Here is a 288,358-nt window from a genome sequence, read left to right as displayed (position 1 = left end):
TATTAATAATTACTGAATGCATTAGCCCAATGTATGATATTGATTAATAATAATTTTTTAAATACCCCTTTTTGTCCTAAACCTAATGGACTTTACACTATGTGATTTCTCATACTATGAGAAATCATATTATGATTTTACTTATACAGTGCGCTGGAATAAGTGTTACACTCCCCCTCCCCCTTATTAACTTATTTATTTTTAGCACATAAGCAAATTGCTCGGACAGGTCAATTTTTAAAATAATCAAAGTATATAAAAACAACAATCTTTCGAACTTTACATGATCCCTGTTCAGGTGACAGGCATAACTTTGATTTTTTTAAATGGGAAAGTACATCATGTGACAGCTCATTTAAAAGCGTTTGAAATAGTAATTCCAAAAATGTAATTATTTTTAAATGCATTCATTTTTTTTTGAATCCTGAGAAAACTAATAAGTATTTTTGAAAAATTTAAACGCAAAATAAAAAATTACGTTATTACCGAGGGCCGAAAGTCCCTTAGAATAAACAAAAAGTTTCTTTTGAATGGTATATTTGAAATTAAAAATCATACTAAATTTTCTCTTTTTCACCCCTGTGACTTAATAAAATATTCATTATAGAAGTTCTCAGGGACTTCAGACCCTCGATATTTTATTGTGCGTTTAAAATTTCAAAAATACTAATTAGTTTTCTCAGGATTCGAAAAAAAATTAAAAAGAATTCGACCGAAATTTCACGATAATAGACACACGAAAACTTCCTTCTACTACGGACTACACTTGGAAACGAAATGAAATTATTATTCGGCACTTCGGCAGAGATAACAGCATTGTTTAACAAACAACTATTTTTTAAACAATGGTAAAACAGAGAAGCTAGGGGTATCACGATAAGGAAAAGCGGTTACATTTCTAATGATCAAGCAAAACATTTATTGTCTCAACAACTACGTTTATTGTCACCACGAACGCATTGATTGTGCTTATTAAACGCAGTAGTAGATTGATTAATGCATTGGTTGTCACAATAATCAGTTTACATCTATACAATAATCATATATTACTCTATATTAACAACATTTGTACGTTGTTTTAATGAAATCTGTACGTTGTCACGATAAACCAAGGTAATTGATTGTCATCTACGAAATCAAGAAAGTGAGTTGCTGCCAGAATTAATATTATTTATTAAATATACGAAATTAAGTTATTGGCTGAATAAATTGAGTGTTATTGATTAATGTGCTCTAGTTATTTTCACAATTATTATTCAATCATTGTGACAATAAACAAATACATTCGTCAATGTCTAAAAGTTCGTTGAAACAAAAAATTAAATTGTTGTTACAACGAAATACTATTCAATAATCACTGTTAATCAATATTACGAACTAAATTTTTTTGAGTGCATGTGTCTCAAGCGAAACGTTTATAACCAATGTGTTTTGCCTGTACAAACTTATGGAGCAGAGAAAAATAACTGCACAGGTCACCCGTCCCACCGGCGCAGGTTGTGACTCGCTTAGGTTCAATTTGCGCCGGCACTTAAGTGCCGGCGCAAATTGATCCTAAGCGAACACAACCTGGCACCGGCGAGGTGCGTAGAGAGTTCTGCGCATCCTAATATCAGTGAATACAGTGCCAGGTCTACACATGCGAACGTTTGTCATCGAAACACAGTTTTCTGGTGTCGTGGGACGCGTGACTCAATTCTCAGTTGCGGTTTTGTTTTCGAGATGGACGTAGAAAAGCTAATAGAACTCCTTCGAAATTACTCTTATTACAAACAACACTGATTGTGATTGGATTGTCGTTGCAAAAACTGCTTACCTATTACATATATTTATATCTTGTCTACATATTTTATTTTTAAGCATGAACAAGCCCGGTATGATGACACATTTTATTTGAGGGTTGTGCGATATTCACAGATATGCTTAACGGTTTTTAATGATAATGTTATGTAGATTTAAGAAATGAATGATATTTACAAAATTTTTATACCTATAGAAAAGGGATTACGCCATCATTTGTGACATTGTATTTCTAGGCCTGGATCCCGCGTACCAACAAAAAGTTAATTTATAACAAGCTGAAAATTTGTTAATAGCTTAACGGTGTCTCGTCAGACAAACTTTGATGTACGGGAACACTGAAACAGGGAAAGTTTTAATTGTGGAACAGGTTAAAAATTTGGAACGTCAGACTACAAAAACGTTCCATATATTTTGTCGGACAGAACTTCCAATTGATTTGTTACCATTTCATTAAACTCTCATGGAAAAATTAGACTGGTGTTTATCACTAACTGGGCATTTTAATGAGTGAAACAGGAAGAACATATCAAATAACAGGAATCATGTTGGTTAGTAATAGCAGTCTGATTTTTGAATGAGAGTTTAATGATAGGGTAACAAATCGATTGGTTGTTCTGTCCGACAAAATACATGGGACGTTTTCGTAATGTGACGTTCCAAATTTTTATACTGTTCTACTATTAAACCTTCCCCTGTTCCAGTGTTCTTGTACATCAAAGTTTGTCCGAATAGACACCGTTAAGCTACTAACAAATTTTCAGTTTGCCGGATCCAGGTCTATAAAGTATGTTTTGCTTTTAAAATAAAAGGTGTCCTTCATTTTGTGTAGGTTCATTTAATAAAAATAAAAGTTAAGTTTCTGTAATACTTAAGAGGCGGCATTTCGAAGACTTGCATCATATTGAAAAGATGTACCGCACAGCTCTGTAGTTAGTGTGGCTTTTGCCAATAAATCAAAGTTATGCGTTTACAAGAGCATATTATTTGAAAAATAAGGAGTACCATAATGTGTCATAATTATAATCTCCTTTATACAGATCAAAAAATTATTTAGTATGTATTTCTAAATCCACACAATCATTGGAAAATGATTCATGGTAAAAAATATCTATTAATGACATTGTTATCGACAAAGTCGATCAATTTTAAACTTGTCATCATATATTTATTAGACTTTTGTTTATCGTTAAAAATTAAATGTTGGTTGTGAATTGTATTTTTTGTGTTATTTAATATTTTAGCAAAAATATAATCAGCAAAAATCTTATTTAAAACATGCGAACCGTTTTTGCAATCACAATCAATGCAGTGTTTAACTTATGCTTGTTATTATAAAGGTATGTAGAAATAGAATACTCAGTGTAAGATATCTTTTTATGCACCCCGCTTATGATCAAATTCGATGTTTTGAAAGTCATACCGCTACGACTACTAGGGACGTGTAAGATATTTTTAAAACGTTACTAGTTACATGTACGGAAGTACCGTTTTTTAGTTGCCTACTCAATTCAGTACAAGGATCAGATACATGAGTATTTTGTAATCAGTATTTGTACTCAGTACCACTGAGAACCGGTATCAATAGTAACCGTTACACGTTTGCACTTATTTTGCCCGTCTCTATTCGTTACGGCGACAGCCGACGGTCGGGTAGGCTTGTGTTCAATATGCGGCACGCTAGAAAAATAACTGCACAGGTCACCCGTCCCGCCGGCGCAGGTTGTGACTCGCTTAGGTTCAATTTGCGCCGGCAACACTGACGCAAAAATCCGCGAATAAGCTCAGAGTTACACAACGAGCCATGAAACATGCAATGCTGAACGTGAGCCTTCGAGATCACATAACAAACCAACAAATCAAGCAAAGATCAGGAGTTCAAAACGTAATCGAAAGAGCTACGACGCTTAAATGGAACTGGGCAGGACACTTAGCTAGAATACAAGATGGACGGTGGACATGACGAGTCATGGAATGGAGGCCCAGAAACTATAAAAGAAGTTGAGGATGACCACCGAGTAGATGGCCCTACGACATAAAAAGAGTAGCGGGAAACGGCCCAGTGTAGAGAACATTGAAAAGAACTGAGGGACACCTATGTCCAGCAGTGAACGCGATTGGCTAATTGATGATAGTCTTGGAATATTATTAGATTTGTGCTTTAATTCTTCTTCTTCTTTTTGTATAGACATGACAAAAGTGGCATTCAATGTGCCTCTAGTAAGTTGTCGTTCCATCGTTTTCGTGGTCTTCCCACTGATCGTCTTCCTATTGGGGAACCGTCTCTCGCGGTCCTGACTAGCCTATTTGTTGTCATTCGGCTTATGTGGTCACTCCATTCTATTCTTCTGCTTCTTACCCAGTTATTAATGTTATACACCTTGCATCTTCGTCGTATATCTCTACTTCTAGCTCTGTCCCATAGAGTCTTACCATCGATTTTTCGAAGGGTTTTCATCTCCGCTGTTTCGAGCAATCTTTTTGTCCTCTCTGTGTCGGGTCGTTTTTCTGCCGCATATGTCATTATTGGTCTGATAACTGTTTTGTAAATTCTGCCTTTCATTTCTTTTTCGATGTTTTTATTTCTCCATATTGTGTCATTCAGGCAACCTGCGGCTCTGTTTGCTCTATTCACTTGATCTTCCACTTCTGTTTCGAGCCCTCCGTAGCTAGATAATGTGATGCGTAGGTATTTAAACTTCATCACTTGTTCTATTATCTGACCTTCCAGCTCCAATTTACATCTTATTGGATCTGCTGTTATAACCTTGCATTTTGTCTTTTGTGAGGAAATTAACATGTTAAATTTTCTGGCGATTATGTTGAATTGGTGCAGCATACGTTGTAAATCATCTTCACTTTGAGAGATTAGTATTGCATTGTCCGCATAGCAGATTATTTTAAGTTGTTTTTCTCCCATTTGGTATCCTTTTTAGTTCTTACTTTTTTTATTATTTCGTCCACGATGAGGTTGAACAATAAAGGACTCAAGGAATCCCCCTGTGTTATCCCATTGCCGGCTTCAATTGGGTCAGTTAGTTCATCTTCCACTTTTACTTCTATTGTGTTGTTCTGGTAGATGTTTTCGATCGTTTTAATTATTCCTAGAGGTACCTATCCCGAGTAGAACAAATGGATAACGTCCTTTAATGTGACCCTGTCAAATGCTTTCTTAAGGTCCACGAAACATAAATATGCCGGTTTGTTGTATTCCAACGATTTCTCTTGAATTTGCCTCATTATAAAGATAGCGTCAGTGCACGACCTAAAACCTTGTTGTTCTTCTGCTAATGTTATAACTTCATACAATTTGTTTGTTATCACTTTGGTTATTAATTTTAATGTTGTGTTTAATAAGTTAATTCTTCCGTAATTCTCCGGGTCCGATTTGTATCCTTTTTTGAAGAGAGGTATTAGGATGCTTGATCTCCATTCCTGTAGTGTTCTGTTGTGTTCTATTATTTTTTGTCTTAGTTTTAATAGTTGTTTAGTTAGATCTTGTCCTCCGTACTTTAGGAGTTCGTTCGATAATCTGTCTTCTCCTGGAGATTTTCAATTTTTTAATTTTCTTAATGCTTCCTTTACCTCTCCCTCCTCGATGTTCGTCTCCTTTCTTTGCCTTCTGATCATTCTCCATATGTACTTCTTTTTGTGTTACGTAGAAGTCGTGTTCCATCTGTTTTAAGAAACTCTGCCAGTGCTCCTTTTTTATTTGCCTCACTAAAGTATTCGTTTCGTTTCTGATTCGTTTGTAGTGGCTGTGCCTGTTGTGTTTGTTTCGTTCTGTATTGTAAAAAGGCTTTCTTCTTTTCTTCACATTTTATCTTAACTTCCTCTCTAAACCACGGGGTTTTCTTCTGTAATATGTGAGTATTCGTTACTTCTCTCTCTCCAAGTGATTCTGTGTCAGCGTTGATTATATTATATTTGAGTTTTTGCCTGCTTTCATCGATGTTATCGTTTTCTAATATTCCATTCTTAGCAATATTTTCTGATATTCTTTTCCTGTATAAGTATTCCGTAGATTCCGTATGTAGTCCTTCGACTTTGACTTTTGTTTGTGTTGGTGCTGCCCTCTTGGGTGTGAAATATTTCATAATGATTCCTATTTTACATAATACTAGGCTATGGTTGCTACTTACATCTGCTGAGTTAAGGCATCTTACGTCGATTATTTTTGATGGATGTTTATCTCTGTTGGTTACAACATAATCTATCCTAGATCTTTGTCCACGGGTGTTATTGATTGTATATTTGTGTTGGTCTTTGTGGTCCAAAAAATGTGTTGGCAGATAGAATGAATAACCAAGTGATGGGTGGTGGCTAGACGCACTTATAGAAAAATGGGTTTAAAACCAGTCATGTTACATTAGATTTATAAAAGGATGGTAAAACCAACAATAAATCAGTTGTGATTTCTAAGTGGGCAACAAAAAAGGTCATCCTCAAATTTATATTGGTTCAAAGATTTGCTTGCCTCGGAATTGCATGGCCTCTGAGGATTACATGAACACCGTAATGGACCCCTTTCTCTGCACATGCTTATAAGGGGGTGACAATAATAGAATATTATAGACTACGAGAACACTTAAAAAATATTATGATTCTGTTAGGACACAGCAACATCATAAATTAAATTAAGAATAGGTACTTTATAGTCCAAGTAATGAAGCTTAAAATAGTACAAAACCTCGCAATTTTTACAGAATGGATCGATTTGCTTGAAAATTTTAGAATAAGTAGTGGATAAGCCAAGGATCAAAATCTGTATCATGCCGAATGGTGCTTTTACCATGGGGTGGTTGCCACCCCATCTCGAGGGTGGGAATTTTTTATTTTATTTTGACCGCAAAAGTTGGTAAAAACATTCATTCTAAGCAAAAAACGTTTTATACGTTTTTTTGATAAAATTAATAGTTTTCGATTTATTCGCTATCGAAAGTCTTAGTTTTATATCGAAAAAATCAATGTTTTTAATCAGTTTTCTGCTAATAACTCAAAAAGTTTTCGTTTTGTCAAAAGAACTTTGCTTATCAAAAATGTACCTTTTAAAAAAATAAACAAAACCGTTTTTTTATTTTCTTTAAGACCAATAGTAATCGAGCTATACTTTATTATTATGTTAGCTCTTCTTCGTCAAATGCTAAATATTGTAGTTTCAAAGACAAAAGACGGGAAAACTGTGCATTTTTCGAGGATAACTTGTTCAAACTAATTTAAAGTATATAAAATATCTACCTCCTGAAATAAAAAAGTAGTTTCTAGCTCAAAAATTAAGGGACTTATAATAAAAAGAATGTCAGTCCCTATTTTTTCAGGGAAAAAGTGATCGGAAACTTCCACATACTCACCACCCTAATTAAAATTAGTCATTGACCTTATTTGGTCTTCTTTATTTATATATTATTAATAGGTTCTAGAGGTTTGACCGGCTTATTATGATTAGTTTAAAAAAATGGAGTTAAAAGCGAATAACAAATTTTTGTAGTTTGGTAAAAAATGCCTTATTCTTCATAATAGAAAGATTAGCTTCAGAGATACGAAAAAATATTAAAATATAAGATTGTAGGTTATTTAATTCCGAAGAACATGGTTGGAAAGACATTTTTTTACGGCAAAAATTGAGTGAGCTATTGACAATTAAAACTTGTAATAACATGCAAAAACCACCTTTACCAACCCTTTCAAAGTCACCTCTTTTTACGACTGAGGATTTTAAAACGATTTAATATTAATAGCCTTATAGACCTTATAAAAACCTACAAAATTTTTTTAACAAACTTTCTAGGATATAAAATAAAAAAGTTACGGTTAAAAAATCAATACATTTTTTGGAAAAAAAAAAAGGAAAATCCGATTGGAAGCATAATAATGTAAATTAGCGATGTTTCTAGTCATTGGCCTTATTTATTCTTCTTTATTTATGCATTATTAATAGATTTCAGAAGTTTGACTGGCTTAGAATGATTAGTTTTTAAAAAACTGGAGTTAAAAACGAATAACGAATTTTTGTAGTTTGGTAAAAAATGCCATTTTCTTCAGAATAGAAAGATTAGCATCAGAGATACGAAAAAATGCTTCAATATGAAATTGTAGGTTATATAATTCCCAAGAACTTGGTTTGAAAAAGTTTTTTCTACGACAAAAATTAAGTGAATCGTAAATGAGTATAATATCAAAAAACATTGATTTTTTCGATATAAAACTAACACTTTCGATAGCGAATAAATCGAAAACTATTAATTTTATCAAAAAAATGTATAGAACATCTTTTGCTTAAAATGAAAATTTTTATCAACTTTTGCAGTCAAAATATAATAAAAAATTTCCACCCCGGAGAAGGGGAAGCTCCCATAGTAAAAGCGCCTTTCGGCATCACATAGATTTTGATCCTTGGACTATCCACTACTTATTCTCAAATTTTTAAGCAAATCGATCCATTCTGTAAAAATTGCGAGGTGAAAAGCTTCGGTTCCTGGACTATTATAGATGGTAACGTCCTAGCATATAATAGCCAGATACTTTCTTTAAGTACATTTACATATGCATATCTACCCACGAGAGGGATAAGGCAGACAAAACGTATAAATTAGGCTGCAGTATTAACTCAGGTGCTCAACACAGACGGTCTAAAATTGCAGAAGTATTGGGTGTAAGAATATATATATATAGCAGTGATGGGAAGCATTTGAAATATAGGTATATCTCAGAATGTTATGAATACGTTAGACTGCCCATAGCCCCAATTAGGAAGTGTTGCGTCGAATGGCCAATGAATGTGAGTTAATCGAAATTATTAATAAGTGGAAAACTGCATGTCTTGGTCATGTAATAAGAGACATACATAGATATCACTTCCTTCAACTCAATAGAGAGTAAGATCAAAGATATTATGTGGATCAGGACGAGACAGTACTCATGACTTAAAGGTAGATGAGATTGAACAAGCTTGGGCTCAAATTGAGGAAGAACCAAGGCAGAGAAAAACTTGACTTGAAAATTGTTTACTGATCTTCGATAGCAGAAGACACTCGAAGAAGAATATGTGAATGAAATATTTCTGCTCCACTAGGAGAATAAGTATTCCACAAAGAGGTTGATGGAATCGTGCATTAGACAAGAGAAGTTAACATGTGTGTTTGTGTGTGTGTGTGTGTGTGTGTGAGAGAGAGAGAGAGAGAGAGACAGAGAGACAGGGAGGGAAGATGACTTGGAAGCAGATCGTTTAGCCTCAGATTTTTAATTGTTATTTATGTTATTGTATTATATGAAAACGTGTTTAGATTGATTTTTTTATCAACAAAACTGTATAGTGTATTATTTATGGTAAGTATAAAACTTTATTTTATTCATTTGATATACTGTTCTAATGCTCAGGTTCAGTAACTATCCTCTCCCCTGTTCCTGTTTTACATAAGAAAGAAATAATTCTTAAATTAAAATCTGTTAATGGGCATTTCATTATTGGGTATTAGTTTATTGATTTTAAATTAATAATAATTCTTTGTTATTTGCCTTGAAGGAATTCTGTTTAGTATAGTCATTCTTTGCACTTTCCTAATTTTGTTTGAAATTATTTTTTTAATAAACCTGTCTAAAAAGATAGATAATAAAAGAGAAGAAATATCATGTACTCCTAATCTGCTCTCATCTGCCGTAATAAATGGAAAACAAAACGTGAGTGATGATATGATACAGTGAAACGTCTATTTTATCTGACATATCTAATGTGGCTGTTTGCATTTGCTACTTCATGATGTATTTGTAACATAAAAAACGTGAGGTAGATTGTTTGAATTGTTTTTAAATTGAAAAGGTGTGTAATAGCACTCCTTATATAAATAATAGTTTTATTTTAGGATTATTTTATTTGTTTCTCACGGTTATTTCGAAAAATTTTGATTTCCCAATAAAACAACACGATTCTCTAAACATGACACCAATACACTCACCGGCACGGAAAACGGACACCCTTATAATTTCTGACGAAATTGCCAAGATCTTTCGATTTTATTTTGGTTTTTTTTACAAATTTGGTAAACAACTTAGCAAAAATCCCTAAAGACAGCTTCTAACGAGAAAATTTTTGAATTAAAAAATCTTTTAAAAACCCGTTTAAAACAAAATTTTTCAGATATTGTTGAAAATCTCAACTATATTGAAGTTATAATCTTACCCTCTCTTCAATGTTACAAGGAGGCTGTGTGTGTACTTTCAATTGTTCTTATTATGGAATTTCTATTTATCAAATTTATTTTGTCAAAAGTTTTATCAAAAAGTGTTGTCAAAAGTTATTATCATGTTTGTATCAATTCTTGGCAGTTTGAAGATGTCTTTGAGTGCAGAAATTGTTACAGCTGTTGTTGCTCTTATTCACGATGGAAGAAATTCTCGTCAGATTTCAATAGAAGTTCAGCGACGATTTTATCCCTTGTGCCGTTTTTAGTAGGGGAGACCGGGGCTAGTTGTCACAGTTTTTGGTCCTGGCTCTGTAACTCAGATACATTTTATTTTTTTTTAAACCAAACTTTCTCCAAACAATGAGTTGGTATGTAGGCTACCCATTCATATTTGTTTAAAATTCTAGGTACCAGCAGTTAAAATGGTAAGATGGTTTAACCTTCGACAGGATTTGTGTGACAACATGCCCCATCTAGGGGCATGTTGTCACAGTACCTGGGGCAAATTGTCACAGTATTACAAAAATAAAGAAAACAAGAAATAAAACGTTTTTATTCAAAGAAGAACTCACAAACTTAGAATTTAAAGAACTACATATCGTCCTTAGAGTCACAATTGTGGCATATATACAATTGTGGCACAGAAGGAGATGAAATGAATACTAAAATTTTACATGAGAAACGCCAAAACACATTTACACAAATAAGAGAAATAATTACTGGCCGATCTCTGAAATATTTTGTGGAATTGGTGTTGAATAAGACCTTTCGAGTGTAGATGACACAGCGTGTTAACTTCCCAAATAAGGTAAAAATCGGCATTGTGACAACTTACCCCTGTGATAACTAGCCCCGGTCTTCCCTACTGAGATATGAAATTAGGACGAATTAAATATTCTGTGTAAAGAAAATCGCATATGCTGCGACGATTCTCTTTCTTATGCCATTTTACGAATCAATACAAAAGAATTAATTATATTTATAAACATTTTGGTATAAGGGCTACTGGCACCCTGAGGGTGTTAATTATGACCTAAACAGGTCAATGTCCGTGTTTACTCCTTCATGCCACTTAAAAGTTTGTTAGTTTTCACGATACAGAATCTGCAACAAAAGAATCTGCAGGTCGTGAAAACGAAAAACTTTACACTGAAAAAGGGTAGGTACCCCGTGTTAGGATGGGCAAAATTCCCTCACTCCCAAAATTCAATTTTTTCATTTAAGAGACTCCCCCACCAAAAACGTCATATTTTCATTTTTATTCATTTTTTTTTTCGGTAGGTTGCAATAAATTTAAAACATCAAAAAATGACACGCGTTGTTGAGGCTTTTACAAAACTGGTCTATATTTTTAGAAATGTAGCTCTGTATATTTATCAATCAACGCTAAGTTGAGTGTACCTACCTATATAACCTAAAAATGCATTTTTTTTTTCGAAAAAAGCGAATACCTTTTTTTTCAGATGGCTGCAGGTCTATTTTTTTTATTTTGTGTATTTAATCAAAAAATATATTTCTGATTTTTTTAGATTTTTCCGTGCTGTTTAAAATATCCGAATAACTGCTGTTTTAGGAGAGGATTCTCTCCATTTTTTAGACCTCAATAGATTAAATCAAGGTGTTTTATAGGTTAAAATATAATTATAACTTGAAGCAACTGAGTCCTTTAGTACCTACATTCAAAAATTGGACAAAACAACTGTAAACCCCCAAAAACCCAAAGGTTTTTTTTCAAGGTATTTAAGGGTTTTTGCGTTTTTTGAGATCGATACAACGTGAATCAATGCGATTCCAATTTACATTCAAAGAAATATAAAAAAAAAAGAATATTTTCAGGCCTGAAAAAGCAAATACAACCATCGTTTATGCGAAAAACCAGATTTTCAAGAGTTATTCGTAAGTTTTTACTGGATCTGTCCAACTTGTTTTACCTTTCTACATCATAAAACAGCATGTTTGCAAAAATTTTATTAAATAACATGACGATGTATTTCCCATGTTCAGAGAAACTAGAGACATCTTAAAACATGCGAAAAACCCGTTTTTGAAGTGTTTTTGGGGAATTTTACGTATTTTCTAATATTTTGCCTTATGCCTTTATTAGTTCTGATTATTATTATGAAGCAGTCTCCTCTATGCCCGAGATATTTTCCGAGAATATTTTTACGACAATATTATAATACTATAGGATATTATTTTTATAATATTATCACCAGGTCTCTATAATCTTACTTAACCATTAACAAATATGTGGTGGATTTTACAAATGTTCAAAATATCTCGATAAAAACTGGCTCATCTAAAAAGTACTAAGAGGAAAACAAATTTTAAAAGCAACATTGTGTTTAACTAATGGTACCACAATAATAATTTAATTGGAACATACACAAAAGTTTGAGGTGGTTTAAGGGAACAAAACCCCATAAAAGTTTTATGGGGTATAAAAATTTCACTGTTGTTTTTTTTAAGATGTTCCTGCCATAAGAATGAAACATGTCAATTTTCAATAAAAAATCTCTAAGAGTTTTCGATATACCTATGAAAAAAATCGATTTTTATTTTGTAATTTCAAAGGGCTGTAACTTTTTTGATATCTGTGATATAATTTATGACCGATTTTTTCGGGACTTTTTTATCTCTCGCAGTACTGCGTAGTGCGTTCCACCAAAATTTACAAGCCCTTCTCTGCTGTCTGCAAAGAGTATTGTATCGTATACATATCTGAGATTATTCACTCATCATCATCATCATCATCATCATTATCCTCTATATATATATATATATATATATATATATATATATATATATATATATATATATATATATATATATATATATATATATGTATATATATATATATATATATATATATATATATAGCAATATAGCAAGGAGTACGACTGTTTAATATTAACAATATATCAAGTGAGTGAGAAGAAGTCTCACTGTAATTGAGGTTATCAGTCAAGGAGAAATAAAAAATGAAAAAACTATTTCAATCTTTTAATAGAAGACGTTTCGTGCAGTCTTCCTGCACTTCATCAGTTCTACTGATTGTGAAGTTACATATAAGATGTACACAACAATGTCATCACAATGGGTTGTGTTGTTAAAAACTTAATAGCTAAAAAATACATAAAATTTCTTAAGCTAAAAATACATAAACGCAAAAATTGTCACAAAGGTCCTTAGTGGTTAAAATCCTAAGGTTATTGAACAGTTACATAAAATTTTGTTTTGAAACATGAGGACAGGAGAAGAAATATTCTGTTAGAGTCAAAAGAATTATTTTAAATCCATTTCTTATTCTAACCAAAAAAAGCGCACAAAAAACCTAAGCAAAAAACCAACTGTTCGGTGTCTGTCATTAAATGGATTTAAAAAAAAGGGGGATGTGAAAATCTTAACAAAATTAATGTAAATTATTGTAAACCTAGATTTTCATCCAAAAACCTCCCTGTGACACACAAAAGATAAACAGAAATAAATATATACGATCGCCGTGACAACGGCAGCAATGTATAGTGTCACAAAAAAGCTTTCAAACGAAAACCCGGTTTACAGGTTGACGATGCACCCTGAATTATATCAATTTCTCTTTAATCGAAAAAATGCCATAGATTTATTGGTTGTTAATAATAAATTTGAAATCCAGGAACCTAGAAATAGGTGTGGATTAGTTAAAAATTAATTACAAAAGACTGATTTACTTGCCTCATGATTGTTGGAAAAAAGTCACTAAAGCTGGAGTGTTAAGCCATGTTATCAGACAGGAGCTGGGTGGAAATGAGATTTAAAACTTTTATGTTGCTGAGACTTCTTCTCACTCACTTGATATATTGTATATATATATATATATATATATATATATATATATATATATATATATATATATATATATATATATATATATAAAAGAAAGTCGAGGTTGTGTTAGTTACACCATTTATAACTCGAGAACGACTGAACAGATTTTTATGAAATTTTACATGTATATTCTAGCGGTCTGGGAATAGGATAATATGGAGTTTCATACCCGTACGTCATAAGGGGTGTTGCCCCCCCTGATATATTTTTTTAATTTTTGGAAAAACCGTTTTTTACTATTTTTATGAGATGTAGAAGCAAAAGATACATACAATCCTAAATTTTCAATTTTTTATCTCAGACCGTTATTTTTTAATAGCCATTTAAATATTTTACATCTATATATATAAAAGAAAGTCGATGTTGTGTTAGTTACACCATTTATAACTCGAGAACGACTGAACAGATTTTTATGAAATTTTACATGTATATTCTAGCGGTCTGGGAATAGGATAATATGGAGTTTCATACCCGTACGTCATAAGGGGTGTTGCCCCCCTTGATATATTTTTTTAATTTTTGGAAAAACCGTTTTTTACTATTTTTATGAGATGTAGAAGCAAAAGATACATACAATCCTAAATTTTCAATTTTTTATCTCAGACCGTTATTTTTTAATAGCCATTTAAATATTTTACATCTATATATATAAAAGAAAGTCGAGGTTGTGTTAGTTACACCATTTATAACTCGAGAACGACTGAACAGATTTTTATGAAATTTTACATGTATATTCTAGCGGTCTGGGAATAGGATAATATGGAGTTTCATACCCGTACGTCATAAGGGGTGTTGCCCCCCCTGATATATTTTTTTAATTTTTGGAAAAACCGTTTTTTACTATTTTTATGAGATGTAGAAGCAAAAGATACATACAATCCTAAATTTTCAATTTTTTATCTCAGACCGTTATTTTTTAATAGCCATTTAAATATTTTACATCTATATATATAAAAGAAAGTCGATGTTGTGTTAGTTACACCATTTATAACTCGAGAACGACTGAACAGATTTTTATGAAATTTTACATGTATATTCTAGCGGTCTGGGAATAGGATAATATGGAGTTTCATACCCGTACGTCATAAGGGGTGTTGCCCCCCTTGATATATTTTTTTAATTTTTGGAAAAACCGTTTTTTACTATTTTTATGAGATGTAGAAGCAAAAGATACATACAATCCTAAATTTTCAATTTTTTATCTCAGACCGTTATTTTTTAATAGCCATTTAAATATTTTACATCTATATATATAAAAGAAAGTCGAGGTTGTGTTAGTTACACCATTTATAACTCGAGAACGACTGAACAGATTTTTATGAAATTTTACATGTATATTCTAGCGGTCTGGGAATAGGATAATATGGAGTTTCATACCCGTACGTCATAAGGGGTGTTGCCCCCCCTGATATATTTTTTTAATTTTTGGAAAAACCGTTTTTTACTATTTTTATGAGATGTAGAAGCAAAAGATACATACAATCCTAAATTTTCAATTTTTTATCTCAGACCGTTATTTTTTAATAGCCATTTAAATATTTTACATCTATATATATAAAAGAAAGTCGATGTTGTGTTAGTTACACCATTTATAACTCGAGAACGACTGAACAGATTTTTATGAAATTTTACATGTATATTCTAGCGGTCTGGGAATAGGATAATATGGAGTTTCATACCCGTACGTCATAAGGGGTGTTGCCCCCCTTGATATATTTTTTTAATTTTTGGAAAAACCGTTTTTTACTATTTTTATGAGATGTAGAAGCAAAAGATACATACAATCCTAAATTTTCAATTTTTTATCTCAGACCGTTATTTTTTAATAGCCATTTAAATATTTTACATCTATATATATAAAAGAAAGTCGAGGTTGTGTTAGTTACACCATTTATAACTCGAGAACGACTGAACAGATTTTTATGAAATTTTACATGTATATTCTAGCGGTCTGGGAATAGGATAATATGGAGTTTCATACCCGTACGTCATAAGGGGTGTTGCCCCCCCTGATATATTTTTTTAATTTTTGGAAAAACCGTTTTTTACTATTTTTATGAGATGTAGAAGCAAAAGATACATACAATCCTAAATTTTCAATTTTTTATCTCAGACCGTTATTTTTTAATAGCCATTTAAATATTTTACATCTATATATATAAAAGAAAGTCGATGTTGTGTTAGTTACACCATTTATAACTCGAGAACGACTGAACAGATTTTTATGAAATTTTACATGTATATTCTAGCGGTCTGGGAATAGGATAATATGGAGTTTCATACCCGTACGTCATAAGGGGTGTTGCCCCCCTTGATATATTTTTTTAATTTTTGGAAAAACCGTTTTTTACTATTTTTATGAGATGTAGAAGCAAAAGATACATACAATCCTAAATTTTCAATTTTTTATCTCAGACCGTTATTTTTTAATAGCCATTTAAATATTTTACATCTATATATATAAAAGAAAGTCGAGGTTGTGTTAGTTACACCATTTATAACTCGAGAACGACTGAACAGATTTTTATGAAATTTTACATGTATATTCTAGCGGTCTGGGAATAGGATAATATGGAGTTTCATACCCGTACGTCATAAGGGGTGTTGCCCCCCTTGATATATTTTTTTAATTTTTGGAAAAACCGTTTTTTACTATTTTTATGAGATGTAGAAGCAAAAGATACATACAATCCTAAATTTTCAATTTTTTATCTCAGACCGTTATTTTTTAATAGCCATTTAAATATTTTACATCTATATATATAAAAGAAAGTCGAGGTTGTGTTAGTTACACCATTTATAACTCGAGAACGACTGAACAGATTTTTATGAAATTTTACATGTATATTCTAGCGGTCTGGGAATAGGATAATATGGAGTTTCATACCCGTACGTCATAAGGGGTGTTGCCCCCCCTGATATATTTTTTTAATTTTTGGAAAAACCGTTTTTTACTATTTTTATGAGATGTAGAAGCAAAAGATACATACAATCCTAAATTTTCAATTTTTTATCTCAGACCGTTATTTTTTAATAGCCATTTAAATATTTTACATCTATATATATAAAAGAAAGTCGATGTTGTGTTAGTTACACCATTTATAACTCGAGAACGACTGAACAGATTTTTATGAAATTTTACATGTATATTCTAGCGGTCTGGGAATAGGATAATATGGAGTTTCATACCCGTACGTCATAAGGGGTGTTGCCCCCCTTGATATATTTTTTTAATTTTTGGAAAAACCGTTTTTTACTATTTTTATGAGATGTAGAAGCAAAAGATACATACAATCCTAAATTTTCAATTTTTTATCTCAGACCGTTATTTTTTAATAGCCATTTAAATATTTTACATCTATATATATAAAAGAAAGTCGAGGTTGTGTTAGTTACACCATTTATAACTCGAGAACGACTGAACAGATTTTTATGAAATTTTACATGTATATTCTAGCGGTCTGGGAATAGGATAATATGGAGTTTCATACCCGTACGTCATAAGGGGTGTTGCCCCCCTTGATATATTTTTTTAATTTTTGGAAAAACCGTTTTTTACTATTTTTATGAGATGTAGAAGCAAAAGATACATACAATCCTAAATTTTCAATTTTTTATCTCAGACCGTTATTTTTTAATAGCCATTTAAATATTTTACATCTATATATATAAAAGAAAGTCGAGGTTGTGTTAGTTACACCATTTATAACTCGAGAACGACTGAACAGATTTTTATGAAATTTTACATGTATATTCTAGCGGTCTGGGAATAGGATAATATGGAGTTTCATACCCGTACGTCATAAGGGGTGTTGCCCCCCCTGATATATTTTTTTAATATTTGGAAAAACCGTTTTTTACTATTTTTATGAGATGTAGAAGCAAAAGATACATACAATCCTAAATTTTCAATTTTTTATCTCAGACCGTTATTTTTTAATAGCCATTTAAATATTTTACATCTATATATATAAAAGAAAGTCGATGTTGTGTTAGTTACACCATTTATAACTCGAGAACGACTGAACAGATTTTTATGAAATTTTACATGTATATTCTAGCGGTCTGGGAATAGGATAATATGGAGTTTCATACCCGTACGTCATAAGGGGTGTTGCCCCCCCTGATATATTTTTTTAATTTTTGGAAAAACCGTTTTTTACTATTTTTATGAGATGTAGAAGCAAAAGATACATACAATCCTAAATTTTCAATTTTTTATCTCAGACCGTTATTTTTTAATAGCCATTTAAATATTTTACATCTATATATATAAAAGAAAGTCGATGTTGTGTTAGTTACACCATTTATAACTCGAGAACGACTGAACAGATTTTTATGAAATTTTACATGTATATTCTAGCGGTCTGGGAATAGGATAATATGGAGTTTCATACCCGTACGTCATAAGGGGTGTTGCCCCCCTTGATATATTTTTTTAATTTTTGGAAAAACCGTTTTTTACTATTTTTATGAGATGTAGAAGCAAAAGATACATACAATCCTAAATTTTCAATTTTTTATCTCAGACCGTTATTTTTTAATAGCCATTTAAATATTTTACATCTATATATATAAAAGAAAGTCGAGGTTGTGTTAGTTACACCATTTATAACTCGAGAACGACTGAACAGATTTTTATGAAATTTTACATGTATATTCTAGCGGTCTGGGAATAGGATAATATGGAGTTTCATACCCGTACGTCATAAGGGGTGTTGCCCCCCCGATATATTTTTTTAATTTTTGGAAAAACCGTTTTTTACTATTTTTATGAGATGTAGAAGCAAAAGATACATACAATCCTAAATTTTCAATTTTTTATCTCAGACCGTTATTTTTTAATAGCCATTTAAATATTTTACATCTATATATATAAAAGAAAGTCGATGTTGTGTTAGTTACACCATTTATAACTCGAGAACGACTGAACAGATTTTTATGAAATTTTACATGTATATTCTAGCGGTCTGGGAATAGGATAATATGGAGTTTCATACCCGTACGTCATAAGGGGTGTTGCCCCCCTTGATATATTTTTTTAATTTTTGGAAAAACCGTTTTTTACTATTTTTATGAGATGTAGAAGCAAAAGATACATACAATCCTAAATTTTCAATTTTTTATCTCAGACCGTTATTTTTTAATAGCCATTTAAATATTTTACATCTATATATATAAAAGAAAGTCGATGTTGTGTTAGTTACACCATTTATAACTCGAGAACGACTGAACAGATTTTTATGAAATTTTACATGTATATTCTAGCGGTCTGGGAATAGGATAATATGGAGTTTCATACCCGTACGTCATAAGGGGTGTTGCCCCCCTTGATATATTTTTTTAATTTTTGGAAAAACCGTTTTTTACTATTTTTATGAGATGTAGAAGCAAAAGATACATACAATCCTAAATTTTCAATTTTTTATCTCAGACCGTTATTTTTTAATAGCCATTTAAATATTTTACATCTATATATATAAAAGAAAGTCGAGGTTGTGTTAGTTACACCATTTATAACTCGAGAACGACTGAACAGATTTTTATGAAATTTTACATGTATATTCTAGCGGTCTGGGAATAGGATAATATGGAGTTTCATACCCGTACGTCATAAGGGGTGTTGCCCCCCCTGATATATTTTTTTAATTTTTGGAAAAACCGTTTTTTACTATTTTTATGAGATGTAGAAGCAAAAGATACATACAATCCTAAATTTTCAATTTTTTATCTCAGACCGTTATTTTTTAATAGCCATTTAAATATTTTACATCTATATATATAAAAGAAAGTCGATGTTGTGTTAGTTACACCATTTATAACTCGAGAACGACTGAACAGATTTTTATGAAATTTTACATGTATATTCTAGCGGTCTGGGAATAGGATAATATGGAGTTTCATACCCGTACGTCATAAGGGGTGTTGCCCCCCTTGATATATTTTTTTAATTTTTGGAAAAACCGTTTTTTACTATTTTTATGAGATGTAGAAGCAAAAGATACATACAATCCTAAATTTTCAATTTTTTATCTCAGACCGTTATTTTTTAATAGCCATTTAAATATTTTACATCTATATATATAAAAGAAAGTCGAGGTTGTGTTAGTTACACCATTTATAACTCGAGAACGACTGAACAGATTTTTATGAAATTTTACATGTATATTCTAGCGGTCTGGGAATAGGATAATATGGAGTTTCATACCCGTACGTCATAAGGGGTGTTGCCCCCCCTGATATATTTTTTTAATTTTTGGAAAAACCGTTTTTTACTATTTTTATGAGATGTAGAAGCAAAAGATACATACAATCCTAAATTTTCAATTTTTTATCTCAGACCGTTATTTTTTAATAGCCATTTAAATATTTTACATCTATATATATATAAAAGAAAGTCGATGTTGTGTTAGTTACACCATTTATAACTCGAGAACGACTGAACAGATTTTTATGAAATTTTACATGTATATTCTAGCGGTCTGGGAATAGGATAATATGGAGTTTCATACCCGTACGTCATAAGGGGTGTTGCCCCCCTTGATATATTTTTTTAATTTTTGGAAAAACCGTTTTTTACTATTTTTATGAGATGTAGAAGCAAAAGATACATACAATCCTAAATTTTCAATTTTTTATCTCAGACCGTTATTTTTTAATAGCCATTTAAATATTTTACATCTATATATATAAAAGAAAGTCGAGGTTGTGTTAGTTACACCATTTATAACTCGAGAACGACTGAACAGATTTTTATGAAATTTTACATGTATATTCTAGCGGTCTGGGAATAGGATAATATGGAGTTTCATACCCGTACGTCATAAGGGGTGTTGCCCCCCCTGATATATTTTTTTAATTTTTGGAAAAACCGTTTTTTACTATTTTTATGAGATGTAGAAGCAAAAGATACATACAATCCTAAATTTTCAATTTTTTATCTCAGACCGTTATTTTTTAATAGCCATTTAAATATTTTACATCTATATATATAAAAGAAAGTCGATGTTGTGTTAGTTACACCATTTATAACTCGAGAACGACTGAACAGATTTTTATGAAATTTTACATGTATATTCTAGCGGTCTGGGAATAGGATAATATGGAGTTTCATACCCGTACGTCATAAGGGGTGTTGCCCCCCTTGATATATTTTTTTAATTTTTGGAAAAACCGTTTTTTACTATTTTTATGAGATGTAGAAGCAAAAGATACATACAATCCTAAATTTTCAATTTTTTATCTCAGACCGTTATTTTTTAATAGCCATTTAAATATTTTACATCTATATATATAAAAGAAAGTCGAGGTTGTGTTAGTTACACCATTTATAACTCGAGAACGACTGAACAGATTTTTATGAAATTTTACATGTATATTCTAGCGGTCTGGGAATAGGATAATATGGAGTTTCATACCCGTACGTCATAAGGGGTGTTGCCCCCCCTGATATATTTTTTTAATTTTTGGAAAAACCGTTTTTTACTATTTTTATGAGATGTAGAAGCAAAAGATACATACAATCCTAAATTTTCAATTTTTTATCTCAGACCGTTATTTTTTAATAGCCATTTAAATATTTTACATCTATATAAAAATTCGCCGGTCGCAGTGTTTGTTACCATACTCCTCCGAAACGACTTAACCGATTTTTATGAAATTTTGCAGGTATATTGGACTGTACTGGGAGTAGGTTGCTGTCTATATTTCATACCCGTATGTCATTAGGGGGTTGCCCATGACGCCGTAACTCTCACAATAATGACGTGAAAAATATGAAATTAAGTAGGTAGACTCCTTGCTGAATTCCGAGCAGAACCGTACTAAAATTTTTTGTCTAGCACAATCGGTGTCCGAAATACAATATCTCAAGCCGTAGGAATATTCTGAGGACAGAAGAAGAACGAGCGACAAATTTCATAGAAGAGAAGTGGCACAGTTTAACTTTGGGACTCAAATTGGGCAAAATATGAATTTTTTAATTTTGCGAAATTTTCAAAAAATATCTCTAAACGGAACCGTAAGCAGGAGAAAAATTCTGAGCACACGAAAAGAACAAGCAGCAAATTATAAAATTTTATTTAATTTTAATTCATTTTGTTTAATTTTATTTAGTTTAAGTATTTTATTTATTTTTGTTTATTTTATAAAATTTTATTTAATTTTAATTCATTTTGTTTAATTTTATTTAGTTTAAGTATTTTATTTATTTTTGTTTATTTTATTTTATTTCATTTTATTAAATTTTATTTATTTTTATTAGACTATATTTTCTTTTATTTAATTTTATTATTATTTTTTAATTTATTTATTATTTTTATTTAATTCTTTTTTAACTTTATTTAATTGTATTTAAGTTAATATGATTTTATTTATTTGTATTTAATTTTATTCAGTTTTTTTTATTTTTATTTACGTTTATTCAATTTCATTTAATTTTAATTTACTTCATTTACTTTTTATTTAATTTTAATTGAATTTAATTTTATTTAATCAACACCTATAGACTTGGAATCTCCCCGAACCTAATAATAAATAGATGGTTGTTTTGAATGTAGATATAATAAAGCTGTTATATTCATTATAAGATAAACAAATTTAAGATTGTAACTGTTGCACTACAAACTTTATTTTGTTACTTCTAACTAAACTTTATTATTTCAAACATCATGTGTAATTAATTAAAAATAATAATAAAACCTCATTCACATCGAGCATTTTTGTTTATTAATTACGAATTCCTTTTGTTAATTTTAAGTTTATTGTATACAACAGTTTGTTTTTATCTATTGAGGCAGTACGAAGTCTGCCGGGTCAGCTAGTATATATATATATAAAGGATGTTAAGTAAGCGAGTACAACTATAAACATAGAAAAGAAAAATCATTGGCAAATAACTCGCAATGTGAAACTGAATATTGTTAATTTTGTATTCACTTTCACATTGCGAGTTATTTGCGAATGATTTTTCTTTTCTATGTAGATATATATATATATATATATATATATATATATATATATATATATATATATATATATATATATATATATATATATATATATATATATGTATATATATATTTGTCTACCAGTTCTATTTGTTCATTTTGTATTTCAAGGTGTTTACTTTTTACTAAGTTCGTCATATATTTTGTTTTGTTATATTCATTTTTAAGCCTATTTTATGACAGGCTGTACTAAGTTCTTCCAATATTTTCTTTATTTGTCCCAAATCGTCTGCAATCAGGACTATATTATCGTCTGTGTAGCTTAGGTGGTGTAGCATCTCTCCGTCCACATTTATTCCTTTGTCACCCCATTAGAGGGTTTTGATCGCTTTTTCTAGAGCCGATATGAAAAGTTTAGGTAACAACGTATCACCTTGCCGACAAGGTGATACGACAAGGTGATTATTCACTAGTGTTCCGTTAATTGATATGACTTCATTGATGTATTTTAGTGCCTCTTTAAATATATCTTCTTAAAGTAGAGGGGATAGTACACATCCTTGTCGTACTCCTCTGCTTATTGGCATTTCTTTAGATTTTTGTTGGTTTACTCGAATTATGGCTTTTTGATATCGATATATTATATGATTCTCACATAATATCAATAATCAATATTGTAATGATTCTCACATCCTGATCATCTGTTTCTGTATTAGGGACAGGGCTGGTTTGTCCATTAGGCAATATAGGTAGTTGCCTAGGGCGGCACATTGTGAGAGGGCGGCAAAAATACTGCACAAGAAATATTTGTGTATAAAAATTATGGATTTGGGTTCTGTCATTAAAGAGTATGAAGCTCTTTCAAATTACTTTACGGCAAGGAAGCCAAAAAATTGTGACCAAATAAAACATATAAAGAAATGAGAAAGACGAAAAGAAAAATTCAATTTGACGAGGGGGCCGATGATGAACTAAAGTTTTCAGCTAGTGATGAGATGAAAATCCACACATTCTATATTATAATCGACACTCTGATAAGAGACCCAAATATAAACGTCTTGAATCTTATTGACTTATTTATCAACGTTTTCATGTTATTAACAGGTTTGCCAAAATTAAGCGTTAATTAATTAATAAATTAAATAATTAACGCTCATAAAACCGAACAGAAGCCTCAGAATTGGACGGATACACAGATGACGACCCACGCAAAGAAAAGAACAAAGAGACCAAATAAACTACGAATTGGCACTTGGAACATCGCATCGTGGAACAAAAGGGAACAGGAAGTTGTGCAGGAATTGGAGCTCCATAATATTGATATATGTGCCCTGAATGAAACAAAAAAGAAAGGGAAAGGAAATGTCAATAAGAACAAGTTTATGCTCCTGTACAGCGGAGTAGATAAAAACAAACGAGCACAGGCAGGAGTAGGCCTCTTAATGCACAATAAATATAGCAGCAGCATTCAAGAAATAAGATACATCAACGAACACATGATGCTGGTTTGCCTTAAACTTCACCACACGACACTTAATATTATCCCCGTATATGCCCCAGATAACAACAAAAACAAGGAAGAAAAAGATGCTTTTTATGGACAGCTCCAAGATCTACTGGACACGACAATAGCCGGTAGGTAGTAAAACAATAATTCTCGGCGACTTAAACGCCAGAGTCGGCAACATACCTGTGGCTGGAGCTACACAAAGATTTAATGAAGAAACGCTCAACGACAACGGAGAAAGACTCCTAGAACTTTGTTGATTGAATAACCTCCGAATTAACAACACATACTTTGACCATCCAATACAGCATAAGATCACCTGGTCAGATACAAGAGGACGTAACTCTATGATTGACTACATTATAACAAACAGACAAATACACCCCAGGGATATAATAGATGTGCGCACTCTATCGTCCGCCAATGTAGGATCCGACCATGGCCTGGTACTAGGGAAAATAAATATAGAAATCAACACACAACGCAAACGAAATACAAAAGTCGAAGAAAAGTTAAACATAGAAAGCTTAGAAGACCAAGGGACACAAAACTTGTATAGAAACAGACTAACAGAAAAGCTAAACAGCCATAACCTAGAGACTAAAAAGGATATAGAAGAAACCTGGAAAATTATTAGAAAAAGTATCCTACAAGCAGCAGAAGAAGCTTTAGGTAAAAGAAAAGTCAACAGAAATAAACGTGAATACAAAACTCCATGGTACGACGAAAGGGTGAAAGCACTAGCAAATCAAAAGAAACAAGCTTTCCTAACATACAAAAGAGTGAAGACACCGGAGGCACGAGACGACTACGTGACAATCAGGAATAGAGTAAACCAAGAAATAGATAACATCAAAAAGGAACACTGGGAGAAATTTACCAAAGATATGGAATACGACCTCTATGGATCCCAGAAAAAGGTGTGGAAGATGATAGGCAGACAAAAAACAGAAATAAATGAATTTATAAGGATAGATAACATTACGGAGATACAATGGACTGAGCATTTCGCGAAATTATATGGAGAAGGAGAAGAAGAGAACAGAGAAATAAACATTAATGAAACCCACGATAGAGTACTAATATCAGAAGAAGAGCTACAAGAACGAATAAAAAAATTAAAAAATAGAAAAGCACCTGGTCCTGATAAGATAAATAAAGAACTGCTAAAATATAGAGGAAGAACACTACTCAAATGGCTCCTAAAAGTATTTGTCGATATGATAAATATCGGAGTAGTACCAGCGGAAAGGAAAGTCTCCTGCTACCGATACTCAAAAAGGGAGACTCGAAAAATCCTGAAAATTATAGAGGCATTAGTCTGATGAACAGCACATTAAAATTGTTGACGGCAGTCATAAAAGATAAAATCGAGGAAAAAGCGAATATGGCAGATGAACAGCAAGGCTTCCGGAAGAACCGCAGCACAATAGATGCAATTTTTATTATCAGGCAAATAGTAGAAAAGTCTATTGAATATGGAAAACCAGCATACATGTGCTTTGTAGATTTAAAAAGTGCTTTTGACAGGGTGAGGCGAAATGATATCTTAAATTTATTACAAGCTGAACAAATAGACCACCAGATAATAAGGCTAATTAAGGAAATTAACAAGAACAACAAGACCAGAGTTATAATGTCAAGAGGAGAAACAGAACGCATATAACTAAAAGGAGGAATCCGCCAAGGAGACTCGCTCAGCCCATTGTTATTCAATATGATGATGAATCAAATAATTCACGAAGTCAGAAAACGACATGGATACCACATGGGAGCGCATAAAATCACGATACTATGCTATGCCGATGATGCAGTACTAATTGCTGATAACGAGGATGACCTACAAAGGCAGCTCCACACTTTCAATATCACAGCAAATAAATTTAATATGAGAATATCGGTAGAAAAAACTAAATGTATAGTAGTGATAAGTAAAGAGCCGCGTAGATGCAAGTTAGAAATAGACGGCAAAATTGTAGAACAGTAATGAAATTCAATTACCTAGGAGTAGAGATCACTAGTGACAGGAATATAAGAACAGAGACCACAACACAAGCGACAAAAGCGGCAAGAGTAAGTGGTTGCCTCCGAGAAACCCTATGGAGAAACAAATATCTGACCACGGAAAGCAAAATAAAATTATACAAGACAACAGTAAGACCTATCCTAACATATGCAGCGGAGACAAGGACCGATACAAGAAAGACGAAACAACAAATCAACAATATCGAAATGAAAGTATTAAGATCAATAGCGGGCATATCATTAAGAGACAGACAAAGCAACAGAAGTATACGAGAACGTTGCAAAATTCAAAATATTAACAGGTGGATAAAAACAAGAAAGAAAAACTGGAACGAACATGTAAATCGAATGGAACCAGATAGATTAGCGAACATCTGTAAAAACAACAAGCCGTATAGCAGAAGACCCGTTGGAAGGCCGCCGAAAAGGTGGAAAGACAATGTACAGTCAACAACAACTGAAACAGAATAAGAGGCAGACAAACAGGAGTAATCCTAGTCGCGCGAAGAAGAAGAAGAAGAAGCCAAAATTAAGCAATGAAGAAATTATTAAAGAAGCTGAAAATCTGATACAAAATAAAGACGACCAAGATACTCCATTCATACATGAATACATTCACTTAAAGGGTCATTTGGATATCACAATAAAATCACCAATTGACATACTTATCTTATTATTTAAAGAAGAGTAAGTGCAGTCACTGACGGTGGATATAAGCTATTACCTCCGATTTCGTTGAACCTCCATCGATATGCATGAAAATTGGTGAGTGGTTAAAAGATATCTCAAGGAACAAAGGTGACATGGTGTCAACTTGCGCTTTTACCATGGGGGTGGATGCCACCCCTTCTCGTGGGTGAAAATTATTTTATTAAAAATATCCCCAGAATTCGATAGAGGGACAAATTGTAAGCAAAATTTGTTACATAAAGTTAATAAAATACATCAAAACTTTTTGAGTTATTAAAGATAAAAGATTTTAATTATTCGTGAGAAAAATGCATGCTTTTAACAGATTTTTCATAAATAACTCAAAAACTATAAGATTTTACAAAAAAGTTATTATTACCAAAATTGAAGCTAATAAAAACTTAAATAAACTCCTTACTGGAAAAACCTTTTAATGTTAACTAAAAATGAGTTATAGGTAATTGAATGTACATTTTTTTTCGGCGAGTACCCAAATCTAAGTATTCAAACTTGAATAACGGGAAAATGATGCATTTTATGAGACATAACCTTATTAAACATTTTCCAAAGTACTTAGAAATATCTATCAAATGAGCCCCCGAACAAGTTGATAGCATTAAAATTTATGCACTAAATATTTTTCAAAATTTATCTTTTAAAAATTTTTCGAAAAAAGTTATTGTTTTTTTTTAATAACTCTGTTAATTTTTACGATATCAGGTTTGCCTAAAAACCATTTGAAAGATAATTTTAATGACTATTACGCCACGTTGAATTTAATCTTTTAGGCCCCTTACTTTTTTTAAATAAAAGGTTAAATGGCCCCGGTTACATGGTTTTCGCAGCAAAATTTAAGCTTTAAACGTTTCTATCTCGGTTATTTTTGACCCTACAGAAATAGTAAAAAGGTAAAATATTTGATACAGATAAAACAAAAATTTGGTTATACCTACAATATCACTTTTTACGTATATTGAGTATTTTTGGAGTTATTATCAAAAGAAAATGAAAATTACGATAATTTTAGAAATTATGATTTTTTTTAAATTATATTTTTTGTTTCAAAAATATGCATTATAAACCGGTCAAAATTGTTGAAATCATTACTTATGCTATTATAAAGAAATTCTTCTAAGAATTACTATAAATTTTAATTTTTATGGAAATGGCGTATGTTTTTTTCACTTTTTCCTAAAAAGTGTTTTTTATGTTCATCATAACTTGCTTAATTGTGATGCTATTAACTTCTACTGGAGCTCATTTGATAGGTACTCCGAAGTAATTTGACAAGTGCTTAACAGGTATATTTTATAAAATGCATCGTTTTCCCGTTATTTAAGCTTGAATACTTAGATTTGAGTACTCGTCGAAAAAAAATATACATTCAATTACCCATAACTCACTTTTAATTACCATTAGTTAAGTTCTTTAAGTGAGGAGTGTATCTTTTTATTATCTTCAATTTTGGTAATAATAACTTTTTTGTAAAAGCTTATAGTTTTTGAGTTATACGTGAAAAACAGCTTTAAAACATGCATTTTTTTAAGAAAAAATAAAATCTTTGATCTTTAATAACTCAAAACGTATTGATTTATATTAATAACTTTATATAACAAATTTTGCTTAGAATTTGTCTCTCTATCGACTTATGGTATTATTAAAAAAATAATAATTTTCACCCTCGACAAGGGGTGGCATCCACCACCTCGGTAAAACCGCAAGTTGGCATTATGTCACCTGTGTTCCTTAAGGTATCCTCTAACTACTTACCAATTTTCATAAAAATCGATGGAGGTTCAACGAAATATGAGGTGAAAACCTTCAGTGACTGCACTAAGTGGACTGAAAGATATTTTCCCTAATTTTGACATTGCTTCGCACATTTATTTGTTCTTGCCAACGTGTCCGCTGAAAGGTCATTTTCGAAAATGTCAAGAATTAAAAATAATTTCCCATCAAATATAATGCAAGAGCGTATTAATAATTTGTCGATTTTGTCAAGAAAAAAATTTTTTTTGAAAAGTCTTTTTTTGAAAAGAAGTCTCTGATGTGATCGAACTGGAATGACAGTTTTTTCTGTTATGGGTATAGGGCTTTTCATTCACAGTCATTTGTTTCGAGCTTCTGTCATGTGTCACATAATATTAATATATCTACGACATACGTTATTGGTATTTACAATAATACAAACCAAAGACGTATGACGTAGATATATTAATATTATGTGACACATGACAGAAGCTCGAAACAAATGACAATTGATGAAAAGCCCTATACAGACATCGTAGTTTAAATCCATTTTTAATGTAGTCTTATTTAAATAAAAATTTCTGCAATTTTTTTGGCAAAAATGGTACATGTTTGAAGGGCGGCTAATCGAGAATTGCCTAGGGCATCAATTGACCTAAAGGCGGCCCTGATTAGGGATTTCTTTTTGTATGCAAATTGCATTAGGATTTAACGTACTTATGACCTTAATTAATGTTTTAAATATTCGGACGAAATATTAAATGATAATTCTAGTTAGTGACAAATTAACAGATTAGTTTAAAAATGGGACAATGCACGCTTATTAACTGTAATGGTATTATTTATTCCCATAAAAATCGTGGCTTATAAACGTGACCAAAATCTTGACCCATAACTTAGCCAATTCAAATAATAATAATTTTGATTATTTACAGGGTCAGGACATACATTCCAAATGTTCATCGTGTTTTAACAATAGATTTTCAACCATTATACCATAATAGTCATCTATTAATAGTGGTAAATATAGAGAGGTCTGATGACTTTTTTATGCAAGATTGATTCTGTAACCTTTAAATATGTTTCGCAAGTTTTGGAATTCTCTGAAGTCAACTGATGCAATTATGACAAGAAGAAAATTGGTAATTGTCCTAAATAACTATAATCACGAAAAGTATATACAAATAAACAGAGAAGTCATGACAGTAATCATCTGCGACAGCTAATACAGTGGGCACCAAAATAAATTAGGCAAATTTATTTCTATTTTGTAATAGTCCATTCACTCACGATAAAATATTGCAATACATCAGGATTTTAAAGAACCAATTGGATTGACACTAAAGGCATACACACAACTAACATGTCAAAGAAAAAAAGTGATATTGTGCCTATGTGTGCTTTTGCCCTAGAGGTGAGTTTCACCCCGAAGTTCAAAATAAATCCGCAATTAGATAAACTGGCTAATTCTAATTCTATGATTTTGTTCATAGAGTTTTTTCACTAAGTGAATACTTTCTGAATTTGTTACGAGCGGATATGTTTATTTTCAATAAACAAACCACGTTGTTAGACGGTTTTTGTTAGCAAAATATAGATTATTAAAAATAGTAGAAGGGGTATGTATGACCTCTGTAGACACAGTAGAAGCAGAGTTGTAGCTAATAAAAGTAGGTTCTTATTCGTCAAATTCCAAATCGAATATGTCAACGTGAAATAACCAAAAACTTAAGCACTTTTCGTGGAAAACTAATTATACCTTTTTTAAATTTAAGGTGTTTAAGAAAAGCTTTATTTCCGATTTTTTTTTTAATTTCGAGCATTAGAAATAAGCAAATTATGCTCAAAATCAAATTGGTCCCTTATTTTATGTTGAAAAAATCACCCCCTAATTAGCACCTCAAATGAAATTAATATAGTTACTGCTTCATAAGTTACTTATTTACATACAGTTGTATGTATTGTTTATATAATCTATAGGTTTCATCGGTTCAAAGTGCTTATTGAAGTTATACTTCTTTACGGGCGTAATGACGGTGAAATTTTATATGGGAAAACCTAGCGACCGGGCGCATGCGCATTATAACTTTGTTCTAATTGGATGTTCAAATGACATGACAAAAATTATCCAATATGGCAGCTGTGGCACAGCTGTGGGACTGTGTTTGGTTATAATGTATGCTTGTTGCGTTTTAAAATTTGTAGGAAGAGAAACAACAAACAAAAAGTTAGTTAATGGTTATACTGCCTTTTTAAATAGTTTTCATATTATATTTTTGGACTTATTTACATAGAAGAGATGATTGTTGCATGCCAATGTGAAAGCTCATCAAACTGTGCCTAGTATGAGTGCCGCAGATCTCGCTTATTCAAAGCTAAAGAATCTTTCACTGGTAAGTGTTTTATAAATAGTTGATCAAATTTTGTTATGATATTTGAACATAGCCACTTTGCACGACGCAAGTGATTGCGAAATGTATTAGTCGTTATACGGGCTCCGATACCTACCTTGAACCTACCAAAATACATAAGTAGTATGTAATACTTTTTTTTACATAATTTGATTACCATCAAAATTTATATCAATATTCACCTAATATATTGTCTTCTTACCCTATGTTTTGTTGTATTTTTTCAATTCTAAATCATTTCAATTCAAAATCAAAATAATTTGATTTACATAAGTTAAAAATGTCAAAAGGTTAATCTGTTTAGTTAGACGATCTTCGCACATAATGACAAGCTGCCTCTGTGGTGCAGTTTTAATGCGGGTGAATCCCAATACAACGCAAATACCAGCCGCGTGGTAAGTTGGTTCGAATCCCAATAGAAACTTTTATTTTTTTATTTTTTTTTTTATACATTTTATGATTGTAAGTATATTTATTATATAATTTTATTTTCAGAAAATACGTATTTAGTTAAAAATTTTTCCGACAATTAATGTTCAGAAATCATTTGTGGCATTTTTAATGTGTTTGTGTGTGTTTTATTTTTTTATTATTTTAATTTTTGGCACTGTTTTAATAAAAATGTTTGAGAAGTATTAAGTATAAATTAATTTAATATTTAAATAAAATATAAATAAAAAGTATATTAATTTCGTTTATAATCATATAATCATATAATAGAAGTATAACTTCTTACGTGCGTACAAAGTACACACACATTCTTTTTTTTTTGACAGAGCTATAGTTGAAAAGGCTTGAACGAGTCACTAATCACGAGTGTATGCAAATTTTTAACAGCCATATCTTAACCAATCTTTGTCTTACAGAAAAATAAAAAATCCAAACTATTCAAAAAAGCAAAACCTACGTTTTTTCCTGTTTGGGAATTTTGGTATTACTCCAGTCGGAAAAATGAAAGAATGCCCATGAACGATCACATCAATCACTTATTTTGTATTTGCTGTATTTTTCTATAAATAACAAACGTTTGTTATAGAAAAAGATAGCCAATACAAAATAAGTGATTGATGTGATCGTTCTTGGGTATTATTTCAATTTTCCGACTGTAATAATTTTCAAGTTACTATTTTAAAAAAATGCATTTTGTCAACATTTAAAAAAATTTACTTTTAAAACAATTTTTTTCGAAAAAAGAACTTTGAACCGATGAAACTTACAGATCATCAAATAAAAAATTCATAAGTAAAGTAATTTATGAAACAGTAACGATTAATTTTATTTTGGATGCTAATAATTAGGGGGTCATTTTCACGAATTTTTTAGCAAAAAAAGGGACTAACTTTATTTTGAACGTAACTTACTTACTTTTAATGCTAGAAACTTTTTTTAAAAAATATAAATAAAGCTCTTTTGAACACTTTAAAAAGTTATAATGAGTTTTCTCCGATGATTTTTTATGCAATATTGATTCTGTAACCTGTAAATGTGTTTCGCAAGTTTTGGAATTCTCTGAAGTCAACCGGTGCATTTATGACAAGAAGAAAATTGGTAATTTTCCTAAATAACTATAATCACGAAAAGTACATACAAATAAATAGAGAAGTCATGACAGCAATAATTTCTAAGAGATCTAATACAGTGAGTACCAAAATAAATTGGGCAAATGTATTTATATTATGTAATCCGTTTTTGTTGATGACGTAGGTACGTATAAAGTATTAAATTAAATGGACGGTTAATCATTTCTTCCTTTGAAATGTACTAGGAGTAAAGCGAAGAGTAAATAAAACTGGAGAAATTCTCACAGAAGCAAAAATGAAATAATGAAGAGATGGAGAAAATATTTCCAAGAGATCCTACAAACTCATTGCTATTACGAAAAAAATTCCACACCTGTAATTTTGAACCAATCAAAATACGTTATTTTGACAGATCACCATGGCAACGGAGGTATTTTATCGGAAATTTTTTGCTCGTGGGGTACCCAACAGCGAATTATAGTGGAAATTTTTTGACGTTTATAATAACAGAACATTTTTGACAGACTGGTTTTTATTTGTTTACATAATTTAGTTTTGATTCATTTTCTATCACTTGTAGTTACTCAAAACTTATGTAAAATTGAAGAATATACTATTTTCTATCTTGAAATGGTATTCCCATGCAACTACAATGAGTAGAAATTACGAATTTGAAAGCCTAAATAATTGCTGACAAAGCTATGGCGCGCTATTAATCTGTTCATGCAGCTTTGGATTTTCAAATGCAAATTTGGTGTGGAATTTTCTTACCGAATACCACGCGAAGTCAAATTAATATCCGGAAATTTTTTTTTGATCATGAATATTTTTAGAAAATTTCCCTCGTATGCGACTCGGGAAATTTTCAAAATATTCATGATCTCAAAAAAATTTCCGGAAATAATTTGACCTCTAGTGGTATTACTAGTGAAAACAACGTGTTGAACCAAAGAATAAAAGATGATAACGTATGTAGGTCTTATAATTATAAATAAACTGTAAGAAGCTATTGCAGAAATTAAAAACGGAAAAGCACCAGGGTATGACAGAATACCTAACCAGTAAAATGATGAAACAAAATTGAACAAAATGCAACAGAATTATTACTAAAGATATTTAGGGCCGGTTGTTCGAACGCTAATCAACAATGATCATTATCAAATAATTAATTACTGTCAATGTCAACTTTGTTTGGGTTGTCAAAACATAATTAATTACAATTCTGAGACTATAATCAATTAATATAACAATAATTATTAACATAATTAATAATAAATCTTATAATTATAATTAATTATGTTTTCAGCAACCCAAACAAAGTTGACATTGACAGTTTTGGTGACAGTAATTAAATATTGAATAATGATCATTGTTGATTAGCGTTCGAACAACCGGCCCTTAATGATATATTATGGAAAAAAGAACATAATATGTTCTAATATGTCATTGGTATATTATACCAATGGACTAGCAGAAGGCAGAAGACTTTTTGGACTATTTTCTGCAAATCTTCAATATTCTCTGCCATTAACAAGGTGTCATCTGCAAAGCTCAAGTTACTAATAGGTATTGCGTTTGCTATAACGCCAGCTGTTTCGTGGTTCAGTAACTTTTGCGAGTATAAGTTTTAAGAATGTAAGGGTGATAACTTTCGAGTACAATTTGAATAGCAATGGAGAGAGAATAAAACCTTGCCGTACCACTATTTTAATTTTGATGCTATCCCATTTTGTGCTATCTTTTTGTATGTGCCCTGTGTAGTGTAGGAAACAAAGGTTGAACCTTGCAAAATGGACACAAGTCCGGTTTTATTTTTTTTCTGGTATATCAAGGGGTGCTTATTATAAGACTAACTTTTTCTGAAAAAATTTCGCCCCGGAACCACCCTTTTCACCCCTTTAAAGGGGGTAATTTGTGGTTTTTGCAGAACGTAACCCTTCCTGTACCTTTTACAAAAAATTTCTTTTATAGAAATATGAAGAGGACTATATTTTCTACGATTTACTTCGCGACAGCATCTGTCTATCATCCACCGTTTAGCGGGAGTGGCGTCCCAAAGTTGACAAGTTTTTAAAAAAGATGTTTTTAAAAAATATATATTTTTCCCTAACTGTAATGGAAATTAAGAAGTAATCCTGCGGCATTTATTCACAAATAATTGATTTATTTTTTGGTATAGGTTTCACTTAAAGGTAATTGCCCTTTTTTTAATTACAGGGTGTTACATTTTAAAAAACCCCTTTTTATACCATCTGAACCGTTTATGCTAGAGTAAAAAGACTTTCAGCGATTACCCATGTACTGGTTCTATTTACAAATTTGTATAATGCACCCCCATTTTTCCCCGGAACCACCCCAAAAAAAGAAGAATTAATAAATAAAGTGATTTTCTTGGAATCTTTCACACACAATGCCCTTTATTAATATGTTTCATATATCATTTTGTGTGCGTTATTATTACCCATGCATGGACAGCAAAAAGCGATTTCCTAGTGCAACCCCTGTAACAAAGAAAAAATAAATAAAATGGGGGTTGAAATGTTTTTTTGTTTTTTTGCTTTTCGATCCATATGGGCATATGCTTCATCAATAGTGCTTTTCAAAAATATATATGGTTATTGCAACATTCCTGCGGAAACTATCCCTTTCTTTAAAAATATACTGCAGAAACTACCCCTATCCCTTGGCGAGCATGTTTTTACGATTTTCTCATTACCTATGCATTCTTTTTAAACAAAACTTATACAAGGCTAAAAACCACTACTTACTCTAAAAGTTAGGTCCTATTCATTTTTTTCGTATAAGCAACCGTTACGGCACAGTGGCGCCGTAAACCTCATATATGCTTTGGCGGGCTCCAGTTTTTGTTTTTTTTTTTCGTCATCTGTTCGTTTTATTGATAAAGTACTTATGTAAAATAAAACCACACAGTATAACCTACAAATTATAACTTATGCACATTTTACAATCTTTGCGCCCCAAAGCCACAGCGGTGGCCCAAAATCAATTTTTGCATATTTTCGCCTCCTACAAGCATTTTATTGGATTAGTGCTACCTTAGTAGCACAATATTCACCCGTAGGTGGTCGCTGAGCAGTGGCGGATCCAGGGAGGGTGATGGGGGCGATTGCCCCCCCTCTTAAACCAAGTGATATTATATTTAAAGATTATAAAAATATTCATTTATTTTTATAGAAATACTTATATTATTATTTTTATAAGAATGGCGTACTTTTATGCTTTAGCGACAGTGGCGGACTCAGCATCGTTAGGAGGGGGGTGCCAATTGGCTAAATTTCTATAAAAATAAATGAATACTTTTATAATCTTTAAATATAATATCACTTGGTTTGAGAGGGGGGCAATCGCCCCATCACCCCTTTCTGGATCCGCCACTGCTCAGCGACCACTTAAGGGTGAATATTGTGCTATTAAGGTAGCATTAATGCAATAAAATGCGTGTAGGAGGCGAAAATATGCAAAAATTTATCTTGGGCCACCACTGTGGCTTTGGGGCGCAAAGTCCGTAAAATGTGCATAGGTCATAATTTGCAGGTTACACTGTGTTGTTTTATTTTACATAAGTACTTTATCAATAAAACGAACAGATGACGAAAAAAAAACTGGAGCCCGCCAAAGCATATATGAGGTTTACGCCGCCACTGTGCCGTAACGGTTGCTTATACGAAAAAAATTAATAAGACCTAATTTTTAGAGTAAATAGTGGTCTTTAACCTTGTATAAGTTTTGTTTAAAAAGAATGCATAGGTAATGAGAAAATCGCAAAAACATACTCGCCAAGGGATAGGGGTGGTTTCTGCAGTATATTTTCAAGGATAGGGGTGGTTTCCCCAGGGATGTTGCAATAACCATATATATTTATTGAAAAGCACTATTGATGAAGCATATGGCCATATGGATCAAAAAGCAAAAAAACGAAAAAAAAAATTTCAACCCCCCTTTTTATTAATTTTTTTTGGCTACAGGAGTTGCACTAGGAAATCGCTTTTGGTGTCCATGCATGGGTAATAATAACGTGCAAAAAATGATATATGAAGTATATTAATAAAGTGCATTGTGTGTGAAGGATTCCAAGAAAATCACTTTATTTATTAATTCTTCTTTTTTTTGGGTGGTTCCGGGGAAAAAATGGGGGAAAATACAAATTTGTAAATAGCACCAGTACGTGGGTAATCGCTGAAAGTCTTTTTACTCTAGCAGAAATGGTTCAGATGGTATAAAAAGGGGTTTTTTAAAATGTAACACCCTGTAATTAAAAATAGGGCAATTATCCTTAAGTGAAACCTATGCCAAAAAATCAGTCACTCATTTGTGAATAATTGCCGCAGGAGTTCTTCTTAATTTCCGTTACAGTTAGGGAAAAATATATATTTTTTAAAAACATCTTTTTAAAAACTTTTCAAATTTGGGGCGCCACCCCCGCTAAACGGTGGATGATAGACATATGCTGTCCAGAAATAAATCATAGAAAATATAGTCCTCTTCATATTTCTATATAATAATTTTTTTGTAAAAGGTACAGGAAGGGCTACGTTCCGCAAAAACCACAAATTACCCCCTTTAAAGGGGTAAAAAGGGGTGGTTCCGGGGCGAAATTTTTGCAGAAAAAGTTAGTCTTATAATAAGCACCCCTTGATATAACAGAAAAAAAATAAAACCCGACTTGTGTCTATTTTGCAAGGTTCAAGCTCTGTTTCCTACACTATGTGTGTTTATAATAATGTTACAAAATTGTTATGAGTTGGTCGTGCCTTACTCTGCCAAACGCCATTTCATAATCTACAAAGCAAGCATACACACATAGATGTGCAGTTTTTAATTTTTGGTAAAAAAGGGTTAGTTTTCACCCCTTAAAAACAAAAACCACACATTTTAATCATATATCTTTTGAAGAGGAAGGTAAGTTAAGCTTACTGCTGCTAGGTTAGCTAAGAATTCTGAAGTTTTACAATATTTTACCGTGAAAGAATGGACTATTAATACAAAAATCTAATATTTTCTATTAACTATCATCAATTTTACTACAAGTCGATAGTACAATTACAGCTTAATAAAATTAGTATCATCTTGATGCAAGAAAATTCTTTTTATGTCAGTAAACGGGTATTTCATAATATCCAGGTAATATAATAGCCGAATGACATATGCCCTTGTAACAATTGGTTCTATAAATGATGCGGGTAATTTTTTACATCATTGTTATTATTTAGTTATCGTTAGCGGTGCAATATTGGACATGTATCATAAGCAGGTATTGTTTTGTTTCTTTTATTCGGATGTTGGAATAGGTCAGAAATAAATAACTAATGTACTAGGTCGAAAATTATGTGGCACATGGCATTAGTTAGTATAATACTTTAATCGATTCAATTTGAGAAAGACATTAAAATGACAAAATGTGGGTCATTTAGTTTTTTAACTTAAATATCCTGTTTTAAGAAAAAAGAAAGAAAACTGGAAAAATCTATCTCAAATAAAATCGGAGATCAGGTGGGGTTCACGGCAGGAAGGTCTTGCATACACCACATATACATATACTCTCCAAAAATTAATTTGGTTAAAAAATAGACTAGTACACATGGCATTCATCGATTTAAAAAAGGCATATGACACGGTTCCCAGAAAACAACTGTGGAACACGATAAAGGAAATCGGGATATCTCAGAAGTTAGTTAATAAGAAATCTTTACAACAACAACAACAGGGGAAGAATTAAAGCCGGCAATAAATGCTCCAACTAATTTAAGACCACAAAAGACTTATTGCAGGGATGCTCTACATATCCGACACTGTTCAAGATAATCCTCGAACAAATGATAAAACCATGGAAAAGGAAACGTGAAGGGATGGGAATACTAATCCGGGACGCGAATTTACAAAAGCTATACTAATTCAGTCATGGGGGCGACTGAATTCGAGTAGGCTTTGTATGCAGAATATTAGTTACATATTCTATACTATTACGGTCCACAAATTAACTGTATTGGTGTAGGATTTGTAAGCGAAATTTTTGATTATTATTGAGTAAATGTCTATACTGTTTCAGTCATGGACGTATAAATAAAGATTTATACGTTTATATAACGACTACGATATAATCATCAGATATCAAATTTTATTAAATAAAATATTATACGAGGTATGTCAAAAAATATGATTTTCTCTCAAGAGTAAAGCATCTTTATATTCCATAATATTGAAAAGTGTTATTATCGAAATTTATTTGGAATTAAAAATTGAAAAAAAACTTTTTAAATATACAAAACATCATTTTTATTTAAGTATGATAACTCCGAAATTATTAATTTTACCAAAAAAAGTTATTCTTTATAAAAAGTTTTGCACGTTCTAAAAAATAAGCGTAAATCATAATATTTTACATTTTATCAATGTTATACCGTGTATATCAAAAAATGAATTTCGCTCAAGAGTAAAGTAGGTACCTTTATTTTGCACAATATTGAAAAATTCTATTATAAAAAGTTATTCAGAATTAAAAAACTAAAAAACATGTATGAGTATACAATTACATCTTTTAAATTTAAATATTGTGAACTATAAAGGTACTTTACTCTTGAACGAAGTTCATATTTTTTGACATACCTCGTATAAAATTGATAAAATTTGATAAATTATGGTTGTATCTTAGTTTCCAGACCATACAAAACTTATTATAACCAATAACTTTTTTTCGTAAAACTAATAATATCGGAGTTATCATAAATAAAAATGATGTTGGGTATCTGTAATTTGAGAAAAAATTTCAATTAGAAGAATATAATTGCATATTAGAGCATTAATAAGTTAGAGATAAATTCATATTTTTTGACATTCCTCGTATCCTATTGAAAATTTTGATATCAGATGATTGCATCTTAGGTTTTAGACCACGCAAAACTTTTTATAAAGAATAACTTTTTTTCGTAAAATCAATAATAAAAAAGTTTTCCATATAGTTCCAACTTACAGGGACATACATACTGTATATACTCGTACATTAGTATCTAGTTATTCATTTGTTTTAATTTTTAATCATATCCAAATATATATTATTCATTTCAATTTTCAAAATATATCTAAATTTTATGATATAATAATAAATCAACTTAAGAGTAAAGGCGCAAATATTTTACAGCTATCCCTACATTTTCTGTCTTTTCACGCAAATGACGTGTGGTAAAATTTTCACTAGTATGGATATGTAAACATTACTTGACAATGTCATGATTAACTTCAAAGAGATGGCTTTTGAATGTTCTTGGATAACTGTTACTTACTTAAATTATTAATTCAGTTAATTAATATGATAATTTTTTTTCTAACTACCTATGTATTCAGTGTTTGTAATAATTTATATACTGTACAACAAAAACAAATACTCAATCGAGAAAAGAAGAAAAGAGATAAAGTGATTTTTTAATAATATATTGTTACTAGGGAACGTTTACAATTTTGAAAATCTTTAACAACAAAATACTTGGATCGTAGAATATATCCTGGAGTATTCTCTGTTTGGATCTTCCATAAATAATAAACAATTAATAACTTTTTATTAACAATAAATAACTTTATTTACTAATAAATTATTTATCAAATACACTATCAATATTATTTAATCAGCAACTCCAAATATTTCCGATGCCATGTCAAATATTTAAAATTGTCACTGTCTTGTCACCATATTCTATTCGACTCAGTGCGTTGTATGACAAAGATAGCGAATGTTCGATTTGGAAAATACCACCACGGACATGGTGTCCATTCTTTTCAAATCCTGAAAAAACTAATCAATATTTTTAAAAAATTTAAACGCAGAATGAAAGACTAAATTATTATCGAGGGCCGAAAGTCCCTTAGAATAAATAAAAAGTTTCTTTTGAATGAGGTATTTAAAATCACACTACATTTTCTCTTAGTTTTTCACACCTGTAACTTATTAAAATAAAAATTATAGAAGTTTTCAGGGACTTTCGGCCCTCGGTAAGAACGTAATCTTTCATTCTGCGTTTAAATTTTTCAAAAATATTTATTAGTTTTCTCAGGACTCGAACAAAATGAATCCCATTTAAATAGCATTGGAGCCGAAACTATGTACCGATCCCCTTAAGTAAATACTTGATTAGTTTTACTTACATGGCTGAAACAGTATAGACATTTACTCAATAATAATAAAAAAACTCGCTTACAAATCCTACACCAATACAGTTAATTTGTGGACCGTAATAGTATAGAATATGTAACTAATATTCTGCATACAAAACCTACTCGAATTCAGTCGCCCCATGACTGAATTAGTATAGCTTTTGTAAATTCGCATCCGGGACAACTTGAAGATCTTGAAGAACTTAAAAAGATGAAGAAGATCTGTACTATATGCTCCGAAAATTAAAAGAGGAATCCACCAAAAATGAACTGGAAATGAACCTGGAAAAGCCCGAATACTTAACAACAGAACAAGAGCCAGTGAGGAACTTGGAAATGGACGATGATAGGGAAATTAACGGCACTGAAAAATTCAAATACTTACGATTCATATTCTCAAAGAATGGAACCACGGAGCATACCGAGATAACCAACAGATTAGCACAGACAAGAACATTATATTAAACAAATTAACGGGGTACTGGGGATAGACAGATTACCAGAAATACAAAGAAGAGAATATTATATAGCACCTTCGTACGTAGTGTAATGACCTATGGAGCAGAGAATTGGGTAATAAACAAACGAAACAGGTCCAAAATTACAGCAGCTGCAATGAACTTCATGAGTAGAATGTTGACATCAAAATATATGGTTTTATGGATACATTTGTGGATAATTAAAATGACCCTGGGCCGATGATATTAGACTAATATTAAATATGCTTCTGTATTATGATTAATATTAAATACTTAAAGAGCAACCTGGCTTCCTTACTCGAATTAAACAACAGACAAGAACTTAGGGTTTAATTCGAGCAAGGAAGCCATGTTGCTCTTTAAGTATTTAATATTAATCTAATATCATGGGCCCAGGGTCATTTTAATTATTACAAATGTGTCCATAAAACCATATATTTTGATGTCACCATTACAACTTGCTCCGTCTACCGAACAGATGGAGTAATCACGTGAATAAATCATAATATTTTTTCAAAATACCCTAACTCACGCCTTTGTACACAATATCGATAACAAGGTAATCAGTATTGGTTTTATCGGTATTGTGTACAAGGGGGTAAGTTAAGGTATTTTGAAGAAATATTGTGATTCATTCACGTGGTTACTACGTCTGTTTGGTATACGGAGATAGTTTCATTTACTTTACGGAATGTAAGTATTTGCCACATGTTTTTATTAGCAGTCACAATTTTAACCTTTTTGCATTTAATCTAACCTAGAAATACTTTATTCTAGGCACTGAGTATTCTAGGCACCAGTGGCGTACTGAACATGGTCCCGCGGGTTCCGCGGAACCAGGGCCCGAGTCCCGCAGGGCCCGCTCTATCCCGATTTTTCCTGTTTTTTTTTCAATTTGATGGGGACATTTTGAACTACACAAGTACATAGTAGAAAATGTAACTGCTTAATAATTTTTTATTTTTGTGTAGGTACAGTAATAGATACTTACATACAAATAAAAACGAAGAATCAGGGCCAATTTTACCACTAAAATACCACTAAATTGCCCCTTCCTCGGGCCCTCATTTTAATGGGGCCCGAAAAGATCATCAAAAGAAATTTTTTATTGCAAAACAAAATAACTTTTTAAAATTATTTCAATTTACGAACAGAAAATAATATACATGAAATGAATAATAAGAGTTATATTCATAAAGCATAAAACATTCTTATCATAAAACTGCAATAAGGGTACGTATATTCCTTTGTCGGCAATGTCGGCATCAATATCAATAAGCAAATTTCTTAGACACTACTCCGAAGGAATGACAAGAGGTAAGATTAATAATAGGTATTGTCACGTTTTGTCATAATGTTGATTCAAAATGGACTTTTAAATTTAATAGTTAGTTAGATTTTGATACCGTTTTCTGCAAAGATAAAGAAGTATTGCTTGCTCGTGTTATTTTTCAGTCCTGTGATTTTTAAGTTAGTTCAATTAATCTATCTATCCATTAATCATTTAGTCGTTTTATTAAATTTCTTTAAAAACTTATTTTTACTTACTAAGTAATCGTTTCGTTATTATCATTAGTTACAAACATTTAAGTGGCAGTGAAAAACGAAAAAAACAAAAATTAAAAGAACAAGAACGGCATGCACAAAAAGATGCAATATTATCATATTTTATGTCCCACAACAGTGCGCAAAAAGGAAGTTCGTCCTCCCATCATGTTGCTGATCAATTTATGGTGACTAGTGAAACAGTGAAAGTGATAGTGAAAATAAATTGTGTGATGAAGGATGAGTTGCAATCAAAGAGAATGATGACTCCACTGTTGATCTTCAAGTGACTTCACCTGGTACAAGTATATCTCCGTCATCTGCTATAAAACAACAATGTAGGTACAAATCGGAAAAATGAAAGGATACCTATGAACGAACATATAAAACACGCTGTATTTTCCTGTGACCGTGTGTAATAATTATTGTTACATGTACTTACACTGGACAATTTTCTTTGTGACACGATGACAGGAAAATACAGCGTGTTTTATATGTTCGTTCATGGATATTCTTTCATTTTTCCGACTGTAACTCTTTTTCTAGCGATATAGGTGATTGGCCAAAACATTTAAATCTTGAATTTCAACAATATTTTATAAATAATCAACCGAATCGAAATATTGATAAAATTGGTGAGTGTGTTACACAATTAGATATCTAATAATAAAACCAGATATTTGCAAAGTGCGATTTTTTATAAAACGAAAGCTAATGGGGAAAATTTCTTCGCGAGTGGTTAGTATACAGTCCTAAATGTAGCCGTGTTTATTGTTACGTTTGTAAACTGTTTTATACGAAAATTCCGGTGATAATGACTGGAAAAATATCAATAGGACAGTTATTTAACATGAGCGATCTGCTGAGCATATTTTCTCAATTGGTACGTTAGTCAAGAGAAGTAGTACAGCAGGACAAATTGTAACATTAATGAAAAAAATATTTAGAAGAAAAGGAATATTGGAAAAATGTTCTTGTACGTTCCTTTGACTTTTTTTCGAAATCCTGAAAATACTAGTTAATATTTTTGAAAAATTTTAACGCAGAATGAACTACTACATTATTACCGAGGGCCGAAAGTCCCTTGGAATAAATAAAAAATTTCTTTTGAAAGAGACATTTGAAATTAAAAATCACACTAAAATTTCTCTTTTTTTATTCCTGTAACTGATTAGATAAACATTAAAGAAATTTTCAGGAACTTTCCGCCCTCGGCAATAATCTAATCTTTCATTTTGCATTTAAATATTTTAAAAATACTTATTATTTTTCTCAGGATTCAAAAAAAAATTAATGCTTTTAAAATGCATTGGAGCCGAAATTTGCTCTTATTCCCTTAAATGTTGGCGAAAATTGCTTCATTAATTTCTTTTTAAGAAAATCTCGTCGTTTTATTAAATATATCAACTCAGCCGTTATCCAAGGTTTTATTTTTGCTATTTTTTAAGCTTTTTATCTCCCTAGGGGTTTGTATGTAATTATCTAACTTATTTATAAATGTATCATACATAATATACATATGCAATTTGAGACTCTATGTTGTTCATTTCTTAAAAGCTGTTTTAGTGTTACGATACGTTTTTAATTATGACTGGAGATTTCAATTTTTGAGTTTCATTATTTATAAAAACAGCGGCTGGATTAAAGTGATCAGTCATGTCAGTATGAAAAACGATAGGATTAATATTAATTTACTGTTTTAAATTAGTTTGAGTTTTTATAAATATATGATAATTTATATTTAATGCTTATTAAAATCTTTTGATATACAATGTGTGTTTTATTAGGAGGGGGGCCCGCATCCCAACTGGAACCAGGGCCCGCAGATCTATCGGTATGCTACTGCTAGGCACTGAGATCTGATGATCTGAATCAGATCGAAAACGTTCTTTTATTTTTTTTTTTAATAAAGATACCAGTTTTAAGTTTTAATAAATTTTTTATACTATCATACAAATACAAGTTTTTACTTTTATGTAAGTTTTAAAACTATGGTATACAGCCAGCTACGGGGATTTTCCCTTTAATTTGAAATAGCATTAGTTCATAAATATAAATACTTAAGGTCTGGTTTCACCAACAACAAATAAATCAATGAATAGTTATTCGCAGGGCCGGATTTACCATTAGGCCGACAAGGCACTGGTCTAGAGCGCCAAATTTGTTAGGGCGCGGAACGGGCGGATTTTGTTCGTATTGCCTAGCTCCGAGTAAACGCTGGCACAGTTTACCACGCATTAAAAGTTTAAAAAATATAAGAGCGATGATTTAACATACCACTTTTAAACATAACCGTGAGAATATTTATTTACTAATTCTGTTACTTTTTTACGTTGTACCTGTAGACCGTGTCACAGCGCAAGTAATATGAATCCCGCTCATTTTGCTATTTTTCGTCGCCTATTATCTGTCTCATTAGTCATCGCCCCCGCCAACCACTCCTGCAACCCCTCATTCTGCTCCCCGTTCATCGACATGACACTAAGTACCTGCAGCTCAGGAAATCTGTTGTTTAAAACTGATCGGGTAGTCTTGGTATTTGCACAGTATAAAGAGGGACAGTAGAACCACTCTCCGAAAAATTGGAAGTAAAATCTCAAGTCGCGCATGGCGACTGCGCAATGTTGACAGTCGCTTTTGCCCCACTCTCGCATTGCTATTCGCATAAAAACGTACGGCTTTTAACAGGGAAAACCTGCATCCACCACTGGTGAATTACCAATTGCGTACTGCCGGTATTACTTCCTGAGATCAAAGCGCCGACAGAAGAGTGATTTTACTGTGGAACCTCTATATACTGTTGTATTTGTCTGTATCGTGTATGTCGGTCGTGCTATTGCATCAGAGGTCGAGTTGTGTTTATTTTCGAGTTTCTGTTGTTGCATTTTGAGAATTATGTTTGATGTTACTGTTATTTGTTTGATTTCGTTGTACAGTAATTGATTTTAATGTAGTTAATACTTATTTATTTATTGTTATTTTTTGTAGTATTATGTGTTATATACAAAATGAGTTTAAGAAAATTCAGTGCTGTTAGAAAACCGCAAAAAAAGTGGTGCGCAGTACAAAAAACAAAGGGTAGAGCGGGGATTAAATAAAGAAAAACTTCCTAAACTAACAAAAATTTTTTCTAAAGAAAAAGAGAGGGCAAATGAGAAGGACGAGGCCAGAGTGTTTTATCAGCTAAACTAGTGGTTGAAAATGAAGATGGAGCAGTAGCAGTAAGTGAAGAGGACAAAAACGAGCAAGCTGCGAAAACGAGAACACTGTATTTAGATGATGATACGAAGTGTAACATAGTTGATGATTATGATGTTGGTGATAATGTCGGTTATGATAACAGACAATATTATTAATGAGTTTGCTGCTGCAAAAAGTAGCAGAAAGCCCATAGTTTGATCTGTGACTTGATTTATAGCTACTGTAGGTTTATCTAACAAACATTTTATGGTAGCCATATTATTTATGTATTTTTTAAGAAAACTTTAAGCACTCTATGTGTATTATTTTAAGTTATATGATCACTATTAACTATTATTATTAAAACCTTAGAAAACATTAATTACGGTAATTGTGTATTTATTATTTTCAATCCTTAGCCCACTTCTCTTTTATAACCATAGAATATTGTTAATACCTAGTGCAAAAGAACACTAGGGTATGTGGTTTGGAAATGAGGGGGTGGGAGATTAAGTCGTGAGGCGCCAGAAATATTAATGCCTTGTCGGGTTCAATATGTAAATCCGGCCCTGGTTATTCGTCGAATAAAATTCGACACCTTCCAGTTCTAGGTCGTCAATTATTATTATTGTAGGTGTCTAGTTGCTTGACCTAGTGCAACACATATATTTGGTTTTTTGAACATTTATATTTAGTCCCATTCTCTGCAGATGCTCCTAACGACCGAAATGCTTCGGTCAGAGCAGAGATTCTCTGGACCTACCTATGATTATGTCATCTGCATATCAGTACCATTCGTATTAACTGGGACTCTCGATTTATGTTTGCCATCACCCTGTCTTAGTCCATTTTTGCAATGGAAGGGTCTTGAGAAATCGTTTTGGACTTTTACCATGCTCTCTGCTCCTGTGAGTGTAAGTTCAGTTAATTGGGCAAGATGAAGCGGTATTTGAAATTCTAGCATAGCAAGTAGAAGTTTACCTCTATTAACTGAGTCGTATGCGGCTTTGAAGTCCACGAATATGTGGCGAGTATCGACGCCAAACTCTAGGGTTTTTCAAGAATCTGCCTCACTAGTTTGTATTTAATTTGCTTGCCTCGCCAGAGCGAGGTAAAAGACGAATTTATATTTAATTTTTTTGAAGTTATACTTCTTTAGGCGCGATTTCATTGAGGGTGAAATTTTATTAATCTGCGCGCATGCGCACACCGACAGTATGGTATTAGTCGTTATACGGGCTCTGATTGGGTGTTGAAAGGATCTGTCAATAATTGTTCAAAATATGGAGGTTATCGGTAAACAAAAATATTGTATATATTAGTTTTTATTGTTGTGAGGACAGAAATAAAATCAAATTTATAATTATAGTGACTTTTGAAATAGTTTTGAAAAGCCGCAGCTTCATACCTATCTATTTGGAAAATGTAAAAAATAAGGTTACCTATTAGTAGGCAATGCTTTAATTTACATAATCTGATTACGAACAAACTTTCTACAAATCTTCATCTAATATATCGTTTTCTTGCTCTATATTTTGTTGTATTTTAATTCGACAAAAATCAAACTAATAATTTGATTAAATTCATATAAATAAACAAAATGTCAAAAAGTTTATGATGTAAACGTTTAGTTTGTGTATATTCCCACATGACGTATACCTACGCGAAGGTGGTGCAGTAGGAAATCGCTTCGACTTTCGTACGGCGCGATAGACGTGAAGTGGGTTCAAGCCCCAAGCAAGTTGTTATTTTTTTATTTTTTTTTTTATAGATTTTATGATTGTAAGTATATATTTATATAATTTTTTTCAGAAAATACGTATTTAATGAAAATTTTTGGCAACCATTATTGTTCAGAAATCATTTTGGCATTTTTCAATGTGTTTGTGTGTGTTTTATTCTTTTATTTTTTTTTAATTTTTGGTATTGTTTTAATAAAAATTTTTGGAAAGTAGTAGAGAAACTGTTGAAAATATATTGATTTCGTTGAAATCATATAATAGAAGTATAACTTCTTAAGTGCGTACAAAGTACACACATTCTTTTTTTTTAATATAAATTCTTTGAAAATAAGATTAAGCGGTTAAATATTTGTATTCCCAATAGAAATATTATAAGATTTATACGTAGCTACACCGTTAATAAATAATTCCAGAAGCAAGACTTAAAAGAACGTTCATCAAAATAGCAATAAATCTTCATTAAGATGCAATGGTGCAATCCAGCATCAGAGTGCATGTTGACCAACGACCTAAGTAGAAATAATACAAAACACACTATTTCATAATATCCAACGACCTGAATGACTGACATAACAAGGCCACCTTGTAGAACTGACCAGGGGTCAACAGGTCACCTCTTGAAAATAATACATTTTATGAAATCGTTGTTTGGCCTTATTCGACAACTACAACTTAGGTATAAATGCTTTTTTTGGATGTACAAGGGAATAGAATTCTTTTGTTTTCAAACATCTGCTCTCCGAATGTATAAATAGTACCACGTTTAAATAACAATATCTGTGAACATTAAATATTGCATATTTAAGTAAATGAGCATATTTTAATGTTGTTGTATTATGCTAGTTTATGATTTTTGTTTAGAATGAACGGTTCTCTCAGGAATAACGCTTGAAACGACAGGCGATTTTGAATGTCAGTTATGTGCGCGATATCAAGTTTTCAAACAAAATTTGTATCAACTCGACGCACGAGGGTAAAAATTCGATATCTCTTGATCAGAGTGTCCTATCGACAAAAATCAAAATTTGTTTGACAGGTGAGGAGTGCAGCATTTTTTACATTTGGTCACAAATGAAATCAGTTTCTACAAAGCTGTTCAATAAATAATAAACTGTGCTCGATTTTTGCCATTTTTTATGATTTTCATAAGATCATTAAAATTTATCACTTCCATTGACTGTCGTTGTTCAGTTTCCATTGTTACAACCCTATCTTCAAAACCTATATAACATGAAATTTTGATTTTGAGTTTTGGCAACAAATATGAGGCAATTGAAATATGCCTAAAAAGCGCTGAATTTAAACTTTCACGTTACAAAAGATCTCAAGTCCACTTCGAGGTCGAAATTTAAAAAGCGACTACGCTATGACAGTCGCAATCCCTATCGATTCTATTCATTTCGATTTTAGTACAACTGGGAATATTTACTTTAAAATTTTGACACCGCTCAGAATTTGGGTTGGCCCGCTTGTTTATTGGCTACTCAACGTTTGTTAAAAATGTTTGTTAAATGTTTGTTTATAGTCTAGGCAAATTATCAAAAAAATACCATTTTTGGGAAAATTTATTTACCCTACTTTTTGTTTTTGAAGTGCCTATCTGATTTCGTCATAACGAGACTCGGAAAAGCAGAACATAACAGAGAGATAAGGATAGGAAATAAAAAATTCGAGGAAGTACAGAAATTTAAATACCTGGGCGTTATGATAAATAACAATTAAGGGGGAAAGAAAAACGGGATCGAAGAAAGAATAACTGCGACAAACCGGGTATACCAAGCAAATAGAAAACTACTAAAGAGTAAAATATTGACCAAACAAACAAAAATGAATATATATAAAACAATAATAAGACCAATAACGATGTATGCAGCAGAAACCATGACTATGACAAAAAAAGAAGAAGAGAAATTAAGGATAAATGAACGAAAGATAATAAGGACAATACTGGGTCCAGTGAGAATCGAAGAACAAGACTATAGAAGGAGAACGAATAAAGAAATTTTAGAAGAATGAAATGGTGAAGATATAGTAAAGAAAATAAAAGTACAAAGAACCAAATGGCTAGGTCACATATGGAGACAAGGACCAGAATCAGTATCAAAAGCTATGATATTGTGGCAACTAGGAAGAAAAAGGAGACGTGGTCGACCCAGATCGAAATGGTTAACTGAAGTAGAAGAGGACCTAAGAGGAGCAGGAATTACAAAATGGAAAGAGAGAGCAATAGACCGAAAGAAATGGAGACATATTAGTGAACAAATACAATGATCATGGGGACTGATCCACCCCGTAAAATGGATCTAGAAAGCGAAAGCGGCGAAACCCCACATGGGGTGTTAAGCCATATACTTACTATACTATACTATGTGATTTCGTCTCTCACTTCAAACAATGAAGAAGGTTCTACATGGGCACCGTTTCTTGGTCTTTGCGGTTATGTATTACTTTTTCCAGTTCGATCCATATAGTTCTTTAAAGTACTCAACTTATTTACTTTGTCGCAATATCGAAAAACTTAATTTTGTCTTATTCTTCTTCAGGTGCCGTGCATTTCTGCATAGGTGTCCACAGTACCTACATCTACAGTGTATTGTCAGGTGAGATGTTAGATAGTCAGGAATAAATTATTCTGTTTTTAGCAGTATTGCGAAACATTTCGTAGCTGTGGATTCCTGTCCATTGGCGAATATTGCGTAGCCATGACATCTTTTTATAGGTCTGGATCCCGCGTATGAAAAAAAAGTTGATTAATAGCAAGCTGAAAACTTGTTAATAGCTTAAGGGTGTCTAGTCGGATAAACTTTGATATATGGGAACACTGTAACAGGGGCAGTTTTAATTGTGGAACAGATTAAAAATTTGGAACGGTCAGACCACGAAAACGGTACATTTATTATGTCTGACAGAACATACTTAAACTCTCCGAACAGAGATTAAACTCTCATGCAAAAATCAGACTGCTATTTATCACCTGTCATAATTCCTGTCATTTGACATATTCTACATGTTCCACTCATTAAAACGCCCATTTGGTGATAAATAGCAGTCTGATTTTTGCATGAGAGTTTAATCTCTGTTCGGAGAGTTTAAGTCTGTTCTGTCGGACAAAATACATGTCCGTTTTCGTGGTCTGACCGTTCCAAATTTTTAACCTGTTCCACAATTAAAACTTCCCCTGTTCCAGTGTTCCCATATATCAAAGTTTGTCCGACTAGACACCCTTAAGCTATTAACAAATTTTCAGCTTGCTATTAATCAACTTTTTTTTCATACGCGGGATCCAGACCTATTACGTCCTAGAACTCTCTTACCCTCTATCTTTCCTTCGAGTACCGATCGCTGAAAAGTGTATCGTTCTCCATTTTAACATTTATAATTTTGTTAGCTTTGTTAAAAATCGATCCCAACACTTATTACGTCTTAGTAAAAAAATTACAAATACAAAAATCACAATAATAAAATACTCATTGTTACGATCGGGGGCGGCTCGTGATTTTTACAATAGGGGAGGTTATAACTATAAAATATCTAGACAAACACCAGCAAAAGAATGCACCAAAAAATGTAGTTTAAGGGGATGGGTAGGTACGAACTTTCGGCTTCAACGCTATTTAAATGGGATTCATTTTTTTTTCGAATCCTGAGAAAACTAATAAGTATATTTGAAAATTTTAAACGCAGAATGAAAGATTAGGTACTTTATTACCGAGGGCCGAAAGTCCCTGAAAACTTCTATAATGTTTATTTTAATAAGTTACAGGGGTGAAAAACTAAGAGAAAATTTAGTGTGATTTTTAATTTCAAATATCTCATTCAAAAGAAAATTTTTGTTCATTCTAATAAGTGACTTTAGGCCCTCGGCAATAAAGTAATCTTTCATTCTGCGTTTAAATTTTTCAAAAATACTTATTACTTTTCTCAGGATTCGAAAAAAATGATTACATTTAAAATACATTGAAAATTTTGACGGGCCTCAAAATGTTCTTAAGGCCATCGGTACATAATTCGCAAATATTTTACGGCTATCCCTACTTTTTCTGTCTTTACACGGCAAATTACGTGTAGTAAAATTCACACTGGTATGGATATGTAAACATTACTAGAATATCATTCTACTTGAAAATGTCATCAGTAACTTAAAGAAATGGCTTTTGAATGCTCTTGGATAACTGTTATTTGTATAATTGCAAATTATTAATTCAGTTAATAAATGTGGTAATTTTTTCACTAACTATGTATTCAGTGATTGTAATAATTTATATGTACAGCAAAAACTAATACTCAAACGAGAAAAGAGGAAAAGTGTTAAAGTGATTTTTTAATGTTGTTACTTTTATTGTTTTGTTACTATGAAACGCTTACAATTTTGAACATCTTTAACAACAAAATACTTGGATCACAGAATATATTATCCTGATGTATTTTCTGCTTGGATCTTCCACAAATAATACACAATAAATAACTTTTTATTAAGTTCACATCTTAAATTAATTATTTATCAAATACACTATCAATATTATTTAATCAACAAACTCAAAATATTCCCGATGCAAAGTCAAATATTTAAAATTGTCACTGATTGTCACTGTCTGACTGACAATATGCGGACAATATTCTATTCGACTGAGTGCGTTGTAAGACAAAGATAGATTTGGAAAATATTACCACGGACATTGTGTTCATTGTTTTCTAATCCTGAAAAAACCAATAAATATTTTTGAAAAATTTAAACGCAGAATGAAAGACTAAATTATTACCGAGGGCCGAAAGTCCCTTAGAATAAATAAAAAGTTTATCTTGAATGAGATATTTGAAATTAAAAGTCACACTACATTTTCTCTTAGTTTTTCACCCCTGTAACTTATTAAAATAAACATTATAGAAATTCTCAGGGATTTCGACCCTCGGTAATAACGTAATATTTCATTCTGCGTTTAAATTTTTTAAAAATACTTATTAGTTTTCTCAGGATTAGAAAAAAATGAATCCCCATTTGAATGGCATTGCAGCCGAAAATACGTACCCATCCCCTTAAGGAAAAATTTGTTTTTGACCATTTTCTATTTACATTTTATTCATAATAAAAATAGTTAGTCTAATAATTGTAAAAGTGTAATACCAATGTTTGTGTCGTTTATTTGTTAACAATTCCATCTTTGTAAGTAGATATGCATGTAATTTTATTCTTATTTGGTTCATACGTTTTTTTCATAAAATTGTAGTGCACATCTGATGAAGCGGGCATTGGGTCAAATTTTTTAAGATATTCAACTGAAATTTAAATTTTAAACGCGGCCTACTGCGAATCCACAACCACGGTAAATTTCTGATATTTTCTTTAGCGTTAGGCTACGTTCATAGTCGGGCGATATCCGATAAGCAACATTTTATTGCCACGATATATTGCTACGAAAGTTCAAAGAGAACGGACGATAAATGATAAATTCATCAAATTAATGAAAAGAATCACAGAACTGTCTTCTTTTCTTCCCGACATGCTTGAGCTTGAAATATATCGTGTGAAACAAATCTCGAAGGCGACCGACACGTTGCACTTCGAACGTAATAGGTATCACTTGCGACATGTTGTGCAATCGCGCGGAAGTGAACCTTTTTTATCGTCTCTATTTACATTTTAAGTATCTGTTTGTGCGTATCGTATGCTTCTTTTCATGAGCATTTTTCAGTGCGTCACAAATGATAGAAAAAAAGGTAAGTCCGTGATAATATACATTTTGGTGACATGACATTATTTAGTTAAATCTGACAGTTGTCACATTTTATTTGCAATTTTACATAAAAACAAATCAATTGTGTTTATTGCATTTATAAAATGGTATTTTCTTTGATTTGTACAGTCTCATAAATTGTACAGATTATATTCGTAGATATATTATATAACTCGTAAATAATTTTTTTTTCGATTATATCGCCATCTATTGACAACTAGAATAAATGTTATAAATGTCATCGATGAAATGTAATCACCGACATGCGTTTTTTCTGTCGCATACAATTTAATGCGTTAGAATGAAATCGAAAAACTGTGACGCACTGAAAGATGCTCCTAAGAAAAAGCATATATCTGTCGTAGGCAAGTACGAAATTCAGGTATTCTTGCAAAGGCCTAGTCATTTTCGTAATGACTTGGCAGTTTGTATAACGTTTTCATTTTTAGGAAATGACTTCACAATTTAGGCGTTTGCAAAACTGCCGGAAGGGTAATTTAATGTTTAAACAGTGTTGCAATTTAGGCACAGATCATATATAAGTTTAGGTTATTTTGTTTATTCTTGTTATTGTGTTATACATAGTTTTATTTTATTATTTATGCAAATTAGTGCAATGAACTAACTCGTCGTATAGCTTATCCAATAAGTTCAGTAAAATAATGGATAAACTCCAAGATATTTAATGAAATTAAAAAAGTTTTTTAATTAATTAAGTTAACATTTTTATAATAATATTTGTGCCTTACTATAAAATAAAGGTTTAAGAATCACTGGGTGTAATAATTTCATAGCATTAATTATTTAAATTTAATAAATTTTATAAACATAATCTAAATTGCAATGTTGTTTCAAAATAAAATGACGCTTTGACAGAATTGTATTGTAAAAATGTTCACATTTCCGGTGGTTTTGCAAATTACTAAAAGTGTGAAGTCATTTTGTAAAAATGAAAACGTTATACAAACTGCCTAGTCATTACGAAAATGACTAGGCTTTTGCCAGAATGCCTGCATTTCATACTTGCTACGACATATCGTTTACGATATATCGCTTATCTTTTATCGCCCGAGTATGAACGCCGCCTAAGAGATATCGAAAAAAGTCATTTGAACAAGTTGTTCCAAATATTATTCTAAGCCCACCTACCAAATTTCATGACAAATTCGCACTTTGAGTTTTTTCATTATTTGTAGTCAGGACCCTAAAATTGTTTGTCCCGAGATGCAGGTAACGGAGGCAAGCGGTCGGCCAGCCTCCCTTGCTAAATCACCGGGCAGCGTGCGCCTAAACGTTGCTGCGCTGCGCAAAGCAGAGCATTAGCAATAGCAATAGCAAGTGAGGCTGGCCGGCCGATAGCCTCCGTTACGTGCATCTCGGGATAACTAATTTTAGGGTCCTGACTACAAATAATGAAAAAACTGAGACCGCAATCATGCGTTCTAATGCTTATGCTCCTTGCGTATGGATATACATATTATAGTGATAGTGTGGAATTTATATTTTGTATAATAGTAAAGAGTGCTTGCTGTTTTTCGCGATTCAAAATAAACAAAACAGTGTAACTTGCAGTGGCGGATCCAGGGGAGGGCGATGGGGGCAATCGGCCCCCCTTTCATACCAAGTTATATATGAAGATTATAAAAAGAGTCATTTATTCATTTATTTTTCATAAAAATTTAGCCAATCGGCCCCCCCTCTTGACCATGCTGGATCCTGCTGAATCCGCCACTGGTTGCTTGTGTAAAAAATTTATGGGGAGGCTATAAGCCTCACTTGCCTCCTCTGACCAGCCGCCACTGTATGATCCTATAAAACATTTATTATAAATAAAAACTAATTTCATTTTATGTTAGTAGTAGCCTATAAACCTCACTTTTTTAATTGCCTTATAAGAGTCACATACCCTACGGTCGACAGCAAACAACAAAGCGTTCAAAATATTCAGAGGTAATCCAGACACCTCACTGTTCTACTTAGAATCCTTTCAATCTTGTCGACTAATTACGTAATACCCACGTTACGGTCTAATAATTAACCATAACAGCAATTTTGTTATTGTCAATGTTAGTGTTTAAACTGCAATTATTGTTATTCTTTTGTATAATTTAAATATGTTTAACTAATATGTATAATTTGAAAGAACCAGTTAGCGATCAAAACTAGACGCTTTATGTAACGTTTAGTTTTGTTGAAAGGAAACCAAATTATAGTCGGTATAATTTAATACAGTGTTTCCCAAACTTTCTTCGATTGGGGACCCCTTTTGACAAAAAAATTTGTTGGCGACCCACTTGTCCTATTACATCCAGTTTATTCGCCATTTAATAACATTGCCAAATCATAAGATTTTACAGAGTTGTTTAATAGAGTTTATACTTGCGCCATCTACTTAAACAATTTCTTCCTTCTTACCATTTCCCTCCGTACCTATTACCCATTATTGGGTAATTACCTTACTTACTTTCCGTATCCGGAACACCAACAAGTAGGGATGGGAAAAACCTACCAGTTTTAACCTAAAACCGTTTTTTTTTTACTTCGCAATAACCGGTTTTACAGGTTGTTTTTTTGTCCGGTTATAACCGGTTTAACCAAAAATAATGTTCTGACTATGAATATCGAATTACCGATTACGAATCTCCAATGATTTCCCTACGTTTTTAAAACGATACACCCATACAGGAAGTATTAAATGAGTTAAAATGTACCTATTATACAAATATACAAACGTGTTAAAAGTAATACATGATAATTTTTTTTGATGGCAGTAAAAATAAAAGAAAATTGCATTATCTAATTTATTTTTTTAAGTAAAATATTTATGTTCATATTATTTTTTTAAAATCCCTTTTGAAAGAGTCCGGAAAATTTTTTATAAGTTGAAATGGTTGGGAAATTTTTTGGGTTTGGGAGGAGAGGAAAATTGGTGGCTATTTTAGAGGATTATATTTTTAAATGGTAAATTAAATTTGTTTAATAAATATAATAATTAATAGAATAAAATGGTTTTATTAAAAATTGTGTTTTATTTATATTGATATTGATGTTCTTTCGATAGTACTACTTTTGATCATATTGATATCGAGTCGAGTGGAGTATCGCAAACTAAAATGCATAGTAAATGTAACATTCTAACCTATTGGATTAAAAAAACGAAAACCGGTTTTTTTGGCCGGTTATAACCGCCAGGTTAAACCGTAAGCAAAGAAACCGGTATAACCGAAAACCGGTGTTTTGTCAAAAACCGCCATTCCTACCAACAACTGTACAATTCTGTACTTCTAACTGTTGGCCACATAGATGGCTCTGTCATTTACTAAATTAAGAGCATAGGTGCAAAATGTCGCCTGTCATAATGTTTAAAGGCCGCGTCTCACCATCAAATAATTGGATCAAACAGTTTGAGCAAACTTGACGTACTTGAGGAAGTGCGTCAAAGTGACGTCACAATTGCAGTTTTTTGAAATTCTAAAAATCTGTGCTCTCACTATCAGTCTAGTTTGATCAAATTTTTTGTATTGAGTTGTCTAACTTGTTTGTACTTTATTTAAAATTAAAATTTTTCAGTATTATCCACAATGAACACTCAGGATGTGACGTCACTAACTGTCACTTTCAGTTTGCTCAAACCAGTTTGATCAAATTATTTGATGGTGGGACGCGGTCTTAATGTGTTTTAAATGTATTCATTTTTTTCGAATACTGAGAAAACTAATAAGTATTTTTGAAAAATTTAGACGCATAATGAAAGATTACGTTATTACCAAGGGCCGAAAGTGCCTGAAAACTTCTATGTTTATTTTAATAAGCTACAGGGGTAAAAAGAAAAGAGAAAATTTAGTCTAACTTTTAATTTCAAATATCGCTTATTCAAAAGAAACTTTTTAGTTATTCTGACTTTCGGCCCTCCGTAAAAATGCAATCTTTCATTCTGCGTTTAAATTTTTCAAAAATACCTAATAGTTTTTTCGGGATTCGAAAACAAATGAATACATACCTACATTTAAAACACATTGAACATTTTGACAGGGGACATTTTGCACCTATTCCCTTAAGTGTTTTTCTGCGCAGGTAATAGTAAATAGTTGCGGTTACAGAGCACTGGCTTGAAGTCAACGAGCCTTTATTTGTAGATAAATACACCACAATTGCTAGGTATGATCGTCCAAGCTCAGCTTATGGGGGGACACTAATTTTGTCTACGAGTAATGATTTTTCTTTGGTAACAAAATATGACTTTCTGTTAAGTGAAGCCTCCTTTGAGTTTTCCTTAGTTTACAATAAGAATCTTAATCTTTATATTATTTGCATTTATAGATCACCTGCTTCTTCCGTGGAACTATTTTTTCAGAACCTGCTAAATTTGTTAGATGACCTGCCCCATAAAAGTAGAAAAATTTTATGCGGGGACTTTAACATTGATTATGCTGCTGCTTGTGCTACACGAATAGCCTTGGTCAACATATTTGAATCGTATGGTCTAACAATGCACGTTGATTCTCCTACAAGGATTACAAAAACTTCATCTACCATAATTGATTATACAGTCTCAGATTTCTCACCACTTGATGTCCACTCTACAATTATTAATGCTGGACTATCTGACCATGAAGCAGTTTATACGAAGTTTAATATCTCCAGCAAGCCCTCCTCGAAAACCCGACGTTTAGGCAGGATTTTTTCCACCCGGAACTTTCGTAAATTCCAAAATTTATGCTTAACCTCTGAGTGGCGCTTTCCTGCCATGGACGTGAATAATAATTTCAGTGAATTCTTAGATAAGCTTATCTGTATCTTCAATAAAGCATTTCCTTTAATTGCAATTAAGCCAAAACATCACAAACCCTGGACTACTAAAGGTATCCGAATATCTTCCAAGAATATGCGTTCTGTTCTCTATATCAAGAAATTTACTACCAACGTCTCTATCACTGAATATATCACCAAGTATAGGGCAACCTATCTTAAACTTATAAAATCAGCTAAAAAAAGTCTACTACCAGAACCGTCTGGGAAGCTCCAAAAGTGTTGCAAAAGAAACTTGGTCCATAATAAACGATCTTCGAAATAAAACCCACACTGCTCAAACACTTTCCCTTCCAGACCCTGAAAATCTAAATGAATACTTTGTTAATGTGAGTAAAAATATTACATCAACTATTTTGCCACAACAAGATCCCATTTCATATCTCCCTAATTCAAGAAAGGTCTCGAATTCATTCTTTATAAAACCAGTCGTTAAATCTGAACTAATCCAAACAATTAATAGTATCAAAAGCAAATCTTCCTGTAGTACTGATGGTCTATCGATCAAATTTTTTTCTAATCTTCCAGAAAATGTGTTAGAAGTCCTCATCTCACTAATTAATGATTCTTTTGAGAAAGGTAAATTTCCAGAGTGCCTGAAGACAGCCATCATTATTCCTCTTCATAAGGGTGGTGAAATATCTAATACCTGCAATTATAGACCTATTGCACTACTACCGGTACTCTCCAAAATTATTGAGAGACTCATAAAAGCCCGACTTATGTCCTTTCTAGTTGAAAACAACATTTTATCACAAAATCAGTTCGGCTTTTTAAATAATAAATGCACCACTGATGCCATGTTTTCTGTACTACATGAGGTTTATCAAGCACTGAACAATAATCTTTACACTGCCACCGTTTTTTGTGACTATGCCAAAGCTTTTGATTGTGTAAATCACAACATTTTGATAAAAAAACTAAATTTCTACGGAATTCGAGGCATTTCTTTAGATTGGTTCCAATCTTACTTGGAAGATAGGAAACAACTGGTTAGAGCAAACGATAAAGACTCTAGTCTCAAAAACATTGTATGTGGGGTACCTCAAGGTTCAGTATTGGGCCCTCTACTTTTCCTTATCTTTATTAATGACATCACTAATTTAAAAATCGATGGAAACATCTTTCTTTTTGCTGATGATACCAGTATCACTTGGAGCAACTCAAATATTGCAACTCTTCATGCTACTATAACTTCTGATCTACTTACAATAAAAACCTGGTCTGACTCAAATTTACTCTCGTTTAACGTAGATAAAACAGTAGCATTGTCTTATAAAGGAGCATTTCAACCCTTACCTCTTAATAACAGCCAGATCAGTACCGTTGATTCTGTAAAATTTCTTGGCATTTTTTTAGACAGCAACCTTAAATGGTCCCTCCATATAGATTTGTTACGGAAGAAACTCTCTTCAGCCTGCTATGCTATAAGATCTGTTTCGAATGAACTCAATTTAGCATCTTCCAAAATAACATATTTTTCTTTGTTCGAGTCACATCTTCGTTATGGTCTTCCTTTTTGGGGTTCTGGTACAGCTGCCCAATTCGATGTTATTTTCAAATTACAAAAAAGAGCTATAAGATATCTGTTTGGCCTCAGAAGAACAACACACTGCAGAAGTTACTTCAAAGATCACGGAATTTTAACCCTTTCATCTTTGTATATTTTAGAAACTGTTTGTTTAATTCGTAAACATCTACATGTCTTTCCACCAAGACCTAATCATCACTACTTCACGAGAAATTCTACGTTTGACGTCTATTTGCCGACCCCGTCCTCGGAGTTAGTAAAGAAATCGATATTATATTCCGCAAAAAAATGTACAACTATCTCCCCCTACAACTAAAATCTGCACCATCTTTTCCCAAATTCCGTAAACTGACAAAAGCCTACCTGTCTGAAAGACCATATTATTCAGTAGAAGATTATTTTAGTCAATAACTAAGAAATTACAGTACCCTTTGCACAAGTAGTATTTTTATTATTTTTTTATCTATATTTGGGTGTCATATGCAGCAGCTTAACTTTTTAACTTTTAAACCTTTTTTATTAATTATTAAGTAGACTATGAATTTGCAATTTATTTAAATTTTTGCAATTGAATATTTCTGTTTTAACTTCGATTTATTTATTTATTTTATTTAACTTATTGACGATTTATGTAATTTTAGTAAATTGGATTGTTACTGTTTTGTTTTTTTTTTGACTATTTATAAGCTTTGTCGATAAAATTGTAAAATTTTTCATGGCAATAAAGCATATTTCTATTCTATTCTATTCTATAGTGACTATTCTCTCCGTGCCACAGTCGCAAGTGTCGTCCTCTTGGTAGGTTCCCCATTTTTCAGGTTACTAGTACAACACGCTTTCCACGTCCATGTCCATGTCCGCGCTTTCCATGTCGGAAACGGCCCATTGTATTCAGCAGCCATTAACTCAGAGAGGTCAAAATGTGTTATGGTAGCTGACGCTTGCCATAGGTGTATTCAGCGCGTCTCTGGCGCTTCGGACAAGGATCTTTATTTTTCCAAAAAGCTTTTCCGAGGTCTTAGTCTACTTGGCTGGTGATCATACAAGGGGTGTCTTCAATTCACCTCCTACTTCTTTCGTTCTACCTCTGACGTAACCTGTCTTCTGATAGGTGGTGGATTCCAACTATGGGTCCTCTTCGATAGGAGCTGGTTTCCGGCAACCCGATATTATACGAATTGTTTCATTTAGAGCAGTGGCGGTTTCTCCATAAGTGCACATGTGCACGTGAACCCTCAAAATTATTTTCACACAAACATTCATATGTAAAATTTATCATTCTATAAATAACATTTTAATCTGACTATACAGTAATTGAAGACATAAGTGGATAAAGGTCATATGTCACATTTTTTGAGAAAATTGTTTTATTAGGTTTTTGTTCTTCTAATGTGCTGTTTAACCTTTTAAAATTTTAATATTTCCTATTTTTAGCAAAATAAAAATAACAGGAAGGTATTAAAGCAATATGTCACACTATGATTTTCGAATTGTAGCGGATAAAGGTATTATGTCCAAAATTGCGTTTGGACATAATACCTTTATCCACGTGAAATTTGTAAATTTGAAAAATTTTCTACCATTTACTATTTGGATGAAGGTAATATGTCCACAAAATTTAAATTTGGCTTAATGTAACTTTTTTTTAATTAAATTTAAAGTGAAAAAAAAGTACCTTCAGATACCTGTTTAAAAAAGTATAGCAATGCAAATTTATAAAACAAATAATTAACTTGGAACAAAAGACACTAAAATGCTCATTACTCAAAAACATCATTTTGTGACATATGACCTTTATCCACTTATGTCTTCAATTGAAATCCGAAATCACAGATCCAAGGAGTATTTAAGTATCTAATAGGTAATATTTAATTATTTTTATTCTCTTTCAAAGGAGAAACTTCACGGATGCGAGGCCTTAGACAGAACCTCTCGTTCACCGCTCTTACGGTGGTTCCTATCCCAATGATTTTTCATAGGGCAAAATACAACTCACCACCTGCGCCGCTACCCGCTATAGCCCACAAGTGCACAAGTTGGATGTGATCTTATGGTGTTTTTAACGTACACGGCACACGTAGACTGGGGGGGGGGGTCAAAAATCTTCAAAAATTGCGTTACGTAATACTTGAACGCCCCCTAAGTGGAAGTACTTTTCAGTTGTGAATTTAGTTAAGAATTTTCGCATTTATAAAGTTTCTAACTTCTCGTTTCCACTATCTGTTCATATTGCATAAAAACTAATGTAAAAAAATGTTAATTACCATTTTGTACTAGTATTTATTTTAAATTTCTCAGTTTCAATAACTGGATTTAAGAAACTATGTACAAAATTAAAGATGTCCAAAAACTTGAGAAATATGTCATTAGCGTCCAAAATATAAATTCCCAACTTTTAAAATATTCTCAGTAATAATTTGTGTTTAAAATACACCTACTGATGATAATATCAAAATAATACACATTTATATTTAATTTACTTAGACTAGGGAATTTAGAACAGAAAAACCGGAATAAACCCATTTTTATCGACTTGCAACTTTTTGCATTATGTTCAGGAACACGTCAGGAAAAAGGCTACAATAGAAAAATGGGTGGAAATGCATAATTGCATTTTGAAGTGCATAAAAATTTATCCAAAAGTGAATAAACATGTCAAAATCAGTATAAATATTAAGGGCCTTATTTTGTTATTCGGGGATTTTTGGAGACACTGAACACGAATACGCATTTAGAATTGCCCCCAGAGCCCCTGGAACTCAGTGTTATTGTTAAGGTAAGTAGTCTGAAGTTTCGAAGGTTTTCGGCACTAAATTGATACAGACAGATAACTCAGGGGTTTTTGGGGTCGCTGAACAAGGATACTCCATTACCAACTTCCGGTGCACCAGATACAAAAACCCTCGAAACTCCAGAAGACGACGAGCCTTAGCAGTTACCAATAGTCCAGGGTAATAGGGATTTTCTCGGGACACTCAAAGATCCAGGTAGCTGACTACTTTTATAGTTATGGTAGACCTATAGGAAGAAAACCTACCTGTTTCCTGCCTAGAGTTCGCGTCCGTTTTTTAATTATTAACAATTTAGTGCAAAAATCGCGATTTTTTCGATTTCTTGCACCCCATTTAAAAGCTAAATAGTTGACATAAAATTACAAAATTCAATTTGTTAGAACATTGAAAAACCTTTGAAATGCCGATTTTTTAAAGTTAAAAAGTTAATTTGTTGCTACGCAAACTGCAAAATAAGTCAATTTGTCAATAACTTTTACTAAAACTATCTTAGAACTTTAGTGTTTCACCCAAAGTTTAATTTGTTGCTACGCAAACTGCAAAATAAGTCAATTTGTCAATAACTTTTACTAAAACTATCTTAGAACTTTAGTGTTTCACCCAAAGTTGGGTATTGGGGTACTTAACAAGCCTTTAAAATTTGAGACCGATCCTTTAAATAGTTTAACAGTTATTCTATTTGCTTATCCCAGAGACCTTTATTTTGCAATAACATAAGACAGAAAATAATGAAGATAGGGCAATTTTGAGTATGCCTAATGAAAGTAGAAGAGTGATAGTATCAAAATGTATTAAAAAAAGATAAAAAAATTAATCAATATAATCAAAAATCCTAATGCCAAATTTTTGAAATTTTGTAGTTTATAAACATTTTGAATAACTTTACAAATATTGTCCGTATGAACAATATTTTTATATATTCGAAAAACTAGTATTTCTAAACAAATTTTCAAATAAAAAAATAGCCTGGGTTCATTAGGGACAAAATTAGCCATGTGTTTTTTTTTTAATTCACAGCTAATTTGTTTATAATTAAGGAATTTCATTGATGTCATTTTAAATAACGGCATTTGTATTTTTTGTTAAAAAATTTGCATAAACATTGTATCATAACAGCACCGTCTACGATTTTTCAAAATTGTAGTTCAAACGGTTACTAGGGGGAACCTACGAATCCACCGAGTTAAAATACCGAAAAAGCAATTTCAAACTAATACAATTTTCTGTATCTCCGGATGAACTCAATGGATTTTCATCTTTCTTTTTTTAATTCGTATGTAATTTCTACGTACATTACAAATATGCAATCTGTTTATAAATTTATTAATTAATAATCAGTCTAATTTGTTTAAACAATACTTGAAAAAATATTTTTTACAAAAATCTATTTTTTTAATCATATAGTATCATTAATGATCATACAAAAAGTTAAAGTTCACTTTAATAAATAAAATATTTTTATTAGATAATTATTTATTGAAGATAATTTATTTATTAAAGTATACCTTAAATTTTGTATGATTAATAATGATAGTCTGATTAAAAACATGGATTTTTGGGAAAAAATAATTTTTTCAAAAATTGTTTAAACTTTTTATTAATTAATAAATGTCAAATTGCAAATAGATGAATTACATATTATTTGTAATGTACAGAAAAATTACATACAAATTAAAAAAAGAAAGATCAAAATATATTCAGCAGATCCAGAGATATAGAAAATGATAGTAGTTTTAAGTTTGCCTTTTCTAGTTTTTGAACTCGTGCATTTGTCGGCTCCCGGCTCCCCCTTCACTTACTACGACTAGTCACCAACTGAACAACACTTTTAAAAATTCGTGTAAAATGCGAACTTTTCGAATATGTAAAATGACTTTTCTACGGATAATATTTTTAAAGTTGTTCTAAATATTTATAAACAAAAAATTTCAAAAATTTGACATTAGTATTTTTCACTATGAGATAATTTTTTTATCTTTATTTTAGTACATTTTAATAGTATCACTGTTCTTACTTTCATGTGACATACGCAGAATTGCCTTATCTTCAATATTTTCTGTCTTATGGTATTGCAAAATAAAGTTCTCTGGGATAAACAAATAGAATAACTTTTAAACTAATTAATGGATCGGTCTCAAATTTTGAGGGTTTGTTAAGTACTTCAATACACAACTTTGGGTGAAACACAAAAATTCTAAAGTAGTTTTGGTAAAACTTATTAACAAATAACGATTTTCACTTATTTTGCAGTTTGCGTAGCAATAAATTAACTTTTTAACTTTCAAAAATCGGCATTTTGAAGGTTTTTAAATGTTCTAAAAAAATTAAATTTTGTAGTTTTATGTCAACTGTTTAGCTTTTGAATGGAGTGCAAAAAATCGAAAAAACCGCGATTTTTGCACTAAATTGTCAATAATTAAAAAACGGACGCGAACTTTAGGCAGGAAACAGGTAGGTTTTCTTCCTATAGGTCTATAATAACTAAAAAAGTAGTCAGCTACCTGGATCTTTGAGTGTCCCGAACATGGTCGATTTCTAGCGTATTACCCTGGACTACAAGGGCACCAGATGGTCTGTGGGTCCGTCCTGATGGCTCGTGGTCTGCGACCCTAAAAACCTCTAATAATATATTTGCATGCATAAACAGATTACTCGGAGGTTTTGGAGCCGCTGAACACGAATACGCCATCAGAAGACCCCGGAAGTACCTGGTGCCCAGGGTCACTGCTAAAGCACGTCTTCTCGAAGTTTTGAGGATTTTTAAGCATCAGGTGCACAGGACGTTGGTTCTAATGGAGTATTCTTGTTCAGCGAGCCCAAAAACCCCGTTTAATCTGTTTGCATTACTTTAGTGCCTAAAACCCTCGAAATTCAAGAAGACGACGTGCCTTAGCAATGACTTTAGGCACCAGGTGCCCGGGGGTCAGTTATGATGGGGTACATATGATCAGCGACCTCAAAATCCCCCGAGTCACAAAATCCGGCCCTTAATATAATACTGATTTTGACATGTTTATCCACTTGTGGATGAATGTTATGCACTGTAAATGCAATTAAGCATTTCCATCCATTTTTGATTGTAGCCTTTTTTGCTGACGTCATCCTGAACTCAATGGAAAAAGATAGTCGATAGGATTTATTTTTTCCTTAATGCCCTGGTCTAACTGTAGTATTTAACTTTACAGTAGCCGAAAAACAATCAGATATTAATTGTATTAGTTTGGGAGCGTTCAAATATTACGTAACGCAATTTTTGAAGATTTTTGACCCCCCTACGTAACGCACTGTAATGGGCGTTTAACTATTACGTAACGCAATTTTTAAAGATTTTTGACCCCCCCCCCCTCCCCCACCACCAACCTGCGTTACGCAAGACTTGAACGGTCCCTTCTCATTTCCGTATATTTTTGTTAGTCGTCAGACTTTCCGTATAATGTACAGAACAGCAGGTGTATGTAAAGTAAACAAGGCTATTTAAGGTCAGCTATTACTAAAATTCAAAATTTAATTGCACTTTTTTTTTAATATGTTCCAAAAGATTGTTGAACAGTATAGTTGCATAAAAAAAACAGAATCAGGTAGCATTAAATCCGGGCCCCGGAAGCGTCCTAAGGTCCTGAAACGGACCCTTCGGTAATATAATTGGTGATCCCTGCCCGAAGGTACAGATGCACCTTTAACCTTAACGTAATTTAAATTTATCAGGATATCCAAATACAATAAAAAAAATGCAGACATCAAATTCTTTTTATTAGAACATCACAACACCTATAAATGCAATGAAATGTGAAAGTATCAGAACACTTTCGTTATTTAATTGAAATTATACTTTAACACTGCAAGGACTTAAATATACTGAAAAAATGCACAAAATTAACCTGTTAATGACTATTATTTGTTTTTATTTTAGACGAATTTACACTACAACATTTTCTTTGTCGGTTTGTGCTTTTTATTGTCATTTTGATGTCAAGCTTATGAAAACAACGATATGCTAAATAAAAAAATTACCTCTTTCTACACTTCTAATAACTTTAATATAAAATTCACAAACCGTGTAAAATTCAGTTCTAAATAAAACCAAATCTTACTCTTAGAAATATGTAGTCATCATCTAACATTCTCTAAGGCAATCTTAAGTTTACTCTATTGCAATAAGTTCTACATCAAAGATGAGTGTTGCGTTGGGAGGAATGATTCCTGGATGGCCCCTGGATCCGTATGCATAATCAGCGGTGCAGGTAAGTTTGGCCCTCTGTCCAAGACTTAACTGCAAATAAAAATATGATTAGAATCGAGTCATTAGAAATTATATATAAAAATTAAATTCTTAGTATCAGTTACACCCATAGAAACAGCACGTTTACTCTAAAATAAATCAGAGCGCAAGGATATTTGATCATCATATAAAGCTACTAAATTATTCTGAAATCCTTATGCTTTTCAGCTCCATATCTAGTTAGTCTTAAAAAAGAAAGTAATTTGTCATGGTAGGGGAGCCCAAGCGGGGATTTTGCGGGTTACTCGAGCGCGTCAAAAAATCACATGGGAGCTACCTTGTAAATGACCCCTGCCATCTTTTTTACGTGCCATCTCCGCGACAAAGGTTGGCAATCATCATTGCTATTCTAACTTTTGACACTACAGTCTGAAAGAGTTCAGTTGAGCTGCAATAAAACCATTCTCTGAGATTTCTCAGCCAGTACATTTTTCTTCTACCTACACTGCGCCTTCCTTGAATCTTTCCATGCATTATTAATTTTAGGAGCTCATATCTGCCACCACGTGTTATATGACGCAAGTATTGCAGTTTTCTTATTTTGATTGCTGTTCTCTATTCTTCTTAGTACTTCTTCATTGGTTATTGTCTGTCCAGGAGATTCTCAGAATTCTTCGATATGTCCACATTTCAAATGCTTCCAACCTATTGAGACATTGATTATTACAGAGTCGATGTCTCCACACCATACAAATGAACAGAAAATACATAACAGTTTAGCACTCGTTTTCTAAGATTTAGGCTGAGGTCTCTACTACATAATATTTGTTTTATATTATTGAATGCACTTCTAGCCTTTTCTATTCTAACTCTGATTTCTTTGGTATAATCGTTTGTTTCATTAATGTTTGTTCCTAAACCAGTGATTCCCCAAGTGGTCCAGGTGGACCACCAGGGGTCCACGAGGGATTCAACGGGGGTTTACGTTGGCGTGAAATAAAAATGGGGGTTCACAAGTTGCAAGTGGGGGTCCACGAAAATTTTATAGCGATTTGGTATTTATTTAAACAAATTTGCATTTTTTTTGTAAAATATCAATGGAAAAAATCATATTTTAATAGTAGTGACCCAAAAATGTTATAATGCATAATAACAAAATATTTTGATTAAAAACAAGTTTTTGATCAAATTTTAATGTAGAAACGTTAAAATACCTTTCTTTACATTTTCCTCCATTTCCAAAACACATATCTTTCGATTTGACTGAAAATTTGCCCACAGATAGCCAAAACACGGGATTTTAAGTGGTTAAAAGAATTTGTATCGTTTTACAATAAAAAAAAATACGTGGAATAATATCAGAGTCAAAAATATAGGCGTTTACTGTAAGTACAATTAATTCGGAAAATATCGACCATACGAAAAAAATGGTTAAGAAAATTATAATAATTATTGTAAACACAATTTATTTGGATCAATTTCAGTTCCTACCATTTTTGTCGAAAAGTTGAGAATTGCGGAGATATTGAACAAAGACCACTGTTATCAAATCAATCGGGGCTTATGCTCGCGCCTTTACCGCATACGTACTACCTGAAATATTGATTTTAGCAAAAAGATGAAAGAAATCAAAATTGTATAAAATTTAATTCTCTCCATTTTTGTTATAAAACTAATAATAAACGAGATAATTCAATAATTATGCTGTAACTGTCACTCTTTCCCCCATAACTCGGAAAATATCGACGGCACAAAAAAATTTATAATAGAATAAATTATTCGAAATCATATTTTCCACAACTTAACTCCTTACACTTGTTGTCGAAAAGATAAATATGGCGGAGATATTGAGCAAAAACTAAACAAATTCTTTTAACCATTAAAGTCCTGTGTTTTGGCTATCTTTGGACAAATTTTCAGCCAAATAGAACATGTATTTTGGGAATGGAGAAAAATGGAAAAAACAGTATTTTATCGTTTTCTACGCTGTTTGATCAACAACTTGTTGTAAAACAAAAAACTTGTTATAATGCTTAATAATCACATTTTGGATGACCCTTCTATTAAAACACATTTTTTTCAATTGATAATTTACGATAAAAAATGCAAATTTATTTTAATAGATTCAAAATCACTGTAAAATCGCTTAAAATGATATTTTGAGAAAAGAAAAGAAGACGAAAAAGACCTTCAATGTCTTATTTTTACCCCCCCCCCCCATGTTTTTCATTGGAAGTATGGTAAAAATGTAGCTGCAGGGGGTCCACCCACCGAAACCAGTATATTTTTTAAAGTGGTCTACGAGAAAAAATAGTTTGGGAACCTCTGCCCTAAACAGTTATAATTCTGAACTCGTTCTATCGTCTTATTATTTACACGTAGATTGATGTTTCTAATATTTTTCTTTGGTATAACCATGAATTTTGCTTTCTTTATGTTTAGTGACAGACCAAATTCTTCGCTCGTTGCAACAACCTTGTCTAAAATTCTTTGTAGATCTGTATCGCTGCCATATATAGTGTTAATACAGGGGCATGTGTTGGGGCAGTTTGTAAAAAAATCTATCCTTAGAAAGACTCAAAAACGTCAGATTAACACAAGGTGAGTTGAGTACATGAAGAACAGTGAATATTTAAAAAATCGGACGATTTGAGCTGGATGTAAGGAAATGGGCAAGTCACAAAGTTTCACAAAAAAAGCGAATATTTCGCGAAATGAACATCAAATCGAAAAACTGAAAAATACATGTTTAATATTGTTCAAAAATCTATCGAATGACACCAAACACGACCTCACACGGAGGTGGGGTGGGGGGTTAATTTAAAATCTTAAATAGAAACCTCTATTTTTTATTGCAGATTATGATGTCTTACATAAAAATAAATAACTGCTATTCGAAACATTTTTTCGAATTATGGATAGATGGCGCTATAATCGGAAAAAAGATTTTTGGAAGTGGAAAATTAAATGAAAAAATGGAAAATTCCCACTAAAATGGAAAACTTAACTTTTTTTGATTTCACAACCCAATAGGTCCCCATGACGCTTTAGTAACTGCAAATTTAGCATCCCATGTTCCCCTACTATCACTTACAGAAAATCCGTCATCAAAGACACTTTTCAAAATAAATGTATCACTGTTCAGTTTCAACCTTACCGGAGAGCAATACCATATAAATAGATACATTTTTTAACGTTTCTTACTTAGATCTGATTCAGAGCCATTGTAAAAACTAACATTGTAAAAGTAAATGAATAACTGATATCAAAAATATTGTATTAATTACATCCAATCTTCTTTTCACATGCTATATTTCCACTGACAATCTTTGTGTAGAAGTTATTTACAAATGAATATGTCCATCTATCATTAAATCCATCCAAGAAATACATATAAGATTCTGACCATGTTAAATCTTATGGCCCCAGTACACGTTTGGCCTACTGGTTGGAACAATAAGTTGAGCCACTAAGTTGGGTCAAGTAAGAACAGTTTTTATCTGTTGGTTAAGTTGCTCAGTCTGCACTGGCCTTCCGTGGTGATCCTTAGATATGTACACGAAAAACCGACAACATTCGGTTTGTAGACCAACATTGGCTCAACGCATTGGCCTAACTAGTTGGCCGAACGTGTACTGTAGCCATTTGACTGAACGAGATGGATATCATCAGAAAAAATAAGAACTGTATTTATCAGTAGTTATAGGTACTAAGTTTCAAGAAAGCAGATAATATTTTAAAATTTGTAATAAAATGCATAGTGGTTAGATTAAATCTAGATAAGACAAAATGGGTTAGACTGTTTTCAATGTAATAAAATAAATCAGAATTTGAACTTGTATTCAATCTAAATCAATCAACTTTCACGCAGAGTTTAATTCATGGTCCTGTGCTGTCTTCATCTAACAACAACACAACAAGAAATAACAACCCCAAGAAATAACAACACAGCAAGAAATAACAACCCCAAGAGCTAAAAACAGAGGGAAACCATGGATGACTGAATACATCGTTCAATTAATGGAAGAATAACAGGTGCACAAAAACAGAGGTCATACAAGATATAAAGAAATACATAACCGAATAAAGAAGGAAGTAATACAACTGAAAGAGAAGTGGTTAACAGAGCAATGTAAAAAATTGAATGATACCAATGAAAACATATTAGTCTCAAAAAACACAAAAAGATAAAAGAAGGTACACATAATACCAAAAGAAAAAATATATGTGTACTGACAGATAGCTGGTAAACTATGACAGAAATAAACGAGAAACTAAAGACATAAAAATATAGTATATCAAGGAATTTGTAGTAAAAATGATTCAAAATATTTTTTCCACCTACCTCTACCGAAAGTATAATTTTCCTGACCTAATTGTAGGAAGCAAAGTCGTACTTTTCCTCCCTAGGGAGGAAAGGAAATTTCCCCCTCTCCCACCTTTTATTACAGGTAGGTAAATAGCCTCAGATCTTGTTTAGAACCAGCACGTTCTTAATGAACATCCTATTTGTCATGTTGTGATATTATTACCTCAACAGAATTATTTGAAGACAAGGTTGAACAATTCTATACATTGTTCGATGTTTGGCAATACTTTGTTCAACACTGTGTATTCTCGGGTATACATAATACCAAACCAATGGCTGTTTCAAACTTCCTAAAACACTGAATGCTAGGCAGCATAATCAACTATCATCATCATACGTTTAAATTATTCTTGAATCCTTGCCGCATATAGTATTGCGGAAATCGAAATGTCAAATAAACTTATAAAATGTGACTTATTCCCAACAAAAATAGTAAATTGCATTAAGATGCCACAAGGAAATGGCTTCAGAACAATATTAAAGTATTAAAAAATAGTATTGTTTGAGAGAGCAAAAAGCAGATGATCAATGGGCAGTCCCAGGAAAAGTTGAAAGGATGCTGTCGGAGCAGATTTGTCTAGGATTGGGTACAAAGATGAAAAATGGAAGCACAAGATCGTAGAAGATGAAGTACTTTAACGACTAGCCATGTTCTTCATCAATACAGTGTGTTTCTAAATAAGTTCGACAAACTTTAAGAGGTAATTCTGCATGAAAAAATAAGACTTTGCTTTAAAAACATATGTCCGCAAATGCTTAGTTTCCGAGATACGGGATGTTTAAATATTTTCTTACAAACTGACGATTTATTTATTGCTTTAAAACAGGTTGCGATATGCAAATGAAATTTGTTAGGTTTTAAGAGGTAGTTACTGAGCATTTTTTGACATACAATTAAGAATTATATATTCACCATTGGCGTGCATACGGATATGCCCCGTATGAAAGCCAATGGAGAATATAAAATTTTTAATTTTGTCAAAAAATGCGCAGTAACTACCTCTTAAAACCTAAGAAAGTTCATTTGCATATCTCAACCGGTTTTAGAGCAATAAAGAAATCGTCAGTGTGCAAAAAAGAATTTAACATCCCGTATCTCTGAAATAAAGCATTTGCGGACAAATGTTTATAAAGGAAACGGTCATTATTTTTTCATGCACAATTACCCCTTAAAGTTTGTCGCACTTATTGAGAAACACTCTGTACTGATGAAGAACATGGCTAGTTGAACCTAACATTTTTATTATCCAACATAAGCGAATGAGTCAAAAAACAGAAGGTTAAGAAAACCTGAAGCTATAGTTGGGTTTTAATTTCAGTATTTTATAAATGCTAGAACATTCCACAGGGTGTTGCGAACTTTGAGAAAAAAACACAGTTTGATTCGTCCATCCGGTATACAATTTACCTGTTTAGCAACAATATTATTACAGCGGTATTGTTAAAGAATAAGGCTATAATATATTAAAAAAAATTACTTAAATCGGACAACAGGTTTAAGAAATTCGAGACATCAAAAATTACCAATTTTGTGGGCCTCCATTTTCTCTGACGCGCAGTGTATATTGGTGTATAGAAACAAGATATTTTGTATTAAATTTTTTGTAATCAAAATATGGTTGCTTTTATGATGAGAATTACTAAAGTACTAAAATTACCTGAGCAACTCCTTCGTCCCAACCTTTGATTACTTCTCCTCTTCCAATGTGGAACTTAAAAGGAGCTCCTCTGTCTCGAGAGGAATCGAATTTTTGTCCATCCTCCAAGGTACCAGTGTAATGAACAGAAACAAACTGACCAGTTTTAGGGAAGGTACGTCCTATAAAAAATCAAAGTAATACTGATTAGTTGTATAAATGTCTTAAAGCATTAATGCTTTTATGAAAAATTAAATATAAACAATTATCATTATAAAAGTAAATACTGCACCCTAAAAATCTTAAACAAGGCACTTTTAAAAAAATTGTGTATTACATTTTCAATATACAGAGTTAGTCGTAACTAATGGGACATAGACTAGCGTAAGGTTATTTGAACCAAAATATGGCCATTAAAGCAAATATACATTAATAGAATGTTGCTGTGAGAAAAATAGAGCATTTTCAAGTTGATTTTTGTATTTTTGCTAATATTAGTATTGTATACAGATTTTCCAATTTAGGAAAGGAAATAAAATAATTAAGGATCAACTTTTTCAGAGGACGTAAATGTACCCGATACATATTTGTAACTGTAGGATACAGTGGTTTCAAGTTAACTTTTTCTATTCTTGCTAATATGAATATGCTAATATTCTTGCTGATATGGGGCGCCTACAGGGCGCCCCATTTAGAATGGGACATAGAATAACTAAAGATTCTCTTCTTCAGTAGATGTAAATGTACCTGGTGCATTTGTAACCTAGTAAACATCGAATAACTGTAGCGATTATACTAGGTCGCTATTACATTCACATGATTTTGAAAAGAGAACATCTATATCGTTTTCACTTTACACCAGCACAACTCTTACTACCAACTGACCCTCTTCTCAAGTTGCAATTTTGCAGAAAGTGGCTTAGGTTGCATAATAATGATCACCTGTAAAAAAAATGATTTAGCAAGAGGCTATATTCACTCATCGAGAGGTTTACACCTGATGGAACAGTCATTCATGGGCAGCTGAAAATCCACACATTATGAAAGGAATAACTACCAAACAGAAATTATGTATTAACATTGGGATTCTTTTCCACAGGGGTAGATTGGATGTGTAAGTGAATTTACTTGACAACCACGCTATGATGAAATTAATTCTTTGTGTTTTATTAGGGTAACATAAAATCACATCTTCACCATGATCCAATAAATAGCCTTATTCAGATCTCATTAATTGCTTACGACACAGTACGACAGTATTCACTTAAATTTCTTTATTAAATTAATTCATAAATATGTATTATGTTAAGACATAATTTTTTCACTTTAGGTTTTTCACTAAAAAGTCTTGTTTTGTTGCTGAAAACTGGGACATTCGATAGAGATACTGAAATTGATTATTTTTCAACATTGATCATTGTGCCTATACACTTAGAAGATGATTTTATAATAGAGGTTAATAGAGGGTAATACTACCTAATGGAATAATACATTTCTAAGATTTGTCATTATTAGCACCAACTATTAATAACACTATATGAAAAGCATTGGAAAAGTTCCAAAAATTTAAAAGAAAGGTATCCACTTTTAATCGAGTGCTAGTATGTCGAAAATCTGCCATGTTATAGGTGTACATATGAAACAGGAGTAAGTATGGGCCATTCCATGAACATACGCCTGTTTTGGATTACTTCGACAACGAATATTTTACTGTGCAACATAAGAAGTACGAAAGTAAATGGCGCTAATAATTATTCCAATAAACAACAATGTAATTTGCAATTTACTTTCGTTCTTCTTATTTTGCACAGTAAAATATTTGTTGTCAAAGTAATCCAAAACAGGCGTATGTTCGTGGAATAGGTTATACATAATTTACTTAATAACAAGTGTATAGGACTAAATAAAATATATTCCTTATTTAGAATTATGCCTCTGTGCCGATTTGAGAACAATTTATTAATATACATCAAAATTCAAATTCAATTCAAATAATAAAAAAAAATTAACTGCAACACACTATCTTTCTTCACAGTAATTTGGTTCAATAACCTCAATATCCGGATACCTCAATAGTTATAACTTAAGACTTACTTCATATAACCCTTTAGAAACAGAAATAAGATTTTTCAAGGCAAAATTAGAGACTAGAGAATATATGCAAGGAAACTGAGTCACTACAAAAGAACCAGCGATCATGAGAATTTAATACCCATTTATACATCTGCTTCATAGATTGTCACAAGGCGTTTGACAGAGTCAATGACATTGTTTATGGCTGACATTAAATGATGTGGGCGTGCCACAATACCTGATTTCCCTTATGACCGAGTTATCACTCATATCATGGGATCAGTAAAAGTGCTTGATATTCTTTCAAATCCATTCCACCTGAACCAAGGTGTATGTATACTATCTCAACAATAGAGAACAGATTATTAGGGGAGTGCTTATGAAAGGCTATACAGAAGAAGGAAATTGATAATATAGTGACAGTAATTACAGTAATACTCAGAACGCTATAGAAAGCAAATAGGGTAGAAGTCGCATGTGTAGAAAACATGAAGAAATATGGACAGAAGACATGATTTCAGATGGCTTTTAAAAGATTATCTAAGACCAGAACAAAGAAAAAACTTTGAATTAAACAGATATGCCTGAAAGGACAAACAAATAAAAAAACCTTCGGAAATAAAGAATGACAACAAATAATAATACCTATAGTTTGAATTAAAATTTAAACCTGTGGTTTGTGGAAACCGCCCCACTAAAATAGAATCATAGAGCTTTTTCAAAAAAAAAAACAAATTGTTTAATAATAAATGTTTTGTTAAAAGTTATCTATTACTAGTCATGTCGCCGGGGGGTACAATGGCCTCCTTTATTCAGATGGACTTTCCAAGTTTTTTTTATGTATGTTGATCCGGAATCCGGATGTCGATAAGATTGTTATAAACAAAGAACTTGAGGAATTACATAACAGCGATTTTTCGCAAAACAAAACTTGTTTTGTATTTTTTGGGTCATGCTAAGCAAAAAATGTTCATACAAGTTTGTTCGTAGAATGCATAGTTTTCGAGATAACGCGGTTGAACTTTCAAAAAATCAAAAAATTGCAATTTTTTGAACCCGAATAACTTTTGATTAAAAAATAAAATAGAATTCTGCTTACTGCATTTGAAAGTTCAAGTCAAATTCTATTGGTTTTGAGTATTTGCATTGCTAAAAATAAATTTTTTTATTGTTAAACAAAGCTATAAACACATGGGAATTAGTGATGTTTTCAATGCATTTCTCATTTAAAATCGAACGAGTAGGCGAGACTACAAACAGGCAACTTCTACGCAGCATGCATTAAAATGCATGCATTTGGCAGGGAAACACTATTTGTTTATAGCTTTGTTTGACAATAAAAAAATTAATTTTTAGCAATGCTAATAATCAAAACCAGTATAATATTACTTGAACTTTCAAATGCGGTAAGCAGAATTGCTATTTTATTTTTTAATCAAAAGTTATTCGGGTTCAAAAATTGCAATTTTTCAATTTTTTGAAAGTTCAACCGCGTATCTCGAAAACTATGCATCCTACGAAAAAACTTGTAAGAACATTTGTTGCTTAGAATGACCCAAAATATACAAAAAAATGTTTTGTTTTGCGAAAAATCACTGTTATGTTATTTTTCAAGTTCTTTGTTTATAACAACCTTATCAACATCCGGATCAACTTTTACCCAAAAGTTCGTGTTCTACAGGTCAAAATACATAAAAAAACTTGGGTAAGTCCATCTGAATAAAGGAGGTCGTTGTACATCCTCCCCCTGGCGACAGGACTATTCTGTAGAATAACTGAATGGGCCAATTTAACATTCACAGTAAAAAAATAAACTATATAATATAAAATAGTGGTACCTCATCTGAAATGGTTTGAAAAATAAGTAGGTACAAAGTAGATATGAGAAATAAAGTACATATTTAAAAAAGTAAATAGTATAATATTTACCAAAAGCTATTCTGTGCACGGTTGAATCCAGACATAGTAACTTTCTAACATTGCTAAGATAATTTGGTACAAATTATATTTCCACTAGCATATTTGAAGCTCCATACTAATTTATTCACCCATTTAATAATCAATGATAACTATAAGTAATGAACACTGATTCCTCCACTCCTTTCTCTATGATTGTAATTGATTCTTTTGGACCTACTTCTATATTCAAATGGTATAGTATAGTGCACCCAACGCTTAAATAATGATGACTTCATAGTTCTAGTACGAATGAATATATTTTCGTATGGTGACGATTCTGATAATATTGATTTGTTGTGTATAAGTATTTGTAAATTATTGTTTCTAATTTTTCTTGTTTTCCTTTCTTTACTTTTGATGTTTCCAATTTGACCATCAAGGTTTACCATCATATTTATTTTCATGGTGATCATAATAAAGTTACTACAATGTTAATTTTGAGTGAGTACATCTTTCCAATCATTCCAGTCATTTCTGGTCATTCGTTTCTATAACTCCTGCACCTTTCATACCTATACTTTGCTCTACTTTTGAAATGTATAATAATTACCAGCTGCTTACATCTAGTATATTCTTAAAAATTAATTGATTTTATTCCTGTCAACATATTTTTTAAATTCTTGCTCTTTTTTATATTTATTTTTTTTTTTTTTAGTGCCACTCACAGTCGTATCTGCTTTTTGGTATTGGTTTTATCTAGTTAGGAAAAATATTCGAAGTGCATTGCTTTTTTAAGCTCTCTATTTAGTATAGTATAAAGTAACTTTGATTAATTCGTAACAGTTCAAAAAGCGTAAATCTAGTAGATATTAGACAAAGAAAAAGAATTTTACACCATAGTTCTATTTAAAACAGTTTGCTTGCTTTAGTATTTATGAAATACAGTAGAACGTCAATAATCCGGATTAATTGGGACCGGTCCCCATCGGGATTATCAAATTATCCAGATTATCGAAATTACCTCAAAAAAAGGCCAGTATACAGATTAAAGTACAACAAACATTTTAAAATTTTATGTTTTCTCTTGTACAGTAAAGTGTCTGGAGGTAAAATTAATCAAAACATTTTTTTTTATGTTTAAACACTGTATTGTAATTAATTTATAATAGCACCATGTGTACAGTAAAAGCATCAGACACTATTTGGGCTTTTAAAAAAACGTGTAAAATATTTTTGAACTGCGGCAAAGGTTCGTTTTTCGCAGCGAAGTTCTTAATTTATTTTAAAAGAATCAGATATTTTTGCTAGATACAAATCCGGATTATTGACGGTCCAGATTTTTGACGTCCGGATTATCGACATTCCACTGTAATAGGGAACTTGCACATTTTTTTATTACATAATAATGTTCAGTGTTGTATAAAAATGAGATTTCCAAAATTCCACGCTTCAAAAACTCATAATAACTTAAAAGTACAAATTTAAAGTCTTCTGTATCTTAAAATAGTTCAAACGACCCGTGACGTCACAGAATTTAACTATATGGTTCCGTTTATGGTTATATTTAGGTATATTCTTCTTCTTTAGTTTATTGGTCTCCACCTACTTGGGTATTTGGGCAGCTCGTCACGTAATAAAGGAAAAATATTTATATTCTAATGACATTTATCGTATGTCATTGTAATAATATATACCAGTTTGTTGAAATTGGAGTTTGATACAGTTTTTGAAGGAAAGGAAAGAAGGTTTACTATAAGAAATAAAATCATTTTGTAAAAGTACAAGTTTTCTATGAATAGTTCAAACGATCAAAAACACTTGTAACGTCACATAACTGTATTTTCTACTGACGTTTATAATGTCTAATTTAAAATTATATACAATTTTGTTTACTTTGTAGGTACAGAATGTAAATATATAACCCGATAATGTCACGACACGTTTTGGGCTGGCTGGTATAAGTTGAATTTTTAATCGTCTTTAGGGGCCAAACGAAAGACAAACAAAACTTTTTTTATCTTTATACATGTTTTAAATTATCTTCTGTTGTGATTTATAACATTTTTTTCTAATTTAAAATGTTATGTAAGTTCCCTATTTTGGATAGAATATTTTGTTTTGTTGTCAAAACAAATCATTTCAAGGCCTGTAATCCAAAAGGTGTTTTTTTTTTAAGTTTTAATACTTCATAAAAATTATTTGCTTTACCTGTTAGTATACTTCATAATTTACATACAACTCCGGGGCGTCAGGATTGAAGAGAGAAATGTGTATTTTAAAAATTTATATAATTTTTTTATGCGTAACACAATATATATTTTAACACAGCTTAGAATAAAAGAAACTGTTTTCAAATGTCCCATAACTACCAGATATACGAATTGTTTAAGCTTGTTACTTTTCTGTACTAGGATTACAAATTTTAACTTGTTCAGAATTTAATTGATTATAGAGATTAGAGATTAAGACATACCTTTCAGATTTTTTCATTTCATTCAATATTTAATTATATTTAGTTTAACCTGGCTAACATTTTATATTTCAAACTTTGGTAGATTCACTGCAAATGTTACTTAATGAAGAGAGGCACTTTTTCTTTGGTTCACAGCTCCTATACTAGGACCAACTGTTTCCAAGTAACAAATATAGTACGTTTACTTTAATTGGTGTTCTCCATTACTGTCCCTTACAAACAATAAGCTGTGTTGATTAAGACAGAACTGTAAATATATTAAAAAGGTAATAAATAAATTATGTACACCTATAAACGATATCACACATGTAAGAAGTCTTTTAAAAGAGTAGCACGACGTTTTTCAGCAATATCCATTTGGTTTTCTAAGTCTCCTCTATCCGTAGTTTCAGCTCTCTCTATTTTCCATGACAGATTTTCTATTTCAGCTTCTAATTGAGCTTGCTGGTATTCAAACAATTCTTTTCGAGACCCTGACTCCATATAATAAGCATAAGGGTAAGTATATTGCAAAGTATATCTACATTTAGCAAGAAGACTTGCCGCAGTGAACAAATACTGCCAATCTATCCATGTTCCTAAACCTGACATAACCTTTTGGTTAATTCTAAACCTCATCTTTTCCAATGTTTGTTCTTCTAATTTTAATGATTTGGAATGATTTTCCCAGCGCTCGTAATAGTGCAAATATTTTTTTAACGCTTCTCTAGCTTGAGCATGTACAGATTCATGTGCTATATTGGGATTTTCTCTATATCGAGAACATTCGTAATATTCTGAACCATGTGACTTCCAGTCACCTAAACACATCCAACAAAAATCATGTTTACAGTTGTAACATTGCATATGATTGCAACCACCATTTTTTTCAATACAGATGTGGCACTTAGGACAGTCTTTTGTATGTGCACTAATATAATTAGCTGTTTCACTATCATCTGCACATTTCGTTAACCACTTCTTTATTACTTGGCATTCTGTGGGTGCGTGATAATCACATCCACATTTAAAACAAAAAATAGTTTTGCAATGATTACAACTTGCCCTTTTCGCTTTTATCTCTTTACTATGTACGACTATGGAACAATTTGGACCGGGACAAAATCGTAGTTGAGGATGAGATTTCACGTAATCTTGAAATGAATACTGTTGATACTTTTGCCTCAAACTGGGACGTTGTAACTGTTTCAAAACAAAATCTTCTGGTGCTAACACTATACAATTTCTAGCCATGCAAGCTATACCTGTAGAAATGCCTTGTTTTATCTGTACTTTAAAATGCATTGTCCAGCATTCTTTACAAAACATATGAGCACAAGATAGACTATAAAATTTATCTAAAGGTTGAACAGTTACACAAACTGGGCAACCGATATATCTAGTCAAAAGTAAATTACTTGGAGGTGTAGAAGGTTCAATTCTAGCTGCTATAAGTGTATTTCTAGAATTTTCATTAAATTTTCTAGTAACTTCTTGTATATTCCACTGGTGGCTATGTAATAAAACCTTTGCAAGAGAAGGAGATATTTGTAGATTATTACTTAGACTTTCAACAGTTTCGTTCAAAAGCCTATCAACCTGTTCTTCTAAAAGACAATTAAATTCAAAATACTCAGGATCATTTTTCTTCGGGTCTACCTGTTCTACATCAAAATCATCGTTGGAGTTATAATATTCATCACAAAATTCATTGTCTGAACAATCTCTATCGGATTCGCTACCCTGAGAAGTCGTTACAGTTTGTTCCATTATTTCTAGATTTAAAACCAGATTTACTTATATACGTTCTTTAAATCCAATGAAAACATAATAATTCTATTGCTGGAATAAAAATTTCACACTGGTATTTTACTTTGGCACTTGTGTTGGAGACAACTAAGGTTCACGATCCACGACTCGTAACAAACAGATTAACTCGCGACTAATTTTACGATAAAATATTAAGTCTTCAGATGAAGAGGATTGAAAATATACATGATTTTGTTACTTTTCGGAACGAAAACAATGGTATTTTATAAATATAACATTCTGTATCAAGCCATAATTATAACCTTAAAACGACAATTGACATTTAGTTTGACATGACAGTATGTCAAAAACAGCTTCGTGCCGTTTTTAAAGACGTTCCGAAAATTCATTTCAATGTATTTTCATATTTTGATATTTATGTACATTTACATAATGCGACGTTTTATAAATACATATGGGCCATTCCACGAACATACGCCTGTTTTGGATTACTTCGACAACGAATATTTTACTGTGCAACATAAGAAGTACGAAAGTAAATGGCGCTAATAATTATTCCAATAAACAACAATGTAATTTGCAATTTACTTTCGTTCTTCTCATTTTGCACAGTAAAATATTGGTTGTCGAAGTAATCCAAAACAGGCGTATATTCGTGGAATAGGGTATACTACCATGATACTAGTTTGTACATATAATACCTATCCATGCCTATCTTAAAATTAAAATTTACTTTATAGTCGGAGAGATAGAAGCGGATTTTGTGCGTGATAAGTAATATGGAAAAACTATACAGGGATATGTTAAATTAGTTGTGTACATGACTTTCTCCAACAGCCGGAAACCAGAGTGGGGGACGAGTGTAGTTATAAGGGGTCAAGGTCACGGTTTTTATTATTTTTTGCGACGCTCATGATCGAGATAGTGCACCAAAATTTGGGAATAAGTAGGTCATGACGTAACTAAGTAAAATCTCCAGGGGCGAAACGCTGCGTGGCCGATACAGGGGTGGGGGTAGGGTGAATATAGAAAATAAGGGGTTTTTGCGACGTTCGTGATTGAGATAGTGCACAAAAATTTGGGAATAAGTAGACCATGACATAACTAAGTAAAGTCCCCAGAGCTGGAAATCAAAGTGGGGGACGAGGGTAGTTATAAGGGGTCAAAGTCGCGGTTTTTATTATTTTTTTTTTTGTGACGCTCATGATCGAGATAGTGCACCAAAATTTGGGAATAAGTAGGTCATGACGTAACTAAGTAAAATATCCAGGGGCGGAACGCTGCTTGGCCGACAAAGGGGAGGGCGCAGGGGTGAATATAAAAATTATAAGGGGTTTTTTGTGACGTTGGTGATTGAGATAGTGCACCAAAATTTGGGAATAAGTAGAACATGACATAACTAAGTAAAATCCCCAGAGGCGGAAACCAGAGTGGCGGACGAGTGTAGTTATTAGGGATAAAAGTCGCGGTTTTTATTATTTTTTTTTGTGACGATCATTACGGAGATAGTGCACCAAAATTTTGAAGTAGATCATGACGTAACTAAGTAAAATCTCCAGCGGCGGAACGCTGCTTGGGGTACAAAGGGGTGGTAGGTAGGGGTGGGTATAAAAATATAGTGGTTTTTTTGCCGTTCATGATCGAGATAGTGCACCAAAATTTGGGAATAAGTAGATCATGACATTACCAAGTAAAATCCCCAGGGGCGGAACGTCACAAAAAATCCCTTATAATTTTTATATTTACCCCTGCGCCCACCCCTGGATATTTTACTTAGTTACGTCATGGCCTACTTATTCCCAAATTTTGGTGCACTATCTCGATAATGAACGGCAAAAAAACCACTTATATTTTTATACTCACCCCTACCTACCACCCCTTTGTACCCCAAGCAGCGTTCCGTCGCCGGAGATTTTACTTAGTTACGTCATGATCTACTAACTTCAAAATTTTGGTGCACTATCTCGATCATGAGCGTCACAAAAAAATAATAAAAACCGCGACTTTGACCCCTTATAACTACCCTCATCCCCCACTTTGATTTCCGGCTCTGGGGATTTTACTTAGTTATGTCATGGTCTACTTATTCCCAAATTTTGGTGCACTATCTCAATCACGAACGTAGCAAAAAACCCCTTATATTTTTTATATTCACCCCTGCCACACCCCTTTGTCGGCCACGCAGCGTTCCACCCCTGGAGATTTTACTTAGTTACGTCATGACCTAACTTATTCCCAAATTTTGGTGCACTATCTCGATCATGAGCGTCCCAAAAAAAATAATAAAAACCGCGACCTTGACCCCTTATAACTACCCTCGTCCCCCACTCTGGTTTCCGGCCGTTGGAGAAAGTCATGTACACAACTAATTCAACATATCCCTGTATAGTTTTTCCATATTACTTATCACGCACAAAATCCGCTCCCAGCTCTTACTGACTCGACTATTAGGCAACTTTAGGTTGTGAAACTTATACCTAATCTAAATAGTCTTTAACTTCTTAAGTCCCGATTTATTTGATTTTTAATAAATTGAGCCGGCGCCTGGGGTGGGCGAACGAGGTGACTGCCCAGCGAGCAAATTTTAGATGACGGTCAATTTTTGAAGTTGACTTGATCTACCAAGTGAGGGGATTACAGATGACGAGTCAGACTCATCATCTGTAACTTTGGTTATTCATATCGATGACGAGTCTCACTCGTCAAATGTACCCAGGAGGTTAATTGGACATTGGACGTGTTTACTTTACTGAAAACATACCTTGCATTTATCTCGGTTTAGCGTAATGCAGATATGGTTTATATTTGTTAACCACCGTGAAATAAGACTCGTTTTAAGTTTGATCAATGATAATATATTATGGGTACGTCTAAGATTCACGCTGGTAATGGCGCGGGACGCCCTTATCTTCGGTGCGCAGCGTACATACGACCAAGTCTAGGAATGGATGAAAATACATGGACTAGAATTGGCTACGGTTAGACAAAGGCTAGAGTCCTCAAGGAACCAAGGAAGAGATGGGATAACATTCGAATGTGCAAGAAAGAGAGTGGTTCCACAGAAATGCGTAAGATATTTAGGTGTAACTCCGAGTCACAACAGAAGGTGGAGGGAGAACCAAAAGGCGGTGACTCAACGAGCTTCGGTGAGATCTGCCGCGCTGGGGGAACCATGTCCAACACCGCAGGGCCCAAATCTGAAAGGCCCTTCAATCTGTTGTACAATAGATCGTCCTCTATGAGGAGTCTGTCTGGGGTACGCAATTTTAACAAAGGCGTACAAAGAATGGGAGAGATGCAGTATGGTGCTGGGGGAACCATGTCCCACATCGCAGGACCCAAATCTGAAAGGCCCTTCATTCTGCTGTACAATAGATCGTCCTCTGAGGCGTCTGTCTGGGGTGCGCAATTTTAACAAAGGCGTACAAAGAATGGGAGAGATGCAGTATGGTAAGGCAATAGGAATGGGACGAGATGAGGAGGGTGCCGCCGCAGTGGACGACGAAGTCACTGATTCCTAATCTGAGAAGATGGATGGACTGTGGGCATCGGCGTTTGGATATGGTTGGTTCAGGGCATACCTTTATAGATTTGGAAAGACAGAAAGTGACAAATGCTTGTACTGTGGGATATCGGACACTTTCTCATGCACTCTGTTGGTATGCGATAGCGATAGATGGATAGCCGAGAGGAGCCTGCTTGAGAGGGAACTAGAGATTCTCCTCCACCAGTCACGGAGCTGGTGGAGGAAATGCTTAGGTCAGCATATCGGTGGAGAGCAGTTCAGAGATATGTGAAGGAAGAGAAAGATTAAGCAGTCGCAGTGAGAAAGTGCAAAAATGCGTGGGAATTGTGCGTGAATGTCGTGCTGACGTTGCTTCAGAGGGTACGTAAAGCCGTCGGTCACGGCTACGTAAGTAAGCAATTTTCTGAAGTAGGATCTGGTATAAAAACAAACGGCTTTCAAAAAAGAAAATCAATGCACAGAGTTAATCTACACAATACTGTCCATAACGACTGCAATTCAGTAAAATTACACTCACCCTGACCACCTTTGACATTGTTTACCCACTGAATGCTTCCTGTGACTTGGATTCGTTGGCATATTATGTAATCAGTTCGATGTATTAGAACGAACATTTCTCTTTTAATTACTTATGTGTCTTAAAGCTAGTATTGAGAATGTGATTTAACAGTAAAAGATAAAAATATGACTCCCCTTAGGATGTACCTACATTCTTTTACATCTTATAGTATTTTTACTACAAAAACGTTATTACGTAGGTCAAAATTTTTGACGTAAGAGAACTGTCACAACATTAGAATGTGACTTTTCATCATGGCCACGTTAATGTCATTACTTGTCAGAGATATTTTTATTTGTTTTTGTTTACTGTACAAATAATATCTCTAGTTATTTATTCTAATTAATGATGTCAATCGGATTTCATCAATTGCGGAAATATATTATTCATATCCCAAAATATTTGTTAATGTTAACGAAAATACATACATATTCCATAACATCAACTCTAAAATTGAATTTCTCTAGCACAGCTAAAATACGACACCAACACGGAACTGCCCGATCTTGTATAAGCGTCCACATGGTATTTTAATAAGAAAAACGTAATCGCGATTGCATTGAAAATTTTATAATTATATTAATTAAATAACCAAAAACATTTATTATTATCAATAATATAAATTTTCTAAACCAATTATTTAAGTTCAATATCCCAAAAGATAATAATTTTAGTTAAATATTTTACACATTCCTACGCTACTGATACATTCAAAAGAAAATGACAGTTCTGTGTTGCTGGTTGCGGTCAATTATGTTATGTTCTCAGACTAAGGCCAAAGAATACATATCTCCCAAGAACCGACACAAACGGATTATCTATGAACTAAATTTTTATGCGCATGTGCCAGATCGGCCATTTCTCAATTTGTATGAATAGCAAATAATTTTGGTGACATTTGTCTTGTACAGGATCGGCGTTTGTTGCCACAGTTGTTTGTTTGGCTTGGCTTGGCGTTAGTATTTTGTTTTTGTATCAGTTTGTAGCTCATAATCTTTTGTATAGACTTATTTTCTATATATATTTTCTTATATAGCCTACAACTATTAATTGTTATTTTCCAATATTTATACAATTTAATTCTTTTTGAGATATCTTGATTATGTGAATTAATTATTTTAAGCTTTTTCATGAACTATAAACTATCGTATAAAAAATTAATTTTGTATTTATTGGGATTTCACAAAGAATTTGAATCTAAAATATCATACAAATTCTCTAACCTTTCTTTGACCTCTACTGTACCAAATGCATCTGCAGGAAGAGCACAAAGTCATATTTTATATGTGTTCATTCCACAAGCCACGTGCTGTGTTTAAAAAGTTGAGAATCCAATACTCACAAAAACTTCCATACAGTACTTTTATCAGCAAACCTAAATTAAATTTAATAAACTATGTTTCATTAAATTGTTTCTGTAGTTTGTATAAAACAATAACTTAGGTCAAATATATAAAACAATTTATGACTGACTACTTGAAATTCAGGATTTTCAGGAGTAACATTATATAATTTAGCTAATTCAAAAAGTTTGATCCAATATCACTTGAAATTGTTTCAACATTCAAGTTAATGCTTGATAATTGACAATACACTCTTCATAATAGGTTTACATTCTCTTGATTATACTTGCGTTCCAACAAAAAAAGCTAAAGGCTGCTTTCATATGGAATATAAGCTTCTGACCATAATGATCAAAATGTTTCCATATATACACTATACACTCACCGGCAGAGAAAACGGGCACCCCAAAAAATGGGTCATTTTTAATGTCTTGTATTTCCTAAACCTGATGTCCGATTTAAGTAATTTTTTTAATATGTTATAGCTTATTCTTTATCAATATCGCTGTAATAATATTGTTGCTAGACAGGTACATTGTCATTGTATACAGGGTGTACGAATCAAACTGTGTTTTTTTCTCAAGCTTTGGAACACCCTGTGGAATGTTCTAGCTTTTATAAAATACTGAAATTATAACCAAACTATAGCCTCAGGTTTTCTTAACATTCTGTTTTTTTATTCATTCGCTTATGTTGGATAATAAAAAAGTTAAGCACTTTAACAACTACCCCTGTTTTTCGTTAATACAGGGTGTTTTTAAATAAGTACGGCAAACTTTAAGGGGTAATTCTGCATGATAAAATAATGACAGTTTGCTTTATAAACGTATGCCCGCAAATGTTTCGTTTCCGAGATAGGGGGTGTTGAAAATGTTATTACAAACTGACGATTTATTTATTTCTCTAAAACGGTTTGTGATATGCAAATGAAATTTGGTAGATTTTAAGAGATAGTTATTGCGCATTTTTTGGCATACAATTAAGAATTTTAGATTTACCATTGGCGTGCATACGGGTATAAATATTTTAGATATATCCCGTATGCACGCCAATAGTGAATATAAAATTCTCAATTGTATGCCAAAAAATGCGCAATAACTAGCTCTTAAAATCTACCAAATTTAATTTGCATATCACAAACCGTTTTAGAGCAATAAATAAATCGTCAGCTTGTAAGAACAATTTCAACACCCCCTATCTCAGAAACGAAGTATGTGCGGGCATAAGTTTATAAAGCAAACTTTCATTATTTTATCATGCAGAATTACCCCTTAAAGTTTGCCGTACTTATTGAAAAACACCCTGTATTGACGAAAAACAGGGCTAGTTGTTAAAGTGCCTAACTTTTTTATTATCCAACATAAGCGAATGAATAAAAAAACAGAATGTTAAGAAAATCTGTGGCTATAGTTGGGTTTTAATTTTAGTATTTTATAAAGGCTAGAACATTCCACAGGGTTTTCCAAAGTTTGAGAAAAAAACACAGTTTGATTCGTACACCCTGTATACAATGACAATGTACCTGTCTAGCAACAATATTATTACAGCGATATTGATAAAGAATAAGGCTATAACATATTAAAAAAATTACTTAAATCGGACATCAAGTTTAGGAAATACAAGACATTAAAAATGACCCATTTTTTGGGGTGCCCGTTTTCTCTGCCGGTGAGTGTATATTAATTAATAATTAAAAAAATTACCTTTCCTCTTTTCTCGATTGCTTATTAGCTTTTATTGTATACTATATATATTTTTTCAGGTAATACATCTTTATATTTATAGAAATAAAATAGTACAATACTTATTGGTTTTTTATTTGTTTACCCCGATATTCGACTTTAAAGAATGTACTGGCTGGTTTTGGCTGGAATGTACGGAATGTTTTGGCTGGTTTCTAAGACAATAAAAATTGAAAATATTGACATTCGATTTTAACATACAGTTTCTTGTTGTTGATCACGAACATTTGTCATCCAAAAAGAATTGGATTCCGTGACGGTTACAACGGCTGTTATTTTTCGATTATTTTACGAAATAACGAATATAATGAATTAAGTAGATAGGCAAAGCGGTTTCTGGCGCAACCCCTAAATCGCAACCCTTAAATATTAATAAATGCCAAACGGCTTAACGTAGGATGACGTGTGACGTATCGTTGGAAAGGGGATGAAAAAGGGGGTTGAACTCAGTATGTGGCGTGCGCATCGGAATATGCCAAAAGGGCATTACGTCATATCTTCTTTTCTATTGGTCCGATTGTGACGTAAGAGGGCTCGTCGGAACGGGGAGGGGGTAACGAACACATAAAAAAGATGGCGGCAGTGCCAAAAGGGCATTACGTCATATCTTCGTTTCTATTGGTCCGATTTTGACGTAAGAGGGCTCGTCGGAACGGGGAGGGGGTAACGAACACATAAAAAAGATGGCGGCAGTGTCAAAAGGGCATTACAGCATATCTTCGTTGCTATTGGTCCGATTTTGACGTATGGGGTGTCAAATGAAAGCGGTGGCGACACAGAAGCCAACTGTCAATTCTTCTTCTTCTTTTCGTTTGTCAATTCTTCTTCTTCTTTTTTCGTCCGTTAAATCTTATGTCAACGATTGCGTGGAAAAGCCAACTGTCAATTCTTCTTCTGTCAACGTTCAATATTAACTGTCAGTTCTTCTTCTTTTCCGTATAGTGCCTAACAGAACGTGAGATTTGACGTATGACGTGACATTTATGTGTGACGTGGCAAAGCGCTGACATTCGACGCAGAACGTGACATTTGACGTAGATATGTGACATTGTTCAGTTTTCCGTCCGACATTTGACGCAGAACGTGGCATTTATGAGACATTGTGACACTGAGCATGTTCAGTACTGATATGAATCCCACCGAGTACATACATAGGGTTATGGAATTTCAAACTAAACTTAATCAGTTAAATAAAGATATTAAATCATATGAGGATATAAAACAAATTAAAAGACATTTCGATAGTTTGCATATTGAGGACAAAACGTGGAAGCCTGAAGAGTTGAATTTACAGCAGCAGCAGCAAGGTCTTTACGCTTTTAGAAAACTACCACAAGCTACATATCCATTGAGACGTATTCAGCCTACACCATGGGTGCCAGCAACAACACCAGCGAGTATGTGAAAAGTGAAATAGACAATGTCTTTGCAATGTCTTGTGTAATATTAGCATCTATATTTATCTTAATTTTAAAAATTATGTTTGAAATTGTAAAGAGAAAATTTGAATCTTCATGTAATATAAGACTTGATCAGTAAATAAGGTGTTTAAATAAAAAAGCAAAAATCTCTCTCTAAAAATATTTATTTATACATAGAAAAATTACAATGGTAATATTGTATAAGAAAACCAGTGACGTAGACGATCCACATTTCTTTCTGTACACGAAAATAGTCCAACGGCGTGACAGGGGTTTGTAGCAGGACCAACGTTTCCAGTAGCAAGAGGCGTGCCATCAAACTTGCAAACATCAATAATAAGGGGAAAAACTCCAAAAATGTGACATTTCTTGCTTAAAAATTCTGCTTTTTGTTCTCCTCGAACGTATATGTAATCGGCTGCATACAACAACTTGGTTTCTAGTATTTCATTTATTTTGGACAATTCTACTGCTCCATCAGAATATCGAATGCCAAGCAGTTTTTTCTCCACGTATGATGCTGTCTTCTTATCATCATTACTTAGCGCATTGAATGGTTTCGGAGGTAAAAAGATGTAATGACTTCGTTTAAAACCTATTTCGATGGTAAGTTCTTTGGGAACAAACCACCCGTCCACAGCGAATCCCTGAATATCTACGAATGCTACTCTCATGATGACTGCTCTTGTACTACTGACACTTTATGCGTCTAATTTAGACTTTTTACAATTTCGGTAAGTGGGTAGTACTCCATTACGCAGTCGTGAATTATAATGCAGTAGGCCTTGGTATTTTCGGGAAAACCATTATGTGCTTCAATATCTAGTTTTACGTCAACAGTGGATGCTTTCATGCTTTCTTCTTGTTTTGAACAGTCGATGACGAACAATGCACGATTCTTGAAAGCTGAGAAATCGAGTAGAGGTCGCTTTTGGTGGGAATGTACGTAGCTGGGATAAAATTCGGTATAGTTGAAATAGGCCTCGTTGTAGTCAGTTTTGCTGAAATCCAACTGCATTCTCTCGTTTGGCCAATATTCTCCATTTAAGGATAATCTAATACTTTGGATGCTAACATTGTCAAATAAGGTAGGATCAGCTGTAATCGTGTTACGTTTGCCTGTTTGAAAGAAAACAATGACATAACGTGGTCTTTCAACTGATGTGCTAGTTTTGACGGCCCAAACTTCACGCCTAGCACCTTTGGTAATGGTAGGCAATTCGTGCAATTCCCACTTTCTAAATGGAATAACTATAGGTTGATCTTGTTGAATGGACTTCATTAGTTCTAGTTTAATTTCGTCATTTGGAAATATGTGCTTCACTCTGAGTTCAATGTTGGTGATGTTAATCTTTGCTTTTGTAGTTTCATCAGTAATAATTAAACAATCGTTGTCGTTTCGAGCTCGAACTAGTCTTATTGTTTGACGACCACACGTAATCATTGGATAATCGTTGAAAATGTTAAAAATATGCTTAAGAGGTATCTGTATGTTGAATGAATTATCTGCATCGTGTAGAATGGGATCATTAGGGTAATTCCAACCCGCCATAACCATATAATGGGAATCTTCTTGATTGTAACACGTCATGGCACGTACAGCACTTACGATACCAGGATCCCGCACTGTTTCCATCTCCCGTGCGCTTTCGCTGTACGTACACGAATCGAAAAGAAAAGCACCCACATTGTTGGCTAGTTTGACTACGCCAGATCCTTCTTTATCGACGAGTGATCCTTTAATGCACAACAAGGTTTCGCTCATTGCAAAAAACGAGTCAACTTGATTAATGCTAAATTCTACAATATCATTACAGTTGAATGATTTGATGAATGGTGCATAAGTTCGGTATTCGGCCTTTCGAATCGACTCATCAAACATTGGCTTACGATAAATATCGAATATTGGAGGCATTACGCTGCTGTCGTTTGAACGAGCTCGTTTTCCATACATTGTTGTCATTTTTTAGTTTAAAACCAAGTGATTGTAAAAACAATTTTTTTGCGAACGTAAGAGGTTTCCGCTTCGACACAACTAATGGTGTTCTTTTAATACGATATTGTCGCTTGGACGGTTGCACAACTAATGGTGTTCTTTTAATACGATGTTGTCGCTTGGACGGCTGCACAACTAATGGTGTCCTTTGAGCAGTAGATGACCTTATTACTAGTCCCATTTCCCTCTTGATCTAAGTTCCAGCACCAATGTGCTCTCTTCTCCTCTAAAGTTTACAGGTCGTCCTTCTTGATCGAGAGCCAAGACAGTGATATTGGTAAGTTCACGCTGCGGCACAACGGGTAAATACAACAAATTGTGAGGAGTTTCGTCAATTGCGTACCCAGGATTTGATTGTATGACAAATTCGTAGATCGTATGAGCAGGTCTGTTACCGTCGAAGGCTCCAGTACTAATGTTACATTCAAAGCGTATGCTAGATACTTTAATAATCCTAACAGGTAGATTCGAAGTATGTATCCGTCCAGGATTGAGTATTGCCGGAGAAAATCCCAATACTGTACCAAGGCTATCAGGTTGCTTAAACGAAATCCTATATTTGCTAAATATTTGACACTGCAACGTGTTGTGGTTAGGTTTTAGACTAAATATCGATTCTGGTTTAAGCTCATTGTCAGCACCCAGTTTCTTTTGTATGTATTCTTCAATATCGGCAATTTCATAACATCCATCGGGAAAAGCAAAGTTTTGCCATTTGTTTTTGTCATTGCAGTAATAAAACTTGTTATTTTCAATGTTCGGTATACTGTTGTAGGAATGGAAGGCACGAAGAGCTATTTCGTAATCTTTTTTCGGATCCAACACGATTGGTGTGGGTGGTTGAAATGAAAATGTATAAGTGGTGCTAACTACTCTCAACAACTGCGACATGATGACTGATTCAAGTCGATAGATTAATAGGTTTATATATATAGTTGAATAAACACCAATTTTTTTTTTCACATATTTTTTATTTGTTCTAAAGCAAGTTTACATAAATGACAAGATGCTTGAGAATCGGGTGGTCCATCCCAGTGAGTCCTCCAATCTGGTCTGTTGTAATGTACGAAGCACGGAAGTAGTATCTGCAAGTTAAATTCTCCTCGATATTCCCCAGGTAATTTATGCCATATACTTAACAATTCTGAAGGTCTAACAGTCCGTATAATATACTCTAGCGGTATGTGTTTTAGTTCTTCTTCACTATATTCCGTAAAACATTTTTCGCGAAACATATGGGACATAAGCAATCTACTACTGTCCATTATATAAAAATTTTAAGCATAAATGCCCACAAACGATTTGATTGTAAGTTTGATACTGGTGATTATTGTAGAAAATTCTGGCACGTGCACCCAGATATTTCACAAGTTCTTTGGTCGGCTTCAAATTACCAAATGAATCGAAATATTCCACGTCGTTGTTTATCTTTCTATATGCTACCCAATGTGTTCCGTTATGCGCGGACACATCCAAGTTAACTATTGCACATTCTCGTTGTCGAGGACCGTCTCTAGGCAGAGCGTCATTCATGAAAACTCCTCGAAAATGTGGTATGTTAAGTATTTTCGCGTAATGTGCAATGTCCAAGTCGTACAGCGGACGATTGGGCAGCTTTATTGGAAGTTTTTTTTCAAATACAAGCCGAATCCGCCTCTGGGTTTCTTACGTAGGTACAGACCCGAACCGATATGTTCCATTGCCTTATTATGACGTATATCCTCCTCCAATTTCTTTTGGGCATTTTTTGCGTCGACCACAGTTTTTGCCACCCCCGCAGCACCTCCTGCTAAAGCCCCCAGTGCCGAAAGACCAGCAAAGAGAGGTATGAGGGGTAGGAAACCTCCAGATTTTAGTGGTAGTACGCGAGGAACATCAATTTCTTTTCGGCCGCCAAGTCTTTTGATTATGGATTTTGCAATTCGTACAGCAGTCAAAGCAGTATCGTGTAACGATGCTCCTCTCTTCATGGACTTTGCAATTTTTGAGACAACATCGCGATTGAAAGAGTAACGCCCCTTTCTTCCACGACGTAACTGACATCCCATTCCCAATTTTCTTTTCGTCTTCATTCCACCGGTTACAAGTAAGGCAGCAGTTTTTTCACCAAAGCTAGCGTCTTTCGACTTGAATCGCTCCCAGGCTCTATTTTCCAATTCTTTATCGGCCTTGTGACGTTCTTCGAGAGATGAATGCTGCGAGTAAGCGATATCGTGTTGTTTACAAGCTGCGTCTAATGGATTAATACCTGGATCTCCACGTGCAAGACGTTTTTGTAGTTTTGTTCCAGCTATAAAGAACGTATTTTTTTTTACTTATAAAACACAACAAAATTGTCGCAAAGTTACTTACGTCCACAGTACTGATAACCGCCAGGAATATGTAGCTCAAATGGCAGTTTATTAATTAAAGAGTTCACGAGACCTCCTCCTTCGACGACCAACATTGGACTGATGCCATGCAAGTGATGACATCTATAATATATTGCCGTACTTATGTACTACACTTGCCACACGATGAAGATCGTTCAACAAGAGCAGACGTTGCCAATTGATAATCTGGACATTGTCCAGAAAGTGACAGTCAGTAAACATGGTAAATTGCTACCAAACTCATTTAGAGCCATTATTTGCGGTCCAAGTGGGTGCGGAAAAACGAATGTCATGCTATCACTATTATTTAATCCGAATGGCGCCAAATTCAAAAATGTCTATGTTTATTCGAAATCCCTTTTTCAACCGAAATACCAACTACTGCAAGATGTAATAGCCCAAGTCAAAGGTGTTGGGTACTTTCCATTCAAAGACAATGAAGAAATTATCAGTCCAGATGAAGCACAACCAAACTCAATTTTTTTATTTGACGATGTTGCATGTGATGGCCAACAGAAGATTCGCGAGTATTATTCCATGTGCAGACATAAAAATATCGATGCCGCTTATTTATGTCAAACATATTCAAAAATACCGAAGCAGCTAATAAGAGACAATTGTAACATGATTGTATTATTCAAGCAGGACGAGATAAATTTGAAGCATATATTTGATGAACACGTATCGCCAGACATGTCGTTTGATGAATTTAAAAAAATGTGTTCAGAATGTTGGACGACAGACCGCTATGGTACTTTGGTCATTATGAAAGATTTTCCCCTTAACAATGGCCGATACCGCAAAGGATTTGATAAATATATAAAATTGTAAGTTGATGTATTGTTTAGTTGTCAACAAAATGTCTTATGATGCGGTCGCCATTGCCATGCGCAAGAAGAAAGTTGCCGAATTGGCTAGATCAATTCGCAAAAAATATTTGGCATTGAAATTAGGCAAGACAGAACAAGATGAGTCACTAAATAAACTTTTTAAACCAATCTCGAAACCACTCAAGAATATTGCGCAATCATCAAAAACGTTGCATCATGCTATCGATAACAAGTTTAGACAAGTTAAAAAAGAAGAAGAAGAGGTGAAAAAGGAACAAGTAGGACTAAAAAAAGAGCCAGATAGAGAGGAAAATCCTACACCACCATTATCATTTATAAGTGATGGAGATGTGTTTGAAAACAACGATAAAGAAGATGAAGAATACGAAGATAACATAGAAACAAACCAATCGCAAGATGAAGTATCCGAACAAGTATTTCAAGATTACCTAGACCAATATCATTCTCTAATTCAACCTTACGTGATAAATCACGGGATATCTTCAGATCAAATAGATAAGGTATACGGTCCAACCTATGATAGCAAAACGGCAAAATGGGCACTTGGTTCCACTGATATTAATTTCACTCGGGATGGTAGGATTGTAACGAAAGGAAAATATGTTAAAGGGACACGTGGACTATATGAGTTAATATTTTACAAAGACCCTGATCATTTTAAAGAAGAAGACGTTAAAGACTATATTTCATTGTTGGATATAACCGGCGCTCATAAAAGACGGGATGGTACACTAAAGGGAACCCACGGCTACAAGTGGAAGGAAATTATTAAACCTAATCTTCCATCATTAATACCTCAACGTCGTCATACAGAAACTAGTAGAGGAGATGTCGGTTCTGGATTACCTACGCATTTGACATACAATGATTTGCCTAGGGAATATATTTACTGGGACGACCCAAATGAATTGGTGGATCGTCTTCAACTCTTGGTGGCTTCGAAAGACGCCGGCAACACATCTCTCGACAACGAAATTGTAGCCATCATCAATGAACTAAAAGAAGCTAATATAATAGAGTAACTGGGAATGACAATATCATTTCCATTATGAGTGTCGACAAATTCGGTCATCATTCTCGTGGTGGTGGTGGTAGCGCTCAAAAGGTGACGCGAGTTACATTTCCACATACTTCTGACGGAAATATTAATGCCGAAAATGTGAAAATTTGCAATGTCAAGGATCCATCAGAAAATGGTGATGCTGCAACGAAAAAATACGTCGATGCACAAATAAATGAGTTGCGTAACATACAGTCACCATTAATTCAAACACATGGTGAGTTGTTGCAGCAAAAAACTGGGGAGATAGAAGGTTTAGCCATCGGACTAAATGAAGTAAGAGAAGAGCTTCATAAAACTACAGTTCCACTTCTCGAGCAGAAGTTGCAGAAAATAATGAAAAATGATTTGAATACACTAAAAAAGGACACGGAGAATAATGTAAATAAGTTGTTGCAGCAAAAAACTAATGATATAAAGAATTTAACCATGGAACTAAACGAAGTAAGAAAAGAGCTTCATAAAACCACAGTTCCACTTCTCGAGCAAAAGTTGCAAAAAATATTCAAAGATGATTTGAATACACTAAAAAAGGATACGGATAAGAATATAAAATCGGCTGCAGAAACCATTGCACATCATGCGATATACGATATGAAGATGGAAAAGAAGATAAAAGAAATGAACGCGGCATTACAGGATGTAGTAGACAACCTTCATTCGATGAATATAGATACCCGCCTAACAGCAATTGAAAGTCGTTTATAAAAATGTCTAAAGAAAAGGAACAGGTGGTGTATGAGTTGCATAAACCATCACGAAAAAACTATCCTCGTCGACGAACAATAATCAAAGGAATCGATGACTTGTGGCAGATGGATTTGGCTGAAATGCGTCCTTATGCGCACCAAAATAAAAATTACAAACTAATACTAGTTGTAATTGATTGTTTTTCAAAATTTGTTTGGACACGTCCTCTAAAGAACAAAACAGGTGAGGAAATTACTCGCGCATTTTCGGATATTCTCGCCCGTACTCAAAGAGTTCCGAAAAACCTACAATCTGATCAGGGAACCGAATTTTACAACAGAAAATTTCAAAATTTAATGAAAAAACACGAAATTAATCATTACAGCACATACACGGTTAAGAAGGCTGCCATTTGTGAAAGAGTTATTAGAACGTTGAAAGCAAAGTTGTACAAGTATTTTAGTTTACATGGATCATACAAATGGCTAGATGCACTACCTACAGTCACTGAGGAATACAACAATACAAAGCACAGTAAAACAGGATACAAGCCATCTCATGTCAACAAATCCAATGAAAAAGCCATTTTAAACAAAAATTATAGTCATTTAAAGATTGCCGGTCCACGGAGATTTAAAGTTGGCGACATTGTACGTATATCAAAGGCAAAACATTTCTTTGAAAAGGCCTACACGCCCAATTGGACTACAGAATTATTTAGAATTGTACAAGTTAAGATAACGAATCCTATAACGTATTTGCTCGAAGACATGCAAGGTACACCGATTAGCGGCGGGTTTTACGAAGAAGAATTACAGAAAACAAAAAATCCCGACATTTACTTGGTTGAAAAAGTACTTAGACGAAAAGGCAATAAAATGTATGTTAAATGGTTAGGATTGGATAGCAAACACAACAGCTGGATTACTAGTTCAGATGTAGTTTAAGGATCTATATTTCGATACGCCGCGTAGACATACATTTTTTAGAAAATGCTGACAATTACACGCAAAGAGTGGGGGATTGAAAAAGTATAAATTCTCTCAGCAACCATCCGTCACATTCAGTTTGAGTTTCTCCAACCGACTTGTGTATTCAGTTGCAACAGCAGTACTATGACTTCTCAAGATAGCGGATACGAAAGTGAAGAGACAATTATCTACGACGCTGAATTAGATCGAGTACTGGAAAAATATGAAGAAGCTGCCAAAGATGAACCATATTATTTATTGGAAACTACCTATCCAATAGGATGTTTTCACATAAAAATTGGCCTATCTCCAGCTCGACAGTTTTCTCCATCCATTATTCTGTACCAACATGGTAAATTTACAAGAATCAGTTTAAACACATTCGAGTGGACTACCCTAATTGAGATGTTTATACAAATTATGGAAGAATTTTTCATACCACCTTTGCCGACCTATGCCGATGAGTATGATCCAATCGAATTTGAGTGTGGTGATTTCTGCAAACTAAGACAATTGGTAATGGAAAATGTAAAGTTCCTGACTATCGAGAAACACGGAATCGAATATTATTTATGTGAAGATGATGTAAGCCAGATCCTGAGAGCAAACATTGATTTAGTGTCTCAACGAGTGTCGTTATTGGACAATTTACAGTTTTTTTCGTATTATAGAAATGTTGTATACTTTATTCAGCAAAATTGTCATAAGAGTAACAGTTTATATAGTCGACTTCACGCTTTAACTGCGTTTTGTGAAATTTCTCCAGATACTTTGTTAAGTCAAGCTTTGAATGAATATGTATGGTATTATAGCAATAAAGTTGTAAATGATTTGGATAGTTGTGAATAAATAATATTAATAAATATGTTGTCTTTTATTTTTACCTAATATAAATAAAACAAACAAAAATTAAGATTAAACAATTTTATTAATAAAAATTACATTATACAATGGATAATATTTTTTATATACAATTTACAAAAACTTTGCGATAAGTGATCTTTTCTTTTTTTTTAAGTAACCATATACTGCGCAAAAAGAAGAAAATTATTTATGCATTGAGCATCTACATTGAAAGGACCAAGTTGTATCAAACAAGACGTGATCAAACGAATTTTGACACCAATTATCTGTTAAATCATACAAATATTTTATTTCATATTCATGATATTCATTCCAATTAAGAACCTGTTCATAACCATAACATTTATTTTTTGATTTAAGTACGTTTCGGAAAAGTTTGAAACAGCTAAAACAAAAGTTTAAAGCAATAGCATCTGCTACAAATGCAGAAAAACAAACACAATACATATTAAGTTCTTTCTCTTTATAATAATTTGACTCACAAAGATGATTTCTTTCTGCTTCGTTTTCACGTTTTGTTTGTTCAAAATCTATTTGATCACATATTTGTATTTTATGCAAATAATCAGTTTCATATAATTTTCGAAAGCGATAAATACTATAATTATTACAAATTTCTACAGTAAGGCTCCACGGCAGTGGTGACATCTCAACAAATTCAGTTATGTTCAAGATATTTTCACAAATAGTTTTTATAGATTGTGTGCGTAATGTTGTTACCATCTTTTCTTTTGCTGTATTTCTGCAACAACAACAACAAATAAATGTTTAGTGATGACACTGCCGTTTTATGTATTATAATGCCCCCACGGAAGCGTATTAAATGATTTTGGTATTAAGTACCGCTTGTCGTCATAAGGACTTAGAGCCGTTTTGGATTGTTCGATGCTAAATACTGAATGTTGATATGACCGAATACATCTTTGGCTTGCGTTTTGAATTTTGAATTCTTTAAGACATTTTTCATAGTCTTCGTACGTAATTTTATTTCGAACGACATTATATTTCACTCCTTTTGCCTTTTTGGTTATTCCCAAATTGCTTACGTCGCTTTCAATTCTCTCTTTGTTTAGTTGTTTTCGTTCCAGGCGTTGTCTTTCTTTTTCCCTCTCCACGTCTGTTATTTGCATTTTAAATGTGTACATTTTTGATCTTAGCCCAATAAAATGTGTAATTATTTTCCCATTTGCCTCATCCTTCATTAATCCAGGGATTTTTTTATTTAATCGTTCTATGTCATATGGGTTATTTTCGGCGTAGTCGGAGGTATCGAATTTGCTTGGATATGCTTTTAAAACCTCTCTATATGCATCTGAACATTGCAGTTCATAAATAAAGCTGTCTGTGTTCATGTACAGCAATGAACAGTTTTCTTCTCCCATCGTTGGAAGCATAAAGTTATAATGAAAATCGTACATACATAATTTGGATATATCAAGGATTGCTGCGCCTATATACAGGGGTTTATTAAAGCATACTTCTGATTTTTTCAGTTCGATAGCCACCAAATTCTCATGAAAGATCGTTCGACTATGAAATCGACTACTTGCAATCAAATTTTTAGCTCCGTACCTTCCATGCCATTTTTTACATAATTTTACGATACGATGACGTCTTATGTTCTCCATTGTCTTACCGAACACAGCATTATTCATTAATTTAAAGAGATTTTTTTCGAAGCTACTTGTGGCTGCTGTTCGTAAGTTGGTATTTAACTCAATATATGGTCGCAGCCACGCAGATTGTTTAAATTTCAACACTCTGTGTATCTTTGTTAAAATTAAACCGTTCTCTAATGCCTGTTTAAGATTTCTATAATGAATAATATATTTTGTTTTGTGATATAAGGTTGGTATTAACTTTGGCAATTTTGAACCGGGCGGAATGCGGTGTTCGGCAGCAAATGGAAAATCTTTGTGTTTATCATGCAATTCGCGTGGATACTCCAAGTCAACTTGGAAAAAATAGCCCTCTTTCGCATCATTTGGTATTGACATAATATCAATATGACCTTCGGGAAGATTAGTGGATTTTGATGCAACACCAAATTTGGTACCATCTTCAATCCATTTGAATCCTCCTATTGGTAAAGCCTCACTCATGGCCCAGCCATACAGATTATTCACGTCTAAATACATGATGTATTTAGAGGGTTGTGTGGGGTCATACGTCGACATGTATTTGTTGTTGGCCTCCGAATACCTGTTGCTGCAAACAGATATTCCGCCTCTTATGGCTTTTTCCATGAACAAAATCATATCCACATCTTTTAGCAATTCTAATTTACATTTTGTGTATCTCAGCATACAATCCCACGTGTATCCTGGCATGGTATAATACCAAGCAGGATCTAGTTTATACGTGTCTCGACATTTTTGTCGAAACTGCTCAAACACATCAGCCAGCAGCAGAATATCTGTTTTCAAATACAAATCGCTGTATTCACCCAAATTTTTACAATTAAATTTATTCCAAACATTCTGCGCATGAGCATACTTCTCTTCACTAATATATTCATTATTTAGCTTATTATAAAAATGCCTAATGTTGGGTAAAGAAGTTTCATCTAATTTTTCCACGCTATCGATATAATCGTAACAAAATACTCCTTTACAAGTTAACAAATTGAATGTATCATCATCTAAATTACTAAATTCTCGTTTTAAAATCTTCTTTTCCGATGTGTCTAAAATTGATGCTAATTCGTCGAGTGAAGCTCCCATAAATCTTAGTGAATCAATAAATCGTAATTTAATTTGATGTTCGTCAGAGTGTAATGTAAATGAAATATATTTTTCTTTATTAATTGGAAGTAGACTCAAGTGCCCATGTTTGCATAAATCAATAATCATAAAATGCGAATCGTAACCACTAAAATTGTGAAAAACCACGGGAACAACAAATAATTTTTTAAAGTTCAAATTACATGCTTGGTGTGCAAATCCACGTACCTCTCCGGTAAAATGGTTGTGATCTACTACAATTGTATCTGTAGCCAAAAAGCGTTTCTCACAAATATGACAAACAGTCGCTCCATTTGTATTAGTCTTTTCGGCTATAGGTATAATTGTTTTCAACTTGGAATTTACAAATTTGGAAATTTCAGCCATTTCTTTTGCAAACCACTCCATGCAATTTTCACCTCTATAGCTCTTAAAATAAGATAAACTGTCATCGTAAGCACATTTAAAATAATAACCTGCACTAAAAGGTACATGTTTCTGATATTTTGCTGTTTTACTCAATTTGACATTGGAATCCGTAAAATTATGTAATTGGCATTCAAAATCGGCATAAACTATAAACGGAGTTGTTTGTTTGTACGTAAAATTGCGAAAACCCACATGATCATATTTAGGAACAGTCATTTTGCATTTATTCATATCCGAACACATTTCTTCATGCTCTGCTAGTTTGATTTCACTGCTAAAGTGGTTTAAACAACGATCGCAAATATATTTTTTACTTTTGCTCTTATTCACTTGTGACTGTACTAATTTTCCCAAATCTTTAATCCAACAATAATGAAAACGTATTTCCGTCTGATCGTCATCTTCTGGAGGAGCATCGTAATCATTTAATTTTGGAAAATATTTATCTTGCACAAGAAGCAAATTAACATGCTTTTCCAACTTTGTTGGTGTCAGTCTGGCAGGTACTACTTCGTAAAATTGTTTGTCCTTAACTATATTTAATTCTAATACGAAAACATTGACTGATATGGCGTTTAGTTTTTCGAATTTTGAAATTTGATTTAATGGCATTGGGCTTTCTAATTTGTCCGTTTGAAAAATAGTAGAATAATGTGGATATTTGGATACTCTTTGAGCATCTTTGTTAGCAGGATACAAAGCACTAACTATTGACCAATAAAAGCATGCTTGATCAAAATTACGAACATTGATACAAGCCTTTTTATTACTAATCTCTTTTGGCAAGTCAATGAAGGACGAACCGTTTCCTATGTCCACTCTATTAATATTAACCTCTAATGAAATTACTTTAGACAGCGCGGCTCCTGAATCTTTTTCTGCAAATTCGGACAGCTTTGTATAAATTTTATCTTTAACATTTTCACGAAACCAAAGATGTAAATCGGTCGATGTATCTATAATAGCATTTTTCGTATTAAAATATTTTAAATCTACACTTTCACTATCACTTGATTTTTTAATGAACTCCCCGCAAAATGCAGTATTGACTTTAAGTATTCTATGTGTTTTCAAAATAATTTTAATTTTGTTGCTAAAAACAGTATAAGCATCCTCTAAAAATTGGCCAATGTCCTTATGAGTTAAATTTACTATTACACCGGTTTTAATTCGACTGGCAAAACACGACATAACATTTTCCCATTTAACTCTATTGCGTAATTTTGAACTAAACCCCATCCCAACATGTTTATTATTGAAATTTAAAATAATTTGTCTAAAATGCTTAAAATGACCTATGTTAGTTTGCAATTTTCTAACTGTTCCAATGGGTAGCTTATTGTTTTTAATAACTTTATTGCATCTCCAAATTTGACTATTTACACGTCTTGTCCACACTTTACGGTCCCTATCAGTGAATTTGTCAAACATTATTTTACGAAGCGTTTTAATAATGTGAAGCAAATCATCAGACTGTTTGATCACTTGTTTATGTTGCATGGCTACTCAAACACAAAAGATACAAGAAAGAACAAGATCACTTACCCTTTTTCCTTTATTCTAATAGCTAGTTGTCTATTATCTCAAATTTTGCTGATGGGCGGTGGTATCCGGTATCGATCAGTCCTCGAAATATAATGGAATACTTCTTAGTTGCAAAGTCAGAGATGAATGGAGTATATACGTTTGTGACTCTATTTGGCAGGAACACAACGTTCTCCTCCAGTTCCAGCAAAACTACTTGGCCAAATTTATTTTTCACCAGCTTGGCGTCTATTACTTTTTGTGGCTCGTTTATTGGTAGTTCGTTTAATTTAATTATTGGTTTACGGTCTGCAACCAAAGAAACGGCATTTATTTTTGTTAAATCCATCTAAAACAATAAGAAACAATTGCTAGAAAACGTGCACAAATCTTACTATTTTCCTATAAATAATAGTTTAGAGAAAACAAAATCCACAGAAGTACGTAACAAAAACAGAGACATTAAAAACAAAAAATCGATAATTTACATTAACAAAATAATGTGATCGTGTAAAAATAAGAAATTGTGAATTGTGAAGACCGACAAAAAATTGGGAACACAGAGAAATAGAAAACAGTAATCCACAAATTATTAAAGAAGAGGAGAAGGGAAATTCTTTGCACGTAAGTATTTTAAAAATACATAGATAAAAGAAACACAAGTATATAGAAGGCCGGCAAAAGAAAATTGGGGAGAGAGTAATAGAAATAGTCCACAATTATTAAAGCACAGTAGACGTGAATTTTTTTTTGCACGTAATTATTTTAAACATAGATAAAAGAACCACAAGTACATAATACTAACACAAGAACTTATTTAAAAAATATTTAAGACATGAAACACAAGTAAACAACAAATACATACAGAAAAAATATTTAATATGAACAACAAAGATAGCTTACCTTGATTCAGTATTTATCACTGCACTGCGAACTAACTAGCGACACGTTCAGAAACTGTGGTTCGGACACAATTGGTGTACTTTATGCCTGTCGGAAACTCAATGAACTGGCTATCCCCCGATTTCTATTTATATAGTAGGTTAATCTGATGACGCATTAAAATTTACATGTATGTACTTGCAGGATTCTTTGAAACGGCATGTGCATATTATTGCTAGAGTTTGCGGTTTTGATTTCCGTTATTAACGCGTCGGGTAGAATGTGCTGTGTCATAATAATGAAATCGTATACTAAAAAATATAATTGATGCTTTTTTTTTTGCGGTCATTGCCATATTATACATTCTTATTTATTTTGCAATATCAGGTTAAAATGCAATATTAGACATGTGAATATTATTTATATAAGTTGCAGTTTTAATTTCCGTTTTAACGAGTCGTGTAAAATTTGCAAGGTGTTTCTGGCGATGTTGCAAAAAATATAATCGTTGCTTTTTTGCGGTCATTGCCCTACATTCTTACTATTGCAATATCATGTTACAGGTGTAATATGAGATTGGGAATGTGCCTTGCTTCCGCTGACACATTCGTTTTGTGTGACTAATGAAATTCTATTTAATACTTAGTATTAGATGTGAATTTTATGAATAATAAACTCGTATTTAATTTCTTCTTCTTCTTTGTGTCAAGCCATCTGTCAATTCTTCTTCTTTTCGGTGTGTCACTTCTTCTTCTGTTTTCCGGTTTGTCAATTCTTCATTGTGCTGTGCCATTGTTACTTCTTCTTCTTCTTTTCGTTTGTCTTGTTGCTATCAATTCTTCTTCTTTTCGGTTTGTTAATTCTACTTTGGGTCGAGCCATCGTCACTTCTTCTTTTCGTTTGTCACGTCACCTTCTTCTTCTTCTTCTTTTCCGCAGCCGTCAATTCTTCTTCTTTCCGGTTTGTCAATTCTTCTTCATTTTGTTAAGACATTGTCACTTCTTCTTTTAGTTGTCATGTTGCTGTCAATTCTTCTTCTTCTTTTCGTTTGTCATGTCAACTCTTTTTCTTTTCCGCAGCCGTCAATTCTTCTTCTTCTTTCCGGTTTGTCAATTCTTCTTCATTTTGTTAAGCCATTGTCACTTCTTCTGTTAGTTGTCATGTTGCTGTCAATTCTTCTTCTTTTCGTTTGTCATGTCAACTTCTTCTTTTCAGTTTGTCATGTTGCTGTCAATTCTTCCTCTTCTTTTAGTTTGTCATGATGCTGTCAATTCTTCTTCTTATTTATTTCGTTTGTCACGTCATACGTCAAATGTCACGTTCTGTTAGGCACTATACGGAAAAGAAGAAGAATTGACAGTTAATATTGAACGTTGACAGAAGAAGAATTGACAGTTGGCTTCTGTGTCGCCGCCGCTTTCATTTGACACCCCATACGTCAAAATCGGACCAATAGCAACGAAGATATGCTGTAATGCCCTTTTGACACTGCCGCCATCTTTGTTTTTTGTCTCAACTTATTCGTTATCCCCTCCCCGTTCCAACGAGCCCTCTTACGTCACAATCGGACCAATAGAAACGAAGATATGACGTAATGCCCTTTTGGCATATTCTGATGCGCACGCCACATACTGCATTCAACCCCCTTTTTCATCCCCTTTCCAACGATACGTCACACGTCATCCTACGTTAAGCCGTTTGGCATTTACGACCGGGGGCTGCTATTTAAGGGTTGCGATTTAGGGGTTGCGCCAGAAACCGCTTTGCCTATCTACTGAATTAGGAATTACCTCGACAAACAAGTAATTGGTCCTACGTTTTCACCCAAAGTAATCGAAAGTAGAACTGGAAGTCGATATTGGAACTCTTCGTGTAACTTTGCGTCGATTGATCTACGATTTTACTAATTTTGTCATCTTGTTTTACATTCATATCATATTTTGAGTGACTTTAAAGCAGTACCTACGGTTGTAACTCTAAAACCGAAGTCCGATGTCAAATTTCTCATCTTTAATACCATCCATGGGTTATAAGCTTTCATTCGACACCTCATTTGTCATTCTATCTGTATTAGTAACTGAGGAGTTGTATTCGCGGTCGGACGGACAGACAGTCATGAAACCAGAAGTATATATTTGTTCTCGTCTTGCGAATGCGCGTCGAATAATATATCACTGGTGCTATTGCGGTGACTTTAAAAGAGTACTTCCGGTCGCATTTCTAAAACCGGAAGTCCTAGGTCAAATTTCCCACCTTTAGTACCATCCATGTATTATGAGCTTTCATTCGACACCTCATTTGTGATTTTACCTGGTATAGTGACGGAGGAGTTACATTTCCGGTCGGACGGACAGACAGTCTAGGTCAAATGTCTCACCTTGAGTACCATCCATGATTATAAGCGTTCATTTGACACCTCATTTGTCATTCTACCTGGTATAGTGACTGAAGGAGTTATATTCGCGGTCGGACGGACATACCGCCTATTAGGTCACACCAAGTCGTTCAAATTTTTACCAACTTCTTCACACTTTTTCAAAATTGGTGAAAACAACAAATTATATTTTGTATCGTTGTATCAATATAAGCCAAAAATAATAATTAGTGAATGTCACGCCACTATAATATATTTTATTATTGGTCTTTCAATGCTAAAATCAGGATAAAAAAGGTATTTTATCCATGGTTTTAATCAATATAATTCTCACCATTACTTTGTGTTGTATTTGCAACCTTTTGTAAATCAAAAATAATTCCAACATATTAAGAATGTCAACAAAAGCCGGCCCTGCATGCAACCTTTCTCTCAGTGCAACTAAAATTTTATTGATACACGCCAGAAATGTGCGAGACTTTTTTCAGTGTACTCGCGTGTACACTTGCCAACTCGATACTAAAATTAAGTACATGCTAACAACAAAAGAATCGCCGTCCGTGTCGGTTCTTGTGAGAGATATGTATTCTTTGCTAAGGCTACGGCTCCACGGGCGGGAAATTGACGCTAGCAGTAGCAGTAAAATGAACTTAAGGTTCCGCGGAACGGAATGGGAATAGCCGAACTGAACCGACTACGCACAAGTCTTGTAGTCGGTACAGTTCGGCTATCCCTATTCCGTTCCGCGGAACTTTAAGTTCATTTTACTGCTACTGCTAGCGTCAATTTCCCGCCCGTGGAGCCGTAGCCTCAGCTGTGATCATCGTAAACAAACATTGCATTGCATGTGAGTTTGTTTTCTTTTATCATAATATTGTGGACTAAACAAACTTATTACGTTTTACATATACTGAAAAGTGAAAAAAGAAATTTTGAAAATGTGATTATTTTCTTCATTTTAAAAATCCAATTGAGTAGTGTATTCTTAAATAATACCTAAACATTTGGAAAATTATTCACTTATTTACTATTCTAAGCTTTTGGTAATGCTGTGGGATTCTGAGGTAAAAAATCTTAAATGATTACAGGGTGTTTCTGTAGAGAAGGTAAAAAAACAACATTATACTGACTTAGTGTATAAACAATAAAAGAGATCATTTAATAATATATTTTAAGGCTAAAAATGACAGATGGATGTTCTGAGTAGTATTTAATACGAATTAAATATAAAATATACGAATAAAAAGTATTTTTATTTCAATAATATAATAATAAATATATTTAGATCTAGTATTTTTTATGTTAAGTTAATAATATAAATAATAATAACAAGTACCTGTGAACACATAGTTAAATTGTTTATTTTATTGATTATACATTATAACAATATTGTTGTTAATTAATATATCTCGGCAAGTATTGAAATCCAACTGACATCAATAATTAAAATAAAGAATTATGGATATTATTTGTTCAATAAACGACAGAGAAAAATATATCTGACAAGTAATGATGCCTAGCTTCTCACTGTACTAATAAACATAGCAATAATGAAAAGTCACATTCTAATGCTTTGACAGTTCTCTTACGTCAAAAATTTTGACCTACGTAATAACGTTTTTGTAGTAAAAATACTGTAGCGTGATTAGTGTAATTACTTCTAATTACAATAAAACTAGCGGTTCGTAATTTATATACGACTTTATTTTTTATTTATACAAGTTTACTTTACAAACTTTAGCTTAAGACTAACTCTATTTACAAATATGTCCTATTTATATATGCGATACAGATATTCCAGAAATATCTATATATCTCCAGCTATGTCCATGTGACTCGACCGCTTGGACGTCATCGGCGCTGCATCGGCGTATCTCGAAACATCGATAGTGTTCTGTCTGTGCGGAGACGGGAGCTGGTATACGAGGGTAGGTCAATAATTATTTTGTTACACTGCTCCCCTCTTAAGATCTGAGCGTCCCGATCAGCAACCCTAGATGGCCCAGGATGGCGGAATTTACAGGATTCTCCAGCTCTGCATACACCCCTAGAAAAGAAGTAACAGTCTACTGTCTTTGAAGGGTATGACATCTTCGGGTTCATGCAACACACAGTAATCCGTACGCCAGTTTCTCTGAAGATCACTTCCAGCATGCTTCTCACAATCTTCCAATCCAGATTTTCTACTGCATGGCCAATTTTTGGTAAAGCCAAATCTTTGATGTCATAATTACAGACCATTTTCTTCAAATTAGTTAGAGCACGCCATATGTTCTCGTAGCTTGGCGTGTCCGTATAAGACTTCCTGGTCACTATATACAGCAAAGATCGAGGACCATCTTCCAATCGCAATACTCTTCCAATTTTAGGTTGTTGATTCCTTAACTCGTCCAGGCGGCCGAACTTTCTATTGAATACGGACGAGATTCCTTTAGTCATCTCGAGGTCTTGTGCAACACAGTGGGCTAGAGAGACGTTTTCTGGAACACCAAACAGATCTTGCTGAACTTCTGTGGTCACGCCGAATCTAGCACTCTTTCTTTCTGCGTAATTTGACATAAATTCGTTAAAACTTGGCTGTGGTGCATCTTTCATCTCCTGTTGGAGGACTCGGGCTTCCTCTGTTTCATTTGAGCCAGCATATGGTGCAAGACGATTTATGTGAATAACTTTTGGTTTACCGTTTGGTAACTTCTTAATTCTGTATATTACGTCATTTATTTTCTTCTTAACTTCATACGGACCTTCCCATTGTCTTTGCAGTTTAGGACACAGGCCTCGACGACTTTGTGGATTATAAAGCCAGACAAGATCACCTACTTCGAAGCTTTCATTCTTGCAGCGAGAATCATATTGATCTTTCATTCTGTCACTGGCTATCTGGATGTGTTGTCGGGCAAGTTCATGAATGTTGTTCATTCGTAACTTCAGGCGGTCTACGTATTCTTCGCCTGCAACATATTCCTCGGAAGGTCTGCAGCCAAACTCTAGGTCGCAGGGCAAACGAACTTCACGACCCAACATCAGGCAGGTTGGTGTTTGACCTGTAGTTTCATTCACGGCCGAGCGGTAGGCCATCAGGAATAAATTAATGTGTTGGTCCCAATCTCGCTGATGTTCAGATACAACTTTGGACAAGTGTTTACCCATCGTTCGATTCATCCTCTCGACCATTCCATCTGATTGAGGATGCAGGGGTGTGGTTCTGGTCTTATTGGCACCAATCAATTTACAAACGTTTTGGAAAAGAGCTGACTCAAAGTTTCGCCCTTGATCGGAGTGGATCTCCAAGGGAACACCAAATCGGCTGAAGAATTCTTTAACAAGTACCTCTGCAACGGTAGCAGCTTCTTGATTCGGTAATGCATAGGCCTCGGTCCATTTCGTAAAATAGTCCATGGCTACCAGAATGTATTTATTTCCAGCATCGGTTTCTGGAAATGGACCTGCAATGTCGATTGCTACTCTTTCCATAGGACTTCCAACATTGTACTGTCTCATGGGTGCTCTCTTTTTACCAACTGGACCATTACCGGATGCACACAGTTCACATTTCCGGCACCATCTTCTTACATCATCTTTACAGTTCACCCAATAGAACCGTTCTCGAACCTTTTACAGAGTCTTCGTAATACCAAAGTGTCCACCTGATGTACCGTCATGCAACTGACGCAATACTTCTGACACTTTACTTTTAGGTACAATCAACTGAAGCTTAGATTCTGTACCATCATCGTTCTCAAAGGTTCTGTACAGAAGATAATCTTTTAGTATCAGGCAATTCCATTGGCTCCAGTAGGCCTTGACTTCCGGACTACATGCACTAATGTTTTGCCAACTAGGTCTCTCACCTCGACGCATCCAATCCAATACTCTTTTTATACATGGATCGTCTTCTTGGGCTTCTTGTAACTGTTGTGGCTGCCATTGCTCATTAACGACGGTGGTTCGTCTCACGGGGCAAAATCGTTCCTCTAATTTGGCACAGTGATTACAATTTGCACTGCATGGTCGTCTCGAAAGGGCATCAGCATTTGAATGAACTCTTCCGGCCCTGTGTTCTATCTCATAATCATATTCTTGAAGTCGTTCTAACCATCTTGCCATCTGGCCCTCTGGATTACGGAATTGTATGAGCCATTTTAGAGCAGCGTGATCTGTTCGAAGAAGGAACTTTCTGCCGTACAAGTATTTATGGAAATGTTCGCAAGCCTTCACTACACCCAGCAGTTCTCTTCTGGTAACGCAATAGTTTCTTTCTGGTTTCGACAGGACTTTGCTGAAATAAGCGATGACTTTTTCCTGTCCATCCTGGATTTGTGAGAGAACAGCTCCTATGGCACTGTTGCTAGCATCGGTATCCAAAACAAATTTTCCTGCCTGTCCCGGGTAGCTTAATATCGGTGCACTGATCAGAGCCCTTTGTAGTTGTTCGAAAGCTTTTTGACACTCCTCACTCCATGTATATTCTTTGCCCTCCTCCGTCAACTTTGTTAGGGGCTTGGAGATATTGGCAAATCCTTTGACAAATCGTCGGTAATATGTACATAGGCCAAGGAAACTTCTAATTTCATGTTTATCTTTTGGTACTGGCCAATCTTTAATTGCATCAATCTTTTCAGGATCAGCTGTTACACCATTACTCGATACAATATGTCCTAAGTACTTAACTTCTCGTCGAAACATGTGACATTTCTTCGGACTTAACTTCAAGTTCGCTGCCCTCAATCGTTGAAAGACGTCTATTAGATTCTTGGCATGTTCATCAAAGGACCTTCCAACCACAATTACATCATCCAAGTAAACCAGGCATGTTTTCCATGTTAGACCTCTTAAAACTGCCTCCATTAATCTTTCAAATGTGGCAGGGGCATTACATAAACCAAACGGCATAGCCGTAAACTGCCAAAGCCCTGATCCTATCGAAAATGCGGTTTTCTCCCGATCGGCTGGCTCCATGTCTACTTGCCAATATCCACTTTTTAAATCGAGTGTGGAAAACCAACGAGAACCGGAGAGAGTATCCAATGTATCGTCTATTCTGGGCAAAGGATAACTATCTTTTTTTGTTACCGCATTGAGCTGGCGGTAGTCGATACAAAAACGCGTTGAACCATCTTTCTTCTTTACCAGAACTACTGGTGATGTCCATGGACTGTTCGATGGTTCAATTACCCCTTGTTTGTCCATATCCTTGATAATCTCTTCGGCTTCATCTCTTTTCGCAAATGGAAGTCGTCTAGGCCGTTGTCTGATTGGCTGAGCGTCTCTGGTATTTATTTTATGCGTTACTATGCTTGTTTTTCCCTTATCCTTCGTGTCAATAGCAAAAACATCTTGATACTTTATCAGCATAGATGTCACTTTTTCCGTTCGTTCATGATCAAGATCTTGGCATCTTTCAATGATCATCTCAACAAGCTCCTTTGGATACTTCGCCTTCGATGATTTCTCATTGGTATTCACAGAGCAAATTGAAGCCACGGGAACACACTGCCCGATCAAAGCTCCTCTACTTAACTTGATAGCAGTTTTCCTTAAATTCATAACTCTTACAGGGATCACATCTCGAACTTTTACCAAAGTTTTCGCCGTTAGGAACTCGACATTATCCACATCTTCGACCATCCTTAAACTTCCCTCTCGGCAGTGTCCATCAAGCATGGTCATCAGAATTTTCTCACTATTACCGGGTACGGTTACGTCGCATGTAGTAAGTAAGCGGATGACATCTTCTTTGTCGTCGTGAAAGGGCAACTCTTCACCATTGATCTTGAGAACTCCATTTTGAACATCCAATATTGCCCCCACTTTCCTTAGTACGTCCATCCCCAATATGAATTCGTCGGAGATCTCGGCAATTAATACTTGATGTTCAACTGTGGTCTGGCCAATGGATACTGACATATTAGCCTCGCCATATGTATTAATTAGCTCACCAGTCGCTGTTCTAAGCTTTACTGTTGCAGGTGATAATTTATTATGGTCTCGTACTACATCTGGACGTGCGATAGTTCTCGTTGCACCTGGATCCACCAAAAATGATCTACATCTATTACTGATACGACCTTCGATGTATAAGTTGTGGATTCCACCGGAGGACGTAAGGTTGACAGTTACTATGGGGGCTCTAGTTCTCGAGGTCGGCAGTTGCCCCTTGGTGTCGACCCGCTCTAGTTTTCCGACGGCTGTACGATCTTCTTACAATTACGACGAATGTGGCCTACGTCTCCACAATTCCAACATCTAGGCTCGCGTCTCTTTGGCATCTGATTACTTAATACTCTCCGTATCATTTCCTCCAGACGTTCATCGTTGTGTTCGTCACTTTCTTCAATGGTTCTTACTCTATGGCCTCGTGAAGTTTGACTAGCCGTTTCGTGTTCCAATGCAATAGCAAGTGCTTCATCTAAAACTTTCGGTCTTGCTAGTCGTAAAGCTTTCTGTAGTTCATTATCTTTCAGCCCATTGACGAAGGTATCTACTGCAATTTCTTCTAAAACGCTGTCTGGCACCTCTGGATAAGCCAACCGCACCACACGAGCCACATCTGCTTCAAATTCTTGCAGATTCTCACTTGCTCGTTGACTTCTACTTCGCAGTTGTGCTTTGTATACTTGTTGTAGATGGGCATCTCCATAGCGTTTTTCTAGACGAGTGAACAAGGTCTGGTAACAATTTTCTTGACCCTTAGGAATTGATCTTAATATATCTGCAGCATCACCTCGCAAAGCAGCAGTCAAGGAAACAGCCTTTTCCTGTTCGGTCCAATGATTGGCGGTCGCAATAGCTTCAAATTGTCTAAGATATATGGACCAAGAGGACTTTCCATCGAATGGTGGTAATTTGAATCTCATATTATGCGACGTTTCGTCTCTCGGTAGTTCATCTTTCACTACCGGATCTAACGCTGCTGCATTAACTGATGGTTGTACTTTTGTATCGGTTATCATGCTCTCTAGTCGTTTGATCTTTTCTTCTACGGTCTCTACACTTTTCTGCATCTTATCGAATGTTCTAGAAACTTCTTCAAATTTCTCGTCATTCTGTCTACAAACGTCTTTAATTACTTGAGAAACACTTTCAAATTTCTCGTCGCTTTTTCTAGAAGTTTCATCGATCTTTTGAGAAACACTTTCAAATTTCTCGTTGTTCTGTCTACTAACTTCTTCAAGTTTCTCGTCGCTTCTTCTAGAAGTTTCATCGATCTTTTGAGAAACACTTTCAAATTTCTCGTTGTTCTGTCTACTAACTTCTTCAAGTTTCTCGTCGCTTCTTCTACTAACTTCTTCAAGTTTCTCGTCGCTTCTTCTAGAAGTTTCATCGATCGTTTCAGAAACAGTTTTTAATTTCGATAAGATTACTTGTTCTGCTGACTGGAAGTGGAACGTCTTTGGGTCTTCTCCGTTCTTCGTGAGGACATCCTCGAGTCGTGCTTGTAGGACTATCTTGAGCCCACTGCTGTCCAGATCCCGTTCCTCGAGCTGTTCACGGAGCTGTTTTACTGTAAGTTCTTGTAGCAACATCTTTGGTCGGCACACACGTACTTTCCAAAATGTCTTTTAACAGTCTTTCCGAATACCGAACAATCAACGCACTTTAACTATTCCCGACGAATAAAGTCCAAAAGTATTTTAAAGTCTCTCTGTAATTCACTTATTTATATCGCACTAAGTTAACCGAACACCGACACCAACTGTAGCGTGATTAGTGTAATTACTTCTAATTACAATAAAACTAGCGGTTCGTAATTTATATACGACTTTATTTTTTATTTATACAAGTTTACTTTACAAACTTTAGCTTAAGACTAACTCTATTTACAAATATGTCCTATTTATATATGCGATACAGATATTCCAGAAATATCTATATATCTCCAGCTATGTCCATGTGACTCGACCGCTTGGACGTCATCGGCGCTGCATCGGCGTATCTCGAAACATCGATAGTGTTCTGTCTGTGCGGAGACGGGAGCTGGTATACGAGGGTAGGTCAATAATTATTTTGTTACAATACTATACATTAAAGAGTCTAAAACATTTCCAAAATAAAACACTAAAAACTACTTTTTTATCTCTTGTTAGGATATCAATACATTCAAAAATATTATTCTTAATATTTAAATGCCTAATAATCATCAGCATTCTCTGTTTGAGGAGTCTGCTTCTCCAATGATATTTATCGGTAAGTTTGTATCATGGTTCATACCATTATCAATCCTTTTACCGACACGTCCTGCCAAGTGTCTCCCTCATAACTGCTTTGGTCTTCCTATCCTACTCCCTCCAGGAAGTTGCAAATCAGCAAAGCTTCGTATTAGCTTCCACATTGAACATGTGCGAACAATTTTAACCCATGCTTTCATTTTGGCATAAATCGGTACCACCCATAGAGTTCCCTTAATATTCTCATTTTTATTTTTTCCCTTTTTTTCTCACCCCACTCATCCATCTTATCATTCTCAATTCTGCCACTTACATCCATTGTTCCTTTCTTTTTAACTTCGTAACATTCAGTTCCGTGCATCAGTCAGGTCTTATTGTAGACTGTTCCTTTTAGTTTCGTTGGAATCTTTCTGTCACATCATACACCACTTGCACTTGCACTTACACTTGCCGCACCACTTGCACTACCACTTACACTTGCTTCCTTCCACTTCATCCATCTCGCGCTACCCCTAGTGCATGCATCTCCATTTATTTCCCCAATATCATGTAATACCGATCCTAGGTACTTATTTATTCTAATATTACATGGTAATGATCCCCATTACCATATGATACCTATTACCTTTTATAATCATTTCACCATCAAAAGTTATCACTTTATTTGTAGTGGTAACTTAGAATGAACGTTCCAAATACTGTTTTTGTCCTAATAAGTTTAGTAACGCTAATCAGCATCCATTTTCTTGCACATACCTAGCGACACATACTAAAGACAAATTATTCTCCAATCCTAAATACAAAGTAATTCAACATAAATATATGGAAATATTCGAAGGTTTAAAAAAGAAGAATAGTTTGTAGTATTTTATTTAAAAATCAATGGTATCAAGTACCGATTGCCGATAATATCTAACATGACACTTAATAAACAAATAAATAAGTAAAAATAGTTATTTCGCGAAGCAGTACTAGAAGCCATTGGCGTTAAAGCTAGCACGAAGTACAAAAATTCATAGTGATTTAATCAACTAGTAGAAAAAAAATATATCTGAAATGGATAAATTTAAAGGATGAAGACCAAAAGAACTGCAATAGATAGAAATATATAGCGAAAAAACAAATTATGAAAACAAAAGAATCGAGGGAAACCGAGTGTGCTAAAATTTGCTCACTGGATGAGGGATCAAGGTCTAGAAACACTTAGCAAACTATTAACGCTCTTTGAAAATACACAAATGAAAGAAAAAAAATAAACCTTACAGAAAATGAACTATGGACGGCGTTATGCATAACTCGCCCAAGCGCCAAAACATAGTTTTGAGATAAATGGCTTCAAAGTTTTTCGTTTCTTAAAAATGCATTTATTAACATATTTGCACAAAATTTTAACAGAAGAATGATCATCTATAACTCTTTTTGGTTGCAAAGTTTCAATATAATCGCACCTACCATATTCTAGAAAAAAAAAATAAAATGTCGCTTGGTCTACTTATGCTTTAAATATATTTTAGGAAGTTTAGCTGTTATACATTACTAGACCAACTACCATTTATGTCATTTGGTCTATTAATGCAAAATAAAATATTGCAATATGCCTCTTGTAATCACTAAATAAATAAACTAGTATTTTTTTAATTTATATGTTAAACGTGTATTGCTACAACATCTTCTTCTTCTTGTAGTGCTTATCCGTTTCGGATGTTGGCGACCATCATGGCAATCTGTACTTTGCACACTGCTGCTCTGAAAAGATTTGTAGTGGTTGTGTTGAACCACGTACGTAGATTTTTCAACCAGGAAATCCGTCGCCACAACATAATCAATTCAATTATTATCATTAAATATATTTTTTGCATTTTATTGCTCTAAATTTATTTTACCATTCAATAGCGTTAATTCCAATGCAGTTAAAATTATATCAATAAAAAATTGTATACAGAATTTTTTCTGTTCTTGACTGAAACCTGCTCATATTTGAAGATAATTCCTCAATTTAGAAGTTTAATAACGAATAATACACAATAATGAATAACAATACAGTTACTTTTATTTGCATACACAATGCAATACTTGCTTGCACACTAACCCCTTAATGTACACGCTGTCTCTGACACGAGCGACCATTAAATTTTAATCTTTCAAAATTTTTTAAGCACTCGTGTATGTAGTTGGTATTTGTATAAAAGCGTATAAATATCTAAACAGCGGTAAAATCTTTTCTACATTTTTTCTTCTAATTTTACATCTATACCTTTTTTTATTGCCAAGACTGTGTTGTCATTGTTTAAAATGATATTTATTTATCTATTAGCTTGCAGTAGGGACCATTGACAATTCATAAATTGAATTTTGTTGAATTGTTAAAAATCTGTTGTTATTCGAAGCGTTAGTGTACTAAACAGATATACATCATAGATACCTCTTTTTATTGCTCAGCTAGTGTTAAGACATTGTAAAATGAGATTTATTTTTTAATAACTTGCAGTCGGAACCATTGACAATCGACATGAATTGAATTTTATAGAATTTTCCGTATTTTGTTTTTATACAAAGCGTTAGGGTATTTGAAGCAGTCTGAAATTAATCGTGTTTTTTTATTTTTAGAACTATGTTCTGAATTATATACATATAGAGATTTTATATAGATTATTTGTATTTTTCAATTTAATTAAACATAAACACAACATTTTCACTTTAAAAAAATTCGATCATTTTTTGACCGAAACTTCAAAATTAATGTGTACATTAATTAGGGGTACAAAAATGTTATTCTGGCCAAACGCTTAGTTTAGCATAACCAGACCAAAGACGCTTAGTCTACTATTGCGAAACTAAGAATGGTCGTTATGGATATAGTCTTGTTATGCAAAACTAAAAACCCTTAATAGACAGAATGTCGCTTGGTTTAATTTTGTTTTTCTTAGTAACCGTTAACGTGACAATAACAGGGATTTTTTCCAAGATAGTTTTAGCTATGTGTCACCAGAATCCGCTGTTATCTCGATTTTAAAGAAATGGCGCTTGGTCGAGTTATGCATAACGCCGTCCCTATAGCCTTTATAATATATAGCTCTTATGGAAAGACTACTATGACCACCTATTGGAAGAAAGGTCAGTGCCACAACTGACACTCGCCATTCTTGTTAAACGAGTGGCGTTGTGTGCTAGCTCTCTTTCACTTTATCTTTGATACCTCGCGTGTTTAAAAGTTGGCAATCCTAGCTTGCGACCATTGTTTCACAAGCAACCTTATATCATATTAGAAAAAAAAATTATCTTTATTTTAATATAAAAAATACGTACATGTACGTCGAGTGTAAAGTCACCAAAATATTACCTGTTTACAGCTGGCTGCGAAGCAATTGCGACCGAATGGCCAACAGCACCCATGACTTTTCAAATTCTTTACAGGCATTGCTATGATGTGTACTATTGTTTTTAAACAATAAAGGTAGGTAATGTAAAATTGCAACATTTAAATTTTGACAGCACTTAAAGTAATCAATAAATATAAACTCAGAATATATCAATAAATAATTCGAAATACTATATTTATTAACTGGAGCTAAACAACAATATATACAGAGAATAAAAACAGAGGCACATAAAAATTATATATCAAATCCAATATATATGTACACCTATCTTCTGTTCGCTCAATCTCATTAATGCGAACAACAATGGATCTTCAATACCGTTCCTAATCGCCACTCCTTTCTATTGTAGCAGTCTTCCTCTCTTAGCCAAGCCGCACACCAAAGAAACATGAAACGAAAAACATGAAACATGAAACGAAAAACATGAAACATGAAAAGAAAACACTGCTAAACAAATCTCAAAGTCCGCCTACCAATGAAACGAGTGTGATTCATGCTCATGACACATTTTTATTTTCGGAGAGTTTCATAAATGGCCGGGCGTATATTTGTTTAGCAGTGGTTTATTTCCATGAAACGTAATTTACGTTTCATGTTTCTTTGATGTGCGGCCTGCCTTAGATTTCTTTCAGACATCGCCTTGGAGATGCCCTTTACCTATCCATGTAGTTGCTGGTCTTCCTCGTTTTCGTTTTTCTGTTGGGGTCCATTCTAGCACTTTTTTGGGGATTCTCCTTTCATCCATTCGTCTTACGTGTCCGTACCATACTAGCTGTTGTCTTTCGATGTCATCTAAGATTGTTCTTTTATTTCCATTTGTTGTCTAATGTCGTTTCTTATGTGTACTAGTCGAGATCTTCTTGCTGACCCTCTCCAAAAATCCATCTCAGTGGCTAGTAATTTATCTTTGTAGTTGTTGGTCAATTGCCAGACTTCAGCTCCATAGGTTAACACTGGTTTTAATATTGTGTTGTAAATTCGTTTTTATTTTCTGTTCTTTAATTTTTTTGACACCTTACCGAATTCAGGGCTCCTATCACCTGTTTTCCCTTTACTATCCTTTCTTTAATATTTTCTTCGTTTCGTCCTGTACTAGTTTTATTCCCAGATGTATGTATTCATTGCAGCTTGTAATTGTCTCCTGTTCTAGGTTCAAGTTCTCCGTTTCTAGTGATGAGCAAGACTGGTCTTGCTAGTCTTGCAGCAAGACCAAGACCAAGACCGCCTTTTGGTTGCAAGACCAAGACCAAGACCAAGCTTGCAAGAACAAGACCAAGAACAAGACCAAGAACAAGACCGAACCTTGCAAGACCACGCAAGACCAAGACCAACCTGCAAGACTCTTGCACTTTTTTTTAAGAAAAATTGGTTTTTATTATTTAACTTTATTTTTTTAATTCAATAATATATACTGACATTGTAAGAAACCTTAAACAATATCGAATTTTTAAAATACATAATATTTTGGTCATATTTTTAAGTCGTTTTTAAGTCCAGAAGGCAAGTTTTCAAACGGCGACAGTTCAAGGACAATTGAAATTACTTGTAAGACAAAAAAATGTAATTCTAGATAGGGTAATTCATTTAAAAAAATGCAATTAAAAACGGTTTTTATGTACCAGTAGTTTTCGCTTTTTTGTCTAATAAAAATACTGACACTTATTTAAATTCTTTTCGCATAATCGAGGAAAAATGTAGGTCGTTAAATTTAAAATTAATACAAAAAATATCATAATAGATTTTGAAAAGGGATTCACAATGCTGTGAAAGCATTGTGGCCTGAATAAAAAATAACTGGTTGTCGATTGTAATGTGTCAAGCTTGGTATCGCAAAATCCAAAGCTTAGGTTCAGTTTCTGAATATAATGACAAAAATTCCGATACTGGGAAATTTTTAAAATTATTTTTTGGATTAATTTTTTACAATCAACGAAAGTTGGAAGTTGAATTATTTGTGAAAATCCCGGATGACAAACGCGTAAAGAATTTTACTTATTTCATAGTTGAAAACTATTTGGAAGAATCTAGGTTTTCCCCAGAAAGGGCCAGTACTACAAATAGTATGTGCCGCACTTGAAATGCATGCGCATCATTTCAGTTTGTTTTAAATTCTAGTTTTTACTACCCACATCCGAATATTTTCAACTTTTTAAATGTCATAATGGGTATTCAATCCAAAAATATGTGAAAATAAAAAGTGCGAATAACTCGTGTTACGAGAGCAATGTAGTTTAAATAAAATTCAAGAACTGCAAGATAACAAATTACAGAATTACATTAGGTTTAGTTATTATGTTATAGTATTAGGTCTATAAATAGGTATGGTAAATATGTACGTATTTACTAAAAAGTATGTTTTAGTTAGTTTATAAAAAAAGTTAATTATATTAAATAATGTTTAAATAGAGTAAAAAATATTTGATTTTTGTGTTCTCTTAAAAAAAATTTAATTTATGTTCTTAAATTTGACCATCGTAGGATAAATACTACAGTGTTCGAGTGAAAGGAGCAGATCATTATCTGTTAACAACTATAAACCGTTTATCCCTTTTCGTAAAATCCGTGAATTGAAGGTCACCGGAATGGGACGTTTCGATGCCGCCGGTTCATCGCCGGCCGTTTCGATGCCGCCGGTTCATCGCCAGTCCATTTCATCGCCGTCATATCTCGCATTTCCTAGAATTCCTAATTAATACTAAAAATAACTAAGAATTGTAACTGTAGAAAATTCGGAAATATATCAGATAGCGATTAATTGACTGGCGATGAATCGGCCGGCATCGGCATCGAACTGGCGGCATCGAAACGGCGGCGATGAAACGTCCTAGACCCGAAGGTCACCGACCATTTGTGGCACCTTTAAGAAGCTCTTTTTCTTTAACATTTGATTAAAATACTGGGGCAATAAACAATAATCCAGACTCAAAAGTGGTCTGAAGGCAGGCGGCAGGTATCGATAGCATGCAAAACACAAAGTGACACAACCGAAGGCCGGCAATTGCAACAAGGGTTGTAAATGCTGGTTTTTTCCTACTGATAAACATTACCATTATAAAAATATACTCTAATCTCTGTATATAGAGAGAAATAATTAGTTCATTATGTGAATGTATAATGTTAAGATTGGTATCCGTTTGAAACTACATTCTACATTCTGTTAAAATTTTAAAGCAAAAAATATAGTTTCATTCTTCACATCTTTATTTATTTCAATGTACATTTTATTCGAAATTGTTTGGCTCAAATTATTACTACCAAAAAAGCAAGACCAGCAAGACTTTTGCAGCAAGACCAAGACCAAGAACAAGACCGGCTGGTGCAAGACCAACAAGACCAAGAGTGCCTTTTAGCTGCAAGACCAAGACCAAGACCAAGCTTGCAAGAACAAGACCAAGACCAAGACTAGCCTGGTCTTGGTCTTGTTCTTGTTTTGCTCATCACTATCCGTTTCTGCCCTTCCTACGCATAGATATTTTGTTTTTTTTTTTTGTATTCACCTCCAGGCCCCATTTTCTATATTCCTTTATTCGTTTCCTTGCCATATATTCAAGATCTTCCTTGTTCTGTGCAATTACAATTTGGTCATCTGCATAGTGCAGCGTGTAGAGTATCGGATCTCCAATCGGTAGTCCCATTCCATTCTTTCCATCTTCAATACTTCACTTTCACAAATATCTTCGTCTCTATTTTATTCCTGTCCTAAAACAGTTCATTATGTCCTAAGGTTGTTGAGTGGATTATATTATATTGTCCCTTCAATAAGTAGGTACATATATGTGTTTGATTATTATCGATATTTTTGTTATTAGACGTTATTAGATGTGATCCAAATATATTTTAAACATCTTCCAGTCTTCTGTTCATTCTTCGTCATTATTTCCAACTTGTTGACCTATATATCATACCATTCATGATTAAATGATACATAATGTTTGTCAAGGTTTTGCCTCCATGACATGTACAGTAAAACCCCCCCCGTTAACCGAAATAATTGGGGGGATTTCAGATAACAAGAATTTCGGATAAAAATAACATTGTTTTTTGTATTCTTCTTGTATCAAATTACATAGTATTCTCGGTCAAAGTTGGTATTAAAAAATACTATGAGGTGATTTCGTAATGTGTTGTATATTGAATTGCGTTCTTTACTTGTATGAAAGCCATGTTAGTCCTGTCGCCAGGGGGGGTACAACGGCCCCCCTAATTCAGATGGACTTACCCAAGTTTTTTTTATGTATTTTGACCCGTAGAACACGAATTTTTTGGGTAACAGTTGATCCAGATGTCGATAAGATTGTTATAAACAAAGAACTTGAGGAATTACATAACAGCGATTTTTCGCATAACGAAACATTTTTTTGTATTTTTTGGGTGATTCTCAGCAAAAAATGGTCACACAAGTTTTTTCGTAGGATGCACAGTTTTTGAGATAAACGCGGTTCAACTTTCAAAAAATCTAAAAAGTGCAATTTTTGAACGCGAATAATTTTTGAATAAAAATAAAATAGCAGATGAAGTTTTCGATCCTAATAGCATCATTAATAATAATTAAAAAATATTAAAATATTACTAAAAGATTTTTAAATCGAAAACTTATTGGTCCATTTCCTTGGTAACACCTCCAAGGCTTCTAAAATTTGCAAGCCAAATGGATGCTGAAGCGAAGAAGACAAGAGGGAATTCAAAAAACTTACAATTCACGACCCCGTCTGTACAGCTGGTAAATTCCAACAGAAAATGGACCTAGTTACTCGAAGGAATAAAGACCAATATAAAAATAAAATAAAAATTGTATTTTTAATTCAGTTGCAATGCGAAGGCAAAACAATCTTACTTTTCAATTAGAATACGGAGCGCAGTCCAGTCCTCTGAATCGCGATTTTCGGCTCTTATTGGAGCCTCATCGGAAAGAACGTAGGCTTGTTCTCCAAAATAGCAATTCTGCTTACTGCATTTGAAAGTTCAAGTCAAATTCTATCGGTTTTGATTATTTGCATTGCTAAAAATTAAGTTTTTATTTGTTAAACAAAGCTATAAACACATAGTGTTTCCCGTGCCCAATGCATGCGTTTTAATGTTCGTAATCTACGTAAAAATTGTATGTATGCGCGCCTACTCGTTCGATTTCAAATGGGAAATGCATTGAAAACATCATTCAATCATTATGTGTTTATAGCTTTGTTTAACAATAAAAAAATTAATTTTTAACAATGAAAATAATCAAAACCGATAGAATTTGACTTGAGCTTTCAAATGCGGTAAGCAGAATTGCTATTTTATTTTTCAATCAAAAGTTATTCGGGTTCAAAAATTGCAATTTTTCGATTTTTTGAAGTTCAACCGTGTTTATGTCGAAAACTATGCATCCTACGAAAAAAACTTGTAAAAACATTTTTTGCTTAGAATGACCCAAAAAATACAAAAAAAATATTTTGTTTTGCGAAAAATCGCTGTTATGGGATTCCTCAAGTTCTTTTGTTTATAAAAATCTTAGACATCCGGATCGACTGTTACCCAAAAAATTAGTGTTCTACGGGTCAAAATACATAAAAAAAACTTGAAGTCCATATTAAGGAGGCCGTTGTACCCCCACTGGCGAGAGGACTATGTTGACAAATTAACATCAAATTGTTTCCGTTTTGCGATTTTTTTTATTGGCTTTAGGATTAGACCATGCGGCCAGAAACAAAGTAAATAGTACATACATAAACATAATATATATCTTATCTAAACTATCTAATTAATAATCTAAGTTTTATCTAAGTCTGACCGACCTTTTTGTTAAGAATAGATATAATAAACATTTTATTTTCAAAGTGAATTTTTGCTAAATTAATCTTAATAAAAATTTTGGGATAAGGACAAGGGTGACACTTTTCTCATTCAAGGGTTTTTCTTTTTTCTTAATAATTATTGATTACCTACATACCCACCCCACACGGTAAGGTTTTGCGATTAAAATTTACTTTTTATTGACGAAATTATTGAAACTATCAACCGTTTCGGCTAAAGGATGTTTCAGTTAACGGAGGTTTTACTGTAATATACACTAACTGTGATAGTAGTTTCTTTGATCCATAGTATTGATGATCATGATCAGTAGCATCACAACCCTTTGTGGGTCTTCTCCTGTTCTAAGAGCTTCCAGTTCCAGCTGGTGATTTATAAAGTTTTCAGGTCTTGATCTACCTGCTAGAAATATCCAAGTCTTGGTCTTCTTATCGGTTTTCTTCCCGTATATGTGAGCGGTACATCCGCTCTATGTGACCCATCTGTAGCAGTCTTCCAATTTTTATAAATGAAGAGTGGATATATATAACGGGCCAAGTGACAAAAAATCAATATTTCTCTAATAATAAAACACTGAAAACGTTTGTTTTCTATACTTCCACAGAATTTATTATAACTAAGTGACTACAGCTGTTTCAGCAGAGTGCCTTTCTCAAGTGATATAGTTTACAATGTGTTTGCCTTTTTAAGTCTTCAACTGAAGAGGTTGAGGAGTGGGGAGCTGTTTGTCTCGAGTTGGTCATTCAGAATTATATCTGTATTTTTCAGTTTATTAATTTCCATAGATTCTAAAAAAGATAGCTTAAGGCCTTTATTTTGAACCAGTCACCACACGTTAGTTTGTACACACCACTCTGTAGTTGCTTTCTCTTTCGGCTTTTATTGTTCTTAATATATTTGCTTAAGTTGTTGTTAGTTCTGAAAGCTGGTGTTATTCCTTTCTTTTTTATGTATCTGGCTATTTTTGTTGTTATCTTGCCAGTATATGTGAGAGAGCAGAAGGTACTGGGTTCTTTCTGTGGTGGTGGATACACTAATTTCAGGGCTTTCTTATGGAGTTTTTGGTTTAAAATTTTGTTAACTGTTTGTTCGTTATAGCCGTTGTTTACTGCTATTTGTTTAATGATGTTTAGTTCTATCTCGAAGTTATTTTTTGTCATGGGAATTTCTGTCAGTCTATGTATCATGCTATGGTAGGCTGCTAATTTGTGTTGTGTAGGATGGGATGATGAATTGTGTATAGTTGTGTCAGTATGGGTAGGTTTATGATATACGGAGAACTCATGTTTGTTGTGTAGTCTGGAAATCGTTACATCTAGAAAGTTTATGGAGTTATTCTGTTCTGTTTCTATTGTAAACTCAATATTATTATGAAGTGAATTAATATATGATAGAAATTGGTCAAGTTGTCTGTTAGTTCCTGTAAAGCATACTAGTATATCATCCACGTATCTCCACCAATATAAGAACTGTTTAAATACGGGATGTTTAGAAATTGTTGTTTCAAGTTGGTTCATAAATATATCTGATAGCAATGGGCTTAGAAGATTACCCATAATAAGTCCTGCAGTGTTTGTGTATATTTGATTATTGAATTCAAAATAGTCTTGATTTATGCAAATTTCAAGAAGGTGTAAAATTTCAGAAGCAATGATCGGATTTGTACTATTATGGTCTAAAAGATTCTTAACTAAAACAAAAGTTTCTGTAGGAGGAACACTAGGAAAAAGATTTTTTACGTCAAATGAAATTAGTCTGGAGTTGTTGGGCAATTGAAAATGTTGTATTTTATTAACTAGTTCTAGTGTATTTTTTACGGTGAATTTAGGTGAAAATTTAGTGTATTCTGTAATAATATCTGACAGTTTTTTTGAAAGTTTATATGACGGAGCTGTATAAAAAGAAGCTACAGGTCTTATTGGGTGGTCAGGTTTGTGTAGTTTCTTTTTATACAGCTCCGTCATATAAACTTTCAAAAAAACTAGTTAATAAAATACAACATTTTCAATTGCCCAACAACTCCAGACTAATTTCATTTGACGTAAAAAATCTTTTTCCTAGTGTTCCTCCTACAGAAACTTTTGTTTTAGTTAAGAATCTTTTAGACCATAATAGTACAAATCCGATCATTGCTTCTGAAATTTTACACCTTCTTGAAATTTGCATAAATCAAGACTATTTTGAATTCAATAATCAAATATACACAAACAACAGTGCAGGACTTATTATGGGTAATCCTCTAAGCCCATTGCTATCAGATATATTTATGAACCAACTTGAAACAACAATTTCTAAACATTCCGTATTTAAACAGTTCTATATTAGTGGAGATACGTGGATGATATACTAGTATGCTTTACAGGAACTAACAGACAACTTGACCAATTTCTATCACATATTAATTCACTTCATAATAATATTGAGTTTACAATAAAAACAGAACAGAATAACTCCATAAACTTTCTAGATGTAACGATTTCCAGACTACACAACAAACATGAGTTCTCCGTATATCATAAACCTACCCATACTGACACAACTATACACAATTCATCATCCCATCCTACACAACACAAATTAGCAGCCTACCATAGCATGATACATAGACTGACAGAAATTCCCATGACAAAAAATAACTTCGAGATAGAACTAAACATCATTAAACAAATAGCAGTAAACAACGGCTATAACGAACAAACAGTTAACAAAATTTTAAACCAAAAACTCCATAAGAAAGCCCTGAAATTAGTGTATCCACCACCACAGAAAGAACCCAGTACCTTCTGCTCTCTCACATATACTGGCAAGATAACAACAAAAATAGCCAGATACATAAAAAAGAAAGGAATAACACCAGCTTTCAGAACTAACAACAACTTAAGCAAATATATTAAGAACAATAAAAGCCGAAAGAGAAAGCAACTACAGAGTGGTGTGTACAAACTAACGTGTGGTGACTGTCCGAAAACGTACATCAGTCAAACTAGCAGAACTTTTGACAAACGGATAGCAGAACACAAAAGGGCATTCAACAATAGAAAAACACACACTTCTACATACGCACTTCACCTTCTAGATCATAATCATTCTTTCAATGAAGAGTTTCAAATTCTGCATATTCAAAATAAAGGCCTTAAGCTATCTTTTTTAGAATCTATGGAAATTAATAAACTGAAAAATACAGATATAATTTTGAATGACCAACTCGAGACAAACAGCTCCCCACTCCTCAACCTCTTCAGTTGAAGACTTAAAAAGGCAAACACATTGTAAACTATATCACTTGAGAAAGGCACTCTGCCGAAACAGCTGTAGTCACTTAGTTATAGTATACTTATATCAAGTTACTTCAAGTAACGGTCGAATCCATCAATTATCAATATTTCTGTTTTTTCCATTATAATGGTCTATGCAACAATGCCGTTAACATGTATTACACAGGTCTACAGAAAAAAAATTTTGTTTTGGTGCCGTGAATCTTTAAGCTGATTCCGTTTTTTTGTATCAGCTCTAGTTTTATGGATATGGCACATTCCGAAATTAGTAGTTTAAATATGTGAAATAATGAAGAATATTGTTCAAAGGAATATACATTGTTAATTAAACTTCTTCCTCAGTATATTTGTTGTTCTCACTGTATTATACCTTATTTATGCAAGAAAGAACATTATTGCTCAGTCTTTAGTTGAATCGGAGAAAATAATCTTACCACCCCTACATATTAAGCTAGGCCTAATGAAGCAATTCGTTAAGGCACTTGATTCTAATGGACCATGCTTCGCCTACATAGGAAGGAAGCTGACCCAGATAAGTACGGAAAAACTTAAAGCTGGTATCTTTGATGGACCACAGATTAGACTTCTTACAAAGGATTCGGCTTTTGTGAGGTCAATGAATGAGGTAGAGAAAAATGCTTGGCTTTCATTTGTGGACATTATGAAAAATTTTCTGGGAAATCACAAAAGTGAAATCTATGCTGAGCTAGTAAACCGTTTGCTGAATAATTTCCAATCAAGGATTTAATATGAGCATCAAAGTCCACTATCTTCACAGCCACCTGGAGCGTTTCCCTGAAAACTTAGGTGACACCAAGTGAGGAGCAAGGTGAGAGATTTCAGCAAGACATAAAAACCATGGAGGACCGCTACCAAGGAATATGGGACACCCAAATGATGGCAGATTCTTGCTGGAGTTTGAAGAGAAACTGTTTAAAAGTTCATTCTAGGAAATCGCGCAAGCGAAGCTTTCGTTACGTCAAGTAAAGTTTTTTTTCTATTTTGTTAGTTTTTTTCTCAAAACCAATTGTATATCTGTTTAATTGTAGAAAGGGTTCTATTGTTGTTAAATGCCTTAAAATATACTTTTTTTTTTCTAATTGTGTGATTTTTATTCCAATTTAGTATATCCATATCAGCATATTCGTATTTTAATGCATAAAAGCTGGCATGACCTACGTTATCTTTAAAACTAGAGCTGATAGGGCAAAACTAAAGCCACATTCGGAATCAGCATCCCAAATATTCCTAAAATCAGCTCTAAACACTTTGGCATCAAAAACACTGTAGGCCTGTGTTACGGGTCAAGTGATAGTTGCATTGGAAACAGCTCTAAATAAATTCAACAGATAGCGCCCGCCGTTAAGTATAGTGTTCCGTTTCCTGATAAAAGCTCATTTTTCTCGATGGTGTATTTTTGTCACTTGGCCCGTTATATATCTCCACTCTTCAAATGTGGTTCTTTATACATCGATCGGTTACAGTTGCATCGGTCAGTATATTTTGTTTTGATTTCAATGATATTTAGGCCGCTTTTTCCATGAGATTAAATGCTTCTCTCAAAAGTGTTGATTATACCTATGAATATTTTAATAATACTATGACTACAAGAATAGTATTTTACTACATTTTAGAAAAATAGTTTCATTGCAAAATTATTCTTACAAAAGCTTGAACACAAGAATGTTGTCTATCTTTATGAAAATATTTTTAAATGTGTACTAATTACATATAGTCAGGGATTCTAGGCCTATTTTCACCATTTACTACTAACAAGCTAATTTTTCGTAAGTAGCTTCATTTGACAAGACGCCAAACTTTTTTCCTTGCAACAATAATTTCCGTATGTGGTGGATAACACAGATAGCAAGGATAATCCAGTCGGGTTAGACAAATAACAAGCCTAACCTTGCATGCCGAGCTGCCCCAAATTTTATTTTTCTAATATTTAGGGAGGGTCAATAGTAGTGTAAATTTAAAATCTCGACTGAATTCCACCGTTGCGTTAAGCAAGAAACCCATTATGAACGGCCGGCACGGCACAGCCCGGCCCGGCACAGGACAGTCCAAATTCATTTGTATAGTTTTAAATGCAACGTAACCCATTATGAGCGGCCGGCTCGGCCCGGCACAGGCCAGCACGCAAACGGAACGGCCAAAATTCTCCGAGGAAAATAAAATCCGTTGAAGTCGAACGGCCTGAACGGCCAGTGCGTCATAATTGTTGGTAGTAAGCAGATATATTGTTGATTTTTTAATTGAAAGCGCGTTGTTTCTTTTGAAATAAAATAATATGGAAGAACTTTTCATTGAGAGTGTCAGAGAATACCCATTTTTGTATGATGCATCGGACTCAAGTTATCATGATAGTAAGAAAAAGGACAATACATGGGTAAAAATATCCGAAAATTTTGATCAATGGACAGGTAGGTACATTATCTTTTAACCATGAATTCGTTTTTTTAACATGATGCATATTCATTAAAATTGTGTAGTTTATGTTTTTTAAAAACTTTTATTTTACGATAGTTTTTAAAATATATGATCATTTTTCCGGTCCCGTGCCGTGCCGGCCGTTACAAATGGGTTTTTGGACGTGCCGGCCTGTGCTGTGCCGTGCCGGGCGTTCATAATGGATTTCTTGCTTTAGTCGTCATTTTGATTTTAAACGGGACCGTTTTTGCTCAATATCTCCGCCATTTTCAACTTCTCGACAAAAAGTATAAGAACTAAAATTGTTCAAAATGTGATTTTCTATAATTTCTTTCATTACAATTTTTTTCGTGCGGTCGATATTTTCAGAGTTATGGGGGAAATAATGACAGTTATTATTTCCCCCATAACTCTGAAAATATCGACCGCACGAAAAAAATTGTAATGAAAGAAATTATAGAAAATCAAATTTTCAACAATTTTATATATCACTGTAAAGAGTTTTAAAAATGCTGCAAAATGACACCTCTCCCAGCATTCTAGCTCAATCAGGTCAGCTTCTATAATCATTAAAATAAAGTATTGTCGCCTTTTTGGAAAACTTTACATAACCACATTTCAGAAACGGCTTGAGATAAAAAATTAAAAGTTTGTATTTTTCTTCACCTAATCATCCACTATGAATACTCTAAATTTGAACAAAATCTAAATAGGTCTGGCAAAAAATGTATTCAAAGTGTGTTAATTTGACCTGGAATAGCTCTCACAATGAAATTTTCATACCAAATTATGCTTGAGCAATTAGTAAAAAATGTCCACAGTTGAAAATGAAAAATTGATGAACAAAAAATGATAAAAATAACGTTTCAAAAATCATTTTGGAAATATAAAAACCGGAAAAGAATAAAGAAAACAAGATGAAGTTATCTTTAAAACAATGGTGCAAAGAATAGTTTTACAGAAGAATTTTGCAATCGAGCTGTTCAGAAAATACGGAAATTTTCTAAACTTTACTGTATGAAAAATTATTTGTTGTATAAATCTTAAATGTTTTATATAAAGAAAATCTAACCTGCATACAAAAATTCATTTGCTATGGAGCAAACTTTGGAAAATTTTTCGAATTTTCCTAACAGAGCAAGATTGGCAATTGAATCAGTCGTTTGAGAAACCTGACATGTCCAAAAAAAATCAATTTTCGTTTTTTTTTGCATTTTTTCTAGCCTTAGATAAAGATTCAGATGTTTCAAGAGAAACCCGACCCTGTTTAACATTCTATATTATGAACCTAGAGACTTTTAGGATCAAGAAGAGAAACCCATCTCTTATATGCCCATACTTTTCTACAACTTTACGTTTGTAGTTTCTCAAACCACTTATTCAAAAGCAAAAATAGGTATGGCATTTTCCTTTGTGTGAGTGTTTTGGAGTAAATTTCCCATAAGAATTTTCCAATTTCTTATTGTAAACATATTATCACACTATATTTCTCAGATTTTTCCTTTAACACTTTGGAAATTTTATTACTGAGCTAATTTTTAGAAGCCAATTAAAAGATAATTTTACATAGTTATGATTCGGAAATAGACAATAAGATGTTAAAAAATAGGGGCCTATAAAAGTTGATTCACTATTTCATATTCATTTATGTTGATAAATATACAGTGCGGTGGAATAAGTGTTGCCCCCCCCCCCTATTAACTTGTTTATTTTAAGAATATAAGCAAAACGCTCGGACTGGTCGATTTTTAAACTAACCATAGTATATTATAGCATCAACGTTTCGAACTTTACGCGATCCCTCTTCAGGTGACAGGCATAACTTTGATTTTTTTAAATGGGAAAGTACATCATGTGACACCTCATTTAAAAGCTCTTAAAATACTGATTTCAAAAATGTATAATACTTTAATCCTGTTTCAGAGCGTAGGCGCAAAATTTCGGTCGAATTCTTTCTAAATGCAATCATTTTTTTCGAATCCTGAAAAAACTAATAAACATTTTTGAAAAATTTAAACGCAGAATGAAATATTAAAGTATTCTCGATGGTCCAAAGTCCCTGAGAACTCCTATAATGTTTATTTTATTAAGTCACAGTGGTGAAAAAAAGAGAAAATTTAATGTGATTTTTAATTTCAAATATATCATTCAAAAGAAACTTTTTGTTTATTCTAAGGGACTGTCAGCCCTTGGTAATATGTAATCTAATCTTTGATTCTGCGTTTAAATTTTTCAAAAATACTTATTAGTTTTCTCAGAATTCGAAAAAAATAAATGCGTTTAAAAAGAGTTCGACCGAACTTTTCCGTCTACGCTCTTAAACAGGATTAAAGTATTATACATTTTTGAAATCAGTATTTTAAGAGCTTTTAAATGAGGTGTTACATGATGTACTTTCCTATTTAAAAAAATCAAAGTTATGCCTGTCACCTGAAGAGGGATCGCGTAAAGTTCGAAACGTTGATGCTATAATATACTATGGTTAGTTTAAAAATCGACCTGTCCAAGCGTTTTGCTTATATTCTTAAAATAAACAAGTTAATAGGGGGGGGGGGGCAACACTTATTCCACATATATTTTTTTTGTTTTCCATTAGTCTTTTTACTTCATCAAATTCTTGTTTTAAACAATGTTTCAAATACATTTCTACAAAAACTTCAGGAGTTCAGTAAGCCACACTTTTACTTTAAAATTAAGTTTATTTGATGTTTGGAACTCGACTTTTAAATTCTGGAAATTGTTCTTAAAAAAAATGGTTTTGTATTTTGAAAACGATTTCTGAAGTGGAAATGGAAACACCAAATAAACTTAATTTTAAACGAAAATTGTGGTTTTATATCTATACCCCAATTCCATAGAGATATCGAGTGCACTTTTTGATGCAAAGTTATTGAAACAAGTCCAGTATTGTTGAGGAATTGCAGTAGTGACACAGCATCCTGTTGGTTATAGATTTTCGCAGAATTTTTAAACAATTTCTGAAGTGGAAATCGAAATGTCAAACATTAGTTGGAACTATAATTTTCCTTACAATCAATTGTGACTTAATCCAATATAAACATAACCTTTAATCTAATAATTTACTTAATATTAATGACAATGCACAAAGACTTCTAATATTCCACACACTAACTGCCTCAATTGGCAGTAGTAAAAACATTGTTTAACATGTTCGCTACCAAGGGTTACTAAGTTTTGTCCTCATACACCATAGCTATATAAATTGCCAGTATGTGCAGTGCGATCCCCGGCTTACAGGTGAGACACTGGTCTATGCAAAAATCAATGTGGCTCATATATGAGTTGCTTGGTAGTGAACAAGTTAAATAAGATAATTAAATCACAAACTGCTACAAATTGTCTAAATTTATAATGATTCTTACTCTAGCCCAGTGATACTCAACCTGCGGCCAGCGGGCCGCATGCGGCCCTCTAGCGTTTTTTATGCCGCCCGAAGGCTAACTAAAGGGCCCTGTGATCAAATTATTTGTCAAAGGACATCACACACATCTTATGGAAAATATAATGTCACTCAAATTCAATAAAATTTATATGAATATATTCGTTTCAATTTAGCGATCAATTCTTGTCATTGCGCCAACTCTTAATTTTCAATAATAAGAGCAGAAATTGATATAAATAAATCTGAAATGAAATGGGTAGGTACATAAGTTAGAGAGAGAAAAAATATTTTAAAATACCCAAATTATAGTTAGTTCATAAATCTTCTCGAGCTCTTAAGCATCTTATTATAATAGTTTCACTAATCCACTTAGGCCCAGCGGGGTTTAAGCTGTTTTGAATAGCACCCAGAGCAATAGTGATTATAACTGACACGTTTATAGACTCCAAAAATGTGATTTCGATCAACTTTAATTGCAATTTGCGCCGTAATTAATCATAATTAAGAGTTGGCGCAATGATAAGAATTGACAGTTAATTTAAAACGAATCTATTCGTATAAATTTTATTGAATTTGAGTGACATATTTTCCATAAGATGTGTGCGATGTCCTTTCACGTGTTTTTCAAATTATTTGATAGTGTGCCGATGTAGAACTCTGATTAAGAAGCAAGGTGTTATTAATTTTTAATAACAAATTATTAAAGTTAATGAACAAAAATACCCATTTTAACAATAATCAATATTTATTTACTACATTGCAACGACCCATTTAGTAACCACAAGAAAAATTCAGGGCCGGATTAACAAAAAAAATTTAAAATAATTGTGACCTTGAAACAACACCCAGTATATTAAAATTTTCAAAATTCGACTGCACATTTAAAAAGAGCACAAAAAGCTAAGTTTAGCTCGCTTCAATTTTTTGTGCAGATAATGTAATCACATTAATTTTGAAATTACAGTCGATTCGCGTTAATTCGAAACTCGAGGGACTCTTAAAATATTATGAATTATTGAGTGTTTGAAATATCAAATGGTTCGAAATTTGTGAGAGAAAATAAATAAAACTTCGAATTATTTTAAGTGTTGATCAATTATTATTTACTTACTTACTTACTTAGTCCTAAGCCTTTCTACCTTTAGGTGTAAGGCTGGTGGAGTTGAGTTTGGCATTGTAGTCTCCATGCTTTCCGATCTTGCGCTAGGTTTCTTGCACTTTCCAATGTCAATCCCTTCTTCTCGACTTCTTTCCTGATTTCATCTACCCACATAACTCTTGGTCTCCCTCTTTTGTTTTTCCCCTGCACTCTCGTTTCGAACACTCAATTATTATTTATTAACTGCTATTCTATAACGATGACAAAAGTTTAGAGGTACATTCGTGTATGTATTCATAATGTGAATTAATCAATCTTTCGAAAGAACTCTATTATACTGCTTTGCTTCAAAGCACATTGCTGCTGCTCAGACTGCTCAATAATTTTTTTAAGAGAAAAAGTGCCTGAAATGCTTTTTCATCACTTTCGTTCTGTAGACAAGGTATCGAATGAGGATCTTGCTTCCTTAACTGAAACAAAGGCGCGTTGAAACAAGTTTGAAAACTGTACTTACTACAATCTTTTCGCCTCTTTCTCTCTGCAACTTTGAATTGTCGAGTGTTGGACCCCAATGAGTTCGAATTAACGCGTCGTTTTGTCATATAGCAATGATTTTTTTCGTTCGAATTACCAAGTGCATAAAAATGTATTGATTTAGTTCGAAATATAAAGAGATTTTGTAGGGAACTCGTGATAACTTTGAATTATAGAGTTTTAGAATTATCGCAGGTTTGAATTAATGCGAGTCGACTGTATATCAAAATTTCGAGTTCTTAAAAATTTTGACATAATTTCAAAATTAGAGTCATTGGATTGTCTGCGCAAAAATGGAATCTCCATTAAAGCTCTTTTCAAATGTGCAAACGGGTTTTGAAAATTTCAATATACAGGATGTTGTTTCAAGGTCACAACGGATTTATAATTTTGTTTAATCCGGACCTGGATTTTTCTTGTGATTAGTAGTTGGGTGGTTTGGATTCTAAATGTGACATATGTGTACCAAATATCAAAAAAATATACAAGGTGGTTCTAAAGTTATGGGTCCAGAAAGAAATGGGCAAAATCAATAAAATAAAATAAATGAAATAACTCGGTTAGAAATGGTAAATCAATAAAATCAGCAATCAATAAAATCGGTAAGAAATGGGCAATCAATAAAATCAAATAAATGAAATAACTCGGTTATAAATTCGGTGGAGCAATAAAGGACACCGCACACATCTTATGTAAAATATAACGTCACTCAAATTCAATAAAATTTACACGAATAGATTCATTTCAATTTAGCGGTTATTTTTTATCATTGCGCCAACTCTTAATTATGATTAATTACGGCGCAAATTGCAATTAAAGTTTATCAAAATCATATTTTTGAAGTTCATAAAAGTGTCAGTTACAATCACTATTACTCTGGGTGCTGGGATTAGTGAGTGATTTATGGAGTACCGATAATTTGGGTATTTTAAAATATTTTTTCTCTCTCTAACTTACGAACGTACCCATTTGATTTTAGATTTATTTATATCAATTTCTGCTCTTATTACTGAAAATTCAGAGTTAACGCAATGATAAAAAATGACTGTTAAATTAAAACAAATCTATTCATATAAGTTTAATTGAATTTGAGTGACATTATATTTTCCATAAGATGTGTGCGGTGTCCTTTAGTATGTCTAGAACCGTCTCATTTACCTCTGTTCACCATTCCAGTATTTCCGTTTCTCAATGAAACACCCTGTATACTACTTCATCTTGATTGCGGCCCACAAGCTGTGGCAATAGCTACTATGTGGCCCAGGAAAGAAAAAGGTTGAGTATCGCTGCTCTAGCCAGTGCATTAAAATGATTAAATATATCAAAATTGTTTTCAAGCACATCTATCTAGGATAGTGTAGTATTTCATAAAGAAACATGTAGTTTGGACATGTTCCTACTGATGTTGGTAAACAAGTGAATCATCTAAGTAAATCAGTGTTCAGTGTGAATAGTGGATAAAATGTAGCGAACGAATTCATTGGGAAGTACTTTTCTAATACTAATAATTTATTTACAAATTAGTTTAAGAGGGCTGTTTGTTGTGTAATACTGAGAACTTGTATGTGTAAATCATTTTGCAATATGGAATGGACAAATGAAAAGACACTTCAATTAATTGAATACAGTGATGAGCAAGCTAATAACCGGCAAAATAACGCAAAAGATGGAAAACATAATACATTGCGAAACAAAAAGAGATGAAACTAGTGGAGATGGAAATTTTCGTTATAAACGTAGAAATTAACATTACATTACATAGTTTTCCACCTTTAGACGCATCAGAGGAGTATGACAACTGTCACTGTGACAGTAGAATTTTATAAAATACTCATACAGACGTCTCAAGGTGGGAAACTAGGTAATGTAATGTTAATTTTTACGTTTATAGCGATAATTTCCACCTCTACTAGTTTCATCTCTTTTTGTTTTGCAATGTATTATGTTTTCCATCTTTTCTGTTATTTTGCCAGTTATTAGCGCGCTCATCACTGTATAAGGAAACTAAGAATGTCTATAGAATCTGAAGTCAAAATTATATACAATAATAAACAGATAAAGTGATATCTGGAACAAAATTTCTACTGATATGAATTATTGTGATGGCTCTGAAGTAAAAAAAAAATAATTAACTTCTGGCATTACAGTGAAACCTGCCATATCCGGATCAATGTGGCGACAGACAGATCCGGATATGAAAAAATCCGGATATCAAGACCACTACTTCTTTTAGTCTCTGAAACGTTTTCTCCTTCATACATTCCAGTAATCAACGCCGTCAATAACTTTTGTCGATAGACACGTTTTATAGATTCTATAATACATTATTTCGCCATCTTGTAGTTCTTCTTTTAGTGCGTTGTCCAACAGCAGGACTGCCTTTCTCAGTAGATCCGGACGGCGCAGAACCGTCCAGATATGGGGAGGTCCGGATATGACAGGTCTGGATATGGCAGGTTGTACTGTATTTAGATGAGAAAGACAAAAAGAGGGCTCTTCAAAAAGTCAGGTAGTGGTACTGACACAATTTATAATTCTAGGTGGTTTGTTTTTAAAAGTAATAACTATAAAACTAGCAACGCTAATGATTACCTACATCTTTACTAATTTGTATTTGACATTGTGGATGGATCATCAACGAATGTGAACGTTCACTACAATGTAAACTATGTTCCCTACTTTGTAGAGAACAAATAACCAAGCAAACACCTACGAATTCGTTTCTTCGCTTGTGTTCTCTTGCACCTTTATAATAATTAGCTCCAAATACGAAATTTTGAGTTGTTTCACTATAGAACTGAGGTATGGATATATGGGGTCAATCCATGTGAGATAACTATCAGGGGATATCTCTTGCATTATTTCTATGAATATTGTCAAAACTCAAAATATATTCATGAATTTCATATATCATGAGGAATGAACATCTCGTTTAGGGGAAAAAGATTAAGTTACAATACTCTTTTACATAGAAACTATGTGCTGTTGTATATAGAAAGTAAGACATAAAAGTGTATTCCTGTACTGTGTAAGATACATCATCAGGTATGAATCATTTCAGAAAAAATGAATGATGATACAAAAGTTATTCATGAAACGGATTTTTAAGCTTCCCTTAATCCATATCTGGTCAAGGTCAAGTACAATAGTTGTAGATGCAGATAATATCGATTAGAGAGCAGTTTATATTTCATCTACTAAGATAAACAGCAAATAAAAAATTCTCTCCAAGTTTTCAATCTCCATTCTACCAAAAATAGAGGGACAATTTTAGTACTCACCATCACCGGGTGTAATTGTGTCTACCATTACTCCCATGGTTGCTGAAATAAATATAGATTAAAAAATTTATTTTCGTTTTAGCTTATTCAACTATACCGTTAATAAAATTGGTAAGTTATTTAAATTAAAACTGACGTGACTTAGTGTCTGATCAGAAAAAGAAATGAAATGGAAATTTAAAAATGGCGTAAGCTCGTTTAGCGGCACGTCCAAAGCGCAAGTCAGAAAACGAAAAAACATGGAACATTCAATCAATTATTATAATATATGCCTCGTACAGTATAAATCCCGATACACGTCATTCCTATGTCAGAGAGCCAGGTTGACATTGTTGCCAAATGACAAAAAAATTCCTGCATTCATTTTAAATCAAGTATATCACATAAATTATTCTGTTTCCAGATTTTAGTCTTTCTTACGCCCGGTTTCAATCAATTTAAAGTGACACTTTACTTTAACACATTAACTAAAGACATTAACTAAAGTTCACTTTAAAGTTGACATTTACCCATATGAATTGCATTGATAAAGGTACCAACTTAAAATTTAAAGTCCACTATAACTGAATGAAACCGAGCGTATCTAATAAAACCTTTAAGGCCGCGTCCCACCATCAAATAATTTGATCAAACTGGTTTGAGCAAACTGAAAGTGACAGTTAGTGACGTCACATCCTGAGTGTTCATTGTGGATAATAATGAAAAATTTTAATTTTAAATAAAGTACGAACAAGTTAGACAACTCAATACAAAAAATTTGATCAAACTAGACTGATAGTGAGAGCACAGATTTTTAGAATTTCAAAAAAACTGCAATTGTGACGTCACTTTGACGTACTTCCGGAGTTTGCTCAAACTGTTTGATCAAATTATTTGATGGTGGGACGCACTGTTTTCATCCATGTTATGGATTTTTTAGAAAAACTTTATTTTCTCATCAGTTTAAAAAGAGCCATATAATTTATTATAATGTATAATATATAATATATTTTATAGACCCCATTCCACGAATATACAGTCCCTGGCCATATTATTATGACAACCTATGAATTTTTATAAAAATCAACTATACCGCTAAGTACATTTTTTTTAAATGATTTTTAAATTTAATTTTGTTATGTAATATTAATCATATACATTAACTATAACATATTTAATAATAAAAAGCAATGAAATATTTGAAAATATTACATATTTATATATTTTTTAATATTTAATTGAATTCCTGACCTTAATCCCATATAAAATATTTGGGAGCTTTTAAAATGAGAAATTTCCAATGAAAAGATCGTCAACAAATTTGTTTTGATTAAAGAATTAATTATCATTGGAACCACAATCGCAAGTTGAAGCAAAGTGCATTCAAAGTATGCTATAAGATCAACGAGTACTATAGCGGTAATCATAATTAAAGGGGGATCAACAAAATATTAAAAAACTGTAAATATGTGATATTTTCAAATGTTTTATTGCTGTTTATTATTAAATATATTATATATAACAATAAAATATTTGAAAATACCCCATATTGATATATTTTTTATATTTTGTTGAGCCCCCTTTAACTTTGACTACTGCTAGTACCGGTCTGGCACCATTAAATTCACTTTGCTTCAATTTATCATTGTGATTCCAATGATATATTACAGGGGTGGTCAAACTGTGGCTCGCGAGCCACATGTGGCTCTTTGAAGGATTATTTGTGGCTCTCAATAAATGGACTTGATTTACTTTTAATTTTTGTTTTTTAAAATGTCTTAAATTACTGACAACAAATATAAAAGACTAAGTGTAAGTGTAACATTAGGACTTGGACAAGGAGACCCCTTATCACAGTTATTGCTATTCAATTTGGCCTTACAATATGTAATAAGTAAAATATCATCCGAGCTGACAGGAGGATTTGCGAATCGAGGATCAAAACTATTGTTGTCATTTGCTGATGATATAGGTTACTCAATCTACACAAGAGACGTGAGAGAGTTGTTTTCACAACTCGAGGAGAAAACAGGTAGTCTGGGCCTTCACATAAATAAAAATAAGACGAAATACATGCTAATAACCAAAAATCCAAGACCAAGGAGTTAGGCAAACGTAACTATTAATGGCCACAATTTGGAATTGGTAAAAAAGAGTTTAAATATATGGCGGTTAATCACACATGACAACTACATCTGAGGCCTATAGAATCAAAACCTGCTAGATCCATGTGTTGAAATTTTGTCAGGAGGCTAAAAGAACATTAAAAATTTAAATTTTCCAAAAAGTATCCGTTATTTTTCAATCAAAGGGGCATAAATAAATATCATAAAATGGCACACTAATTTGTAATTTTTCTGCCCGCCCCTTACATCTTCAGAAATTTGTACTTTAGTTTGGATTTAGCAGAACGAAAAATTTAGGATTTAGCAGGTTTTTATTCTGATGGGCTCATCTAAAAGAGGTCTCAGCAAGGATAGTTGCGTGGAATAGAACATTATACTCCCTACCATCATTATTAAGATAAAAGCAACTAAAAAGACAATCTAAAGTATAGCTAATTATTCGCTAAGATAAGATGAGCAGTTCATGTGGTAAATCAGAGGAAGACAGAGTGTTAAAGACGGTGTTTTTTGAAAGATAAAAGATAAGTAGGCAGTCCCAGAAAAAGATGGAAGGATGATGAAGAATCAAAGTATCCTGAATTAGCAAAGGCTGCTTGTAGAATTATTTGAATATTTGAAACAACGATGTTAACCATTTTATATTTCACTTTAAAATTCCTGAAATCCAAACAGTGAGAGAAAAATTTAATACCTTCTGTACACTTTTTAGATAATTGTTTAATTGCGGCTCTCAAAATATTTCAAATTTTAAAAAATGGCTCGGACTATCAAGGAGCTTGGCCACCCCTGTTATATTAGTTCTTAAATCAAAACAATTTTGTTTGTGACCTTTTCACTGGAAATTTCTGGTTTTAAGAGATCCCAAATATTTTTTATGTGATAATTTGTTCCAACACGACCGAGAACCGTCACGAAACGGTAACGCTCCTGCGCAGTAAACAAAATCCGTTCCAACAAAAATATGATCGTCATCGGATCGTCCTTCCCACTGTTCCAACAAGAATTGTGATCTTTTAGTGACGGTTTCGTGATGATCATTTCAGTAATCGGGAAATAGGGTTTTTCATTGATTGTCATTTGTTTCGAGCTTTTGTCATGTGTCACATAATATTAATATATCTACGGCATACGTGTTTAGCTTTTATCATTGGATATACCAACAACAATATACATATTGATAGTTAAATCAGCTATCAGCGAGGTAACCGTTCCAACATCGGTTTCCAAATTACCGTCATGGGACGATAACTGGGCAATACAATTACGAACATGCGCACAACAAACGGTACAAGTAGTTTCGTGACAGTTTCTGGACCGTCCAAAAGTTTATGTTGGAACAAACCTTATAAGGTCAGGAATTCAACAAAATATTAAAAAACATATTAATACGTAATATTTGCAGATATTTTATTGCTGTTTATTATTAAAAAATATATTATAGGTAATGTGTAACATTAAAATTACATAACAATATAATTTAAAAAGATTTTTTAAACAAAATGTATATAGTGGAGTATGTAGTTGATTTTTATAAAAATTCATAGGTGGTCCATAATATATGGCCAAGGACTGTATTCGTTGTCGCGATAATCCAAAACAGTCGTATATTCGTGGAATATGCCTTAATATACAGGGTCTGCAGAAACTCTCCCAACAAACAAGGACCGGAGATTCCTCAGATAATTTGAAGATAATTTAACACAATTCATCTGGTCCGAAAAAACATAAAACGGACTAACCAACTGAATAAAAAAATAAAAGTACAGTAGAGCGTCGATAATCCGAACCCCGGTAATCCGAACGATCGCTAATCCGAACGCAAAAAAATTATAAAATTAAAAATTGTGATCGCGGGACCGAATTTTTGGATTTAATATGACAATATGGGCAAAATATGACCGCGAATTTTTGTTTTGTTTATGCAGAAATACATACAATATATTTGTTTATTATGCAGGTCTTTTATGCCTTGTAACTAAAACGTATGTACATATGTACATGTTTATGAACCTTGTATGTACTTTGAACATATGTTCGATAATCCGAACTACCCCTGTACCAATTAGTTCGGATTATCGAGGCTCTACTGTAATAACAAAATTAGTTAATGCCAGTTCGCTCCAATAGCAAGCACGTGCAGTTTGGACAAAGATGTAGACTTTTCCTTGATAATTTTATTCTTTCAACGTCGACTTATTGTTGCATTTTTATTATATAAAGTATATAATAAAAGTTTTTTATATATATATATATACTTCGTCTAATTTACTAACCGTTGCACGTCATCCGCGTCATAGCCTGTAACGTCACATGGTACCAACACGAAATATTTAGGCGGTAGGTGTGTTCTTTTTTAGAATCATTTTGCCTAATACACTGGAATTACAGCCATTAGACATATTTTATTATATACGCGTAGAAATTTGACGATTTCTATTAATGTTAACCTAAAGAAATACACAATAATATGTTTCATTTAACTTGTATAAATGGATTATAAAACGTTTTTATGAAGCAGATTTGTTCGGAACGCACTGTAACTGTAATCGAACGAAGGTGACATTTTAGAAAAAATTGGTAACATTTATTTGACAGTTGCGGTGATGACACTTCATATTTGTTTATATTCTTTACTATAAGTATCTGTTTTATTATATTTACTCTTTTTATTATTTACTTTACTACAAAAATATCCTCTACTATAAAATTATAAATTTCACCTAATTTTATCACGACTTGGAATAATCGAGGTATCTGACAACTTTTTTAGTTGTTATTGTAGACATATAAAAAGAAACCTACCGGCTTCATGCCAAGAGTTCGGAGCCGTTTTTTAATTATTAACAATGCAGTGCAAAAACGCTTGCACTGCAAATCTTAAAAGATTGTAACTTAATTCTTGTTCTCTATTTCTTAAGTTTTTACTTATTTACATTGAATATTAATTTGTTTTGTTGTATAATCCACGTTTACAATAATTATGTGATATGTGATATATTTGATTTAAAATGGATTCAGGATTTTTTCATACTTTGGCAACTATGTCAACTTAGATCTCTGGCGTAGATATGACGTATAGTATTTTTACTACAAAAACGTTATTACGTAGGTCAAAATTTTTGACGTAGAGAACTGTCATAACATTAGATTGTGACTTTTCATTATTGCCGTGTTTATAATAAACATAGCAATAATAAAGTCACATTCTAATGTTTTGACAGTTCTCTTACGTCAAAAATTTTGACCTACGTAATAACGTTTTTGTAGTAAAAATACTATAGTATAGGGCTTTTCATCGATTGTCATTTGTTTCGAGCTTCTGTCATATGTTGTATAATCTGTGTATATTATTAATATACACGGATTATCCGACATTTGACAGAAGCTCGAAACAAATGACTGTGAATGAAAAGCCCTATTGGCCTAGAGCCGATGGGTAGAGGGGATTTGACAGCTTTCGTCAGCGCTGTTAGTGGCAGTTTTGTGCATTTATCTGATAAATTTAAATGGCGCGCCATGGGTAGAGGAGAGGGGATTTGACGGTTTTCACCAGTGCTGGTAGTGCAGCGTTGCCACATTTAGTAGATTACTACTTTTTGGTAGATTTTTGATAATTTTTAAAAAATTCTAGTAGGCAATATTTTTTAGTAGACTTTTGGTATATTTCAACATTTTCTTATGACTAAAATAAAATTTGCTTTTTAATAGTATTTACCCCATTTCTAAATTAATTTTTAGACATTTTGTTACAATTTCCCAATGTCATTACCGAAAATAAGATTCAGGGGTGGGATTCTGTGTACAATCGCTAACACCGCCGACCGCTTTCTATCAATGTCAATATATTTGAATTTTTAGTTATAATTCAAATATTTTCTTGTTTGTGTCACTTCAGCATCAACTAGCAAAACTAGAAAATAATTCAATTAAAGCTAAAAATTCAAATAGTTTCACGACAATTGACATCGATAGAAAGCGAAGTGTAGATATCTACAGTGCACGGAATCTAGCCCCAGGACGTAGAAGATGAATATTAAACAGAAATGAAACTGGATTCTGGTGTAACAAACTTGCAGATTTCAAGTAGCAGTGCAATCAGTACCTATTTCAGGTGTTATTGAAGAGTTCTGGTATTCGGTGAGCCTGTTAGAAGCTAACGATGGAAAACTAAAATATTTGCAAAACAACAAATGTTGTGTTTGCGTGTTTCTAATGTAAAATGCGAAATAATCGTTTGAAGAATGTGATCCAGACATGCAGATGTTAAAATCAGTGGATGACAAAATATTATATACAAATATTAAATATGAAACTGATAAAACTTAATTATAGTTGGTCATTTTGTTCCCCAGTTGAAATATAAAAAAGTTTGGTTTTTGTTTACAAACAGTCGTATTAATTTCTAGTTAAACTCCCTCTGTGGCTCAGTGGTAAGAGCGCCTACCTTTGGATCGAAAGGTCCGAATGGTCGTGAACTCGAATCTCACCAGGGTAGAGAATTTTTCGTTTATTATAAATTAATAAATGAAAATAGTTTCTATCCTTGTGTGATCGGTACCCACCGGAGGGACCGCAGACGTTCGGATACAATTAGCGTCTCTGCAAAGACAATGACATCGACTTTGCAAAGTAACAAGACACTTACTCAACACACACACTACACATAACACTAGCTACCTAATTGGTAAAATCCACTGTACCATCACCATGTCAATGCCCATTAGTTGTCGAGGCATTAGCTAAATAAAAAAAATTTCTAGTTAGTCAGCTGTTATTTTTATTATAAAAAGTCCTAAATTATATACAAATATATTAATAAAGTTTTATAATATATTTTAGTTTTTGATAAGTAGATTTTATTTTAGTAAGCTAAACTTACAGTAGATTTTCTAAATAAAATGTGGCAACGCTGTGTTAGTGGCAGTTTTGTTTTGTGCATTTGATCATTTGATAAACTTCACAAACTGAAATGGCGGGTAATATGGATTTTTCAAAAAAGAAAACAAGATATTGCAGCTCTTGTATTCATTCATGTAAAAATATTGAATGCAGTTATTATGTTCGGAAACATTGCGTACATGTCCTGTATTAACTAAATCCTTTCCTTTTTTGGTGTTGCTGATTGAAATTGGATATCATGGGAAATAAGACTTGAATCCAGTATATTGTTTAATATCCATTTTGATAGAATTCAAACAAATTACAATTCATACAAATTTTAATAAGCAAAGCAGTAAGCACACAAAAATAAACAGAGGTAACTTTTAAAATGTTAAATAATTCATATAAACTTATTCTTTTTCTCAATGGTCTCTTGCGTAAGCAGTCATCCAGTCGCACGAACTTATATATTAAATATTAAAATTATAATGAATAAAATAAAAAAACATAATTAATTTTACTATTAATTCTGTGTATTCGTTTAGTAATCAGGTTACAATAATATTTCAGTTCATAATTTGTGTCTTTCTAGATAAGTATCTATTTTTCTCGTTTTGTATATTTCACATACATAAATTTTATCAGAAAAGTATAAGTTTCAAACCGCGAGATAGCGCTACCGTCGAAACTAATAGGGCTTTTCATCTATTGTCATTTGTTTCGAGCTTCTGTCATATGTCACATAATATTAATACATCAACGTCATACGTCTTTGGTTTGTATCATTGTAAATACCAATAACGTATGACGTAGATATATTCTCCTTTTCATGAACATTTTTCAGTGCGTCACAAATTATAGAAAAAAAGGTAAGTCCGTGATAATACACATTTATGACATTTATTCTAACCTGACATTTTTGTTAAATCTGACAGTTGTCAAATTTTATTTTCAATTTAGAATAAAACCAAATCAATTGTGTCTATTGCATTTATAAAATGGTATTTTCTTTCATTTGTATAGTCTTATAAATTGTACAGATTATATTGATAATATTATTATTTTATTTAATAAATAATTCTTTTTTGATTATGGCGCCATCTATCGACAACTAGAATAATCACCGAACTAGAATAATTACCAAAGTATTCAAAGACGTGCCTTTTTTCTGTCACATACAATTTAATGCGTTAGAGAGAAATCGAAAAACTGTGACGCACTGAAAGATGATCATGAGAAAAAGAATATTAATATTATGTGACAAATGACAGAAGCTCGAAACAAATGATTGTGAATGAAAAGCCCTATAAATACGTAATTTGTCGATCAGATAGCTCTTTCCTTGTCTAAGGACAGGACCTTAGACAAGGAAAGAGAGAGGACGAGTAATCCTATGACCAAAAGTGAAGCCAAACCGACACCAGAGATTTTGATCATCGACGTATCTTTGGGGTATTGTTATGCATTGAGTATTTAAAATGAAAACATGAAATGTATTTAAAATGAAGAATTTGTGTACGGTAAATGTTTTATTAAGTTGCTAATATTACGTACATATGTTTCAATACATACATATGTTTTTATTACGAATTTTAGATGATGATTTACTTTATTTTTTATGAAATTTTAACCTTCAACGAACACCCACCACTGGCAACCCATTGTTATTTTTGACGTGACCGCCATGTTTTTGGTGACAGTGACAAACAAACCAAAAACTGGCTTCACTTTTGGAACCATAGAGTTATATATTAGCATAGAGAGAGTGTCATTCAGAGCGAAGTGACGACACCATCTTTTTTATTTGGATTAGTGCTGTTTCACTCTTATGCATAGTAAAGCTGCTACAGTTGTCCCCCTCTTCCGTGCCTATATTCACACTGAATGTCATCATAGATTTTCGATACAGTGTGTTAGAAAGAGATGCAGCAAACCAGTCCATGAGATCTTGTCGTCAGGAAGCGCGGAAGGTAGGCTCCCTCTATGTTAATATTTGCCTCTATGTTTGGAACGTGTGTGTTAAATGAAGGTTAAATGAGTGTTACCCGTCCTCTCTTTTTTCCTTGTCTAAGGACAGGACAGCCATAATAGCCATGCCATAGCCATAAGACAGCCTGACAGCAGAAAAAAAGAAGAAAGAAAGCCATACATAACCAAAATAAACATAACCTCATGTGTTGAAAGTTCAAATCCAAATCACAAATCAGTTCAAATTTATATATCTGTAAAACCAAAATACTATTTGATACTATAAAAATAGATGATTTAAATATGGATCATAAAGTTTTTGAAGTTTATTTACAAAATGGACCTACTGATGCCGATATTAAAAAGATAAATACATTACTATCTAATTCAAAAACGATCAAGGAGGGTTTGGAGTTGCTGAACTCGATTTTAATACACTGCAGTGTTGAATTCCTTAACGAAAATTTGACAAATTGGCTAGATGTTTGTCTTGTGAAACATTCTGAGCATTTTACAGATTTAAAATTATCACTTATTGAGAAGTTTATTGAAGCCTCCTTCACCAATCAAGAATTGGCCAAGAAAATAAGCTCTGAGTATTTGTCAAAAATTATTGACCTCTGTCTCACTAGTAAGAGTAGCTTCAATGAAATAGAATCAGCTTTTGATGTCCTCACGATTTGCATGAAGAAGTTCAATAGTTGCACCACGCATAAAACCAGGATCGAAGCACATATTCTATCATTTCTAGAAAGCTCTGCAGATTGGATTGTCGAAAAAGCAGCAATAGCTTATTTATATCTTCAACAAACTGGTAACGCTGGTACTAAAAGTAATAATTATGTAACTAATTTTAAGACAACATTAAGTCAGTTATGTTGCACTGCACATAACCTCCTTGACATATTTTTTCAAAACAAGGAAATTGAACAATATACTCCAACCTCACAAGAATCACCTCCATTAGAGATCTATACTGATGGTGATGTTAATCTCACAGCAAGATCAATCAAAAATATCGTTACATTTTTAAGTATATTCATTAAAAAAGAGTTTCCAGTTTATAAAGAGATAGCTCCAATGGAACTTTTAAACCTCATTAAAAGATGCATTGCTATACATCATTGTGTAAGTGAAAATTCGGATAACCAAAATTCTTCGGCTGATTATGAGTTTTTTAGGCTTCATACTGACATTCAACTGGATTTGCTCAGTATGCTAAGAATATTAATTCTGTGGCTGAGATCAGATTGTCTTCCTTTTGCTTTTATAATAAGCAAAATTTTACTTGATTGTTTACAAAGATCTCAAAAGTGTTCATGTTTTAATATAAACTGTGTTTATCTGGAAACAGTTTACATAGTCTTGACAGCTTATATCAATATATCTAAGTGCGCATTAAATGGACATTTTCAGTCAGAAGTGATCAAATGCATTTTGATCCATATTACACCCAGAAGAAATGAAATTGCTTTAAAGAAACAGTCCGATGATAAGAAAGAATCTTCCTTGAAACAAAAAAGTATTTTACCAAAAACAGAAAATTCATATGATTTACATAAAAGTAAACGTGAGATAGAAAATGATGAAGTGAGATGCCAATTAGCGTTAAGCACTTTAACCGCATTGTTCAAGAACAGTTTTTTAAGGGCAGAAAAGAGTCTTATTCACAGTGTGCTTAGTTTGATAATGAACATTTTCAATGATATTATCTGTTCGAGAATACCTCATCCGTACAAAAGCAGTGAATCGCAATTAAAACTCCATGAGTTACTTGTAGCTTGTTGTGAACAAGAAACGTTGACTGATCTTCCTCTTATTTCCATGACATTAAATATTTTGCAGCATTCGTCTTGCTCCAAATTGAACAAATTAGCTCAAATGTGCCATGAAAGCCTTAATGATTTAGAAAAAATCTGTCAACCAATTTCTACTCCATTTCCAATGTTTAGTGCTCAATTGGCTCTGTCAGAACATTCAAATATCAGTGAGAATGGGATTGAACTAGTAACAAAAGATAATGTTGTAGATTTAACGAACGATGAAAAGTCGGTAGATAGTTCATTCAAAGTTCATATAATCAGCAATGATTTGGTTTATTCGCCTGATTTAGATTTGTCTGATAAAGATAAATCTATAGCTACTGTTGCATGTTCAGATTTAGATAGGTCTATTAGTATTGTCTTATCGGAAGAAGGTAATGATAATTTAAATAAAAGTGACAATTCTCGTAGTGAAGAAAATAATGAAAGAAATGATTCAGAATCAGATGAAAGCTTTGAACCAGTTTTGAAAGTAGATATTGATAATTTAAATAAAAATGGCAATGCTCATAGTGAAGAAAATAATGAAATGAATGCAGAATCAGATGAAAGCTTTGAACCAGTTTCGAAGAAATCAAAGATAGAAAGAACGAAAAGTACTAATAGTATACTTGTATCAGATGGATGTAAAAATAATGATGAGAATAAAGTTGTATGTTTAAATTCATCTGACATCGATATTTCATTTACAGATGATGTACAAGATTATTGGTAAGTGTTAACATTTAAACTAAATTCTAAGGGTAAGAACAAAACAAGTAGGTCGCGGTGGAGGTGGAGGTAGAGGTCGCGGTCGATGTCGATATCCATGTAAAACAAATACATTGTAGTGAATGAAACAGAACAGAACAAATAAGTCACGGTGGAGGTTTAGCGCGATGCCATCCAGGAGGTTTACATCGATGCTTTTGAAAATAAAATGAGTTTGTTTTACATGGATGTCTACTGTGTGGCTTACAAGGATGCTTCCCTGTGATTAGTCCGTTCAAAGCCAAGTTTTCATTACCTGCGCTATCTGAGGTGATACTTTTTATATAATCCCTTTTTTGTATTCAGTTTATTTTTGAATTTCTTCAAATTTCATTAACTACTTCACTTGATAGTGGTTCTAGCTCGACTTACAGCGCAGGTGACCTCCTTGCTATGTGCTGTCGACATCCACCGCGACTTAACTAGTAGCATCTACCGCGACATACACCTCCACCTCGACCCACTTGTTCTGTTCTTACCCTAAGAAGGTGCAGTAGGTTATTGTATTAGATCTATATATCTATCTATCTAATTAGCCTTCTTTGGTCAATCTTTGGACATAGGCCTCCCAATTCTTTTCCATCCTTCTCTGGCTGCCGCTACAGGTATCTAGGTCCCACGTGTTTCTTGATATCATCTGCCAATCTCATTTGGAGTCTTTCTCTGCTTTGTTTATATTCCCACGGTCTAAAATTTATAAGAATGTTGTTGCAGCAGTCTTCTTTTTGTCTTATGTTGTGTCTGGCAAATCTCCATTTCAATTTTACAACTTCTTGTCTAATATCCCTAACTTCGGTTTTCTATCTTATCCACTCGTTTCTCTTTTTATTCATTAGTCTTATGTGCAACATTTGCCTTTCCATTGCTCTTTGGGTTTTTATGATTTTGTCCATGTTTGCTTTTGTAAACGTCTTCAGTATTCAATGATAAAGTCACATTTCAAAAGCCTCAATTTTCGTGCAGGTGGCATCTATGAGAGTCCACGACTCAACTCCGTACAACAGTACACTATCTACACTATATGTACTAAAATTAACAACTACAAGTAGTGTGTTAATTCAATAAGGAAACAACTAAGATATTAATTAAAAGAGCTTTTTATCTTAACAGGCTACCGTAGCCTATCATCAAAAGGGAAAATGTGTTCCAAGATTATATATTACAGTAGACTCTCTCTATAACTAACACAGTTATTACGAGGTTTTGCTTATAACGAGGTACACTAGATGTCCCATGAAATTCCTATTGAACTGTAATACCTCTATAACGAGGCATATTTGGTTATGAGGAAAAATGAAATCGTAAAATATGTATCTTTATCTGTTTTTAGCGCTGTAATGGCTATAAACAAATATCCCAACTGTGCACCTGTATGCAGAAATCCCCAACATATGTGCGGTTATCGAGGATAGTGCTGTAATAAAACCCACTGCCTATAATAAACTTCTTCCTGTTCTGTTTACCTATCGACCGATATTGAATATTGTAAAAAAATTTACAATTTATGATGGCGAAGCCTTATTGTCGAGGAAACAATATTTAGCATCTTATATTGCTCCGAATGGCTTCACTATAGGAAGTTAATGTTTTAGAAAACTATAAATATTCATACAGTAGAACGTCGATAATCCGGACCGTCAATAATCCGGATTTGTATCTAGCAAAAATATCTGATTCTTTTAAAATAAATTAAGAACTTCGCTGCGAAAAACGAACCTCTACCGCAGTTCAAAAATATTTTACACATTTTTTTAAAATCCCAAATAGTGTCTGATGTTTTTACTGCACACATGGTGCTATTATAAATTAATTACAATACAGTGTTTAAACATAAAAACATGTTTTGATTAATTTCACCTCTAGACACTTTACTGTACAAGAGAAAACATAAAATTTTAAAACGTTTGTTGTACTTTAATGTGCCTTTTTTTGAGGTAATTTCGATAATCCGGATAATTTGATAATCCGGATGGGGTCCGGTCCCAATTAATCCGGATTATTGATGTTCTACTGTATGTATGCACAATATTATTGTTGTCTGATATAACAAGATTTGCCTTTAAAACTAGGTAATTTGTCTGCCATTTCAGTTCTCGTTATAGAGTACTTCTCTCCTTCCAAAAACAGTACAATTTTACATAACATACCAACCAAAAACTACATATAAATGAACATTTTAGAAGATCTAGAGATAACCGAGGAGATAACTAAAGTAACTTAATCCTGATTTTTGCTTAAATACACAAATCAATCTTAATTACAACTATAAACCTTTATTCAGACTCTTGTGGGAGACTCTGGAGGAAGAAGTTTGACCTCATGCAATCAAAAAATCAAACATTTTAAAAAACTTTTTAATTCTTTACTAAATTATCATTATAAATCAATATTTGTAATTAATCATTTGGCAGCTTATTCTTTAAAAATCATATTCTCAAAAATTCATTCTTAATTTATTTTCCATCTTCGAGATACCCATAGTGCACCTAATGAAATTTGCGACTTATCCAATAATAGAAAAACTTCACCATCAAGCTTCTTTACATCCTGTACTAATTTAAAAAAGATTTGAGTTCAGTTTTTGAAGGATAACTTGTCAACTGATTTATCTTGGACCTTAAGTCTTTTCTCAATATGTATTTCATTATATTTTTTAAAAACTAGATTTATGTAACTACACAACTACAGACTTTGTTGAAAAGTTGTTCTATTGCTAAAATGTATGTCAACTGTCACTTGATATGAGAAAAAGTGAAAGCACCTTAACTAGCACACCCTGTCTGTGTCAGCTGTGTGGTCGGCTGTCATAAAAGCCTCCATGCCTCCATTCTGCATGCTGACACCGTGCACTTCAGATGGTAAGGTCTCTTGACACTTACCATGATCAAATATTCGTTATATGTAATGTAATCTTTCGTGTGAAAGTCCTTTGTGCTTCTAATAGATGTTTTTAACTTTTCCGGCCACAAAAACAACAGCAAAGTTGAGCATTTTTTAAACAGTCAGACAAGGTTTTTTTTAATCATTAAAAAACTGCATATAGTCTAAGAGCTAGTGAACCCTCCGACTACCCATATAACACACAACGTCCGATGTACGTCCATATAACGTACATTTAAAGTCCAAACGTCCATGGACCAAAACTGGACGTACTATGTACGTACATTACGGGACGTCCATTGGACGTTTGATTTCAACGTACATTGGACATCCATTTGTGGTCCATGGATATTTTACACAAAACGCGACTATTATATTAAGTCCCAATACAAACTAAATGAGAATCTTCTTGACAACGTTGTCGCTCTTCGCGCTATCGGTCGTGAAAGGTAGTATTAGGCAGGTACTTTTAGGGGATTATCGCTGTTAATTGTTGTGGAATACTGAAGGATGGTTTATTTATGATAATTCACAGAATGGCAAACGCGCTTGTAATATACAACAACGGTACTGACTCTAAAAATAGTTTGGAACAGAAACAGAACAGAGATTAAACCTCTTTTAATGTGCATGCTTCCTAGGGCGTCATTATCTGAATCTCGTCTTTATGAAAATACATCCTGTGATATATTTGTGTTTTCTGTTTATCGTGCAGTGCAGTCGTGCATTAATGAAGCTCCTAGTTCCTATAATAAAGTATATATTATAATGAAGTTATAGTAAAGAGAAATGAAAAGGTCTTTTGTGTAATATTTTTAAGTATAAGTTTAGTATTATAAGGAACTATTTCCTATAAAGGCTTTTTGCTATGTATTCACAAAATTATGGATACTAGATTTCTTTCTGAAAAGTGCCCTACAAATGTCCATAAGACGTACATTGAATGTACATAAGGTGTACACTGAAAGCTTCAATACAACGTACAATGTACGTTTGTAGCGGACGTTCTATGGACGTCCAATTTTGTGAACTCTGGACATTCGTTGGACGTCCATCGGATGTCCATTGTACCTTAGCGGGACGTCCATTGGACGTTCCAATGTACACAGATGTACGTCCATTAGATGTCCATAAAACGTACTTGTGCTATCTGGGTAACGGTCATCCTGTAAGGCTAGAAATTTGTCTAGTGATAATTCATAGCACACCAAGGCTAAAAACCATGACCTGGCAGTCATCAGCGGTGCACATGTATCTACCAGGTGAATCGAAAAGTGCAAATTTAGGGGGTAAAATAAACTTTCTCCTGTAAGCTTTAAATTTAAGTATGTGTTTGAGTAAGTCATTTAGAAGAAATGTGTACAATGACAGGCGATTCTGAAGAGCATAAGACCTTGCCAGGCGAGGGGAAAGATTAGGGGTTTTTCCTAAAATTATTTTTTCTGCATGGAACAAATTTTTTTTAGGTTTTTTGAATCATTACAAACAGAAAAGGTCTTTAGTAATTTTTCTTTTAAGTTAATAGTTTTTGTTATATAAGCGATTGAAAATTTTGAAAATTGCGAAATCGTCCATTTTTAACCCTAAATCGGACATTTATCTAAAAGTTTCAAAGTTGCCAAGGTAGGTAGATATTCTTTAAACATTGATTGATGAAATCTCAAAGAGTTTTTTGCAAAACAATATCGGACACCCCTTTGTTTTTTAATTGCTGATCAAGCGGGCCCGACACTGTAGTATAAGTGAGGACGTTTGAGTTGGCATAAATTCATTATCTTGAGAACGGGCAAATTTCGAGAGAAATTCTCAGACAGGTCGATTTTTTTTTTTAAATTAGGACTTGTTGGCATATATATAATACTAGTGACGTCATCCATCTGAGCGTGATGACGTAATCGATGATTTTTTTAAATGAGAGTAGGGGTTGTGTGATAGCTCATTTGAAAGGTTATTTAATTCTCTATTCAGTAATATAAACATTAACATAATTATTTATACAGGGTGTACAAAAAAAATTTTTTTTATTAAATTTACTTTGTTTAAATTTGACAAATAGAAGAAAACATTTTTTTGTACACCCTTTATAAATAATTATGTTAATGTTTATATTACTGAATAGAGAATTAAATAACATTTCAAATGAGCTATCACACAACCCCTACTCTCATTTAAAAAAATCATCGATTACGTCATCACGCTCAGATGGATGACGTCACTAGTATTATATATATGCCAAAAAGTCCTAATTTAAAAATAAAAATCGACCTGTCCGAGGATTTCTCTTGAAATTTGCCTGTTCTCGAGATAATGAATTTATGCCAACTCAAATGTCCTCACTTATACTACAGTGTCGGGCCCTCTTGATCAGCAATTAAAAAACAAAGGGGTTTCCGATATTGTATTGCAAAAAACTCTTTGAGATTTCATCAATCAATGTTTAAAGAATATCTACCTACCTTGGCAACTTTGAAATTTTTAGATAAATGTCCGATTTAGGGTTAAAAATGGCCAATTTCGCTATTTTCAAAATTTTTAATCGCTTATGTAACAAAAACTATTAACTTAAGAGAAAACCACTAAAGACCTTTTCTGTTTGGAATGATTCAAAAAACCTAAAAAAAATTTGTTCGATGCAAAAAAAATAATTTTAGGAAAAACCCCTAATCTTTCCCCTCGCCTGGCAAGGTCTTATGCTCTTCAGAATCGCCTGTCATTGTACACATTTCCTCTAAATGACTTACTCAAATACATACTTAAATTTAAACCTTACAGGAGAAAGTTTATTTTACCCCCTAAATTTGCACTTTTTGATTCACCTGGTAGATACACGTGCACCTCTGGTGCCTGCCAGGTCATGGTTTTTAGCCTTGCTGTGCTATGAATTATCACTAGACAAATTTCTAGCCTTACAGGACGACCGTTAGTCGGAGGGTTCACTAGCTCTTAGACTAATTAGAAATGGAAGTATTTTGATATCGTACATGGGATCCATCTATTTTTGACGTAAGTTAAACTTTTGAATTCTAAGATCAATTATTCATTAGAGACCTTTTTATTGTAGCATAGCTCTAAAGATGGCTTTATACTCCGTTAGCGCTCAGCTAGTAGGAATTATTTAATTTACACACTTCAAACATACACTTCTCCCTGTTTACCTGTAGTCATAAGTGTGTACAAAAACTATTTCAGTCTTTACATTTGTTCTATATTAGCTGCTTGAGGATGAAGTTGTGATCACAAATGCTTCTTCCTTTCCTGAAGCTCCTCTGTGACTTTTCTAGTTTGTTGTTCACTCCCTTTTTTTTCAGCAATCTTATGTATACTTAAAAGGTAGCTCATGAGGGTTGTTTCTCTATAGTAACCATAGTCCTGTTTATCACTCTTTAAAAATAGATAGGATAATCTCCACTTTTCAGTCTTTTGATATTTTGCTCTCATTTTATGTCTTTAATTTCCTATTTCCTGTTGTGAAATATAAAGGTAGGTACTTTACCCTTGAACGAAATTAAAATTTATTGACATACCTCGTATAAAATTGATAAAACGGGATATGAGATAGTTCTAAAGAATACCTTTTTTCGTAAAATTATATAATATTCAAAAAATATATATACAGCGTGTACACTAAAGTTGGACACAATGGACACATATCAGAAACATTTTTATTATTAATTTTACGGAAAAAGTTATTCTTCATGAAAAGTTCTACATGGTCTAAAAGCTACTATGCAACCATCAGATATCAAATTTTATCAATATTATGCGAGGTATTTCAAAAAATATGAATTTCGCTCAAGAGTAAAGTACCTTTATTTAATAAAAAAGTTTTCTATATGTGTTAAACTTAAGTAGACAGGATGTATAATATTAAATTTATTACCTTTTATTTTCTTTTTTTAGATCAAGAATGTTACAAATACACTGAAGACCATTTTTATTGGGAGTATGGTTATGGTGAACGTCAATGTACCAGCTGGTCTCTCCTAAATGTCCATATTTATTTCTTCTATTAACTTAATAAATGAAAGTTGTAAAAAATTATATGTTAACCAAATCTCTTCTACAAAGAACACAAATATGATTTTGTATTTGATTGTATACATTTGTTTTCATTTGATTGTATACTTAATGTTTGTTTAGTTATATTTTGATAAATTGGTTGTTGTGTTTTATGTAAATGGGTTATGTTAGGTTTCCTATGTTTTTATAAAACATTGGTTTGTAAATTTTGTGGCAATTTTCGTCCTACTTGTTTATTTTTTTTTGTATAAGCTGTGCTTTTGAATAAGTTTAAGTTTAAATAAAGATTTAAATTTACTACCACTTAACTTTTGTCGACAGCTTGTGTCAATTAATACAAGAACTCTGTTTTAAGTTCCATTTGTGAAGTATTGTTATTTTTTCAATAAAAAGATTTTTTATTGGCAAACTGTGTATTCATTGCAACTGTAGGAGTTGGTTACTCTTGTTCAATAAACTATTTGTTATTGATTCAATAAAATTGTGTTTTGACTAGGAAAGTTTTGGGGTAGTTCTGATTTCTTTCATTATATATGGATTTTGGGCTGCTGAATCCGAATATGAGGTGTGCGGACAAAATTTCTTGCCGGAACATTGCAAAAATCGCGAAAAAAGCGAAAAATTTTAAATAGGAGCCCCCATTTTTTATTGCAGATTCGGATTTCTTACGTAAAAATAAGTAAATTTTATTTGAAACAATTTTTGGAATAATGGATAAATGGCGCTATAATCGGAAAAAACCATTGTTGGAAATGGAAAATTAAATTAAAAATGGAAAGTCCCCACTAAAGTGGAAAACTTTACTTAATTTTTTTTTTTTTTTTTTTTGTTTTAGAACCTACTCTTCACAACTCATAGTGCTCGAGTGACTGCACATTTAGCATACTTCCCTCCCCTACTATAATGAAATATATAGGTTCATACTCGCCAAATTCCAAATCGAATACATATTATTTCATCGTGAAATTTTCAAAAAATGAAGCACTTTTTTGTAAAGTCTTTTAAAAAAACTTTATTTTTGTTTTTTAAACTCCCTAGCATTAAACAAAAAATGTAACTAACTTAAAAAAATAATGTAATGTAAATTAACATTAAAAGTTTTCTTTTGTGCGGTACTCATCAAAACATCAACACTACGCAAAGGCCGACTCCGCATCTTGCACACACGTATCTCTATTCGCTTCTTTTTTTCTGATCTTTTCTGTGGCTACAAACGCTTCACCTTCTAGCAGCTACCTATAAACGTTGCCAGCAGTAGGGTAAAGGCGGGTAACAGCGGACGCTTAAGGTATTTTACTTATAAAAATATCAATTAATACTTCATAGTATTTAAAACATGTGTTAAGTACATTGACTTTGAAATTTATTAGACTCTGCCAATTATTGTACAAGTGCGTATTACCGAAGATTGCCGAACGAAGTTACCCAAGTTCATTCGCCAGGGTTACTGGGTGACGAAAAAGTACATAACGACGAGAACACACACAAAACCAACGCTTCGATGAACGAACATTTTTACTCCTTACATTCAAGTTATTGTAATTTGTTTTAGATCTGTTGTATTAAAATTTACGTGAAATTCTGAAAATTCTTCACCACATCCACATCTATTGGTCCTTCGAACTGCGAATCTACAGTGCCAGCAGAACTACAAAGAAAATAGCAGCTTTACATTCTACGAACCGACGTCGTACTTGACCCGCTGTATCAACCCCAGGAAGCTACATTTACAATACTGAATCCTTTTTATAATTTCACATTTTTTCAGTCTCTATTTGATAAATATTTTAAGTACATGAGTTTCAATCTAAATTAATATATTTATTTCGAATAGTGACATATTTGACGTTTTACCTACTCTCGTATTCATTGTGAATGTGCTAGCTGATTTTTTATTTTATTCTGACAGATCGTAACTAAACGTTAATAATAATTCTTACGTACATAATAATTGAATTACAAAACATTTATTTCCGTTTTCTGCACTTGAATAAATCATTTCTTTTTATTTAATTACATTCATCGAAGATCAAATATTTATTTCTTTAAACATCAAACACATTTTGATTGTTTATATCTGTATAATAATATACGTCACATATATTAGATTACTAAAATTACATCATTTAATTAACATACATATTATACATAATATTTAATTATTTGCATCCTCATAAATTTTGGTCAAATTGTCAAAAATGTCAGACCAAAACAAAACAAAGAGAATGGCCACTAAAGGTGCTCTTACACGTTTAACAACATATTTTAGAAGTGTAGAAAATAATGAAGTTATCGACCTCGTAGATTTAGAAATGCGATTATCCAAAGCCGAAGAGCTTTTAGATGTTTTTAATGAGGTTCAGCTGCTTATTGAAACTGATGATCCTGACTGCGAGGAAAATTATGACACAATACATGCCATTGAAAGGCAGACTTTTAAGGACAGATATTTTAAAATAATATCTGACATCAAAAAACTTATTTTATCTAGACGACCTACTGACACGTCTGATTCACGTAGTGTCAATGGTTCAATAGCAGCTGGGCCTACAAATACAAGCAACATTAAGTTACCTCCATTGAATCTAGCTACATTTGATGGATCGTTTGATCAATTCCTCTTCTTTCGCGACAGTTTTAATTCTATTATTAATGATGATACTTCACTTTCCAATGTACAAAAGTTTCATTACTTACGTCTGTCATTACGTGGCATAGCTGCCGACACTATTAAATCTTTGCAAGTCTGCGATGCAAACTACGACATTGCTTGGAGTTTATTGATCGAAAGATTTGAAAATAAACAGTTACTTGTAAACAATCACATTAAAGCTATCTTTAACCTACCACTAGTCACAAAAGAATCAAATGAAGGTCTCAGACAACTTCTAGACAATACACAAAAACATTTACGTGCTTTAGAAGTTTTAAAACGCCCCACTAAACACTGGGATGATTTGATTATTTATTTGTTAACAACAAAATTTGATAACTCAACAAGACGCTCTTGGGAGTCACAAAATTGTAAAGACAACCTACCAGTTTTAGATGATTTACTGAAATTTTTAAAAGAACGATGTCGTATCTTAGAGTCATTAGACAACTACAATGATAATAAACAGGATCAAAATTCACCACGATACAAAGGTAATAAGTCTGAAACAAGAGCCTTTGTTTCTAACACAGAGAATAGGTTTAAATGCAACTTTTGTAATAAGGAACATAAAATATATTATTGTCCTGACTTCTTAAAACTAAATGTATATTGAGGCCATTCTTCTTGAGGCAAAGTGAGCCAAGAAGGGCCATGAAACCATATGTGGGAATTACTGAGCGAAGAAGGACTTATACCTCGTGACAGTAGATCTGCTGGATTATCATAAGTATTAATATATTTCCAAAATTCAGGGTTGGTCAGTTTATGTATTTGTGAGACTCGATTTGCTATAAAAGTCTTAAGTAAATGGGGAGAGGTGTTTATCCATGAAATAACAATTTTAGAGTCAGTCCAATACGTAATGTTTTTAAAGGAGACATTTACAGATGAAGTGACCTTTTCGACAAGTTCAGAAAGTAGTGATGCCCCACAAAGTTCGAGTCTTGGAATGGTTACAAGTTTCATAGGAGAAACTCGAGTTTTAGCACAATTAAGATTTGAAGTGTAATTTCCAAATGTATCTGTGCAGCATATGTAAATACATGCACCGTAAGCCGCCTCCGAGGCGTCAGAAAACCCATGAAGTTGAACAGAAACTGGGTTAGAAGAAAGTACATGTCTAGGTATTTTTAAAGTGTTTAATTTTGTAAGTTCGAAGTAGTATTTCGACCAAAGTGTGTAAATACTTTCAGGAACAGATTCATCCCAACTTATCTTGAGTTTCCAGAGCTCTTTAAGAATAATTTTCGATGTAACTGTTACGGGTGAAAGTAACCCCAAAGGATCAAATATTTGTGCTGTACAGGATAAAATCTGTCTTTTGCTAATCTTTAAGTTAATTGTGGAGATATTTATAGAATATTGTAGGGAATCACAAGACGGATTCCAAAGTAATCCTAGTGTTTTGTTATGTTCGTCAGAACCAAAATGCAAAAAATCAGGATCAGAATGATTTTGTAGAGACGAATCATTGGTAGTCCATTTTCTCAGAGGAAAACCGTAGGAAGATAATAAATATGAAATAGTTTCCTTGATTTCTCGGAGTTCTTCCGATGTGTCACAACCAGTTAATAGATCATCTACATAAAAATCGTGCAAAATTAGAGGAAATTTTTGGGTATTCGGAAATATGTCGATGAGCAATTTCATGAAGAGACCTAATGACAAGAAACGCTGCTGATGCAGTACCGTAGGTAACAGTATTCAGTGTATAAATTTCATCATTTTTATTAAATCTCCAAAGGATCTTTTGAAGGTAACGTTGTTCAGGAGTAAGGAAAACCTGACGATACATTTTAGTTATATCTGCACCCATTACGAATTTATGTTGACGAAATCTAAGTAAAATGTAAAATAAATTATCTTGTAAATGAGGGCCGACATACATGATGTCATTTAATGAGTAGCCTGTGGTAGTTTTCGCACTACCATCAAATACAACTCTTAACTTTGTAGTGGTTGAAGTTTCCTTTAAAACGCAGTGATGAGGTAAGAAGAATCCAGAATTATCATTAGTGTCATTTATTAGGGACATGTGACCAAGTTTAATGTACTCACGTATGAAGTCATGATATTCTAATTTCAATTGAATGTTATTTTCAAGTTTTCTCTCTAAGTTTAAAAAACGTTTTTTGGCAGTAGTTAGAGAATCCCCTAAAACTGATGGAGATTCCTTTAGTGGAAGAGTAGTGATAAAACGACCATCACAATGGCGAGAAATATGCTGCTTAAAATGATTTTCACAATAGATGTCTTCTTCGGAAACAAACTTAGTTTTAGGACACTCCTCTAGTTCCCAAAACTTTGTGAGCTGTGAATCTAATTCACTGGTAGAAGAAAAGTAACAATTATGTTGGGGGTGGTGTTGAATATTTGTTGGAATTGGGCCAGAAATTATCCAACCAAGAGTGGTTTTTTGAATGATCGGTAACCCAGGACCAAGTTTGATTTGTCCCACGCTTAAAATATCCCAAAATGTGTCAGCTCCAATAAGAAGGTCTACTGGACCAGGTTTTTCAAAATTCTGGTCAGCTAGAAGTAATTTTGTTGGAATATTGAGCTGGGAACGATTGATCTGTATGTAAGGTAAATTACTTGTTATGTTGGGCAAAATTAGACAAGATATTTTTTTCGAGAAATTGTTAATATCTGATTTAAATGTTAGTGATGTCCGGAAGTTAATATTGTGAGTTAATTGATTAATTCCCGAGATCGAAGTGTTGATTTTTTCCTTTGAAAGTTGTAAAATATCACAAAATTTCTCAGATATAAAGTTGGATTGACTTCCGTTGTCCAAGAGTACTCTGCATTTATGTGAGTTGCCGAACTTGTCAAAAGCGTTAACAACAGCAGTTGAGAGTAGAATATACGGTTTAATAGCAGTGTGAACACTTGAGCTTATATGATGTGTTGAAGAGAAGTTAGAGGTAGAAGTAGATTCATTTGACTGCAGCCCAGTGTTTGGAACATTGGAAGGTAATGAAGATTGAGAAGAATTGTTTTCTGTGGAAACTGAATTTGAGGATTGTGAATTCTCGAAGTGTAACAGAGTGTGATGGATCTTTCCACATTTTCTACAACCAGTAGAACGACAATCCTTAGTACGATGGCATGTGCCAAGACAATTAAGGCATAAACGTAGACGTTTTGCATTGTTTAACCTACTAGTAGGATACAAAACATCAAGAAGTTTGTATAACTTCTGAATTACCTGAACTGCGTAACAAAACTCTTGTGTTTCATCACATCAACAACGAATTTACCTTTTACTACAAATATTCTTCATTAAATAAACTAACACGCGTCTTTGCTTATGTCTTAAGATTTAAAGACAATCTGTCGATTCATAAACATTTACGAATAACAGGTCCCTTGACCACAATAGAACTCAATAATTCCCTTTTAACCTTAATTAGGTTCGTACAACGTCAGTCATTTCCATATGATTATGATGCACTTTCCAATTCCAACCAAATTGACAAAAGAAGTAAACTTCTTGGCCTAACTCCATTCTTTGATACAACAACAAAATTAATACGCGTTGGCGGTCGTTTACATCATTCGTCATTTGATTTTAACAAGAAACACCCCATAGTCCTACCTCAGAAAGATCACCTCACGATACTCATTGCTCGCCATGAGCATTTGAAACTTTTACATATTGGTCCTCAAGCACTTCTTGCTTCCTTAAGAGAAAATTACTGGCCAATATCAGGGCGCAATTTGGTTCGAAAAATTGTTCGTGATTGTGTCCGATGTTTTAGATTTAACAATAAACCCGAACAGTATCTTATGGGCAATCTTCCGGAGTCACGAGTTACCCCTTCACGTCCCTTCACGGTTTCTGGTGTCGATTATGCTGGTCCCGTTTTATTACGAGATAGAAAGGGTCGTAATTACAAAACTTCTAAAGCTTATATTGCTCTCTTCATTTGCTTCGCCAGTAAGGCTATACATTTAGAAGTTGTCAGTGATCTCACGACAGAATGCTTCTTAGCGGCATTACGCCGATTCACGGCCCGACGCGGTAAATGCTCCGAAATATTTTCAGATAACGGCAGCACTTTCGTGGGAGCAAATAATGAACTCAGACAATTTTTTAACACAAATGCTGATCACATTATTACAGACCTCTCAATCGACGGTATTCAATGGCATTTCATTACTCCACGTGCTCCCCACTTCGGTGGATTATGGGAGTCAAACATTAAATCAGTTAAGCACCACATGAAACGTGTAGTAGGTAATGCAATTTTAACATTTGAAGAATTTACCACGGTTTTATATCAAATAGAGGCTTGTCTCAATTCTAGACCACTCTATCCTCTTTCTAATGACCCAAATGACCCTAACCCTCTTACTCCTGCACACTTGTTAATTGGATCTTCATTGACGAGTATACCACAACAAAACTTAATGGACATTAATGAAAATCGTCTTTCAAGATTCCAAAGGGTGCAACAGATATTACAGCACTTTTGGACAAGATGGTCCAAAGAATATGTATCCCATCTTCAGCAGCGGGTCAAGTGGAAGGAGAATTGCCAACAGCTGATCCAGCCTGGACGCATGGTTCTAGTAAAGGATGATGGACTTCCTCCCTTGAAGTGGCAGTTAGGCAGAATTTTAAAAACTTACACCGGAAGTGACAATATTGTGCGGTCGGTTGTGATAAAGACAAACTCTGGTGAGATTAAACGACCGGTTGTGAAATTATGTGTTCTGCCTAACCAAGATCAATAACTTTTGTTTGAAAACTATAATTAATATGATCTTTGACTTTTTCTTTAAGACTTTTTATTGAAACCCGGTCTTTGGGGTTTCAAGGTGGGGGAGTATATGTTAAGTACATTGACTTTGAAATTTATTAGACTCTGCCAATTATTGTACAAGTGCGTATTACCGAAGATTGCCGAACGAAGTTACCCAAGTTCATTCGCCAGGGTTACTGGGTGACGAAAAAGTACATAACGACGAGAACACACACAAAACCAACGCTTCGATGAACGAACATTTTTACTCCTTACATTCAAGTTATTGTAATTTGTTTTAGATCTGTTGTATTAAAATTTACGTGAAATTCTGAAAATTCTTCACCACATCCACAACTAACATGTGCAAATTAAATTATAAAGACTACTTATTGATACTTTATTTAAAAAACAGCATAAACAACGATAAAACTAATGTAATAAACATTTAAAAAAATACAGTTATATCCGGTTTTAGCCATGCTTGTCGGGTAATGGCGTCAGAGGGCCGCTATTAGCCGTATGCCAATTTTATTGGCAAAAGTCACACACAAATATTTTTTTGTGCATCAGTACATGCTTTATGATCCCAAAGTGCACATTATGTACATCTTATCCATACCTCGTTGTTTTTTCCAAACTCTCCTCAGACTAAGCAAATATCTTCATTAATATCTTTGTCTTCTTCACTGTCCCAAAAAATTTTTTCCTGATCAGTTTCGTCCGCATAGTTCACTTTACCTGTGTGTCTCTTAGATTTTTCTTGCTTCTCGGATTGCTTTTCTTCCACAATTCTTCTTTTCGCAATAATTCGTTTTGAAGAGTCAACTTTTTTTAGATATTTTTCTTCTAGTTCTGCTTTAAATGGTGTTGAAGTAAAAATTTTAGAGTGTTGTTTTTTGCTGTTTCGAGTCTTCTATTTCGTTTCCGATGTACAAGGCAATGCTAATATTTCTGCAAAACTGGTTCCTACAGCATCGTTTTCTGTCTTATTTACTTCAGCTGACGCTTTGTTCTCATTGTTAGTTGAAGTCGAAGAAATGGGGGATTTCTCAGTTGTTGAACGGCATTTGACTTCAGTTGATGATTTTTCAGAAGTTGTTTCATTCTCCTTTTGAACACGTGTAATATTTAAATTATTTTCGGTCTCTTCAGTTGGTCTGCTATCATTCAGAGTCGCCGCAGGTAAGAAAATGGGTCAGTCCGCAATTACCCGCTTGTCCGCCATTAACCAAAATCATGTGTCCGGTATTAGCCGAAATGCATGTTCAAAAATATTAGGTTGTAACGGCGACCTCATAAGGAATTAATGAAAATAATTATGTTCAAATGCTCACTAAAGAATCACATTCAAATAACTGCACTGGAGAGACAAATATTGCAATACTTAAAAATATTTACAAGAAAGCAAGCAAGCATAGTGATTTAACCCAGCCTGAGAGACTTGCTCACCCCTAGAGAATGACATTCGGGTGATATAAAAATATTTACCTACCTTTAAAAAGCACAGTTTGCTGTAATGCACACTCAAAAAATCACTTTTCGTTTGAGAAATTTACAAGCGTAGCACTTACTCAATTCAAAAGTTGTCAGACGACTGACCTTGTGTATTGCTACACTTAGCGCGGCAAAGTAAATATTAGAGAGTTAGTCTGGCCAAAATATAATGTGTCCGGATTTAGTCGCGTGTCTGCCATTACCCGACTTTACCCTACTACAATATAGCATATATTTAAAATATGTGAACAAATATATACGGCAATGGGTCCGCATGACCTGTCTTAGGTGCCAACATTTTGAGGCTTTGGGAACAATAATCTAACATTTTCGGACATATTTCTACGGCATTGGGACACCAATGAGTCTAAAATTTTATAAGCAACGCATATTTTCGGCTTTGGTAAATTGAGCCCATAACACCTTGAACGTATATATACGGCGGCTGGGAATACAGACCCACTTTTTCAAAAACATATATTTGCAGCGTTGGGACAGAAAGGGTTAACGTACAAACAATCGACGGAATACCACACTTTTTACGTCATGGATGGCATTTATTGTATTGCACCAAAACATGCAATAGCTCCTAACCAATCCATTCCTCGGCTAAAAACTAAACCCGCACTGAGGTTTATGGAAGTCAGAGAGCTGTTCAACTAATACATTTTGAAAGGACAAAATCTCAAGGTTTATCAGAAATCAAGATCCGAAGGGAATGTTCACACCAACTGAAACTGTGACTCCATTTGTGCCTGATCTTCTGTGGCTCTAAGGGAAAAGCAGAGTCATTCTCGGTATTTTAGGATGGAATGGATTCATGGAAGCTGTGAGAAGAGACATACCATATTCATATTAAGAACTAACATTTATTATTTGTACAGAAAACTAGGAGAAATTTATCAAATGACAGCATTCTAATAAAAAATAAAGTTTTGGAATGTAAAAAGTGGGTTTTGCCAAGACCGTTAAAAATTGGCAATTTTCAACTTGCACTTTAGACCAAACGATTCGTCTGAAAAAAAGTAAATAGTGATATTTGTAGATAATTTTAAGTACTTTAATTTCTGTTAACAGGCCATTTACTAAAAGTTAATAGTTTTTGAGATTTGAGCCAAAAATCGGAAAAAAGCTGAAATTTTTCGATTTTTTCGCGATTTTTTCAATGTTCCGGCAAGAAATTTTGTCCGCAAACCTCATATTCGGATTCAGCAGCCCAAAATCCATATACTGTGAAAGAAATCAGAACTACCCCAAAACTTTTCTACTAGGGAGCTCGTAGAGTACAATTTCACTGAATCATATATACAGTATGGTGCAAATGAAAGGAATAAATTCGTTATTGCGTAAACCGGCGTCTTTACGGAAAAATCCCAAAACTGGTCGATATTTATTTTTAAATTATGATATTTTGGTATATATATCACACGAGTGACGTCGTCCATCTGGGCGCGATGACGTAATCGATGATTCTTTTAATGAGAATAGGGGTCGTGTGCTAGCTCATTTGAAAGGCTATTCAATTCTCTATTCAGTAATATAAATATTAACATCATTATTTAGACAAGGTGTCCAAAAACAATTTTTTTAAATAAAATTAATTGACAAATAAAGAAGAATGTATGTAATTTATTTAATTCAAAATAAATTTACTACTGTCAGAAAACAGAGAAAAAATGTTTATTTGAAAAATAAACATTGCTTTTCGCTTCAATTAAATGTTTAAACTTCCAAAAAGCAGGTGCCTGGCGGGAACTGGCTTGAACATTGAATTTAAGGGAAAAGCAATGTTTATTTTTCAAATAAACATTTTTTTTCTGTTTTCTGATAACAGTAAAAAGTATTTTGAATTATAAATTACATACATTCCTCTTTTTTTGTCAATTAATTTAATTTAAAATATCGTTTTTGGACACCCTGTATAAATAATTATATTAGTGTTTACATTACTGAATAGAGAATTGAATAACCACCAAGTGATCACTGGATAGTCATCGTTGACCTTAAGATGGTTGATTGGGTCCTCGGGTAGAGTATCACCATGTTCCCAGAGGTTATATCCATGAACATCGGCGTTTAGCCTTAACAATATTATTTTAACATAATGTAGATTGATTTATAATCACAACCATTTTTTGGTTCTGGGGCTATTTTGCAAGTATTCAAATTCACTGATGATGGACCGATAGGTTCGAAAACGTTCTGATGAACACAATTTATTCAATCCATTGGGATTTTAAAAAAATTTTAGTAAGTATACCTTTTACATAGAAGTGGTTTTACTTCATGTTCCAGTTTGTTTAATAATAAAAAAGTTTCCTATATGTTTCCAACTTAAATAGACACGCTGTATAAGCTAAAATATCATAATTTAAAAATAAAATCGACCTGTTTCGGGATTTTTCCTTAATGTCGTCGGTTTACGAAATAACGAATTTATTCCTTTCATTTGCACCATACTGTATAATTATAGGTCTCTTTTTATATTATTAATGAGGCACAGACCATTTTTCAACAAAAAAATCACGTTTTAGACGGTTTTCCGCAAATAACCCAAAAAGTAAGTATTTTATGAGAAAAAACATTTTTAGCACAAATATAGCCCATAGAAAAGTGACAAAAATGATGTATGTATGAGATCTCTTGACCAGAAATAATAGAAGTTGTAGCTAATGGTAGGGGAGCCCAAGCGGGGATTTTTGCAGTAACTCGAGCGCGTCAGATTATCATATGGGGAGAAACCTGGTACCCTGTAGATGTACCTCTACCATATATTGGCTCTAAACACAGGGGCGTTCGTTAAGGGATGCCGAAAAAATCTATCCTTAGAAAAATTCGAAATCGTCAGATTAAGAAGAAACAGTATATAGCGATCAACAGGTATCAAAAACGCGTTCCAAGATTGCGGCTGTAATGTTGAATATTTTTTCGAGATATTTGGCACACGCATTCGTAATATAATAAAGAATGGCGGTACAGAGCCCAATTTGAAAAATATATTAATATGTGGAAATTACTCTGTAATTAAATACAATATTAAAAAAACGAGCCTGTACCGCCATTAAGAAGAACAAAAAAATAGACTTTCTTCAAATAAACTTTTTTATCCGATGCCTAGATTTTGTGTCATTTTGGAACTACTAAAATTTTTTATTTCATTAGTAGTTCCAAAATGACACAAAATCTAGGCATCGGATAAAAAAGTTTATTTGAAGAAAGTGTATTTTTTTGTTCTTAATGGCGGTACAGGCTCGTTTTTTTAATATTATATTTAGTTAGAGAGTAATTTCCACATATTAACATATTTTTCAAATTGGGCTCTGTACCGCCATTCTTTATTATATTACGAATACGTGTGCTAAATATCTCGAACAAATATTCAAAATTACAGCCGCAATCTTGGAACGCGTTTTCGCTACCTGTTGATCGCTACTGTTTCACCTTGAGATAAAGTAAGTTAAGTACATGCAAAATAATGTATATTTAAAAAATCTGACGATTTGGAGTAAGGAAATAGGTGTCACAAAGTTTACAAGAAAAAAGCGAATATTTCGCGAAATGAACGATAGATCTAAAAACTAAAAAATAAGTGCTAAATATTTTTCAAAAATCTATCGAATGATACCAAACACGACTCCCCACGGTGAGGGGTGGGGGGTCAATTTAAAATTTTAAATACGAATCCCGCGATATTTTGCGAAATGAACATCAGATCGAAAAACTGAAAAATACACTTATTCAATATGTTTGAAAAATCTATCGAATGGCACCAAACACGACCCCCCACGGAGGTGGGGGGGGGTTACTTTAAAATTTTAATTTAGGAGCCCCCATTTTTATTGCAGATTCAGATTTCTTACGTAAAAATAAGTAAATTTTATTTGAAACATTTTTTCGAATTGTGGATAAATGGCGCTATAATCGGAAAAAACCATTGTTAGAAATGGAAAATTAAATTGAAAATGGAAAGTCCCCACTAAAGTGGAAAACTTTAGGTACTTAATTTTTTTTTTGGTTTTAGAACCTACTCTTCACAACTCAAAGTGCTCGAGTGACTGCACATTTAGCATACTTTCCTCCCCTACTATAATGAAATATATAGGTTTCATACTCGCCAAATTCCAAATCGAATATTATTATTTCATCGTGAAATTTACAAAAAATGAAGCACTTTTTTCTAAAGTCTTTTAAAAAAAACTTTATTTTTGTTTTTTAAACTAGCTAGCATTAAAAGTAAGCAAGTTACGCTCAAAATAAAGTTGCTCCCTTTTTTTTTTGAAAATCGTGAAATCCCAAATAAAATTAACCGTTACCACTTCACAAGTTGCTTTCTCGTGTAGGTATGTATATGACTTGTAAGTTTCATTGATTCAAAGTGCTTATTATTGAAAGGGCTGTAGTTAAAGGGCTTGAACGAGTCATTAATCACGACAAAACAAAAAATCCGAAATATTCAGAAAAGAAAAACCTACATTTTTTACCCTTCGAGATTTTTGGTATCACTAATAATTTTTAAGTTCTATTGAAAAAAGCATTTTTTTTTTCAAAATTGAAAATTAAAAGATATTTACTTAAAAGCCATTTTTTTCCAAAAAAAAAAAATATGTAAGCACTTTGAATCGATGAGACAGACCATAGGTGTAAATAATACATTATAAGTAACTTATGAAGTGGTAACAATTAATTTCATTTGAGATGCTTTATTAGGGAGTAGGTAATTTTCCCGATTATTTTTTACTAAGAAAGGGGACCAAAATTATTTTTAGCGTAACTTTCTTTTACTTTTGATGCTAGAAACTTTTTCAAAAAACAAAAATATAATAGCTGTTTTTAAACACTTTCAAAAAGTTTGGAATGAGTTTTCCTCAAAAAGTGCATCATTTTTTGGATATTTCGCTTTGGAATTTGACGAATATGAACCTAGTTTTCATTAGCTATGTAGGTACAACTCTGCTTCTACTAGGTTCAGAGACCTCTGCCATTTTTGTTCGCTTTTTTATAAGTTATATTTTTGCTAAGAATATTTTTTTTTCGATAAAATAGGTAGGTAGTTACTTACTTTTTGAGTTATTTGCGAAAGACCGTCTAAAAACGTGTTTTTTCTTTGTTGAAAAATAAACATATTCACTCGCAAATGGCTCAAAAAGAATCGACTTGAAAACACACTATAGAATTAGTCAGTTATATATCCACTTCTGGTCTTATTTTGAACTTATATTTTTTCACCCAGAAGAAGGGTGAAAGTTAACCCCAGAGTAGGTAAAAGCACACATCGGAACAATATGCAATATCACTTTTTTACTTTAACATGTTAGCTATGTGTACAAAACTTCATGTAAATCCAAGGGGTTCTTTAAATTTTGGAGCGAAAGCCGTGAGTAAATGGACTATTACGACTAGTGCTTATGACTAATATTGTTGATTCATATCATTCAAAGAAAAGAAGAAGAATTGAAGAATAACATTTTCCTTCAAATTTAGTTTGGTTAGGATTTTTTGTTTATATTCAGTTACGAAATTTGAAATTGTTACCAGTTACCAAGGTATGTTACAAGTATAATAAATGATACGACATTGGAATTGTTATGGTAATTAGCATTTTTTTATCTAAAATTAGATATTCAATTCTAAAAAAAAGTATTTTTAAACCTTGTCAAGTTCAATCCAGATATCAGTATGTCAAGAAAATGTTATCTGGTACATCTAGCTAATAAGATAAGAATTAATTTACCGCATGGTGAGCTAACAACAGTGGGGCGCAGTGTAGAAACCAAAGTAGATGATGTTTATGTTTCAAAAGAACAAATTGAATGTATAGCGGATACAGATTCATGTACAGTAAAAGTAAAGCCAGTCGGAAAGTCTATTTGTGGTGTGGATGGATATGCTGTAGTCAAAGATAAGACATACACCTTGGGACCTGGTCATGTTATAGAATTCCGTTTGGGGTTTCATCCATTCGAAGTTGTTTTTGAGTATCTAGAAGAAAAACTGGAACAAACCGCTAAGAGACCAAAGTTAGAAGTTATGTACGCTGAGCCAAACAATAGTGCCTTTTTTAATGGAGCAGGTAAATGGGAAGATATTGACCAAAGAGAATTACTGATTTATACCCCAGACAACATTCAGAGTCAAAACAAAATAGCAGCATTTGATATAGATGGCACAATTATTAAAACACAATCAGGTGCAAGATTTCCTAAAGACTTCGATGATTGGGCCATGCTTTTTAGTGATATTCCTTCAAAATTACAGAAATTGTACAATGACAATTTTAAAATTGTGTTTTTCACCAATCAGTCAGGTATTGGGAAAGATCCATCTAAAGTAAAGGGATTCAAAAGAAAAATTGAAAATATTTTAAAGAAAATCGCCTTACCCATCCAAGTCTACATTGCTCTGGGGAGATCCAAATATAGAAAACCTATAACAGGAATGTGGGACCTTTTAAAAACCCAAAAGAACGATAACGTTAAAATTAATATGAATCAATCTTTTTATGTTGGGGATGCTGCAGGAAGAGAAAAAAATTGGGCCCCAAAAAAACCAAAAGATCATTCTTCTGCTGATCGTCTATTCGCATTAAATATTGGAATAAAGTTTTATACTCCTGAAGAATATTTCATGAAAAGTAGAGCTATGCCATTTACAATGCCGGAATTTGATCCTAGAAAAACAGTTACCGAAACTCTTCCTACCATCAACTACGATACCCCAAACTTAATTGTTATGGTAGGTGGCCCAGGTTCAGGTAAAAGTCAGTTTTGTAAATCTCACATAGTACCCAAAAACTATGTCCACGTTAATAGAGATACTCTAGGTTCATGGCAAAAGTGTGTTAAACTAGTCGAGGAATCTCTTCAAAAGAAGAAAAACTGTGTTGTTGATAATACAAATGTTGATAAAGAATCAAGACAAAGATATATAGAAGTTGCTAAAAAATTTGGAGTGCCTTGTAGATGTTTCGTCATGAACACAACCTTTGAACAATCCAAGCATAATAATAGATTTAGGGAGTTAACTGATAAATCTCATCTAATGGTCAGTGAAATTATTATTAATAATCTGAGAAAAAATTATCAAAAACCTGTAAAAGAAGAAGGATTTGATGAAATTGTTGAAGTTCCATTTGTTCCACAATTTAACAGTAGTGAAAATGAAAAATTGTATAAAATGTTTCTATTAGAAAAGTAAAAATAATTGAATTTTTTTAACTTTTATTCTTTTTATATGATTTTACCCAAGTTTTCAAATTAAAAAATGGATTTGATATACTACTCTTTTATAATAACAGTGCTATACTTACTCTGTTTGCTGATCCCAGTCCCAAATGTCTATTAAATTTAGTAAGTACAGTACACACTTTATACTCTGACGTTTTGCAATCCGACGTGCTCAGTAGTCTGACCCACCTCCCTTCAAGGTCGCCTTGTACTGAAACCTGTCGCGACATGAATTAAATCCTATTAGCTTTCATATTTCTTTTAATAAACATGTTTTAGTTATCCGAATTTGATGTGTTATGTGCATATTAATCTGGGTAGCATTTTACTCATAAAATTTAAGAATATTGTAGGCTATTGCTAGCAAAACAATGCCAAATATATAATCACTTTTGGTAATCCGACACCCCTTTCGTCCCATACTTGTCGGATTATCAAGGGACAACTGTTAATTATTTTTTTATTTATTTAGCAATCAGCAATTATTTGGCAATCAGATTATAGTGTAATGTCTCTTCTTAGATCTGGCGAGACTCGTTAGTCTCTAGCACTTGGTTGTAAGGCCTTTGCAGGTGCGGATCTAGAAAGTTATAATAGGGGGGGGGGGGCAGACTTACCTCAATTACTCAAATATTATATTTTCCAGATTTAGCCATACGACTCGCACTTACTAGGATAAAATACACTATATAATCCCAGATACCTACCTACAGTATCAAAAGGATTGATAGACAATTCACGAGTATTAATCTCACTGGTCATTCTTTACCAAAAGTTAACCTTTCTACCATCAATGGATAGGTACGCATGGATTATCTAGTAAAATACAAATTTTTATATCTTTATTGTAGGTATCGCAAATTTGAAACGTGACTTTTCATTACATAAGGTTTATACTCAGTCAACCCAGTGTAATGTATTTGCATTTTAAAATATAATTTTTGTTATTCTTTGAATTGAGAAAAATATTTCCGTTGTTTATGATTCCACCGGTACCCAAAAAAATGCGCCTGCAGATTATTTTTCAGAGAAGGGTGTTTTATTAGATTGTATGGCTTCTTTCAATTCTTTGGAAGCGGTTGTCGTGTAATTTAGTGTTGTACTGATGGCTTAAAGTTTAGAGTTAACAGAAAAAAATAATAAATATTAAAAAAATACTTGTAGACTAAATACAATAGGGGGGTCCATGGACCCGTTGACCTCCCCTGGACCTTTGTATCATACTTTGTTTTTTTCCTTAAACTCTAATAAGTTCTAATCAGTTTTCTTATTAGGATCTCTTCTGGTTCAAAATTTAGTTGACACAATCTGCCTCACATCACTTAGGGAGCGTTCAAGTATTACGTAACACGATTTTTGAAGATTTTTAACCCCCCCCCTTACGTAACACACTTTTATGGGAGTTATGACTAACTATTGCGTAACGCAATTTTTGAACATTTTTGACCCCTCTCCCCCAACCTGTTTCTGTTTTGGTTTCTTGTTTATTGAGGTCATGAGAGTCTTTTTATCAATAGGCCTGATTATTTTTTTAGTCTGAACGAAAGACACTTTGTTGTCTTTTGCCGGGTTGTTGAGGAGGTCTTTGCAGTTTCTCACTAGTTTTGATTTCGTGAGTGGGAGTGGGTTCTTTACTGCCAGAATAGCCTCTTGGCTATCTGTGTAGATGTTGATTCTCTTAGCTTTAGGGTCTTCATCAATGCAGGCTACCAAAGCAAAAACTGCTTCAGCCTTGAACACAATGTTGACCTAGGATGTAAGATTTATTATAGTTACATGTTTGCCCAAATACTCCTGATCCAGTACCATGGGCAGTTTTAGATCGATCAGTGAACCATATTAAGTCTCCATTAATATTTGGGACTTTTTGTTCTCTAGGTGGTATAATATTGTGTTAATCTTCTCAATGAAGATTAGTCCTGATAACATCATAAAGATGGATTCCTCAAGTATAGTCCCAGCAGTGTTTTTGTGGCTGTTCAATATATTATCCGACCTCCAAATATTGTTTGCTTTGGGTCTTAGGATGGTCATGTAGGCTACCACCAAAATGTATAATTCCACTGGAGGGAGACCTGTGATAGCCTCTAATGAAGCCGTTCCTGTACTATTCATGGCGCCTGTGATATTTAGAAGTGCTTGTCTTTGTATGGTGATGAGAATGGTCACACAAGATTGCAAAGCCGTATCTCTCGACTAAAGCACTGAACCATATCGCCGCTTTGCAAGAACGTAGGCTTAAGTCAAAATTTGACGAAATTGACTTATTAATGATCTATTAAAAATAAAAGTATCTATCGCGTGAATAAAGACCTATGACGTTAATAATAATAGTCACTAAGAGATGACACCAAGTGTCTATATTTGTTTAGCGCGAAATTAGTTAAATACTTAACATTTTCGTATGAATACAGACCCAAGCTAGTTACGCCGCAGAATAATGCAGAATGTGAAGCAATTTGTGTGTTTACTTCTCGTCAAGGACGACCGATCTTATACTTACGATTAGTTTTTGTGAAAATTCTCTCTAAAATAAGGACCCTTTTTGTAGTTAGGTCAGCGTTTTAACAAAGTTGAAGTAAATGTTTCTGAGAAAAAAAGACTCCAATGTAATGGCGGTTAACAAAAACACTTTATAAATTTATCTAGTTATCACAGTTTGTATTTATATTTCTAACAAAATTGTATAGGTAATTTCTTTAAAGTAACAACTTATTCGGAGTTATGCTCATAATCATATCCATAAAATTTTAAAATCTCTCCACTAAAATCGTCTTTTTTTACTTAAGCCTACGTTGTTGCGAAGCGGCGATATGTAACAATCACCTTTTGTTTGAATCCCCAGGTTTTTTCGTTACTATTTCAATCGAGTTTCAAATCCAGGGTTACCCCTAGATATTTGACCTCATTTGTCCTTTCCAGTATGTCTCCAAATAATTTCAGCTCACTCAGTCCAGTAAGTTTCCTCGTATTTGTAAAGGCTTCTAATTTAGTTTTGGAAGGGTTCATGGAGAAGGTTCTCTTTCAGACACCAGTTCTCTGTGTAATGAAGATAGCGTAGTATGTATTGAGTAAACGTCTTGTTACTTAGTAAAGTCGACTTCATTTTTACAGCATACACATTCATAGCCAATGTTTAAAGAAAAAAATATTCACATGCAGTTAATTAACAAAATTAGATCACATCAATGAAAACAAAAGTTTATTTTTGAAATTATATAGTGTTTTATAGATTATTATTTACATATGTAAATGGATGAATATGCACTTCCACTATTTATGTTTATTCTTCCTTTTTCAATGAAATAAGTCAGTAACAGTAAGTTTATTTCAGCTAATAATACAGATGTATTAATTTTTGTGTCATATTATGTTTCTATAACAATGAATCTTTTAAAATATTCTCGAGCTGAGCAAACACACTATCCCAAGTTCTTATATTTATATTGTATGACTAATTTGTCTGTATAACTGAGACAGTCACAACTTAATTAATCCCACAGAGAGAATTGTGGGATTTTATTTTTGTATCTTATTTTACACCCAGGGCACCCCAGGGGCTGGGGTATAAAATAACATACAAAAATTACACACTACTTACACTAATTTGTTGTAATGTGGAGATGGATCAGAATGTAGCCAGAAGACTTCTAGTAGAAGAGAGTAAGAAACGATAAATATCGGGATAGTCCACGTCACAGTGAAGGATATAGTGAAGGTGACAAGATGTTATAGTTGTTGTCAACATATAGCAAGAAACTGCGGGAGGCAAGCAAGATGAAATGCTGCAAGTGCGGGGTGGAGGGTCATGCACAATGCAGTGTCAGAGTAATACTGTAAAATGCTTCAACTATGACGAGGTAGGTCATACATCAACTTCTACTTGGTATTCCAAATTCAGGAGAATTATCAGAATAGCGAGAGGTGCAAGAATAGTAGGAGGTTATTTGAGCGACATAATAATGGTGAATAAGCGTAAAAGGGAATATATGCTGAAAGTGCTGCAAACAAATGTAAGAATAATCTGGGCAGATTTATTGGAGAATAGGCCATTTTTGGGAAACGTTATTTGCCAGCAATTTTATTGCTGGAATCGAATCTTATGACCCTATATAATATTATTATAGGTATGCAAAGTCCGCAGATAGTGTGCTACTTTTTTTATAAACAAAATGGCGCCCCCAAATCGTGTTTTTTTCAATTATTGCTCTATAACTCCAAAGATTTTAACTTTACACCAAAAATACCCAAACAAAAATTTACCGTAATTAAATTCTGCATAGAGACATATTTTTCCGATTTACTTCGAAGAAAATTTTTCTCGAAAATGCGGGTTTTTCCAACAAAATCTTTAATTTTCAACTACAATTTTGGGTTAGTAATTATTTATCAATAATTAAATGTTGGTGATATATATCTATTCGAGTTAGTTGAGAACAAAAAAAAAAAAGATGAAGAAAATTGCTCCATCGGAAGCCGAGAAAATGCATTTTTTAACGTATACCGATTTTGAACTTGGATATTCCATTTTCTCCAACCTGACTTTTAATTGAAATTTTGGTATTTTTGGTATTTTTCACTCGTAATACCGATAGTTTTTATTATTATAATATAAGGGGCAGGGGCGGATCCAGAGATTTCTTGAGGGGGGGGGGCGTAACCTTGTCAACATGGGCCCAATACCGGGGGGTTTGGGGGGAATGGAATACCCTTTTTTGAGTTTTGAAAATTGACGTTTTAAAACACATTTTTTTACTCTGTTCACACTGCGTTTACAAAAAAATAACTTTGAAATTGACAAATAAACTCAGCTATTTTCAACTCTCTACTCTAGCAGATAGAAATGATTTAGGATGATACGTGTAGTGACTGGTAGTAGACACTGTAGTCCTGTGGTACATTTAGACTGGAAACTCATCCTACTTAAATACTTTAAGAGTGGCTTATAGTCATTCCATTTGAACTATTAAAAAATGTAACAAGCAAAAAACACTTTTTTTATGTTTCATTATTTAAAAATATTTTTCAAATATCAAGATTACGTTTTTATAAGACACAAGGTATTAATATACTGTATAAAAGAAGGTTGCAAAATGATTAACTAACATTATGTTTAGTATGATTTAATTACTGACATTAGAAGTAAATTATAAAACAAAACAAAAATACTTTGGCTTAACAAAAACTACGTTGTTTTCCCTTAAATTACAAAATCCAGTTTTCTATTCTTCTTGCTGGAATACCGATCGATAATTTTATTGATGTCCACTTCTATATCCCTGTGAACATTCATGAGAGCCAGTCCGGTCAGGCGGTCTTCGGTCATTCTGGTCCTCATCCAGCTTTTCAATCGCCTCAGCGTAGAAAATGATCTCTCTGCTGTTGCTAAAATAGAAACCCTTTTTAAGAAACATTGTAGTTATGATATTGCAATGCAGTTAAAAATACAGTATAACCATTCCAAGTAATATGGTAAACTTACCTTTCCATCAAATCCAAAAATTGTTGCTTTTTGTTGTTACATGTTTCGGTGGATGCCCATCATCGTCAGACACAGTATATAACACTCATTAAAGTTAAAATTAAAAACACAAACATTGAAAACATTTAAAACATTTAAAAAACGGACGATTAAAATATTTATAATGTAAATGTAGGCCTACAATAATGATTAACGAACCGTACCGCGGCAAGACTGGCAGACGACTCCCAGTCTTGCCGCTTGAGTCGTCTGCCAGTCTTGCCGCGGTACGGTACGTTAATCATTGTAGGCCTACATTTACATTATAAATATTTTAATCGTCCGTTTTTTAAATGTTTTCAATGTTTGTGTTTTTAATTTTAACTTTAATGAGTGTTATATACTGTGTCTGACGATGATCGGCATCCATCGAAACATGTAACAACAAAAAGCAACAATTTTTGGATTTGACGGAAAGGTAAGTTTACCATATTACTTGTCATATAAATCCAAAGGGGCAAACAGGATGAATATTGATAACCATTCCAATGTTATTTTGTCTAAAATTTAAATATTTTATGGTAATTGTTTAAATATTATTTGTGACACAATTGGTCAGCTAGTTTTATAATTTTTATAGGTTGCGCCTCTGCTGGTTTGGGATAAGTCATCATCGATTAATTTTAGTAAACAAAAATTGTTAACCTTGTGATTTTAACTCTAGAAATTTTACTAAACATATGACGTAATAAAAGCCAAAAGCCTGTGATGATGAAGTAATAATTAATACTTCGAAATGTATACATAGCACAAATGTAAACTGAAGAACTGTATCGACGATTAAGGTAAATATAACCTATATATCTCTAATTTATTTATCATGCCAATGTTTTACTCACCTATTGATATTGGTAAAGTAAGCAGGATCTGCACCAAAGACTTCAAAATAGGGTAGTTGTGCTCATCAAGATTTTGAAAACACGTCATAGGGGTACTGATTTCTTTGAAGACGTTGTAGTTAACCATGTTCTTTAGGGAGCAAATCTCATTCAAAATCTTCATTAGCATTGTTTCCTTTTTAATTGACAATACAGAAGAGTATTTATCACAAATACTTTCAAAGCTGGATTTCACATTTGACACGGAATCTAACGTTGATGGAACTAAAATGTTTAGCTTGTAGCAATCCAAAGACTCGTCTGAAAATCTGCTTGTCAAATCAGTTATGAGATTGTCTAGAATCGGTATGTAAACAGCAGTTTCCCAATACTTTGAAACTTGTGATCGTTAGTTGTCACCTGTTAATAGTGTGTAGTTGGGCCTATTAACTTGCTTCCGTACAATTCTGGGGACACGCATTTGTACATCCATCGCGTCCATGGTTTTTTCAGCACTACTGAAAATTAAAAGGAAGAATTCGTTGGTCTTGTCTCTTTTATTCTGAATGGTTTTCATCATATTGTCAATTTTACTTTTGGCTGAGCATACATCTATAGCTTCTGTTTGTAGATATTTACTAAGACCACATGTAACATCTGCTGTGTCACTCAGGCAATGCATTGTGATGATAAAATCACAAGTTGAAATTGAGCACAACAGAGCGCGGGCTTTACTTGACGTTGTGCTGTCCCTCCACTGTGATATGCATTTGAGAGCTTCCGCAATTTTAGGCATGTCTTCTGTGAATTCTAAAACAGCCTCGTGACGCTCTACCCAACGCGTCTCACAATAGCCTCTCATCTGATGTCCCAACACCTTTTTCAAAACTGAATTTCTTTTTCCTGATGAGTTGAAAAAGCTTGTTACTTCTTTGATGGTTCCTAGAGCATTTCTTACGTGTTGGACCTTATTACATTTGGATATGCTTAAGTTCAATGCATGGTTTTTACACCCACACATAATGCTATTGGTCGCCACCTTTTGTATCTCTGTAACCGCACCCCGCATTTCAGACATGTTGACGGAACAGCCATCACAACTTATTCCAACACAATTATTCGTGTTTAACCCCAAAAATATCATAAAATTCACCACCGTCTGACCTAGGATTTCCCCTGTTATAACAGGTTCCACTTCGGGATCAACATCAACATGAGAGTAGTTGGCTTTATGAAGATCAATAAAGCCAACAAAATCTTCTCTTATGACATCTTTATATACATAACGCAGAGAGAGGCTTAGCTGGGAAGTATGAGATGCATCAGTCGTTTCGTCAAACAAAATTGAATAAAACTTTACCTTTGAAACTCTTTGTTTTATTTCATCTAAAATTTCCTCGCCACAACAGTTAATCAAATCATTGGCCGTAGTTTTGCTTATGTACGTAGCATTGGCACCACTGGATTTCAAGTGTTCTGCAAGTTGAGTGTCACCACTGTCAATTCTGAACCGTAACAGTGTTCTAAAATTACCATCATTCTCCACGGGATTGTCTGCACTTTCCATCAAATTTCCATCATCACGATGTCCCCTCAGTGGAATGTTTTGCTTGCCATGTAACAATATAGTTTTGATTATCGGCACCAGTCTTAAACGGTTTTGTGCCACCTGTTCTTTTCTGTTTTGATCCAACCTATTTACTATTTTAAGGTCAGGATCTTCGAAGATTTTTATACAGTTTTTCGAATCAAGTTCAGCTTTCTTGTGATACTCATTAGAGTTATGAGACTCAAGGTCGCCATCTTTTCCAGAAAGTTTTGCGTATTTATTCAATGGTTCGGATACTAACTTTCTCAAAGGCACTGTATTTTGACCGCCAGCTTTCTTTCCGTGGCAAAAACGGCACAATATTTACAAAATAGCCCTTGTTTGAATTCGGAAAATACCAACCAGGGGTATTTTTCGAAGTGCCCATGATTCACTCGCCTTAGCTCCTCACGTCCTCTTTTGATGTGAGAAGACGTAGGGAATTGGTAGTTTTTTTCGGGTGTCCAGTGTTGAGTTAAAATAATATACTGTGATCATTTGAACTTGAAATGTTTTGTAAATAATAACCAATGTCGTGAGAAGAACTATTTACATTATCAACCGATGTCGAGGTCGATTGTTGATCCTCTGCAGGTTCATCAACTGGCATTAGGTTATGAGACGGAGACAAACCAGACTGTTCCTCAACATCTTGTTCCTCTTGATAACTTATTCTTCTCTTTTTAACTAAGAAACGATCCATTTTCCAACACCAACGGTATACCAAATATCACAAGCAACTCACACTTGACAAAAATATCGCAACTATGCAATTAGCTGAAACACTTTGGTATGATACAAGCTGCGATCACGCATTAGCTACTGTGCTCATGACGGACCGGACACAAACACTAGGAACACTAGGAACTACTAATAAACTAGCAGACAGCTTCTAGGCTACTCTCTGCTTCCAGCTTAGTACTCAAGCGCCCCGCAGGCACCAGCACCGCAGCCGCGCTGCGATCGTCCCGCCAGTAGAGATGGGCGTTATATATCGTATTAGGATAAGTCACCCTATTACCACCAGGTATTCGTGACAAAGGTAATACGTTACGGCAATATCCCTAATATTTCTGTCTCCGTCTGCTGTCGTCGAATATCGCGGTGAGGTATTAGGACGCTGTCTCGCTGTCACCCTTTTCTGTCACCGTATTCATGGGTATTTGTCATAGTAGTTGTAATATTGATCTATACTATTATTAAGATGAAGTGGTTTCTTCCTGTCTGTCTTTACGGCCAATCACGCTAAAACTACCTAACTATTTTTAAGAGTATAGAGACTATAAAAGGATACTTTTTACTGAAAAATAAAACTATATTGATTATAAAATATCAATTTTACCGGCCACAATTTATGGTTAGAATAAGGTATTAAATTAGTTTACCTATTAAAAGCTGATTGAAAGCAGATTGAAAATTACATTTTTATTAATGATAAAATATCAAATGTATTTATTATTATTTTAGTACTTGTATAAATAATGCTGAAATACTCAGACAGGACCCATAATACCGAAGGGCTGGGGAGGGGATAGCAGTCTCCTGCTGTCAGGTAATAGGTGACAAAAATAATATAATACCTTTGATAATACCGTCACCTATTACAGCTGAGTCACGGAACGCCGTCACTTAATACCAGAAAGTAGCGGTATTTTCCATCTCTACCCGCCAGTCCGTCACCGTCAGCGTCCAGACGGCTGGTTAACTCCCGTTTACACCGCTGCATCGCTCATCACATGACTATCCGTTACCTCTTACCGCGAGAAATATACATCATTGGTGGTTTTTAAAATCATCATACTATCAAAACATTATTAAACTTGTGTTGTTAACGACTTTTCCAAATCAAATTTTTCGTTTAAACTTAAAAATATGGTATAGGCTATAACTTTCTTTAACTGAGGGGGGGGGCGCGCGCCCCCCTCTGGATCCGCCACTGATAAGGGGAGTGCAATTAGAATGAAAACATGCATTGTTTCGGAAAAATTTAAACAAGCTTATATTTTTCTAAAACTTTTTGTTAGTTTATATACATGTTAAAGTAAAAAGTTCTACTCGCAGATTTGGGCGCTAATTGTTTATTAATTGTTTAAACAATAACAATTGTTTTGTATAAATAATTTTAAAAATATTGTTAAATTCATTATTTTACTTTGATCAAATATGTTTCTATTTTGTTTTTGATTATGCTGAATCCGTATATGGCATTGCAATTTGAAAAGTCTTATACAGAAGCTCTTATACAGTATGTCTGAGTAGCTAGGAACCACATGGAAAACTTTTTTATTATCAATTTTACGAAAAAAAGTTATTCTTCATAAAATGCTCTGGATAGTCAAAAATCTAAAACTCAACCATCAGATATAAAATTTTATCAATTTTATACGAGTTATGTCAAAAATATGAATTTCGTTAAAGAGTAAATAGTACCTTTATATTCCATTCAAAAAATGCTATTATGAAAAGTTGTTTGAAATTAAAAACTATGTTTAAATATACAATTAGATCATTCTAATCGAAAAAATTTTTTTTTAATTTTCTCTCAAATTACGGATACTTATCATCATTTTATTGCAATTATGATAACGATTTTATTATCACTTTTACGAAAAAAAGTTATTCTTCATAAAATGCTCTCCCTAGTCTAAAATCTAAGATATCAAACTTTTTTAATTTTATACGAGGTATGTAAAAAAAATGAATTTTTCTTAAGAGTTAAGTGTCTTTATTATTCACAATATTTTAATTAAAAGGATGTAATTGAACACTAAAACAAATTTTTAATTCCACACAAATTTTCTTAATAACAATTTTCAATATTGTGAAATGTAACGGTACTTTACTCTTGAGTGAAATTCATATTTTTTGACATACCTCGTATAAAATTAATTAAATTTGATATTTGATGATTGCATTTTAGATTATATACGATGCAGAGTATTTTATAAAGAATAACTTTTTTTCGTAAAACTGATAATAAAAAGTTATCAATAGGTTCCAAGTTACGCAGACATACTGTATAACAGCTAAAAAAAATTTTTTTTGCTGAACATTTATTATTGTTGAAGCTTATTTTTAAATGTATTTTAGGTAAGTTTTATAGAAAAAAGTTTTGATCACTTTGTATAAACATATTTTTAGTTGGTAATTTTCGGTTTTTGTATTACATTTTTGTTATCTTTCTTAATTTTCTCAAAAAGAAATAGTCTATTTCATTTCTAAAGTAAAATAATTTAGTGCATTTTAAAGATTAGATCCTAAGCTTTAAAAAAGCACTTATAAAACTGTAATGGATCTGTTCAAACTTGAGTAATACCGTCTTAAAGTGGTGGTAATTCTATAAAACTACGAAGATTTCAAAAATTACATTTTTGGAGACGTCATATTATTTGAATTAAATTTTTGAGATTTTTTTTGGATGAAACAACATTTAGTAAGATACTTGAAAGGTAAGTTGTACAAAATTGAGAGTTTTATAAGAAAAATTGTATTAGTTACACATTTTTAAATCATTTTTAAATAAAATTCATGTAAGGCTCTCTTTCCGCCCCCACCGTACTTATGCCCATACATTTTATTTCTTTTTATTATAACCATAAGATAGCTTATTTATTCTTCTTTCAAGTTCGATTTGTAAAATTTCATTTGATCCATTAGTTACAGAATTACATTAAAATAACTCGACCGTGCACTTCGCCGTACGCTAGTTTACAGTGCGCCAATGTTTGTGAGAAGGGTGACTTTAGCGTTATAAATAAAAAATTATAGAAGATACAGATTTAATTTTAGAAAATTCTTTACATAAGGTTTTTTCGTAAAATTTTCTGAATTTTTCAATGGTCAAGTCAGTTTTTTTTATAAAATTTATGATTTCGGAGTTATTTAAAAAACATCTAATTTCGTAGTTCATTTGTTTAATAAAAAATGAATCGCCCACTTTTGGAGTAGAACTTTTTGATATGTTGTTTATTAAACATTTCTTAATGAAATTACAAAAAGTTTGATTTTTTCCGAAGTGAAAATCTATATGCACTCCCCTAATATACCTATGTTATGAATCTTTTAAAGATATGAAAATTTGTGTGGAGAAAGAGGACCGAAATAAAAAGATGATGGTTCGAGAATTACCATCCTATTATTTATATCTTAGCCGTACATGCCGGTCAACTTTGACTTGTATGTCAGGAATCACTTCATCGCAATTAAACGTTTCTTCTTTTAAAAAAAGTGCCCTGCAGCGTTCTTTCCAATACTTTTTTCATAATTTAATTTAATTTCATATTTCCCGAGATATTCTTTGTTTATAAGTCAAAAAATTGTTTAGAATTTTAAAATATTCCTAAGGCCGCTTAAATAGTCCAATTTTAATTCTGTAAAGTACCTACATTAGATAGGTATAGTGCCTTTTTATACAAAAATCATAGTTATTCCTATGCATCATAATTATTGTGGTTATTATAGCTACCCTAACTTTTTAATTAACAATTTAATTGTTGCTCCACTGTTTATTCAATTTCCATCGGCTTCTGGAAATATAATCTATACCAAAAGAGCTTTTATATCACCAAGATATTTAATTATTGATAAATATTTACTAACCCAAAATTTTAGTTGAAAATTAAAGATTTTGTTGGAAAAACCCGCATTTTCCGAGGAAAATTTTCGTCGAAGTAAATCGGGAAAAACATGTCTATGCAGAATTTAATTACGATGAATTTTTGTTTGGGTGTTTTTGGTGTAAAGTTAAAATCTTTGGAGTTATAGAGCAATAATTGAAAAAAACATGATTTAGGGGCGCCATTTTGTTTATAAAAAAGTGGCACTAGCACACTATTTGTGGACTTTACCTACCTATATTATTAATATAAGTATAGGATCATAAGATTCGATTCCAGCAATAACATTGCTGGTAAATAACTTTTCCTTGTATTTTGCTAATTAGCCCAGAGTAGAAAGGCTAGGTAAGCTCACGACTTCGCTGTGATCTTCACGACCGAAAGGGAAATTGACATCATGAAAGCGGCAAACCACACATTATAGTGCACAAGAGGGAATGGATATGTTGGATGCTCTAAGAGTGCGGATACTGAACAGAATTACTGTGGGTATATGATATTGGTATGCATGAGGGATTTGTGACAATATGTGTGGATGGACTAAATCTGGTATACTGCTACATTTGACTGAATAATTGTACAGCAGAGAATTATGAAAATAGACTAGATGAGATCATGAGTGAGGTATCATTGAGAAGCGTGTAGTGCTGGGGGCAAACAGAATGTGGCGCGAAAAATTAGAGACTTGGCCATACTGTCAGATGACGCAGCTACAAAATACTGCTATATTGGCTTTTCAATGGACAAAGTAGAGACTAGTAACAATGAGTCAACAGTAATCGGGAAGCAGATCTGAAGATATAACATATTGGCTAGCGTTTGATGAGTATTGTAGATAGATGACAGAAAGGAGATGTCAACCGCCATCGACAGGACTCGAATCAATGATAAGAGAAACTATTGCGTGAAAAGTTTAGATGAAAGAAGAGAAATGTCTTATGGTGGTGCGAAGAAGTCACCAATAACAGAAAGGAATGCATTGCCTTCAGAAGACAGGCTACAACAGCAATATGGAGAGGTGAAGTTATCACTCCTAGTATACTAGATATTGTATACGAATGCGCGAAAGAAGGAACTGACTAGGAAGATACAAGCCGAGAAAAAGAGTCACTGGAGAGGACCGAACGGAAAGAGAGAACTAAATTGACAATGGTTGGCGATGAACAGAAACGACTGGGGAAGATCGAGGCTCGAGCTCGATTTATTATAATGAGGCGCGAAAGGTGTGAACGAAGTATTACCCCAGACTGTGGGCGAAAAAACGTGATATAATTCAGGAATTTTCGAAACCTATTAGGTGTTGTAAATGACGATGCCAAGAATAACTTATACTAAAATGCAACCAAAAATTTTGTGCGGTTTTTTATTTATGACGATTTTCATTTGTTAAATTTGCAATTTTTAAAGATTTTTAATTTTGCAGCTTAGGATATTCATTTTAGAGAAAAACTTTTAAATAGAAAATTGTAGTAACTTAAAAACCCTACAATTTGATCTATGGCAAGTTTAATTTTGTTAATACGTTATTGCAAAACAGCCTGCGAAAGGTCCAAAATGGCCGTTTTTTTTGCAATTGCCTTATTGTAAAAATAACTTTTATGCATTTTTTAAGGCTTTAAAGTAAAGATCTTTCAATACTAAACATAAAAAAATTAGTAGTGCCTGATTGGTGAACTTGTTGCTTAGATATTATAATTTGTTTATCCCAAAAGGTCAAATGTCCAAGGCTATAACTTTTTGAAAAAAAAATCGTACAGAGTTAATCCAAGATCAAATTTCCTTCTAAAGATTTATATTTTCATATTCTGATGTAAATAAATGCATATAACATTTTTCAATCTCTTATTTCGGGTTTGAAAATAAGGGGGCAAATTTCGTTATAAAGATTTAGAACTGAATCCGCCCCTGTACATCCTATGAGTTTCTAACTTGCAGATTATTGTTGCTGAAGACAAAATAAAGATTTAAAACCAAATAAAAATTTTCTACGATCATCTGAAGCCGAGATAATTGTTTTTGTTTTCTTAAATCGTAGTGACTTTATTTATAACAATTAAGAAATTATTTCACAGTCATTGACTAAAGAAAGACTTATATTATCTTAAAATAAAAATTATTTCAACCGAAAATTACATTTAATTATTAAAAATGATTTTTAAAGTGTAGTGGAGATTTATTTTTCGTTGCGACTGTGATTTATTGTGCCGGTTGCCCTTAGCAACGGCTAGCAACTTATAATACATTGAATCACGGTTTTTGCTTTAAATTTTAAAGCACCGCTTGGATTGACATGAAATTTGGCAAACACATAGATAACATGTTAAAAAATAAAAATGATATTGGGCCTCTGTGTGCTTTTGTCCTGGGGGTTAGTTTCGCCCCTTATAAGGGGTGAAAAAATATATGTTCAAGATAAGCTCAGAAATGAATACAACGTCTAATTCTAAGCACCTTTTGTTCTATAGCATTTTTTCACCAAGATAATACCTTTCGCGTTATTTTCGAGTAAATACCTTCATTTTTTAACAACAAAAAAAAACACGTTTTTGGCGGTTTTTGACAAATAACTCAAAAAGTAAGTATTTTATTGAAAAAAAGAATTTTAACAAAAGTATAGCAAATTAAAAATTGAAAAAAATTATGTATGCATGAAATCTCTAGACCCAGTAGAAACAAAGTTCTAGCTAATGAAAAATAGGTTCATATCCGTCAAATTTCAAAGTGAATTATTTCAACGTGAAATACACAAAAAATCATGCACTTTTTGGAGAAAAATCATTACAACTTTTTTAAAGTGTTTAAAAAAATATGTATATGTTTTTAAAAAAAGTTTATAGCATCAAAAGCAAGCAAGTTACGCTGAAAATAAAGTTGATCTCTTTTTTTGGCCAAAAAGCTCAGGAAAGTCACCCCTAATTAGCATAAAAAATGAAATTAATCCATTTTACTTCAATGTTGTTTTACTCGTGTATGTGTCGTTTATGTCTGTAAGTTTCATCGGTTCAAAGTGCTTATTTTTGAAAGGGCTGTAGTTAAAAGGGCTTGAACTAGTCAATAATCACGAGTGTATGCAACAAAAAATGCAAAATATTCATAACAGCAAAAACTACATTCTTTTACTCTTTGTGATTTTTGGTCACACTAATAAATTTTAAGTAATTTAAAAAAACATTTTTTTCAAAATTAAAAAATTACAGATTTACTTTAAGACCATTTTTTTAAATAAGCCCTGTGAACCGATGATACTTACAGATCATATAAATAATACATGAGCAAAGAAACTTGTGAAGCGGTAATGATTAATTTGATTTAAGATGGTAATTAGGGTGTGACTTTCCCGAGTTTTTTGACCAAAAAAAAAGAGATCAACTTTACTTTCAGCGTAACTGGCTTACTTTTGATGCTATAAACTTTTTTAAAAAACAGATATACATACTTTTTTAAACACTTTAAAAAAGTTGTAATGATTTTTCTCCAAAAAGTGCATGATTTTTTGGTTATTTCACATTGAAATAATTCACTTTGAAATTTGACGGATATGGACCTATTTTTCATTAGCTAGAACTTTGTTTCTACTGGTTCTAGAGATTTCATGCAAACATCATTTTTGTCACTTTTTAATTTGCTATATTTTTGTTAAAACTCATTTTTTCAATAAAATACTTACTTTTTGAGTTATTTGTCAAAAACCGCCTAAAAACGTGTTTTTTTGTTATTTAAAAATGAAGGTATTTACTCGAAAATAACTCGAAAGGTATTAACTTGATGAAAAAATGCTATAGAAAAAAATGTGCTTAGAATTAGACGTTTTATCCATTTCCAAACTTATTTTGAACATATATTTTTTCACCCCTTATAAGGGGTGAAACTCACCCCCAGGAGAAAAGCACACAGAGGCCCAATATCATTTTTATTTTTTAACATGTTATCTATGTGTTTGCCAAATTTCATGCCAATCTAAGCGGTGCTTTAAAATTTAAAGCAAAAACCGTGATTCAATGTATTTTAAGTTACTAGCCGTTGCTAAGGGCAACCGACACTATAAATCACAGTCGTAACGAAAAATAAATCTCCACTACACTTTTAAAATCATTTTTAATAATTAAATGTAATTTTCGGTTAAAATAATTTTTATTTTAAGATAATATAAGTCTTTCTTTAGTCAATGACTGTGAAATAATTTCTTAATTGTTATAAATAAAGTCAGATTATAAATAAATATTTAAGAAAACAAAAACAATTATCTCGGCTTCAGTTGGTTGTAGAAAATTTTTATTTGGTTTTGAATCTTTATTTTGTCTTGAGCAATAATAACCTGCTAGTTAGCATAGGATATACAGGGGCGGTTTCAGTTCTAAATGTTTATAACGGCCCCCTTATTTTCAAACCTGAAATAAGAGGTTGAAAAATGTTATATGAATTTATTTACATCAGAATATGAAAATATAAGTCTTTAGAAGGAGACTGGATCTTGGATTAACTCTGTACGATTTTTTTTTTCAAAAAGTTATAGCCTTGGACATTTGACCTCTTGGGATAAACAAATTATAATATCTAAGCAACAAGTTCACCAATGGGGCACTACAATTCTTTTTATCTTTAGTATTGAAAGATTTTCACTTTAAAGCCTTAAAAATGCATAAAAGTAATTTTTACAACAAATAAGGCAATTGCAAAAACGGCCATTTTGGACCTTTCGCAGGCCGTTTTGCAATAACGTATTAACGAAATTAACTTGCCGTAGCTCAAATTGTAGGTTTTTTAATTTACTACAAATTTCTATTTAAAAGTTTTTCTCTAAGATGAATATCCTAAGCTGCAAAATTAAAAGTCATAAATAAAAAACCGCACAAAATTTTTGGTTACATTTTAGTACAAGTTATTCCTGGCATCGTCCTTTACAACACCTGATAGGATTCAAAAATTCCTGAATTATATCCTGAAATCGACCTATTTTCTACCCACAGCTTGGACTATATACCGACTGAATAACTTCAAAGTGGTATGGTCCTTTTCACAGGCATTTTTCAGTGCGTCACAAGTGAGAGGGAAAAGGTAAGTCCGTGATAATACATTTATAACATGACATTTTAGTTAAATCTGACAGTTGTCAGAATCGTAATCAGCCAAATATGAAAAGGGTATTGCGCCCTTTTATTTGCAATTTGGTATAAAAACAAATCAATTGTGTTTATTGCATTTATGAAATATGTATTTTCTTTGATTTATATAGTCTTATAAATTGTACAGATTATAGTCGTATATATAATTCGTAGGTAAATCATTTTTTGTTCGATTATAGCGCCATCTATCAACAGCTAGAATAAATGTTAGAAATGACTGTAATCACGGAACTACGGTTTGTCTGTCACTTCCAACTTAATGCGTTAGAAAGAAATCGAAAAACTGTGACGCACTGAAAAGTGCCTATGAGAAAGAGATTAAATATAAAACAACATATTTTCGTTTCAAATTTCTTTTATTTTATAGCCACCATAATATATCTTTCCTTATTAATAATTTAATTTATTAATACAATACTATAATAAACAATCAATTATATATAAATTGTAACAATACAGTTTTCAAATTAAGTCACTTTTTATTTAAGTATTTAACATTCGATTGGATTGCACGCGTTGCAAATGTAGAGGAATGTAAAAAATAATCACAAAATAACGATAAAACTAAAATATAAAAACAGTAAAAATTTAACCTATTTTCTGTTTTCTAAACAAAGGTATCCGATCTAGCAAGGCGTACAGAATATTGCCTGGTATTCGTTGATGAGTGTTTATGAGATCTTCGATGGCGGCTGCAACCTAACAATTTAAAAATTAATCAATAAATATATTTAATAATCAACCAATAAATGAGCTTATTAAGTACAATACAAAAATTATGTAAAGAATATTCAAAAAAATTATGAAGAAAAAATATTGAAAAATAAGCCAACCGATGGGAAATTTTTACAAACAAAAAATTCCAGAGATTTTATTAGCTTATAAGTTTCTCAAGGTAAGTCGAGTTTTTTTTTATTTTTAAGGTACTAGTCACTTTCCATAAAACTTTTTGAATATTAATATCTAACTCTTGAGAGTACAAAAAATATATCTTTTTCCATTTATGCACGTACACTAATATTGTAGAGGGCGCAAAGGGCGAGGCCTCGAAAAATGATGGCGGACAGTTAATCTCAGGATTGGGATATCTGAAACAAAAAAGTCGTATTGCATTGGAAAAAGGAAGGTTTCTTACGTGATAATTTACCACAATTTGACCAAAAAATTAAAAATAAATATTTTTGAAGTTAATACTTCTTTAGGCGCGATTAAGAGTAAAATTTCATAATTCTGCGCGCATGCGCACACAGAGAGTATGGCGTTTAGTTTCTAAATCTTTCAAGTTATGTAGAGTCCGTCTAATTTACTTACCGTTGCACGTCATTATCTACGCCAGAGATCTAAGTTGACATAGTTGCCAAAGTATAAAAAAATCCTGAATCCATTTTAAATCAAATAGATCACATAATTATTGTAAACTTGGATTATACAACAAAACAAATTAATATTCAATGTAAATAAATAAAAACTTAAGAAATAGAGAACAAGAATTAAGTTATAATCATTTAAGATTTGCAGTGCAAGCGTTTTTGCACTGCATTGTTTAATTATTAAAAAACGGCTCCGAACTCTTGGGAGAAGCCGATAGGTTTCTTTGTATATGTCTACAATAACAACTAAAAAAGTTGTCAGATACCTCGATTATTCCAAGTCGTGATAAAATTAGGTGAAATTTATATTTTTATAGTAGAGGATCTTTTTATAGTAAAGTAAATAATAAAAACAGTAAATATAATAGAACAGATACTTATAGTAAAGAATATAAACAAATATGAAGTATCATCACCGCAACTGTCAAATAAATGTTACCAATTTATTCTAAAATGTCACCTTCATTCGATTACAGTTAGTGTGTTCCGAACAAATGTGCTTCATAAAAACGCTTTATAATCCATTTATACAAATTAAGTGAAACATATTATTGTGTATTTCTTTAGGTTAACATTAATAGAAATCTTGAAATATTATTTCTACGCGTATATAATAAAATATGTCTAGTGGCTGTAATTCCAGTGTACTCGGCAAAATGATTCTAAAAAAGAACACACCTACCGCCAAATATTTCGTGTTGGTATCATGCGACGTCACAGGCTATGACGCGGATGACGTGCAACGGTTAGTAAATTAGACGAAGTATATGTATATATCAGTGCAAGAAAAGGTGTGAAAAGAATATATTAGTGTTTGTAGTAAATATATTTATTATAATTTGAGTAAGATGAGTATTATTAAAACATTTTATTGTATATTTATTATACCACTTCATATTCACCTTGTCTGTTTGTTACCGTGAATTGTCATTAGGTACGTCCGAACCGATACAGACACAGTCCTCGTAGCGTATTTGGTTTTGGTATAGCATTTGGCCAGAGATCGAGAGGTCTCGAGTTCGAATCCGGAGCAATCCTATACTTTTTTTTTTATTTTCTTGAAAGCGGTAAGCACAAAATTAGTTTGGTGTTTAAAAAATTAAAACAAACTGTTTAAAGTATATTTATTTTTAAGAAATCATATAATAGAAGTATAACTTCTTACGTGCGTACAAAGTACACACACATTCTTTTTTTAGCCATGAAAACTGAAGAAAAACGGGCCATTTTTTCACAAAAGTTTTTCAAATTTCCGTAAAATCTTTTTTTTGCGGAAGTTTTCACTAACGGTGGTAAATTGTCACGTAAGAAACCTTCCTTTTTTCAAATGCCGTACGATTTTCTTGTTTCAGAGATCCCAATCCTGAGATTAACTGTCCGCCATCGGAACTACTTTTTTTCGAGGCCTCGACTTTGGCGCCATGGCGCCCTCTACAATATTAGTGTACGTGCACAAATGAATAAAGATATACTGTTTGTATTCTCTAAGAGTTAGATATTAAAATGTAAAAAGTTTTATGTTCATTTTTAATAAAGGTCCTGAGAAAAAAATCTTGAAAAAATGCTTATTTTTGGTCTTCTAAAGTGTACTAGTACCTTAACGATTTTTGAGTTCTTGGTATCAGTCGGAAGTAAAAGAAAACGAAATTCTTTGTAACAAAAGGGTTATACAGTCGGAAAAATGAAAGAATACCCATGAACGATCACACCAATCACTTATTTTGTATTTGCTGTCTTTTTCTATAACAAACTTTTGTTATTTATAGAAAAAGAAAGCAAATACAAAATACGTGATTGATGTGATCGTTCATGGGTATTCTTTCATTTTTCCGACTGTATTTATTATTGTTAAACAAAAAATAAGCATAAAATAAATATATCTCGACAGCGTTAACTCAAGAAATGTCTAAAGAAATTCTAATCAAAATTTGAGGTGGATTGGTCAGTAGTTGAGGTGGTAGTCCAATGAAGATGTTCTTCAAATGATGAATTCGGAACGTCTGCTCATAAGCATCATAAAGAGGAGAAAAACAGAATACTTCGGCCATATAATTAGAGGACCTAAATACGATCTGCTTCGCCTTATAATACAAGGAAAAGTGGAGGGAAAGAGATGGATTGGTCGAAAGAAACTGTCATGGCTGCGTAATATTAGACAATGGTGTGGCTGCACAGTAGAAGAATTATTTCGCGTAGCAGCCGATAGAGAGAGATTTCAGGAAATTGTAAACATGATGACGGCCAACGTCTGAATACAGACACGGCACCTAAAGAAGAAGAAGAAGGTCAGTAGTTGACAACAATTGTCAAAAAACAGTTTTGAGACAAACGCGTTTAAGGTTTTGACAACTTCGTCTTCTTGTTTGCCTATCAAATCGTAAAGTAACGCAAACCGGAATATACTTTTAAATCGCGAAGTAATCTACAACAGAGAAGAGGAACAGTTGTTAAACGTTTCTCACTACACTCAAGCGCGCAGGTGCGAAATCACGGCAAATCGAATCGAAGGTAGGAATATTCAACATGCTGTATCTTGTATCTCTGATCTAAATTGTACTCCCATCAATCTAAAATTTTTAGAGAGCAGTCTTGAAGTTATGCACTTTCATTTAAAATAATAAAAAAAATGAAAATTTCAAACCATACCCCCCTCCCCTTAAGTACGGCTAATTATTCATTTTAATAATTTACCTTTGACTGTAACTCTTCTGGAGTCAAATTCTTATCATAAGGAATCGGCTTTCCTAAATGAGTAATCATTTTCGTTGGGAAACCTCCATATATAGGAGCTAATGGCAATTTAAAAAGTGCATAGAGTCGAAGAAATATCCGTCTTCCAATACTGACTGTTCTAAATGCTTCTCTTAGGTTTTCGGTAAACATCGGTATTATAGGCTAAAACAAATAATATTACTCTGGGCTAATTAGCAAAATTCATGGAAAAGTTATTTACCAGCAATTTTATTGCTGGAATCGAATTATAAGATCCTATATATTAATAATATAGGTATGCAAAGTCCGCAGATAGTGTGCTACTTTTTTTATAAACAAAATGGCGTCGACAAATCGTTTTTTTTCAATTATTGCTCTATAACTCCGAAGATTTTAACTTTACAACAAAAACACCCAAATAAAAATTCACCGCAATTAAATTCTGCATAGAGATATGTTTTTCACGATTTGCTCCGACGAAAATTTTCCTCGGAAAATGCGGGTTTTCCTAACAAAAATTCTAATTTTTAAATAAAGTTTTAGGTAAGTAATTATCAATCAATAATTAAATAACTTTAAAGTGACATCAAAGCTTTCTTGATATAGATTGTAATTCCAGAAGCCGGTGAAAATTAAACGAATATTTTAGCAACAATTCAATTGTTAATTAACAATTTATGATCGCAATAATAACCAAAATAATCATGATACATTGATCAAACTTATAAAGATTATAAAGATGAGATGCTTATTTAATATTTTATCGACAAAATATAAATTTTTCATTTTTTTGCATAATCTTTAAATGTTTAAAAAAATTGTTATAAACAAATTACCATTTCTCAGAAATTGTTTATTATATTCTAATTTTAAAAATACTTAAAATGCGTATTTCATAAGTCTTGAAAATGAATGCTTTAAAAAAAATTTCCAACCATTTGCAAAAAAGTTATGAAACAGCAAAGTAAATATACGATTTCTCCGTTGTTTATAATTTGTTTTAATTGTTTCAAAGCTTAAAAGTTAGTCTATGGTACAATCTAATTACTTACAAAGAATGTCAAAAATTAGTGCAATGGTTATATTTTAATCAAAGATTAAAAATACTTTTTTTTGTAATTTTTAGCGCAAAAGTAGGCCTGATACAGAGTCGGACCTAAAATGTTCACTCGAAGCGACTGACACGTAGCATACATTATTTATTAAAAGTGTACGTCGCGCGGCCGCCGGTCGTCGCTCCGAGTGAAAATTTTAGCTACAGTACTGTATTATTCTACTTTCGCGCGTGTAAATTACAAAAAAATATATTTATAATCTTTAATTAAAATATAACCATTAAACTTATAATCGATATTTTTTTGTAAATAATTAGCTTGTACTTTAAACTCACTTCTACGCTTTGAAAGAATTAAAAAAATATATAAACACCGTAGTAATCGTATGTTTACCTTGCTGTTTCATAACTTTTTTGCAAATGGTTGCAAAAAAGTTTTAAAGCATTAATTTTCAAGATATTTGAAATGCGCATTTTAGCCATTTTTTAAAATTATAATATAATAAAAACTTTCTGAGAAACGTTAATTTGTTTATAACCATTTTTTTTAAACATTTAAAGATTATGCAAAAAAATAAAAAATTTATATTTTGTCGACAAAATGTTAAATAGGCATCTCATCTTTATAAGATTTCAAAGTTTAATCAGTGGATCATAATTATTTTGGTTATTATTGCGACCATAAATTATTAATTAACAATTGAATTGTGGCTAAAATATTCGTTTAATTTTCACCAGCTTCTGGAACTATAATCTTAACCAAGAAGGCTTTTAAGTCACCAAATTATTTAATTATTGGTAGATAATTACTTATCTAAAACTTTATTTGAAATTAAAGATTTTGTTGGGAAAACCCGCATTTTCCGAGGAAAATTTTCGTCGGAGCACATCGGGAAAAACACGTCTCTATGCAGAATTTAATCACGGTGAATTTTTATTTGAGTGTTTTTGTTGTAAAGTTAAAATCTTCGGAGTTATAGAGCAATAATTGAAAAAAACACGATTTTCGTGCGCCATTTTGTTTATAAAAAAAGTAGCACACTATCTGAGGACTTTGCATACCTATATTATTAATATATAGGATCTTATAATTCGATTCCAGCAATCAAATTGCTGGTAAATAACTTTTCCCAAAAATGGCCTATTCTCCGATAATCAGCCCAGACTATATTTGGTTAACTATAGATATACTAAAAAACTCATACAGAAGTAAAAGCTTCAACTTGTATTCTGGTATAAAATCGTTTATTAAAAAACTATCTAAAAGTCATCCAAATGGATTGCAAAACGTTTTCGGTCTAATTCAGAACATCTTCAGTGCATTCTGCTGAGTATGTAGTTTGAAACTAGCACACTATTTAAAGTGGAACTAGGTTCCACTTTATAGATATTGGATTTCAGAAAGCTGTATTCACAATGGGTGCCGCATTCGCTAGCAATGGAACAAAAACACATTCGAATGCAAACGCAACACAATTTCGAGCGTTTTTGAAAGAATAATGTGAATTTGATGAATCGATTCGTTTCTCTGCGGATTCATATTCAAAAAGGTCCCCTTTAAACAAATCTGAAGGGTGCCGGACGGAATTTTTGGCAGAAATTGTTTAAACAATTGTTTTAAACAAATACATAAGATCAAGTTTTATTGTTCAAAAAAATAGATTTTTAGGTTTTTTGGGTCATTCTAAACAAGAAAGGTATCTTGTGATTTTTCTCAAAAATTGACAGTTTTTGAGTTATAGGCGATTTAAAATCTAAAAAAATGCGAAAATACGCATTTTTGAGGCTTAAAACTCATATTTAACTCATAACTTAAAAACTCGGAAGACAGGGAAGGGTGAGCTTGAATTGAGTAGGGTTCACGCCTTATGAACTGCACTCGAGATGCGGTGGATGCCTAACCTGATTCCATTCAAATAAAAATGGAGAAACAAATGGAGGCGTTGTTGGAGATGTTACAAGCTGTGCATCAAGAAATAAAAGATATAAAGGAGGTCAATAAGCAGTATTTTAATGAGATGAAGGAAATAGTGAAAGAGAATGAATTAATTAAAGAAGAAAACAAGATACTGAAAAATCATATAAACATGATAAATAATTGATTAGAGAAATTAGAAAACAAAGAAATTAGAAATAACATCGTAATCCAAGGCCTTAATGTCAAGACGGATGAACACAGCATTCTAAAAGAGGAAATGAAAACTTTCCTAGATAACGAGCTAGGAGTGCAAGTAACAGTAGCACATGCTAAAAAGTTAGGCAGTAAAACCTGTTTGATCAAGCTAAGCAACGAGTCTGAAAAATATAATGTCATGAAAAATAAAATCAAACTAAGAGGGTTACAGACAAGGAAAAATATATATTAACGAGGACATGAGCAAGAAGGAGAGGGATATACAAGGAAAAATAAGAATTAAGGCAAAAGAAGAAAGAAGCAAGGGGAAGAAAGTCAAAGTAAGGTTTCAAAAAATAATAGATAACGAAGAATGGATATGGGACAATGATGCGGATAAACTAATACCTGAGATAAGCAACAAATACCCAAGAACAATCCATCCAAAAAACTGATAAGCGAATTGGACGGAGAGACATTGATGACGACCAGGAAAGGACATGGAACATCCAGTAATATGAAAGAGCAAACAACGAGGAAAACTAATAACAAGGAAGAAAAGAAAAATGAAAACAAATGTCAAACGAGAATAGGTACATGGAATATAACCTCGATAACAGGAAAGGAACGTGAATTAACAGAGGAAATGGAAAGATTTGAGCTGCAGTTGATAGGAGTAAGCGAGACGAAAAAAGTAGGAAATGGAATTGTCGATATCGGAGGGCAGCACATACTATACTATTCCGGAGTTCAGATAGGACAAAGGGCAAAAGAAGGCGTTGGAATAGTTGTAACGAAAGAAATGAATAGAAGAATAACCAAATTCAAACCAGTATCATCAAGAACCATATACATAAAAATAGAGTTAGAAGAAGAAGAATGTCACATAATACAGGTATATGCACCGGTAGAAGGAACAGAGCATGAAAAAACAGAACTATTCTATGATGAGATACAGAAACTTATTGATGAGATACAAGAGGAAAGCAAAAACATCATTTTACTAGGAGACTGGAATGCACGAATAGGAAATGATGAAAATATGGCATTAGGCTGCTTGGGAAGGTATGGAGAAGAGACGATAAATAGAAATGGTAGAAGAATGATAAGTTTCTGCCAAATAAATGACTTGTTAATAGGTAATTCTTTCTGGTATCAACCGATAAACGAAAAATATACATACGTAGCAGAAGAAAGAAATGCGAGAAGCATAATTGACTACATAGTATATCCTCGAGACGCAGAACTAACGATACAAAATATAAAAACAGAGAGCGAAGCCGAACTCGGTACCCAACACAGACTAGTGACAGCAGAGATAAACATGAAACTAATGGAAATAATAGAGAGTCCTCAACATACAAGAATAGCAATACATAAGATGAAAAATATGGAAATGAGAAAGTTATACCAAAGAGAGACAGATAAAATACTGGAAGAGCATGAAAACAATGAGGAAATATGGAATATGGAAGAGAGATGGAAAAAATTGAGAGATACGTTATGGAACACTGCAAAACAAGTATGTGGAATAAGAAAGAATGGGAAGAATAATAAAAGAACGGGATGGTGGAATTAGGAAATAAAGCAAGCTGTAAAAAAGAAGAAAGAAATGTGGAAGCGATACATAAACACAAATGAAGAGCAAGACAGAGACGAATAGAGAAGACAGAGAAATGTAGTGAAAGAACTAGTAAAAGATGCGAAGATGAAGAGCTGGAAGGAATTCGGTGAAGAATTGAACGAAGGTTTTGGGAATAACGATAAACAGTTTTGGAATAAAATAAGAAGCATGAAAGGAACAAAAAGGAAACAAATAAGAGGAATTAGAAATGAGCGAAATGAATTGAAAACAAACATACAAGACATACTAACCATATGGAATAAGCACTATAAAGAAAAATTCGAGGCAAGTAACCAACAAAATGAGGAGAGAGGACAGCAGGCAAGAGAAGTGGATAGAGACAATCGAGTAGACGAAATTCATCTCAAAGATATTGAAGAAGGATTGGTAAGAATAAAGATTAGAAAAGCGGGAGGTGCCGATGACATAGATCCGGAGATGATGAAGTACGTGGGCGACCGAGGTAAGCTTTGGCTACTGGAAATAATGAGGGATGCATGGAGAACAGAAAAGATACCGGAAGACTGGGAAGAAAACTTATTGATACCAATACACAAGAAAGGAGATGAAGCGGAATGTGATAACTATAGGGCTATATACTTATCATCATTGGCATATAAAGTCTACACCGGGATAATAGAAAGGAAGCTCAGGAAAGAACTGGAAGGAAAACTAGAAGAAGAGCAAGCGGCTTTTAGGAAAGAAAGAGGAACAACAGATAATATATACATAGTGAGAAATATAATTGAAAGGAAAAACGAAATAGGAGAAGACTTATATAATTACGTTTATAGATATTAAAGCTGCTTTTGGTTCTATAAATAGAGAAGTAATATGGTCAGTAATGGAAGATCTGCAAATCCCGCAAAAGATAGTAAGCGTGGTAAAAAGTACATATAGAAACGCACTTGCTAAAGTACAAATAAACGGAAACAGATCGCCAATAATAAACCTAAGGAGAGGAATAAAACAAGGGGACAGTCTCAGCCCAGTTTTGTTTATATTAGTAATGGATAGAGTAATGAAGAGCGCTAAAAGAAGGTCAAGGCAATTACAGTCAATAATAGGGTACAGGAATTTAGTACCAGTGAGAATGGAGGGATTACTATATGCAGATGACTTAGTAATAATAGCAGACAATAAAGAGAAAATGCAAAAATTAATCGATACCTGGGTGGACGAAATAGAAAATTTGAAAATGGAGGTAAATGTAAAGAAAACGAAGACCATGATAGTAACACAAAAGAAAAGCGAAGAAATAAACCAAACGATATTTAGGTGAAAAAACGAAATAATAGAAACAGTCTCGACGTTTGAATACCTTGGAGTAATAATATCAGAGGATGGAAAGATAGATCAAGAAATCTCATACAGAGCGAAAAAAGCAAATAAGATCTACTATGCACTAAATAAAACAATATTTGGAAAGGAAGAAATAGATAAAGAAATAAAACTGAAGGTATACAACGCAATCTCTGTACCAACTTTAATATATGCAAGTGAGACATGGGTAAACAATGCAAAAATAGACAGTACAATAAACGCAGCGGAGATGAAGCAGCTAAGAAAAATAGCAGGAAAAACGAAATTGGACAGAATAAGAAATGAAGATATTAGACAAAGACTGAAACAGGAATCAATCATAACCAAGATACAAAAAAGAAAATTAAAATGGTATGGACACATTAACAGAATGGACCAGGGAAGACTACCAAAGCAGGTGATGGAATCGAAAAGATATGGTAAAAGAAGGAAAGGGAGGCCAAGGAAGAGATGGATCGATCAGATGATAGAAATTGGACAGGAAAAAGGAAAAACACATCAACAAATGAAAGAGTTAGCAAAGGACCGCAAGAAATGGAAGAGATGGATAGAAGATGAATAAAACCTCCGACGCCCCTGAGGGGCATAAGGAGTTGCGAGAAAGAAGAAGAAGAAAAACTCATATTTAAATTAGTATTTTTAAGGATGCCAATAACTTGGATTAAAGTTAAGATCTAACTTCAATTTAGACCGTAGTTTTTAATTGTTAATTATGCGTGTCCATCCGGTTTTTTTGCCGGTGCGGCGCGTACGATTTTCAAAAATCTCCTATTCTGCTCCGAAATATATTTTTTCTAGATTCTTCGGGGCATTCTAAATAAAATAAGTTTCTTGATATTTTTCTCAAAAGTTAATAGTTTTAAAGTTATAAGCGATTTAAAATCCGGAAAATGACAAAAAACACATTTTTGCATTTTAAATCGCTTATAACGCTAAAACTAGTAACTTTTGAGAAAAATGTCAAGAAACTTATTTTATTTAGAATGTTCCAAAAAATCTAGAAAACATATTTTTCGGAGGAAAATAGGAAATTTTTGAAATATAGTGCGCCGCACCGGCCAAAAAATCGGATGGACATGCATAATTAACAATTAAAAAACTACGGTGTAAATTGAAGTTACACCCGATTACTCTTCGGAATCTTGAAAAGGAATGTTTAAACTTTAATACAAGTTATTGGCATCCTTAAAAATACTAATTTAAATATGAGTTTTTATGCCTCGAAAATGCGTATTTTCGCATTTTTTAGATTTTAAATCGCCTATAACTCAAAATCTGTCAATTTTTGAGAAAAATCACAAGATTCCTTTCTTGTTTAGAATGACCCAAAAACCTAAAAATATAACCCTTGAGATTTGTTTAAAGGGGACATTTTTGAATATGAATCCGCAGAGAAACCGAATTAAAAATGTTTTTTAGACGGGAGCGGTCTCACCACATGGACTATAACAATACCTGACTGTCTGAATAGATATTGATGGTCTTGTTGAAGAAACCTTGACGATTAAATCACGAGCTCAGAATAAGATGCCGAAGATCTTCACCCGAAATACTGATGCTTAGCCCTGATTTGACTTAATAACAACTTTATAGACACAAACCAAGATATTGTTGAAAATTATACGTTTTGGCAAATTTATATGATTCTGAATACATTAGATACTTACAACTTTAGCTTCTAGCGCTACTTTTGCAAACCCGAGTCTCTTTTTCCACATTAAATTATAGTTATGACTAAATTGTGCTTCATATACACCTCCTGGCGATATTGCTAAAACATTTCCCTCTTTCAGAATGTTAGCACATGTCTGGACTGTACCAGGTATCACTTTCATACAATCTGCAATTATACTAAAACCTGAAAAAGATAATCTATTAATAAAACACGCATATATAGTATATTGACAAAAAAAACATTGTTATCTAATGAAAAATGCTTTATAGTATGATAGAATTGATTCAAAAAATGACATAACCCAGACATCCAAAGTGAAAGTTATCCTCCAACACCAAATTGTTCTATATGGTCCATATAATGTTCAGAAAAAAGTCACACCATTTTGAGCGTCCGGTTTGGGGGGGAGATGGGGGAGAAGTCGGTAAATTAGTAGTTTCTTTACGTTTTTCGTCAATATTTCTAAAACTATGTTTAAGCGTAAACAATGTTCTATACAAAAACGTTCTACATAAAATTTAAAACAAAAATGGTCTTATCCATAATTGTTATAAAATCAACGGTTCCAGAGTTACGGAGGGTGAAATGTGGAGGTTTTCGATACTTTTTATATTTTTTTGGGCAATTGATGATGATTTTGGGTGGTGAGGTTGACGTTTCTTCAAGGGCTTATCACTAACATACCATCGGCCAATGAAATAGCAAATCCTGTTAAAGAAAATTTCTTTCAATCAGTAAAAATATTATAAATTGCCCAAGAAATATAAAAAGTATCGAAAACCTCCACTTTTTACCCTCCGTAACTATGGAATCGTTGATTTTATAGCAATTATGTATAGGACCTTTTTTGTTTTAAATTTGATGTAGAACATTTTTGTATAGAACATTGTTTACGCTAAAGCATATATTTAGCAATATTGACGAAAAACATAAAAAAACTACTAATTTACCGATTTCTCCCCCATCTCCCCCCCCCCCCAAACCGGACGCTCAAAATGGTGTACCTTTTTACTGAACAATATCTGGAACATATAGAACAATTTGGTGTTGGAGGAAAACTTTTACTTTTAATGTCTGGGTTAGGCCTTTTTTGGACCAATTATACTATACTACCTCCGTAACTTTGGAACCGTTCATTTTAGAAGGATTATGCATAGTGCCTTTTTTGTTTCAAATTTAATGTAGAACATTTTTGTATAGAAGGTTTTATTTAGCGTATGGCTTAAGTATATCACAGAATATATTTAGATTTATGCATTATACAATGCATCACAAACAGATGTCCAATTTTTTTATATATTCGATTGACCCTTCGGTTGCCATTACAAAGTCTATAGGGTCGCCTGTGTATGCTCTGCGTGGGCAGTCCTGAACAATGTGACTGATCGTCTGTCTTGCAGCGCCGCAGTCACAAGAAGGCGAGGGGAGTTTACCCCATCTGTGGAGGGAGTCGGCGCATCTTCCACAGTTTGTTCGAATTCGATTAAGGGCTGCCCAAATCTTACGGGGACGTTCAAATTCGCCAGGTTTCCCTATGATGTCCGGTAGACTATGGTAATGCGGATCTGTCCTACTTTCCCAATCTTCTCTCCATCGGGTATTTAAGTCAAAGTTGGATTGCTGCAGCGCTTGAGCAGATTGTAGAGGGGGTAACCTGGATCGGAGACGGTTTCCAAGAATATCGGGGATGTCGTTGTGGACTAGAAGCTGGCGACTGTCCATTATTTTGTTATATTCTTTAACCAATGCATGTTCGCGGCGTAGGTTGGGTGGTGCTATATTACTAAGGGTAGGTAGCCACATTGTAGGGGTGGGCTTAATTGTGCCTGTTATCATACGCATAGTACGGTTTAGTTGGGTGTCGACCAGGTGGGTATGCCTGCTATTTAGCCACACTGGAGCACAGTATTCTGCCACCGGATATATCAGGCCAAGAGCAGAGGATCTTAATGTTGATGCTGTGGACCCCCATGTAGTGCCGCAGAGTTTCTGTATTATATTGTTGCGTGTTTTCAATTTTGCTGCTGTTTTCGTCAGGTGTTCTCTGAATGTGAGCGTTCTGTCTAGAGTAACCCCAAGGTATTTCGGGTATTTATTGTGTTTTAACAGCTTGTTATTAAAATACACTCGCAATTCTCTGTTTGCCAACTTGTTGTTTAGATGAAAAGCTGATACTTCAGTTTTTGTAGTACTTGGCTGTAGTCTCCATTTCTTAAGGTATTCGCTGAGGATGGATAAGTCATTCGTGAGAGTGATTTCTGTAGTTTCTAAAGATTGGTGGCTTGTTGCAAGGGTCCAGTCGTCAGCATATCCAAACTTCCGAGATTCGGTTTCAGGCATGTCAGCAATATAGAGGCTGAAAAGTAAAGGGGCAAGGACAGAACCCTGTGGAAGACCATTGTTAAGTTTCATCTGTCTACTCGTCTCCTTTCCCATTATAACCTGGAAGGCTCTGTTGGTCAGCATGTTGTCAATGAGGTTAATTATCTTTCTGCAGGGGATAATGCGGGCCAGTTTATATATTAATCCCTGTCTCCAAACAGTATCATATGCTGCTGTTAGATCTATAAATACTGTTGCTGTCTTTTGTTTCTTTTGAAAACTAGCTTCTATAAAAGTTGTTAATGACAGCACTTGGTCCGTACAGCTTCGATGAGGGCGGAAGCCAGCTTGTTCAATGGGGACATTTTCTAGTATCCTGTGACTAATTCTGTTGAGGAGAAGCTTTTCTAATAGTTTATATACCATGCTGAGTAGAGCTATGGGGCGGTAGTTTTCTGGCTTATCGTTTGATTTGCCCGGTTTCGGAATTGCAATTATCTTTGTTCGCTTAAGTGAGAAAAGAATGTTACCTGACTGAAGTATATCATTAAAGAACATTGCAAGCCACTGTTTCGTGTATGCACCACTGTGTATCAAGAACTCTGGATGGATACCATCAAAGCCAGGTGCTTTACCTGATTTCATTTCTTTCAGCGCATGTGTGATTTCAGAAATAAGTATTCTTGCTGAATATTCGGAGTTCGTTCTGTTCATTTGTTTTAATGCCCTTAAGTCTCTTTTCACGTTGGTAGTATGTGTTCGATCTCGTGGAGCTCTGGATAGAGATACTATATGGGAGGCAACCTTGTTAGGAGACATTTTAGACTCTCTGGATTCCAGCTGGTTAGCTCCTCCAATTTTCCGCAACAAGGACCATGCCTGCCGGCTTGATTTTTTGAAGTCAAGGTTTTCGACAGTCTTTATCCATTTTTGGCGTCTAGCTGTATCGATGTTGTGTAAAAGCTCATCGGCTATTTCTCGGTCACCACTTTCGAGAAACTTCGTGTATAAGTCTTCACATGTTTCAGTCCATCCAGGCACATATTCTTTGCGATACCCCCTAGGGATGGTTTTCTTGGCAGTGCTTATTACTGCACCCACAAACCTCTCATAATGTTTGCTGGTTGGAGGGACCCAGCTCAAGGTCCGGTCTAGTTGTTCAGAGAACTTCTTCCAGTTTGCTTTTCTAAGATTCCACCTGGGTCGAGGATATGATCTAATTATTGGAATTGATATTCCGATGGTGATAAGCACCGGACGATGTTGAGTATGTGGGAAGTCTGCAAGGACACTTCTCGCAGTTGTTAGTGGTCTGTCATTGGTATCTTTTGAGACAAAACATAGGTCTGGGTTATATTCTTTTCTCCATGCAGCTGATTTAAATGTTCCTCTGTCTTTGGCATCAAAAACTAGGTATGTGTTTTGCTCTTCGGACCATTCTACTAGTGCCTCCCCATTTTCATCATTCGTGGTGTACTTCCACATTTCGTGGTGGCTGTTGAAGTCGCCGATGTATATAGTAGGATGTGGATGAGTCTTTAGCACTTCTGGGTTCCATGTAGTGGCTGGAGGTTTGTATATGTTAACTACGGTAATATCTCCAATCTTGGTGACTACTTCATGTATATTATTTTCATTGGAAGCAGATAGTAGGAAACCATTTTCTATATTGCAGCGAATGTAGGTTGCGACGCCGTAATGTTTATCATAGGTGGCTCCCAGTAAATCGTAGCCAGGTATCTTTCCCCTTAAATCAAGCTGGACTTTGTCGTCAGTATGGGTCTCTTGTATGGCAACCAGGTCAATATCGTTATCGTGTAGGATTTTTTGCAACACTTGGCATTTTGCCTGGCTTATGCCCTCGATGTTAAGGTGACAGACTCGGATACACGGTCCGAGATCTCTAGTCAGTTGGTTCTGAGAAGAACCTTTATTTGTTCCCATCGTATGTTTACGTATAGATAAGATTTCTGTTTGTGATCTGTGATGTTGGCAGGATATTGTTTTTGTTTTTCGTTCGTCTGCCGCCAAATTTTTGCTAGTTCATTTAGCGTTACCCAGGGTGCACCACATGGAGGCGAACTAGCATTACACCCTGTATAGAAGGTTGTTCATGCTAAACCGCGTAGTTTTAGAAATATTGACGAACAACTTAAAAAACTACGAATTTACCGATTTCTCCCCCCTCTCCCCCCCAAACCCGACGCTCAAAATGGTGTGACTATTTTCTGAATATTATGTGGACCATATAGAACAATTTGGTGTTGGAGGATAACTTTCACTCTGGATGTCTGGTTTTGGATCTAGTTATACCATACTATTATTCTATCGGGTTTAAATCAAACAAATTTGTACACTAGCGAAAGCAACGGTTGGGATGAAGAAAATAGTAAGTGCTGTTTCACATTATAAGAATTTAAACGTACGAGGGTTAGAACGCTCGACGACATTCCAATGGTGGCTCATGTAATCATATGGAGCCTTTCTCACTAGACGGTGGCTGGAACGTTCGGTGAAGTCGCCGTGTTTATGCCGTCCCTCGCTTACAACAACAGACGGCAGCCCTGCCGTCTTTACGCACTCAGTAGCATAGGGAACTTAATGCATCCTTTCATATGATACAGTCGTCCAGTCGCACGAAGGTAGTTTACTTGGTTGTTTGGTACATTATTTTCATTTACATTTTGTGGCTGTTTGAAGTAGGTGCTATATTTAATATTATGATGTCTCAGATTGATAGTGAAATATTAATAACATTAATTGAAGCGAGACCTGTTCTTTGGGACAAAAAAAAATAGAAATATATAAAGATAGAAACTTGACGAAAAATGCTTGGAATGGTGTATGCCGTGCACTTAACAGTGAATTTGACGAATTAGGTGATAAAGAAAAAACACATTTGGTAAGTACAGCAAAATTAATTATATTTTACTTATAACAACGGTAATTAAAACTGCTAAGTATATTATAATAAACTTTATTTTACATAGTTGCAATTAACGTTGATTATAGAGGGTATTCCATCAATATGTGTGAATATAAAAATATATAAATCGTATCTTTTTGCGTTCATAGGATGGACCCAATGAATTCGGTTTCTCTTATTTCTCTTTCTTCGACGATAAAGTAACCACAACGCTATAATTTGATTTCGCCCCATATAATATAACTATACCTTTTATTCTACGAAATTATATTTAGTTTTATAGGGTAAACGACAAGGTGAAGACTGGAGCCGTCACGTCTTGTGTGAAATTATCTAAAAACAACATTTAAAACGAGGGGAACAACATTTAAAAATAAGTGGATCTTTCTCGGAGGGTCTTTTAAATCCTGTACATAAAAAACGTAGATTGTAATGTTGTTCTGAAGCTATTTTCTTGTGGCATTTTTGTAATAAACTATTCTAAATGGAAAATAAGCCACAATTTAACTAAAAAAATGATTTTATTAACGTTTCGAAGCCCAAATCGGATGTCGAAACGTCAATAAAATCATTTTTTTAGTTAAATTGTGGCTTATTTCCCATTTAGAATAGTTTATTACTTTATTACAAATATCTTAGTACAACAACGATTATAAAAACAAATTAAGACTTTTAATTAAAAACATAAGAAATAATAACTGACAAAATAGAACTTTAAACTTGTCACATTAACTGGATTTTTTCTTGAGCATATTAGGTATTTTGTTTTGATTTATTTCTAAACCCCTTTTGGATGCTTCCTTCGTAAATTCTTCCTTTAAACTGTTCAGGTTTCTGCTAATTAATGCTATGTCGTCAGCATACGCCACAAGTTGCGACGTCGATGTTATAATTGTGCCCTTTATTTTTGTAGCCCTTATTGTTCCTTCTATTGCGACATTAAATAATGACGTTGATAGAGAGTCACCTTGTCGTACTCCACTTGCTATTTCTATATTTTTGGCGATACTGTTATCTGTAATTATTGCTGCAGTCGATCCTTCCATTGTCATTTTCGTAAGTTTTATAAGTTTCATTGGTATATCTAGGTTTTTCATGTCTTATGCTGGTATGCTGGAGCATACCAGCACCAATTCTCCAATAAGCCGGGCCTCTTTTGACATGTACTCGATTCAAACAAAACTCCAAAAATTCTCTGCTCTCCTTCTCACAATAATACAGAATCAAAGAGGTATTTCGTCTCAATTTGATCTGTCTCTCGTTCCACTTTTCAACACTATTCTCCACTATCAAACAACCACTGGTACTTGCTAACTACTTATCCACCAAAACGTCGACCGCTCCTCAGCGCTGCCAAATAACATACTGACTTCTTTTTCAAACTCTCTCAATCATCCAATCCACTTTTCCCATTCCACATTGCCAAGAATCAGAAACATCGACTTTTCCATTCGACAAACAAACAGTCATTTTCAAAATTATTCCGACCACCCTAATTACTTTCGGGGAAACTCTACAATATTTACTCGGGTTGAAACAAAGATATTAACATTCCAAACTTTCTTTTAAATCACCTTTTCTAGAAAGTGATAATTACATCTACCTGTGGATTCTATAGTTCTCGTAATAAACAATCTATTTCCATTTTAAATCTAAATACATCGTCCTTTTCACTTTAATTATTCACAAAAGTCTTTAATGGTTCATCGGAAAGCTCATTAAAAGAGAAATCCACTTACATCCAAACTAAATTCTAATAAATATTTACAGCTCAATATACAGGGTGTATCAAATTTATTTGCCCGCGTTATTTAAAAAAAATTTAATTTAATTTTCATTTTGCTTTTGATTGATAAATTGAAAACACAATAACATCCCCGCCTTGTTTTGAGATAAAATCAGTATTAGTAAGTGCAACAAAAAAATTGATTTTCTCTCGACAACAACACTTTTCTCTTGTTATCATATTATCCTAACCTAATTATCTTATCCTACCTTAAATTTTATGCATTTGTCTTTATTCGTGGTATTTGTACACATCGATCCTGTCTCGAAGTTACCGATGTGTCGTATTTTCTTTTTCAAATTGCTTACGAAAATTACTGGGTGTAATTTTTTTACATCCCCGCCAAATCTTATTTTCACATCCTCTGTACTATGGATAATCGTTTCTCTTCTGATAAATTGAAAACACAATAATATATTTATATGCTTTATAGACTTCGAAAGAGCATTTGATAGAGTAAGACACGACCTACTAACTATTAGAACGTTTGCAAGAAGTCGGTTTAGATGGAAAAGACATCAATTTACTAAAGAACTAGTACTGGAACCAAAACGCCAGAGTTAGGATCGAGGGTTCCACATCCGCAGAAGTAGAAATTAGGAGGGGAGTTAGACAGGGATGTGTTCTGTCGCCTCTGCTGTTTAATCGTTACTCCGAGTTTCTATTTAAAGGGGCACTGGAGGACTCCAAGGATGGAGTCAAGGTGAATGGCGTAAATATCAACAGCATCAGATATGCCGAGTTGATTGCGGATTCCGACTTGGGTCTACCACGACTTATCGACAAGACCAACTCGACCTGTGAGCAGTTTGGTATGAAAATAAACATTAAAAAAACCAAAGTGATGTCAATCCGAAAAAAACCAAAACGTACCTCAATCTTGCACTATAAATGGGCACATTTTAGAACAAGTCAATAGATTTAAGTACTTGGGATGTTGGATCGATAGCAGCCTAAATCCTGACCTATAAATAAGATCGAGAATAGAACAGGCCAGAAAATCTTTCGAAAAAATCAAAAAACTGCTTTGTGATTCTCGAATAAAACTCGAAATTCGATTACGTTTATCCAAATGCTACGTCTGGTCGACTCTTCTCTATGCAGTTGAGACATGTACCCTTAAAACGTCAACCATAAATAAGTTGGAGGCCTTTGATATGTGGATCTACAGGAGAATTCTCAAAATTTCGTGGACATCGCATACCTCAAACGAAGAAGTGCTGCATAGAATAGGCAAGGCAAGAGAACTTTTCAACGCAGTGAAAGTTAGAAAAACATCATACCTGGGCCACATACTGAGAAATAATAAGTACCAGGGCAAAAGCACACGTCGGCACAATATCACTTTTTTTCTTTGACCTGTTAGATATGTGTATGCCAAATTTCATGTCAATCCAAGCGGTTCTTTAAAATTTAGAGGTTTTGCAATATTTTACCGTTAAAGAACGTACTAATAGCGGAAATCTGGTACCAGTTTTTTTATCCACCGTGGTGGATATTATTTGCATATTTACTTAAAAATAATAATCTACCATATTAAGGAACCCGCACATTTTTTTATTACATAATAATGTTCAGTTTTGTTTAAAAATGAGATTTCCAAAATTTCACACTTCAACAACTCATAATAACTTAGAAGTACAAATTTAAAGTCTTCTGTGATTTAAAATAGTTTAAACGACCTGTGACGTCACATAGCTGAACTTTATGGTTATATTTATGGTTATGTTTAGGTATATTCTTCTTCTTATTCTTTAGTTTATTGGCCTCCACCTATTTGGGTATTTGGTCAGCTCATCGTCGCAGAATTAGGGAAAATATTTATATTCTAATGACATTTTTATCCTATGTCATTGTAATAATATATACCAGTTTGTTGAGATTGGAGTTTGATACAGTCTTTGAAGGAAATGAAAGAAGGTTTACTATGGAAAATAAAAGAAACCACTATAAGTGTCGTTTAGCGCCATTTTGTAAAAGTAAAAGTTTTCTATGTAATTAAAATAGTTCAAACGACCAAACGTATTTTCTACTGACGTTTATAATGTCTAATTTAAAATTATATACAATTTTGTTTACTTACATACAACATACAACATACATAGAGAGTCAACGGAGACAGTAGCAGCAATGGTCACCAAAATAACAAACGAGGAAGTGGCTCAAGCGCTTCAAAAAATAAAGAAAGGAAAAGCGGTAGGACCAGATGATATTCCTGGGGAAGTATGGAGAGCATTGGGAGAGATAGAAACAAGGTGGCTAGCAGGTCTATTTAATAGAATTATGGAAATGGACAAATGCCAGACGAATGGAGAAGCAGTATACTGGTACCTGTTTACAAAAACAAGGGAGAGATACAACAATGTACAAACTACAGGGCTATAAAACTGCTTAGCCACACCATGAAAATATGGGAAAGAGTAATTGATAGACGGATACGTGAAGAGACCGAAATATCCGAGAATCAATTTGGCTTTATGCAGGGTAGATCAACAACAGATGCAATTTTCATTCTAAGGCAGTTGATGGAAAAATACAGAGTAAAGAAACAAACGCTCATATGGTATTCATTGATCTTGAGAAAGCATATGATAGAGTTCCTCGAGATATTCTGTGGCGGGCACTCAATAAGAAAGGAGTCCCTGGTGAATATGTAAAGATTGTGAGGGATATGTATGAGGGAGTAACGACTAGTGTTAGGACAGGTGTAGGAGAGACTGATAAATTTCATGTGAAAGTAGGATTGCACCAAGGCTCAAGGCTCTGTGCTTAGTCCGTATTTATTCTCATTAGTTTTGGACAAGATAACAGCGAAACTACAGGGTAACATTCCATGGTGCTTAATGTATGCTGATGATGTCGTGTTAGTAGGAAATAGTGAAAGAGACTTAGAACAAAAACTGGAACAGTAGAGACAAGCTCTGGAGAAAAAAGGTTTAAAACTTAGTAGGACAAAAACAGAGTATTTGGAATGTTCATTTAAAGTTGGAATTACTACAAATAAAATGGTATCTTTGGATGGTGAAATGATTGTGAAAAGCAATAGCTTTAAGTAACTAGGATCGGTATTACAGAGTAATGGAGAAATAGATGGAGATGCATGCAGTAGAATTAGGGCTGGATGGATGAAGTGGAAAGAAGCGAGTGATGTGTTGTGTGACAGAAAAATTCCAATGAAGCTGAAGGGAAAATTATATAAAACAGCCATAAGACCCGCTATGATGTACGGAACTGAATTTTGGGCAGTGAAAAAGAAAGAGGAACAACGAATGCATGTGGCGGAAATGAGAATGCTTAGATGGATGAGTGGAGTGACAAAGAAGGATAAAATTAGATATGAGTATATTAGGGGAAGTCTATGTGTGGCACCAATTGATGCCAAAATGAGAGAGCATAGGTTAAGATGGTTTGGTCATGTTCAACGTCGAGACGTTAATCACCCAATACGAAGAATAGCTGAGGTGCAGATTCCTGAAGGAGTAGGAGAGGAAGACCAAAGAAGACCTGGGGGGAAACGATAAGGCCGGACATGTTGGTAAAGGGGATTAACATTGATATGACCCAAGATAGAATTGTGTGGAGAAATGCAATTAGGGAAGCCGACCCCGCATAGGGATAAGGCAAAGAGAATGATGATGATACAATTTTGTTTACTTTGTCGGTGCAGAATGTAAACACACAACCATATGACGTCACGATGCGTTTTGGGCTATGGTTCATTTAATGAAGAGCAATTCAAATTTACCGTGCCGTAATGCTTGTTTGTAATTGGCCCAACCGTAGGCAAGTTCTATTTGTTACGATTTTTTATTTATTTTATCATTGACTAAAAAAACGATTAACAGTAATTAATTGAGATAATTTCACATAAACTAGTTGCATATTTTTACCTTAATTATATTTTTTTGTATAATGTCGTCACTTTACTACGATTTTTTAAGAATATAATCTTCCTTCAGTGGGTTAAAAAATAAGTTTTCAAGGTTTGGAATGTATAGCTTTTATATAGCTTTTACTTATTATAAAACTATTATGTAACGAATAATTAATATATTTAAGAGCGTAGGCGCAAAATTTCGGACCAATTTTTTTAAATGCATTCATTTTTTTTTCGAATCCTGAGAAAATTAATAAGTATTTTTGAAAAATTTAAATCCAGAACGAATGATTACATTATTACCGAGGCCCGAAAGTTCCTGAAAACTTCTATAATACTAGTGGAGGCAAGTATGCTAAATTTGCAGTTACTCGTGCGTTATGGAGACCTATTGGGTTGTGAAAATTAGGTCCTGAAACCAAAAAAAGTTAAGTTAGGTTTTGCATTTTAGTGGGGACTATTCATTTTTTAATTTAGTTTTCCATTTCCAACAAACGTTTTTTCCGATTATAGCGCCATCTATCCATAATTCGATAAAATGTATCGAATAAAACTTACTTATTTTTACCTAAGGAATCCAAATCTGCAATAAAAAATGGGGCTCCTATTTAAGATTTTGAAGTAACTCCCACCCCACCTCCGTGGGGGGTCGTGTTTAATGTTATTCGATAGATTTTAAAAAAATACTGAACACGTATTTTTCAATTTGGGAAATTTCGCCGGGCTCCTATTTAAAATTTTAAAGTTACTCCCACCCCTCTCCGTGGGGGGGGGGGTGTTTGCTATCATTCGATAGATTTTTGAAAAATATTGAACACGTATTTTTCAGTTTTTCGATCTGACGTTCATTTCGAGAAATATTCGCTATATTTTGTGAAATTTTGTGATTCGCGCATTTTCTTACGCCCCTCAAATCGTCAGATTTTTTAAATATACACTTTAAATATACATTTTAAATATAAATTTTTTAAGGATAGAATTTTTTTGTCGGGTCCCCCTTAACGAACTCCCCTGCATTAAGAGTCCACATAGGGGTAAATTTACAGGGTACAAGGTTTCTTCCCATGTGATTTTCTGACGCGCAAAATCCCCGCTTGGGCTTCCCTACCATAATGTTTATTATGTTTAGTTACAGTGGTGAAAAAGAAGAGAAAATTGAGTGTGATTAATAATTTCAAATATCTCATTCAAAAGAAACTTTTTATTTATTCTAAGGGACTTTCGGCTCTCGGTAATAATGTAATCTCTCATTCTGAGTTTAAATTTTTCAAAAATATTGATTAGTCTTTTCAGGATTCGAAAAAAATGAATGTATTTAAAAAACATTGGTCCGAAATTTTGCTCCTACGCCTTAATATTATAATGACAATTATTTTATTAAATGCTTACAAAACGAGCAAAACTATCAGTAATAGAAATATGGAACAACTTTCAAAACTACACAGGTTAACAAGAAAATTTGATGAATAGGGGAGTGCATTTAGATTTTCACTTCGGAAAAAATCAAACAAGATAAAACTTTTTGTAATTTCATTAAGAAATGTTTAATAAACAACATATCAAAAAGTTTACTCAAGAAGTGGGTGCTTCATTTTTTATTAAACAAATGAACAGCGAACTTAGATGTTTTTTTAAATAACTCCAAAAATATAATTTTTATAAAAAAACTGACTTGACCATTGAAAAATTCAGAAAATTTTACAAAAAAAACCTTATATAAAGATTTTTCTAAAATTAAATCTCTAGCTTCTGTAATTTTTTATTTATAACGCTAAAGTCACCTTTCTCACACACATTGGCGCATTATAAACTGGCGTTGGAAGAAGTGCACGGTTGAGCTTTTTTAATGTAATTCTTTAACTAATGGATCAAAAGAAATTTTACAAATTGGACATGAAAGAAGATGAAAGAAGCTATCTTATGGTTGTAATAAAAAGAAATAAAATGTATGGACATAAGTACGGTGTGTGCGGAAAGTGAGCCTTACATGAATTTTGTTTAAAAATGATTTAAAAATGTGTAACTAATACAATTTTACTAGTAACAGTCTCAAATTTGCACAACTTACCTCTTAATCATCTTACTAAACGATGTTTCATTCAAAAAAAAATCTCAAAAATTTAATTCAAATAATACGATGTCTCAAAAAATGTAATTTTTGAAAACTTCGTAGTTTTACAGAATTCCCACCATTTTAAGACGGTATTACTCAAGTTTGAATAAATCTAATACAATTTTTTTGATATTTTTTAAAGCTTGGGATGTAATTTTTAAAAAACATTGAATTATTTTAGTTTAAAATTGAAATAAACAATTTCTTTTTGAGAAAACTTAGAAAGATAACAAAAATGTAATACAAAAACCGGAAATTACCAGCTGAAAAAATGTATATACAGAGTGATAAAAACTTTTCTCTGTAAAACTTACCCAAAATAAATTTGATAATAAGCTTCAACAATAATAAATGTTCAACAAAAAAAATTTTTTAGCTCTTATACAGTATGTCTGCGTAACTTGGAACCTATTGATAACTTTTTTAATATCAGTTTTACGAAAAAAAGTTATTCTTTATAAAATACTCTGCATCATATATAACATAAGATGCAACCATCAAATATCAAATTTTGTTAATTTTGTACGAGGTATGTCAAAAAATATGAATTTCACTCAAGAGTAAAGTACCTTTATATTTTACAATATCGAAAATTTTTATAAAGAAAAGTTGTTTGGAATTAAAAACTATATTCCAATATGTAATTATATTCTTCCAATCGAAAATTTGTTTTCTTTTAAATATTGTTTCAAATTAATTATACCCAACATAATTAAATTTTCACTTATTATTTATGATAACTGTTTTATTATTAATTTTATGAGGAAAGTTATTCGTCATAAATAGCTGTGCATGGTCTAACACTTAATATGCAAATATAAAATGTTATATTTTATCAATATTATAGGAGGCATGTAAAAAAATTATATTTCGCGCAATAAATATGTACCTTTATAGTTCACAATATTTCGATTAGAATAGTGTAATTGCATATTGACACATCGTTTTTAATTCTGAACAACTTTCCATAATAAAAATTTTCAGTATGTATTATGAAAAATATAAGTATTTTACTCCTAACTGAAATTTTTATTTATTGGCATATCTTGTACAAAATTTATAAAAAGTGATATTTTATGATTGCATTTAAAGTTTTAGAATATGAAGAGCTTTTTACTAAGAATAACTTTTTTATTTATGATCCCATTGCAACAATTTTTTGAAAAGGTAGAAGCACAATTTTCACATCATTACAAGTAAGGCCGAATTTAATTAAGAGCGAACGAAACGATTCATATTACGAGCAAAAAAATACATATTTTGTTTAAAATTATTTTTGTTAACGTTTTAAAGCGGTCGTTTTTGAATATATATAGGTTTATCAAAGCTCTCAAAAATAAATATATGTAGAAATAAATACATTTTGTAAAGAAATTATGATTTTACAACTATTTTTTAAGTTATCCGCCATTTTGGATCTGCCATTTTATAATTTAAATTATCAAAATTTGATTCAGGTTCAGCAATCTCTCAAAAATATCCACATATATGTAAACAAACACGTTTTATAAAAAAAATTCGGAGTTTACAACTACTTTTTAAGGATTTTAAGGAAAAATCCGCCATTTTGAATCCGCCATTTTGAATTTGCAAATTGTAATGTCAGATTCGGATTCAGCATAATCAAAACTAAAATAAAAACATTTTTTATCAAAATAAAATGTTGAATTCACCCATATTCTTAACATCATTTATACAAAACAATTGTTATTGTTTAAACAATTAATAAACAACTAGCGGCAAAATTTGTGAGTAGAACTTTTTACTTTAACATATTTATAAACTAACAAAAAAAGTTTTAGAAAAATATAACCTTGTTTGATTTTTTCCGAAACATTGTATCTTTTCGTTCTAATTGCACTCCCCTAGAATAGAGAACGAGTTGGAAGCAGTGACACAATCTTGAGAGACTTATAATTTCGGGAAACGTTGAAGGGCGCAGAAGTAGAGGTCGCTCACCTACTCTATGGACGGATCAAGTACAGAAAGCCAGTGGAAAAACATTCTCTGAATCCATGAGGGAAGATCAGGACAGAAGCTGATGGAAAGAGATAGTTGCTCGTATTATAGGGAATCACGACACTCAGCAATGAGGAAACGACTGAGGAGGAGGAGGACCCACAGAGTTGTAAAGCCAGAATCATGATGATTATAGGTAGAGCTTGTACTTTAACGAATGGCTGACTGTATCCACGAAGTTTAGTTTAACAAGCTATAAAACATTGAATTTAACCATTTGTGTACGCTACCATAGTTTAATGCTAAAGAACCAGTTAACTCATCTTCGAACTTTGACGGTTCCAATTTTGCAATCCTCTCCTGAGATAACATTTTGAATGTACAAAGGACTAGGAGAAAAATGTGCGCTGTAGCAAGACTTAAAATATTCCATTTTACTGATTTAAGAAAATAATATCACATTTACAGCACTTAATAATATCAATAATAAGAAAATAAAGTAGTCAAACTACGACCACAAACGACCAATCACGGCAAACGTCGTTGTCATTCATCTGCGCGAAGAAACTAAAATTTTGATGCGCCATCACCAAAAGAAACATATAAAACAGAGGATTTTCGCGGAGTGACCCTACTGATTCTTTAGCATTATACTGTGACGCTACCTTCTTTAAACTGCGCAATTTGAAATAAGCTATATGCATATATCATGTACAAAATATGGTTTACCTGGTACCTTAAACAAAAAATGATCCGCGACAGTATGCACCAGTCTGTTTCTCTTATATAATGTTTGCACTATTAAGTAATACACGTCGACAGGGATGGCTCCGTGGTAATAAATTATTAGGGCCGGTCCTGAATCTGGTATGTTTTCAATACCCCTGACTTCATACCCTGAAAGGTAATAAATAATATTGTTAGACTAAGAATATTATGTAATCCGTGTATTATAATATAATTTAGAAAAATATATAAAAATGAATCCCTATGGCATGCTATAACTTAGGAACGACTTTACCGATTTCATTCATCTTTTTTTGAAGTGAATACTTCTTATCGCTAGATATGACGTTTTGCATGGACCAGAAATCATATTTAGCGTCATTCGAAAAATCGAGACTCGTGCAGTAACCTTGCGGTTAACAGTAATATAGGTATATAAGATATAACTTATTGTAACTTATTATAATTTAATATAATATATTTTTTTATAACAACTTGAGAAGGACTGGATTAGATTGGCTAATTTTGATTTTAAAATATTTGTACTAATTTACTAACCGTTGCACGTCATTATCTACGTTAGAGATATAAGTTGACATTGTTGACCAATTACAAAAAATTCTTGAATTCATTTTAAATCAAATTAATACATCACACAATTTTTGCGGAAGTGGATTATACGGCAAAACAAATTAAAATTCAATGTAAATAAATAAAAACTTTAGAAATAGAAAACAAGAATAGGGAACTTGCATAAATTTTTAAATTCGGAAAAAATGTTATAAATCACAACAAAACATAATTTAAAACATGTATCAAAGATAAAAAAGTTTTGTTTGTCTTTCGTTTGGCCCCTAAAGACGATTAAAAATTCAAATTAAAACAGGTGGTCCAAAACCCATCGTGACGTCTCTTGGTTTTACATTTACATTTTTCCAATAAAGTAAATTAGACGTTATAAACGTCAGTAGAAAATACATTTATGTGACGTTACAAGTGTTTTTGATCGTTTGACCTATTCATAGAAAATTTGTACTTTTACAAAATGGTTTTATTTTCAATAGTAAACCTTCGTTCCTTTCCTTCAAAAACAGTATAAAACTACAATTTTAACAAACTGGTATATATTATTACAATGACATACGATAAATGTCATTAGAATATAAATATTTTTGACTTATTCCACGACGATGAGCTTGCCAAATACCCAAGAAGGTGGCCAATAAACTAAAGAATGAGAAGAAGAATATACCTAAATATAAGGTTGTGTCTAGGTATACGCTAACGTGTACGCAAATAAAAAAGTTAAGAGTGTCAGTGATTTCTTATTTTTTATTTGTTTAGTGTTTGTTTTTAAATTAACTACGGAGTGCGGACAATTATTTAGTTCTTTTAATGAGTTTAAGAACATTTTAAAACAGTACGCAAAAGATAAGAGACTATAAATTAATACATATTTTTTTTAGTTATAAATGAAATAGTATTACCGTAAAAGATTAAAATAAAAGGAAGACCTAAAGCTTTCACAATAATAATTAACTTGTTTTGGAGCTATTATCCTTGTGGCATTTTTGTAATCAACTATTCTAAATGGGAACTAAGCCACAATTTTACTAAAAAATTGATTTTATTAACGTTTCGACTTCTAAACCGGATGTCGTTGTCAAAATACAAAATATTATTAAATTAAACAAAAATGTTGTTGCTTAGTAAAAAATTGTTTCTAATAATTTATTTAATCTGACTAATTTTTGTATTTTGACAATGACATCCGATTTGGACGTCTAAACGTTAATAAAATAATTTTTTTAATTAAATTGTGGCTTATATTTGCATTTAGAATAGTTGATTATAATAATTCACTTACGTATAAAAATTATTTTAACAATATTTTGTACCTACATGCCATTTCAACTAAATACATATAATTATTTTGCTAACCTAAATATATACTTTTATATATACACATTGATTTATTATAATTAAGTTTGAAACATCTGAATAGTTCTGCTTCCCTTCCCTTAACAAATATGTTTCCATCAAACAAACACTAAACATATCAAAATAGCATGTACCAAAATATATAGTCACTGCGCCAGCTAAATAATGACGTCACTGGCTTGATAAAGTTTAATTAGCGTCTACCTAACTTTTTTATTTGCGTACACGTTAGCGTGTACCTAGACACAGCGAAATATAACCATAATAAAAACTAATGCAAAACTTTGTGACGTCACGTGCCGTTTGAACTATTTTATACCGCTGAAGACTTTAGATATGTATTTTTAAGTTATTACGAGTTTTTGAAGCGTGAAATTTTGGAAATCTCATTTTTAAACAAAAATGAACATTATTATCTAATAAGAAAAAAATGTTCAAGTTCCCTATTAAGTTATAATCTTACGTTAAAGTACATAATAAAAACAGTAAATATAATGAAACAAATACTTATAGTAAAGAATATAAACAAATATGAAGTGTCATCACCGCAACTGGCAAATAAATGTTACCAATTTATTCCAAAATATCAACTTCGTTCGATTATAGTTACAGTGTATTCCGAACAAATGTGCTTCATAAAAACGCTTTATAATCCATTTATACAAATTAAATGAAACATATTATTGTGTATTTCTTTAAGTTAACATTAATAGAAATCTTCAAATATTATTTCTACGCGTATATAATAAAATATGTCTAGTGGCTGTAATGCCAGTGTACTCGGCAAAGTGATTCTAAAAAAGAACACACCTACCGCCTACGCCTAAATATTTCGTGTTGGTATCATGTGACGTCACGGGCTATGACGCGGATGACGTGCAACGGTAAGTAAATTAGATGGAGTATAGGTGTATAAAAATAAATATATAAAACGAATTAAATAAAAATAAATAAAATTATATAAAAATAAATTAAATAAAATAAAACTAAATAAAATAAAATAAAATAAAATCGAATCGTATCGGATCCAATTGAATCGAAAAATTAAGATCTTTTATATTATAAAAAACTTAAATGTGTAGTGTCATTAAAAAAAGATTAACAATTCAGTAATAATCAGATATAAAATTGCATTAAACTACATACAGTGATGAGTGCGCCAAGAACCGAAAAAGTAAAGCAAAAGATGGAAAACATATTAGGTCGTGATATAGTACGAGATAGTAGACCAGGACAGATCTGTTTTGAGGTGGATGTGAGACTGTGAGAGGTGGCATTAGGATTTTTGCAGATAAAGTTAGGTGACAACTTCAATAATTATAATTGACTTATGCTCCTTCTCAAATATGCCCGGAACATTAATAAAAAAATTTAAATATTTAAAAATTTCGATTTTTTTCTACTTTCATTGTATATAACTTTAAAACGATTCATTTTAGAACAAAGTCGTGGGGAAAGAAAATAAAGATAATTGAATTTTGTATAAAATAAGACTGGTTTAAAATGTCTTAAATTATTACCCTTTCTTCAAAATAGCAATAAATAGAAAATATTGAGGCAAAAAAGACTGTTTTTATTCAATGTTTTTCAACCACTTTGGTTGCACTTAGAACCTTCATAATTGACTTAGAAAATTCTTACAGCATACTTAAACCGTCCACCAAATTTCATTAAAATCGACCTAATAGATTTTGCATAATAATTTTGCAATCTAAATTTTTTTAAAAAAGTTCAAATTTTTTAAAAACTTTCTGAACAAAAAATAGATTATTTAGAAGTTTCCTATTTTTTTTTTTACATTTAAAGAGGTTCTCTACCTATCTAATACACTTTACAAAATTAAAATCGGATTATTTAAGCGGCCGGCGGCCTCAGCACTGTTTTAAAGTTATAAACAATATTTTAGCTTATAAACAAATACAGTGAGGACGTTTGAGTTGGAATAAATTAATTTTGTGTGATGACGTAATTTAAATATTGGAACAAATTTAATTCAAATTTATTTTTATTCAAACCTTGTATAAATATTTATGTTAATGTTTATATTAGTGAATACAAAATTGAATAGCCTTTAGATTGAGCTATCACACGGCACCAATTCTCATTTAAGAAATCATCGATTACGTCATCACGCCCAGATGGATGACGTCACTAGTATGATATATGTATACCAAAAAATTAGAATTTAAAAATAAAAATCGACCTGTTTCGGGATTTATCTCCAGAGACGCCTATTCTCGGGAAAATGAATTTATGCCAACTCAAACGTTCTCACTGTATTTGTTTATAAGCCAAAAAATTGTTTATAACTTTAAAACAGTGCTGAGGCCGCTTAAATAATCCGATTTTAATTCTGTAAAGTGTATTAGATAGGTAGAGGACTTCTTTATATGTAAAAAAATTAGCAAACTTCTAAATGGTCTACTTTTTCTTCAGAAGTTTTTAAAAAATTTGAACTTAAAAAAAATTAGATTGCAAAATTATTCTGCAAAATCTATCAGGTCGATTTTAATGAAATTTGGTGAAGGATTTAAGTATGTTGTAAGAATTTTCTAAGCGAATTACGAAAGTTCTAAGTGCAACCAAAGTGGTTGAAAAACAATGAATAAAAACAGGCTTATTTTGCCCTCTTATTTTGTATTTATTGCTATTTTTCAGAAAGGGTAATAATTTAAAACATTTTTAACCAGTCGTTTATCATACAAAATTCAATTAACTTTATTTTATTTAGCTACGACTTTTTTCCAAAATGAATCGTTTTAAAGTTATAAGCAAAGAAAGTAGAAAAAAATCGATGTTTTTCGAAATTTTTAAATACTTTAATTTTTTTAATAATGTTCCGGGCATATTTGAGAAGGAGCATAAGTCAATTATTATTGTTGAAGTTGTTACCTAACTTTATCTGCAAAAATCCGAATGCCACCTCGCGCACATCCAAAAATAGACCTTTTTTCACAGATCCGCCCTGGTCTATACAGCTAGTTCTTATAGGTGGCTAGTTAACTTAGTAAAATAATTATTCTTGATCATAATTTAATTTTTGATTAAAAAATTACTACAAATTAAACTGTTTTTATTTACATTTGCTTTATTGTCTTCAGTCAGTTTTTACTTTATGCGAAATTAAAGAAATGTAATGTTCGACGTCATACGTATAATTATGACTGAAGTCAATTAGCGCTTAAGCTAACGTCTAAATGTGGAAACTATCGATAGTAGTAACGTATTGTAATGTAATTCTAGCGATTATTTCATTCATAGGAGATTCTGACCAATAAAAAGCTACAGACATGCAAATTAAGGTGAAAATTCCACACCTGTAATTTTGAACCAATCAAAATACGTTATTTTGACAGATCACCATGGCAACGGAGGTATTTTATCGGAAATTTTTTGCTCGTGGGGTACCCAACAGCGAATTATAGTGGAAATTTTTTGACGTTTACAATAACAGAACATTTTTGACAGACTGGTTTTTATTTGTTTACATAATTTAGTTTTGATTCATTTTCTATCACTTGTAGTTACTCAAAACTTATGTAAAATTGAAGAATATACTATTTTCTATCTTGAAATGGTATTCCCATGCAACTACAATGAGTAGAAATTACGAATTTGAAAGCCTAAATAATTGCTGACAAAGCTATGGCGCGCTATTAATCTGTTCATGCAGCTTTGGATTTTCAAATGCAAATTTGGTGTGGAATTTTCTTACCGAATACCACGCGAAGTCAAATTAATATCCGGAAATTTTTTTTTGATCATAAATATTTTTATGATCATTTTCAAAATATTCATGATCTCAAAAAAATTTCCGGAAATAATTTGACCTCTAGTGGTATTACTAGTGATAATTTTTGATAATCTCCCGTCGTTAAGCATATTACGTCAGATGCCCTTCGTTGCTACGAAAAAATACATTCAGTGACATTAATGACAAATGTTTTAAAAATTATAAAAGTGATGACTTTCAACCGTCAAATACATATTTATAACAACTGTGTGTTTAATTTCACTAATTGGTACTTACATATATAAATTACAATAAAATGTTGGTTTTGAACAGTTTTATTCATGAAATAATCGCAACAAATTGCACTCGAACTCTAAAATTAATATAGAATTTTTGCCCTCGTGACATCATCATCATCATCTTGGTGCTACAGCCCTTAGAGGGCCTCGACCTTCTCAAGCTTTCTACGCCATTCTGTTCTGTCCCTTGCTTGCATTTTCCAGTTGCCGACTCCGATCTTCTCGGCATCCTGTGTTACCCCGTCCATCCACCTCAAACTTTGGTCTACCCCGTCTTCTCATTCCCACGGGTTGCGCTGTTAGAATCTTTTTTTATCATGTTCGATTCAGGGGCCCGGGCTACATGTCCTGCCCACTGCAGGCGGTTTCGCTTAATTATAGTGATAATATCTTTTCCACCAAACGTATGCTTGTAGATATTCTACAGTTCAAAGTTATATCTACGCCTCCATATTCCGTTCTCACAGACCGCTCCGAATATCTTACGTAGCACCTTTCTTTCAAAAATCGACAGAGCGGATTCATCTGTTTTAGTTAGCGTCCATGCCTCTGATCCATATGTGAGAACGGGGACTATCAATGTTCTATACAGCCTTATACGAGTTTTTTGAGACAGACGTTTGTTAACTAAGTACTTTGATAGACTATGATAACACCTGTTTGCAATTATTATTCGTCTTTTTATTTCCTCTGATGTGTTATTATTGGGGTTAACCGATGTCCCTAGATATATGAACTCTTTGACCGCTTCGAAGTTTTGGTCATTGATGATTAGATCTGCGTCAATATTTCCAGCTCTTGTGTTTGTGTTAGTCGCCATGAATTTTGTTTTATTTCGATTTATATGTAACCCCATTTGTTCTGCTGCTGCTACTAGCTCGGTTAGGATTTCCGCAGTTCTCGCTCTGGTTCTTGTTATAATGTCCACGTCGTCTGCATATGCTAGAATTTGGACAGATCTATTGAATATTGTTCCCCTGCTATCTATATTAGCGTCTCGTACGACTTTTTCTAATGCTACATTAAAAAGTTGACACGCCAGCGCATCTCCCTGCCTTAACCCCCTATGTATTTCAAATGGGGTTGACGAGTCACACTCGTGACACTTTGACATAATTTCACTCGCCTTCGGCTCGTGAAATTAAAACTGCCAAAGTGACACTCGGGAAAAATTCAATAATTTTAGAGCTCTTGTGCAATTACTACTGATTATTTCATTCATAGGAGATTCTGACCAATAGAAAGCTACAGATATGCAAATTAAGGTGATAATTTTTGATAATCTCCCGTCGTTAAGTATATTACGTCAGATGCCCTTCGTTGATACGAAAAAATACATTCAGTGACATTAATGACAAATGTTTTAAAAATTATAAAAGTGATGACTTTCAACCGTCAAATATATATTTATAACAACTGTGTGTTTAATTTCACTAATTGGTACTTACATATATAAATTACAATAAAATTTTGGTTTTGAACAGGTTTATTCATGAAATAATCGCAACAAATTGCACTCGAACTCTAAAATTAATATAGAATTTTAGAGCTCTTGTGCAATTACTACTGATAATTTCCCACCTCTACAAGTTTCGTCTTTTGCGTTATTTTGCTGATTCTTAGTGCACTTATCACTGTATAGTAATAACGCGCATAAGAAGTATTCATTTCTGTCAGCACGCACTACCCAAGTGCCACGCTCTTTTTTTTAATTTTCTAATATTGTGTAGAAGAAAGAAAATTTAAGAAAATTGCACAGGAAATTACAAAACAATCAGAAAACTTCATAAAAGATTCAGTTATTAAAAAGAATTCAAAGTCAAAATACTATTTTATTTTCTACAAAAAAAATATGTTGCATGAGTAAACTAAGCAGTCCCCTACACTCTTCCATCTTTCAGAAGCAGCATATAAATATGGCAAAGTATACAGTGATGAGCGCTCTAATAACCGGCAAAATAGCGCAAAAGATGGAAAAATAATACATTGCGCAACAAAAAGAGATGAAACTAGTGGAGGTGGAAATGATCGTTATAAACGTATAAATTAACATTACATAGTTTCCCACCTTTAGACGTCTGTGACAGAAGTATTTTATAAAATTAAACTGTCACAGTGACAGTTGTCATACTCCTCTGATACGTCTAAAGGGGGGAAACTATGTAATGTAATGTTAATTTATACGTTTATAACGATCATTTCCATCTCCACTAGTTTCATCTCTTTTTGTTTCGCAATGTATTATGTTTTCCATCTTTTGCGCTATTTTGCCGTTTATTAGCGCGCTTAATTGCCGTTTAATTTTTGCTTTACCAATTTTTTTCGTCCATGTCTCATTAACACATGAAACCTTACTACCATAACTATTAACTATACAATACTACTGTATAATTAAATACATAAAAGTAAAAACCTCTGGTAAACTTTAAGTGAGGAATATGCATATCCAATTACAGTGCTCCCATAGATTACTCCGTAATGGAAAATATTTGTAAAAAATAAACAATAAAAATAAAAAAAATTAAACAAACACTAGAGTTCTCACGAAAATTGTCTATTCACACGAGCCATAAATATTTCAAGACATTTAATTTGACTTAATGAAATAAATTATATTAAACAATAAAATGTACAAAAATAACTTAAAGTAGTAAAATATAGATACATATGTTACCGGCCAAACCCGATTTCAGGACAAACTAGTTTGGCCTGGGTCAAACTAGTTTGTCCTATCGCGCGTAGACCAAACTAGTTTGTCCTCGGCCAAACTAGTTTATCCTGATATAAATACACACACTTTAGGCCAAACTAGTTTATCCTGATATAATAAAAACTCACACTTCAGGATAAACTAGTACGGCCTAGTCTAAACCAATTTAGCCGAGTCGAAAGTAATTTAGCGAACATGTAAGGACTTTTATTACATGCGAGGAATTCCCAAATAATGTCCCAACAGGGATGGCAAAAAAAATTATACATCGGTATATTTATATCATTATATGATACATCGAATGAAGATATTGAGACATGCTATAAATCAATATATTCTTGTATAATTAAATAATATAAAAAATAATAAATAAAAGGATGAGGTTTTCTTCAAAAATTAAAAGAAAAGATACACTTACGAATAAAATCGAGTACGAATTATTATTGTTTTTACCAATTTTGAAAAAATGTGAAAACGTTGAATTATCCACGTCCGTCTGTCCGTCCGTCCGTCCGTGAACTCAACTCCTCCATACCAGGTAGAATGACAAATAAGGTGTCAAATGAAAGCTTATAATCCAAGGATGGTACTAAAGGTGAGAAATTTGTCCTAGGCTGTCTGTCCATCCGACCGCGAATATAACTCAGTAATATTGTTTGTTTGTTATGAATAATTAATAAAAATGATTATTTTTCCAAGAACAAAGTATTTTATTCAATTTATTATTTATATTAAGCAGTACTAGTTCGCTGAATTACTTTCTTCTTGTTGGCTTTTTCCCATTATGAGTTTGCCGTTTTCGTCTTCCATAGCACTCTATGCTATGGTCTTCCTCTCCGTCTTCCTCCCCGCGTGTCCCAGTCCAGTAATCTTTTCGGCCACCTGTGCTCCGGCATTCTTTGTACATGCCCGTACCATTTCAGGGCTCTACTTTTACTACCACAACTTTTTTGTAATTGAGCATACTACTTCTATTCTGTTTCATATTTCCTCTGTTCTTATTCTATCCTACCTGGTAATTTGTAGACACCTTCTCATAAACTCCAATTCAACTGTTCGTATTTTATTTCGTATTATTGTTGTCACTGGCCATTCTTCCGATCTTGTGGGGTAATATTCAGCACTAGGCCATGAAAAATCCTTTTTTGTTTTCTTTAGTAAGAGTGTTCTTCCATATCACTACATGGAGAGCTTTCGTGGCTTGTTTTCCCCGTACTATTTTCATTTCTATAGCTTCCATACAAGTGCCATCTCGGTTTATCATTTACCCTAAATACTTAAAAGTCTTACAACTCTTAATAGTGTTCTTCTAAACTTACGTTTAAATCAGCAGCCAATCTAAAATCAATTACTTATGTACTTTCGACTAGATTAAATTGGTTTAGACTAGGCTAGTTTATCCTGATATAAAAACATACACTTCAAGATAAACTCGTTTGGCCTGAAGTGTGCGTCTTTATATCAGGATAAACTAGTTTGGCCTGAAGTGTGTGTATTTATATCAGGATAAACTAGTTTGGCTTAGGACAAACTAGTTAGGCCTACGCGCGATAGGACAAACTAGTTTGGCCTAGGCCATACTAGTTTATCCTAACGCGCTTAGGACAAACTAGTTTGGCCTAGGCCATACTAGTTTATCCTGACGCGCTTACGACAAACTAGGCCTAGGCCGAGGCCTAGGCCAAACTAGTTTGTCCTGAAATCGGGTTTGGCCGGTGACATATGTTCTAACAAAATAAATACAATATTGTAAGAAATGTTTTCGTTCAGAAATAAGTGTCCAATTCCGATTTTTTCAAGAAATAATATTTTAAGTTATTGAGTAATTTTGACTTTTTTTATTATTAGTATCTTAAGTACGATTCAACTTTTTAGTATTGGTGAAAATAGATGACGAAGATTAATTTTCTTTTATAACTTTATTAATATTAAATTTATTAAAAAAGGAGTTTTAATGATAAGGAGTTTTAATGATTGGATAAAACAAAAAATTAATGACAGTATTTTATGTCGTAATTTTTAAGATCTGATTTAAATTTTTATAGTATTTCTTTCTTAAAAGTTTATGTTTTAGAGAAAACCATTGATGAAACATTAATATGTATCTCCTTGAAGAACTTACTTTGCAACCGTAACCTTAATCTAGAGATCCGCACAAGAATGCTACGTTGTTACGTTTTTTCTACTTTACTATACGGCATGGAAGCGTGGACAATAAAACAGTCTGAAATCAAAAAATTAAACTCCTTTGAGATGTGGTGCTACAGGAGAATCCACAGAATATCGTGGACTGAAAAAGTAACTAATATAGAGGTGTTACAAAGAATGAAGAAAGAATGTGAAGCCATCAAAAATGTTAAAATTAGAGAGATTCAATATTGGGTCATATAATGAGGGGCGAGAAGTACGTATTACGTATTACGAGAAGTTAATTACGCAAAGGAAGATACAAGGGAAGAGAAACCCAGGACGACGCAAAATGTCCTGGCTAAGAAATTTGAGAGAGTGGTTCGGTTGCAGCTCATTAGAATTATTCAGAAGTGCGGCCAATAAAATTAAAATAGCGATGATGATTTCCAACCTCCGATAGGGGAAGGAACCTGAAGAAGAAGAAGAAGAAGACAACTATACTCTTGAACGTGTGGATGCCTTCACATATCTGGACAGAGAAATCAGAAGAATTCCGTAAGGATCGAAATTAATGCACGTATTTCCAGAGGGAAATCGTACATGCTATGCTATTAAAAGATTGATGACATCGAAATTGATGACAAAAGAACCAAAATGACTATCTACAGAACATTGACTAGATCCGTATGGTTGTGAAACCTGAGCAATGGCGAAAAGGGATGAAGCCCAACTCAGTACATTCGAGAGAAAAATACTGAGAAAAGTATATGGCCCGGTGCAAGAGGAAGACGGCACATGGAGAATCAGTAGAAACAACGAAGATAATGAATTGAATGAAGGTTACGATATTGTACAATTTGTGAAAAGTCAAAGACTGTCATGGCTGGGACATGTGCAGAGAAAAGACAATCAATAAACAACAAAGAAAAAATTACAATGGAAGCCGATAGAAAGGCGAGAAAAAAGAAAAGGCCAGAACGAGAGGGATGGATGACGTGGAAGACGACATGAAAACCATGAACATAAGGCAATGGAGAAAAAGTACACAAGAGAAATCAGAATGGAAGGACATAGCCAGACACGCAAAGACCCATCCAGAGTTATGATGCCAAAAGAAAAAAAATTGGCGCATACTGAAGGACCTCTTCAAAAACAAAATACTTCTTTTCTCTATCGTCTTTATAAAACTGCTTTTAAACAACCAAGATTGTAGATTGCTTGCCGGTAAGGTATTCACACTGTCGTGACCTTCACGGCACATGCTAGGCAAATATTGTTTCGAAAAGAACGTCGCATGCAAAGCCCGTCGCTTGCCGGTGCCTGGCACGCATAGTGTGAATTAAATCCCGTGAAGTTCATAAGATTTCATGTAAAATGTATCTTACCGAGCCGATGCCTTGCCCATGTCGAGCACTTGCTTGCATGATAGTGAGAATCAGCCTTAATACAACGCCTGTATAGAAGCTTCGTTTTAATAATAGAATTATACTTCGTAATAAAATTAAAAAAAATTAATTATATCAATAGGTAGAAGTTATCCATCTGAAGGGTTGACTTGTGGATACTTTTGGCGCCAATTGAATAAAACAAATATACACATAAAAAATATATGTAAAACCAAACACCTTATGTTAACCACAAATAAAAATGAAAAAAAAATTATAAGTGCAGCAATTCATGAGCTCAAAATATAAAAACTGGTTAGGCGAATGGATCCAGTAATCCGCAGTCATTTTTTTTCAACCACACACACACACACAAGCTTCGTTTTAAAATAACACTGCTGATATCAAAGAAAATGTTGCGTTCGGACGACCACAGCGGCTGACTGTCAGCAGAAATCGGCTGAGTGGTTGTATCCAGCGCTGATAGGGAAAGCTTAGTAAATCTCTCAGCGGCTGACTTCCAGCGGTGCCGTCTAAACGATACCGCTGGCTCGGCTGTCCAGCCACTGTGGTCCTCCGAACGCACCCAATGTTAACTTACCATGCCATACCCATCCGTGGGCATCCCACAATGCGCCGACTGATTTTCTAGCTGCATCCCACTTGTCACCAGTTTTTAAAGTATTTTTAATCGATTTCCAGTGAAGTTTGTATATATAAAGCATAAAAGCACTGCAATATAGGAGAAGTGCGATCATTGCTGGTAGAAGGAAAGTTATTATTAAGGGCGCTAAAAACCATGTTATCCATAACGAATAGTCGATGTCCACGTAATTAACTGAAACAAACAAAATAAATATAAATATAACTAAGTGCGACAACAATTAGCATTTTGAAATCATTGTTAAACCCAACGTAATACCTATTTTATTTATGGCGTTCGTTCAAATGAAATGGACTACCAAAACAACTCAATGGTAAAAAATGATACTTGAAAATCAATAATAGAAAAGTAATAGACCGGACTGTATCGTCGCCCCCGTTAGTGAAATTATTCCCATTCGAATTTTTTTGCACAAACTTACTCAAAAAGAGGTCCGTATAATATATCCACAGGGTGCCGGTCGGTGCCGTGGTCGATTTTTTTTAAACAAATTCAGAAAAATATTTTTTCACTTCGAACAATTTTTTTTAGATAATTTGGGACATTCTAAGCAAAAAAGCTCTCTTGTGATTTTTCTCCAAAATTGATTGTTGTCGAGTTATACGCGATTTAAAATTTGTAAAATGCGAAAATGGCCATATAACTCGACAACAATCAATTTTAGAGAAAAATCACAAGAGACCATTTTTGCTCAGAATAACCCAAATTATCTAAAAAAAATCGTTCGCAATGAAAAAATTATTTTTGTGAATTTGTTTTAAAAAATGTTTAAACAATTTTTCGACCACGGCACCGCCCGGCAGCATATTTACAGATGCTAGCGTGTGTAGACACCAGGGTGTTGAAATCAGTTAGGGTTTGGAAAAACAGTACATTTACAGATGCTAGCGCGTCTTGACACCACGGTGTTGAAATCGGTTAGGGTTTGGAAAAACAGTACGTTTACAGATGCTAGCGTGTGTTGACACTAGGGTGTTGAAATCAGTTAGGGTTTGGAAAAACAGTACATTTACAAATACTAACAGATTTGGACACCAGAGTGTTGAAAGCAGCTAGCTTTTTTAGTGGTTATACATGCATATGCTAACGGCTATTGACATTGATTTTATATACCTATTGCCGTGGACAAAAATATTTAAATTATTTAGATATTAATAAATAATTAAACGTTGTTGGGATATAAACAATAATATATTAACACAAAAGGACAACATAAAAATTAATGTTGTTCTGAGGCTATTTCCTTGTGGCATTTTTATAATTACCTATTTAGATGGGAAATAAGCCACAATTAAATTGAAAAAAAATATTTTATTAACGTTTCGACGTCCAAATCAGGTGTCGTTGTCAAAATACAAAATACTACTAAATTAAACAAAAATGTTGCTTAGAAAAAAATTCTAATAATTGAAGACCTAAGTGAAAGAAGGAGGTATGTTACAAAGCCTACCTTTTTAGATATGGGCAGTTAAAGTTTTTTTGCGAAAAAAAATTTTGAAAAAATGCTTATTTTTGGTCTTCTAAAATGTACTAGTACCTTAATTTTAGTTTGCATAACTATCCTTTATCTGAATGGATGAAGGGGGTATGTGGCATGAAATAATGCTCCATATTCAGTTTTACAGAAATTTATGTAATTGAACACAAAATAATCTTCTTCTTCATGTTGCTATCAAACTGGCTATAGTAATTTTGTTAATGGCAGCTCGGTAAAGGGATGCAGAGGATCTGTTAAACCATTCTTACAGGTGTCTAAGCCATGACGGTCTTCTGCGACCTGGCCTTTCTTCTTCGACCTGGCGTTTCTTCTTTCGTCTACCTTGCATGGATCTGCTCATTAATCTAATATGTGTTATTTTTTTATAGTTAACTATTTAGATGGGAAATAAGCCACAATTATATAAATAATTTTATTAACGTTTCCACGTCCAAATCGAGTGTCGTTGTCAAAATACAAAATACTACTAAATTAAACAAAAATATTGTTGCTTACTAAAAAATACTTTAAAATGTATAATATATGTCTGAATTGCCGATATAAATGAGTCAGATTAAATAAATTATTAGAAGAATTTTTTACTAAACTACAACAGTTTTGTTTAATTTAGTAGTATTTTGTATTTTGACAACGACACCCGATTTGGGCGTCGAAGCATTAATAAAATTATTTTTTTCAATTTAATTGTGGCTTATTTCCCATCTAAATAGTTAATTATAAAAATGCCACAAGGAGATAGCTTCAGAACAACATTTTTTTATGATGTTCTTTTGTGTTAATATATTATTGTTTATATCCCAACAACGTTTAATTATTTATTAATACCTAAATCATTTAAATATTTTTCCACAGCAGTAGGTATATAAAATCAATGTCAATAGCCGTTAGCATATATGCATGTATAACTACTAAAAAAGCTAGCTGCTTTCAACACTCTGATGTCCAAATCTGTTAGTATTTGTAAATGTACTGTTTTTCCAAACCCTAACTGATTTCAACACCCTAGTGTCAACACACGCTAGCATCTGTAAACGTACTGTTTTTCCAAAACCGAGGCAACAAAAGGAAAAAAAAGAAGCAGAAACCTGATGAGAAACATCACAGAGCACCAACCTAACGCTAAAGGGCATGGATCTGCTCATTAATCTAATAATTTTTTTATAATTAACTATTTAGATGGGAAATAAGCCACAATTATATTGAAGAAAAAAAACTTTATTAACGTTTTGTGCGACAACAGCACCCGATTCGGGCGTCGAAACGTTAAAAAAATTATTTTTTTCAATTTAATTGTGGCTTATTTCCCATCTAAATAGTTAATTATAAAAATGACACAAGGAAATAGCTTCAGAACAACATTATTTTTTATTATCCCAACATCGATTATATTAATTATTTATTAATAAATAAATCACTTAAATATTTTTCCTTATCAGTAGGTATACATATATAAAATCAATGTCAATGGCCGTTAGCATCTATGCATGTATAACCACTAAAAAAGCTAGCTGGTTTCAACACTCTGGTGTCCAAATCTGTTAGTATTTGTAAACGTACTGTTTTTCCAAACCCTAACCGATTTCAACACCGTAGTGCCAACACGTGCTAGCATCTGTAAATGTACTGTTTTTCCAAACCCTAACTGATTTCAACACCTTAGTGTCAACACGCGCCAGCATCTGTAAATGTACTGTTTTTCCAAACCCTAACTGATTTCAACACCCTGGTGTTTACACACGCTAGCATCTGTAAATATGCTGTGGATGTGTTATAAGGACCTTTTTTTGAGTAAGTTTGTGCAAAAAAATCTAATCGAAACAGATTCGCTAACGGGGGCGACGATACAGTTGGACTATAGCGCTAATTGTTAATAATAAAAATAGCAGCTTTGTAATAAAATAATGACAAAAATCTCTTCAGGACCTTGAAGAAGGGGCTTGAAACTTGATTTGGTCACTTTTTGAATTTCATAATAATAATTTTTAATCGAGATATTAAGCCTTGAAAATCGCCATTTTCGCATTTTTGAAATTTTTAATCGCATATAAATCGATAACAATCAATTTTAAAGAAAAATGACAAGAGACCTTTTTTGCTCAGAATGACCCAAATTATCTCAAAAAAATATTGCTCGAAATGAAATAGCTATTTGTATAACAAGGGAGGAAAAGGCACTTTACTCCCATGTTACACATATGGTTTTTCCACCTTCCTCAAATAACAAGTAATTTTTTCATTTTTACTTAATTTATTTATGTAACTAACCAACAAAATTTATTAGAACTAAAACTAACAAGTAGGTACAATATAACTGTCAACTGTCAAATTATTAATGTAAACATTGTTAAATCAAAATAACAATTTACTGTTTTTTACCATTCTGCAAAATACAGGGTCTTTTATAAATAAACGTTAAAATGTATAGATACTTACGTAATAGAAATTAGATATTGTACAGGGCGTCAATAAGTTATATTTCATAAATGAAATACCATGACGTCACTTTTACTTTTCCTCCCTAGGGAGGAAAAGTACAACTACAAGTACAATATTTTTGTGAATTTGTTTAAAAAAATTGTTTAAACAATTTTTTGACCACGGCCCGCCCGGCACCCTGTGGATATGTTTTAAGGACCCCTTTTTGAGTAAGTTTGTGCAAAAAATCGAATCGGAATAATTTCGCTAGCGGGGGCGACGATACAGTCCGGTCTATAAGATGAAGAAGGCATACGTAGAAATGTGAATCATAAGCTAGAGACAAAATCTAAAGAAAAAATCTAAAACATGTCAGATGGATTAGGGGGATGGGTACGAACTTTCGGTTTCAATGCTATTTAAATTGGATTAATTTTTTTCGAATCCTGAGAAAACTAATAAGTATTTTTGAAAAATTTAAACGCAGAATGAAAGATTACGTTATTACCGAGGGCCGAAAGTCTTCTATAATGTTATTTTAATAAGTTACAGGGGTGAAAAACTAAGAGAAAATTGAGTGTGATTTTTAATTTCAAATATCTCATTTAAAGGAAACTTTTTATTCATTCTAAGGGACTTTCGGCCCTCGGTAATAAAGTAATCTTTAATTCTGCGTTTAAATTTTTCAAAAATACTTCTAGTTTTCTCAGCATTCGAAAAAAATGATTATATATTGAAAATTTTGACAAACGTCGAAATTTTGCATTTTGTTCCTTTCCCCTGAAGCAAAAAAAAAAGATGAAAATACGTGAGAGAAACTAAATGTAACTTATAATTCAGGAATAATGGAGATAGATAATGGAGTAAGATAAACAAAATATATTGGTACCTATTAATGTAAATTGTCTTTATTCTGTAAAAGTAAAATTTCATATTGATAAATGATAAAGGATATCCTAAAAACATACAAAATTATAGCTCCATTAATGACTTCATTCTGCCTATTCACCTTCAAATTTTGTCGGACTGAATCTATTCACCGAGTTGATGGGAAAGTGCTCAACAAAAGTTTTATAGCGCCGATCTACTACTACTACTATGTCTTTGATTTAGTAGTAGGTAGTAGTAGAACATGTAACAAAAAAGAAATGGAGACGGTCAGGTCATGTGGCAAGAACACCAGACAACAAGTGGGCTAAGAGATTATTGGAATGACGACCGCGGGCGGACAAACGAAGCAGAGGTCGGCCACCAACGTGCTGAAGTGACGATGTGAAGAGAACTGCCGGGAACTGGATGATGGTAGCTCAAGACAGGAAGAAATGGAAAAATTTAGAGGGGGCATATGTTCTGCAGTGGACGATAACGGTTAGATAATGATATAGGTAACGACGATGTGTGCTTCCGACCCAGGGGTGGTTGCCACTTCGGTGGGAATTCTTTTACTTAAAATAATTACGGGAGTCGAGATAGGATCAAATTCTAAGCAACATTTGTTCTATAGAGTTTTTTTTTTCCAAAAGTCAATAATTTTTGAGCTATTCATGGATGAAAAGAGCGAGTTTTCATTAAGTGACGTTTTTTACGGTTTTATATGAATAACTCAAAAAATATGCCACTGATCGAAAAAGTATGTAAAATAAAAATGAAGCTTATGAGAAAACAAAGACATACATTTTAACAAAATATTCTAGATGCAATATAAAAGATATAGTCGGTGAAAGGAGACTTTTTTTGCTAATAAATGCTATTAATATATTCAACGTTAAATTGTAAGAAAAGGGTTAGTTTTTCGAAGGTAACGATATTAAAGTAGTTTACTCAGTAGAAACTGAGTGAATTACAGCTTGTTAAAAATGGACTCTTCGAATATTTTTAGGAACAAAGTGCAGTAGGTATAATTAACTTAATATCCACCAGAATCAAAATTAATCGTTTTCTTTCTATATTGCATTTTATTTCAGTATTCTTCATTAGATCCAGGAATTCTTTTAAGTTCATTATGCCTCAACCTGAAAGAGTCATTGGCGTAGTACAATTTTAAGGTTTATAATTTATTTAGTAGGTACATTTATTTAGTATAAGTATGACAAATTTTTCATATCAGTTCCATCACTTAATATTGCTGGTAAGATACTTTGTAATTTATAGTGACACTGCAGTCACTTCAATAGAAAGGACACTGCAGTAAAATATGATGAACATTGATCCAGGAGCATGGCTGGTTTAAAATGAAGTAGGCATTATAACTCAAAAAATAAGTACATTGAAAAAACTCTATAGAACAAAAGTTGCTTAGAATTACCTAGTCAGTTTATCTAATTCCGGACTTATTTTCAACGTATGTTATTTTATCCCCGAGAAGGGGTAAAACTCACCCCCAGGGCAGAAGAACACATTGGCACAATCACTTTTTTTCTTTGACATGTTAGGTGAATGCCAAATTTCATATCAATCTAAGCGGCTCTTTAAAATTTACAGCAAAAACCGTGAGTAAATGGACTATTGCCCCATTGCAAAAAAATTAACCATTTCTATATGACAATAGCCTCAGAACTATATTTAAAAAACAAATAGAATGTAACTATTAAATTTTAGAGGTAAACATTTGCATAACTACAGGAACTATAAATATATGAATAGAATGCGAATATGAAGTGTAAAGTATCAATTTAATATCGCATCCACTCACAAAAATGGAATTTAAACCTAAAGTCATCGAAAACATAAAAAATACTGAAATAATCCATATAGAGTTGATTAATTAATTGAGCCTAATTTATAAAAATCTAATTAGTAAATACCATACTTAACAAAAATCCAATGACTAAGAGACACTGTCCAGAAATATGCATTATTTTTCACCAAGGTTTATTTTACTGTACACATAAACACATATTCTACAAATGATTGTAATTGTAATTTGACTAGTAAAGCAGGTAAGCAATAATACGGATTGTCAGCATTTTTATTTTAAACAATTTGGGTAAATATCATAAGGTGTGTATATGTTATAGAATTTTCAGCGCCGGACTTGGAAAACTCCAAATCATCAAACCACTAATAGCTATATTTCCGCTAATTATGTTTGGATTGTGGCGGATAATTAAAATTAAGTACCTAAATAGTAAACGAAGTATAATGGTAAATACCGTATAACGGTAAGTATAAGTGTACGAATTGAAAATGTATTAACAGTTAAATTATTTCAATAGTTATAAAAAATAAAAACTTAAAATTCAATTTGTTTATTTTGTCGAAGACTAGTAAAAAACAAAAAAAATGAGGTGTAGAATATAGGAAATTTTAAGTAAAATCCTTTATAAAAGGTATATAATTTATTAAAATTCCCTAAAAAGGGCTACATCACATATGCAGAACGTTTTCGATCTGATTACAGATCATCATCAGTACTGAAGAGGATGTTCAAGCCACCAAAATTGAAAATATTTCGGTAAAAATCATTTAAAATTATATGTACCGGTTGTCCCAATAAGAATGGCTCTCGACCATATCTCGGGAACCGATTTGAACCGAGTACAGATTTGAGAAAAATAGTTATTTTCCTAACTAGTGCGGAAAGTGATACTTTCACGCACGAGACTGCCGTTGACCCGAACGACGCAGATACCCGAAGACACTTTCCGCATGAGTTAGGAACAATATTTTTTCTATGGCCGTACGTTTGGAAAAAAGCCACAAAAAATAGAGTTATATCAATTTTTATTTAGAAGTGAAAATACACAAATTAATTCTTTGACAAGGTTGTCAAAACCAAACTTTCAATAACGATATTGGTTATCACGACGACGATATTGGTTTCCATGACGACGATCCAAAACCATTGTAGTTGTCTACTGATCTGACTTTTAAATATTATGTCAAAATAATTTTATTTCATCGAATTATTGCGCTAATTTCATTAAAAAATGAACACAATAAGATAAATATGAAATAAATTAGTAAATAATATCTAAATATTAGTTTATTGCATGTATTATAATATATTATAATGCCATATTACAAGGTATTTTACTTTCCCGCACGCCGTGCGAGAAAAAATATTTATTAATTATAAGAACTTAATTTGTAAAAAATATTGAAAACTACAATGTTCAAATGATTAAATCTGTGTCAATTTTTATTTTGCATAAAAAACCATATTTTGTACACCTATAAAAACATCGATCACAGTTATCTATATTGAGTATATACCAATATTGTCATTACTGCTTATCAATTCATAGTAATCACTGAAAAATATTCCCTCGTTAAATGGAAAATAGAAAACGATTAAAGTTAAGCGAACAATATGCACTGTATTTTAATCACTAACTGAAGAAAAATTCATAATTTGTAATATAAAGAGACATGCGGGACTCTACTGGAGATGATCTCAAAAATAAATGTGTATAACTTATAATTAAATAAAAAAAGACACTCGGTCTAGTAGCCAGTAGCACTGCCCACTATGCCGAAGTTCAAAGATATAATATAGTGATGAGTGCGCTAATAACCGACAAAATAACGCAAAAGATGGAAAACATAATACGTTGTGAAATAAGAGACAAAACTAGTAGAGGTGGGAAAGTATCGGTAGAAACCTATAATTTAATTTCAATTACATACCACTATTGAGCGTTTCCACCTTTAGACGTCAGGTTCAGAGCTAGTTGACTTCAGTCATAATTGTACATATGACGTTCTTTCTAACCACCTACTTTTTGTAACGTCCTGATCATTAGGGTGCATCGAAAAAATAAAAGTTGGAAATGTTATATCTAATAGCGTGAAAAAGTTGCTAGTCTTGTTTTTCAGCATATTAGTATTTTTATTTTTTTTTTCAAGCGAATTTTCTGCCCCCCCCCCCCCCCCAACGACCTTGAATTTTATTAAATATCTGATTTTTATGGAAATTTCAATTTATATTATTTGGAATAAAATATGTGCTAACTCGATCTAAGATCAATTAAAAAAAACTTAAAATGTTGTCAATTACAAAAAATTTAAACGATATTTAAAGTTTTATTTGTTTCTTCACTCTCCCCAACCCCTTTGAAATGTCCCGCTTCATGAGGTAATTTTCACTTATGTTTGGTGCGATGCCTTACTTTGTTATTATTGTTGTTTGTAAATTAAAGATTTTTAAAATAGATAAACCAGGACCATGGGGAATATAATCAAGATGTGCTGTGGACCGCCCATTTTTGGGCAACCACCAAATATACCTGAAAATGTTTTACCGAAATACAAACAAGCGATGAAGTTTTGTGGTTGCAAGAGGATAAAAAACTCAGCAAGAAAGAGCCAGAATTTTTTGGTAATGCCGAACAGGTAACAATTAAATTGGAGGAAATATGGAAAAAGGCTTTAATCCCAATAATTTAACATACAAGAATTATTCAGCTTTTAAAAGCCTATCATGACAAATATATGAAACTTATGAAACCATTTAAGAACAGGCAAAACAGTGAATTTAAAAAAAATAAAATTCAATGCTTTAAGAACAAAAGTAAAACTACACGTTTTGATCTTGCAGCATGCAAATGTGACACTCTGATTAATTGTCTTTGTAGAAAATCTCAAAAGGTGCCTCTGAATGAGCGCGAATTTCTATTAAATCAAAGAGGTCCCAGAAAAATGGCGATAAGCTCGATTGATAGGGAAAACAAAAATAATCATACAGAACAACAGTAAAAGAAGAAAGTTTCCGACGCAAAGACAAAACTTTAGCTCAAGTAAAAAACATTACCAAGTTTTATGGTCAATTGATCGTGGAAGAACACATGTGCATGAGCCAGGGTGCAAATATTTCGGATATGGGTATCCGCTCTCTGGTATATGAGAAAGTATCAAATCCAGCTATTGCATGTGACGAAACAGTCGTAACTGGCGTTAAGGGTAATGTAATACGGCTGTTTGAAGAACATCTTAAAAAACCGCTTCAGTGGTTTGTATGTTTGTGACATTCAAATGATCTACCCCCTGGACATCAAAAGAAGTTTGCCAGTGATCAAATCAAAAAACGTGAGGGTCTTCAAACTTTCTTCTATAAAAATTTTGATTCAAACGACTACTTTGAGTTAATTAACTAACAAGAATATCATCTTACAGAACCACCTGTCGAGTGACAATCTGCGAGATTTTATTAAGAATCCTAACTTAGACCCTTTTAACATTGAGATTGGGAAATATCACTGCCACAAACAATGTGTAGAACGATGTGTCAAGCTTGTGACACAAGCTTCTCTAGCAGTTTGTGGAGCTTATTCGAGGGATGGATTTATAAAAACTTGAATTGATTCCAGAAAAATTATGCCTCACTTTAATGCTAAATCGGAAGACATCTTCGAATAGAATGATTTTACCATATTTTTTTGTAATATTTATATTCCTAATTTTGTACTTTGCTTTATATTTATTTTAGTATTAAAAAACTTGGGTGACGTCAGGGAGACGGATAAGTCAGGCTATTTTGTTATAAAAAGAATGTTTTAGGATACTTTTCTTAAGTAAAATTTTTAATTGCCTTGTGAAACCAGAAAATATTTTCCAATTTAAACCGAATTTATTTATTCAAGTTTTATAAGGTATTACATTTCCCTTACAAAAGAAATTGGCATATTAACGTATTTTTTCTAATTTTTAGTTGCCGTGGGGGGCAGAAAATATTTTTTTATTTCAACGCAATTTTACTAAGCTATTAAATAGTGTGTTAGGCAACTTTTGTGAGCTATTACATTTTCGTTTCGAAATAAAAATTTTTTTCGTCTGTTAACATTTTTTCAAAATTTTTAATTATCTTGGGGGGGGGCAAAAGATACTTTCCAATGTGGAAAAAATTTTACCAAAATACTTAACAGTTAATTGGGCAACTTTTGTAAGGTATTAATTTTCCATCGCAAAAAAAAAATTTCACCTTTTTCGATGCACCCTACTGATCATAGCAAGACCAGGGCATTAAGCAACACTACACTGCTGGGAGAAACGAGGGGAGAAATTCCTCGAACATCCCTTATTCAAAAGAAAAACGTCCACCATTCCATCCATCAGAGTGGTACTCTGCCCGACTGTTCAGCCCTGGGTTCGTTCCCTGTTCATTATCCCTTCACACCCATCCCAGAAAGGTACAGGAAATAAAAAGTTTACAAAATCATGCTATATACACTATATTTATTCAAATAAAAAAAATTAACAAAAATCATTATATTATTATGTACAGGCAACAAAATAATTTTCCAAAACTGTGGCACAGACCCTGCTGGTTACCGGTATAAAAATTATTAAGATATAATAGTACTCAGTTTTAAATCTTCCTGTAGGAGTCACAGTTCTCAAGGGAGGGTTCCAATCTTTGCAGAACTCGTTGCTGCCGGTAGCTATGGGAAGTCTAGGGCTATCTTGTAGAAATCATTCTTCTGATGCATCAGTAGTTGGACCCAGGATACTGTGGGCGGTTGCGAGCCAGTTCTGCTCTCCAAGGTAGTGTGGGATACAGTTTGCTTCCCCAGGTAGTGTTTGACTACAGCTTTCTTCCCAACTAGGGGCTAGAAAAATTCATACAAAGATCAGTTTTCTCCCAAAAGGAAAGCCTGATCAGAAATAAAGCTGAGTATCCAAAGAAAAACGATCTCAACAAAATCTCTGATCACAGCGTGGCATTATTAAAAATAAATAGAAACAGAAAGAATTATATTATCAATAAAATATTATAACTATGTACAAGAAATAAAGTAATATATTATATACCGATAAAAAGAAATAAAATTGGAAAAGTTTTTAGCATTATTTCAAGGAAGAAAGTATCTGCTATGCAAAAGAAATCAGAAAAAAAACTGAGGCTTAAAACTAGATAATCAAACTTACCCTTGCGTCTAACGGACTAAACACAAACACAATTTGTGCGGATATTGTTGCTCATTTGCAGTAATGATGGAGAAAGAGCGAGTACAAATTTGTATCGTCTTAAATACCTTGGAACGGCCATAGCCACCTTTACTTTACAAGCCATGAAGAGAAAAAGGCAACGTCGCAATTGATGACGTCGGTAGTCTGACTTTCGGACTACCGCTTTCGAAACTACGATTTTAAAGTACAAATTCTGGTAAAATTTATAGTATTTTTTGAGTCGAACAAGAAAATATTATTAATTAGAAATTTGTACAAAATAATATTCAAAATAATTCCTTGTAAGTAACGTTTATTATACAAAAAAAAAACCAATAACAAAAATATAAACGGGATTCATTTTTTTCGAATCCTAAGAAAACTAATAAGTATTTATCAAAAATTTAAACGCAGAATGAAAGATTACATTAGGACCAAGGGCCGAAAGTCCCTGAAAACTTATGTTTATTTTGATAAGTTACAGGGGTGAAAAACTAAGAAAATTTAGTGTGATTTTTAGTTTCAAATATGTCATTAAAAAAAAACTTTTTATTCATTCTAAGGGACTTTCGGCCCTCGGTAATAAAGTAATCTTTCATTCTGCGTTTAAATTTTTTAAAAATACTTATTAGTTTTCTCAGGATTCGAAAAAAATGATTACATTTAAAATACAGGCGTCAAAATTTTGCATTTTATTCCTTTCCACTTAAAGTTTGTCGCACTTATTTAGAAACACCCTGAATTGATAAAGATCAAATCTAGTTGTTAAACATAAGCGAATTAATCAAAAAAACAGAATGTTAAGAAAACCGGAGTCTATAGTTGGGTTTTAAGTTCAGTATTTTATAAATGCCCGGTACACCATAAAAATTCAACTGGTTAGCAACAATATTATTACAGCGGTATTATAAAAGAATTAGGCTATAACAAATTAAAAAAATCACTTAAACCAACAGGTTTAGGAAATATAAGACATTAAAAATGACAAAATTTTTAAGTGGACGGATTTCTATATGCACACAAGTTTATATAAAAAATATATTATATTGAACTAAAATCATCTTAATAACATACCTTTTAATGTTCTTTATAATTTGGAGCACGAAATATTGTAAAATATTTCAGTTTCTCTGTAAATACAGTGAAAATTATTTAAAAACAAATGAGAACTGTCAGGATTAATCGGTCTACCAATAGATGTTGCCAAATTTCAACTTCATGGCTTGTTAAGTAAAGGTGGCTATGGAACGGCTTAAAAGAATTGAACAAATTAATTTGACGATAGTCTGTTCGCTTGTTGAAATATAGTGCGAGAGAAGAATACCAAGCCACCAAGCGGAGCTTGGTGTAGCATTTAATCGATGGATTGAAACGTAGGTCATGTATGAGGTTATGTATGTCTGCCTCTTTGGTTTATTGGCCTCCACTTACTTGGGCATTTGGCAGCTCATCGTCTCGGAATAAAGGAAAAATCCCTTATTCAGCTACAATTTGGAGAAGCTTTTCTCGTTCAAGGGTAACTGCCGACAATCTACTTTAATAAACCACAATTTTAGTTTGAAATTAAGTTTATTTGACGTTTTTATTTCGACTTGACGTTTATTTGTGTCAGCCGAAACGAATAACATAAGACATCAAAATAAAATGTTTTTCGACGTCATGCGTACAATTATGACTAAAGTCAACTAGTCACGTATAAGAACTAGCTTTATCTCGTACTATCTCAAAATTTAATATATTTTCCATGTTTTGCGTAATTTTGCCGGTTATTAGGGCACTCATCACTGTGTAAGCTGCTTTTTTAAAAATAAATATTGAAGCCTAGCACTTTTGACATTTAACTCTAGGGCTGTAACAGTAAGATAACCCTGGAAATTATACAGAGATTTGAAAACAAGGTAAAGGAACATCACCGATGCACCCTGGTATTGTCTAAACAGTGACATGTGACATCCATCGGGACCTTCAAATGATACTGTTAATCAAACTACGTATAAAATTGCGAGTGGTCACGAACAATAGCTGATTCAAAATGTCCAGGTCAAGACCATCCAGCTCTTGGACAACACGAATATAGTGAGCAGGCTCAAAGACTCAAAAGGATAAATCCTTGGATTTTTTTTCCTGGAAGCTGTCTGTTGTGAACCGGTTGTACTGCAGCCACTTATCTTATTGTACATCTTCCATTCGTTTATGAAACCCATTCCAGAATTCTGGAACCCTGTACCAGCTTGTACAGGTCTAGTGGGTGGGTGCCATATATATATGGAGTCACTTCGATGTCTCCGAAAAGTGTTTGCCGCCTCCGATCCAATGCCTCACAGTCATGCAAAATATGGTTGACTGTTTCAGGTTCTCTGTTACAGTGTCTGCAGCTCAAGTGTTCATGAAACAGCCCCATTATATGCAGGTGACCCTTAACTGGCGCATGTCCAGTGATGAAACCTGTTATGACTCTGAGCTGATTCTTGCTTGTTTTCAGCAGTAACTCAGCCCTACTAGCACATGTCCGTCCGATATACATCTTGCCATGTGTTTGACCGGGTACACTCTCCCAGTGTGAGTTGTACTGGCTTCGGATCCAGGCTTTTTTTCGTTCGCGGACGGTGCTTTTTGGCACTCCCACGGCCGGCTCTGGACCCAGGTATTTTGTAATCCTTGGGTTAGTGCCAAAATGAGTGCCAGTGCAAAGAAGAGTATCGTGCGGGAAATATGCTATAGGTATAGTAGTTAGGTACAATATAGATAAATTATTCGACAGCAAATGAAACTAGTGATAGGAACCTTAAATTTACGAACAGATGTAATTCAATTAGGTTAGAACAAAAGTTGATCTAATATTAATCAGATCGTAATATTTCTGGAAACTAAAAAAAATTGGAAATCATGATGTACACTGATAATATTTATATACATTATACAAATGAGTTTCAATTATTGGAGGTTAGTTCCAAAGTATATCTCATTTAAATTGCTAAAAACAAAAGATAGTCAAAGGTAAATAAATTAAATTATATACTACAAAGGTTCAGGTCTGGACTACGGATAATAAATAATATTTTGTCGATATAAAATCACTTCTTGCAATTACAACGATTTTTTTTTGTAATTACATACCTATATAGACATAATAAGAGCATAATTTGAAACTGTTTAACATGACAATGGTCGAAATTTTAATTCGCGGTGTGGGAAATATCTGGGAAATGTGCAATAAAAATCTCAATTTGTATTAATTGAATATTGTACGATCTATACCATTTTCGTGAATATTTATTCACTTCTTATTCAAGGCAATAGGTACGCTGAATTGTTAGAGTTTAGATCTTCAGTAAATAAACATATCAAAAAGGATATTATGTGATATAGTCAACCTGATCAAATTCCAGTACAGATAATAAAATTAAAGAAGAAAACCAAACTAGAATGCAAATTGACTTATATAACATAATATACAGTACAGGAATTGTTCCTAAGGATTTGGTAATTTCACTGCCAAAAAAAAACCAAATGCAAAAGAACGTCAAGATAATAAAACAACCAGTTTATTCAGTCATCAAAATATTTAATCAGTCTTCAAAATATCGAAGATTGTCAAACAACTGAACAGGATACTAGTGAAATACATTTTGGGTTTAGAAATGAAAATGAGGACGAGAGAAGCCCTGTTTTTCATAATTGTTCTTATACAAAGAATCATGTATGCTTAAGCATAAGCCAATATACGCTTGCTTCTTGACTTATAACCAACCCTAATACAAAGTCAAATGTAACCGCTTCATATAATTGGTGGAAAAGAAGAACTTGATAAAAAAATAAGAGTTCTCAATTAGCAACCTTTAATATAATGAGAAATCTGTATCAAAAGAAGAAACCGAGTTCTCACGAGAAATAGAGATTAAAACAGATATAAGATAGGATTGTCTATCCCTGATCCACACACACCCAAGCTTACAGTTGAGTCCGCGAGTCTTTACCCGTGCGTCATTAATACCTGGCGAGATAAAACACATACTTTTTATTTAGCATCATTCTCTTCCACGCATGAAATTAATGACAAAGGAGCTGCCGCCTGTTATTAAGTAAAAACACATGTTATTTTTATGAACGATTTAGACTCAGTGCATTGAAAAGAGATAGATACAAAGAAAGACGATTGGGGATGTCTTCACATATTTTAAGTACAATTTATGACGTTTTGGTTTGTTTACTTTTGTGGCTGACAGTTTGTTGAATTTTTTGCTGTTATTTTGTCGAATTTTTGCATTTTGAAGTTTTTTATAGTATACAAACAGTTGTTTTTACAACTAGTTTTATATTGGAGTTAGAAATTTTGTAATAAGTTTATGTTATTTTACAATAAATTTTGACAACGTACAAAGCTAACCTCATTGTTGACACAGTTGAATGCTTGTGGTTAAGGTACCGCCAAAGTGAATAAAATAACAAAAAGAAAATATGTTATTGAATTCTTTTATAAATTGTTTATTTATTTATTAATCAATGATAATAAAATAATTTATTAAGCAACTTCAAATGTAGCTGTAATTATGCACCAAAATTTTAAAGAAAAACTTAAATTTGACATTCTATTTATTTCATAACGTCAAATTTTATACTATAACCAGTGATCGGAATAATATCCACTTGCCGTTGCGTTTAGTAAATTTCCGACTTATTTCGTATGCTTTAAATGATGACGCACGGGTAAAGACTCGCGGACTCAACTGTATATGGAATCACCATGTATTTCAAAGTAATATTTATTTCTTTTGAAAAAACTTGTTATTGTTGCGAAGAATTAAGGTTTTTATTGAAAATAAACAAATATATAAGACAATCTGATAGTACAGCTCGGTACGGTATAGGTTATTTGCTTGAGTTGCAAATTGAACGAAAATAAATAAACTAACTTTTGCGTCCAAAAACGAAAATATGCCTCATGTGGGGTTATAGAACTAGAACAACGAGGAAAGATTATTGGTATTGTGGAGAAAGTAATGTTCTCAGAGGGACATAGCTGTAGCGCTAGGCGTAATACAAGGCGTTCTGTCCAAAACCTATGCTAGGTAACAGGAACTAGGAAAGCTCGAAAATAAAGCAAGGGAAAGTCGCCAAAAGTCTCTCCACGATCGTTTAATTATCCAATTAGCTGGAAGACGCCCAACCATTTCTCATCTGCAGCTCCAAAAGCAGCTTATGGAAGCTACGGGTGTAACTGTTTCAGTTGAAACGATAAGAAGAGTTCTTACCAAGAAGTATACAGCAGGAGACTAAATTGGTGTCTTCACCAACAAAACTGGAACATTGGGAATTGACAAAATGTGCTATTTTCAAAAAAAGTCAGGATTTATGTAAAATCAGATGACCCACGAAATCGTGTACTAGAGGTCGAGGAAGACAAGCAAGAACGAAAACTGTCAGATCTGTTCACAAATATACAAGAGGAAGTGTAATGTTCTGGAGAGGAATTGTAATCCGTAAAAAACTCCTTTAATTTTCATCCAATCAACTTTAACTGCCCACAGGTATGTTGATAACCTGTAGTCAGGCTCTGGAGAGGTGCAACAGGAGAAAATTTAATTTTATTGCATGATAATGGACCTCTACATACCAGAGTGACTACAGACATCATTGAAGCAGAAGGTATCCCTTGTTTGGAGTGGCCTGCTTGCTTATCCGAGGTTAATCCTATAGAGTATTTTTGGGATATGTTTAAAAGGAAAATTAGAGCTCGTCGGGATAATCCACAAAACACCGCACGGCTAGTACAAGCTGCTCTTAAAGGATGGAGCAACCTACCACAACAAAATGTTGATAATTTGATTAGGAGCGTGCCCACGCAAACTGAAGCTTGCATAAGGACTAGAGGTGATAACACTGACTACCACAAAACACAAAAAGAATGTGTGTGTGTGTACTATGTACGCACGTAAGAAGATATTCTTCTATTATATAATAGGTAATTTAAACGAAGTAAATATACTTAAAAGATTATTTGTATTTTATTTAAAAATCAAACTAACTTTCTTATCTACCACTTTCAAAAAATTTTTATTAAAACAACCAAAAATAAAAAAAATATATGAATCGCCCGGGAATTGAACCCGCAACCTTCCAATCTCAGTGCTAACGCATTTCTAACTACTCCATGGAGGCACTAGAAATAAACATGTAAGTTTCGGATATAATTACACAACACGGCGACATATAGTGTAAAAATCTTATGCTTACATAATATTTTATTAATCCAAAAACACAAGAATTATAATAAATAATACATTTCCTAAAACCACTAATATATTCTTTTAATGACTTATTTGCACGGTTACAGATACATACATACCTATCTTGAAAGATTAGCAATGAACTACATACTGTCAAAACTACATACTGTCAGTGTGCGCAGGCGCGCGGTAAATGTACAATTTTACCCTCAATCGATTCGCCGCTAAAAAAGAATATCTTCAAAAAAATAAATAAAAACAATTTAAACATTATTCGTTTTACATTGACATTTTGTATGCTATTGAGTTTAAAACAACTACTTTCAATTTGTTTGTTAAATACTTTATTGTTTTATTTAATTGTTATTTAATTGCTTTAAAATAAATATTGTTTGACTTCGTGTGTTAGTTTTTTTAAATTCGCACGAAATAATAAGAAATATCAGATGATTCCATATAAGTTTGGGTATGTGTATTATAATGTCCAGCAGTATTCAGAAGAAGTAGTCAATAAAGCTTTAAAAGAACTAACAACAGGTATAAAAATAAATGGTCATCACATCAACAATAAAAGATTTGCAGATGACTGTCCTAATGGCTAAATACATATGTAGTTGGAAGATCTGTAACAGATGGTTGAAAGTACCAGTGACGAAAAGGCTTGTCTGATAATATCAGAATAAAAGTATCGAGAAACCTCAACAATATATTATGGACAACAAATAAACAAAGTCCAAATGTATAAATATCTGGAAATAATCATTACTGAAGACAATGAGGACACTGAAGAATTTAAGGTAAGAATGGGGCAAGCAAGAAATGTATTCAACAAAAGTAAAAGCCTATTCTGTAGCATAGAGATCACAATGGCTTTAAAAATTAAGACTCCTTAAATACTGCGTCTTCTTGTTATTCTACGGAACGGAAGATTGAACATTATAAATAGAAAGGAGGCCTTTGAACTAAGGGCCTACAGAAAAATAGGGGTCTACAGAAAAATAGAGGCCTACAGGAAAATAGGAGCCTGCAGAAGATGGGGATTTTCATGATGATTGCCAACCTTCTAAGAGTGGATTCCACATAAAGAACAACCAAGATCGTTGTTGGGACCGTGCAAGTTCGGAAATGTGACACCTGGTTTCATAGCTCGGCAAATTTTTACGCACTTTAAATTATATTGGCCAATCATATAGGTCCTGGTTGCTGGATAATTGTCAAGACCATTGCCCAAAAAAAATAATAAGAAGAAAAAGTAAGACTGAGGTTATGTTATTAAAAGGTAAACAATTGTATGTAGCAAATAAAATTAATTATTAAAATGCAGTACTGCAAGCAAAATACAATTAATAAATTTACTTTTATATAATAATTGCATATCATATCAATATTGTGGAGTAACATATAATTTTTCTTCTTCAATGACAGTAGGTACGAAATATACGTCAATTTGACAATTTCAATTGACAATATGAATTATTTAAGAAAGTTGCAACATTTTTCCGCTATTCGCGCACGATCGTTTTTAGTATCCCCTCCAAGTACTTGCATCGCGAATAGTAGTAAATATCGATACATTTTTGGCATAGTACCTAACGTAAGTCACCAAAAACGATTTTGTAGAAAAACCATGTTTTTAATTTATCTTGCTTAAGCTTATTTAAATTATACAAAGTTTACCAGGGTGTTTTTTGAGGTCTACAGTTTAATAAAGAACAATATTTTTTAAAGTTTTTGTATATAGTCCATTCTTTCACGGTTTTTGCTCTAAATTTTAAAGAACCGCTTGGATTGACATGAAATTTGGCATACGTATAGCTTATATGTCAAAGAAAAAAAGTGATATTGTGCCGATGTGTGCTTTTCCCCTGGGGGTAATTTTCACCCCCTATTGGGGGTGAAAAAATATATGTCCAAAATAAGTCCGGAAATGGGTAAACTGACTAATTTTAAGTAACTTTTGTTCTATAGAGCTTTTTCGCCAAGTCAACACTTTTCGAGTTATTTGCGAGTGAATATATTCATTTTTCAACAAAATAACCACATTTTTAGACGGTTTTTCGCAAATAACTCAAAAGCAAGTATTTTGTGGAAGAAAACGTTCTTAGCAAAAATATAGCCTATAAAAAAGTAAAAAAAAATGGTGTACGCGTTAGGTCTCTGCATCTCGTAGAACCAGAGTTATAGCCAATGAAAAATAGATTCATATTCACCAAATTTCAAATAGAATATTTCGACGTGAAATATCCAAAAAATTAAGCACTTTTTGGGGAAAACTCATTATAACTTTTTTAAAGTGTTTAAAAAAAGCTTTATTTTTGTTTTTACAAAAAGTTTCTAGCGTTAAATTTAAGCAAGTTACGCTCAAAATAAAGTTGGTCCATTTTGTTTTTGCAAAAAAAGATCGGGAAGACCACCCCCTAATTAGCAACTTAAATGAAATTAATCGTTGCCGCTTCACAAATTATTTTACGTATGTTGTGTTTATATGATATTGTAAGTTTCATCGATTCAAAGTGCTTATTTTTGAAAAAATTTGGTTTCAAAGTAAAATTTTTAAAAATTTAAATTTTGAAAAATATGTTTTTTTTCAAAATAACTTAAAAATTGTTAGAGATACCAAAAATCTCGAAAAACAAAAAAAGTCAGATTTGCTTTTCTGAATATCATGTATTTTTTTGTTTTTCTGTTAGACAAAAATTGATTAAGATTTGGTGTTTCTAAATTTGCATACATTCGTGATCAGTGACTCGTTCAACCCCTTTTAACTACAGCCCTTTCAATAATAAGGACTTTAAACCCATGAAACTTACAGATCATATAAACAATATATACACGAGTCAAGAAACTTGTAAAGTCGTAACGATTAAGTTCATTTAAGATACTAATTAGGGGGTGATTTTCTCGATTTTTTTACCAAAACCAAAAGGGACTAACTTTATTTTGAGCGTAACTTGTTTAATTTTGATGCTAGAAATTTATTTTATAAGACAAAAATAAAGCTTTTTTAAAACACTTTAAATAAGTTGTAATGAGTTTTCCCCGAAATGTGCTTCATTTTTGGTTACTTCACGTTAAAGTATTCCATTTGGAATTTGATGAATATGAACCTATTTTTCATTAGCTATAACGCTGCTTCTACTAGGTGTAGAGACGTGATATATACACCATTTTTTAAAAATTTTTACAGGCTATATTTTTGCTCAGAATGTTTTTTCGACAAAATATTTACTATTTGAGATATTTACGAAAAACCGTCTAAAAGCGTGGTAATTTTGTTGAAAAAATGAACATATTCACTGCCATATAACTCCAAAAGTATTGACTTAGTGAAAAAACTCTATAGAACAAAAGTTACTTAAAATTAGCCAGTTTATCCATTTCCTGACTTTCTTTGGACGAATATTTTTTCACCCCCAAGAGGGGGTGAAAAGCACCCCCAGGGCAAAAGTACATATGGGCACAATATCACTTTTTTTCTTTGACTTGTTACCTATGTGTATGCCAAATTTAATGTCAATCCAAGCGGTTCTTTAAAATTTAGAGGTTTTGCAATATTTTACCGTTAAAGAACGGACTAATAGTTTTAGTGGTTAATTGACACTTAAGTTATTAAAACAGAAAAGAGTTTAACCCGTTCGCTACCAAGGAGGTATTTAAGTTTCGTTCTCAGATGGCTATTGAAATTGTCATTATGTGCAGTGCGATCCCCGGATCAGGGGGTGAGACGCTTGGCAGCGAACGTGTTAATGTTGTGGGAATGAATTTCCGGAGAAGATTCGCAGAAAACTGGAGACGAGAAACCGTAAGAAATAGGTGGATACATGGAATTATAGCAATATGTCGAAACTCACAAAACAGGACCACCAAGAAAATGCAGAATTGAAGGAATCAAGTCGGATGTGCAAGAAAAAGAAAGAGACTAGTTGGACCAACAACAGTGGCTATTGGATTTTAAAACCAAAAGTTGTTTTATTGAAACAACCGTTGTGGATAATATAATGAAAATGTAATCGACAACACAGGTAAAACCCTTCATACAAAAGCTATGGTAAATTTACAATCAAGATGCAGTAGAAATAAACAAACCAAGACAAGTTAAATGTGTACTAGGAGCACTCCCGAATCATAATTTACAATGTATATATGTTACAGTTCAAGTTGATTATCCAGTTGGAGTTGACTCCAACTAGTTGGGAGTCAACTCTAACGGCTGGTTTCAGTAAAAGTTGATTATAAATATAAAATGAACATTTATATTCAACATTTACTAGTAAAAGTAGACTCCAACTAGGAAAAGTATACTTTTCCCAATGCCATTTAGTAAAAGTTGATTCTGATTCACACAAACGGCCGATTCTAGAAATTAAATGTTACTGAATATGTTCAAATTAGTCTACGCTGTATCGTCGCCCCCGTTAGGTAAATTACTCCGATTCGATTTTTTTGCACAAACTTACTCAAAAAGAGGTCCTTATAACAAATCTACTGGGTGCCAGGCAGTACCTTGATCGATAAATTGTTTAAACAATTTTTTTTAGACAAATTCATAAAAATAATTTTTTCACTTCGAACAATTTTTTTTTAGATCATTTGGGTTATTCTGAACAAAAAAAGGTATTTTGTGATTTTTCTCTAAAATTGATTGTTGTCGAGTTGTACGCGATTTAAAATTTGAAAAATGCGAAAATAGCGATTTTCAAGGCTTAATAACTCGGTTAAAATCCATTATTATGAAAGTCAGAAAGTAACCAAATCAAAGTTTATAGCCTCTACAATATCCAGCAGAAATTTTTGTCACTATTTTATTACTAAGCTTTATCCTTAATTATTAACAATGAGCGCTAAGTGCGTATTAGGCGGCCGTCAATAGTGAGTGCTAAAGAGATGCACCATTCCAGCCGTCCAATGGTGAATCTCACTCGCGCTCACATTGACGGCCGCCTCAATACACGGTTAGCGCTCATTGTTGATAATTAAAAATAGTATCTTATTAATGAAATAATGACAAAATTTTCTTCAGGATCTTATGGAGGTAGCTTTAATCTTTGATTTTTTTAGTTTCTGACTTTCATAATATATAATATCGTATGGCAATTTTGCCTTTCGGACAGTTCCGGCGCCAATTACATCTTTAACCCTGTTTCAAGTAAGTAGTGTCGATGTACACTAGCCCAGGGGGACCGACGCGACGGCTTAACGTGCTCTCCGAGGCACGGTGAGACGGCTCGTGTCATTTTGGAAATTAAAATGGTTTGTCTTTAGCACGGCTCGAACCCACGTGCACTGGCGTTTGAGGCCAGCGATTATGCCGTTACTCCACGGCCGCTCGCTCGACTTTCACAATAATTATCTTTAACCGAGTTATTAAACCTTGAAAATGGTTATTTTGGCGTTTTTCAAATTTTAAGTCGCTAATAACTCGACAACAGTCAATTTTAGAGAAAAAAGGCCCAACGGATCTAAAAAAAAATTTGTACGAAGTGAAAAAAGTACACACCGGCAAAATTAGCCGAACACCTTAAAAATGGGACATGTTTGATGTCTCGAATTTCCTAAACCTGTTGTCCGATTTGAGTGATTCTTTTAGTAAGTTATAAGTTTAGTTTATTAAGTTTAGTAAGCCTTATTAGTTAAGAATATCGGTGTAATAATATTGTTGCTAGACAGGTACATGTCATTTTATACCGGGTGTTACAATCATACTGTGTTTTTTTCTTAAAGTTCGTAACACCCTGTGGAATATTCTAGTATATAATATTTTAAAATTAAAACTCGATTGTAGACTTAGGCTTTCTTAACATTTTCTTTTTTGATTCATTTACTTATGTTGGAAAATAAAAAAGTTATGTGCTTTAATAACTAGTCATGTTTTTTATCAATAAATCCTCATAGTAGGGCAGGAAAGTATGCTAAATTTGCAGTTTGTAAAGATGTCTCCTATTTAAGATTTTAAAGTAACCCCCCAGCCCACCTCCGTCGGGGTCGTGTTTGGTGCCATTCGGTAGATTTTTGAAAAATATTGAATAGGTGTATTTTGCAGTTTTACGATCTGATGCTCATTTTGCGAAATCGCAGGGTTCGTATTTAAAATTTTTAATTTACCCCCCTCCCCTCTTCGTGGAGTGTCACGAACCTCCACGGAGGTGGGGTGGGGGGTTTAATTTAAACTCTTAAATAGGAGCCCCCAATTTTTACTGGAGATTTGGATTCTTTACGTAAAAATAAGCAACTTTTATTCGACACATTTTTTCTAATTATGGATAGATAGCGCTATAAATGGATAGATAGCGCTATAATCGGAGAAAAATGATTGTTTCAAATGGAAAATTAAATTAAAAAATGAAAAGTCCCCCAATTTATGGAAAATTGAACTTAACCTTTTTCTGATTTTAGCACATACTCTTCACAATCCAATAGGTTCCCATAAAGCTCGAGTAACTGCAAATTTAGTATACTTTCCTCCCCTAATATGAGGATTTATTGATAAAAAACATGGATAGTCGTTAACGCACATAACTTTTTTATTATCTCACATAAGTAAATGAATCAAAAAGAAAAATGTTAAAAAAGCCTAAATCTACAATCGAGTATTAATTTTAATATTTTACATGTAATAGAATATTCCACAGGGTGTTCCAAACTTAAAAAAAAAACACAGCATGATTTGTACACCCGGTAAAAAATGATATTTACCTGTCTAGCAACAATATTATTACAACGATATTCTTAAATAATAAGGCTATAACATACTAAAAGAATCACTCAAATCGGATCAGTGGTTTAGGAAACTCGAGACATCAAACATGTCCCATTTTTAAGGTGTTCGGCTAATTTTGCCGGTGTGTGTATTTTTGCGAATTTGTTTAAAATCATTGTTTATCGCCAACAAACGTCACTAAAATTATTCATTATTGTACTCATTTGCCCTCATTTTCCGCAGTAAAGTAACACTTTGTTGTATTGAAAGAAGAATGTTACTTTACCTGCCGCGATAATTAATCAAATTAACCGAGATTAAATGTAAGTGGTCAATGGCAGCAATCGATTATTTATTTGAGTGAAATTAAAATTTATTTACTTTAATTATTAAAAATATTGTACAAAATGTATCTTTTATTAATAAAATTTATGTCAAAAAGTAAAATTCTGTAGTGTTTCGCAATTATAGTGTTTCATACAAAATAAATAAAAACTTTACAGATTTAGTAATTAGGTAGGTACCTATACAATATTGATAACTATCGATTAAACATCAAAACCGGATATCATGCAAAAGTCATCTGTCATTACTGTCATTACTGTCATACGAATTTTTTATTTCGTCTTAAATTAAAAAAAATTCCACAAAGTTGTAAGTAAGTGTTAATGTTTTTTATGATTGACGATACAATTTTGTACGCACCACCTCAATACTCTTTATCGAATGCGTCTGTTCCTCTACTCGTAATATCAGACTCGTTCGATAAAGAGTCACTTTACTGACTGACTTTACTGAAATTGGTTACACAATTTTTCGACCGCGGTACCGCGTGACACCCTGTGTATTTGTTATAAGGATTGTTATACGGATGTATTTCTTTGAGTAAGTTTATGCAAAAAATCGAATTAGAATAATTTACCTAACGGGGGCGACGTTACAGACTATACTAATAAGTAGTTGAAACGGACAAAACAAAGAAACGCACACTCATCAAAAATGCACTTGAGATTCTCGTATAATCAACATTTACTGAATCGATCCAGGAAGAGTCAACTCCAACTAGTAAAAGTTGATTTAAATTTTTAAAATCAACTTTTACTGCTCGTTTCAGTTGGAGTTGACTCCAACTAGTTGGAGTCAACTCTAACTGAGAATCAACTTGAACTGTAACATATACAATATGATTTTCAATGTATATACATTGTAAATTATGATTCGGGAGTGCTCCTAGTAGCATTTAACGTGTCTTGGTTTGTTTATTTCTACTGCATCTTGATTGTAAATTTAGTATAGATAAATATTATAATTTAATCGTTTACCTTTATAGGCTGCAAGCTGCATTTTCTGCGTTAATAAATAGGTACTTTAGATAATTGATCTCAAAAAAGTCTTTTAAAAAATGTGTAATGTAAATTTATACTGATCAATTCATTACTGTTGACTAATTATTCCGTAACATACAAGTTGACATAGCACCGAAGATTAGAAAACATAGATTATTTTAATATCGATTACGGAAATTGGTCTAGATAAAATTAGTTCCCTTAAAGGCGGAGCATTTTAAAAAAATCGAATGCACTGAATCAATATTAAAGAAAACATGGAGTTGTATCTAAAAATTATAAAAATATTATTGAAAACTTAAAATTAATGAAATAAACGCATAGCTTATTCTTCTTCTTCTTCTTCTTCATGTGCCTTGTCCGTTGCGGGCGATGGCTATCATCATAGCAATTTTAATTTTGTTTGCGGCGTTTCTGAATATACGCCAGTCAATGAGAGCAAGAACAGGTTTATATTACCTCCGAATTCTATCCTACTGCATGGATTTTAATGAAATTTTGGGCTTAGCCTCTACTTATCTCCTAATTCAAAGTCTACCCTATGCCGATGTGTGATTTTATCTTGGGGGTGGAAAATTTGTTGGTTAAAATTACCACGGGAATCGATAGAGAACCTAATTCTAAGCAAAAACTGTTCTATAATTTTTTTTTGAAAACTCAATACTTTTTGAGATATTCGTGGTTGAAAATTGGCCATTTTCATTGAAACATACCTTTTCAAACGGTTTTTTGCGAATACATACCTTAAAAACTATGCATCTAACTAAAAAAACCATATTAAACATTTTTGTAGGTTATAAGAAAACAAAGAGACACTTGCCTTCATAAATCTTCTAGTTATAATACAAAAAGAGATATGGTAGGTGAAAATAGTTTGTTTTTTGGTACATTCTCAAATTGGTGTATTCAACTTGAAATAACAGAGAAACGGTCGATTTTAGGTGTATAATGCTACTTATAATTTTTGTAGTGCTTGAAAAGACCTTTAAAATTAGCTATATCAAAGGTCCATTACATTAAAACTAAGCGAGATATGCTGCAAACAAAATTGATAACTAATGTATTTTAAGAAAAAATGAGAAGTAATTTTAACTCCCATCCACCAAAATGCAAATGTATCCTTTTACTTCCACAATACCTTTTATTATAGTGTTATTTATATGTTCAAAAAGTTTGACGGGTTTAAAATGAATGGTTTTTGAAAAAAGATCAAATTATAGAGCGCATTTTTAAATTTTCTTAAAAATCTTCCTTTTTCTCCATGTAACTTGACAATGATAAGAAATACAGTAATAAAAAATAAAAAGGAAATTTTTATCTGAAAAAGCCCTACATTTTTGTGCGGTACCTTTTTTCCGTATATCTTATCTTTTTCGAGTTACATGGAGGAAAAGGAAGATTTTTAAAAACATTTCAAAACGCGCTCTATAATTTGATCTTATTTTTTTCAAAAACCATTCATCTTATTCCAGTCCAACTTTTTGAACATAGAAATAACACAATAATAAAAAGTATTGTAGAAGGAAAACGATGTATTTAAATTATGATGGATGAGGGGTTAAATATACTTCTCATTTCTTATTAAAATATATTAGTCATCAAGTTTTTTGCAAAATATATCGCTTAGTTTGAATGTAATCGACATTTAGTATTGCTCATTTTGAAGGTCTTTTCAAGCACTACAAAAGTTATTAGTATCATTATATACCTAAAATCGACAGTTTCTCTGTTATTTCAAGTTGAATACACCGATTTGAGCATGCAGCAAAAAAACAAACTCTTCTTACCTACAATATCCCTCTTTGTATTTTAACTAGAAGTTTTATGAAGGAACGAATCTCTTTGTTTTATTATAACCTACAGAAATATTTAATATAGTTTTTTTGTTAGATGCATAGTTTTTAAGGTATTCGCAAAAATCCGCTTGAAAAGTTGTCATCTTTCAATGAAAATGGCCAATTTTCAACCACGAATAACTCAAAAAGTATTGAGTTTTCAAAAAATAATTATAGAATAGTTTTTGCTTAAAATTAGGTTCTCTAGCCTCTTCCGTGGCTATTTTAACCAAAACATTTTTCACTCCCGAGAAGGGGTGGGAACCACCCCCAAGATAAAAGCGCACATCGGCATAGGGTAGACTTTGTTTCTTGAGCTAGTCCCTTCTTACTGTAAAAATATCAAGTAAATCGATGTAGTAGGATGGAATTCGGAGCCAAATACCCTTATTGACTGTCCATTTCTCTAGTATGTCCAGTGTGGAATCTCCGAGTCTTATACCGTTACCCTGTATACAATTTTGTTTGCTAACTATAATATATTTAATATTTTTAACCCTGACTTTTAACCCATCCTTATCACAGGTTTGTTTTAGGTACATTCCATGTCAAATCACTCAGGCAAAAAATGTTGGATCTCCGATTTGTCTGAAAATTGGTATAAAGCTTCTGCGGGACGTAAAAATAAGATATTTAAGGTCAAAAAATCTTCTTCTTCTTTTTTTCTCAAAATGTTATTTTATGCGATTTTACAGTGATTTGGTGTTTATTTAAACAAATTTGCATTTTCTGTCGTAAGGTATCAATGAAAAACATAATATTTTAATAGAAAGGACTCAAAAATGTCATTATATGGCATTATAACAAGTTATTTTGAATCAAAACAAGTTTTTTATCAAATTTTATAGTGTAAAAAACGTTAAAATACCGGTTTTTACATTTCTCCTCCATTCCCAAAATACATCATCATCGATTTGGCTGAAAATTTGCCCACAGATAGCCAAAAGATAGGACTTTAAGTGGTTAGAAGGATTTGAATTATATTAGAATACCAAAAAAGTTACATGCAGTAATATCAGACTCAAAAGTATATATTAGTCCAGTCGGGATAGCATTTGACCTTGAATGCCGAGCTGCCCAAAATTTTATTTTTCTGATCTTTAGGGGTGTCAATAGTAGCCTAAATTTAAAATCACGAATGAATTCCTCCGTTACGTTAGCCGCCATCTTGATTTTAAAGGAGAACCTGTTTTGCTCAATATCTCCGCCATTTTTTACTTTTCGACAAAAATGATAGGAACTGAAATTGTTCCAAATAAATCGTATTTACAATTATTACAATTTCTTTTTAACAATTTTTGTCGCGACGTCGATATTTTCGAGTTAATTGTACTTACAGTAGACGCCTATATTTTTGACTAAGTATAATATTGCATGTAACTTTTTTGGTATTGTAATATAATTCAAATCCTTCTCACCACTTAAAGTCCTGTTTTGTCTATCTGTGGGCAAATTTTCAGCCAAATCGATTATGATGTATTTTGGGAATGGAGAAAAATGTAAAAAACGGTATTTTAACGTTTTCTACACTATAAAATTTGATCAAAAGCTTGTTTTGAATCAAAGTAACTTGTTATAATGCCATATAATGACATTTTTGAGTCCCTTGTATTAAAATATTATGTTTTCCATTGATACTTTACGATAGAAAATGCAAATTTGTATAAATAAACACCAAATCACTGTAAAATCGCATAAAATAACATTTTGAGAAAAAAAGAAGAAGAAGATTTTTTGACCCTTAATATCTTATTTTTACGTCCCGCAGAAGCTATATATCAATTTTCAGAAAAATCGGAGGTCCAAAATTTTTTTTGGTCCAAAATTGAGTGATTTGAAATGGAATGACCCTTTATATTCTACATTAAACTTTGAAGGTCTTCTCCGCAATTAGTCAGCACTAAGGTATCGTCGGCATATCTAATATTGTTCATGGATACTCCATTCACATTACTAGAGGGATATCGAAACCCTGTTTGTTTTATATTCTACATTAAACTTTGAAGGTCTTCTCCGCAATTAGCCAGCACTAAGGTATCGTCGGCATATCTAATATTGTTCATGGATACTCCATTCACATTACTAGAGGGATATCGAAACCCTATTTTTGTACTAAAATATCCTTTATTTTGTCACTTTTGACATAAAAGCAAGCATTTTTATGTCAAAATAAGGGATCTTTTATTAAAGGACGATGTTAATAGTCCTGGATCCCGCGTACCAAAGAAAAGCTTATTAATAGCAAGCTAGAAATTTGTTCATAGCTTAACGGTGTCAAGTCGGACAAAATTTGAGGTATGGGAACACTGGAACAGGGGAAGTTTTAATTGTGGAACATGATAAACGTGTCGTCCTGACAAGTTTATGATTGTGAAAAATAGCAAGTTGTTTTTAAGTTTATTCAATGGCCAACATTATAAATTTATATCTCTGCATCTCTGTATTAGTACTTGAATACTGAAATAGGGCTTGTCATTCAGTCATTTGTTTCGAGCTTCTGTCATATGTCGTATAATCTGTGTATATTAATATTATACACATATTATACAACATATGACAGAAGCTCGAAACAAATGACAATCGATGAAAAGCCATACCTATCCAATCAATTTTAAGAGTAACAGAAAATATAGAAAATTTACATTATCTGTTTTTAAAAACATATCTACTAATTAAGTCAAGAGTCTCCTGCAATATATAAATAAAAAACCAGTTGTATTCGAACTTTGTCAAGTCAAGATTGGTTAAGATTATAATGAATGTTTGACTGTTTCTCTAAATATTTTGATATTTTGTTGCATAATGTGTTATTTATAAATATAATATTTGCTAATACAGATACCTGTAACAAGTACATAATATACTGATACAAGAATACACCTACAAGAATACACCTGTTATATTCTTATACACATCTTATTTGTCGTTGTCGCATTAGTTTATAAACTATGTATAACCTGTCTCTTAATATTGGTTATTATTAGCTTATCCCATGATTCTTGATGTGTTTTTTACGACAGCTTTGAGTTTTTACGTGTTTCTACATATTTTAGTTTTGGTTCTTGTATGTTGTTTTGGAGAGTATTTAAAGAAGCCTGTTCTTGTTCTTCTTTTGTAGTTTCTATTTCTGTATTCCAGATTCTTAGGCCACTTTTTTCTGTTTTTTAATGCATTATCTTATGTTGGACTATTCTAAATTTATAGTATTTTCGGTTTTTGAAGATGTTGTTGCAGTCTTTGTTGATATAGGTACCTAAATAATGTCTTATGCTATTTTCTTGCAAGAGATATACGTTAAATATCTCGTTCATTTGGGTTCGTCATATTTTTTGTTTGTTTTTGATTTAGAAAGAGTTATTTTTGAGTTTTTGAGATGCCTAAGAAGTGATCCGAGTTAATGTGCAACTGGTTACCACTTTCCCTATTCTAGCCTTGAAATCTCCACTTACTCCAAGGTAGTGATTTTTTGGTGTTTTATTTAAGGCCATGGGTACATAATTCGCAAATATTTTACGGCTATCCCTATCTTTTCCGTCTTTACATGGCAAATTACGTGTAGTAAAATTCACACTGGTATGGATATGTAAATATTACTAGAATGTCATTCTACTTGACAATGTCATAACTAACTTAAAGAGATGGCTTTTGAATGTTCTTGGATAACTGTTATTTTTTGTATAATTGCAAATTATTAATTCAGTTAATAAATTTGATAATTTTCTCACTATGTATTCAGTGATTGTAATAATTTATATGTACCTACAACAAAAACTAATACTCAATCGAGAAAAGAGGAAAACTGTTAAAGTGATTTTTTAATAATATATTGTTACTATGGAACGTTTACAATTTTGAACAACTCTAACAACAAAATACTTGGATCACAGAATATATCTTGATGTATTCTCTGCTTCTATGTTCCATAAATAATACACAACAAATAACTGTTTATAAAGTTCACGTCTTAAATCAATTATTTATCAAATTCACTATACATATATCAAATACACTATACACTATCAATATTATTTAATCAACAACTCAAAATATTCCCGATTCATGTCAAATACCTATTTAAAATTGTCACTGATTGTCAGTGTCTGACTGACATTATCCTGACAATAATCTATTCGACTGAGTGCGTTGTATGACAAAGATAGATTTGGAAAATTTTACCATGGACATTGTGTTAATTTTTTTCGAATCCTGAAAAAACCAATAAATATTTTTGAAAAATCTAAACGCAGAATGAAAGACTAAATTATTACCGAGGGCCGAAAGTCCCTTAGAATAAATAAAAAGTTTATTTTGAATGAGATATTTGAAATTAAAAATAACACTAAATTTTCTCTTTGTTTTTCACTTCTGTAACTTATTAAAATAAACATTATAGAAGTTATCAGGGACTTTCGGCCGTCGCTATTAACGTAATCTTTCATTCTGCGTTTAAATTTTTCAAAAATACTTATTCGTTTTCTCAGGATTCGAAAAAAATGAATCCCCATTTGAATAGCATTGCAGCCGAAAATACGTACCGATCCTCTTAAGTATTTGTTTGCGAAACCCAAATTGTGTGTCACTATGTAGTTTTCTCAATGTATTTTCTTTTTTTTTTAATTATCCGTTACTTTTATAGTAGGGATAGGATTGTGTATTTATCTGATTGGAGAATCTATTGCAACTGGCTGAATGACTAATGTCTATGTATGCCATTAAAAAATACCTAGTGTCGGGTTAATCTTTTTATATTATAATAATTGATGGATTCGACCGTTACTTGATGGAAGTTCATTTTATCTAACAATAAAACGCTGAAAACGTTTGTTTTCTATACTTCCACAAAATTTATTATAACTATGTGACTACAGCTGTTTCGGCAGAGTGCCTTTCTCAAGTGATTTAGTTTTAGTTTACTATGTGTTTGCCTTTTTAAAGTCTTTAACTGAAGAGGTTGAGGAGTGGGGAGCTGTTTGTCTCGAGTTGGTCATTCAGAATTATGTCTGTATTTTTCAATTTATTAATTTCCATACATTCTAATAAAGATAGCTTAAGGCCTTTATTTTGAATATGCAGAATTTGAAACTCTTCATTAAAAGAATGATTATGATCTAGAAGGTGAAGTGCGTATGTAGAAGTGTCTGTTTTTCTATTGTTGAAAGCCCTTTTGTGGTCTGTTATCCGTTTGTCAAAGGTTCTGCCAGTTTGACCGATGTAAGTTTTCGGACAGTCACCACAAGTTAGTTTGTAGACACCACTCTGTAGTTGTTTTCTCTTTCGGCTGTCATTGTTCTTAATATTTTGAATTATTTTTATCGTTATTCTTACACTGTGTCCGTTGTTCCATCATATTGAGTGACTCGTCATTCATACATTCCTCCTTTCTCCTTACAGAAGTCTTTAATATTTCTTTACACGGTTTCAGTAGACGAAATCATTGGCGTCTATGTTCAATTTGCTACAGTGCATATGCAGTTACTGTTGCAGGCATTCCTTTATGTTGGGTTCGTTAAGCTTGCTTGTGTCTATTGCAGGAATTCTTTTATTTCTTTTAATGTTAAATGGGTTGTGATCTGATGCTTCCACGGCTTTAAACAGCATTAAAGTATGTTTCACTTATCAAAATTTAGTCTATCTGGTTCTCAACTACTTTCTCCGATGTATCTGCAGGCCAATGGCCATGTATACAGTCGTCTGCTTGGTAGTTTAAAAAATGTCTTTGTGAAAATCAAGTTCTGCTCTTAGCAAAATTGTAATAGACGTAAATGAATTGTGAAATAAATGAGGAAATAAATGAGTGAATGAATGAGACATAAATTGAAATAATAATTTCCCAGATCATAGTTTCCAACACACTCTCCACTTTGGCACTTTGCAATTTTAGCATTGAGATCACCTAGGACGATGGTGAATTTTCTAGTTTTAGTTATAGTAGTAACTTTTAGCCAGTCAAGCATAATCAAGCATAAAATTCACTTTTAAATAATTAACTGCTTTGTCAGAACTTATGTTTGCTTATTAGTCCATGGCGGATATGTTTTGAGATGGACCTTGAGAGGTGACTCTAATTTTTTTGCATAAATTGCTTGGACTTAACCCATATAATAATAATTGAGTTATCCTCCCACTCAAAAAGGTCCGGAACATTGTTTAAATAATCAAAATGTCAAACATTGAAGGAAAAATTCGATATTTTTCTTCGTTTTTTGATTATAACTTTAAAAGTGTTCACTTCCGAGAAAAGTTGCACTAAAATAAAAGTTGCGTAATTAAATTTCCTACAATTGGTTAAAATTTTTTAAAATTGTTACCCTTGTTGCAAAATAGCAATACCTGCGAAAAAAACATAAAAACACAAGTATTCGCATTTTACGTTGTTCAACCATTTCTTACACTTAGGATCTTCATATTTCACCCAGAAAAACTTTATGGATATGATAAAACAAGACTGTAAATTTAGTTAAGATTGGTTCAATAGATTTTGCAAAATAAATTTTGCAATCCAACTTTCGCAAAAAAAATCGTTTTTTCAAAATGTTACAGGACTTAAAATAAAGCAGATAGCAAGTTAATATTTTACAAATAGAAGAATACTGTACCTTTCATTTGAAATTTGCAGAATTAAAATCGGTTAACTACCACGGCGCCAGGAATTTTTTTAAATAAACATTAATTTTTGGTGCTACGCGCAGGACAGCGGTGTTCGATTCACACAAGTTGATTTCCACCAAAATTTCTTCCAATCTTTATCTAATATATTATATATTATTTTCTTACTCTATATTTTGTTGTACATATATGTTCATATTTTTATTCCACAAAAATCAAACTAATTTGATTACTGTTTGTGAAAAATTGTTTAAACAATTGCATATGTTTAAAAATAATACTTTTATTTTCTAAGTTAAAATATATGAACAAAGAAAGTTTTTGCTAAAAAAAGTGTTATTTCAAAGGACAGAGTATGTGTTTTTATTTTGCAATAAACAGATTTATTTATTTATTTCGAAATGTATTAAAAATTAAAATTTATCAATCATTATCAAAGGTCATTGGAATGCCCAATCAGAGCGCATGTATCCGCTGTCCTGCGCGTAGCACCAACAATTAATGTTTATTTAAAAAAATTCCTGACGCCGTGGTAGTTAACCGATTTTAATTTTGCAAATTGAAAATGAAAGGTACACTATTCTTTTATATGTAAAAAAAAATCAACTTGCTGTCTTCTTTATTTTCAGTTCTATAACATTTTGAAAAAATGAATTTTTTTGCGAAAGCTGAATTGCAAAATTTATTTTGCAAAATATGTTAAACCGATCTTAATGAAATTTACAGCATTGTTTTATCATATTATAAAGTTTTTCAGGGTGAAATATGAAGCTCCTAAGTGTAGCATAAATGGTTGAAAAACGTAAAATGCAAAAACTTGTTTTTTTATGTTTTTTTCGAAATTATTGCTATTTTGCAATAAGAGTGACAATTTTTCAAAAATTTTCAGTCAATCCTATATTGTAGGAAATTTAATTACGCAACTTTTATGTCGGTACAACTTTTCTCGAAAATGAATACTTTTAACGTTATAATCAAAAAACCAATAAAAAAATCGAATTTTTCCTTCATTTTTTGACATTTTGATTATTTAAACAATGTTCCGGACCTTTTTGAGTGGGAGGATAACTCAAATATTATTATATGAGTTATTTTCAAGCAATTTCTGCAAAAAAATATGAGTCACTTCTCAACATCCAAATGTACTAAAATATTTACAGATGCGCCCTGGTCTAATACCTTTTTAACTTAGATCTATTTAAATTCCTTTCGTAAATGTCCCACCGCATTAACATGTTTTGCACCTGCTTTTGAATATTAGCTGAGTTTTAACAAAATATATGACTAAAATAAATACGTACATGCGCGATTATGAAGTTATACGATTTCTAGATATGTATATATGTACACAAATGCTTATAAAGCATAAAATTATGCGAAAAAAGTTTGTATCTAATATGCGTATGTTATCGTTGTAAATTAATTCAAAACGGCATACCTTGAAAATTTAAAAGAGTTAATTCTAATTTTAACCAAATATCTTGCCTGTATATGTAATAGACCAGAAGGTACTCCCCACTGCTCAACCCATTTATTTAAAGATTTTAAAATGCAGACACATAGAAAAATACATCACTTGAAAAAGGCACTCTGCTGAAACAGCTCTAGTGACATTAACATAATAAATTCTGTGGAAGTATTGAAAACAAAAGTCTTTCAGTGTTTTATTGTTAGATAATTCCATTACTAGTGTTGTAACTTACTCTTTGCGCATAACTAACTTATCAAAAAACAATAAATCCTGTATAAAAGGTATATTAAAAAACCCTCAAAAGGGCCACATCAAATTCACATAACTAGTTTTCGACTGGTTTACCAGTCATCATCAGTGCTTACCTAAAATGAATATAACCTGATAAAAAAGGCAAAGATGTTGAAATTTTGACTAGGGTTAAAAAATATTCTATCAGAATATTAAAAAAACTTCTATCAGAAACTCCTGTTTCAATACTATTAATAAATTCAAACATAAATACATTTCATCTTCTAACAATTCCACCACTAATTTGTCAATAAATACTTCTAACAACGCCTCGTCTATTAATGTGCCTGCCTTTTCTCAGAACACAGTTCTGAACCTAACCTAACCAACGTCAACATCATCTCAAAACCCTTAATTCCATCAAAAATAAAGTCAAATCTAATAACTTAATAATTAGCAAGGCAGACAAAGGCAATTGTCTGGTTATTCTAGACCAAAATCTCTATATTGACAAAGTCACCACTTTTCTCTCTGATAATAACTTCGTGTCACCCCCAGAAAATCCCTCCAAAAAATTCATTAACAAACTCAAAGATAACTTCAAACCATTTACCGAATTTTTCTCTGAACAATTTGCACCTTACTATAAAATACCCAGTAATCCTTTAACACCAAGACTTTATGGCTTACCTAAGATACATAAAGAGGGAATCCCCATTCGTCCAGTTGTTAGCTTCATAAACACTCCTGTTTCCATTCTTTCAAAATTCATACTCAATCTTATTAACAACTTGACGAACTTCATCCCTCGTTTCTCTGTCAAAAATACAAGTCATCTTGTCAACAATCTCCAACAAATCCAACTTCGCCCTAACAATACCATGCTTTCATTTGATGTTAGCAATCTTTTTACTTCAGTCCCAAAACAAGAAACTATTAATCTGGTGCACTCTCTTCTAAGAGCAAATTCCATTACCATTTCCACCACTGATTCAATTATTCAATTATTACAATTTTGTCTAGCTCAAGACTTCTTTGTATTCAACAATAAATATTACAGACAACCTGATGGTTTAGCCATGGGTAGTTGCCTATCTCCTCTTTTAGCTGATATTTTTATGGATCATTTAGAATCCATACATATCATGAAAAATCCTGAAATTCTACATTGGTATCGTTATGTTGACGATTGTTTATTGATCATCTCAGGTAACTCAAATACAGCTGACTTATTACTTTCTAAAATTAATCAAATCCATCCCAATATTAAATTCACCATGGAATTAGAGTCATCCCAATCAATTAACTTTCTTGACCTCACTATTACCAGATTAAATGACCACTTCGATTTCAGTATCTTTAGGAAGCCGACACAGACTGACCATGTCATACCTCTATCTTCTAACCACCCTATGTCGCTCAAACTTGCCGCCTTTCACAGTTACATACACCGCCTTGAAACCATTCCCCTGTCACAATCTAATTACAATAAAGAATTAAACATACTTCGTCAAATAGCTTTTAATAACGGTTACGATCCACACATCATAGACAAACTCATTCATAAAAGACAGCTTAAAGTCTTACGACATGCTGCGTTCCCTAGGGATTCGACAACCAAACCTACTTATGCTTCCATACTCTTTCACCAAGATAGGCTATCTGGGGATATTTCGAACATTATCAAAAGATCAGTAGACAACATCCAAATTTCCTTTAAAGTATCCAACAACTTAGGACAAACTCTATCTAATTCCAAAGATAGCATCAATTACATGAATCGTAGTGGTGTTTATAGACTACAATGTTCTGACTGTGATGCTACTTACATAGGAAGAACTTGTAGATCACTTGCTTCTCGCTCTCTTGAACACACCAAAAGAGAGAACACCTCTACCTTTTCACAACATCTTAAACAAAAAAACCATACGTTGCATATCCCGGATGATGTTGCTCTACTTCACAACATCCCACAGAAAGACTTCTTAAAATTAGACTTGTACGAGGACCTAGAAATAATCAAAGAAAAACAAAAAAGTCCGAATTGTGTCAACCGTCGTGTTTCGTTCAATCGGGACTTCCAACCACTCCATCGACAACTTTTTTCTTAATACATTTACAATATTTCTTTTCACCTCACTTCATCTGCTTCATTCTCAGTCACACTTTTAATATTTCATCTGTTACTAGTCACAATAATCCTTTTGTCATGTTCAGCCATCTCACCAATTTTATCTATTCATAACATACATATAAATTACTGATATCATCATCTGCAAACATCCATTTTAAACAAATTTTCATCTGCATACAACCCACCACTATATTTCTACATATGACTATTATCACCATACCTACTCCATCTGTCATCACCAACATATAATACTCATCTCTAGCAAAACCAAATCAACAGTTTATTTTTTTCTTTCTGGGTCTCGTTCTTGTTCCTTTCACTAATTTCCTCACAGACATCTCATACCCAAGCCCCTACTGTCATCATCGTATTACGGTTTTGGTTTTTGGACCCTTAGAGATCCGGGCAGCCTGCATTGCCTTTAAGAAATAGTCGCCTCAGTCTGAGTTTGTGCTTTCATAATGATACATCCCCTAGATTATTTAAGACATTTTTACACCTCAGACACCCCCACTGTGATTTCTTACACACTTAAACAAATTCCAACAGCTAGTAATAAGTTAAATAAATTCGATAACTCTAAATCACCACAAAATTGCTTTTTTAAATCTTCGATCTCTTGATAATAAGATTTTATTACGGTATTTAGTTGTCGAACACTAAACTCCTGTGTAATGTGGTTAGCCTAACTAGTTCCACTTACAGTTAACGAGAATCCATTTTACAATAACAACTAGTTTAATGAATTTTAAATGATAATTTTCACATTGGGTGTGTTGTTACATCATTTCTAATTTTAACAATCTGCATACCTTACTCTTAAATATGACAGGTTATTTTAAACTACCTGTGGAACTGTCGTTTGTCTTGTCATCGTTCCGAGGTCCCCAACCATTTCATTTTCACTTGCCGTCTCACTTCCAACATGTGAACAAGTCATACCTAGATCTCAGATGTTACCTAGGGCAAATTAGATAATATTTTAAACATCCAGGCTTAAGGTAGCATTTTATACCTATGTTTCCTTGACGGACTACTTTTACTGGGCTTTGACCCACATATTTTTGTGTAATACTATCTTGATGGTTAAGCATGTACATTGCACGTGAGTATAACCTAATATTTTTTAACCCTAGTCAAAATTTCAACATCTTTGCCTTTTTTATCCGGTTATATTCATTTTAGGTAAGCACTGATGATGACTGGTAAACCAGTCGAAAACTAGTTATGTGAATTTGATGTGGCCCTTTTGAGGGTTTTTTAAATATACCTTTTATACAGGATTTATTGTTTTTTGTATCACATGGTATACAGCCAACTACAGGAAAACTTTTTCCTTGTGGATTTTTAACTTATCAAACTTAAATTAAAAAGAATTAGATATATAATGTTTTAACTGCATAAATGTCATGTGAATGAAGTTGTTTCTGCTAACGACTTTATTTATTAGATTACAAGTATGTAGGTAATTATAGTTTACAATAATTATAATGCATAACATTTTAAGTGACACTTTAAGCCTGTAAGCACTCACACTTTAATTTAAAACGAAATAAAATGTATTTAATTAAGGAATGGTAATGTACATACATCAATGTTATAACACTTGAGTCTAATCTAAAGGTTGTTTAATTTCATTTTTATTGTAAAAGCAGTGGTGATTCGTGATAATGAGCAAAAAGGATTGCAATTTTTTTTTGTTGAGATTTAAAAATTTGAGCGATCCTTAACACACTGATGGACAGTGCGTCAAATGTATTCGAGGTGTGCAAGTGCTTGGAGGGGATACGAGAAACGATCGTGCGCGAGCAGCGGAGAAATATTGCAACTTTCTTAAATAATTCACATTGTCAATTGAAATTGTCAAATTGACGTATATTTCATACCTACTGTCATTGAAGAAGAAAAATTATATATTGCTCCACAATATTGATATGATATGCAATTATTATAATATAAAGGTAAATTTAATTAATTGTATTTTGCTTGCAGTACTGCATTTTAATAACTAATTTTATTTACTGCATGCAATTGTTTACGTTTTAATAACATTACCTGAATCTGACTTTTTCTTCTTATTTTTTTTACTATGGCCTTGACAATTATCCAGTAACCAGGATAATATTGGCCAATATAAATAAAAAGTGCGAAAAATGTTGCTGAGCGTAGAAACCAGGTGTCGCTTTGCCGTACTTGCATGGTCCCAATAAGCAAGTTGTTGTGACACTATATGTATTTTGCAAAGTCGAATAGGGAAATTGCTGAATTTCTTTTAGCGCTTATAGTTTATGGAAACAATGAGTTTTTTAACATCTTTTGTAAATAAGTAGACGAGGATCATGGACTTCGTGTCACATTTTATATGCATCTGTAGATGTAATGTGACATTTTTTTGCCACCTATTTTTTGTCACAACTCGTTATTTTAAAAATGTCGTCTATAGATGTTGTGTCACATTACATCAATGGAAATAAGATGTCTATAGATGTTTTATCCATTAACATGTTAAGCGATTTAGCCTGATTTTCATTAACTTTCATTACATGGAAATATTTACCTTATTATGTATCAAGTTTCTGTTTATTGACAACTTAGCTATTAGGGTCATTAGTCAACCCACTGTCAAAATTATACAAGAATACATCATTAAAGAAATATACAATATAACATAACATAATGTAAAATTAAAAATAAAAATGATTAGTGGATTATTTTATCCATGTAGATTAAAATATACATGAATAAAATAAATAAGTACACACTTATTTATAAAAAGTATCATTTTGGTAAGTATTTCATTGCTTCAAATGCTACTCAAAGCTATTGCTACGTAAGTTAGACAAATCTATCTCATGAGGTAACTGGTTTACATGCATGAGAAGTCGGACTGTAGCTATATTTGAACCATAAATAGGAACATAGAAAAGTTAATTCTGACGCAGTGAATGGGAAGAAATATGAAAACAAATCATCTGAGACAATTCCGGAAATTAGTTTACCATTAACAAACTTAAAAATAAAGATAAAATCAAAGCTAACTCTTCTGGTAAAAAGAGAATCTAAATACAAGAAACTAATCATACCAGAATAAGAATATGGTCTACAAAATTTAAAAGAACAGTACACTAGAAATCTTCTTTGAACACTCTCTCCACTTTTATATACATGCTTGAGTAAAGGGGAACCAGATCACAATTGAATTCTCAAGTTGGAAGCGGACAAGACAAAAGTATAGAGTTGTTTGAGATGCAATCCTATGAAAATCTCTGATATGCCTCTTAATGAAACCAAGCTGTTTCATAGCCCTGTTGCCCATAAGATCTCGATGCAGATTGAAGGACAAATTTCTACCTAGATCTGTGGCATTATTGACTCTATTAATCAAAATATTATCCACATTATAATTAAATACAGATCTTTGAGATTGTTGGGTTTTATTACAGTTTTATACACAGTGCAGGACTTATCATGGGCAATCCTTAAAGCTCATTCCACATTCAAGATGGCGCCGAACGATGCGCACGTGAAATTACTCCTCTCTGTAAATGATGAGAATTTTAAGGAAAAAGCATTCAAATGTTGCCAGAAAACTACTAACGTTATAGTGTGCATAAAATGTGGAAGTATTTTTCATTTATCTTGTTCATCAAGAAAAAAGCAGAAATGTATAAAGTTATGTGATACTAGAATTGTATGTGAGACATGTGAACAATCTGAAAATCCCAAAGGAAACTCAGTAAGTCATACTCAAGAGGTAAATGCACATATCCTACAGTTGGAAATTGATTTTCTAAAAACAATTTTAAGTGAAAAAGAGGAAAAATATAAAATTTTATTTGATAATAATCAATTGTTAAAAAGAACTAACGAGCTCCTTGAAGAAAAAGTAAAACAAAAAACTAAAGAACCTGAATTCAAGGTAATTAACGTTGACAAAAGAAAAAACTGGACTTCCCCTGGTAAAGATGATAAACAACTACAAAATGTTAATGACCTTACTAATAGTAAACAAACTGAATTAGTAGTGACTAAAATTCCTGCAGACGGAACGCTAGCGCGATCCTCAACATCGACAAACTTTGGAAATGAAGTGCCAAATGAAAAAAAATACATTACATCAAGACAAATGAGTGCCGCAATGCAAGAAGCCAAAACTCAAACTGTTTTACATAATCTGTTGAACACTGAAAATAATGCTCCGGTTCTTTCAGAGTCTTCAAGCAACGGTGCGTGGACACAGGTAGCTCATAGAAAAAAGAGGAAGTTCTTAGTTGGAAGTACCGAGTCACCTTGCAACATTGAGGCTGTTCCACAAATGATCAACCTACATGTGACTCGCCTAAAGCCTGACACAAAACCGGAGCAATTAGAAAAGTTCCTGGAAAATCATTTAGATGGCGTAAAATGCGAAATCCATCAGTCCAAAAAACCTGACATATATGCATCCATGAAAGTGACCATTAGACGAGACTTAATTAAGAATGCATGGAAGCGAGAAATCTGGCCCAGCGGAGCATTAGTCTCGTTTTTCAAGATGAGGAGGACGCTGTCGCATTAGGTGGGTCCTCAAGCAATACAACTATTTCACGTATAGTAAATGACTTTAAATTGAAGTTAATCTCGGTTAATGTACAATGTTTAACAAACAAACTTTTAAATCTTGAGCTTTTTTCTAATGCTGAAAAACCTGACATTCTATGTATTCAGGAGCACTGGTGTAATGAGGATAATATTAATCTTATTTATATCCCAGGGTACACTTTAGTAACCCATTTTACTAGAAAAAATAAAATACATGGTGGAACTCTTATTTTATCTAAATCTGGGACAGACAAGTATGCAGTCTCAGTCGTTGATTGCCGTAAATTCTCTGAGGAAGAAAGCTTTGAATGTTGTGCTGTGACTATTTTAATCAGTAACTGTAAATTTCTAGTCATTAATGTGTACAGAACGCCTAACAGCAATCTAGATTCTTTTATAAATAATTGTTTTAATATTTTAGGTCATTTTCACAACCGTGTTGATAAAATTTATCTCTGTGGAGACTTTAATATCAACTACTTAATTCAGAGCAATGAAAAACTTCGATTAGATGATCTTTTTCAATCGTTTGGTTTGTCTCTTAATATCCCAAATATACCAACACGTATTTTCATGAATAACAATAAAGTAACAAAAACAAAAATTGACTACATTGCTACTAATAATATCACTATGAATCATACTTGTCAAGTCAATCAACCCAATATGGGTGACCATCTTGCCATTATTTTTGACATTGTTGTAGGTCGTAATCAGGATAGGATGGAATCTAATATAAAACAGCAGTGTTTTAGGTGTTTAAATGATAATAATTTAGACATCCTAAAACAAGACTTAATGAGGATTGGTTTTTACGAGGTATACAATGAAAGTAATATTAATAACGCTTTTATCGAATTTATGGATACTTTAAACTTTGCTATTACTTCAAACTGTCCCCTTAAAAGTAAAATAGGTAAGGACGTGCATAAAAGTAAAGGTTGGGTTGATCATGACATATATGCTAGGAGTAAACAATTAAAAAACCTATTTAATGAAGCTAAAAACTCTAATAATAGTAACATCTGGAATGAGTATAAAGCTACCAAGAAGGAATACAATAATCTTATTGCTGAAAAGAAAAGGGAATTCAATTATCTTCAAATTATAAGTAGTAATAATAAACAAAAAACTATGTGGAGTATAGTAAATAAAACTATAGGGAGAAAGCAAAGTACTAATAAAATTAAACTCAAAATTGAAGACAAACTAATATCAGATGATAAAAATTTAGCTCAATATTTTGCATGCCATTTCAATGACAAAAATAATGCACTAAAAAATAGGCTTGACAATAACCCTCAAAACTGTACTTTATCACATAGGTGGACTATAGACAGTTTTGTTTATTTTCCAGTAACATCTGATGAAGTTCTTGATATTATTTGTGGTCTTAAAAATAAACATTCTTTTGGAAATGATGAATTAAACACAAGAATGATCAAACACATCAAGGATGTTATATCAGAACCGCTGGCATATTTAATTAACCTAGTATACAACACAGGTGAATTTCCTGAAAACCTAAAATTAAGTAAAATTGTTCCAGTATATAAAAAATCCGATCACACTTGTATTGATAATTATAGACCTATTTCTTTGTTAAATGTAATTTCAAAAATTTTTGAACGAGCTTACTACACTAGGATCATACAGTTTTTGGACAAAAATAATGCACTGTGTTCAGAACAGCATGGCTTTCGATCCGGAAGATCAACAGAGGGGGCTACTGAAGTATTTATGGAATCTGTCTATAGGCATCTTGATGATGGTCTTCTTGTAGTGGGTATCTTCTTTGATCTTTCCAGAGCATTCGACAGTCTTAAATTTGAATTTGTCCTTAACAAATTGTATGTCCACGGAATAAGAGGTAACATGTTAAATTTATTGAACTCATATCTTCTGGAGAGGAAATTCTATGTTGAATTAAACAAGGAAAGGTCAGACATCTTCAGTGTAGATGTAGGAGTGCCGCAGGGATCTGTGTTGGGACCACTGCTATTTCTTATTTTTGTCAATGACCTACCCGATCATATTACTCATGACCACATTGTAATGTACGCAGATGACTCATCTGTGATTGTATCAGCACATACATACGTAGAGCTTCAAAATAGAGTGTCAAGGGTTATCAGATTATTCCAAACATGGTGTACACAAAACTTGCTACAACTGAATATTGATAAAACATCGTATATACATTTTAGATGCAAACGAAATATGCCAGTTGTGTCTATTCCTGAAATTGTAAATATTCCAAACATAAAATTTTTAGGTGTATTCTTGGACCAGTTTGTGAGTTGGGATGTTCACGTTGAATATGTTAATAAGAAACTAAATTGTTCATTCTATGCTTTAGTACAGTTGAAGAGAACACTCAGTATTAAAACTCTCATTAATGTATATTATTCTTTGGTTTATTGTCACCTTACTTATAATGTTACGTTATGGGGTAATTCCACAAAATCAGACACAGTGTTTATTAAACAGAAGAGAATTATTAGACTTATCTTCAATATTCCTTTTGGGCATACTTGTAAGCAAGTTTTCATTAATAACAATATCTTACCGTTGCCTTCCATATATATCTTGAAATCCATATTGTATATTAAGCATAATTTACATTCATTCAAGAGAAATTCTGATTTACATGCATACTCAACTAGGAATGCCAATCAGTTTGTTACTGTTGGTCACAAACTATCCAAATTTGAGAAGTCCACAGATTATGTGGGGGTCAGGCTATATAATCATCTTCCAAATGAAGTTAGATCTTTGCATCCGGTGAAATTCAAAAGAGTTGTGAAAAGTATACTATGTAAACATGCATTCTACAGTGTAGAAGAATACTTAGCAACTAGATTGCTGTTATGAGTTCTGTCTAATATTAATAATTTTCATATTTATCAATGTACATTATGTTAAATCTAAAATTTAAGTGTATGTATAGGTATTTGATTATGTGTCTGTGACTATATTGTGTTGTATATCTGACGTGTATATCCATCTTTATGATGGCAGCTGTAAAGCTATACCAATAAAGTATTCTATTCTATTCTATTACTATCAGATACTTTTATAGATCATCTAGAAACAAAGATTTCAAAACACCCCATATTCAAAAAGTTTTTATATTGGTGGAGATATGTAGACAATATAATGGTTGCTTTACAGGAACTAATAGGCAACTTGAAAAATTCTTAGCTTACATTAATTCACTCCAGAGCCACATTGAGTTTAGAACAGAAACAGAACAGAATCAATCCATAAATTTTATCCATAATCCATACTCCTACCCATACCAACACAACTATACACAATTCATCATCTTATCCTACACAATATAAATTGTCAGTCTACCATAGCATGTTACATAGATTAACAGAAATTCACTTGTCAAAAAATTACTTCGAGATAGAACTAAACATCATGAAGCAAATAGCAGTAAACAATGGGTACAACTGGTACAACAAACAAACAATGAACAAAATTTTAAACCAAAAACTGTATAAGAAAGCTCTGGAGTTAGTCTTTCCACCACCAGAGAAACACCCAGTACCTTTTGTTTGATTACATATACTTACAGGCAAAATATCAACAAAAATACCCAAACACGTAAAAAGAAAGGAATAACACTATCTCGGAGAACAAACAAGCAAAAATATTTAGAACAACAAAAGCCAGAAGAAAAAGCACTTACACAGTGGAGTATACAAACTTATATTATGTGGTGATAGCCCAAAGACTTACATTGGTCAAGCTGGTAAGATCGTTAACCTACTGACGCCAGCAATGCACCTTTCGCGTTTTGGCAAACTTTGTTTATGTGCTGACAACACAACTGTCGCGTTTTTCATATGATTCATCTTATGGGTCTAATATTTCGCTGGCGTATGGAGAATAACCTCTTATTGTGGCTGGCAATCAAAAGGTTAACAAACATATAACATATAACAGAACACAAGAGATCTTTCAATAATAGAAAAACAGATTCTATATAATGCACTTCACCTTCTAGATCATAATCATTCTTTTAATGTCCAATTTCAAATTCTCCATATTCAAAATAAAGGCCTTAACACATTGATGGACAGTGAATCAAATGTATAAGCAAATGTTGTGACACTATATTTTATGTATTTTGCAAAGTAGAATAGAGAAATGGCTCAATTTCTTTTTAGTGTTTTTAGTGTATGGAAGCAATGAGTTTTTTTAACATTTTTTGTAAACATGTGTACAACGACCATGGATGTCATGTGACATTTCATATGCATCTGTAGATGTAATGGGACATTTCTGACACCAATTTTTTGCCACAACTCATTTATTTTAAAAATGTCATCTATAGACATTGTGTCACATTACATCAATGGAATTTAGATGTGTATAGACGTTCTGTCCATCAACGTGTTAAGGGGATGGGTACGTATTTTCGGCTGCAATGCTATTCAAATGGGGATTCATTTTTTTCAAATCCTGAGAAAACTAATAAGTATTTTTGAAAGATTTAAAGGCAGAATGAAAGATTACGTTATTAGCGAGGGCCGAAAGTCCCTGAGAACTTCTATAATGTTTCTTTTAATAAGTTACAGGGGTGAAAAACTAAGAGAAAATTTAGTGTGATTTTTAATTTCAAATATCTCATTCAAAATAAACTTTTTATTTATTCTAAGGGACTTTCGGCCCTCGGTAATAATTTAGTCTTTCATTCTGCGTTTAAATTTTTCAAAAATATTTATTGGTTTATTCAGGATTCGAAAAAAATGAACACAACGTCCGTGGTAATATTTTAAAAATCTATCTTTGTCTTACAACACACTCAGTCGAATAGAATATTGTCAGCATATTGTCAGTTGGGCAGTGACAATCAGTGACAATTTTAAATATTTGACATGGCATCGGGAATATTTTAAGTTGTTGATTAAATAATATATACCTATATAGTGTATTTCAAAAAAAAACTTTCTTCAAATAAACTTTTTTATTCCACGCCTAGATTTTGTGTAATCTTGGAACTACTAAAATTTTTTATATCTAACAAGAAATCGAACATATTATAACTAAATAACTAATTAGGCAACATAGAGAAATTATCACTGTCATTTTGAAAAATCTGCATCAGATTTTCTCTAATCTGTTCTGTCATCTTTATCGATATCTCTTCAATGCAGTAGTGTGTTAATTTAAGAATTCGTTATTGTTGTTTCATAGGAAAGTAGTGTTTATTGATAGTTAATTTATTATATATTTGTTGTTGTATAAGTTATTGGCCTCTTTGAAAGAATAGATTGTTGTTAATTGTGAGTTTTAGTTATATGTAGGTAGGTAAGTATATTTTACGTAAAAATATTTCGAATTCTAATGCGAGTATATACAGTTTTAGGAGGATTTTTTATTCTGAAAATATTATCAATAGTTTAACAAAATGGAAAAAGTAAATCAAACAAAAAATAAAGTGAAACCTTTCAAGAAAAAGTCCATTAAAAACCGTGCCAAAATTATGCGAAAATCGAAATTTGTTTCGCTTCACAACAAAAAATGATTATTTATTATTGTTTTATTATTAGATATTTCATGCAAATACCTTTCCAAATACCTATCTTAACATAAAATTTTCACCCATTTTGGTTTACTTTTATAAATATCTATTTATTAATAATAAAATTGTTTTCTATTACTTCCATTTAGCGTGACTATGATATTGTCAAAATATTAATCTTAGATAATGTCAAAGATTACCACTGTTGCCAAAGTTTATGATACTATCTCCTGAATTTTATATTTTGTTGCTACCTGTTGATCGCTACTGTTTACTCTTAATAAAAAGTTATTTATTGTGTATTATTTGTGGAAGATCCAAGCAGATAATACATCAGGATAATATTATATTCTGTGATCCAAGTATTTTGTTGTTAAAGATGTTCAAAATTGTAAGCGTTACATAGTGTCAATATATTATTAAAAAATCACTTTAATACTTTTCCTCTTTTCTCGATTGAGTATTAGTTTTTGTTGTACATATAAATTATTACAATCACTGAATACATAGTTAGTGAAAAAATTATCACATAAATTAACTGAATTAATAATTTGCCATTATACAAATAACAGTTATCCAAGAACATTCAAAAGCCATCTCTTTAAGTTAATGATGACATTTTCAAGTAGAATGACATTCTAGTAATGTTTACATATCCATACCAGTGTGATTTTTACTACACATAATTTGCTTTGTAAAGACAGAAAAAGTAGGGATAGCCGTTAAATATTTGCGAATTATGTACCGATGGCCTTAAACTATATTCTATGGAAATTAATCAATTGAAAAACACAGATATTATTCTAAATGTCCAATTTGAGACAAACAGCTTTCCCTTCCTCAACATATTCAGTTAAAGACTAAAGTGTAGAGGCATAGTCATAGTAAAAATTCATCACTTGAGAAAGGTATTCTGCCTAAACAGCTGGAGTGACATTATTAAAGTCCATTCATTTTACATATTCCCAATGCTATGGAGCTAGACAGGGACGTTTGAAGTGTCTCTTAAAAACCAACACGCTACCTACAATTTGAATTTGCAGACTGACCAGTTTGGACCTGTAAAATGAGAATCCGCCTCGTTTAGGGCAATAAATTACATTTAACAACCTCTTGACAAATGAGACGGCGAATAGTAACACGTGTGTTTGTTTATAGTTGGGAATTTGCTATTTGAATGTGGTTTAGCTTGTAATAACTTTTGTAGAAGTATTGACAACAACAGTTTTCAGTGTTTTATTCTTGAATATTTTGTTATGAATGTTTTTACTTCTTTTTATGGGTATAACATGCTGTGTATGTGTAAATTGTGTAGGTATGTGGATTATGTGTAATTTTTTATTTTGAGCCACAAAAACCATGGCTAACAGCCATGCCCCGGGTTATAAATGGGCAGACTAAAGGGCAGATAAAAGGGCGCCAAATTTTTGGGGGCGCAAAATAAAAGAAATAATAAAAATAAATTAGAGAAACAAATTACCCACTAAAAAATATATGACACAAAATTTTCAAAAATATATAGAACATAACAAGTAAATATAATACACCTTGGAGATCTTGGAGAGCTATTTAAACTACAGGAGAGATGAGTTTGACAAGTATGAACAAAAAGTTATGACATTTTTACCAGTTCGCCCAGCTACAAAAGGATAAGAACCAGAAAATCTTTTGCGGATGAAACCATTGGTAATGAAAATGAACCTCATCTTGATGGAAGAACAAGGTTCAAAACTCAAGTTTACATCAGAACATTTGATTCTTTGATAAGTAACTTATCGAGGCGAAAATTAGCTTATGAACATTTGGCTGATAACTTTGAAATACTCTCTACTCTTGTTCAAAAAGGATCACAGAAAGAGGCCATATCACAAGCTGCAAACAAACTTTATGCCTCCTACCCTAATGACATTGGAAGTGAATTTGAAAATGAATGTCTGCACTTCAAAATGTATGTGGAACAGGAAGAATTTAGTGGAATCCATGATGTGTATGAATATATAATAAAAAATGAATTGAAGAGTACTTTCCCAAATCTTGAAGTAGCTGTTAGAATTTTTCTGACCTTTCCTGTCACCAACTGCTCTGCAGAGAGAGGATTTTCCACTTTGAATCGTCTGAAGAATGTTAAGAGATCTGCTCTTTCAGACAGCAAGTTAAATTGTCTCATGTGACTGTGTTGTGAAAAAGACTTAACCCTAAGAACAGATTTTTCTGATGTAGTAAACAAGTTTGCCAAATTGAAGGCTAGAAAAAAATCTGTCACTTAAAATGCTTTGTACAAAGTAAGATCTTAAAAATATAATTTTAAGTTGTAATCTTTGCTGGAAGTGTGAATTATGTAGAAATAAATGTCTACAGTTTTGTGTATGAAAGACATGTTTTCTTGTTATTTACTTTACCTCATAAAATATAAATAAAATAGATTATTTGCTTTTTCATTATAGTAATGAAGGGGGCGCCAGTAGACCATTTGCCCAGGGTGCCAGGCACCTAAGCCCGGACCTGCTAATAGCATTAATAAAAATAGGCCTTAATAATTTTGAAAAAGTAGAACTGCCAAAAGACTAATGTAGAGAATGTGCTAATTCCTAAAGATTTGAGAATAAGATATCTTGTGGTAATAAATCAAAGAATACAGACACATCATATGGGTCTATGATACTTGCTATGATACTTAAAAAAAAGAAGTTAAGAATCACTTACCTACAAAATCCTTGATCACTTTTGCATATTCCTCAAAATAGGACATGTTGATGTCATAATACAAAAACAATTTAAATAAAAGCGCCAAGGGAAATAAATACTAAATCATGTTTACTGGATAATTAACTTCCACCACAGTAGTTGATATCAATTAATATCTATAAGGTAACCATATGTGATTATCATTATTAATAAATCTAAACTGTATCACTATGTAGTATAATTACTGTTAGCTTCGTACAACGGTAATTTCAATAAATTCAATCCATCATTTCACCTTAATCCAAATTTATATCATCATAACCTTATAACACCTGTCATAAACGTCATATGAAAACATAAACAGAGAGGTGGGTTGGGTAAAATATTGAGATGTGGAATGTGGAGATTGTGGAGTGGTATTTGGTAGTATCGGTATCAACGAATCTTGACTCTCTCACTTGACTCTTGACGCTCTATATTGTACAGGGTGATTCATTAAGAATGTCCAATCTCCGAGTTATAGATTCTAGACCTCTTAAATATTAATGTTTAATCCAAATCACTTAAATTAAATGTGGATGCTTTGTGAGTTACAGGGTATTTTATTTATAAATTTAAAAACTATCTGTACCCATTACTTTTAAACTATTTGATGTACCCTTGCATGGGCGCCCCCTAGCTTTTCAGGTGCTGTAATTATATATGGTTATCCAAAGTATACAAAATATAATGTGCAACATCTTAACGTCTGACCCCCTCCCCCCCCCCCGTGAAAATTTGTAGCAATTCCGTGGCGTACACAATTTGGGAAGGGTCAACCATTCACTTCCTCTCTGTCGTACGCCTCTGGTAGTAGCCAGAAACCATTATTTAACATAAGTTAGTACGATGTAGGGGAGGGTGGGCCACAATGAGACAAAATTCACTTTATTATTTTTTTATTTTTTTTTCAGTAGACAGATTATTTTTAAAATTTAGTATTCTAGAAACGTTGACGTTTTCTCTACGTTTTACATTGAAATTGATGATCTGTGATTGATTTTAATCAGTTTCATAAAGTTTTTAAAAAATCATTGCAACTGTCTCATTGTGGCCCAAGTATGGTCCACAATGAGACACCTGGATTTTTTCAACTTTTCTTTAAAAAACTATTACTTCTACATCACCATTTATGTCCTTTGTTGAGATATGTAATAAACATCTCTCATGTCTTTAGCCTCAAACTTAACAAGGACAAAATCTTCAACATTTGAGTCTTCATCAAGGGACTTAAATTTTGAAGGATCAACTCTTTCTTGCCGGTCATTATCAGTGTCTGAAAACTTCTCTTCACTGTTACTAGAAGCAGCAATTTCAAATTCTTCGCTGCTCTCACTTGAAACGTAGTGTTCTATGTCTAACTGCCCACAAAAATTCTGTCTCATTGTGGCCCAATGTATCTGTCTCCATTGTGGCCCAATGTATCTGTCTCAGTGTGGCCCAATGCACAATGTTTTATTCTTTTGTTATTATAACCGATTTAAACATAGAAACTCAAAATGTAAATATCATGAAATTCAACTATATAAACATTTGTTATACGTAAGTTATAAAAAGTAACAGAATATCTGCTTAACTGGGTAATATTTTGTGATGAAATAGAGTGATGAAAAAACTTCTGGTGTCGAAAAAGTACGAAAGTCAAACAATCTGTAATTCGCAAAATTAAATTCCAACAGAGGGCGCTCAAAATTTCAAAGATGGACGACAACGCTAGGAAAACAATTCATTTTGTCATTTGAATTCACAGTTCTAAAACGGTAAATTAAAATCATTTACAGGAGTGTTTTGCCAAAGTAACCACTAAGTTTTGCAACTAAGACATCTTATAACTTAAAGACGACTCAAAATTATGTTTAATCTGTATACATTCATTAAAATTTGATGCTAACTACTGATTTGTTTTTACCTTTTTTTCATAAAAAAATCTGGCCCCCGATAATCACACAGCGTTCTAAAAATTATTAATCTATCTTAGGATTTCTAATTTTGTTTTTAATTTAATTAATAGGTGCACTACAGTTTATTTTACACCGACAGATAACAATTTTTAATTAAATAAAAACTGGAAACTAAGTAGGTGATAGGGTAGATATACACCCCGATCGGTGGTATATCTATCTCTTTTAACTAAGCGATACCGCTCATATGACGGACAAATATGGCTAGACCACTCAAAATGAATAATGACCAATGTTGATCAATGGTTTGATAAGTTTCTTTTTAACATATAATTACATTTATTTCTTGTTTTTTGTTTATGGCCATCTGTTTTTTTATTTTTTGAAGTTATACTCCTTTTAATAATTGTGAAATTTTAATAATCTGGGCGCATGCGCACACCGACTGTATGATATTAGTCGTTATACGGGCTCTGATTGGGTGTTGAAATGATCTGTCAATAATTGTTCAATATGGAGTTTATCGGTAAACAAAAATATTGTATATATTAGTTTTTATTGTTGTGAGGACAGAAATAAAATCAAATTTATAATTATAGTGACTATTTAAATAGTTTTGAAAAGCCGCAGGTACGTAATTCTAAATGTTTTAGTTGTATTCCAATAAAAAATTATCTTCATACCTATCTATTTGGAAAATGTAAAAAAAATAATGTAGTTACCTATTAGTAGGCAATGCTTTAATTTACATAATCAGATTACGAACAAACTTTCTACAAATCTTCATCTAATATATCGTTTTCTTACTCTATATTTTGTTGTATTTTAATTCGACAAAAATCAAACTAATAATTTAATTAAATTCATATAAATAAACAAAATGTCAAAAAGTTTATGGTGTAAACGTTTAGTTTGTGTATATTCCCACATGACATATACGCGAAGGTGGTGCAGTGGAAAATCGCTTCGACTTTCGTACGGCGCGATAGACGTGAAGTGGGTTCAAGCCCCAAGCAAGTTGTTATTTTTTATTTTTTTTTATAGATTTTATGATTGTAAGTATATTATTATATATTTTTTTTCAGAAAATACGTATTTAATTAAAATTTTTGGCAACAATTATTGTTCAGAAATCATTTGTGGCATTTTTCAATGTGTTTGTGTGTGTTTTATTCTTTTATTTTTTTAATTTTTGGTATTGTTTTAATAAAAATTTTTGGAAAGTAGTAGAGAAACTGTTTAAAGGTTGAAATCATATAATAGAAGTATAACTTCTTACGTGCGTACAAAGTACACACATTCTATTTTTTTTGTTACTAAACAAAAGTATTTTGTATTAAAAGTATTAAACAAAAGTCGGAATTTTTACTTATGCGAGGATTGTTGCATGTCGGGATTTTGGCCTGTCGGGATTCTGGCGTGTCGGGATTCTGGCGTGTCGGTGTTTTGGCCGTCGGAATTTTGGCTGTCGGGATTTTGGCTGTCGGGATTTTGGGCGGCACCGCACCGATCGACTGCCCTCGCGTTACGCTTTTTTGCTCAGTATGCCTTGTCTACGGTTAACATGTCTCTGGAGAGAACACGACTTTTTTTTTGTTTTTTTATGGCATTGACTTGGGTGTCATTTAGCCAGTCACAACTTTTTTTTTTGTTTTCTGTTCATACATAAGGAAGGCAATGAGGTCCTTAGAGTTCCATAGCAAACTCTTCTACAGCTCTCTACTCAGTTCAAAAGCTGGCCGCTATGGACTGTCCAAGTTGCTCACCACATTTTCCATTATGTATCTTCTTCTTCTTCTTCTTCTTTTTTCATATGTACATAATATACCAAATTATCAGGATTAACAAGTTTAGAGATTAATTTTAGTTTCACAGATAAATTTCATTAAACAATCATATACAGTGATGAGCGCACTAATAACCGGCAAAATAACGCAAAAGATGGAAAACATAATTAAGTTGTGCGATAAAAAGAGATGAACCTAGTGGAGGTGTTAAATTTAGCGATAATAACTTATAGATTGACATTATATTGATTGTTTCCCACCTTTAGACGTATCGAACGAATTTGAGAAATGCCACTGTCACAGTGACAGTTTTAGATGACATACTCCTCTGATACATCTAAAGGTGGGAAACAATCAATATAATGTCAATTTATATGTTACTTTCGCTAAATTTAACAACTCTACTAGTTTTATTTCTTTTTATCTCATAATTTAATAGGTTTTCCATCTTTTGCGCTATTTTGCCGGTTATTAGCACGCTCATCACTGTATATTCTTGCTGTTCAGAGACAATAGATAGGATACATTGAAAGGTGGAAAAACATTACATTTTATTAAATCTTGGATTAAATTATATGTGCATGGAATATATTTTGCGCACTCAAAGAAAGTATGATTTAAGTCACCAACCTTCTGACATTATGTACAAAGATTTGAATCAAAAACTTTAATTCTTGCTAGATGTAGAGGGAAACATGCATGTCCAAACTTCATTATAATTAATGTTGTTATATATCTTCGAGTTACTACGTAATTTTTAAACCAATATATATTTGGAACAGAAGGTTGAATCAGTGAATACTGAGATTTGGATTGTTTACAAAGATCTCGCCATGATTGACTCCACTGATTTTTAACTCGATGCTTAATAGTGTTAACTAAGTCAGATATGCAAAACTTACGATTATGTGAAGTACCATATTCAATGGCTTTTTTAGCCAACCTATCAACATATTCATTATGCGTTAGTCCTATATGAGCCTTAACCCATAAAAAGTTCACTCTTCTTTTATTTTTATGAATTTCAAAAAGGATTTTCTTAATTAGTAGGATATAAATATTTGAATTGTTATTGGGAAAATCTATAGTTTGAATAGCAAGAAGAACAGAGAGTGAATCGGAAATAATTGTTGCAGATATATCTTCTGATTCTTTAAAATATTGCAGGGCCTCATAAATTGCTATGGCTTACTGAAGATAGAAAAATCATGGCCTAACTTAAATATTTTTTCTGTTTTAGTAGCAGGTATGAAAAAGGCACATCCAGTGCCAACTAACGTCTTAGATGCATCTGTATATATATTTATAGAATCTGGCCAATTATCTAAGAATGTTCTTAAGATGTTAGAGCTAATATTACTGTTTTCATGGTAACTTGGTTTTACTAATTTAACTGTATGTAAAAAAGAATGAAAATCTTCGAGTCCAAAACTATCAATCATGTTATAATCACAGTCAAAATTTAACAGATCTCGAAAAGCCTCGCAAAGGGGAGGAGAGTTCTTTAGCTTCCAGTATTTATTAGTTAAATCCGCTACATTCAGCTTGTTAATATTTTGGTAAAGACCGATATTTAGGTAACGAATTTTCATTAAAAATTTCTGGCTGAGATATTTCCTTCTATAATTGAGTGGAATTTCTAAAGTTTCTACATGTAAAGCTTTATTTGGGGTTGATTTCATAGCTCCCAAACAGATACGGAGTCCTAAGTTTTGTACAACGTCTACTTTGTTTAAAATATGTTTAGAAGCTGAGCCATATAGAATACTACCATAATCAATTATAGATCTAATATATGATCGATAGAAAAGCAAGGAAGTTTCAACATCAGCTCCCCACCAGATCCTTGAAACTGATTTAAGAAAATTTAGACCCTTATTACATCGATTTATCATAAAGTCAATATGTAATTTCCAAGTCAATTTACGATCCAAAATCATTCCCAAATACTTAATGGAAGAAGAAAATGCATAGTCGTAGCCATTAAGTTTTAAATTCTCTATTTTTGGGATATTATGTCGAGTGAAAATACAGACAGTAGATTTATTTTGAGCTATTTCGAATCCGTTTTGATTGAACCATAAATTAACACAACATTGAATTCGTCCTAAGGTTTGAACCGAGTTATCATAAGTTTTGGCCTGTGAATACAGGAGAAAATCATCAGCATATTGTATTATTTGAAATTTAAAAATGTCAGTAGGGACTTTATGCAAATCCGCAGTATACATATTAAACAAAAGGGGACTCAATACTGATCCCTGTGGTAGTCCTAAATTATTATATCTAGGGCCTATCAGTTTATTATAATTAGTTCTTAGATATATCTTTCTGCAGGAATAAAAATTATAAAGAGCTTCAGCCAACTGAGGCGGTATATGAAAATGTTTTATCAATTTTTCCCTTAAAATGTCAAGACTGACATTGTCATATGCACTTTCAATGTCTAAGCATATAGTAGGTAAATAGGTGTTGTTGGAAAATGTGTTTTGAATATCTGTTACTAGTGTAGAAAGTGCGTCTAAAGTACCATATCCTTTTTTATAACCAAACTGAAAATCTGGAAGAAGTTTATTTTTTTCTACCCACCATTCCAACCTGTGTTTTATCATTCGTTCTAGAGTTTTCAACATACAGGACATAAGAGAAATCGGTCTATATGACTGAGCCAAATTTGAGTTTTTACCTGGTTTTAATATTGGTAAAACAATTACATCGTGAAATTGATCAATATAACTGATTTATTGCTGATTACACAATTAAAAATATCTAACATTAGAAGTTTGGCAATTTTAGGGAGATGTTGAATCATTGGATATTTAATATTATCAAATCCTGGACTCGTGTTATTTCGATTTTTTAGAACATATTCTAGTTCTGTAATATTAAAAGGTTCTAGTAAAAAATGGCTTTGCTTATCTGGAATATAATTATGAGTATTAGGTGGTTTAACAGATGGCGGAGCAATTTTATCAAAGATTTCATCCTCTAATTAAGGTGTTATCCAAATTGTATGCATTTGGAATTGATTTTCTATT

The 288,358-nt window shown here is 32.9% G+C and overlaps 6 protein-coding genes and 1 long non-coding RNA gene across 8 annotated transcripts; 3 read left to right on the top strand and 4 right to left on the bottom strand.

The window, feature by feature from the left end:
* Positions 1-66,403: 66,403 nt before the first annotated feature.
* LOC114334020 (peptidyl-prolyl cis-trans isomerase Fkbp12) lies at positions 66,404-138,036 on the bottom strand. The gene is made up of 4 exons (XM_028284018.2): positions 137,877-138,036; positions 137,780-137,821; positions 72,917-73,077; positions 66,404-66,940 (listed from the first exon to the last, which is right to left on the bottom strand). The coding sequence occupies exons 2-4, from the start codon at positions 137,814-137,816 to the stop codon at positions 66,812-66,814; spliced, it is 327 nt and encodes a 108-aa protein (XP_028139819.1). The 5' UTR covers positions 137,817-137,821; positions 137,877-138,036; the 3' UTR covers positions 66,404-66,811.
* On the bottom strand, positions 79,573-81,397 carry LOC114334019 (potential E3 ubiquitin-protein ligase ariadne-2). Its single transcript, XM_028284017.2, has one exon. It carries the CDS (start codon positions 81,087-81,089, stop codon positions 79,641-79,643), a length of 1,449 nt encoding a protein of 482 aa, XP_028139818.1. The 5' UTR covers positions 81,090-81,397; the 3' UTR covers positions 79,573-79,640.
* An 8,711-nt stretch (positions 138,037-146,747) lies between the features above and the next one.
* Positions 146,748-156,615, top strand: LOC114334018 (uncharacterized). The gene is made up of 2 exons (XM_028284016.2): positions 146,748-149,267; positions 156,087-156,615. Coding segments are annotated over exons 1-2 (2,232 nt in total). The 5' UTR covers positions 146,748-147,036; the 3' UTR covers positions 156,088-156,615.
* A 13,963-nt stretch (positions 156,616-170,578) lies between these two features.
* LOC114334017 (uncharacterized protein F21D5.5) lies at positions 170,579-172,324 on the top strand. Its single transcript, XM_028284015.2, has one exon. It carries the CDS (start codon positions 170,787-170,789, stop codon positions 172,302-172,304), a length of 1,518 nt encoding a protein of 505 aa, XP_028139816.2. The 5' UTR covers positions 170,579-170,786; the 3' UTR covers positions 172,305-172,324.
* Positions 172,325-177,440: 5,116 nt separating this feature from the next.
* On the bottom strand, positions 177,441-180,963 carry LOC126880940 (52 kDa repressor of the inhibitor of the protein kinase-like). Its single transcript, XM_050645017.1, has 3 exons — positions 180,814-180,963; positions 178,694-180,557; positions 177,441-177,718 (listed from the first exon to the last, which is right to left on the bottom strand). The coding sequence occupies exons 1-2, from the start codon at positions 180,961-180,963 to the stop codon at positions 179,082-179,084; spliced, it is 1,626 nt and encodes a 541-aa protein (XP_050500974.1). The 3' UTR covers positions 177,441-177,718; positions 178,694-179,081.
* A 9,373-nt stretch (positions 180,964-190,336) lies between these two features.
* Positions 190,337-281,944, bottom strand: LOC114334015 (transmembrane protein 68). Of its 2 annotated transcripts, none has more exons than XM_050644348.1 (6): positions 281,612-281,944; positions 230,379-230,615; positions 217,583-217,750; positions 201,863-202,053; positions 194,061-194,264; positions 190,337-190,698 (listed from the first exon to the last, which is right to left on the bottom strand). In XM_050644348.1, the coding sequence occupies exons 1-6, from the start codon at positions 281,655-281,657 to the stop codon at positions 190,588-190,590; spliced, it is 957 nt and encodes a 318-aa protein (XP_050500305.1). In that variant the 5' UTR covers positions 281,658-281,944; the 3' UTR covers positions 190,337-190,587. The 2 variants fall into 2 exon arrangements, with proteins under 2 accessions (XP_050500305.1, XP_050500306.1); XM_050644349.1 differs by lacking the exon at positions 281,612-281,944 and adding an exon at positions 237,164-237,282.
* Positions 269,707-270,410, top strand: LOC126880482 (uncharacterized). The gene is made up of 2 exons (XR_007696605.1): positions 269,707-269,893; positions 269,974-270,410. It is a non-coding gene; the product is annotated as an uncharacterized LOC126880482 (long non-coding RNA).
* Positions 281,945-288,358: the final 6,414 nt, after the last annotated feature.

This window comes from Diabrotica virgifera, chromosome 2 (genome assembly GCF_917563875.1).
Source record: "Diabrotica virgifera virgifera chromosome 2, PGI_DIABVI_V3a".
Taxonomy (NCBI): domain Eukaryota; kingdom Metazoa; phylum Arthropoda; class Insecta; order Coleoptera; family Chrysomelidae; genus Diabrotica; species Diabrotica virgifera.
Note: the sequence above shows the minus strand (reverse complement) of the source record. Positions and strands in the feature narration are given on the sequence as shown.

What these genes read in the sequence shown, in the direction of transcription:
- LOC114334019 (XM_028284017.2), bottom strand. Translation starts at nt 81,089, where the DNA reads ATGGAACAAACTGTAACGACTTCTCAGGGTAGCGAATCCGATAGAGAT.
- LOC114334020 (XM_028284018.2), bottom strand. Translation starts at nt 137,816, where the DNA reads ATGGGAGTAATGGTAGACACAATTACACCCGGTGATG. An exon ending in CACAATTACACCCGGTGATG is followed by an intron (nt 73,078 to 137,779) that starts GTGAGTACTAAA and finishes GATTTTTTATAG; the next exon opens with GACGTACCTTCCCTAAAACT. An exon ending in GGGACGAAGGAGTTGCTCAG is followed by an intron (nt 66,941 to 72,916) that starts GTAATTTTAGTA and finishes TTTTATTTGCAG; the next exon opens with TTAAGTCTTGGACAGAGGGC.
- LOC114334018 (XM_028284016.2), top strand. Translation starts at nt 147,037, where the DNA reads ATGGATCATAAAGTTTTTGAAGTTTATTTACAAAATGGACCTACTGAT.
- LOC114334017 (XM_028284015.2), top strand. Translation starts at nt 170,787, where the DNA reads ATGTCAAGAAAATGTTATCTGGTACATCTAGCTAATAAGATAAGAATT.
- LOC126880940 (XM_050645017.1), bottom strand. Translation starts at nt 180,963, where the DNA reads ATGGATCGTTTCTTAGTTAAAAAGAGAAGAATAAGTTATCAAGAGGAA. An exon ending in CCTCGACATCGGTTGATAAT is followed by an intron (nt 180,558 to 180,813) that starts GTAAATAGTTCT and finishes TGCCACGGAAAG; the next exon opens with AAAGCTGGCGGTCAAAATAC.
- LOC114334015 (XM_050644348.1), bottom strand. Translation starts at nt 281,657, where the DNA reads ATGTCCTATTTTGAGGAATATGCAAAAGTGATCAAGGATTTTGTAG. An exon ending in TAGCGCTAGAAGCTAAAGTT is followed by an intron (nt 194,265 to 201,862) that starts GTAAGTATCTAA and finishes TATTTGTTTTAG; the next exon opens with CCTATAATACCGATGTTTAC. An exon ending in CAGAAGAGTTACAGTCAAAG is followed by an intron (nt 190,699 to 194,060) that starts GTAAATTATTAA and finishes TTAAATTGTTAG; the next exon opens with GTTGCAGCCGCCATCGAAGA.